The sequence below is a fragment of the Melanotaenia boesemani genome, chromosome 15 (genome assembly GCF_017639745.1).
Source record: "Melanotaenia boesemani isolate fMelBoe1 chromosome 15, fMelBoe1.pri, whole genome shotgun sequence".
In the NCBI taxonomy this organism is placed as follows: domain Eukaryota; kingdom Metazoa; phylum Chordata; class Actinopteri; order Atheriniformes; family Melanotaeniidae; genus Melanotaenia; species Melanotaenia boesemani.
This window is the reverse complement of record NC_055696.1, coordinates 9,595,428-9,876,939: the sequence shown is the minus strand read 5'-3', so window position 1 is coordinate 9,876,939 and position 281,512 is coordinate 9,595,428. Positions and strand designations below refer to the sequence as shown.

The 281,512-nt window shown below is 38.0% G+C and overlaps 20 protein-coding genes and 1 long non-coding RNA gene across 43 annotated transcripts in view; 12 read left to right on the top strand and 9 right to left on the bottom strand.

Moving 5' to 3' along the window:
* LOC121654590 (V-set and immunoglobulin domain-containing protein 10-like 2) overlaps window positions 1-8,457 on the top strand; it is an 8,968-nt gene extending 511 nt beyond the window's left edge. Inside the window, exons 2-13 of the mRNA XM_042008800.1 lie at window positions 388-663; window positions 1,504-1,791; window positions 1,890-2,144; window positions 2,748-3,023; window positions 3,399-3,674; window positions 4,371-4,646; window positions 4,754-5,380; window positions 6,255-6,608; window positions 6,873-6,995; window positions 7,092-7,116; window positions 7,674-7,774; window positions 7,929-8,457. Of these exons, the coding sequence (XP_041864734.1) occupies window positions 388-663; window positions 1,504-1,791; window positions 1,890-2,144; window positions 2,748-3,023; window positions 3,399-3,674; window positions 4,371-4,646; window positions 4,754-5,380; window positions 6,255-6,608; window positions 6,873-6,995; window positions 7,092-7,116; window positions 7,674-7,774; window positions 7,929-8,008 (2,957 nt within the window). The 3' untranslated portion in view covers window positions 8,009-8,457. The remainder of the gene's footprint in view (window positions 1-387; window positions 664-1,503; window positions 1,792-1,889; window positions 2,145-2,747; window positions 3,024-3,398; window positions 3,675-4,370; window positions 4,647-4,753; window positions 5,381-6,254; window positions 6,609-6,872; window positions 6,996-7,091; window positions 7,117-7,673; window positions 7,775-7,928) is intronic.
* Window positions 8,458-15,321: 6,864 nt separating this feature from the next.
* LOC121654589 (V-set and immunoglobulin domain-containing protein 10-like 2) lies at window positions 15,322-23,009 on the top strand. The gene is made up of 8 exons (XM_042008799.1): window positions 15,322-15,703; window positions 18,017-18,292; window positions 19,132-19,407; window positions 20,087-20,374; window positions 20,461-20,718; window positions 20,797-21,087; window positions 21,681-22,037; window positions 22,764-23,009. Exons 1-8 carry the CDS (start codon window positions 15,322-15,324, stop codon window positions 22,928-22,930), a joined length of 2,295 nt encoding a protein of 764 aa, XP_041864733.1. The 3' UTR covers window positions 22,931-23,009.
* A 1,729-nt stretch (window positions 23,010-24,738) lies between these two features.
* Window positions 24,739-58,115, bottom strand: chek1 (checkpoint kinase 1). Of its 2 annotated transcripts, none has more exons than XM_042007724.1 (14): window positions 58,033-58,115; window positions 32,628-32,693; window positions 32,148-32,262; window positions 31,143-31,251; window positions 30,841-30,905; window positions 30,695-30,764; window positions 30,145-30,333; window positions 27,638-27,742; window positions 27,226-27,309; window positions 26,822-26,888; window positions 26,558-26,726; window positions 26,244-26,375; window positions 26,028-26,129; window positions 24,739-25,166 (listed from the first exon to the last, which is right to left on the bottom strand). In XM_042007724.1, exons 2-14 carry the CDS (start codon window positions 32,690-32,692, stop codon window positions 25,071-25,073), a joined length of 1,368 nt encoding a protein of 455 aa, XP_041863658.1. In that variant the 5' UTR covers window position 32,693; window positions 58,033-58,115; the 3' UTR covers window positions 24,739-25,070. The 2 variants fall into 2 exon arrangements, with proteins under 2 accessions (XP_041863658.1, XP_041863657.1); XM_042007723.1 differs by lacking the exon at window positions 58,033-58,115 and adding an exon at window positions 32,951-33,176.
* On the top strand, window positions 34,621-48,995 carry LOC121653932 (complement factor B-like). Its single transcript, XM_042007716.1, has 18 exons — window positions 34,621-34,693; window positions 36,029-36,226; window positions 36,328-36,513; window positions 37,232-37,408; window positions 38,886-38,972; window positions 39,251-39,390; window positions 40,645-40,789; window positions 40,893-41,018; window positions 41,334-41,432; window positions 41,541-41,675; window positions 43,691-43,800; window positions 44,325-44,457; window positions 44,758-44,896; window positions 45,074-45,150; window positions 47,917-48,017; window positions 48,119-48,248; window positions 48,342-48,391; window positions 48,521-48,995. Exons 1-18 carry the CDS (start codon window positions 34,636-34,638, stop codon window positions 48,695-48,697), a joined length of 2,268 nt encoding a protein of 755 aa, XP_041863650.1. The 5' UTR covers window positions 34,621-34,635; the 3' UTR covers window positions 48,698-48,995.
* Window positions 58,116-59,182: 1,067 nt separating the features above from the next.
* LOC121653937 (complement factor B-like) lies at window positions 59,183-75,094 on the top strand. The gene is made up of 17 exons (XM_042007725.1): window positions 59,183-59,280; window positions 60,799-60,996; window positions 61,098-61,283; window positions 62,014-62,190; window positions 63,791-63,877; window positions 64,156-64,292; window positions 65,937-66,081; window positions 66,189-66,314; window positions 66,631-66,729; window positions 66,837-66,971; window positions 69,943-70,052; window positions 70,577-70,709; window positions 71,010-71,148; window positions 71,324-71,400; window positions 74,185-74,418; window positions 74,510-74,559; window positions 74,689-75,094. Exons 1-17 carry the CDS (start codon window positions 59,184-59,186, stop codon window positions 74,863-74,865), a joined length of 2,307 nt encoding a protein of 768 aa, XP_041863659.1. The 5' UTR covers window position 59,183; the 3' UTR covers window positions 74,866-75,094.
* A 5,651-nt stretch (window positions 75,095-80,745) lies between these two features.
* LOC121653931 (complement factor B-like) lies at window positions 80,746-97,648 on the bottom strand. Of its 2 annotated transcripts, none has more exons than XM_042007715.1 (17): window positions 97,550-97,648; window positions 94,967-95,164; window positions 94,681-94,866; window positions 92,291-92,467; window positions 90,715-90,801; window positions 90,297-90,436; window positions 89,300-89,444; window positions 89,071-89,196; window positions 88,667-88,765; window positions 88,424-88,558; window positions 84,727-84,836; window positions 84,023-84,155; window positions 83,578-83,716; window positions 83,348-83,424; window positions 81,496-81,729; window positions 81,353-81,402; window positions 80,746-81,223 (listed from the first exon to the last, which is right to left on the bottom strand). In XM_042007715.1, exons 1-17 carry the CDS (start codon window positions 97,638-97,640, stop codon window positions 81,047-81,049), a joined length of 2,304 nt encoding a protein of 767 aa, XP_041863649.1. In that variant the 5' UTR covers window positions 97,641-97,648; the 3' UTR covers window positions 80,746-81,046. The 2 variants fall into 2 exon arrangements, with proteins under 2 accessions (XP_041863649.1, XP_041863648.1); XM_042007714.1 differs by having other exon boundaries at window positions 97,544-97,639.
* A 3,027-nt stretch (window positions 97,649-100,675) lies between these two features.
* LOC121653934 (complement factor B-like) lies at window positions 100,676-130,063 on the top strand. Of its 3 annotated transcripts, XM_042007720.1 has the most exons (19): window positions 100,676-100,800; window positions 102,362-102,562; window positions 102,652-102,837; window positions 103,109-103,285; window positions 103,469-103,555; window positions 106,637-106,707; window positions 123,932-124,000; window positions 125,018-125,162; window positions 125,282-125,410; window positions 125,847-125,945; window positions 126,153-126,287; window positions 126,591-126,709; window positions 126,975-127,110; window positions 127,366-127,504; window positions 127,643-127,719; window positions 129,116-129,216; window positions 129,321-129,450; window positions 129,596-129,645; window positions 129,765-130,063. In XM_042007720.1, exons 1-16 carry the CDS (start codon window positions 100,743-100,745, stop codon window positions 129,181-129,183), a joined length of 1,896 nt encoding a protein of 631 aa, XP_041863654.1. In that variant the 5' UTR covers window positions 100,676-100,742; the 3' UTR covers window positions 129,184-129,216; window positions 129,321-129,450; window positions 129,596-129,645; window positions 129,765-130,063. The 3 variants fall into 3 exon arrangements, with proteins under 3 accessions (XP_041863654.1, XP_041863653.1, XP_041863655.1); XM_042007719.1 differs by lacking the exons at window positions 123,932-124,000; window positions 125,018-125,162; window positions 125,282-125,410; ... (8 more) ...; window positions 129,596-129,645; window positions 129,765-130,063 and adding exons at window positions 107,975-108,119; window positions 108,229-108,357; window positions 108,667-108,765; ... (3 more) ...; window positions 113,275-113,413; window positions 113,545-113,716 and having other exon boundaries at window positions 100,678-100,800; window positions 106,637-106,776; XM_042007721.1 differs by lacking the exons at window positions 123,932-124,000; window positions 125,018-125,162; window positions 125,282-125,410; ... (8 more) ...; window positions 129,596-129,645; window positions 129,765-130,063 and adding exons at window positions 107,975-108,119; window positions 108,229-108,357; window positions 108,667-108,765; ... (3 more) ...; window positions 113,275-113,413; window positions 113,545-113,716 and having other exon boundaries at window positions 100,678-100,800; window positions 106,637-106,776.
* LOC121653938 lies at window positions 118,620-135,731 on the bottom strand. The gene is made up of 3 exons (XR_006012886.1): window positions 135,721-135,731; window positions 122,028-122,030; window positions 118,620-118,722 (listed from the first exon to the last, which is right to left on the bottom strand). It is a non-coding gene; the product is annotated as an uncharacterized LOC121653938 (long non-coding RNA).
* A 4,407-nt stretch (window positions 135,732-140,138) lies between these two features.
* On the top strand, window positions 140,139-148,492 carry layna (layilin a). The gene is made up of 9 exons (XM_042007722.1): window positions 140,139-140,789; window positions 141,018-141,945; window positions 142,060-142,080; window positions 142,182-142,479; window positions 143,550-143,707; window positions 143,788-143,832; window positions 143,948-144,010; window positions 144,102-144,198; window positions 145,690-148,492. Exons 2-9 carry the CDS (start codon window positions 141,870-141,872, stop codon window positions 146,399-146,401), a joined length of 1,470 nt encoding a protein of 489 aa, XP_041863656.1. The 5' UTR covers window positions 140,139-140,789; window positions 141,018-141,869; the 3' UTR covers window positions 146,402-148,492.
* A 69-nt stretch (window positions 148,493-148,561) lies between these two features.
* alg9 (ALG9 alpha-1,2-mannosyltransferase) lies at window positions 148,562-155,129 on the bottom strand. The gene is made up of 15 exons (XM_042007717.1): window positions 154,937-155,129; window positions 152,986-153,121; window positions 152,702-152,836; window positions 152,362-152,432; window positions 152,168-152,256; window positions 151,790-151,925; window positions 151,614-151,701; window positions 151,307-151,412; window positions 151,022-151,144; window positions 150,501-150,655; window positions 150,245-150,374; window positions 150,008-150,155; window positions 149,548-149,677; window positions 149,345-149,475; window positions 148,562-149,199 (listed from the first exon to the last, which is right to left on the bottom strand). The coding sequence occupies exons 1-15, from the start codon at window positions 155,074-155,076 to the stop codon at window positions 149,076-149,078; spliced, it is 1,842 nt and encodes a 613-aa protein (XP_041863651.1). The 5' UTR covers window positions 155,077-155,129; the 3' UTR covers window positions 148,562-149,075.
* A 1,231-nt stretch (window positions 155,130-156,360) lies between these two features.
* fdxacb1 (ferredoxin-fold anticodon binding domain containing 1) lies at window positions 156,361-159,897 on the bottom strand. Its single transcript, XM_042008758.1, has 5 exons — window positions 159,405-159,897; window positions 159,149-159,305; window positions 158,141-158,344; window positions 157,864-158,022; window positions 156,361-157,781 (listed from the first exon to the last, which is right to left on the bottom strand). Exons 1-5 carry the CDS (start codon window positions 159,580-159,582, stop codon window positions 156,560-156,562), a joined length of 1,920 nt encoding a protein of 639 aa, XP_041864692.1. The 5' UTR covers window positions 159,583-159,897; the 3' UTR covers window positions 156,361-156,559.
* Window positions 159,898-159,925: 28 nt separating this feature from the next.
* si:dkey-71l1.1 (uncharacterized protein LOC569883 homolog) lies at window positions 159,926-163,988 on the top strand. Of its 4 annotated transcripts, XM_042008764.1 has the most exons (12): window positions 159,934-160,009; window positions 160,131-160,167; window positions 160,259-160,324; window positions 160,760-160,959; window positions 161,309-161,376; window positions 161,462-161,554; window positions 161,679-161,780; window positions 161,929-162,034; window positions 162,222-162,365; window positions 162,491-162,567; window positions 162,655-162,757; window positions 162,856-163,988. In XM_042008764.1, the coding sequence occupies exons 4-12, from the start codon at window positions 160,776-160,778 to the stop codon at window positions 162,993-162,995; spliced, it is 1,017 nt and encodes a 338-aa protein (XP_041864698.1). In that variant the 5' UTR covers window positions 159,934-160,009; window positions 160,131-160,167; window positions 160,259-160,324; window positions 160,760-160,775; the 3' UTR covers window positions 162,996-163,988. The 4 variants fall into 4 exon arrangements, with proteins under 4 accessions (XP_041864697.1, XP_041864698.1, XP_041864699.1 ...); XM_042008765.1 differs by lacking the exon at window positions 160,259-160,324 and having other exon boundaries at window positions 160,131-160,218; XM_042008766.1 differs by having other exon boundaries at window positions 160,131-160,324; window positions 162,243-162,365.
* On the bottom strand, window positions 163,970-168,873 carry bicdl2 (BICD family like cargo adaptor 2). Of its 3 annotated transcripts, none has more exons than XM_042008761.1 (10): window positions 168,786-168,873; window positions 167,512-168,037; window positions 166,949-167,164; window positions 166,708-166,824; window positions 166,142-166,288; window positions 165,821-165,967; window positions 165,531-165,605; window positions 165,346-165,428; window positions 165,112-165,226; window positions 163,972-165,011 (listed from the first exon to the last, which is right to left on the bottom strand). In XM_042008761.1, the coding sequence occupies exons 2-10, from the start codon at window positions 167,755-167,757 to the stop codon at window positions 164,841-164,843; spliced, it is 1,317 nt and encodes a 438-aa protein (XP_041864695.1). In that variant the 5' UTR covers window positions 167,758-168,037; window positions 168,786-168,873; the 3' UTR covers window positions 163,972-164,840. The 3 variants fall into 3 exon arrangements, with proteins under 3 accessions (XP_041864696.1, XP_041864695.1, XP_041864693.1); XM_042008759.1 differs by lacking the exon at window positions 168,786-168,873 and adding an exon at window positions 168,666-168,760; XM_042008762.1 differs by lacking the exons at window positions 165,821-165,967; window positions 168,786-168,873 and adding an exon at window positions 168,666-168,760 and having other exon boundaries at window positions 163,970-165,011.
* A 132-nt stretch (window positions 168,874-169,005) lies between these two features.
* mia (MIA SH3 domain containing) lies at window positions 169,006-170,983 on the top strand. Its single transcript, XM_042008767.1, has 4 exons — window positions 169,006-169,415; window positions 169,614-169,747; window positions 170,724-170,834; window positions 170,948-170,983. The coding sequence occupies exons 1-4, from the start codon at window positions 169,298-169,300 to the stop codon at window positions 170,969-170,971; spliced, it is 387 nt and encodes a 128-aa protein (XP_041864701.1). The 5' UTR covers window positions 169,006-169,297; the 3' UTR covers window positions 170,972-170,983.
* Window positions 170,984-172,891: 1,908 nt separating this feature from the next.
* On the bottom strand, window positions 172,892-176,181 carry cryabb (crystallin, alpha B, b). Of its 2 annotated transcripts, XM_042009137.1 has the most exons (4): window positions 176,124-176,181; window positions 174,572-174,678; window positions 174,175-174,297; window positions 172,892-174,085 (listed from the first exon to the last, which is right to left on the bottom strand). In XM_042009137.1, exons 2-4 carry the CDS (start codon window positions 174,656-174,658, stop codon window positions 173,894-173,896), a joined length of 402 nt encoding a protein of 133 aa, XP_041865071.1. In that variant the 5' UTR covers window positions 174,659-174,678; window positions 176,124-176,181; the 3' UTR covers window positions 172,892-173,893. The 2 variants fall into 2 exon arrangements, with proteins under 2 accessions (XP_041865071.1, XP_041865070.1); XM_042009136.1 differs by lacking the exon at window positions 176,124-176,181 and having other exon boundaries at window positions 174,572-174,893.
* On the top strand, window positions 176,049-199,922 carry LOC121654813 (cilia- and flagella-associated protein 54-like). Of its 4 annotated transcripts, none has more exons than XM_042009135.1 (57): window positions 176,049-176,259; window positions 176,611-176,716; window positions 177,075-177,224; window positions 177,367-177,532; window positions 178,272-178,330; window positions 178,914-179,057; window positions 179,393-179,506; window positions 179,640-179,741; window positions 180,168-180,360; window positions 180,455-180,553; window positions 180,656-180,768; window positions 180,889-181,003; window positions 181,249-181,331; window positions 181,440-181,550; window positions 181,715-181,862; window positions 181,964-182,016; window positions 182,163-182,291; window positions 182,428-182,662; window positions 182,914-183,047; window positions 183,316-183,510; window positions 183,639-183,731; window positions 183,826-184,014; window positions 184,102-184,220; window positions 184,318-184,465; window positions 184,701-184,856; window positions 184,939-185,061; window positions 185,516-185,656; window positions 185,815-185,893; window positions 186,011-186,103; window positions 186,192-186,318; window positions 186,534-186,612; window positions 186,907-186,998; window positions 187,091-187,288; window positions 187,468-187,640; window positions 187,722-187,876; window positions 187,987-188,196; window positions 188,409-188,608; window positions 188,925-189,060; window positions 189,207-189,321; window positions 189,498-189,659; window positions 189,747-189,956; window positions 190,162-190,249; window positions 190,399-190,569; window positions 190,670-190,736; window positions 190,864-191,049; window positions 191,131-191,217; window positions 191,305-191,424; window positions 191,591-191,638; window positions 193,169-193,310; window positions 194,602-194,753; window positions 195,744-195,898; window positions 195,971-196,052; window positions 196,335-196,494; window positions 196,671-196,828; window positions 197,708-197,851; window positions 197,956-198,076; window positions 199,194-199,922. In XM_042009135.1, exons 1-57 carry the CDS (start codon window positions 176,102-176,104, stop codon window positions 199,334-199,336), a joined length of 7,629 nt encoding a protein of 2,542 aa, XP_041865069.1. In that variant the 5' UTR covers window positions 176,049-176,101; the 3' UTR covers window positions 199,337-199,922. The 4 variants fall into 4 exon arrangements, with proteins under 4 accessions (XP_041865069.1, XP_041865067.1, XP_041865068.1 ...); XM_042009133.1 differs by having other exon boundaries at window positions 181,961-182,016; window positions 186,014-186,103; XM_042009134.1 differs by having other exon boundaries at window positions 181,961-182,016; window positions 186,910-186,998.
* An 824-nt stretch (window positions 199,923-200,746) lies between these two features.
* Window positions 200,747-216,020, top strand: LOC121654151 (dixin-like). Of its 3 annotated transcripts, none has more exons than XM_042008118.1 (21): window positions 200,747-201,015; window positions 201,714-201,840; window positions 202,197-202,322; window positions 202,858-203,089; window positions 205,533-205,634; window positions 208,964-209,058; window positions 209,154-209,254; window positions 210,546-210,629; window positions 210,858-210,911; window positions 211,030-211,080; window positions 211,163-211,267; window positions 211,429-211,482; window positions 211,581-211,652; window positions 211,813-211,884; window positions 211,981-212,046; window positions 213,222-213,371; window positions 213,760-213,817; window positions 213,908-214,004; window positions 214,180-214,288; window positions 214,501-214,580; window positions 214,667-216,020. In XM_042008118.1, exons 1-21 carry the CDS (start codon window positions 200,953-200,955, stop codon window positions 214,674-214,676), a joined length of 1,908 nt encoding a protein of 635 aa, XP_041864052.1. In that variant the 5' UTR covers window positions 200,747-200,952; the 3' UTR covers window positions 214,677-216,020. The 3 variants fall into 3 exon arrangements, with proteins under 3 accessions (XP_041864052.1, XP_041864051.1, XP_041864050.1); XM_042008117.1 differs by having other exon boundaries at window positions 201,711-201,840; window positions 205,536-205,634; XM_042008116.1 differs by having other exon boundaries at window positions 201,711-201,840; window positions 214,667-216,019.
* Window positions 216,021-216,589: 569 nt separating this feature from the next.
* Window positions 216,590-226,055, top strand: dlat (dihydrolipoamide S-acetyltransferase (E2 component of pyruvate dehydrogenase complex)). 2 transcript variants are annotated; one of them, XM_042008114.1, is made up of 14 exons: window positions 216,590-217,007; window positions 218,098-218,199; window positions 218,279-218,403; window positions 218,484-218,640; window positions 219,715-219,841; window positions 220,387-220,568; window positions 221,062-221,203; window positions 221,305-221,378; window positions 221,502-221,615; window positions 221,849-221,956; window positions 222,065-222,183; window positions 224,498-224,660; window positions 224,797-224,933; window positions 225,023-226,055. In XM_042008114.1, exons 1-14 carry the CDS (start codon window positions 216,753-216,755, stop codon window positions 225,150-225,152), a joined length of 1,935 nt encoding a protein of 644 aa, XP_041864048.1. In that variant the 5' UTR covers window positions 216,590-216,752; the 3' UTR covers window positions 225,153-226,055. The 2 variants fall into 2 exon arrangements, with proteins under 2 accessions (XP_041864048.1, XP_041864049.1); XM_042008115.1 differs by lacking the exon at window positions 216,590-217,007 and adding an exon at window positions 217,592-217,893.
* A 4,271-nt stretch (window positions 226,056-230,326) lies between these two features.
* On the top strand, window positions 230,327-236,023 carry zgc:165604 (uncharacterized protein LOC792578 homolog). The gene is made up of 7 exons (XM_042008227.1): window positions 230,327-230,410; window positions 231,190-231,344; window positions 231,496-231,562; window positions 232,105-232,236; window positions 234,116-234,271; window positions 235,479-235,601; window positions 235,691-236,023. Exons 1-7 carry the CDS (start codon window positions 230,347-230,349, stop codon window positions 235,891-235,893), a joined length of 900 nt encoding a protein of 299 aa, XP_041864161.1. The 5' UTR covers window positions 230,327-230,346; the 3' UTR covers window positions 235,894-236,023.
* A 2,850-nt stretch (window positions 236,024-238,873) lies between these two features.
* Window positions 238,874-265,579, bottom strand: LOC121654205 (pecanex-like protein 3). Of its 2 annotated transcripts, none has more exons than XM_042008225.1 (36): window positions 265,238-265,579; window positions 263,881-264,370; window positions 263,469-263,677; window positions 263,267-263,372; window positions 262,969-263,008; window positions 262,757-262,852; window positions 260,477-262,204; window positions 256,978-257,107; window positions 256,521-256,690; window positions 255,140-255,197; window positions 254,890-255,031; window positions 254,630-254,787; window positions 253,943-254,096; window positions 253,477-253,509; window positions 253,194-253,365; window positions 252,894-253,004; window positions 252,264-252,355; window positions 252,020-252,129; window positions 251,633-251,738; window positions 251,445-251,537; window positions 251,193-251,343; window positions 250,548-250,692; window positions 249,683-249,860; window positions 249,378-249,486; window positions 249,023-249,152; window positions 248,840-248,898; window positions 248,525-248,740; window positions 247,263-247,516; window positions 246,630-246,860; window positions 246,080-246,183; window positions 245,831-245,978; window positions 245,508-245,738; window positions 245,098-245,372; window positions 244,852-245,021; window positions 244,172-244,578; window positions 238,874-240,796 (listed from the first exon to the last, which is right to left on the bottom strand). In XM_042008225.1, exons 2-36 carry the CDS (start codon window positions 264,031-264,033, stop codon window positions 240,644-240,646), a joined length of 6,822 nt encoding a protein of 2,273 aa, XP_041864159.1. In that variant the 5' UTR covers window positions 264,034-264,370; window positions 265,238-265,579; the 3' UTR covers window positions 238,874-240,643. The 2 variants fall into 2 exon arrangements, with proteins under 2 accessions (XP_041864159.1, XP_041864160.1); XM_042008226.1 differs by having other exon boundaries at window positions 249,683-249,857.
* A 6,154-nt stretch (window positions 265,580-271,733) lies between these two features.
* The window catches only part of nrxn2a (neurexin 2a), a 134,264-nt gene continuing 124,485 nt past the window's right edge, over window positions 271,734-281,512 (bottom strand). For 4 of the 6 annotated variants that reach the window (XM_042008451.1, XM_042008452.1, XM_042008454.1 and 1 more), the window contains 4 exons: window positions 278,934-279,023; window positions 277,410-277,738; window positions 275,594-275,678; window positions 271,734-274,283 (listed from right to left, as the gene is read on the bottom strand). In XM_042008451.1, coding sequence (XP_041864385.1) covers window positions 273,484-274,283; window positions 275,594-275,678; window positions 277,410-277,738; window positions 278,934-279,023 — 1,304 coding nt within the window. In that variant the 3' untranslated portion in view covers window positions 271,734-273,483. The remainder of the gene's footprint in view (window positions 274,284-275,593; window positions 275,679-277,409; window positions 277,739-278,933; window positions 279,024-281,512) is intronic. The other 2 variants (XM_042008455.1, XM_042008456.1) reach the window with 1 other exon arrangement.

Sequence of the window (281,512 nt, the reverse complement as noted above, 5' to 3'; positions counted from 1 at the left end):
TTGCACTGTACACCTCATTAGATTAGATCTAATTTTTTAAACTAACTCATATCTATACAACTTAAGTTATCGCCAAAGATGCTGGCTGGTGGTTATAACTACCTGCTGAGCACCAAACAAAAGAAAGTCACAGACGTTGATCAAAGACCGTTGAGAAGCTAAATAGCCAGATTTCAGAATCAAAAGTTGATCATTATCAAACACAGCTAAAAGAAAGTAAATAGATAGTATGAGAATACTTACTGCTTTGTTTTTACCAGGATAACAAAGCAGAGGGTGACCAATTCAAAATCATGTTAATTAATAAATTAACCCGAGCCTTGTTTGTGGTGTGTGTCAAATCTGTGATCTCCATTTCTTGATTATGTACTTGTTTTTTCTTCTCAGTTGGACCAGATATTCCTCAGATAGATGTGACTCCATACAATAAAACAGAGCGTGGATACTCAGCTCTGGAAACAGAGACTGTTTCTTTGTCATGTCAAACCTTGTCCAATCCAGCCAGTCAGAACGTCTGGTTCTACAATAACTCCCAGGTGTTCACCGGTCCACAGTTCACCATCGTCAAGATCCTCCGCATGCAAACTGGCAGCTACACCTGTTTGGCAAAGAACTCTTACCTCAACACCAGCTCCAGTACAACTATCAGTCTGACTGTCTACTGTGAGTAGGATCTCTGGCCTCAAACTATGTTCTCAACCATTTCACAGATTCTCATTCTTAAATTCAGCTCCTTGCTCATTTGAATCTCTGCTGTTTTCATAGCATCCTCCTGTAATCTTTTTTCTGACTTTAAAATAAATTCAAGCTGACAAATGCATCTTCAGAACAACTCAGTGAACAGTGAAAAGCGAAAATAGGTGCTATTGTTGAGCACAGTGAATAAAACTGAATGATGCTGTTTAAAGTACCATAAACACCATCTGTTGAACTTTTTTGAAGCAGTATTGTTGAAATGTTAAAGAGTCTGATGTGCATACTTTCTCCTGTGTGCAGAAAAACATAATTTATTGATGTATGTGTGACTATATCAAACAAGTTTGGTGGTATGGAAGCTGTGATGCTCAGGCAAAGACTTTTCATAATGACAAAATAGTTTTTAAGCATGTTAAGTTTTACTTCACTAATCCTACGCTACTATTTCCTGTCTATTACAAACAGACTATAATCATAATCAGGGTCTGTCACATGTTTGGGTCACATGAATTTGCAGGTAATAAAAGCACATTTGACAAAACCTAAACTGGTCTAATTGAATTGAATTTTAAGTCTTTTCTGCACTTCATATAAGCCAGACTGCAGATTTGAGCAGATTTTTTTAATCATGTGTTTTGGCTACGGTGTCATGTGACCATGGGTGAACTTTTTACCCTTGCCAGCCCCAGCATTTTTAAGTTTAAAGTCACTCTTAAAAATGTCCTATCCTATATAAGCATACATGAGCTCTGCGTCCCTTTTCACTCCACCATGATTGACTGTTACTCTATACTTTCCTTTCTGCAGACCCACCTGATGGCTTCCCCTCCTGTTCTGTGGAGCCGGCTCTAAATTACACCTCTCTTAGACTGCTCTGCTCTTGGCCTGGTGGATTTCCATCCCCCTCTCTCCACTGGATTGGAGACCTGACACACGCACGACAAGAACAGGTCAACACAGGACATCTAACAAATCTGCTTACCAGCACAAATATCTGGTTGACCTCTGGAGACCTGATTCCTGATAACGGCTTGTTTACATGCATGGGTTCTCATCCTGCCCTAAAACAGCTAAGAGAGTGCAACACAAGCGCATGTGAGTGCACGAATCTGAACAACAAACTGCAACAGTGAGAAATAAAAAGATAAAATTTGCTAATTTGCTGAACCTTTGATGTTTTACCTCCACACCAGATATTCCCCCTGCAAAGCCAGTGTGCTTTTCCAATGTAACCAATAACAAACAGTATCTGAAGCTGTCCTGCTCCTGGGATGGTGGAGTCCCAGCAGCTTGGGTGTGGTGGGAGGGCCCCGGTGGTCAGTTCAAAGGAGAAGAAAACTCCAACATCCTGGTCCTCAGCTCTGACATTTTTCAATTTGGAAGGCCCTACACCTGCTATGCTAGGCATCCACTTTTGGTCCAAACCAAGAACTGCAGTCTCACGCTGGGTCAGTGCTCATTGTTGCTGTACAATATAACAAATATTAGATATGAGTCATGTATGTGTACAACAGTGGTGATGTGCAACTCATCTGTATGCAGGAAACTTTCTTTCTGTAAATAAAATCAAAGACCAACCAGGGTATTTTTTCTACATCAACATATCATAGCATCACTTTTGAAAAGTTTTCTTTAAATTTAGCTGCTAATAAATTGTAGTTATCATAGATATAAAGTGAGATGTTGTCCCTACCCTCTGGTACAACAAACATGTTATTCAGCTGACAATACACTGCAGTTTTAAACAGCTCAAACCCTCTTAAACTCATTAATTTTATTTAAATTTTTATTTTAACTTAATCTATAAAAAAAAAAAAACAACTTGAATAACAAGTTTAAATCTACAAAATAATATGGCTGATTTTGTCATTACAAGATGAGAATGTCTTGGAACCAACTCCACTTTATATCATCAAGAAGCATCCCTGTGTGTATTGTCAGATATATTGCATACTACATATACAAAGGTGTCAAAAACCTAATGCATCTTTTCATTTACTGTGTACTGTTAGTAAAACATTCCCACATGCCTGACCTTGTCTTTAAAACAGTCCTTGTCACTAAGCCGAACCTCCTGATGAATGATAAATCTCCAATGGAAGGATCTACCATCTGGATGCATTGCAATGTGGAAAATGGGACTAAACCAATCCAGTATGTATGGCAACATGAAGCTCGTAGCGGCAATGTGACAACAATTGCACAGAGCAACAGCAACAATATCACCATCAGCAACATTAATCGAAACCAGGGAGGCTGGTACCGCTGTGTGGCCAGCAACTTCATCAACAGTGAGAGCTCTGACTGGACATGGCTGGACATTATCTGTAAGCATTAATATATCATTAACAGATTTTTGTTGTTGTTTGCTTTGCAATATTCAAAGGTTTGTGAATGTATGGATCCATGTATTTTACTGTTACTAATAATATAGGTTTTTTATACAGTTTGTCATGCGGTCACCTTGGAGTACTTCACAAAATTAAGAGATGAAAGACAAATGTAAAACATGATTAATCAAGGCCTTAATGATAAGTTGGAGGCTTATTGTGTGAGGCTGTCTGATCTGTTGTAATAACCTGTAAGAATTATAGGGGAATACTAATTAAGAGTTAGCCCACTTTATACAGGTTCTTTACAAACTCAGTTTGCCTTGTAGATTTTTGTAATCTTCATCTCTTCTTTCTGTTCTTTCTTCTCAGTTGGTCCAGATGTTCCTCAGATAGATGTGAGTCCTTACAGTATAACAGAGCGAGGGTTCTCAGCTCTGGAGACGGAGACTGTTTCTTTACTGTGCCAAGCCCAGTCCAGCCCAGTCAGTCGGTACATCTGGTTTTACAACAATTCCCAGGTGTACACCGGGCCACAGTTTACCATCACAAAGATCCTCCGTATGCAAACTGGTGACTACACCTGTTTGGCACAGAACGTCCAGCTAAACACCCGCTCCAGAAAAACCATCAGCCTGACTGTCTACTGTGAGTGTGACATTTAACCTTAAACCTCAGATCATGTCATAAACTATCCCTCTCCTTTGTCAGCATGTACTCAGTCCAAACATTTGTTCATTTGTTTTCCCAAAGCGCGGACAAAAGAGTGTAAAAGACCAAGATGTCATCAAATGTCCCCACCTGACATTTTCAGTAAAAACAATGAAAGGCTTCATCACCACTGATGTATTTCTATAAGAGCCCCCTTCCCCTTGCACGTGACCTTAAGTTTCCTCTTCTTGAGAATTGCTCTTTGTTTCAAACATATAGAGCTAAGTTACCTGAACACCAGAAGAGACCACTGCATTGAAATAACCAGTTTCATATGCAAGCAGATGGAGATATGGATAAAACCAGATTAGCCAATTTCTAGATCATGAGTCATCCTAAAGCCATTAAACAATATAAAATACACAGTTTTAAGGAACACAAATTAGTCTGAAAAAAGACTTTAGTGTAAGAGTAAGATTGTGAGTGTAGGACAGAAGACTATTTTTTTCTTCTCAATTGCTGTGCTATGTTTGCAGGGTTTGAAAACTCATTATACTTTTAGATAGTCCAATCCCCTCCACCAATAAATAAATAAATAAAAAATCCATTGCTTTGATGACCTCACATAACTCCTGTTTTGCACATCACTGCTACCGACACTGATTCCACTTACTATCCATTTTCTCTGTGCAGACCCACCTGATGGCTCCCCTTCCTGTTCTGTGGAGCCGGCTCTGAATCACACCTCTCTCAGACTGCTCTGCTCCTGGCCTGGTGGTTTTCCTTCTGCTTCCCTCCGCTGGACCGAAGATGTGGTACAAGCAGGGCAAGAACACATCGTTGCAGGACAGCAAACGAGCTCTGCTTTCTGGCTGCCCTCTGGAGGCCTGATTCCTAACAACAGTTTATTTACATGCCTGGGCTTCCATCCTGCCCTAAAACAACCGACGGACTGCAACACACGCGCATGTGAGAACAAAAGTCACAATACAGAAAATTGTAGCATGAGACAAAGGAGACAGTAAGCTTGTATGTTCACTGCTTTATAAAATTACATTTTAACGCTCTCCCACCAGATATCCCCCCTGCAGATCCAGTGTGTTTTGCCTATGTGACAAATAACAAAGAGTATCTGATGCTGTCATGCTCCTGGGATGGAGGGGCCCCCAAAGCCTTAGTGTGGTGGGATGGCCCAGGGGGACAGAGCAAAGGTGGAGAGGAAAACTCCAACATCCTCATCCTCCGCTATGGCACCGTCCGCAGTGAGAAACCCTACACCTGCTATGCTAAACACCCACTTCTGGTCCAAACCAAGACCTGCAGACTCACTTTGGGTCAGTGCTCATTCATATTGTACATGACAAAAGTTAGAAGTTATAATTTGGTATTTACTGAATGCTTTTTCATGATAGAGGCTCCTGTGTTGCTGACGCAGCGCCGTGTTGTGTCTGTATATGAGGGGAGTGATGTGCAGCTCACCTGCAATCTGAGAGCCAACTATCTTCCTGCCAATGAGATCACCTGGTTTAACAATCAGGGCGTTGATGTCCGAGACACCTCCAAGTACATGCTGCTGCAAACGTCTGCATGGGCAAATCTGACCGTGAGAGACACCGATGAGACACAAGACAGCGGCGAGTACAGGTGCTCCACTTCAAATGCAGTGGGAGGAGCTGAAATCAATGTCACGTTGGTGGTCAAAAGTAAGAATCTGTTTTTATTTTCTTAATCTCTTTCTACAGTCATGCCACAGCTTTTCCAACTTTTCACTCAGAAATAGCTTTCTATTGAGAGTTTTGTGAAACATCCTTAATGTTTGTTGAATAAACATGTTGCATGTTATCTGGTTATCTTCTCTTAGAATAAAGATATAAGGTAAATGTGGAATTTTGGGCAGATCTGGAAGACTGGGAGCAGCAACACCCTGAAGTTTTACAAGAAAAAAAAGAAGAATCTCCAGAAATTCATTGTACACCTGCACAGAAATACTGTGACAACAGATTACCCAAGAAAACAAGCATTGTCGCTTGTCTAATTTGATATTTGTATGGTTTGAACAAATGAGATATGTTCTTCTGTGACTTTAACAGGTGCAGTTAGGAAAATTGTTACACAGTCCTATGTTTCTAGTAGCCAAAGTGCTAAAATAAGCTAACTAGCAGCCATCTTCTATAGCCAACTGTTGTATTGAAAGCATGATTATAAGTGCCTTCAATGTATTAATGCCATTAATAAATTTATTTATATATAGACTAAGCTTACAAGCAAACTGACAAAGCTGTATTAGGAGCTAAATGCTATCATTAGCATCTTAAAATTCTAAAATACTTTAATTAAGAAGATATGATTCCAAGGATTCATTTTTACTGTTCAGCCTCAGTAAGAGTGTTTGTAATGCTGAAAAAAAAAACCAAAAAACAACGTGAACATTTTGCTAAATGTTAAAATTGGTAACAAGTGTGAAACAGAAATCAAGGAGACTGCTGGGGGTGTTATTAGGTTTGTGCATCTATAGTCTATAGTTGACAATACTTCTCTCAAAAATTCATATTTTTGTTTGTTCTGTCTCTATATCAGAGCACCCCATGCCACCCAATGCAACCCTGGTCAGAGTTATGTACAACAGTCGACAGCGTAACGAGGTGGAGCTGGAGTGGCGCGTAGAGCGTGAGGAGGATGGAGGCTGGACAGGGTTTTTCTTAGAGCACCGATGGTTGTCAGAACGAGGAGGAAGGAGAGGAGCAAAAAACAACGATTCAAGGGAGAAGACAGAGGAGAGGGCCTCCCAAGACTGGTTCCGTAATACAATCCAGGATCCAGGTGTCAGGACCCACATAGTACGGGGACTGACACCAACCTTTACCTACGAGTTCCGCATCAGGCCTTTTAACCACCGCACCATCGGATACCCATCTACTGTAAAGAGCCCAGGTAGAGTAACAGTAAAGAAAACGTACAACACCTTTTTATTAAGGTGAAAAAAAAATGTGGCGTATACAAAAATCTCTAATCAAATTGACAATGAAAATTAACAGTATAACAATATATACATTTGTTTTCTTAAGAAAACCTTAACTTTTCACATAGTACAAGTACAACACTGATGGCACCGATTAAGGACATACTTGAGTGTGAAAGCTGTGTTTTGTCAGAGGAGACTGCTCTGCCTCACGAGCGATTGTGATGTTTTTGCAGTGGAATTACGCAACAATATGTACCCTGCTGTGATTGGAGCAGCTATAGGAGGGATACTCTTTGCAGCCATTCCTACATTTCTGCTTCTCGTGTACATAATCCGCAACCGCAACAACAATCCTCGTAAGTCCCACACAAGATCAACACCATCCTGCTTACCTGTATAATAAATCCACTGTAACACAATGCAGTAATAATGCACCATGTTTCTTCTTCCAGGACTACATGACATGCTGTTTGGCTTGTAAGTAACTTTCTACACTTCACCTGTACTGGGCTGAACCCTGATTTACCTTCAGATCTGCTTTGTTCTTCATGCCCTGTATTTAACAAGGCTCTGGAAACAGTCCTCAGAAGTCTTGGTCCATTTGAAAATGTATTTTTCTGATTTTGTTAAACCCTAAAGGTTTTCAGTTTGGTTGAGATATTTTGACTGTAGGCCTTTTGAGATTTATAGTGAATTAATTTTCATGTTAAAAATTAATCACTGTCATTACAAAATGTCATAAAACTATGGCTGGTCATCTAAATGATGCTTATTGGGAACTATAGAAGATTGCATGTTTTTACACTATAATTAATTTCTAAAAAGCTCCATGCATGTTCAAAATCAGTTATGATAATTTTTCCAGACTGAAATGGTTGGTTTGAATTTTAACACATAACCGTGTCTATGTGTCTGCATTTAAGATGTCATTTCATGGCTGATTAGAGATTAGCTCTAAGCAGTTAAACCAGAGCCGCTTGTCAGTTGGAAAGTGATCAAGAATTTAACATTTAATTATTTTTTGTTGCTTCCAGGCGGCATAGCCAGTCCAGAGAAAACATCAACTTTCCAGAGGATGACATGGTCGGCGGCTCAGATGGAGGAGTGGAAAACTCTGGTAGATCTTCCAGTCCAGGCAAGATGAACTGACATCAAAGATATATTCATACAAACTCAAGGATGGGCTGCACATGTAACCATCAAGACTTTACTATTTCAACCATCAGAAGACCGAAAAATATTAAATGCTCATCTAGCTGATGGTAAACCTTGATTTTGATCTTTTTCAGGTCCAACTATGGGTGTACCTCAGGGACCATCATCACTTGCCACCTTCCCCAAAAGTACCAGCCAATTCCTTCCCACTTAAGAGGATAATGAGTCTGTGATCGACATATCTCTGTCAAGCATGAAAGCCTAAAGTCATATATGCCCAGTGGTTATCAGTTCTAAATTAAACTGGGATATTTTTATACACATTACACATTTAGCAGCTTTACTAAGGCAAGTTAGGGTTGGGTTGAAGATTGATGATTGGTGTGTGCCTACCTATTTTTATTTTATTTCATTTTTTAAACCCTTTCTTCTCCATGTAACATTAGCTAAATATATCAATCAAGCACTAAGTTCAAATGATGCCTGACATACATCTCCGTGTCTGAAGTTTATAAGTGAAACATATAAATATATTTAATTTTAGCTACCATAATAACTACAAGCTCCAGCCACTTATCTTTCACCGAAACATTTAGTCATACAGTCATGTGAAGCATGAACATAAGGGACCTGTTCATTTCAACAATAAATTACTTGCTCATAGTGTTGTTTTGTTGTGTTTATTTTTTCCAAAACAAGACAAATCTTTGGTTTTAGCGAGCTACACAGAGCTTTCAAGGGACCCCTACTTTTTTGTTATTTAGCTGTTTCCAACCAACACACTTTACGATTTGCATAACTGCCAATAACTTGGCTCAGCCCGTAATGAAATCTAAATTTAATCTTAGATGTCATCCTCAATGCCTGCATTATCATTCATAAAAGAACAGGAATATTTAATAAAATTTACAATTCAAGTTTTGCAAAGGGTTGGAAGTTAAAACGCATATTACCATCGGGGAGGTGTTTTCCTACCTGGTCTGTGCATTTTACCCTTGTAAAATTTTAAATCCTGTAGCCATCAGAGGAGCTTTAGCTCTTTGGTGCAGGTAGAAAAGCCAAGTTTCATACTATGATAGGTTTCTTTCAGAGCAGAAGAGGATGCATCGGCTGTCACAGTGGTGTCATCCGTCGAGATGCTAACTGCGCCACCCTGGCTAGTTTGCCAAGGGCAGGTAACTCTGCCTGCAAAAGCAGCCACGCGACCGCCACCTTTGGTCTTCTGAACATACGCTCTCTCAACAATAAGGGCCTTTTAATAAGAGATCTTATTGTAGATCATAATCTTGACTTTTTATGCCTGACAGAGACTTGGCAGCTGCCTGATGATTTTATTTCTCTAAATGAGTCCGTCCCGCCGGGCTTTGCTTACGTCTGCCTGCCTCGTGCTTCTGGACGCGGTGGAGGTCTTGCATTGCTCCATCGTGAGAGCTGGAAAGTTGTGCCGATTCCTGCTGCTCCGGTCTTCTCCTCCTTTGAGTATTCTGCATCACTGCTGCCCGGTCCCTCTCCCACAGTCGTTACCACCGTCTACCGTCCTCCAAAATATAACAAGGATTTTTTGAATGATTTCTCCCTCCTCCTCACCCATCTTTCTTCCCTCTCCCACAACTTGATCATTCTAGGTGACTTCAATATTCATTTGGACAATGACAGTGCTCCTCTTTCCAGGGACTTCTCGTCCTGCCTGGACAGCTTTGGTCTTCATCAATACATTAATTTTCCAACCCACTGTAAAAAACATATTTTGGATTTAGTCTGCTGCTCTGGTATCGCCCCTACTGGTTGTAAATCTCATTCTGTTGCTTTTTCTGATCACCAGCTCGTCACTTTTAACATCAAGGTGCAGCTGTCTAAAATTATACTCCCTCGCATCATCTCCTTTCGTAATATAAAGGACATAAACATCGAAACTTTCACATCTGATATCAATAGTTTTCCCAGTGTATCTTCCTGTTGCTCACCTGATGACCTGGTTTCTTTTTATGACAAAAGTCTTCACACTCTCCTGGACATCCATGCTCCTCTGCGATCTAGATCAGTCTCCTTCACCCGCTCAGCACCCTGGTTTACTCCTGCCCTACGTCAACTGAAATCCCACGGGCGTCAGCTAGAACGCCTTGCCAACAAAACTGGACTCACTATTCATACTAATATGTACAAGGACCACATCACTGTGTACAAGGCCGCTCTCTACTCAGCCAAATCTGCATACTACTCCAATTTAATCCATTCAAACTGTCATAACTCTAAAACCCTCTTCTCTCTTCTCACTTCCATCACTAAACCTCCTGATTCTCTTCCCCACCATATGCAATCTCACGATTTCTGCAACAAACTCATGTCTTTTTTCATTTCCAAAATCACAGATATCCATACACACCTCACTTCAACTGGAGCTGCAGTCGCTGGAGGTGACCCCACTACCTCCTTCCCATCTCTTACAACCACTTTTTCTAGTTTTGACCTTCCCTCAGTCCAAACCATCTCTGACATTATCCATAAATCCAAACCTTCCACATGTCACCTTGATCCACTTCCCTCCATCCTGGTTAAATCCTGCTGCTCCTCACTTGCGCCTCTCATTACCAAAATCATCCATTCTTCATTGAGTTCTGGTTTGGTCCCTTCTTCACTCAAATCTGCCTCAGTCACGCCCATTTTGAAGAAACCTGGCCTGGACCCAACCAACTTCATCAACCTTCGTCCCATATCCAATCTCCCCTTCATTTCCAAAATTTTAGAAAAATCTGTTGCCTCTCAACTTCATAATCATCTGCTGTCCAACAATATCTATGAGCAGTTTCAATCTGGCTTCCGTCCCCTCCACAGCACCGAGACTGCACTTATCAAAATTTCTGATGACCTACTCATGGCTTCCGACTCTGGACTGCTTTCCATCCTCATTCTCCTGGACCTCACAGCAGCCTTTGATACCATTTCTCACGCTACTCTTCTAAGTCGACTCTCATTTCTTGGCATCACTCACACCCCAATAGCCTGGTTTACTTCATATCTCTCTGATCGAACACAGTTCATACAACTCAAATCTCATAAATCTATTTCCTACCCCGTTTCCGCTGGAGTGCCCCAAGGTTCTGTACTGGGCCCCCTCCTTTTTATCATCTACATACTCCCACTCGGCCACATCCTTCGTAAATATAATATCAATTTCCACTGCTACGCGGACGACACCCAGCTCTACCTCTCAACTCAACCATCTGCCTCACTCCCGCCAACCGCCCTCACCCTCTGTCTTGAAGAAATCCAGTCTTGGTTCTCATCCAACTTTCTAAAACTAAACAGCTCTAAAACGGAAGTCCTCTTGGTAGGCACACCTCACACCCTATCCAAAGCCAATAAATGTTTCATTACTCTTGATAACTCAACTGTCCTCCCCTCCCCTCAGGTTAAGAGCTTGGGTGTCGTCCTCGACAGCACATTGTCCTTCCAGTCTCACATTAATAACATCACCCGGTCCGCCTATTTCCACCTACGTAATATTTCTCGTCTCCGTCCTTCCCTCACTTCCCAAACTACTGCCATTCTTGTTCACAGCCTGATCACATCCCGCATTGACTACTGCAATTCACTTCTTTATGGCCTCCCCAATAAGTCCCTCCAGAAGCTGCAGCTCCTCCAAAACTCTGCCGCACGTGTTATCACTCGGACCCCCATTGCTCATCATATCACTCCCATCTTGCAACAACTCCACTGGCTCCCCATCAAACAAAGGATCATCTACAAAATACTGATCATCACTTTTAAGGCACTCCATAACATGGCTCCATCTTACATCTCTGATCTCCTTCATCCACACACCCCTTCCCGCACACTGCGTTCCTCCCATACCCATCAGCTTTCCGTTCCCCCGGCACGTCTGGCAACAATGGGGAGCAGGGCGTTTAGTCGCTCGGCTCCTCATCTCTGGAATTCCCTCCCTCCTGATCTCCGTACAGTGGACTCCATCCTTCTCTTCAAATCCAGACTCAAAACTCATCTGTTCAGACAGTCTTATCCCCCCTAAGTCCATATACATCTTTCCACAGTGTTTCCTTCCTCTATCACTTATTCTGTTTTGTGCTTTTAATGTTTTGCTTACTTTTAGTGTCTTATGTTTGTACAGTGTCCTTGGGTGCTTTGATAAGGCGCTTTTTTAAAATAAATGTATTATTATTATTATTATTATCCACACCAACACCTGCCAATGCCACTTTACAAAGAAAGAAAGATGAAGTTGGGGCTTATTGTAATCTTTATGCTTATACAAACATGGAATTAAAAGCATGAGCTGACAAAAAGGACACTAGAGTTACATTATTATTTAGTTTCCAAATAAATAAATTCTAATAAAAAAATCTGCAAAGAGACAGCTTTCTTGGGAATCTGTCCAGTAATCGACTTAAAAGACACTCTCGGGAACTGCTCTCCAATTCCCGAGAGGGTCGATGCCTGAATCTGCTGCTGTCAACATAAAGGCTTTGCCTAAATCAGCCAAAGCCAGGCCTGCTCCAATCTTTTCTTCATATTTCAGCCAGGAACAGTTGGCTGGGTTCTGGTTAACACCAACATCCATCTTTTTCCCCGAGCCAAGTTTCCTGCACAGCTCATGCCAAGCCTCCAACGCAGCATCCAACACAGGGAACTAAGTGCCAGCTCACTCTCCAGACTTCCTGTCGAGACTTCATTATTTCCTGGTTTCTTTTCTTAATTGTCTGTGCGTCACTGTTCATTTTTCCTTTCTTCCCTGCTTCATTAATAGTTTAGTTAGTTTATTCGGCTCTTTATGTACAGTATACAATCTAAGGATGTTTGCTTTCCAGATGTAACCTTGTCTTTATTCTCTCTCAGTCAAACTGTCCAGTTGTTTCTGTACATCTTATGTTTACATGTTTTAAACTTTGGCTTTTATATGAACCTGTTCCTGATGTTTTCTCATTTTTACCTCTTGGTACCAGATGTCTTACCATGTGTGACTTCAAGCCTGTTAATAAAGATTTTCTATTTGGACTTTTACCTGATCTTATGTGTCCTGTATTTGAGTCCTGCCTCCTTAATCTTCCCAGCAATAAATTCATAATCCTTGAATTAATTCAAGGCGAAGATGCAATCTGAGTGTTACATTTTTTCACCTTCTACAAAAGCAAAAATGCAGATCTTAAACTTTCAACTACTAAATTTTTATAGGCTTTTCCCTGAAATCATACATATAGCATATACAAATTTCCCTGAGGAATTCCAAAGGGATTAATAAAGTATTCTGCTTCTGATATACAGTTTGCTATAACAAATCCATGTTTTATATCTTGTTACATAACCATAACACCGGCACATGCACAGTAACAAACTCAACTATATTTGTAAGAATGCTGTTGAAACATTTCATTATATTTGACCAAGTACTCAAGCAAAAATAAATACAATTATCATCAGAATTAAATTCTGTGAAATGAAGAATATTGAAGCATGAGAATGAAAAGGGTACCTCATAGAGGCCCGAAGAGAGACAAGGATGAAGAGGATGCAGTAAAAAAACAGGATCAGATTCCCAGGTAATTCCCTCTAATATTGTTATGTGTAATCTTAATATCAAGAATTACAGCAGGAATTCTGCAACTGACCCAGCTCTACCAGTTCTGCACTACATCGTTGTCTACTTTACTGTCTGACATCCTTCTGCTCAGACCCAGAAAACTGGGTCATGTTTAAAACATTTGAACTGAGAAAAGACAGACAGTTATGAGACTCACAAGCCAACATGGTTTTACTTTTTTTTTTATTACATAGGATAAAATTAATGGTTTACAATCCAAAAAGTTTATTTTGGATTCAGAGTGGATTAAAACAGACTTCCATTGGTTTCTAGAGAGCTAGAACACTAAAGACAAACACTGCATGTTCTATATGTTCTTTGCTTTTGTTCATGTTCATGTTGTTTTATTTTATGTGGGTTTCAAAGTATCAGAGTTATAGAGTAAAACCTTTTCCCAGTATAAACCTTATCATCTGTCTGGGATCAGTTGTATTGGTGCTTGCCAGGTGAGGAAAACTGATCTTAGTCCTGCATTCATTCATGACAAACATCTCACATTACATCCTCATGGATCCACTTGACAGTCCTTGCTCTTCTTTCTGTTATATAAACATACTTGTCATTCATTAAAAAAAAATCTCAAAAATCACTATATCAGAATAATACAGTGATTACACATGCTTCACACACTTCATCGCTTTGATCCCTCCGTTTTGAGAGCTCCTTCTGTGATGCTGGGTGTGAAGAGAATGTTGATATCTTCCTAACACGAACCTTTTGTTGTGTATATTTTAAAACAGTATTTATTTAACAATGAAAGTAAGAGAAATACAAATTATGTAATGTTTGAGCTTGCAGGTGTGATTTGAATGTCCTGCGTTTAAGAATGTTCATGTTGAGACAACAGGTGGGTTCTTCATCTAGGTTAGTACCTTGGCTGAGTTAGTTAATGTGCAAGTGTGTACATTAGTGTGTACATTAGCGTATGTGTGTAGATGGCTAACCCCTTGGCTTATGGGTCTGTCTTGTATAATGGATGAGCTCAGTATCACTATGTTATTCTAACCCTGCAGAAAGAAGGACAGAGAGCTAGAGAGAAAGGAAAAATACATGAATAATTTAACATAAATCAGTTTGCTGATCCTCCATCTCTTCCTCCTCTCAGTCTAATGAAGTCAGTGCCTTCAGCTGGACTCTTCAAGAAACTTGTGGATCAGAGCAACGGAGAGATGCAACCTCAGGCAGGAAGGATAGACCACAGGCTGTTTTAAAGTCTTAAAATCTTTACCTCTATTTCTGGAACACTTTTTTTTAAATAAAAAGGCTGACGGACTCAGGATCATCATGATACCATGGTGGCCCAACTGCTAGGGCTGGCCTTTCTATATCTTACTGCCAGTCCAGTCTCTTCTGCGGCTAATGGTAAAGTTTTTAAGCGTGTTTTGGATTAATTTACACCTTCTGAGTTTTATATAACATTTTCTGAATGTTTGTAATTTATTAGATTTTTTTTGTCCAATATGCTGCAGTACAAATTTAAGATTTGAATAAATTAGTTATATAATTTGTTGCATTAGAACTTGAGTGTTTCTGTAATTACATTTCTTGTCACCAATATTTATATTGATATAGTTATATCTGCAACTGAGTAATATAACCAGATGTCGGGCTAATTTATTTGTTGCACTCCACTTTGATGCAATTTGTAATTTAAAACTAAAGAAATAGTTACATACATTGTATAAATAAAGATAATATAAAAGATGGACAAAGATCAGTTCAGGAGTCACATCAAAGAGAAAAAATTATGGGGCAAATTATGCTGGATTCAGCAGTAAAGAAAGTAAAAGAATTCTCTAGATCACTGTTTTTAAAATCCTCTATTAAAGTATTACCCTTCCTCTGATACTTGCAAAGTAATCAATCCTGCAGTGGAACACAAGCAGTGCATATGACACCACCATCTCCTTTTCTTTCACAAACACATTACAGGCATGCCAGTGTATCCTGTGCCAACATCAGCCGTGGAGATCAAGCAGGACTGGGAGGTGGTGTACCAGGACACCAACGTGTATGGGGTAGTGGGCAAAGCAGTGATCCTGGAATGTGGTTCTACAGTTCCTGATATGTACATATGGAGCTTCACCAAACCTGGCACTGAAGCCATAAAAGCTGTGGTGTATAATTTGGGGAAAGGACCGAAGATCCAGAAACTGGCTGAAACACTTGGACAGCTGACTATCATCTCAGGAAGTGCAGCTGTGAGCATTGAAAAACTGCCTCTGGCAGCTCATGGTTTGTTCACCTGTCAAGCCTTCTATGACATAGAAAAGGACCCCAAAGTCTACTATTACTACGTGCATCTCACTGTTCGAGGTAAGATACTGCAGTCTTGAAATCTTTCCCTTCTTCTGGCAGGAGTGTGGCTGTGACATAAGAGAGGACTCGACTTTTCTCTTTTCTCTCAACAATACTACTTTAATTCTGAACTTGATGATCTCCATTCATCCAAACATACCGGTACACACAGTTTAGCTGATACTGAATAAATAAGATTAACATCAATAATCTGAAATACAGAAATACAAAAACTTACTTTCATACTCATTTAGATGACAACATTTATATTTTAGACCTTGATATTTTTTTTAAAGGATCAATATGTAAGTAAGTCATACACAGCTTTTCTCTGTAATGTCTTATAGAAGTGGAAAAGATGTGGTCTGAAAACCATTTGGGTGTTTATTTTACTAGATTTAGTCTGTTTTAAGTTTTATTTATTCTGAAGATATTTCCTTAGATTAAGGCATCCCTGGCATCGACTGACCATAGCATTTCAGAAAATGCCTCATGAGTAATTGTCTTTCACAAGTTAACTTTGCTGGAAGTTCATTTTTATTTTCACAAAAAATATCTTAAATTTTTCTAAATCAGTCTTTACATTTTTTAAATATTGTTTTTTCATGGTTTGAACCAGAAATGTCACTGTCAGTGGTAATATCATGGTAAAATCATGTGCCATCATATATATGATTATATATATATTATATAGTGATTTATTAGTCATGAATTCTTCCAAGTAGTCTGAACCAAGAAAGAAAGAGCCACCAATAAATCAAATGCCTCTCAGCAAGGATACCTTATATATCTTATAAGCAGTTCCACCAAATAACCAGCCAAGTAGAAAAGGGACAGAATTAGCTTCAAACTAGCATTACCTGAGCTGTCTCTATGGGGGAAACACAATGCCAAGGAAAACTTGTTTTGCTCCAATTTCATCTAGTGCAGCACTTTATTCTAAGGAAGCCAAGAAATTCTTGATGCTATAATGTGCAACCACAAGCTAAAACACAACTTCGCTATTAACTATCTTAAAATATGATTCTTTTTCAAAATACTATGGTTCTGTTTTACCAACCAGGTTAGCAAGTTGCTATAATGAGTTCAAAGCACAGCATCCGATTTGCTCCATAATAAGACAAGTGATATATTGTTAAAATACCCGGTACAGCGAGCACAAACTCAAGCAGGTTATCTGGGACCGTCCTACTTTCCAAATCATGCCCATGCAGCATATGTGGATGCAAACAGATACTGAATAGTGATACTGATACTGAATAGATAATAGTGGTAATGAGAGCAACTGCATATGAAGGGTCAAACTGGTGTCCATAGCTGCACCACCCATCTTCCCTCCTTCAGAAGACCTTGTGATTTGGTGAACAAAGGGCTTGACAATAAAATCTAGTCTGATGTGAAAATGCTTATATGAAACATCCTTTTCATTTTGCTCATAGGGGCAGTACTTTACAGGACAGAATTATGATTTGTATTTAAAGGTATGAATAAAAAACAGATATGACTACTGAATGACCTCTTGAGTTATTAAAAGGGGCATCCCTAGAGACAAAATCCTGATTGCATATGTGACATAACATGTGTCAGGTCCCACATGTTCTAAAGTCATACATTATGCTAATTCCTCTGTTTCCTTACTTGCTCATATTTTTTTTGCTTAATCACCTTTTCAACCTTATTCGTTCTTAGTTCTTCTTGTTGTTAGTGACACCGACCACATAAAGACTCTCTGTTTGTACTAGTACCTTTTGGGGCATTTTTATAGTAGGCCAGTGCAGAAGTGCCTTAAATCTGCATTCTATGTAACGACCAGCAGGGGGACCCCTAAGAACGTTAATTAAAAAAAAAAAAACAATCTCCCTCTCACTTCATTTCCGGCCTCATGATGAACAATTTTGTGGGCATTGAATTTAGTTTTGTTAAATTATAACTTCTTGTTTCATTAGATTTGTTTTCATCCACACAACAATACTGAGAGAACAGACAAAACACTTGCTCATACAAGAATATTACATTTTGTTTCAGTGAAGAATAACTGGACAACACTGAATTATTTAATATTAAAAGAAAGCAACACAATGGCAAAAACATATATTTTTTATCTTTATTCTATCATTTTATTTACAAAGTACTTTGCATTTGTAAAAAGTGCTACTGTATATAATTGTGGACAATTTAATTCATATTCTTTATGTTTTTTCAACAAGTTACTTTTTCTTTTTCTCAACTGGGAATGCACCATGAAAACATTACACAGTAAAATGTAAAAAAATCTTCTCCTGGATTAGAAACAGTAAACCTAAGTTAATGTGTTACTTTGTCCTACTGCAGTCCCTGTCAGTAAGCCATACCTCCTGCTAAGTGACGCATCTCCAGTGGAAGGCTCTACAATGTGGATGAGCTGCAATCTGGAAAATGGGACTGGGCCGATCCAATATGTTTGGCAACGCGAAACCTACAGTGGCAACATCACAGTTTTTGCACAGAGCAGCAGCAGCAGCATCAACGTGACGGATGTGAACAGAAACCACACCGGCTGGTACCGCTGTGTTGCCAGCAACGCTGTCAACAGTGAGAGCTCAAACCGGCTGTGGTTGGACACCATCTGTGAGTACAGAAGCACTGAAACTTTATTTTATGCAATGAGCTATTAGTTAATACTTTTATTTATATAGTAACAGTGTATTACAATAGGCAGTAAAATAAGGATTCCACATTTTTCTGCCACAAAATAACATAAAATCAATTATTTATTCAGGTGATTTGTTCAGTTGTGTATCTTTTTTTTGTTTGTTTGTTTTTTGACAATATATTATATTATAAATTTATTTTAAATGATCTGAACATTGCCGCTTACGGTAAGGTTTTGGTTCATGTTAGGGTTCTCGGTTAAAGTCCAGTTTGAAACTTTGGGCTGATTAGTTTTCTCTGTGTTAGTAGAAAGATAAAATCTAAGCAACTATTCAATTTTACAATTAGAATTTTACAACTCTTTTTTTAACTAATAAAAAACAGGAATGAAAAATAGAAATGCGCAATCTACACATTTACAGAAAATAGAATAAAATGTCAGAGTGCTTGTAATGTGAAAACCTAATTGTCTGACATCATGTAATTATTAGGAAAACTTGGAGAAATCACTGAATGAAAGAAAAAAACCTAATTGTGAAACAAAATTAATCAAATAGTTTTCCATGTTTTCAAAATAGATTTAAAAGGGTTCATTTAAAAGTAAAAGATTATTATAGAAATTTATGTAAAAACAAACAAGTAAGGCATTTTTCTTCAATAATTTTATAAACCTAAGGTTTTTACATATTTAATTTACACAAGCAGTGTGCCATTTAAAAAAAAATGCATAACTTTGCCATCACAAAAAAAGAAAAAAGGAAAAAAAATTATAACAGCTTGTGTGTAACCTTCACCTTCATGTTTATTCTTCCCAGTTGGTCCAGATGTTCCTCAGATAGATGTGACTCCATTCAGTATAACAGAGCGAGGATACTCAGCTCTGGAGAGAGAAACAGTTTCTTTGCTGTGTCAAGCTCAGTCCAATCCAGCAAGTCAGTACGTCTGGTTCTACAACAACTCCCAGGTCTACACCGGGCCACAGTTCACCATCACCAAGATCCTCCGCATGCACACTGGCGACTATGCCTGCTTGGCACAGAACACCTACCTCAACACCCGCTCCAAAAAGACCATCAGCCTGACTGTCTACTGTGAGTGATCTCTGATATCCAGTCCCTATCATTCACCATCCTACCCCACTATCAACCCCTATACTCAGTCCAATTGTGTGTGTTTTTTTTTGTGTGTTAGCGCTGCCAATTTCAGTGGGGTAGCAAAACTGAGATGGGGGGAGCTTTCCTCTTTCACTTAAACCTCTCCTCTTTTATGTGCCATACAGTACACTCCTTGATTTCCTCTGTTTACTCAAGTCTATGTACTCATCATAAGTTCAAACTACACTTACACAACCACATAGCAACATATACACAGCAGAGCATGGAGGCGCTGCAGAGCTATTCTCCTTGGACTCTGAGAAGTTGGTGGGACTCTCAGGCAGGTACCTCGCTGTGATGTCACAGGCATGGCAAGTGTTGGTTGGTTTATCACTTTATATGCTCGGAAGTCAGATTTTGCTTGACTTTTCATAAAGAATTAAAGGCTTTGAAGTCCTTACTTGAAATCAGTGTGTGATGTCTTATTTTGAGTAGCATGTCTAGTGAGATATATTATAAAACTTTCATCTTTTTTAATAAGATGATAATCTTTTTTAATTATTACCCAAGTTCATGAATACTGTAGTCACAGAGGAACAGTTTCTGGCCCTGATTAATTCATTTAACCCCCACTTTGCACATCACTACTTCGTCACTCTATGTTTCCTCTGTGCAGACCCACCTGATGGCTCCCCGTCTTGCTCTGTGGAGTCGGCTCTGAATCACACCTCTCTCAGACTGCTCTGCTCCTGGCCTGGTGGATTACCCTCCCCTTCCCTCCAATGGACTGGTGACCTGAGCTATACTGGGCAAGATCAGGTTGACAAAACACAGCAAAAAATTCTACTCAACAGCACTACCATCTTGCTGCCCCCTGAAAGTCTGACTTCTAACAACAGCTTTTTCAAATGCCTGGGCTCTCATCCTGCCCTTAAACAACTGACAGAGTGCAACACACGCACATGTGAGAGAACAAAAATTACAATTAGTAATAGAAGAAATAAAGTTTTTTATTTTTCCTGAATCTTTCATGTTATGCTCTCCCACCAGATATCCCACCTGCAGATCCAGTGTGTTTTGCCTATGTGACAAATAACAAAGAGTATCTGATGCTGTCATGCTCCTGGGATGGAGGGGCCCCCAAAGCCTTAGTGTGGTGGGATGGCCCAGGGGGACAGAGCAAAGGTGGAGAGGAAAACTCCAACATCCTCATCCTCCGCTATGGCACCGTCCGCAGTGAGAAACCCTACACCTGCTATGCTAAACACCCACTTCTGGTCCAAACCAAGACCTGCAGACTCACTTTGGGTCAGTGCTCATTCATATTGTACATGACAAAAATGAGAAGTTATAATTTGGTATTTACTGAATGCTTTTTCATGATAGAGGCCCCTGTGTTGCTGACGCAGCGCCGTGTTGTGTCTGTATATGAGGGGAGTGATGTGCAGCTCACCTGCAATCTGAGAGCCAACTATCTTCCTGCCAATGAGATCACCTGGTTTAACAATCAGGGCGTTGATGTCCGAGACACCTCCAAGTACATGCTGCTGCAAACGTCTGCATGGGCAAATCTGACCGTGAGAGACACCGATGAGACACAAGACAGCGGCGAGTACAGGTGCTCCACTTCAAATGCAGTGGGAGGAGCTGAAATCAATGTCACGTTGGTGGTCAAAAGTAAGAATCTCTTTTCATTTTCATTTTCTCTTTCTGTTGTCATGCCACAGCTTTTCACATGCTTTATAATGTTTTTATGTTTTTTTTTATTTATTACTGAGAGTGTGATGACAGTTTTGATTCACCTCACATGCAAAGACAGAACATGGAAGCTTCAATCAGCTGATAATGACAGTGGTTAAGCTTCAATGACTGGAATGAACAACAGCTTGAGTTTGCAAAAGATGGATGAAAAATTTTGTAGTTGTAGATATGTAGAAACAGTTACGGTTGTAGATAAAGGTTAGAAGGACAGTAATTTATCATTTTTAATTGAAAAGTGTAGCTGAAGTTTGTTGTTGTCTGTAGATCACAGAGCACCCACGGGTACTTATTGGAAGCAACGAAAGAGCAGCAGTTGCCTTCCAGTTTGGCAGCTAGTCATGTTGAAGCATCCTTCCCATTGATGCAATCCAGCATCAATATTTTACTTTTCAGACAACATAACTATGCCTGTGTTTTATCTAGAGACCATGACTCAGTTGTAGCCAAAATGGACTGATATATAACATATACAAAAGGGCATATTTCTTTTTTTTTTATCTTTGTATCAGAGCACCCCATGCCACCCAACGCAACCCTGATCAGAGTTTCTTACAACAGTCGACAACGTAATGAAGTGGAGCTGGAGTGGCAAGTAGCGAATGAAAAAGATGGAGGTTGGACAGGTTTTTTCATCGAATACCAATGGGTGTCCCAACGACCAGGAAAGAGAGGAGGCAGCAATGATTCAAAAGGACAAATGGAAGAGAGGACTGGTGGTTCCCAAGACTGGTACCAGAACTTCATCCAGGATCCAGATGTCAGGAGTCACACAGTAGGCAGACTGACACCAGCTTATACCTACCAGTTCCGCATCAGGCCTATTAACCACCGCACCATCGGACACCCTTCTGCAGTAAAGACTCCAGGTATAGTAAGAGAACAGAGTGAGGGAAATGTGGTCACATTTAAGACATTTGAAAAAAAAAGGAAAAAAAAAGGATAAGTGCAGAGATAATAACATGAATTTTAGAATGATGACAGGTGAGTTAGGCTATAATTTAAACAACGATGTCAGCGCTGTGCTGTGATTGCAGCTTCCATCTGATGACAGTCTAACATGTTTCTTTTTTTTATCCGCTTAGGTGAAAGACTCACACTCAAACAATATACAAATGCAAACAGTTACACACATCTTACAGTTATACACTCTTCTCACTTCATCTGTTCCCATTTCAGTTTCCTTTTCCTGACTTTCCCTGAAACAAAGCATGTGTGCTTCTACTTATAAAGCATTTGCTTTTAATGTCTTGCTTATGGTATAACTGAGCTTCTTTAAAGAAGTCATAAGAGGGGTTTACTGCAAAACTTAATAACTTAATAACCCTGTTCTGACAAGATATTTAAGAACAGATCAGTGGTTTTCAACCCAGTTATGTTTGATGTACCAGTTAATCCATGTTGTGCCAAAAAAAGAGAACATTTTGTTATTTAACCATAACAAGAAAATGCTGCAGTAAAGAGGACATTAGAACGACAAAGCTGGATTAATGTGGGTTTAAAGCCACTTAAGATATCTATATAAGACACTTCAACAGTTGTATTTTTTTAGAGGTGTTTTACTTTGCAATGTGTGTAACTGTGATGTTTTGCAGCGGAACCACGCTACAATATGTACCCTGCTGTGATTGGAGCAGCTATAGGTGGGATGCTCTTTGCAGCCATTCTTACAGTGCTGCTGCTTGTGTTCATAATCCGCAACCGCCACAACAATCCTCGTAAGTCCCACACAAGAGCAACACCATCCTGCTTACCTGTATGATAAATCCACTGGAACACAACGCAGTATTAACGTGCCATGTTTCTTCCTCCAGGACTACATGACATGCTGTTTGGCTTGTGAGTATCTGTGTACTTGAGTGGAACATCTCTCGTTTATAAAGATAATTGCAATAAGTTATAATTTACAATCTGTATCTTTTCTTTGGTTTCTGTAGGCAGCACAGCCAGTCTAGGGAAAATATAAACTTTCCAGAGGATGAAATGGTTGCAGGGTCAGAGGGAGGAATAGAAGACATTGGCGGATCACCCAGTCCAGGCAAGATATCAAAGACATTCATAAAAAAGATGGACTTTTCATTGTCTGGGCTCCTGTGGGGGACCTGTAATTTAAATGCATGCGTTACATAAAAAAAAAAAAAAAAAAAGCATTTTGGAACAGAAGCCCCCTCTTATAATTCTAGTCTAAAAAAACAGCGTGGGGACAAACGTGTGATGTTTATAGATGCTACATTAAAATCTGAGGGGTAAGTGTGTGCTTGTGAAACAGAGGAAGAACCCCTAGAAGTATAGGGGTTTATATTTTCCTGAATAAAAATGCTCTATGGGGTGATTCTCGCTTCAGATGGAGAGCAGATATTATTAACTAGTTATTTTATAACCGGTCTAGATTAAATATGTAAAATCTTTAAATAAGAAACTCGGCTGTAATGTGGTGAAAGGCTGGAAGCCAAAGTTGTGAAGTCCAGTTTCCCAGCCTTGGGGCGCTGCTGGGCAACGTCTGCTACAGAGATCTGCACAATGTCACTGTGGCATCAAAACAAGACAGAAACACATATTTTTAAGGTCAGGAAGTTACATAGCGCTACTTTAATGTGGAGAACTGCCTTAATTCAAGCAGTCAACAGTAATAATGTTCTCTTATCCTAAAAGATGAGTAAATGCAGGAACTTTTCTTCAGACTGTGACGGCCGTTCTCTGTAAGCCAAGTAGAATTGGCAGAGATACAACCTAATTTTGACCAGAAACAAACTATTGAAAATAAATGTCGTGAAGAATCAATGAGGTAATGAAAACATTAAAAGAGAAATAATTTAGTGTGTAGCTCCACTATAAAAGTGCTGATATCTTACTATAGTAACTTTAACACACGCCCCAAGTTTGTGATAACATCAGTAACGTTTATTCACTGGCTGCAATAGAAACATGACACCACATCCCTTTTGTGAGCCAAGTTTGAGGAAATTTTACTGACTTAAATAAACTACATAATAGCATACTACTCTAAATGTAGTAAACAGACAAAATAATTAACTTATGAGTCTTTTTGTCCATTAGAGCATTTGTAGACACAAACCAGCACACAAGTCATTTAAATCTGATCTGACTTCTCATCTTCCTGATCTTGAACCTCTGTTTTTTTTTTTTTTTTAGGTCCAACCATGGCTATACCCCGGGCAGCCTCACCTCTAAGTAGTACCCCCACCCCCACCCCCAGCAGCCAAGCACCTCCCACTGGAGATGAAAATGAACCTGTCAGTGTCACAATCACAGTTAAAGCTACAGGCTCCTAGTCAGACACTGGAAGCTTTAAGCTAAAATTGAACCTTCAACTATTATTGTTTGTTTGATCCACTGTTTGTTACTTACACATCACCCCTGCAACATATACATCATCTTCTCATACATCCTGTAACACAAAGCTCTGTCATACAGTTATAACAGCATGAACTTGACAGAAAATAAACCTGTATATAATGTTTGTCAGCAAGTGTGTTATTTAACAGTTTTCTGGCAACATTGAAATCCCTTTGTTATCCTAGAATAATTGATCAGGAAACAACTAGCATACTCTGTTGGTATTTTAATTATTTATTTAACTTTGGATTGTATCATATCAAACATAATGAGAAGATCTCAGTCTTTGCAAGTTCAGATGAAGGACAGCCATGCTCCGCCATCCCTCTGCACATAACTTTACCTGCAGTCACATTCTAACCAGAAACTAAAACCTATAAAACACTAACACATCAGAGACATGACCTGATTTTTCTTTGCCCTCCTAATTCACAAGGATATAAGAAGACAAGTCTCAACATTTCTAAAGAGAACAAACAACAGAACATGTAAATATGTACAGCTTGTCTCTCCAAGGTCCTTAACAGTGGGTTTGTAGAAGCCACTTATGTGAAGGGGAGCAAAATCTTCTGAGTGCTGACAATGTCACCGAGCTTCTGTTTCATCTTCACAAAGAGACGCTTGAACTCCAAACCGTCACCCTGGAAACAGACAGATGTATGAACATCTCTGATACAAACACAACACACACAGTAAACTCTTAGATCTTGTCATCTGATCAACACAAAGTGTTTCTGCTGCCACCAGCTCAAGAGTGTCAGTGGAAGGAGACAATCCAGTAAAATAAAATGAAGTTAACAATTTGTTTACACACACACACACACACACACACACACATATATATATATATATATATACACACACACACACTAGTTAAATATGGCTAAATAAGGATTATACTATATACTTTATATGAGATAAATATGTTTTTTCTTTCTGCCATTCTGTTAATTTGGGACATCACAAAAGCAAAGAAATAATAGATCAAATTTAATTTACATTAGCAGTCTGATAATCATATCTGTATCAGGCTAAAATGCAAAACCAGCCATCATTAGGAGCCTTTTTCTTTAGGTATTATTTATTATATAATATATAATTAATTAAATAAATAAATAAATAAATAAATAAATAAATAAATAAATATATAAATATATATATATATATATATATATATATATATATATATATATATATATATATATATATATATATATAGTAAGGCGATATAAAACAAATCTAAAAATATATGCATCATCTTTTTGTGTTTAGATTTAACAGGATTGTGATTGAGAGCAGCAGCAGCCATGTTTTCAGGGTAGATGTGTGATTGGGTTAACATGAAAATGGAGACTGACTGAGGATTTTCCTCCAGCCACTACTGCTGCTTCTGTACTGCATTTTCTGCTTTGTCTCCATCACTTTGTTTTTTAAACAGTGAAAATTGAAGCTTTTAGAAGTAACAACACAGTCTCAACTCTGGTGTGGTAATGCAAACCCACCTTGGATAATCTGAAGTCCAGCAGCACCCTCTGATCCATCTCTAGTAAATGGACTTTGAAGATGAGTTTGTTGTTCCGTTTGTCCAGCGTGCTCAGCGTCACCTAAAGGTTACAGAGAGCTTCTTATAACTAAAATGAGTTATGGTGGGTCACAGCTTCTGGACATGTTAATACTCAGGGAATGTTTGAAACCTGCAGCTTTTAGAACAGATTTACCTGTTTGGGGCAGGTGAGTTTGAAGCCAAGTGCCAGACCATCACAGATGTCTTTCAGGGCAGATAAGGAGGTATCGGCATTCACGTTGGTGAAGAAACGCGTCATTCTCCGCACTAATCTCTGAAAAGGTGACTATGTACAGAGAGAAAGGTGAGGGTGGGCCATGTTGTATCAGAAGATGACAATTTGATAAGAAAGTAAACAACAAATCTTTGCTCTTCCTTCATTACTTAGGACAAACACACTGTCAGATATGGGAAACAAACCAGCCTCTAAAAATCTGAAACCAGTGTTAAACAAAGAATACGAGTTACCTGACTGGCTCCAGGTGTGCCTAGCAACTGACTCCCCAGTAACATGTGTTCAGGCTTCGTCGGCTGGGAGAAGCTCACTTGACCTTCAGTTTGACCAAATACCAACATGGCTTCCCAGCCTCCTGCTGCAAAATCAGGCTGAGAGCTGGAAAACTGCACCCTGTCATCACTACGGCACGAAAATGACGGTGTTCAGATCAAAGTGAGGGAAAAAAATGCAAAAAACAAAGAGCTGAGTTGAAAGAAGGATGACAAAGATTTGACCTGTTGGGTCGTGGTACAAGTTCAACATCAGATTTTAGAACGTTGTTTCCTCTTGAGCAGAGAGATCCTACAGAGAAGAACAAAGAGAAATCAGTCCAGTAAACTCTATTTATTTAGCTATTTAAATTCTGACTTTATATAAACCAGGAAAACGTCACTGTCCACTTAAAGCCACTTCATCAGTCTCTAAAGAATCAAGAACATGAAATAGTTTCAGCTTTTCTTGCTTGTGAGCTAATATGTTTACCCTTATATTTAGTTTATCGAACCCTCCTCGCCTCCCCACTTACCCCAAAAAAAACAGACGTTGCTGCAATGCTTACAAATCATCAGGCTTGAAAGGTAGAATTATGCATAAAATGCAGCAGGTGAATGGAAACTGTTGTACTAATATTGTGACTTGCCTTGTGTAAACCAACGATCTTTCTGTATGTCTGGAATGGTGATTCGTGCATCCGGACTGGCCAGCATTAACTTGGACAACAAACCTAAATGAGATAAGAAAATATTAGTAAATGCTATTTTCAGTACACATTAATCATAATGAAAGGAGACGTCTGTACATTATCACCAACATTTTAAAAAATTAACAGATGTATCCAATCGTAATCTTTGATTTCCAACTCACCTTGTAGCACTTTTTTTAAAGATATTAAAATGCCTCACAAACAAAATTTTCTCTAAAATGTTTTTAACAGATCCACACATTTCACTCCAGCTCCAGCTTAGAACTACTGAAATGTATTATGGTTTCATAAAATTTAACTTGTAATTAGTTTTACTCCCAGCTCTAGTTTGCTGTATTCTGAGACGTACCGAGAGGCACTGGTTGTATTTTCTTCCATGGAGGTAGGTATGTTTTCTTCTCAAGCCAGTCTGAATACTCCTGACAGCTCTCAGTCGGCTGGTCCCATGGCAGCTCTAACACAGCAACACACAGACAGAGACAATGTTTTCCTTGTATTACCTTCATGTGACTGTTTATTTATTTATTTTATTTTAAAATGCCTTACCCAAAATAAATCTGATATACAGTGTGTGCAGAATTATTAGGCAAATGAGTATTTTGATCACATCATCCTCTTTATGCATGTTGTTCTACTCCAACCGGTACAGGGTTGAAAGCCTACTACCAATTAAGCATATCAGGTGATGTGCATCTCTGTAATGAGAAGGGGTGTGGTCTAATGACATCAACACCCTATATCAGGTGTGCATAATTATTAGGCAACTTCCATTCCTTTGGCAAATGGGTCAGAAGAGAGATTTGACGGACTCTGAAAAGTCAAAAATAGTGAGATGTCTTGCAGAGGGACGCAGCACTCTTGAAATTGCCAAGCTTTTGAGGCGTGATCATCGAACAATCAAGCGTTTCATTCAAAATAGTCAACAGGGTTGCAAGAAGCGTGTTGAAAAAACAAGGCGAAAAATAACTGCCCATGAACTGAGGAAAATCAAGCATGAAGCTGCCAAGATGCCATTGGCCACCAGTTTTGCCAAGAAGCACAAGGTGTGCAATACTCAGGGACATGGCCAAGGTAAGGAAGGCTGAAAAACGACCACCACTGAACAAGACACACAAGATAAAACGTCAAGACTGGGCCAAGAAATATCATAAGACTGATTTTTCTAAGGTTTTATGGACTGATGAAATGAGAGTGAGTCTTGATGGGCCAGATGGATGGGCCGTGGCTGGATCAGTACAGGGCAGAGAGCTCCACTCCAACTCAGACGCCAGCAAGGTGGAGGTGGGATACTGGTATGGGCTGGTATCATCAAAGATGAGCTTGTGGGACCTTTTCGGGTTGAGGATGGAGTCAAGCTCAACTCCCAGTCCTACTGCCAGTTTCTGGAAGACACCTTCTTCAAGCAGTGGTACAGGAAGAAGTCAGCATCGTTCAAGAAAAACATGATTTTCATGCAGGACAATTCTCCATCACACGCATCCAAGTACTCCACTGCGTGGCTGGCCAGAAAAGGTCTAAATGAAGAAAAAATAATGACATGGCCTCCTTGTTCACCTGATCTTAACCCCATAGAGAACCTGTGGTCCCTCATCAAATGTGAGATCTACAGGGAGGGAAAACAGTACACCTCTCTGAACAGTGTCTGGGAGGCTGTGGTTGCTGCTGCACGCAATGTTGATCGTGAACAGATCAAGACACTGACAGAATCTATGGATGGCAGGTTTTTGAGTGTCCTCGCAAAGAAAGGTGGTTATATTGGTCACTGATTTGTTTTTGTTTTGTTTTTGAATGCCAGAAATGTATATTTGTAAATTTTGAGTTGTTATATTGGTTTCCCTGGTGAAAATAAATAAGTGAAATGAGTTTATATTTGGTTTTTGTTAAGTTGCCTAATAATTATGCACAGTAATAGTCACCTGCACACACAGATATCCTCCTAAGATACTAAAACTAAAAAAGCCCCACTCCAACTTCCAAAAATATTCAGCTTTGATATTTATGAGTCTTTTGTGTTCATTGCGAACATAGTTGTTGTTCTATAATAAAATTAATCCTCAAAAATACAACTTGCCTAATAATTCTGCACACACTGTATCTTGACAACTACGTGGCTACATGCATATTGGTCTCATAAGAAAACTGAGACATGTGAGATTACTTCCCCCGAGTTCACCTTAAAAACATCACGAGGACCCAGAAAAAATGAGGCTCAATATATATCATAGGAATAGTGAATGCTTCATTATAAAACCCCCTTCACCTTCGTGTAAACTACCAGGACCCTGATGAATAATGTTAAACTAAAGCAGAGTCATAGGAGAGTTATTTTTTTAAGTGAAATAAAACTTTTGAAAACAAAACAGCAAAATTAAGACTTAATTTATGATTTGGATGCTAGCTCGCAGAGCTTTTGTCCCACAGTGATGAGACGTCTTTGTAACCAGCAGAGTCTCTGCTTTCATGACACATTATTTGTCCTGTTTAAATTTCAAGATGACGGGCTTCCCTGACCACTATAGCAACAACCCAAGAAAAGACAGTATCATATACCCTGCTCCCTGACAGGGAAAGAATACTGAATACTCGTCATTCGACCAAACACTACTTCCAACTAACTCTACCTAATTTCCTGGCATTCTTCATATCACTGACTAAGTACAAAATGAACACAAAAAAGGACAAAAATAAGGAGATTTTCACCCAGTATCTACACACATGGGTGGCTTGGTAACCCTGAGTAATTTATGCATAAAACGCAGCGCATTCAAACTACAAACGGATGAAATGAGAGATTATTGAAACAGGATCTGAGAGACTGAATGTTCCTGCTGTCAAAACAGCCATTTGTGAACTCACCTCCCGCCAACATGGCAGTCAGGACTATCCCACAAGCCCAGATATCCACAGGTTGAGCTCTGTACTCCGTCTGGCTGAGAAGCTCCGGAGCGACGTAGGGAAGAGTTCCACAAAGACGATTCAGAAGGCGCTCTCGGCCTTTGAAACGAAACATTGTGGCCATGCCAAAATCTGTAAGCTTCAGGTTGTCTAAAGAGAAAGAACAACAATAGATTGTATTTAGTTATATATATTTGTTAAAGGAGCTAAGTCTATTACTGAGCTACTGAGAGTGCTTGACCCAGGAGTAGGCTGACCTACCTTTACACCATTACACTGCCAATAACTATCATCGGTCCACTCTGTTTCTTCTTGATGCAAGTTTAACATTTTATTCCTTGATTGTGCATAAAGGTTACCATCTAATAACCCCAGTGACATCATCCCCATATATGCATGCATTACCTCATCCGGTAACAATACAGCGCCCCCTGTTACGTACAAGGTGAACTACAGTCAAAATGTTTGGCTCTTATAATATTAAACTTAAGATATGTGAACACATTCTTACCTTTGTCATCAAGCAAAATGTTCTCTGGTTTTATGTCTCTATGAGTGATGCCAAGGCTGTGGAGGTACTCCTGTGAAGATGCAACTAATGAATACCAGCTGAAACATGTGCAGCAAGGCAAACTGACACAGATTTGAGTTACTCACCACAGCTGCTATTAGCTGCTGGAAACACCTATGAGCATCCCTCTCTGCCATTCCTACGTCAGGCTCTAAAACAACAAGACGGCAAGAGGTTACAGGCTGTGTCTACTGCAAGTCAAATTTAAAGTAAATATATATATAAAAAAAAGAACTACATGTGTCTCTTTGGGTCAAGTTGAATAAAAGCTCTAACAGTAATTAAATATTTATTTAATTGCAACAATTCTGATGAAAAACACCAACCTTACCAGAAAACAGTTGTATAACTTTTTTTAAAATAAAAAAATAAAGCGGGTCTGTCTTACCGATACGGTCAAAAAGCTCTCCTCCAGTGCAGTACTCCAGAAACAGGTAAACAGTTGGCCCTTCCTTCCGATGGCCAAAAAACCTCACAATGTTGGGGTGGATGAGCATCTAGCAAACATGAATAAATGTTCCCATACTGAGCAGGGTTCTTATAAAACAAGACTGCTCCCCTGATGAAATAACAACCCCGAAATCTATTCAATTTCAACCCCCCAAAAAAGTGCACTAATACAGGCAGTTCAATTAAAGACACAAAGTTAGCTCCAAAAAACAGCTAAAGATGGATTTTCTACCACAAATATATTTGTTAAAATCTAGTTATAGTAGAAATGTCTACATACATTCAAATGTCTACTACAATGACGAGTGTGACACAAATTAGACATAAATTAATTGATTAATTAAGTAGTATTTTCTATTTGCCTTCTGACAGATTTCAATAGAATAAAGGTCTCGCTACACTCAGACTCAAGGTTTTCTTATAGTACTTAGAGAGAGACAGACTTCAATAACAGGCCACTCTCTCATGGAACCAGCTCCCAGTTTGGATTTTGGAAGCTGACACCATCTCTATCTTTAAGATTAAGATTAAAACTTTCAATTTGATAAACCTTATTGTTAAGGGTGGCTTGGGGACTCTTGGCCTTTCCTTTAGTTACGCTGCCACAGGCTCAGACTGCTGGGGAGAAGCCCTATGATGCACTGAGCACTTCCCTCCATTTACTATTTTCACTATGTATAACTATATGACATTACATCTTTTTCTTAGCCAGTATCCCTGGTTTTGATGCCCCATGCATGCTTAGGTTGGAGGATTGAATCATACAACCGATTCAGTGCACCTTATCGATTTCCATGTGTGCTCTTTTTATTCTTTACCATTGTTCTGTCACTCTCAGAAAATAGTTGATGAAGTTATGTGGCTTTGAGTTTGTACTGTATGTTTTAAGAATTTAGTCACTTGGTCCCCCCTTTCCTAGCTTCACTTAAAGATGATAATCTACCTTATGGATGCAGACCTCTTTCTTGACATTGTCAGCACATTCTTTAGCCTGTGAAGTGTCGATCACCTTCACTGCTACCGCTTCCTCTGTCTGTCTGTTCACCAGCAGCCTCACTCTGGTACCATAAGGACAAAAACAACAGACCAGTTAGATCATTAGATCATTTTTACATGCATGAAAAACTTAATATCCTTAAATATCCTTCAGGTCACTTCACTATGAGCAATCTTTTAAGATTATGCACATAACTATGATACTGATCTGGTGTGCAATTACTTTCAAGTAATTTGACTGATATATACATTTAAAAAATGAAAATGCAAATAAGAAGAAGGTGTTTTTTTGTTTTTTTTTTAATGATTTCCAGATTTGCAAATATCCATTTTAAGGACTTGCTGGCTTTCTGTTGTGTGTAACCTTGAAACCATCAGCTATGTAAAATGTGAAATGTTATATATTTCGAAAGATGAGCATTCATACTCTCCATAGGCTCCTTCGCCCAGCGTTTGAACGAGGTCCCAGTCTTCCACGAATGGCACCGCCATGCTAACGATATAAACCGAAACAGTCAAACGCTGGTCATCAAACACACACAAACATACATGCACAACATTATCCAGTATAATTGCTACTTATCTGTAAACACAGTGTAAAATCCAAGCGAAGACTACCCACTGAACGTCTACCATTTTATATGACAAACTGTACAATCGGATGATGAAACTGTGTTGTTAAATGCCCTGAGTTAAGGGATAATAAGCACGACATTCAGTTGCTGACACATGTTCAAATAATCGTATTACCTGCACAGCACTACTGCAACACTGCGTTTTCCACATGTAGCTGTTCACAAAAGATTAAACTTCTTCCTCTTCTTCTGCAGTTTATTAGTGGTTGGCAAACAACGTATAGATGTGCATAACCGACCAAAGATTAAACTAATTTTATCACTTGTTGATGTAATTTTGGCATAAATTTGGCGCCTCGTCACTTTTCTAGCGATGACTTCCGCCAAGTTCGTCATTTCCCGATTTCTTCTTCTACGCCTCAATCGTGGAAGCGTGTGCGCATGTGCGTCACATTGTGGCTTTCAGTTGCCAGAGCCAGAGTCAGAATGATTTATTTCGTCTGTACGTACAAACAAGGACTTTGACTGGTGAATTTTGCTCTCATTGTACTCTCACCACAAAAAGTAAGAATAATTAAAAAGAAAAGAAAGGAAACACAAAAAGAAAATAGATATAGAAATAGATATAAATATAAACACAACATTAACATTGTATTTACAACAAGAAAAACAACAGAACTAACTTTGTACAGTCATTATTTTCCTCCAAAACATAAAAAAAATAACAAATAAATAAATATATAATCTTTTACTTTGTCCCAATGCCGATTTCTCATCTGTTAATCATTTATGTAAAGCACTTCGTGTTGTCTTGTACACGAAACGTGCTATAAAAATAAACTTGCCTTTCTTAATCATGTAAACATATTCACCAAATATAATACTAAAGTAGTAGCCCAATAAATACTAAATACATTCTTTAAATTAATAATAACACTACATATTCCTTTAAATCCGTTATATTCTTAACAGAAAAAAGTTGCAAATAGGCCTAGATCTGTCTCTGCCAGATATTCTGTCTCATATTCCATTGACCACTATTTTATTTATTTTATTTAAAAAAAATAGTAGATAGCATTTTCACAAAATAATGGAGAGCCAAATTTTTTTAAAGGAAGTAATTTATGTCATTAAGAGGCTTATGGTGATAATTGGTCAGTGAGGAATGGTAGTTTCAAATATATACACTACTGTTTAAAAGTTTGGGGTCACTTTGCCATGGGATTCAATAGGGAAGTGACCCCAAACTTTTGAACGGTAGTGTATATTATCAGCATATTAGATTAAACTTTGAACAGAGAAAGTGCTTCAACTAAAGATCCGACTGTGGCCTCAGTGTCCTGTCTGGTCCAATCTAGATTTAAATCAATCATTAAACTGACTTGTCAACAAACAATCCTCAAATGTGCCCCTGGCTTTTGGGAAATGATGATGCAAATGTTTGCCCTTTAAAATGATTTCACAATGGTGTTTTTTTTAATGCAAACCTTGGATCAAACAGCAAGGCTATGGCCTATTTAAGACCAACAGGTACAACACAGAGTAAAATCTGGGCAGCTACAGGCAAAAGCAACACGTGACCTGAGCTGTTTTCTCATTGATGAAACAGTTTTAAACAGTTATCATCTCATAATTTTCCATAAATTATTTAAATTTCTCAACTATTAAAGTTAAATGTCACTGTGTGTGTAACAATTCTTTTGTGACACGTTCATATATTGATCTCTGTTTACTGGTTATAAAGTTAATAAGTAACAGGATGGTCTTTGTCCTGTCCTTCTCTCTGTACATCACTGTCCATTGAAATAAGCGATCTGCCCCATGTTACCTCATTTTCAAAGTTTCCCTTCAAAATTCAACATGGGAGCTTCTGTCCGCTGGAGTTGGCTTGCTGCGCTTTTATGTCTCCTGTGTATGGGTGATGTATTCTTACTCAACATTAGATTTACACTTTATAAGCAATTTTGAATTTTCAACTGACAATAATGTCCATTTGCTTGTGTGTATTAATGCATTCAGAGCACTGAGAAAAGTTTTTTTAAATCATATTTTTCTGAAAATTTCATGTTCCCAATATGTTCTTTTTATAGTGCCGATCTTAAACATTATGTAGTGTTTTTTTACTAACAACCCAAAAGGATCACAATGAATATAACTGTCAAATTAAAATATATAATGGTATTTTAAGCTCAAATCGTTACAAAAAATTTTCTCAAACAGTAACACTTCTTGGGTCCTTTCAATTTCGGGTCCTTTCACAGGTACAGTTCAATGCTAAAAATGGAGAAGACTTTATTTACTGTAAGCTCATTTTTTGTAAGCTGTTTTCCAAGAAGCAGTAGGGAACAAGGGTGGGGCCAAAGCGGTGGCCTGGTATGTTTTTCCTCTGATGCTCAGAATCAGGATTTCCATTAATACCATATTCTTGATGATAATGCAGCAGGTCACCACTTTAGCTGTAATAATAAGTTTAATCAGTTGTTTAATACAACCTAGACTTAAAAAAAACTACTTAAAAGAAATCTATAAAACATAATGTTTTGTTTTTCAGCAAGGACCTTCGAGAAACAAATATTTCTGTCCATCAATCTGGGAAGGGTTCTAAAAAACCATTTCCAATCAATATGGAGTCCATCATTTTAAAATGCACATTATTTTTAATGGGAAATATTAAATACAAATTTCAGCATTACAGGTGACAGATATTCCACAAGTTTATAAAACAAACAATATAACAATAAAACAAACAAAAAACAAACAAACAAACAAAAAAAGAAAACATCTCATACTTTACAGACCTGGAGCTTATCCCCCAAAACATTTTCTGTGTAATTTTCTGTCATTACTAATGTTATGCAGCTGATGGGGGCTCTACAGCTTTGTTTACACACTGTTCCTGCCTTCTGGTGTAGTTTTCATAAAAATAAATAAATAAATAAAATAAATAAAAATTTTAAAATATCAGTAAATTGTCTTGTTGTTGTTCATCTAATTTTGTATTGAATTCATTTAAGGAGCTGGTGAGGACCAGATAATGTCCTGCATGTAAAATGGGATCTGTAAAACCTTAGTTCCCCTATCTTCTTAAAAAACTCTAACATGAATCAAGATAATTAGTTTAGTTTGCCTGGAATGACCTGTTGAAAGCTGTGTACTAAAGGGGTGCACCTTAAATTTAGCACAGAATCATGTGAATATGACTCATTTTGTTTTTGGGAGAGCTTTTAAAATCAAAACAATCATTTTCTTCCAGGTGTTAAGGTTGAGTGTGACTGCAGTCTGGATAATGTACGGAACCAGGGGGGTGGTTTCATGTTGAGCAAGGGACTGAAAACGGGCAGTATGCTGGTCTTCAACTGCCCTGAAGGCTACTATCCATACCCTAAATTTAGCCACGTCTGCTATTCTAAAGGCTGGGATCCTCTTCCCAAAAGATATCAGAGATGCAAGCGTGAGTAACATAATATCTCCCTGTGATACTTTGAAGATTGACCCAGGATCCCTGCTCTGCATCATAACACAGGTTTTTTAAATATTTTTATTATTATACAGTTGTTGAATGCCCAGACCCCACTGTGATGCAGAATGGAAATGTCAACCCCTTTGAAGAGAAGTACTATGTCACCAACACAACTACGTATACGTGCTACTCTGGATACACGCTGAGAGGCTCATCCACTCGTACTTGTTTACCAAATGGAAAGTGGAGCGGTTCCACTCCCATCTGCAGCCGTGACTGTAAGTCCTGACCAACATAATAAGCTTTATTTATTTATTTTAGTTATGTTTATGTTTAATATGTGTGTACTTTAATGCTGTGTATTAATTATATAAACCAGTAGTTTCTGTGGTTTGTATTTTCATTTTAATATTTAAGTTGATTAGTTGAGTAAAAGTTTGTTATCATGCTTTATATTAGCAGAGGATTACAGAAGCCATGAGTGGCCATGATTGACAAAAAGTGTTTTAACACCATGATCAAGATAAGTGAAATGTATGTCAGGATTCTTAAATAACAATAATAACTTATGTAATCTCCAATTAACAGCTGAATTATTTTAAAATAAACTATGATAAAAAGTTATTTCTCTGTTAAAGTTCTAGAAAGCCATTATCAGTAAACCCAAGAAGACCTAGCTTTTTATCTTGTGATGACCAGTTAGAGCAGGCGGCAATCTCAAGAAAACAAAAGGCCAATTTCTCAAGATAAATTAACTTGTTGTCAAATGAAACGCAGCCTTACAATCTCAATATGGTAGAATGATTAACCTACAGTTACAAGATAATAGGAACCAAAACAAAATATTTTCAGACATGGTTGCTCTTGACTTCTGTAGAGAATATCACAATATTGTTAATTACTCTTTCCTGACTTTTCTTACAAGATTGTGTAAGAATTGAAGACATTTGTGGTTCTTTGTTGGCTTAGCTTTTGTTTTTTTGTCTTTTACCTCAGCTGGTAATACCTGTGCTGATCCTGGCATCCCACCTGGTGCCTCAAGAGCAGGAAACATATTTGAAATCGATGACAAAGTGAAATATACCTGCAGTGGGGACTTGATTTTGGTGGGACAAAATGAAAGAGTGTGTCAGGAGAATGGCCAGTGGACCGGGAAAGAGCCGGCATGTTACTGTAAGAGACACACATGATGTTTATATACTGTCATTTAATCAAATTAGGACAGTCCCCTAATATTGTTCAACAAGATTCATATGGTAAATGGCCAGTACTTATATAGCACTTTACATATACGTCACATTCACCCATTAACACACATTCACACACTGATGGCAGAAACTGCCATGCAAGGCGTTCAACCACGACCCATCAGGAACAATTAGGGGCTGGGTGTCTTGCTCAGGGACACCTTGACATGAGCTGTCCAGGCTGGAAGTCATCTTTTGGGCTACCACTGAGCCATGCTGACCTCATATCTGTGTCATAAGGAATCTCTCTCTTTCTCTCTTTCTCTTTCTCTCTCTCTCTTTATCTCTCGCTCTCTTTCTCTCTCTCTCTCTCTCTCTCTCTCTCTCTCTCTCTCTCTCTCTCCCTCTCTCTTTTTTTCTCTTTCTTTCTCTCTCTCTCTCTCTCTCTCTTTCTCTCTCTCTTTTCCTCTTTTATTCTCTCTCTTTCTCCCTCTCTCTCTTTCTCTCAATCTATCTATCTACACACACACACACATATATATATATATATATATATATATATATATATATATATATATATATATATATATATATATATATATATATATATATATATATATATATATATATTGTTTGTTTTAAGCAGATTTCAAAGTGTCTCCTGATGGCAATAGTCAGTGAATCTTTCCCACTGTTTTTGTTAATGTTTTATATTATTCAGTCTTTAGCCAAACCAACCCACTTACAAGCTGTAATGAACTCTATTTTATTATTATTATTATTATTATTATTATTATTATTATTATATTATATAAAACATACATGGACAAATATTTCATCAATCCAATTGAACTCAATCTGTTCAGAGATGCCAGCTGACATGTTTACATGCATGCGAGATAAAGTGATCTGGTCAGTTGTAAATACATGATGGGCAGATTTAATATAATCACAGCACATTTGGCATGCACAATGTGTACTAGTTTGTACTAGTTTTCCTTTTTCTTCTGTTTTAAACCTTTTGACCGTCAAAATGCTCAAAATTCCTTAACTCTAACAAAAATGTTTTATCTGCCACAGTCCTGTTCTGCTTTGCTGCCGCAATTCCCCAAAACCCACAACGTCATGTAACTACCACGTGGTTCAAGCATGCGCAGAAACAGCATATACCACAGAAATAATCGTAAATAAATAGTGTATACATCACCAGCTCAAATCAAAAGTGGTCTGCTTGCACGTTTACAGAGAAAAACACATGATCCTTCATCAGTTTCCATTTAAAATCCCATTTTAAACTCCTGAGAGTGTCGCCCTGCACTTCTTGGAGTGATGGGTGCATACTTTTGTTTTTGTATTTTTAGACATTAAAAATAATAATAATAATAATAATAATAATAATAATTACAAGGGAAAAAAATTCCAGTTAGTGAAAACTGCTTTTCTGTGACTTTTACATCTTGCAGACAAATACACTTTTGACACTGCCCTTGAGATTTCTGAGGAGTTTGGCAGTGCAATCAAGGACACCCTCACCACTTTGCAACCTGCCAGTAAGTTCCTGAACCTAATCTGATTATTAACATCATTTATGAGTATAGTTATATCACAACTGTGACTGCTGAATCACGTTTTATCAACAAATTAAGCATATGAAGGTTGATATAACATGTTAAGTTTGTAAATCAAATTAGTGAAAATCAGCCCTGTTTCATGCCTTTGTTTTGTTTATAACAATATAACAAGGATGGCAATGAAATGCACAGAAAAGAAAACTATGAATGTGATATTTTATCTAAATAGTAAACTAACAGTATTTGTTGTTACTTAGATGACACACAAGAAGGCAGAATAATCAGGATGTCAAAAAATGGTACACTTAACATCTACATTGGTGTGGATATTTCTGAGAGCATCGACCAAACCTACTTCAAAAAAGCCAGAGAAGCCATCGTAACACTTATGAAAAAGGTGAGACACAAGAACAGTAGAAATAATTTAGAAGCTTTGGTGGGTGTTTAAAGCAAGCGCATGCACATGTTTATTAAATACCTGAGATATGCTATGATTGTTTTATCTCTTTTTGTGGGTGAAATACAGTTTTTAAACCATAAACCAAAAGAATGTCTCCTCTCTAAAACCATCCAAAGTAGGCTGTAGTGTTTGTATGTGATCTATGAAGAAGATGAAGCCTGCAATGCTATTTTTTTCTTGCTTTACAACATTTAATTTAAATTGTTGTGGTTAATATTTTACATTGCAGACCTACACAAAATAGTCCAAATCTGTGAAGTGAAATCAAAATAAAAAAAAAAATTAATTTATAAGTTTCATGGTTTACAGTAAAACTATCATGTTATAACATGATAAGGTCCCAATTTATTTTTATTTGGGTGACAGCTCCATGCTTCAATATAATATCTCCTGGAATTTCATAAAATCCAATATCAACCAAAGTTTCCTAGACCAGAGAAAAGGGGCATTAAACACAGACATTTCTAAGATGCATGAAGTAAAAATTGAGGACCTGTAGAGCTCCAAAGCTATTGCCACTGTGAAGTACGGTGGTAGAAGTATCCTGATATGGGGATGGTTTACTTAAGAAGGCCTTTTATAAACTGGTCAGAACCAAAGGAATAACAATGGTGCCAAAAACAAGCAAATTCTTGAGTAAAACATTTTTCACTTTCGGAAAATTGAGAGTTACAGGTATATATATTGTTTCATATTGTATTTTCTAAAGGAATGTAGGACCGCCTACTGTGGTCTCAGTTTTGGGGTGTAAGGATTCACATGGGGTAAAACTTCATAGTGTTGCTGCACACAGACAATACTGGGATAGGCTTCAGCTTCCCCTGAACTGGAATAAGTGGTATAGAACCTGGATATTTACTCTTATTTTTCTCCCCAAATATACCGCATATGGAAGAAATGCTTGGCATCTAAATTGTCCAAGTAATGCATAATGAAAAGTTTTAGGTAATTTTAGACAACTATAAACATAAATCTAAACTTCATGAAATTTGACTGTCAGCATTTAAGGCCATTACAAATTATTTTCATCATGAATTACAAATTATCATCTTTTGTGTGTGTTTTATAAACACAACAAATGGATTATTTAACAAAATAAGGATAGGCAGTTTTTAATGTAGGATGGCGTTGTTAGCAAAGATGTGTTAAAAGATAATATCATTCCACCTCATCTTATTTATGAATCCACAGATTTCATCCTTCACTGTGTCACCAAACTATGAAATTGTCTTCTTCTCCTCTGAAATATATGAAGTTGTCAACATTCTTGATTTCTTTGGTGAAAAACCATCACTGTCCTCGCTCGTAGAAAAGGTGGAAAGTTTTGAAATAGGTGGTGAGTGAAGCACACTGACATACTGTTAATGTTTCAAATGCAGAACTGGGGTTTTAAATATTAAGTTTAACAGTGTGTGTGTTTGTTTGTTTGTGAATGAAAGACAGAAACACTGGAACAAATTTGTATGCTCTCTTCAGGAGATTTGAGGAACGCATGTCTTTCATACAGACACGTACTAAAGAAAAGTTTAAGGAACATCGTCACGTCATCATCCTTTTTACAGATGGTAATTTCCTCCTCCTCCTACATTTGAAGAAATTGTTTTAGCAATGATACTTAATTGTTAATTAATTATTAATTAAATGCTAATTTCCATATAAAATTAGATTGATCAAATTAATGAGTCCATTCTCTATAATATGAGACCTATTATCTTTAAAATATGTTTTATTCCTGTATCAATAACTTTGATCTAATAAGTATGATCCAATTTTAAAACAGTTTAAAAGCTAAAAGCCTCAAAATCAAAAACTATTTTTGAATTAAACCTACTTTTTAATCTTTTTTCATTTATTTAACATGCAGCTGTCTGTCTCTGCAGGTGCTTATAACATGGGTGGTTCTCCTGAACCCACCGTGGCCAGAATAAAAGACATGGTTTACTCAAACCATGATGAAAAAACCAAAGAGGAATATCTTGGTAACTTTCAATTATAATTGTAGTTTCACATGCCATCAGTGTAAAATGTATTTTGACCTGTCAAAGAAACTCTAACCAGTAATCATCTTACATGTCACTTTGTTTCAGACATATACGTTTTTGCCATTGGGGTTGAGGTCTCTGATGCTGACCTACAGCCCCTTGCATTAGGAACCGGAGGGAAGCATTACTTCAGGCTGAAACATGATACAAATTTAAATGAAACATTTGATGACATAATTGGTGAGTTATCTTTGAAAATGAAAATGTGTGTATATTTGTGTGACATCTACTCTATCCACTCTAACCTTCATCATTGAGCACTAATGCAACAAAAAGGAGAGACTTGAACATATTTAAATTTTATATATCAAATTAAATCAGATTTTATTTATTTGGCACTTTCAGCAGCACAAAGTGTTCTACATAAAAACACACAACTAATAATTTTAAAAACACACAACTTGATCATAACCTGTTTTACATTCACTCATACACACACACAACATGCATTCACACCCCCAAATGAAGCTTTTAAGAGGATGTCAGTGGTCTGATGATGATGAACCCCAAACTAGGGCTGCATCAAAATAGAAAAAATGTGTAAAATGGAATAACACTGATAAAAGTTGCGGTGACAATATGATCTGCAATAAATAAAATTTGATGTTGCTTTGATGTTTTCTCCACTTGCAAAACTATTTTACAGACGTCTATTAAACTTTAGCTTGTGCTGTATGAACACTAGTAGAGTTGTTTTAGCTAACACTAGATTTTAGTAATTATTCTATTGTTCATAATAAAAATCATTTGGTCAGCAACACAAACAGGTCATGTGCAGGGTTTTTTTTTCAGCCTGAAGACTAGAAATATAATAGAAAATTCACAGACTTTGCAAAAGTCTGAAGTAATTTCTTTGCCAGCTTTTAATCAATTATACAGAGATTTGTGTTTAATATTCCAGTGCGGACTGTCTGTTAATAAATGCAGTTTCTGGCACATGCATGGCAAATGCATAGTTTAATTCACAGATGGCTAACTAATAAGAAATACAGAATAACTGAGAGTGCCAGTTAAGATACCTATATGAGTAACTGCCGACCACAGTCTAACGTTAACAGTTCAAACATGTCACTGTTCATGTCTGCAGATACAAGTTAATTAGGACTTGCAGTAAAGGCGGCTCCGCAAGATGGAGCAAGACACAAATGTCTGCTGGATTGGTCTATAGCTCATTGTGGGTGTTCTGTAGGTGGCAGCGGAGATTAAATGTGTCTCCTGGTAGTTGCCACACATATTTGGCATGTCTTGCCGAGCACCTGTGTTTGTAGTGTGTCTTCCTTCTTGTAACCAATATAGTTACAAACAGCTGATTTGTGCTGTTCTGTTTAGCCTCAACTTTTTCTGCATCCACATTTTCCCAGCTTCACTCGTTACCTTCCATCATCTAAACGCTGATTCCATGTGCTCTACTGTCGCAGCCATTAGCATCTATATGGAACAGGCATCAAGAACAGTAAAAGAGTTAATCTGATTCGCCACTGACCAGTGTTGGGTAGTAACACGTTAATGTTATGCAGTTACTTTTGTCACTAACTAATGCTAAAATGAATTCCTCTTTAAATAAAGTAACTCGGTTACCACTACCCTATGGTGCGTTACTTTGTTACTAGCTACATTAATACATTTTTGCCAGCAAAACAATTTTTGTGCTAAGCTAATATAATGGCAATTTCTCCCAAGTGTTTTAATAGATTAGCAGTAAAAAACTTGCCTGCTTTTTAACCTGTTTATTAAAAGCTATTTGCCTTGTGCTTACAAATTGCCAAGCCTTTGGGAATTACTTGACTGTGATGGGATGGTCAAGGGTCAGGAAGAGAAACTGCAACACGGTGCTGTGACCCTACACAGGACATTTATTGGGCATCAGTTGCGCTGACTCTACCATGCAAAGACGCTGGACGAGTAAAAATCCAGCTTACATCTGTGTTACTTAATTGAATATGAGAGATTTCTGTATTGTCACCGGATCTTTAGTTTTTTCGTATTAAGTATTGGAAATTGTCTTTTAAATTATATTTAAATACATTTAGATATTTTATTAAAAATAATGACAACAACAACAACAACAACAATAATAATAATAAGTTTGCCATTCTTTTAGTATAGTAGTACAACTGTAACTACACCATCTGTATATGCGTTATGCATCTGTGAACATGTACAACATCAATTTATGGTCTCTAATAACTTTGCAGATGAACAGGACGTAGTTGGTCTGTGTGGTCTTCACAAAGGTTATGACACCACAGCCGACAAACTTAGCAAGAGGAAACGATATCCATGGGTGGTTTTTGTCATTGTCCAGGTAAATAAGTGCTGTTTGGATGCTCACAGTACATGACAAAGAAACAATGGTGCTGTCCATGGTGCTGAAGGAAACCGAACGGATCACCTGCATCATTTGGAAGATTTAATTAATTAATTAAATATATATATATGGTTAAACATGCCCTGCATGTGAACCTGGCCTCTCACCTGCTAAACGCTGGGTGAGGTTCCAGCTTCCCAGCAACCCTTAATTGGACGAAGCAGTATAGATAATGGATGGATGGAAGGATATGAATAAACATACAAAGATGACAAATTACTACTATTATTTAGAAGCATCAGGAATCTTATTGAAAAAATAAATGTGACTTGAAAGTGGACTATTTTTAGGGCTCTGCTAAAAAGTATCAGCTGAATGTCATTGGAGGAGCTCCTCGGCTATTCAGGGAAGCCAAGCTTCCCTTAGCTTCCCCATAATTCAAACACACAGCTGCAGTATGTTAAATAGTATAGCTTTAAATACTACTAACAAATAATTTAATTTATCTTTTTAAATTTAAGGGACAAGACCCAAAGAAATGCCTCGGCTCTCTGGTATCATCTAAGTTTGTCTTGACTGCCGCTCACTGCTTCCAATTTGGTGACACACCAGACCAGGTCACGGTTGAAATTGAAGATAGACCAGGCAACATAGGTAATAAATAATGTTTGCTTTAAAGTTTGTATTTACACCTGATTCTTATTCTTACTGTATGAACATATTGAACATAATCTCTTATTTTATTATTTAAAAACAGTGTTGCAGTGTCCTTTTTTTACTTCAGTAATGGTTATTTTTGAGGCTTTAAAGTGAAATAATTACCTTATTTATTTTCTATTTGTTAATGTTAATAACATTATTGTAAAGAAATTTAGACAGTATTATCCTTTACTCCTGATGACAGCAATGGGCTCAGAAATACCAGACTGAATCTTTTATTTTATGTTTTTACAGTAAAAAAAATTAAAACCTTTAAGTTACACCCGGACTACAACGTTAAAGCAAAAAAGGACCAAGGTGTTGATGAGTTTTATGACTATGATGTGGCGCTCATCCAACTGCAGGATGATGTTGACATCTCCGCTGTTGCAAGGTAAGAACTTGTGTCCAAAAAAACTGTTATTTGCAATTGTATTTCATTTTACAATTTTACTTCTGCTTTGAGGATTATCAATAAAACATAAACAAATAAATGAAAAAAAAAAACAAACAAACAAAGAAATACTTAAAAAAGCTTCAATACTCAGTTTGAAATAAAATGTTCTTTCAGACCTATTTGCATACCTTGCACCCAGGAAACCAGTGATGCTCTACAACTGGTCGGTGTATCAACATGTGCACAACAAGGTGTGGTAACTCATACATGCTTTAACATCACTGTCTTCATAAATACAAATAAAGAACCATTTTTATGCAAAACATTGTGAAATTATGTACAATTATTATTAAGCACAGGTATCTCAAACTCTGGGCTTTGAGGGCTGCTGTTTTGGAGGCTTTAGATGCTTCTCTGCTCCAACACACCTGATTCACATTAAATGGATTCAACAGCTTGTAGGGGAACTATCTAAAACCTGCAGGACATTGGCCCTCAAGGACCTGATTTAAGATCCTTGCTTTAGCTGCTTCTGAAAGAACTGGTATTTGTAATTCACTGAATTTTGAACCCAGCGTGTGGAGCTCTCCATTCCCATAAAATAAGCTTTATTTATACAGCCTTTTATCAAATGCATAAGAGCATCCCAAAGTGATTTACAGATTTTTCATAATGAACAAAAATAAAATTTGGGTTCTTCTTTTTCCAAGTTTGGGATAGGTTTTCCTAACAAACCAGAAGAAAGTTCACAATTCATTATTTCTCATGATTACTTCTTACACTTAACTTGTTGACAAACACTGATCAATCAATCAATATTTATTTATATAGCACTTCACAACACTCAAAGGTGACCAAAGTGCTTTCCAATAAAACCAGTGCAAACACAATCAAATTATGAAACGAGAAGTACATCATTAAAATACAATAAAATTAAATAACATGTCACAGTAATTCTAAGTATCAAAAACTAGTCTGAATAAATATGTTCCTCATCAGACCTTGTTCATGCAATGCTGGACAATTCCTCTTCCCCTCCCCTGTCCCGACCCACCTGGCTTATCTCAGGACTCTGGTGTTTGGATTCCTGAACCCTGTGCTTAGTAAGCTCCTCACCCAAAAGAACATCTGTCAGTAATAGACCTGTTAACTCTACTCTGTCTCAGTGAGGTCCTTCATAACAGCCATAGAGAAAGCCCGCTCACCCCAGCGTTTATACTTGACTTTCGGGACCTCCAGCAAAAGTTGGCTAGAAGACATGAGAATTCTGTTTGGGTTCTGAAGAGACAGCATGTCAGAAAAATAAGATGAACCATGAGGCCATTAAGAGCTTTAAAAGATCCTTCAAAGTATCTTGGCAAGGGAGAATGTCCAGATCACATGGGCTGACAACAGGGGTGCCTCAGGGCTCGGTATTTGGCCCTCTTCTCTTTTCACTATACACCTCCTCACTCGGTGCAGTCATTAACTCTCATGGTTTCTCCTACCACTTCTTTGCAGTTGACACTCAGCTTTTCCTTTCTTTCCCACCTGACGACACAACCGTCTCAATGTGAATATCAGCATGCCTTGCTGATATCTCCGCATGGATGAAGAATCGCCACCTTCAGCTAAATCTGCCCAAAACCAAGGTTATTGTCTTTCCAGCCAACCCTTCCTTACCACCACAGATAAGCGTGCAGCTTGACTCTATCACGCTTGTGCCTACGTCCTCTACCTGGAATCTTTGTGTCATGGTAGACATCAGCTGACCTTTAAAGACCACGTTGTTCCGGTTGCTCGATCTTGCCGATTTGCTATCTACAACATCAGGAGGTTCAGACCCTACCTACACGGCACAGCTCCTGGTCCAGGTTCTGTTCATTTCATGCATTGACTACTGCAACTCCTTACTGGCTGGCCTGCCTGCATGCTCAGTAAAACCTCTGCAGATGATCCAGAACGCAGCAGCTGGTCTTCAACCAGCCCAAAAGAGCTCATGTCATGCCGTTGCTAATCGCTCTCCACTGGCTTCCAGTTGCAGCATGCGTCAAATTCAAAGCTCTGCTTATGGCTTACAAAACAATAACCCAAATGACTCTGGTCTACCTCCACTCCTTAATCCAGAGTTATACTCCCTCTTGACAGTTATGCTCTGTTACTAAAACACACACACACACACAGACACACACACACACACACACACACACACACAAAAATTATATGCACTGCCTCTAGCTCTGCATGACAGCACCTGGGACCAACTGGACTCACAGCAGTCTGACTACCACTTAATTATGATGTCCCATCTTGTTTAAATGCTTGCTCTCATTGTTTTTACTCTCAAATGTAAGTCGTTTTGGACAAAATTGTTGTGTAACCACTGGTTAATGTCAGCAATACAGGCAGTCAATGATCTTACTGAATCACCACATCCTGGTGACACTGGGAGATAAAGCTGAATGTCATAGCAGTGAAGTGCTAAGTTGTGTCTGGCAATAATTGAGCCTAGTGGCAATATGTAAAGTGAGAATAAAAGAGGGCCGAGTATAGAACCTTGTGGTATGCCACACAACAAAGATGCCAAAGAGGAGGACAAGTCGTCATCCATTATAAAAAAGCTTCTATTTGTCAGTAAGGGTCAAATCACTGTTGTGCAGTACCACAAATACCAACAAGTTGTTTGAGGCGAGACAACAGGACTGTACGGTCAACTGTGTCAAACGCTACAGTGAGGTCCAATTGTACCAAAACAACAGGGCACTTAGCATCAATAGAGAGAGCAATTTCACTGTACACCTTTAACAGACTCAGTGCTGTGTCGTGACCTAAAACCAGACTGGAAATTCCCCAAAATAGAATTATTTTCTGAAAAAGACTGCAACTGTAACTGCAACAACTTTCTCTAACAACTTTGGAGGGAAAAGGCAAGTTTGAAACTGATCGAAAATTAGATAAAACTGAAGGATAAACAATTTAGAGATCTTTATGTCTCCTAAAGGTTTGGAACAATGTTGTTTTGTGTTCTTCATTTACAGAGCAAGTTTTGTTGAATAAACAACGTGAACGGCTCAGTTTCCTAACTAAGACAGAACCTCTGGTACAAGAAAAAGATGTCTTTGCTAAGCTTCGTGATAATGTGAGTTTTATTTTACTGTTGTGGGGTTCAGTGCCTGCCTGCTTTCCTCATTTTTTAAAACCATTTTTTATTTCTCTTCTACATCTAATGACCCAATACAGAGAAATGCATGCATCAACAAAGCGCTGAAGGCAAAAGGCATAAAGGTGACAGATCCAACAATTCCTGTAACTAAAAACTTCCTGTGTACTGGTGGTCTGACTGAGCACAGAGATCATATAGCGTGTACAGGTTTGTTCTTTTTTGTCAAATTTAGATTTCAAGAACTAGCACATGAGCAGCAGCAGTTAACTGTAGTAACTTTGTGTGAATTTGTTTGGATAGGCGACTCTGGAGGTGCTGTGTTTAAGACCTATGAGTACCGCACAATACAGGTAAATAATTATACAGTAACGTTCACAAATTACGAAAACTTGGTGTTGAATATTCACTGAAAATAATAGTTTTGGTAATATAACTATGTGCAGTCTTGCTGACTTTGTAAAGTTACTATATTTTCACAGGTTGGAGTGGTCAGTTGGGGAACCCAATCACTTTGCACCTCAGGCGGCCTGGTGGAGTCCACTGAAGATTCCAGAGATTTCCACATCAATCTTTTCAGAGTGGTGCCTTTCCTTAAGTCTATCCTTGGAGATGATGATCAGGAGGATTATGCACCACTTAAATTTTTGAAAGACTAAATGAAATGAAATAGTACAAATTGCAAGACCAACTCTTGTTGATATATTTTCTGGTTAAAATATATGCCTTATTTTATTGAGTGCTTTTATTTTCTCAACACTCACTTCATACCTAAAAAGTGGGAGTTCAAAAATCTGGAGACACAACCCATTCTTACAAATGGCAGTTATGATACAGTAAAATATATCAATGACAGTGCAAAGTGCAAGTTGGACTTGTATGTTCTTTATTCATAATGCATTCAGCATGTTCTGTGTTTAACCATCATGAAACGTCAATAAATCATTCTTTAATGCAGTCTGATGTTTTTTTATTATTAAAAAAAAGAAAAAAAAAGAAAAAAAAAATAATCTTAAAAAGTGCTGTACAAAGCAAAGCAGATAAAATGTCTAAGCCATCATTAAGATAAAATAAAATAAACCCATATGTCTCATAAAACAAAATACAAGAATAAATAATATAAAATTGCATTAAAATAACATAAAACACAGAGAAGCATAACTTCAAAAACACTCAATTAAAATGCTGAAGCTGGAGGAAAAGCCAGTGAGAAAAGATATATTTTTAATAATGATTTTAAATGCTCAATGCTCCGTACTGATCTAATATTAAAAGGAAGACTGTTCCAGAGTTTGGGAGCAGTGACAGAAACAGCTTTCTCACCTCTGCCTTTTCACCTGGTTCTAGGAACTGTTACGAGCAGCTGGTTTGTTGATCTCAGTGCTCTGACAGGACTGTGAATGATTAAAAGCTCTGATAAGTAAGGTGGTGCTGTGATATTAAGACTTTAAAAACAAGCAATAAAATCTTAAACTGGATCCTGTACTGTACAGGAACCCAGTGAAGTGAAGCCACCAGAGTATGCTCACGTCGTTTTCTCCCTGTCAGAAGACGAGCGGCTGAGTTCTGAACAATTTGTAAACGATGGAGCAGCGACTGATCAATCACAAAATAGAAAGTTACAATAATCCAAATGGCAGGTGTGTAGCATAATGCCTTGATCTTAAAGCGAAATCTTAATGTTAGAAATAAATTTTACTATTCATTAAGGGATAATTTTATTCTTTTAAATTTTGTTTCGTAGGGGGGCACCACTCATCTGTAGAAATCTGATTTAACTTTCATAGCCCAGAAGAGAAAACTGTGAGTGGGTATTTTAATAAAGAAAATATTGATTTTAATTGAATCTATCTCACATATCTGAAGTAGTAAATTTGATCATCTGAAGGGACTTTGATTCCATTCATAATAACCACAGAAACAATGCCGAATTACAATAATGCAAGCAATTTATTAACCACCAAAATCAATTACCAGCAAACAGTGATAAATGTCAGAAATTATGAAAATTATCAATATCGCTTTAGAGACTCTGCCGGCCTTCAGTTGAAAACTACAAAAATGGACAAATACAAATGCTATATTGCCACATTTCTTACAAACAATGCACATGAATCATGTTTACATTTTACATTTTACTTAAAGCAAATCATTCAATGAACTTAAATAATGAAAATCTTGAATACAATTAAAGTTTTAAACAACTATGAATTGCTGCTCTTATTAAATGAAATAATAATTTTCTTCTGTTTGAAATAAAAGAATCATTCTTTTACAACTGATATTAAGCAAACTAACATCATTTTCATAGCTCCCTCTGCTTCCAAGGGTGCTAAATTTGAGCCTTACACACTAGGCTTCTGTCTTCCACACACATATCTCTCAGTAGCAGCCCTTACATGTGACATACAAATGATACAAACCCAGAAATGAACCACAATTGAGTAACTTCTCACAAGCTTTAAACACAGAATATGACAAATGAATAGTTGGTTTGTATATTTACCGATTCTGGAGCAACGAAAGGTGTAGTTTAATGAGAAACGAACATTTTGCGTTAGCGGAAAACCAGAAGTGATAACAAAAACAGGAGATAATAGAAGAAGAACTATGCTCTTCAAATTAAAAGCACCAAAAATAAAATGCAAAGTGTCAGAACAACATTATTTGCCAAAAACGAAGTTAGCTGGCATTTACAAAAGGAATAAACTGAAGGGAACTTTTGGAATAAAAGGGAACTTAAACTAGGGTTTAAAAAGACACCAGTTAAACCCAGTTGGAGGTTCGGTTCGGTCTTACTTGGCGCAGATGGTGGGGCCTGTTAGCGGCATACGGCAAGACGACAAGGTGGCAGCTCCCTGAGGTCCAATGCGGTACTCAGCCAGGAAACAGCCCAACCAGGAACTGTCTTGTTCAGCATCCAAGTCGAACCTCTGGTCTTCAGTCCTCCACTGGCACACAGTGGCAATTTGCTGGTGTGATGCATGTGTTTCCAGAAGTTTGGAAATCACACCCAGAGCCTTTTAGTTTTGATATATCTCGCACTGTCTACAAAAAGTTTATATCTTAGTTGCGTTGCAACGGTTCCAGGTTGCTTTGAGCAAAAATACAAAACATAAACCAATAACGAGGACAAAGACAAAACACTAAGTTGAACGTTCTAATGTCAATCCATGGATTTGTTTCTTCTTACAGATCTGTTTGTTCCTTCTTTCTTTCTCTTCTTCTGAATCTCTCCTTCTTCTAACTTGAAATCTCTAAGTTTCTGATAATATTTACTAGCTAAGGCGGTGCTTTACATGGTTAGTCCAATCACAGCGTAGAATACTGGCACGGTTGAGATTCATTTACATACCAAGACAATAGAGGTTAATCCCTGTCTATGCAAGTTTTCAACTTATTTTTCCCATATACCAATCAACCAGAAAAGGCATTATAAAACACAATTTATAAAAACAGATTAATCTTGGTTGGAAGTGACACAAAACCTGCGATTATTATAGGCAGTGAATTATTCATGAGATATTAAACACACAATTATACCATTTCAAAGGTAAAACAAAATATACTTTGACGATCCGGGACCTGGAAGAGAAGTTTATATTTACAAAAATACATTATCAGTTTAGCCATGAATATTTATGGGGGGAAAATTTCTGCAAGTCACAAGGAAAGTTTTGTCTGTCAACCACAGTAACAAACCGTAAAATTGGCCACTAGGAGGAGTTGTTGCTCCATGGTAAAAATCCATTCAATTGTAACTCTAGAACAATACGTCTCAGAAAACCTGTTCAAATTACAAATCGTACTTCTTACTGAATGGAATTATTTTAAACCAGTCATTATCACAGAAGTCAACATTTAAGGCAGTTTAAAGATTTTAGTTTAAACAGTCCTGCAAGAGAAAATGGTCATTTCCTTGACACTTCTGTAACAGATTTCAGCTGTGGAAGTAATGTTTAGTTGGCTGGGTGATGGTATCTGCGTGATTTACATGTGTGAAATGTCCGGAGGAGCAGATCCTTTACAACAGGGGAAGATGGCTAAGTGTCATTAATCACAAGGCTGTTAGGGCACCCAGTTTAAATAAACAATTTGGCCATCTGTTAAAGAAAAAAGGGAATATTTCGGGTCATAAAACTTGTAGATAGGATGGGTGAGGGGAACAGGGGAGTCTTGGCTTGATGCTTCAGGTGATAAAAAGTTGAATAACTCTCTCTAGATCTTCGAAAGGGAGATATGATTTTACCGTACAGTGGGATGCCTGGGGGTGGCTCACCCACTATTCTCCTCTTGCTCCTTTCCTTCCCCCCTGGGTGTGTGGTGGGTAGGTGCCTTCTGGGGTCGGTAGCGGCTTGTTGGCTGCGGTCGCTGCGTGGCCCAGTCATGGGGGGGGGGGAACAACTGTTCCTGGCCTGTCTTGCCCTGGGGGGCCTCCCAGGGAGCGGGGGTGTCTAGTGTTTGTAGCAGCTCAGAAGTATTTTTCTCTACTATTGGAAATAAACAAAAACTTTTGCCAACACAATCAGATCCAACTGACATCAGCTGTAGATCTGGAAAGATTTACCAGAAAATAGAAATTTCTCATTTAAGAAAAGACTCAGAACTCAACATAGATGTTTTCATTACGCCACTCAATAAACTTCTATATCAAGTCAAAAGGAACTTTGGTGGAACGCTCAGTTACTAACCTGCGCAAATACTTTACATAAGTTAATTTTAGAGAGAGACTACCAGAGCTCAACCAAATGTATCTTGTTTTATTTTGTCCAAATTACTTCAACTCTGTAAGACATCATACAAACATCTGCACCAGACAATGAACCTAACATACTGAAAACATAATTGTGAATTACTACACTTTGTAAGGAAGAGATAAGAGTTTAACCCAGCAGCAGATGATGCCTCCAGAGGCAGATGAGAAAGAGGGACACATGAATCTGTGGTTGCAGCTGCAGCTGATATCTCGCTACAGAGCAGGTTTTGCCACTAAGCAGACTAAACGACCTCTTAAGGCCCCGCACCACTAGGGGGCCCCTATGGAAGAAGGCTGTTTCAGTGAATGTTTTGTGGGCTTCGTTATGAAAAGGAATTATCCATCTGGGGCAGGAAAAGGGAAACAAAAAAAGAAGGCTGACAAAGCAGCTGCGCAAAGACAAGGTAATTTCTTTTGCAATTATACTGTAAAGTAAGGTATTAGTCCAGTGATGATGAATATTAGACAGATAAGACATGTGACAGCACTTTTGGAAAATGCGATTTGACTTATCAGCAGGTGCTAACAGGTTTAACAACTGGTTGGATACTGTTAGCCAGCAAAGCAGTTGTAGCTCAAGCTAGCGGTAGGGTTGCCAACCATCCCCTAAAATACGGAATTGTTCCTTATTTGACAATTAAATGTCTCCCTGTCACAGGGTCTGGGTGAAAGAACAGAATCCAAGCGCAGACACTGGAATGGAATCAATAATTTCTTTATTTAGGGAATCCACGGGTAGGGCTAGAAGTTTGGCAGGCAGGCAGGCGGGCAGACAGGCAGGTGGACAGACTGACAGGCAGGATCTCTGAGCAGAGCAAAAATACGGTAAATTAGGCAGGCAAAAAACAAGGCGATCAAAACATGCATAAATGGCCGAGAGCTGCTACCACTGGGTAAGGCAACAATCTGGCAACGACTTGACAGCTGAGCTGGTCTTAAATCCATGCTGCTTGATTGTAGAATGCGGTGGAGATGAATAGCCGATAGCCAGGGAAACAGGCACGCCCACCAATGCCACACACCAGAGCCGGAACCACAACACACCCCCCCCAACATTTTATTGGTTCAATAGGGATGGTCCATACTGAACGCAATTTATTAGTCCTCACCCCCCAACGGATATGCAGCTGGACTGATGGAACAGAAACCTCCTCCTAGGGAGCACTCGAAAGGAGACAAGCCCAAAGCAGAAGAGGTAAGGTAATTGTGAGCATACTCATCCCAGTCCAGATGGTCACTCCAGGAAGAGTGGTTGGCCTCAGCTTCACATCACAGAGCAGTTTCCAGATCTTGGTTGGTCCTCTCAGCCTGGCTGTTGGTCTGGGGATGGAAACCCGATGACAGACTCACCATTGTTCCAAGCGATTGACAGAAGGACTTCCAGACCTGGGAGGTGAATTGAGGACCTCTGTCCGACACTATATTGGTAGGCAGTCCATGGAGTTGGAAGACGTGATGCACTAGCAGGTCAGCAGTCTCTCTGGCAGAGGGAAGCTTGGGAAGGGCAATGAAATGCACCGCCTTAGAAAAATGATCCACAATGATGATAATTGTGGTGTTACCTTTAGAGGCAGAAAATCCGGTGATGAAGTCTAAGGCGATGTGTGACCAAGGCCGGCTAGGAAAAGGCAAGGGACGAAGCAGTCCGGTGGGTGGTTGGTGCAGCTCCTTGCTGCAAGCGCAGGTGCAGCAGTCATCCACAAACTCTCGGGCCACCAGAACCTATGCCTAAGCAGAGAGAGGGTACGTCCTGCCCCAGGATGGCAGGCAAGACGGGAGGAATGCCCCCAATGAAGGACCAGGGAGCGGACAGCATCCAGCACAAAAAGACGATTAGGAGGTCCTGTTCCAAGATCCGGTTGTCACTGCTGGGCCTCCTTGAATCTGTCCTCTAAACCCCAGGTCACAACAGCAACAATACAGGATGGGGGTAAAATGGAGTCAGCAGGTGCCAAGTCTTCAGGTAGGAACTGACGGGAGAGGGAGTCTGGTTTCAGGTTCTTGGATCCAGGTCTGTATGATAATGTGAAGTTGAACCAGTTAAAGAAAAGAGACCAACGGGCTTGCTGCGGATTCATTTGTTTATTTAACTGTAGATATTCCAGGTTTTTATGGTCCGTCCAGATGATGAATGGCAATGTGGTTCCTTCTAGCCAGTGCCGCCACTGTTCCAAGGCCAGTTTAATGGCGTGTAGCTCCCGGTCACCAACATGGTAGTTTCGTTCGGCTGGGGTCAGACGTCAGGAAAAGAAGGCACAGGGATAAAGCTTCTGTGTGTCGGAAGACTGCTGGGATAACACTGCCCCGACCCCCACATCAGAAGCATCTACTTCCACCACAAACTGGCGGTTAGGATCCAGGTGACGGAGAACAGGAGCTGAAGTGAAGCATTTCTTTAACAGTGAAAAAGCCTGAGCAGCCTCCTCAGACCATTAAAAAGGAGTAGATGGGGATGTCAGGGGGGCTGCAATGCAACTATAATCCTGAATGAAGCGGCGGTAAAAATTAGCACAGCCCAAGAAGCTTTGAAGCTGTTTAACTGACGTGGGAACTGGCCATTCAGTAACAGCTCTGACCTTCTCTGGGTCTGATCTAAACTGCGCTCTTTCAAAAATGCAGCCCAAAAAGGAGATAGTGTGTTTATGGAAGTCGCATTTCTCGGCTTTAACAAAAAGACGGTTCTCCAGGAGCCAGACAAAGACAAAGCGGTTCAGGAAGTCTCTCAACACGTCATTGATCAGGGCCTGGAAGACTGCTGGTGCGTTACAAAGGCCAAAAGGCACGACCCGATATTCAAAGTGGCCTAGGGGTGTCTTAAATGCTGTCTTCCATTCATCTCCTTCCTTTAATCTGACTACATGATACGCGGTCTAACTTAGTTAAGGGTGAGCTATGAAGGGTGTTAAAAACTGACTCCATAAGCAGCAGCGGATATTTATTCTTAACAGTTATCTTATTCAATCCCCAGTAGTCAATACAGGGACAGAGAGATCCCGCTTTCTTAGGTATAAAAAAGAAACCTGACCCCACAAGAGAAAAAGAAGGTCTTATCAGGCCAGCAGCCAGGGATCCAGAGGTGTATTTCTCCAGGGACTCAGTCTCAGGCTTGGATATATTGTACAGCCAGCTGGAAGGTAATGGAGCACCAGGAAGTAACTCTATGGCACAATCATAGGGATGGTGAGGAGGAAGAGAAAGAGCCCTTTCTTTACAAAAAAACCTCCCTAAGATCCTGATATTCTGATGGTATGCTGAACAGGTCTGGAGGATCAGGAAAAGGGCTAGAAACAGAAGAAGTTAAGGGGACAGCCGAATGGAGACAGGAAGTATGACAGTCAGTACTCCAACTAATAACTCTTCCAGTTCTCCAGTCAATGTGAGGATTATGTAACGATAACCAGAGATGTCCCAGAACTACTGGTGAATCGGGCGTGGTAACTATAAAGAAACGGATCAGCTCCTGATGGTTGCCTGAAACCACAAGTTTGACGGGTATAGATTGTTGGGTGATGGAATAATGTAGACTACCGTCCAGGGCCCGGGCTTGAAAAGGAGGAGAAAGAGGTTCCATTTTGAGGACGATTCTGGAGGCAAGGCCGTCGTCCAGAAAATTAGCCTCAGCTCCAGAGTCCACTAAAACCTGAACAGCATGGCATGAATGGTCGAAACACAAGGTAGCAGAAAACAGTGTCTCTGTGTGGGGGATTACCTCTTTTTTTTTTTTTTTATGAAAAATAAATAAATAAAACGGGTCTGTCTTACCGATACGGTCAAAAAGCTCTCCCCCAGTGCAGTACTCCAGAAACAGGTAAACAGTTGGCCCTTCCTTCCGATGGCCAAAAAACCTCACAATGTTGGGGTGGATGAGCATCTAGCAAACATGAATAAATGTTCCCATACTGAGCAGGGTTCTTATAAAACAAGACTGCTCGCCTGATGAAATAACAACCCAGAAATCTACTCAATTTCAACCCCCCAAAAAAGTTCAATAATACAGGCAGTTCAATTAAAGACACAAAGTTAGCTCCAAAAAACAGCTAAAGATAGATTTTCTACCACAAATATATTTGTTAAAATCTAGAAATTTCTACTACATTAAATTTATATGACAAGTGTGACACAAATCAGACATAAATTAATTGATTCAATAAATACTATTTTTTATGTGCCTTCTGAAGGAATAAAGGTCTTGCTACATTCAGACTCAAGGTTTTCTTGTAGTACCTAGAGAGAGATAGACTTCAGTAACAGGCCACTCTCTCATGGAACCAGCTCCCAGTTTGGATTTTGCAAGTTGACACCATCTCTATCTTTAAGATTAAGATTAAAACTTTCATTTTTGATAAACCTTATTGTTAAGGGTGGCTTGGGGACTCTTGGCCTTTCCTTTAGTTACGCTGCCACAGGCTCAGACTGCTGGGGAGAAGCCCTATGATGCACTGAGAACTTCCCTCCATTTACTATTTTCACCATGTATAACTATTTGACATTACATCGAACACCTTCACTGCTACCGCTTCCTTCGTCTGTCTGTTCACCAGCAGCCTCACTCTGGTACCATAAGGACAAAAACAACAGACCAGTTAGATCATTAGATCATTTTTACATGAGGCAACAAATGGGGATTATCAAGACATGCATGAAAAACTTAATATCCTTAAATATCCTTCAGGTCACTTCACTATGAGCAATCTTTTAAGATTATGCACATAACTATGATACTGATCTGATGGGCAATTACTTTCAAGTAATTTGACTGATACATACATTTAAATTTTTTTTTTTTTTTTTTTTCGCAGATTTGCAAATATCAATTTTAAGGACTTACTGACTTACTGGTGTGTGTAACCTTGAAACCATCAGCTATGTAAAATGTGAAATGTTATATATTTCGAAAGATGAGCATTCATACTCTCCATAGGCTCCTTCGCCCAGCGTTTGAACGAGGCCCCAGTCTTCAACGAATGCCACCGCCATGCTAACGATATAAACCGAAACAGTCAAACGCTGGTCATCAAACACACACAAACATACATGCACAACATTATCCAGTATAATTGCTACTTATCTGTAAACACAGTGTAAAATCCAAGCGAAGGCTACCCACTGAATGTCTACCATTTTATGTGACAAACTGTACAATCGGATGATGAAACTGTGTTGTTAAATATCCTAATGACTTAAGGGATAACAAGCACGACATTCAGTTGCTGACACATGTTCAAATAATCGTATTACCTGCACAGCACTACTGCAACACTGCGTTTTCCACATGTAGCTGTTCACCAAAGATTAAACTTATTCCTCTTCTTCTTCTTCTTCTTCTTCTTCTTCTTTTTCTTCTTCTTCTTATTATTATTTCTGTTTGTCTGTTCACAATGTAACTCTAAAAGTTATGGACGATTTTAAATGAAACTTTCAGGAAATCTCAGAAATGAAGCAAGGAACAATCTTGTAAGTGCTTCTAGATTAATTAAGCTTACAGTATATTGTCAGCATATTAGATTAAACTTGGGGCAAAATTGACATTTTGTAATGACAAAAAGAAAATAAAAAAGTTATTCAGACTATAACTATAATATGACTCAATAACAACAAATGAGGAACTAGTATAGTTCTATTTCTAAAATAGTTTTTCTGAATAATTAACTTTTTTTTTTACAAGGCATTAACAGTAACAGTGTTTTCACATGCTACATTGATCATAAATAGTTTAGATGCATTAGCAGAGAAAGTCCTTCAGCTAAAGATTCAACTGTGACCTAAGTGTCAAGCAAGAAAAGCAAGCAAGAAAAAAAAAGGATGCCACCCAACTTACTTAGAATATGAACAGGTATAGCGTTCCAGATAGAGGTAGGGTTCCTGATAATTTGTTTTAGCCAATTTATTTTAAACAATCCTTAAATGTGCTCCCGGCTTTTGGGAAATGATGATGCAAATGTTTGCCCTTTAAACTGATTTCACAATGGTGTTTTTTTTGTATGCAACATTTAACTGTGTATGTACACAATGCAGAAAACCTTGGATCAAAAAGCAAGGCTATGGCCTATTTAAGACCAAAATGTACAACACAGAGTAAAATCTGGACAGCTACAGGCAAAAGCAACACGTGACCTGAGCTGTTCTGAATCCATTAAAGCTGTTCCTAGTATTTTGTTCTGATGTCATTTTGGTTTTTCTCATTGATAAACAGTTTTAAACAGTTATCCTCTCATAATTTTCCATAAATTATTTAAATTTCTCAACTATTTAAGCTAAATGTCATCGTGTGTGGTAACGTTTTTTGTGACACGTTCATATATTGATCTCTGTTTACTGGTTATAAAGTTAATAAGTAACCTGTCCTTCTCTCTGTACATCACTGTCCATTGAAATAAGCGATCTGCCCCATGTTATCTCATTTTCAAAGTTTCCCTTCAAAATTCAACATGGGAGCTTCTGTCCGCTGGAGTTGGCTTGCTGCGCTTTTATGTCTCCTGTGTATGGGTGATGTATTCTTACTCAACATTAGATTTACACTTTATAAGCAATTTTGAATTTTCAACTGACAATAATGTCCATTTGCTTGTGTGTATTAATGCATTCAGAGCACTGAGAAAAGTTTTTTTAAATAATATTTTTCTGAAAATTTCATGTTCCCAATATGTTCTTTTTATAGTGCCAATCTTAAACATTATGTAGTGTTTTTTTACTAACAACCCAAAAGGATCAAAATGAATATAACTGTCAAATTAAAATATATAATGGTATTTTAAGCTCAAATCGTTACAAAAAAGTTTCTCAAACAGTAACACTTCTTAGGTCCTTTCACTTTCGGGTCCTTTCACAGGAACAGTTCAATGCTAAAAATGGAGAAGACTTTATTTACTGTAAGCTCATTTTTTGTAAGCTGTTTTCCAAGAAGCAGTAGGGAACAAGGGTGGGGCCAAAGCGGTGGCCTGGTGTATTTTTCCTCTGATGCTCAGAATCAGGATTTCCATTAATACCATATTCTTGATGATAATGCAGCAGGTCACCACTTTAGCTGTAATAATCAGTTTAATCAGTTGTTTAATACAACCTAGACTTAAAAAAAAACTATCTAAAAAAATGAAATAAAGTAAAAATGGTTTAACTGACAAGTTAAATTGTTTCCTAATCTATGCCCATACCTGGATCCATATGTAAACGGAAATCTATAAAACATAATGTTTTGTTTTGTTTTTTATGTGTTAACACAATGCCAATGAAGAAAGACATCAGCAAGGACCTTCGAGAAACAAATATTTCTGTCCATCAATCTAGGAAGGGTTCTAAAAAACCATTTCCAATCAATACGGAGTCCATCATTTTAAAGCGAGAAACATTATTTTCAATGAGAAATATTAAATACAAATTTAAGCATTACAGGTAACAGATATTCCACAAGTTTATCAAACAAACAATATAACAACAACAAAAACAAACAAACAAACAAAAAATAAAACAAAACAAAAAACAAAAAAAAACAACAACAACAAAAAAACAAACAAACAAAAAAAAACATCTCTTACTATACAGACCTGGAGCTTATCCCCTAAAACATTTTCTGTGTTATTTTCTGTCATTACTAATCTTATGCAGCTGATGGGGGCTCTACAGCTTTGTTTACACACTGTTCCTGCCTTCTGGTGTAGTTTTCATAAAAATATAAAATTAAAATAAATAAAAATGTTACAATATCAGTAAATTGTCTTGTTGTTGTTCATCTAATTTTGTATTGAATTCATTTAAGGAGCTGGTGAGGACCAGATATTTCCTGCATGTAAAAACGGATCTGTAAAACCTTAGTTCCCCTATTTTCTTAAAAAAAACCCTAACATGAATCAAGATAATTAGTTTAGTTTGCCTGGAATGACCTGTTGAAAGCTGTGTACTAAAGGGGTGCACCTTAAATTTAGCACAGAATCATGTGAACATGACTCATATACATATAACTCATTTTTTGGAGAACGTTCTAAAATCAAAACAATCATTTTCTTCCAGGTGTTGAGGTTGAGTGTGACTGCAGTCTGGATAATGTACGGAACCAGGGGGGTGGTTTTATGTTGAGCAAGGGACTGAAAACGGGCAGTATGCTGGTCTTCAACTGTTCTGAAGGCTACTATCCATACCCTAAATTTACCCACATCTGCTATTCTAAAGGCTGGGATCCTCCTCTTAAAACAAATCAGAGATGCAAGCGTGAGTAACATAATATCTCCCTGTGATACTTTGAAGATTGACCCAGGATCCCTGCTCTGCATCATAACACAGGTTTTTTAAATATTTTTTTTATTATACAGTTGTTGAATGCCCAGACCCCACTGTGATGCAGAATGGAAATGTCGACCCCTTTGAAGACAAGTACTATGTCACCAACACAACTACGTATACGTGCTACTCTGGATACACGCTGAGAGGCTCATCCACTCGTACTTGTTTACCAAATGGAAAGTGGAGCGGTTCCACTCCCATCTGCAGCCGTGACTGTAAGTCCTGACCAACATAATAAGCTTTATTTATTTATTTTAGTTATGTTTAATATGTGTGTACTTTAATTTTATGCTGTGTTTGAACTATATAAACCAGTAGTTTCTGTGGTTTGTATTTTCATTTTAATATATAAATTGATTAGTTGAGTAAAAGTTTGTTATCATGCTTTATATTAGCAGAGGATTACAGAAGCCATGAGTGGCCATGATTGAAAAAAAGTGTTTTAACACCATGATCAAGATAAGTGAAATGTATGTCAGGATAACAAGTATTGTATTCTTAAATAACAATAATAACTTATGTAATCTCCAATTAACAGCTGAATTATTTTAAAATAAACAATGATAAAAAGTTATTTCTTTGGTAAAGTTCAAGAAAGCCATTATCAGTAAACCCAAGAAGACCTAGCTTTTTATCTTGTGATGACCAGTTAGAGCAGGTGGCAATCTCAAGAAAACAAAAGGCCAATTTCTCAAGATAAATTAACATTTTTTTAAATGAAAAGCAGCCTTACAATCTCAATATGGTAGAATGATTAACTTACAGTAACAAGATAATAGGAACCAAAGCTAAATATTTTCAGACATGGTTGCTCTTGACTTCTGTAGAGAATATCACAATATTGTTAATTACTCTTTCCTGACTTTTCTTACAAGATTGTGTAAGAATCGAAGACATTTGTGGTTCTTTGTTGGCTTAGCTTTTGTTTTTTGTCTTTTACCTCAGCTGGTAATACCTGTGCTGATCCTGGTATCCCACCTGGTGCCTCAAGAATGGGAAACATATTTGAAATTGATGACAAAGTGAAATATACCTGCAGTGGGGACTTGATTTTGGTGGGACAAAATGAAAGAGTGTGTCAGGAGAATGGCCAGTGGACCGGGAAAGAGCCGGCATGTTACTGTAAGAGACACACATGATGTTTATATACTGTCATTTAATCAAATTAGGACAGTCCCCTAATATTGTTTAACAAGATTCATATGGTAAATGGCCAGTACTTATATAGCACTTTACATATACGTCACATTCACCCATTAACACACATTCACACACTGATGGCAGAAACTGCCATGCAAGGCGTTCAACCACGACCCATCAGGAACAATTAGGGGCTGGGTGTCTTGCTCAGGGACACCTTGACATGAGCTATCCAGGCTGGAAGTCATCTTTTGGGCTACCACTGAGCCATGCTGACCTCATATCTGTGTCATAAGGAATCTCTCTCTTTCTCTCTTTCTCTTTCTCTCTCTCTCTTTATCTCTCGCTCTCTTTCTCTCTCTCTCTCTCTCTCTCTCTCTCTCTCTCTCTCTCTCTTTCTCTCGTTCTTTCTCTCTCTTTCTACCTCTCACTCTTTCTCTATCTCTCTATTTCTCTCTCTCTCTCTTTCTTTTTCTCTCTCTCTTTCTCCCTCTCTCTCTCGCTTTGTCTCTATCTATCTATCTATCTACATATATATATATATATATGTATATTTATATATATATATATATACACATATAGTTTGTTTTAAGCAGATTTCAAAGTGTCTCCTGATGGCAATAGTCAGTATATCTTTCCCACTGTTTTTGTTAGGGTTTTATAATATCCAGTCCTTAGCCAAACCAACCCACTCACAAGCTGTAATGAACTCTATTTTATTATTATTATTATTATTATTATTATTATTATTATTATTATTATTATTATTATTATTTACTTTCGTCTATCATGTGAGGTAAAATGAGCTAGTTTATGAATGCCATTTCGGTGACAATTTTGAAAATGGAACTTATAATCTTATATTCTTTTTAATGTAAGGTAGACAATCTTTTTTCTCTCAAATAACAATGAAAACTTAGAAATTCCATCTGTGGTTGTACAAAATACAGTTGCATTAATTTAGAAGAATTTATCAGACATTAGCTACGTTTACATGGACAAATATTTAACCAATCCAGTTGAAATCATTCTGTTCAGAGATTCCAGCTGACATCTTTACATGCATGCTAGATAAAGTGATCTGGTCAGTTGTAAATACACGATGGACAGATTTAATATAATCACAACACATTTGGCATGCACAATGTGTACTAGTTTGTACTAGTTTTCCTTGTTCTTTTGTTTTAAACCTTTTGACTGTCAAAATGCTCAAAATTTTATCTGCCACAGTGCTGTTCTGCTGTCATGTAACTACCACGTGGTTCAAGCATGCGCAGAAACAACATATACCACAGAAATAATCGTAAATAAATAGTGTATACATCACCAGCTCAAATCAAAAGTGGTCTGCTTGCACGTTTACAGAGAAAACACATGATCCTTCATCAGTTTCCTACTTAAAATCCCATTTTAAACTCCTGAGTGTCTCCCTGCACTTCTTGGAGTGATGGGTGCATACTTTTGTTTTTGTATTTTTCAGACTTAAAAAAAAAAAAAAATAATAATAATAATAATAATAATTACAAGGGAAAAAAATTCCAGTTAGTGAAAACTGCTTTTCTGTGACTTTTACATCTTGCAGACAAATACACTTTTGACACTGCCCTTGAGATTTCTGAGGAGTTTGGCAATGCAATCAAGGACATCCTCACCACTTGGCAATCTGCCAGTAAGTTCCTGAACCTAATCTGATTATTAACATCATTTATGAGTATAGTTATATCACAACTGTGACTGCTGAATCACGTTTTATCAACAAATTAAGCATATGAAGGTTAATATAACATTTTAAGTTTGCAAATCAAATTAGTCAAAATCAGCCCTGTTTCATGCCTTTGTTTTGTTTATAATAATATAACAAGGATGGCAATGAAATGCACAGAAAAGAAAACTATGAATGTGATATTTTATCTAAATAGTAAAATAACAATATTTGTTGTTACTTAGACACACAAGAAGGCAGAATAATCAGGATGTCAAAAAATGGTACAGTTAACATCTACATTGGTGTGGATATTTCTGAGAGCATCGACCAAACCTACGTCCAAAGAGCCAGAGAAGCCATCGTAACACTTATGAAAAAGGTGAGACACAAGAACAGTAGAAATAATTTAGAAGCTTTGGTGGGTGTTTAAAGCAAGCACATGCACATGTTTATTAAATACCTGAGATATGCTATGATTGTTTTGTCTCTTTTTGTGGGTGAAATACAGTTTTGAAACCATAAACCAAAAGAAAGTCTCCTCTCTAAAACCATCCAAAGTAGGCTGTAGTGTTTGTATGTTATCTATGAAGAAGATGAAGCCTGCAATGCTATTTTTTCTTGCTTTACAAAATTTAATTTAAATTGTTGTGGTTTATATTTTACATTGCAGACCTACACAAAATAGCCCAAATCTGTGAAGTGAAATCAAAAGAACAAAGATAAATAAATTGAAGTTTCATGTTTTACAGTAAAACTATCATGTTATAACATAATAAGATCCCAATTTATTTTTATTTGTGGGACAGCTCCATGCTTCAATATAATATCTCCTGGAATTTCATAAAATCCAATATCAACCAAAGTTTCCTAGACCAGAGAAAAGAGGCATTAAACACAGACATAACAAAGATGCATGAAGTAAGAATTGAGGACCTGTAGAGCTCCAAAGTTATCGCCATTGTGAAGTACGGTGGTAGAAGTATCATAATGTGGGGATGGTTCACTTAAGAAGGCCTTTTATAAACTGGTCAAAACCAAAGGAATAACAATGGTGCCAAAAACAGGCAAATCCTTGAGTAAAACATCTTTCAGTTTTGGAAAATTGAGAGTTACAGGTATATATATTGTTTCATATTGTATTTTCTAAAGGAAAGTACCGCCTACTGTGGTCCCAGTTTTGGGGTGTAAGGATTCACATGGGGTGAAACTTCATAGTGCTGCTGCACACTGACAATACATTTTCTGAGATTTTAGAATATGTTCAAAACATCAAAGTTAGTGGCACTAGTGTGAAGATAATGTTAATAACTTCATTGAAAAACACTGACAAGTTAGTGCACAGAGAGGTCAGTTTTACATGGGGGTCAGAAATGTGACTTATTAATGAAAAGAATATTCATTAATAGGACTGCACAGTGATGTGGCGTTTAGCACCACAGCCTCACAGCAAGAGGTGGGGTTGTGGGAAGGATTTGAACAGTGGCCTTTCTGTGTGAAGATTGCATGTTCTCCCTGTGTATGCATGGGCTGTCTGCAGCTATTCTAGCTTCCTTCAACAGCCCAAAGACATGCATGTTAGGTTATAACAGATAGACCTGTGCAGGGTGTGTCCTGCTTCTTGCCTGCTAATTGTTGGGATAGGCTTCAGCTTCCCCTGAACTGGAATAAGTGATATAGGAAATGGATATTCACTCTTATTTTTCTCCCCAAATACACCGCATATGGAAGAAATGCTTGACATCTAAATTGTCCAAGTAATGCATAATGAAAGATTTTTAGGTAATTTTAGACAAATTATAAACATAAAACTTACACAACTTCATGAAATTTGACTGTAAGCATTTAAGGTCATTACAATTACAAATTATCATCTTTTGTGTGTGTATGTGTTTTGTAAATCTTATCTGCCAACAAATGGATTATTTAACAAAATAAGAATAGGCAGTTCTTAATGTAGGATGGCGTTACCAAAGATGTGTTAAAAGATTATATCACCCACCTCATCTTGTTTATGAATCCACAGAATTCATCCTTCACTGTGTCACCAAACTATGAAATTGTCTTCTTCTCCTCTGAAATATATGAAGTCGTCAACATTCTTGATTTCTTTGGTGAAAAACCATCACTGTCCTCCCTCGTAGAAAAGGTGGAAAGTTTTGAAATAGGTGGTGAGTGAAGCACACTGACATACTGTTAATGTTTTAAATACACAACTGGGTTTTTAAATATTAAGTTTAACAGTGTGTGTGTTTGTTTGTTTGTTTGTGAATGAAAGACAAAAACACTGGAACAAATTTGTATGCTGTCTTCAAGAGATTTGAGGAACGCATGGCTATCATACAGGAACGTACTAAAGAAAAGTTTAAGGAACATCGTCACATCATCATCCTTTTTACAGATGGTAATTTCCAACTCCTAGTGCATTTGAAGAATTTATTTTAGCAATGATACTTAACTGTTAATTAATTGTTAATTAAATGCTAATTTCCAAATACAATTAGATTGATCAGATCAATGAGTTCACTCTCTATAATATGTGGCCTATTAGCTTTAAAATATATTTTATTCCTCTATCAATAACTAGGATCTAATAAGTATGATCCAATTTTAAAACAGTTTAAAGGCTAAAAGCCTGAAAATCTTATACTATTTTTTGAATGAAGTCTACTTTTTGATCTCATTTCATTCATTTAATATGCAGCTTTCTGTCTCTGCAGGTGCTTATAACATGGGTGGGTCTCCTGAACCCACCGTGGCCAGAATAAAAAGCAGGGTTTACTCAAACCATGATGAACAAACCAAAGAGGAATATCTTGGTAACTTTCAATTTTTATAAGATTGTAGTTTCACATGCCATTAGTGTAAAATGTATTTTGACCTGTCAAAGAAACCAGTAATCATCTCACGTGTCACTTTGTTTCAGACATATATATTTTTGCCATTGGGGTTGAGATCTCTGATGCTGACCTACAGCCCCTTGCATTAGGAACCGGAGGGAAGCATTACTTCAGGCTGAAACATGATACAAATTTAAATGAAACCTTTGATGACATAATTGGTGAGTTATCTTTGAAAATGAAAATGTGTGTATATTTGTGTGACATCTACTCTATCCACTCTAACCTTCATCATTGAGCACTAATGCAACAAAAAGGAGACAAATGAACATTTTTTTTATTTCAAATTAAATCTGATTTTCTTTATATAGCACTTTCAGCAGCACAAAGTGTTCTACATAAAAACACACAACTAATAATTTTAAAAACACACAACTTGATCATAACCTCTTTCACATTCACTCATACACACACACAACATGCATTCACACCCCCAAAGGAAGCTTTTAAGAGGATGTCAGTGGTCTGATGATGATGAACCCCAAACTAGGGCTGCATCACAATAGAAAAAATGTGTAAAATGGAATAACACTGATGAAAGTTGCGATGACAATATGATCTGCAATAAATAAAATTTGATGTTGCTTTGATGTTTTCTCCACTCGCAAAACTATTTTACAGACGTCTATTAAACTTTAGCTTGTGCTGTATGAACACTAGTAGAGTTGTTTTAGCTAACGCTAGATTTTAGTAATTATTCTATTCTTCATAATAAAAATCATTTGGTCAGCAACACAAACAGGTCATGTGCAGTGGTTTTTTTTTCAGCCTAAAGACTAGAAATATCATAGAAAATTCAAAGACTTTGCAAAAGTTTGAAGTAATTTCTTTACCAACTTTTGATAAGTTGTAAGGAGATTTGTGTTTAATATTTCAGTGTGGACTGTCTGTTAACAAAAGCAGTTTCTGGTACATAATGCATAGTTTAATTCACTGATGGCTAACTAATAAGAAATACAAAATAACTGAGAGTGCCAGTTAAGATACCTATATGAGTAACTGCTGACCACAGTCTAACGTTAACAGTCCAAACATGTCACTGCTCATGTCTGCAGATACAAGTTAATTAGGACTTGCAGTAAAGGCGGCTCCACAAGATGGCGCAAGACACAAATGTCTGCTGGATTCAATTATAGCTCATTGTAGGTGTTCTGTAGGTGGCAGCGGAGATTAAATGTGTCTCCTGGTAGTTGCTACACATATTTGGCATGTCTTGCAGAGTACCTGTGTTTGTAGTGTGTCTTCCTTCTTGTAACCAATATAGTTACAAACAGCTGATGTGCTGTTCTGTTTAGCTTCAACTTTTTCTGCATTCACATTTTCCCAGCTTCACTCGTTACCTTCCATCATCTAAACGCTGATTCCATGTGCTCTACTGTCACAGTCTACACGGAACAGGCATCAAGGACAGTAAAATAGTTAATCTGATTTGCCACTGACCAGTGTTGGGTAGTAACACATTAATGTAATGCAGTTACTTTTGTCAGTAACTAATACTCTAATGAATTCCTCTTTAAATAAAGTAACTCGGTTACCACTACCCTATGGTGCGTTACTTTGTTACTAGCTACGTTAATACATTTCGGCCAGCAAAACAATTTTTGTGCTAAGCTAATATAATGGCAATGTCTCCCAAGTGTTTTAATAGATTAGCAGTAAAAAACTTGTCTGCTTTTTAACCAGTTTTTTCAAAAGTTATTTGCTATGTGCTTACAAACTGCCAAGCCTTTGGGAGTTACTTGACTGTGATGGGATGGTCAGGGGTTAAATCATGCTCTGTGTTAGAGGCTTCAAAGTGAGACAGTGAAGTTTGGCAAAGGAAGCAAAAGAGTCTGTCATTTCTTTCTATAAAAATATGACTCTTCCCATTCCGACAAGAATGTCCTGTTCTCCACTTTACATTTTTTCTTTGTTTTTCCTTCTACCAACTTAGCCATGAAGATCCCATTAGTAGCGCAAGCTTAGCTGAGTTGCTATGCATGTCTACTCGTACAGCGTTTGTGTAAGGCTGGATTTATACTTATGCAGCCTCTGCGTAAGGTTGGTTAAGCCATCACCGCTGTAAGTGCTGCATAGGTCGGCAGAGGCTTGACATGGACCTCTTCCAGACCTGACGTGCACCCCTGCTATGCAGATGGTTACGCAGAAGTACTCTCTTGTGATTGGTTTGTTTGGAATTACGCGTTTCCGGATTTCTGGATCTTCTCGCTGAATTTGTGTGGTACCTGCCTTTTTTTAAAAAACAATAACCAGTGGATTATGTCGATGAGGGACTGATCAAATAATTTTTTTGTTTGCTTCCACGAGCTCATGAGGACACTGCACCATGATGGAGACCATTGCTGTTTTAAAACAGGGAATACCTACTTGAACTTAAGTGAACTATCAAAAGAACTCCATCCTGTTGAGTTTACCAGCTGATACTGCCCTAGCTGCCACCTTGAGATTAGGAAGAGCAACTGCAACATGACACCAAAACTATGTGTACCCCTTATGCTTGAGCAGATGAGCACACTCACCAGCGTGCCAATGCCCCACGTTTCTAAATCCATCACCGCCGTAAGCTCTGTGTAGGTCCATGGAGGCTTAACACGCACCTCTTCCAGACCCAACACACACCCCAACTTGCAGTGCAGTAATGCAGAAATACTCCCTTGTGACTGGTCAGTTTGTTATTACATATTTTCCATATTTTTGGAGCTTCTTGCTGAATTTGTGTGGTTACTGCAGAGGAGAAACTGTAATACGGTCCCGTGACCCTACACTCAAATGTGAGAGGACATTTATTGGGCATCAGCTGCGCTGACCCTACCGTACAAAGACGCTGCCTGAGTATAAATCCAGCTTGTGTTTACATCTGTGCTACCTAACTGAGTATGAGAGATTTCTGTATAATCACAGGGTCTTTTTGCATTTAGATATTTTAATAAAAAAAAATAAAAATAAATAAATAAAATAATAATAATAATAATAATAATAATAATAATAATAATAATAATAATAATAATAATAATAATAATAACCACAAGTTTGCTATCCTATCCAGTACAACTGTAACTACACCATCTGTATATGTGTTATGCATCTGTGAACATGTACAACATCAATTTATGGTCTCTAATAACTTTGCAGATGAACGGGACGTAGTTGGTCTGTGTGGTCTTCACAAAGGTTATGACACCACAGCCGACAAAATTAGCAAGAGGAAACGATATCCATGGGTGGTTTTCGTCATTGTCCAGGTAAATAAGTGTTGTTTGGATGCTCACAGTACACGACAAAGAAACAATGGTGCTGTCCATGGTGCTGAAGGAAACAGAACGGATCACCTGCATCATTTGGAAGATTTAATTAATTAATTAAATATATATATGATTAAACATGCCCTGCATGTGAACCTGGCCTCTCACCTGCTAACGCTGGGTTAGGCTCCAGCTCCCCCGCAACCTTTAATTGGACGAAGCAGTACAGATAATGGATGGATGGAAGGATATGAATAAACATACAAAGATGACAAATTACTACTATTATTTTCAAGAAGCATCAGGAATCTTATTGAAAAAATAAATGTGACTTGAAAGTGGACTATTTTTAGGGCTCTCCTAAAAAGTTTCAGCCGAATGTCATTGGAGGAGCTCTTCGGCTATTCAGGAAAGCCAAGCTTCCCTTAGCTTCCCCGTAATTCAAACATGCAGCTGCAGTATGTTAAATAGTATAGCTTTAAATACTGCTAACAAATAATTTAATTTATCTTTTTAAATTTAAGGGAGAAGACCCAAAGAGATGCCTCGGCTCTCTGGTATCATCTAAGTTTGTCTTGACTGCCGCTCACTGCTTCCAATTTGGTGACACACCAGACCAGGTCACGGTTGAAATTGAAGATAGACCAGGCAACATAGGTAATAAATAATGTTTGCTTTAAAGTTTGTATTTACACCTGATTCTTATTCTTACTGTATAAACATACTGAACATAATCTCTTATTTTATTATTTAAAAACAGTGTTGCAGTGTCCATTTCTTACTTCAGTAATGGTTATTTTTGAGGCTTTAAAGTGAAATAATTACCTAATTTTTTTTCTATTTGTTAATGTCAATGACATTATTGTAAAGAAATTTAGACAGTATTATCCTTTACTCCTGATGGCAACAGTGGGCTCAGAAACACCAGACTGAATCTTTTATTTTATGTTTTTACAGTAAAAAAAGTTAAAACTTTTATTTTACACCCGGACTACAACATTACAGCAAAAAAGGACCAAGGTGTTGATGAGTTTTATGACTATGATGTGGCACTCATCCAACTGCAGGATGATGTTGACATCTCTGCTGTTGCAAGGTAAGAACTTGTGTCCAAAAAAACTGTTATTTGTAATTGTATTTCATTTTACAATTTTACTTCTGCTTTGAGGATTATCAATAAAATATTAACAAATGAAAAAAAAACAACAACAAACAAAGAAATACTAAAAAAAAAGCTTCAATACTCAGTTTGAAATAAAATGTTCTTTCAGACCTATTTGCATACCTTGCACCCAGGAAACCAGTGATGCTCTACAACTGGTCGGTGTATCAACATGTGCACAACAAGGTGTGGTAACTCATACATGCTTTAACATCACTGTCTTCATAAATACAAATAAAGAACCATTTTTATGCAAAACATTGTGAAATTATGTACAATTATTATTGAGCACAGGGATCTCAAACTCTGGGCTTTGAGGGCTGCTGTTTTGGAGGCTTTAGATGCTTCTCTGCTCCAACACACCTGATTCAAATTAAATGGATTCATCAGCTTGTAGGGGAACTATCTAAAACCTGCAGGACATTGGCCCTCAAGGACCTGATTTGAGATCCTTGCTTTAGCTGCTTCCGAAAGAACTGGTATTTGTAATTCACTGAATTTTGAACCCAGCGTGTGGAGCTCTCCATTCCCATAAAGTAAGCTTTATTTATACAGCCTTTTATCAAATGCATAAGAGCATCCCAAAGTGATTTACAGATTTTTCATAATGAACAAAAATAAAATTTGGGTTCTTCTATTTCCAAGTTTGGGATAGGTTTTCCTAACAAACCAGAAGAAAGTTCACTATTCATTATTTCTCATGATTACTTCTTACACTTAACTTGTTGACAAACACTGATCAATCAATCAATATTTATTTATATAGCACTTCACAACACTCAAAGGTGACCAAAGTGCCTTCCAATAATACCAGTGCAAACACAATCAAATTATGAAACGAGAAGTACATCATTAAAATACAATAAAATTAAATAACATGTCACAGTAATTCTAAGTATCAAAAACTAGTCTGAATAAATATGTTCCTCATCGGACCTTGTTCATGCAATGCTGGACAATTCCTCTTCCCCTCCCCTGTCCCAACCCACCTGGCTTATCTCAGGACTCTGGTGTTTGGATTCCTGAACCCTGTGCTTAGTAAGCTCCTCACCCAAAAGAACATCTGTCAATAACAGACCTGTTAACTCTACTCTGTCTCAGTGAGGTCCTTCATAACAGCCATAGAGAAAGCCCGCTCACCCCAGCGTTTATACTTGACTTTCGGGACCTCCAGCAAAAGTTGGCTAGAAGACATGAGAATTCTGTTTGGGTTCTGAAGAGACAGCATGTCAGAAAAATAAGATGAACCATGAGGCCATTAAGAGCTTTAAAAGATCCTTCAAAGTATCTTGGCAAGGGGGAATGTCCAGATCACATGGGCTTACAACAGGGGTGCCTCAGGGCTCGGTATTTGGCCCTCTTCTCTTTTCACTATACACCTCCTCACTCGGTGCAGTCATTAACTCTCATGGTTTCTCCTATTACTGCTATGCAGTTGACACTCAGCTTTTACTTTCTTTCCCACCTGATGACACAACCGTCTCAATGTGAATATCAGCATGCCTTGCTGATATCTCCCGCATGGATGAAGAATCGCCACCTTCAGCTAAATCTGCCTAAAACCAAGGTTATTGTCTTTCCAGCCAACCCTTCCTTACCACCACAGATAAGCGTGCAGTTTGACTCTATCACGCTTGTGCCTACGTCCTCTACCTGGAATCTTTGTGTCATGGTAGACATCAGCTAACCTTTAAGGACCATGTTGCTCCGGTTGCTCGATCTTGCCGATTCACTCTCTACAACATCAGGAGGTTCAGACCCTACCTACACGGCACAGCTCCTGGTCCAGGTTCTGTTCATTTCATGCATTGACTACTGCAACTCCTGCCTGCATGCTCAGATAAACCTCTGCAGATGATCCAGAACGCAGCAGCACGTCTGGTCTTCAACCAGCCCAAAAGAGCTCATGTCCCGCCGTTGCTAATCGCTCTCCATTGGCTTCCAGTTGCAGCATGCGTCAAATTCAAAGCTCTGCTTCTGGCTTACAAAACAATAACCCAAACGGCTCCAGTCTACCTCCACTCCTTAATCCAGAGTTATACTCCCTCTTGACAGTTATGCTCTGTTACTAAAACACACACACACACACACACACACACACACACACACACACACACACACACACACACACACACACACAAAAAAAATAATATGCACTGCCTCTAGCTCTGCATGACAGCACCTGGGACCAACTGGACTCACAGCAGTCTGACTACCACTTAATTATGATGTCCCATCTTGTTTAAATGCTTGCTCTCATTGTTTTTACTCTCAAATGTAAGTCGTTTTGGATAAAATTGTTGTGTAACCACTGGTTAATGTCAGCAATACAGGCAGTCAATGATCTTACTGAATCACCACATCCTGGTGACACTGGGAGACAAAGCTGAATGTCATAGCAGTGAAATGCTAAGTTGTGTCTGGCAATAATTGAGCCTAGTGGCAATATGTAAAGTGAGAATAAAAGAGGGCCGAGTATAGAACCTTGTGGTATGCCACACAACAAAGATGCCAAAGAGGAGGACAAGTCGTCAACCATTATAAAAAAGCTTCTATTTGTCAGTAAGGGTTAAATCACTGTTGTGCAGTACCACAAATACCAACAAGTTGTTCGAGGCGAGACAACAGGACTGTATGGTCAACTGTGTCAAACGCCACAGTGAGGTCCAGTTGTACCAAAACAACAGGGCACTTAGCATTAATAGAGAGAGCAATTTCATTGTACACCTTTAACAGACCAGACTCAGTGCTGTGTCGTGACCTAAAACCAGACTGGAAATTCCCCAAAATAGAATTATTTTCTGAAAAAGACTGCAACTGTAACTGCAACAACTTTCTCTAGAACGTTGGAGAGAAAAGGCAAGTTTGAAACTGATCTAAAATTAGATAAAACTGAAGGATAAACAATTAAGAGATCTTTATGTCTCCTAAAGGTTTGAAACAATGTTGTTTTGTGTTCTTCATTTACAGAGCAAGTTTTGTTGAATAAACAACGTGAACGGCTCAGTTTCCTAACTAAGACAGCACCTCTGGTACAAGAAAAAGATGTCTTTGCTAAACTTGGTGATAATGTGAGAAATACATGCATCAACAAAGCACTGAAGGCAGAAGGCATAAAGGTGACAGATCCAACGATTCCTGTGACTAAAAACTTCCTGTGTACTGGTGGTCTGACTGAGCACAGAGATCATGTAGCTTGTACAGGTTTGTTCTTTTTTGTCATATTTAGATTTTAAGAACTAATACATGAGCAACAGCAGTTAACTGTAGTAACTCTGTGAATCTGTTTGGATAGGCGACTCTGGAGGTGCTGTGTTTAAGACCTTTGAGTACCGCACAATACAGGTAAATAATTATACAGTAACGTTCACAAATTAGGAAAACTTGGTGTTGAATATTCACTGAAAATAATAGTCTTGGTAATATAACTATGTGCAGTCTTGCTGACTTTGTAAAGTTACTATTTGTTCACAGGTTGGAGTGGTCAGTTGGGGAACCCAATCACTTTGCACTGCAGGCGGCCTGGTCGAGTCCAATGAAGATTCCAGGGATTTCCACATCAATCTTTTCAGAGTGGTGCCTTTCCTTAAGTCTATCCTTGGAGATGATGATCAGGATGATTATGTGCCAATTAAATTTTTGAAAGACTAAATGAAATGAAATACTATAAATTGCAAGACCAACTCTTGTTGATATATTTTCTGGTTAAAATATATGCCTTTTTTATTGAGTGCTTTTATTTTCTCAACACTGACTTCATACCTAAAAAGTGGCAGTTCAAAAATCTGGAGACACAACCCATTCTTACAAATGGCAGTTATGATACAGTAAAATATATCAATGACAGTGCACAGTGCAAGTTGAACTTGTATGTTCTTTATTCATAATGCATTCAGCATGTTCTGTGTTTAACCATCATGAAAAGTCAATAAATCATTCTTTAATGCAGCCTGATGTTTTTTTATTATTAAAAAAAACAAACAAAAGAAAAAAAAACAAATAATCTTAAAAAGTGCTGTACAAAGCAAAGCAGATAAAATGCCTAAGCCATCATTAAGATAAAATAAAATAAACCCATATGTCTCATAAAACAAAATACAAGAATAAATAATATAAAATTGCATTAAAATAACATAAAACACAGAGAAGCATAACTTCAAAAACACTCAATTAAAATGCTCAATCTGGAGGAAAAGCCAGTGAGAAAAGGTATGTTTTTAATAATGATTTTAAATGCTCAATGCTCCGTACTGATCTAATATTAAAAGGAAGACTGTTCCAGAGTTTGGGAGCAGTGACAGAAAAAGCTTTCTCACCTCTGCCTTGTCACCTGGTTCTAGGAACTGTTACGAGCAGCTGGTTTGTTGATCTCAGTGCTCTGACAGGACTGTGAATGATTAAAAGCTCTGATAAGTAAGGTGGTGCTGTGATAATAAGACTTTAAAAACAAGCAATAAAATCTTAAACTGGATCCTGTACTGTACAGGAACCCAGTGAGGTGAAGCCACCAGAGTATGCTCACGTCGTTTTCTCCCTGTCAGAAGACGAGCGGCTGAGTTCTGAACAATTTGTAAACGATGGAGCAGCGACTGATCAATCACAAAATAGAAAGTTACAATAATCCAAATGGCAGGTGTGTAGCATAATGCCTTGATCTTAAAGCGAAATCTTAATGTTAGAAATAAATATTACTATTCAGTTTTAAATTTTGCTTCATAAAGGGGCACCACTCTTCTGTAGAAATCTGATTTAACTTTAGCCCAGAAGAGAAAACTGTGAGTGGGTATTTTAATAAAGAAAATATTGATTTTAATTCAATCTATCTCACATATCTAAAGTAGTCAATTCGATCATCTGAAGGTACCTTGATTCCATTCATAATAACCACAGAAACAATGCCGAATTACAATAATGCAAGCAATTTATTAACCACCAAAATCAATTACCAGCAAACACTAATAAATGTCAGAAATTATGAAAATTATCAATATGGCTTTAGAGACTCTGCCGGCCTTCAGTTAAAAAACTACAAAAATGGACAAATACAAATGCTATAGTGCCACATTTCTTACAAACAATGCACATGAATCATGTTTACATTTTACTTAAAGCAAATCATTCAATGAACTTAAATAATGAAAATCTTCAATACAATTAAAGTTTTAAACAACTATGAATTGCTGCTCTTATTAAATAAAATAATAATTTTCTTCTGTTTGAAATAAAAGAATCATTCTTTTACAATTGATATCAAGCAAACTAACATTATTTTCATAGCTCCCTCTGCTTCCAAGGGTGCTCCTTACACACTAGGCTTCTGTCTTCCACACACATATCTCTCAGTAGCAGCCCTTACATGTGACATACAAATGATACAAACCCAGAAATGAACCACAATTGAATAACTTCTCACAAGCTTTAAACACAGAATATGACAAATGAATAGTTGGTTTGTATATTTACCGATTCTGGAGCAGCGAGAGGTGTAGTTTAATGAGAAGCGAACATTTTGCGTTAGCGGAAAACCAGAAGTGATAACAAAAGCAGGAGGTAATAGAAGAAGAACTATGCTCTTCAAAATAAAAGCACCAAAAATAAAATGCAAAGTGTCAATTGTTCATTTGTCATATTTTGAGTAAAGCTTGTGAAAGGTTACTTAATGATGGTTCGTTTCTGAATTTTGTATCATTTGTATGTCACATGCAAAGACTACTACCGAAAGATATGAGCAAAGGAGAAAAGAGGCCTAGCGTGTAAGACTCAAATTTAGCGCCCTTGGAAGCAGAAGGAGGTATGAGAATATGTGTTAGTTTGATATATTGATTGTAAAGGAGTCTTTTGTTTCAAATATAAGAAAATTGTTATTTCGTTTGTTAAGAGCAACAATTTATAATAGTTTAGTACTTTGAATGTATTTAAGATTTTGTTATTTAAATCACTGAGTGATTTACTTTAAGTAAATGTAAACGTGATTTATGTATATTGTCTGTAAGAAATGTGGCACTATATTCTGTATTTGTTCATTTGTAGTTTTCACGGTGCCACATGGTGAGGTGTGATATAAAGAGGAGAGAACCAAACGAGCACCAGTCGAAGCTCTCTGCATTCTGTGTGTGTTAATCCAAGCGGCAGCTACATAGGGTTTAAAAAGACACCAGCTAAACCCAGCTGGAGGTTCGGTTCGGTCTTACTTGGTGCAGATGGTGGGGCCTGTTAGCGGAGCACGGCGAGACGACAAGGTGGTAGCTCCCTGAGGTCCGATGCGATACTCAGCCAGGAAACAGCCCATCCAGAACCTTATGAGGGCAACATTGTGACCAGATGACCTTCAAATCTATCTGCCAATACAAACGAGGTCTGGTGGATCCATAGAAACCCTGTTGAATTGACTTGTGGAAGTTCATTCATGGTTTGGGAAAAACCTCTTTTCTTTAAACAAGGACAAGACAGAAATAGTTGTTTTTGGTCAGTCTCACTTATTGGATGGTCATGTCAGTGTAGCTGGCCTGTTATCTCAGCATTGTAAGCCCTTTCTGAGAAACCTTGGTGTGATTTTTGATTCTGGTTTTAAATTTGACAAATAAACTGGCTCTGTGGTCAAATCTAGTTTCTTTCATTTTCTTTTCTCTTGAACACGGTAAAATCATATCTCCCTTTCGAAGATCTAGAGAGATTTATTCAACCTTTTATCACCTGAAGCATCAAGCCAAGACTCCCCTGTTCTCCTCACCCATCCTATCTACAAGTTTTATGACCCGAAATATTCCCTTTTTTCTTTAACAGATGGCCAAATTGTTTATTTAAACTGGGTGCTCAGACCTGAAAACTTAGTCTCCATTATCTTTAAAGAAGAAACCTTGAGAAACATTCTTAAAGTGATTAAATCCAGAACTAAGTGTCAGCCAGTACAGGGATACCTCACAGCCTTGTGATTAATGACGCTTAGCCATCTTCCCCTGTTGTAAAGGATCTGCTCCTCCGGACGTTTCACACATGTAAATCACACAGATACCATCACCCAGCCAACTAAACATTACTTCCACAGCTGAAATCTGTTACAGAAGTGTCAAGGAAATAACCATTTTCTCTTGCAGGACTGTTTAAACTAAAATCTTTAAACTGCCTTAAATGTTGACTTCTGTGATAATGACTGGTTTAACCTGTTAAGCCCGACAGACCCACCGGTGGGGCCAACAGGTGTAAACGCAAGTTCATGTGTGTAAAAAAGTTACTTTAGTGATGTTGGGATATTTAATTTATAATGTGTCTTAAAGAAGAATACCTAATGCCACTAAATCAACTCTCCAAGTGCATTTGGTCAACAAAGAATTTGTTTAATAACAACTTTAAAATACGTATGCCACAAACAACAGCGCCACCATAACCAGTAACACCCGAAACAAAATGCAACACAATGTGTGATCTGTTCACTCCGCCCCAACATATTGGGTATCAAATGAAACTAGAAAAGCTGCACTTTCATATGATAATAAGCTTAAAAAGATATTCGCCAAGCACCTTACATTAGTCTCAAAACAAACACAAAGCTAACCGTTGCATATCACAGCAGCCTTATCAGACAGCATGTTTATCACCAATTACAGCACCAAATCCCAAAGCTATTCTCACAAACAGTGACATATTTTATTTTCTTACCTTTTTGTGGTCATTTTCAGTCTATCCACATTGTTCTTCGACCAAAACTCACAGCGTAGTAATCCATAATGGTGAAACTGCACCATGCATTAACATGTCATTTGCTCCCATTGACAGCCATTTTGTTGTCTTGTTGTGGGTCTTGGCAGTGTAAATAAAGTTTGGTCGAATTCTACATCTTACAAGTTTTTCAACAATATCTTACAATTGAACGACACACTATCAGTCAGGTATAAATACTTGCGCGTAAACAAAGGAGCATCATTGCCATTTTGCTGCAGTTACGCACGTGGGCTCACCGGAAAGAGCGAATATCGAACAGCTTTCATTTCTTTGCTTCATTATAACTTTTTATCTATTTAGAACGAAGGATAAAAGCCATAAACATTTCCAAGAAATTACAAAGACCCAAATACACCGTGTTGGAAGTTCTGGAGGAAATACAGACACAGCACAATTTGGCACAGTTTGGGTATCCAAGTGGCCAAATGGAAAGTCCGCCTGGTCCTATTCACACTAAAACCTGCATAAAAGCTATGATCTTTGTTCTATTCTCATGAAACTTTGTATAGTTGTAGTCAAGGAGTTGCTGAATGCATGCTTTCATCTGTGTACAAAAAAAAAAAAAAAATTGCTGAGGATTTTTTTTTTTACCTATAGTTTATGACAATTTGCACAAGCATATTAACATTCACAATGTTTCTGACACTGGGTTTATATTCCATTGGGTCTTACCTATGCATTGAGACCACACTTATGTATACTGACCTGAAAATTACAGAGTTATTGTTGATTTAATTTGGGTAGGTCTGTTCAGGCAAGCTACACCTCCAAAAACCATAGGGCTTAAAGGGTTAAAATAATTCCATTCAGTAAGAAGTATGATTTGTAATTTGAACGGGTTTTCTGAGAAGTATTGTTCTAGAGCAGGGGTAGCCAACGTTGGTCCTGGAGGGCACCAATCCAGCAGGTTTTCCAGGTTTCCCTGCTCCAACACACCTGACTTAAACTAACGAGTCATTGTGAAGATCCTTATAGGCTGTTGGATCTATTTAATTTGAGTCAGGTGTGCTGGAGCAGGGAAATCTGGAAAACCTGCCGGATTTGTGCCCTCAAGGACCGACGTTGCCTACCCCTGTTCTAGAGTTACGATTGAATGGATTTTTACCATGGAGCAACAACTCCTCCTAGTGGCCGATTTTAAGGTTTGTTACTGTGGTTGACAGACAAAAAAACTCCTTGTGACTTGCAGAAATTTTTCCCCCATAAATATTCATGGTTAAACTGATAATGTATTTTTGTAAATATAAACTTCTCTTCCAGGTCCTTCAGGATCTTCAAAGTATATTTTGTTTTACCTGTGAAATGGTATATGTGTGTTTAATATCTCATGAATAATTAACTGCCTATAATAATCGCAGGTTGTGTGTCACTTCCAACCAAGATTAATCTGTTTTTATAAAGTGTTTTTTATAATACTTTTTCTGGTTGATTTGTATATGGGAAAAATAAGTTGAAAACTTGCATAGACAGGGATTAACCTCTATTGTCTTGGTATGTAAATGAATCTCAACCGTGCCAATATTCTACGCTGTGATTGGACTAACCATGTAAAGCCCCGCCTTAGCTAGTAAATATTACCAGAAACTTAGAGATTTCAAGTTAGAAGAAGGAGAGTACGGAAGCGTGGAGCTGTCACCCAAATAAAAAAAATCGGACCTTATCACGTTATAACGTGATACTTTATTGTAATAACGTGAAACGTATCACGTTATAACGTGATACTTTATTGTAATAACGTGAAACGTATCACGTTATAACGGATTTTTTTTGTTTGTTTAGTTTTTTTTTTTAAATAATAAAAAAACATCAGGCTGCATCAAAAAGTGATTTATTGAGTTTTCATGATGGTTAAACACAGAAAATGCTGAATGCATTATGAGTAAAGAACATACAAGTCCAACTTGCACTGTGCACTGTCATTGATATATTTTACTGTATCATAACTGCCATTTGTAAGAATGGGTTGTGTCGCCAGATTTTTGAACTGCCACTTTTTAGGTATGAAGTGAGTGTGTGTTGAGAAAATAAAAGCACTCAATAAAATAAGGCATATATTTTAACCAGAAAATATATCAAGTGAGTTGGTCTTGCAATTTATAGTATTTCATTTCATTTAGTCTTTCAAAAATTTAATTGGTGCATAATCATCCTGATCATCTTTTCCAAGGATAGACTTAAGGAAAGGCACCACTCTGAAAAGATTGATGTGGAAATCCCTGGAATCTTCATTAGACTCGACCAGGCCGCCTGAGGTGCAAAGTGATTGGGTTCCCCAACTGACCACTCCAACCTGTGAACAAATAGGAACTTTACAAAGTCAGCAAGACTGCACATAGTTATATCACCAAAACTATTATTTTCAGTGAATATTCAACACCAAGTTTTCCTAATTTGTGAACGTTACTGTATAATTATTTACCTGTATTGTGCGGTACTCATAGGTCTTAAACACGGCACCTCCAGAGTCACCTATCCAAACAGATTCACACAAAGTTACTACAGTTCACTGCTGTTGCTCATGTTTTAGTGCATGAAATCTAAATATGACAAAAAAGAACAAACCTGTACACGCTATTTGATCTCTGTGCTCAGTCAGACCACCAGTACACAGGAAGTTTTTAGTCACAGGAATCGTTGGATCTGTCACCTTTATGCCTTCTGCCTTCAGCGCTTTGTTGATGCATGCATTTCTCACATTATCACCAAGCTTAGCAAAGACATCTTTTTCTTTTACCAGAGGTTCTGTCCTAGTTAGGAAACTGAGTCGTTCACGTTGTTTATTCAACAAAACTTGCTCTGTAAATGAAGAACACAAAACAACATTTTTCCAAACTTTAAAGCCTGGTAAACACACAAAAATGTTTTTAAATTTTTTGGCTGTTTTTGTCCCGATTTTGCCTCTTTTATCAGTTCTGGCTTTTTCTTTTAACAATATCATTCCCTCATCCTATACATCCCCTTCCATGCTGTGTGTTGTGTTTTCCGGTTGTTACTATGTTTTTTCTTTTTAGGTTTTTTGCCGGTTTTTGCTGTGGTTCTTCTACATTTTTGTTAGATCACGTTTGGTCATGTGAGATGTCCGGCTCAGAGGACTGGATTGTAGATCACTTGTGGGACAGCATCATTATGGATGTGTTGTTCTGTGATTAGATTATTGGAGCACACCACACACATTATGATCAAAACTGTCAAATTCTATGATTTTTAACCCTAACATGTGAAGTTTTAACCAGATAAAAAAATCTCATAAGATTAAAAAATCCTTGTGTGTACCAGGCTTTAGGAGCATAAAGATTTCTTAATTGTTTATCAGTGTTTGTCAACAAGTTACTTGTGAGAAATAATCATGAGAAATAATGCATGGTGAACTTTCTTCTGGTTTGTTTGGTAAACCTATCTTAACTTGGAATAAGGGATGAACATGGGAAAAGGAAGAACCTTAATTTTATTTTTGTTCATTATGAATAAAAAAGTTTAATGATGGCATTCATCCATTGATTTTCTAATGTGTTTCAAATGGTGTTCACACAAATTTCTAAAACCAATACTATATCTCCACTTAAGAACCAGGTTTATGTGATTAACTTTTCTGCAAAACTTCTAAAATTTCATTGGCCACTTTTCGTTTTCTGATTGGTCAAGTTGATTAAAGTGCAGACCAAACTAAACACTTGTATTATTCTTTTATCAATTGATTTTTTATTTCATGCACTTTCATGTTCTCTCTTGCTCTGTAAATCACTTTGGGATGCTCTTATGCATTTGATAAACTGCTGTATTAACAAAGTTGAGCTGAGTTGAATATTGTCATGAAATATAAATCTGTGTTCTGAATTAATAACAGACACAGCCAAAATTACAGGTGTGCAGTGTAAGTGTGGACATTGGACAAGAGGTAGTAGGAATTGAGGGTTTGGTGGTTACTCATGTTACCAATAAAACTTTCTTGCCCTTGTTACCTTTTGCTTCTTCTTGTATATTTGAGGTTGCAAGTTAAGTCACAACCATGAACTTTTCAACTATGTTTTTTAGAGTAGGAAACGGGTTAGGGAAGAGAAAACTGCAGTTTTTAACAAGGATGTCATCATTGCATGGATATAAATATTGTGTGAAAATGACAATTTGAAACTTCTTGAAATTTGTTCTAAGGAGTAAGGTTAAGTAGCCACTGTCATTGTAAACAGCGAATATAAGAATGGAGCTACAATTCGGGTGAATCCATTTAATTTGAATCAGGTGTGTTGGAGCAGAGACGCATCTAAAGCCTCCAAAACAGCAGCCCTCAAGGCCCAAAGTTTGAGATCCCTGTGCTTAATAATAATTGTACATAATTTCACAAATGTTTTGCATAAAAATGGTTCTTTATTTGTATTTATGAAGACGGTGATGTTAAAGCATGTATGAGTTACCACACCTTGTTGTGCACATGTTGATACACCGACCAGTTGTAGAGCATCACTGGTTTCCTGGGTGCAAGGTATGCAAATTGGTCTGAAAAGAACATTTTATTTTAAACTGGGTATTGAAGTTTTTTTTTTTTTCTTTTTTTTTTTTATGTTTTATCAATAATCCTCAAAACTGGAGTATAATTGTAAAATGAAATACAATTGCAAATAGCAGCATTTGTTGTACACAAGTTCTTACCTTGCAACACCAGAGATGTCAATATCATCCTGCAGCTGGATGAGCGCCACATCATAGTCATAAAACTCTTTAACACCTTCAGCCTGTTTTGCTTTAATATTGTACTCCGGGTGTAAGTTAAAAGTTTTAACTTTTTTTACTGTAAAAGCATAAAATAAAGATTCAGTCTGATATTTTTAACCCACTGCTATCATCAGTAATAAAGGACAATGATGTATACATTTCCTTACAATAATATCACTGACATTAACAAATAAATTAAGAAAATAAATCAGATAATTCTTTCACTTCAAAGCCTCAAAAATAAACATTACTGAAGTAAGAAATAGACACTGCAACAGTTCTTTAAGTGATAAAAAAAAGAGATTGTTATGTTCATTATGTTTACGTCAGTAAGAATAAGAATCAGGTGTAAATACAAACTTTAGCAAACATTATTTATTACCTATGTTGCCTGGTCTATCTTCAATTTCAACCGTGACCTGGTCTGGTGTGTCACCAAATTGGAAGCAGTGAGCGGCAGTCAAGACAAACTTAGATGATACCAAAGAGCCGAGGCATCTCTTTGATTTTTCTCCCTTAAATTGAAGGAGATAAGTTAAATTATTTGTTAGTAGTATTTAAAGCCTATAGTTTATTACTGTAACTATACTGTTTAACTTACATTGCAGCTGTGTGTTCAAATTACGGAGGAGCTAAGGGGAGCTCGGCTCCCCTGAAAGGCAGAGGAGCTCCCCTAAAGAAATTCAGCTGATACTGTAATGGGTAATAGCACAGGGTCTTTTTGGCAGTAACCATATTTTTGACCCCGCTATGTGCACTAATATATATGTGTGTCCATGTGCGAAGTCACACACATTCCCCTGAAAGCCATGGTGTAATTTGAGCCTTGGTGTAGCTTATACTAGATTGTCATTGTAGTCTGGACATCATGATGATAAAAAGAAAAAAAAAAAAAAATTAAAAAAAGTTTTTCAAATAAATCCTACTTTTTAATAGTAAATGTCATTTTACTTACTGTACCAGTCAAGTAAAATGTATTTATTTTCTTTAATGATGTATCAAAAATGGGATGTTGATTGAAGTCTCATTCAGTTTTAAAAATATTGCACTGCTAAATTAAGTTAAGTCAAATACTAAATCATTTACCTGGATAATAACGAATACCACCCATGGATATCGTTTCCTCTTGCTAACTTTGTCCTCTGTGGTGTCATAACCTTTGTGAAGACCACACAGACCAACTACGTCCCGTTCATCTGAAAAGTTATTAGAAACCATAAATTTATGTTGCATATTCACAGATGCATAATGCATATACAGACTGTAGTTACAATCACTATGGAAGGGATGGCAAATCTGCTGCTTCTATTATTAATATTATTATTATTTTTGTTGTTGTTATATCTAAATGCATTGAAATATAATTTATAAAACAATTCCCAATACTTCATAATAGAAAACTAAAGACTGTGATAATACAGAAACCTCTCATACTAACTTAAATAGCACATATGTAAACGCATTAGACGTACATATGCTAAGCTAGCTCTACTAACTGGCTCATCAAAGCTGAGTTGGTAAAAAGGAAGAACAAAGAAAACATATGTAGAGGAGAACAGGATATTCTTATCTGATTGGGAAGGTCATATTGTTTATTGAAAGAAAAGACTCTTGTGCTTCCTTTGCCAAACTTCACTGCCTCACTTTAAACTTGGAGCATCATTTTACCCCTGACCATCCAAATATAGCCAATGAACTCCTCAAAGGCTTGGTAATTTGTAAAAAAAAAAAGGCAAATAGTTTGAAAAAAAAAAAAAAAACAGGTTTAAAAGCAAACTATGTTTTTTCTGCAAATTTACAAAACACTTGGAAGACATTGTCTTTATATTAGCTGACATGGAACATTGTGTTAAGAAGCTGTACAGTAAACGGGAATTTGTCAAGACGTGTCTAAAGATATTGTTGCTATCCTAGCTTGAAAAAAAGTATGTGTCTGCATATAGTAATATTGACATATTTAGTTTATGGTACATTGAAATCAAATTTTTTTGCTGATAAAAATCTCCGAATAATGTTTTCCAGATTATTTTATAATCATAAAATGAATATAGGAGTCCTGTTGTTTTGACTTGTATTGACTCTTTTGATGAGAGTGGGAGAAAGAAAAGAGCTGGAGTGGTGGCTTAAAGCTGTGTGTGAATGTTGGTCTTTAATATTGGTCATTACTTAGCCTCTGTGTGTGTGTGTGTGTGTGTGTGTGCATGCATGCATGTGTGCATATGCGTGTAAACATATGTGTGCATTATATGAGTTGGGGCTGTCTAGGTGAGTGTATGACTCCCGGCCAGACTTTCTGTCCCAGTCCAGCCCTGAAAGGAACCACAGAGTTTTTGAAAATTGTGCCTGCAAACAGGTATCCCAATGTAAAACAGGCTGCACTCAAGCTAACATCAGTGTTTAGGTCAATGTATGTCTGTGAATCAGTTTTCTCTACACTGAAACAAGTGAAGCCAAAACATTGGTCTGTTCATACAAACAGACATATTAAGGAGTTGCTTCAAGTAGACACAACAGTATGCAAGTCAGACCAATAAATAATTGTGTAAAACAACTGTTAGTGTCCCACTAATGTAAGAAAAACAACTTATGAAAACTGTTTGAGCAAGCAATGTGTTATGTTACAATTCCGTAAGTCATTGTTGATGTGTAGGAATCTGTTGCATGTGTTTTTGCACTTGAAGCTGGGTTTTATTTGACTCTTTATGCTAAACTAAACTAATCTTTACAATTAGTTTTGGGTAGGACTGCACTGTAACATAAAAAATTTACCTCCATTGTGATGTTAGCCTGCAAGATATATAGTTTGAAACAACTGCCTAAACTGTGATAAATAGTAGTCCATATTTGCACATTTTATGTAAGTGACACTGTTCCAAATGCTGTTTGGCATTTGTGCTCTGTGTGTGTCAAAGGCAGTTTTATGCTAGTTACTGAAAAAAAAAGAAATTACTAGTTACTATTTACTCTATTAAAAAAGTAACTCAGTTACTTTGTTGATTACTTACACCAAGAAGTAACCCATTGCTGTTAAAAGTAACTATTTACTTTTGTAAAAGAACATTCTTAAAAATGCTCCCATTAATATCCTTATGACCAAATTACAGTGTTGTGCAGAATATAATACAAACCCACAAAGTCATTTTTCAACACTAATTTATGTAAGTAAGGCCAGCCGATTATTTAAAATAAATAAACAAAAGTAAAAAATAATATAACCTCTGTTCAAAAATTAAATGTATGCTGCATGTTGAGCCCTCCAACACACACACTTTCTCTTACTCTTTATTATATATTTTATTTACATATTACCTTAGTTATTTGTGGGCATTGCCACTGCATTGTTTTTCTGTCTAGTAAAAGTTGTGTGCATGTGTGTGTGTTTGTAGGGGTGTGCCGGTTCGGATGCCAAGGAAACACCCTAGGAAACGAAACACTAGTTCCTGGAAAAAAAAAAAAAACGTTCCACATCCAGGGGTTATTGCTTTATGGATAGCTGTGAGAGAATCAGGAGGCCTTCACAAAGGGAGCAGAAGAGGCCCAAGTAAGCAACTACACTTAAGAAAACTAGCCCAAAAATCTGCTACTGATGATATTTACAAGAAATTTCACAGAAAAACAAGCCCAATATGCGGATTTTGCAACACTGCCCATGTCCTGCTGCATCACCTCTGTAAACAGAAAGAAGCTCATAGCTGCTGGGTGAAATGTATTAATTTAGCTAGTAACAGAGTAACGCACCATAGGTAGTGGTAACTGAGTTACTTTTTTTAAAGAGGAATTCATTAGAGTATTAGTTACTAACAAGAGTAACAGCGTTACAGTAACGTGTTACTACCCAACACTGGTCAATGGCAAATCAAATGGACTCTTTTACTGTTCTTGATGCCTGTTTCATGTACACGTTAATGACTGCAACAGAAGTGCACATGGAATCAACATTTAGAAGGTGAAGGTAAGGAGTGAAGCTGGGAAAATGTGGATGCAGAAAAACGTGAGGCTGAACAGAACAGCACATCAGCTATTAGTAACTATATTGGTTACAAGAAGAGTGACACACTACAAACACAGTTACTCTGCAAGACATGCAAAAATACATCTGGAAACTACCAGGAGACACATTTGATCTCCGACCAGGCTGTCAATTTTCTATTTTATTTCTAGTCTTCAGACTGAAAACAAACCACTGCACATGACCTGTTTGTGTAGCTGACCAAATTATTTTCATTAAGAAGAATAGAATAATTACTATTAAATCTAGCGTTAGCTAAAACAACGCTACTAGTGTTCATACAGCACAAGCTAAAGTTTAGCAGACGTCAGTAAAATAGAGTTTTGCTATTAAGGAAAACATCAAAGCGACATCAAATTTTATTTTTTGCAGATCATATTTTCAACCCAACTTTCATCAGTGTTATTCCATATTACACATTTTTTCTATTATGATGCAGCCCTAGTTTGGGGTTCATCATCATCAGACCACTGACATCCTCTTAAAAGCTTCATTTGGGGTGTGAATGCATGTTGCGTGTGTGTATGAGTGAATGTGAAAGAGGTTATGATCAGGTGTGTGTTTTTAAAATTATTAGTTGTGTGTTTTTATGTAGAACACTTTGTGCTGCTGAAAGTGCCAAATAAATAAAATCTGATTTTATTTGATTCATAAAATTAAAAAAATTTCATGTCTCACCTTTTTGTTGCATTAGTGCTCAATAATGAAGGCTAGAGTGGATAGAGCAGATGTCACACAAATATACACACATTTTCATTTTCAAAGATAACTCACCAATTATGTCATCAAAGGTTTCATTTAAATTTGTATCATGTTTCAGCCTGAAGTAATGCTTCCCTCCAGTTCCTGCTACAAGGGACTGTAGTTCAACATCAGAGACCTCAACCCCAATGGCAAAAACGTATATGTCTGAAACAAAGTGACACGTGAGATGATTACTGGTTAGAGTTTCTTTGACAGGTCAAAATACATTTTACACTGATGGCATGTGAAACTACAATTAAAATTGAAAGTTACCAAGATATTCCTCTTTGGTTTTTTCATCATGGTTTGAGTAAACCATGTTTTTTATCCTGGCCACGGTGGGTTCAGGAGAACCATCCATGTTATAAGCACCTGCAGAGACAGAAAGCTGCATGTTAAATGAATGAAAAGAGATTAAACAGTAGATTTCATTCAAAAATAGTTTTTAGCCTTTAAACTGTTTTAAAATTTGATCATACCTATTAGATCATCATTATTGATACAGGAATGAAATGCATTTTAAAGCTAATTGGCCATACAATAAAGAGAGTGGACTCATTCATCTGATCAATCTAATTTTATATGGAAATTAGCACAATTGAAATTATCTTGAAATTAAACAATTAAGTATCATTGCTAAAACAACTTCTTCAAATGCAGGAGGAGGAGGAAATTACCATCTGTAAAAAGGATGATGACGTGACGATGTTCCTTAAACTTTTCTTTAGTACGTGTCTGTATGAAAGACATGCGTTCCTCAAATCTCCTGAAGAGAGCATACAAATTTGTTCCAGTGTTTCTGTCTTTCATTCACAAACAAACAAACACACACACTGTTAAACTTAATATTTAAAAACCCGGTTCTGCATTTGAAACATTAACAGTATGTCAGTGTGCTTCACTCACCACCTATTTCAAAACTTTCCACCTTTTCTACGAGGGAGGACAGTGATGGTTTTTCACCAAAGAAATCAAGAATGTTGACAACTTCATATATTTCAGAGGAGAAGAAGACAATTTCATAGTTTGGTGACACAGTGAAGGATGAAATCTGTGGATTCATTAACAAAATGAGGTGGGTGATAAAATCTTTTAACACATCTTTGCTAACAACCCCATCCTACATTAAAAACTGCCTATTCTTATTTTGTTAAATAATCCATTTCTTGGCAGAACTCTCAATTTTCCAAAACTGAAAGATGTTTTACTCAAGAATTTGCCTGTTTTGGCACCATTGTTATTCCTTTGGTTCTGACCAGTTTATAAAAGGCCTTCTTAAGTAAACCATCTCCACATTATGATACTTCTACCACCGTACTTCACAGTGGCGATAACTTTGGAGCCCTGCAGGTCCTCAATTCTTACTTCATGCATCTTAGAAATGTCTGTGTTTAATGCCCCTTTTCTCTGGTCTAGGAAACTTTGGTTGATATTGGATTTTATGAAATTCCAGGAGATATTATATTGAACCATGGAGCTGTCACCCAAATAAAGATAAATTGGGACCTTATCATGTTATAACATGATAGTTTTACTGTAAACCATGAAACTTATAAATTTTTTTTTTTTTTATTTTGATGTCACTTCACTGATTTGGGCTATTTTGTGTAGGTCTGCAATGTAAAATATAAACCACAACAATTTAAATTAAACGTTGTAAAGCAAGAAAAAATAGCATTGCAGGCTTCGTTTTCTTCATAGATCACATACAAACACTACAGCTTTCTTTGGATGGTTTTACGAGGAGACTTTCTTTTGGTTTATGGGTTTAAAACTGTATTTCACCCACAAAAAGAGATAAAACAATCATAGCATATCTCAGGTATTTAATAAATATGTGCATGTGCTTGCTTTAAACACCCACCAAAGCTTCTAAATTATTTCTACTGTTCTTGTCTCTCACCTTTTTCATAAGTGTTACGATGGCTTCTCTGGCTTTTTGGAAGTAGGTTTTGTCAATGCTCTCAGAAATATCCACACCAATGTAGATGTTAAGTGTACCATTTTTTGACATCCTGATTATTCTGCCTTCTTGTGTATCATCTAAGTGACAACAAATACTGTTAGTTTACTATTTAGATAAAATACCAAATTCATAGTTTTCTTTTCTGTGCATTTCATTGCCATCCTTGTTATATTGTTATAAACAAAACAAAGGCATGAAACAGGGCTGATTTTGACTAATTTGATTTACAAACTTAACATGTTATATTAACCTTCATATGCTTAATTTGTTAATAAAACATGATTCAGCAGTCACAGTTGTGATATAACTATACTCATAAATGATGTTAACAGTCAGATTAGGTTCAGGAACTTACCGGCAGGTTGCAAAGTGGTGAGGGTGTCCTTGATTGCATTGCCAAACTCTTCAGAAATCTCAAGGGCAGTGTCAAAAGTGTATTTGTCTGCAAGATGTAAAAGTCACAGAAAAGCAGTTTTCACTAACTGGAATTCTTTTTCCCTTGTAATTATTATTATTATTATTATTTTTTTTTTTTTTTAAGTCTGAAAAATACAAAAACAAAAGTATGCACCCATCACTCCAAGAAGTGCAGGGCGACACTCTCAGGAGTTTAAAATGGGATTTTAAGTAGGAAACTGATGAAGGATCATGTGTTTTTCTCTGTAAACATGCAAGCAGACCACTTTTGATTTGAACTGGTGATGTATACACTATTTATTTACGATTATTTCTGTGGTATATGTTGTTTCTGCGCATGCTTGAACCACGTGGTAGTTACATGACGTTATGGGTTTCAGGGAATTGCGGCAGCAAAGCAGAGCAGGACTGTGGCAGATAAAACATTTTTGTTAGAAAGAGTTGAGGAATTTTGAGCATTTTGACGGTCAAAAGGTTTAAAACAAAAGAAAAAGGAAAACTAGTACAAACTAGTACACATTGTGCATGCCAAATGTGTTGCGATTATATTAAATCTGTCCATCATGTATTTACAACTGACCAGATCACTTTATCTCGCATGCATGTAAACATGTCAGCTGGCATCTCTGAACAGATTGAGTTCAATTGGATTGGTTTTTATTTGTCCATGTAAACGTAGCCAATGTCTGATAAATTCTTCTAAATTAATGCAACTGTATTTTGTACAACCACAGATGGAATTTGTAAGTTTTCATTGTTATTTGGGAGAAAAAAGATTGTCTACCTTACATTAAAAAGAATATAAGATTATAAGTTCCATTTTCAAAATTGTAATAATAATAATAATAATAATAATAATAATAATAAAAAATAGAGTTCATTACAGCTTGTGAGTGGGTTGTTTTGAATCGTATTAATGATAGTTTGGTTAAAGACTGAATAAGATTCATTGGAGTATAAAACATTAACAAAAACAGTAGGATAGATATACTGACTATTGTCAGGAGACACTTTGAAATCTGCTCAAAACAAAGAATTCAACAGTTTAGTTTCCTTTTCCCTTTTTTTCCTTGTTTGATTTTATTTTTATTAATTTTTTTAATTAATTTTTTTTTTGTTTTATTCTTATCATTTGAAAGTGCATGTCTGAATATACTCGAAATTTCAATCCACTAGCCACAAGAAATTCCTTATCACACAAATATGAATCTTGTTGAGCAATATTAGGGGATGGTCCTAAATAAGTGAATCCTTTTTTGGTTGGTTCCAAAAAGCAAGAGCTAAAGACTGGTTAAAACTCTGGCTAGAAACTAAACTATTAGTTTCTCAAAGTGAAACCTATTTTTCTCTTGGATTATTTGCCATTAAGGCAACGGACAAAGCTCCTCACATGAAGGTACCTTCAGCTGTAAAGCTTTATGAGTCATGAAGCAGACAATTTAAACTCTAACAAACTTGTTAATTAAAAGGTTTTGATTAAATGACAGTATATAAACATCATGTGTGTCTCTTACAGTAACATGCCGGCTCTTTCCCGGTCCACTGGCCATTCTCCTGACACACTCTTTCATTTTGTCCCACCAAAATCAAGTCCCCACTGCAGGTATATTTCACTTTGTCATCGATTTCAAATATGTTTCCCGTTCTTGAGGCACCAGGTGGGATACCAGGATCAGCACAGGTATCACCAGCTGAGGTAAAAGACAAAAACAAAAGCTAAGCCAACAAAGAACCACAAATGTCTTCAATTCTTACACAAACTTGTAAGAAAAGTCAGGAAAGAGTAATTAACAATATTGTGTTATTCTCTACAAATATATAGTTTTGGTTTCTATTATCTTGTAACTGTAAGTTAATCATTCTACCATATTGAGATTGTAAGGCTGCTTTTCATTTAAAAAAATGTTAATTTATCTTGAGAAATTGGCCTTTTGTTTTCTTGAGATTGCCACCTGCTCTAACTGGTCATCACAAGATAAAAAGCTAGGTCTTCTTGGGTTTACTGATAATGGCTTTCTCGAACTTTAACAAAGAAATAACTTTTTATCATAGTTTATTTTAAATTAATTCAGCTGTTAATTGGAGATTACATAAGTTATTATTATTATTTAAGAATACAATACTTGTTATCCTGACACACATTTCACTTATCTTGATCATGGTGTTAAAACACTTTTTTTCAATCATGGCCACTCTTGGCTTCTGTAATCCTCTGCTAATAGAATAGAATAGAAGTACTTTATTCATCCCAAGCTGGGAAATTTAGGTGTTGCAGCGGTACAGTCATTTAGCAGTTGTGCTTCTTAAGGTAGCAAAAAAAATGAAAAACAGTATAAAAATTTCAATATTTACAAGACTTATACAATTAGGTATTTAGCTATACACAGTAAGAGTGAGAATAGCCAGCAAATAATATAGTCCAGTGCAATGATTAGTAGTGAAGATGAGGAGTTTAACTGTGCAAGGTTGATCCAGTCAGTGCAAAGATTCACCAGTTACAACAGTCACTCATATTGTTATCTCTGAGACCATGATGATGAGTTAAACAGTCTTATTGCGTGTGGCAGGAAAGATTTCCTGAAGCGGTCCTTGAGGCAGCGAAGCTGTCTGAGCCTTTTGGAAAAGGAGCTCCGCTGTCTGTCCAGCACAGGGTGGAGAGGGTGGTCCGGGTTATCCAAGATAGATAACAGTTTGTTCAGTGTCCTCCTCTCCACCACTGCTTCTAAAGTGTCCTGTCTGCAGCCAATGACAGAGCCAGCCTTCCTGATCAGTTTGTTCAGTCTGTTGGTGTCACTGGCTGCAATGCTGCCCCCCCAGCAGACCACAGATGAGAACAGGGCACCGGCCACAACAGACTGGTAAAAGATTTCCAGCATCTTGCTGCACACGTTGAACGACCGCAGCTTCCTCAGGAAGTAGAGTCTGCTGCAGGCCTTCTTGTACACAGCTGTGCTGTTGGTCTTCCAGCTCAGTCTGTTATCAATAGTCACTCCCAGGTATTTATATTCCTCAACCATGTCCACATCACTACCCAGGATGCAGAGGGGCTGTGGAGCTGATCCCTTCTTCCTGAAGTCTAACACCATCTCTTTGGTCTTGTCCACATTAAGCAGCAGGCGATTCTTACCCGCCCACTCCACAAATCCGTCCACCAGCCCCCTGTACTCCTCCTCCCGTCCACCACTTATACACCCAACAACTGCAGAGTCGTCAGAATATTTCTGAAGGTGACATGACTCTGAGTTGTACTGAAAGTCTGTGGTGTATAAGGTGAACAGGAATGGAGAGAGCACAGTGCCCTGCGGGGCTCCTACATCACTCATCACCACATCAGACAGGACACCGCCCAGCCGGACAAACTGCGGCCTGTCTGTCAGGTAATCAGCGATCCAGGAGACAGAGGACCCGCCGACACCCATCAGCCGCAGCTTCCCACTCAGTAAAGAAGGCTGGATGGTGTTGAAGGCACTGGAGAAGTCAAAGAATGTGACTCTCACAATGCCTCCACTACCATCCAGGTGCGAGTGAGCTCGCTGCAGCAGATAGATGACAGCATCATCCACCCCCACACGTGGCCGGTAGGCAAACTGCAGAGGGTCGAGAGAAGGTTTCACCAGCGGCCTCAGGTGGGCCAACACCAGCCTCTCCAGCACCTTCATCACATGTGATGTAAGGGCAACTGGACGGTAATCACTGAGGCCAGATGGAGATGACTTCTTAGGAACAGGAACCAGCATGATAACAAACTTCTACTCAACTAATCAATTTATATATTAAAATGAAAATACAAACCACAGAAACTACTGGTTTATATAATTCATACACAGCATTAAAGTACACACATATTAAACATAAACATAACTAAAATAAATAAATAAAGCTTATTATGTTGGTCAGGACTTACAGTCATGGCTGCAGATGGGAGTGGAACCGCTCCACTTTCCATTTGGTAAACAAGTACGAGTGGATGAGCCTCTCAGCGTGTATCCAGAGTAGCACGTATACGTAGTTGTGTTGGTGACATAGTACTTCTCTTCAAAGGGGTAGACATTTCCATTCTGCATCACAGTGGGGTCTGGGCATTCAACAACTGTATAATAATAAAAAAATTTAAAAACCTGTGTTATGATGCAGAGCAGGGATCCTGAGTCAATCTTCAAAGTATCACAGGGAGATATTATGTTACTCACGCTTGCATCTCTGATTTCTTTTGGGAGGAGGATCCCAGCCTGTAGAATAGCAGATGTGGCTAAACTTAGGGTATGGATAGTAGCCTTCAGAACAGTTGAAGACCAGCATACTGCCCTTTTCCAGTCCCTTGCTCAATATGAAACCACCCCCCTGGTTCCGTACATTATCCAGACTGCAGTCACACTCAACCTCAACACCTGGAAGAAAATGATTGTTTTGATTTTAAAAGCTCTCCCAAAAACAAAATGAGTCATATTCACATGATTCTGTGCTAATTTTAAGGTGCACCCCTTTAGTACACAGCTTTCAACAGGTCATTCCAGGCAAACTAAACTAATTATCTTGAGTTTTTTAAGAAGATAGGGGAACTAAGGTTTTACAGATCCCATTTTACATGCAGGTCATTATCTGGTCCTCACCAGCTCCTTAAATGAATTCAATATAAAATTAGATGAACAACAACAAGACAATTTACATATATTTTAAAATTTTTATTTAGTTTATTTTTATTTTTTACTGAAACTACACCAGAAGGCAGGAACAGTGTGTAAACAAAGCTGTAGAGCCCCCATCAGCTGCATAACATTAGTAATGACAGAAAATAACACAGAAAATGTTTTGGGGGATAAGCTCCAGTATAGTATGAGGTTTATTTATTTATTTATTTATTGTTGTATTGTTTGTTTTATAAACTTGTGGAATATCTGTTACCTGTAAGGCTCAATTTTGTATTTAATATTTCTCATTGAAAATAAGGTTTCACACTTTAAAATGATGGACTCCGTATTGATTGGAAATAGTTTTTCAGAACCCTTCCCAGATTGATGGACAGAAATATTTGTTTCTGAAAGGTCCTTGTTGATGTCTTTCTTCATTGGCATTGTGTTAACACATCACAAAAACACAAAACAAAACATTACTATATATGTTTTATAGGATTTTTTTAACATATAGGTCCAGGTATGGGCACAGATTAGGAAACAATTTCAAATAAAAACAGGTAATGATGTGTTATTTTTAATCAGCAGAAGTTTACTTAGGATGACTCTGCATAGGTTATGATAACATTTGCTTTGAGCCTAATCAGAAATTTTATCAGTGTTTAATTTTGTACTGTCAGTATATTTTTTAATCACTTTTACATCATCTCAATAAAATTTAAACACCTTGGACGGACAAATATTATCATCCACGCAGACAAAGATGATGTTGCATGATTATTGCATTATCATCAATAATATGGTACTAAAGGCTAAATAAGTAGGATTTTTTTCTGTAAAGATAATTTAAAATGTTTTTGTTGCGAGGGATAAAAGGAAGCTTCCCTATAAACAATATGTCTCTCTACATTAACAATGTTTTTGTCAAGTTTTTCTCCTTTCAAATTATGTGACAGAATAAATTCCTTAACCAATCATATGCGACTCCCCACGGTTGCCAAACAGCAGCGTTTGGTATTTTATGTCAGCAAAAGAACAGCAGCCTGCAGGTATGGAAGGTAGTGAAAGAAGCGGACCAGAAATAGTTTCAGAAAAACCTAAAAACCCTCAGCATCCTGCTAAAAAAAAGCAAACAACCTAAAACGAAATAAAACAAGGATTACATATATGTAATGAGTACATGAGTATATACATACACACATATACATATATGTGTGACTGTATGGATGTATTAGTTGAGTAACTTGGTGGCCTATTAGTTTACAACAAAAAATGTAATGATGTTTTGGCCAAGTGAATAGTGTGTTTGCCCTTATAAACTTATGAAATTACCATCAAATTTATTTATTTTTAAGTGAGACTAAGGGTTTGATTAGTGTAGCTTTTGTTTACACTCTATTTTATGCTAACATTAATTAGCATGTGAAAATTAGCAAGAGCATTACAAAGCATAGCAACTTAGTGTTGCTATGCTTTGGCTAAAACATACCAGGCCACGCCTTTGGCCCCACCCTTGTTGTCTACGGCTTCTCGAACTTAATAACACATTGCTTTAACACCACAGATATACGTAAAACTTGGAAGAAACTTGCCATGGGCCTTTTTATTAGACAAATGATTTTTTTTAAACAAATGATCCAATTGATAAAACCTTTTAATTTAAAGCGGCTTCACTTTACATGACTAATTACTGCAAATGCTTTTTCATGCTTACGTTTGTGTCCCTGTTTTCTTTCCACAGCTCACATAAAATGAGCTTACAGTAAGTAAAGTCATCTCCATTTTTAGCATTGAACTGTTCCTGTGAAAGGACCCTAAAGTGAAATGACCTAAGAAGTGTTACTGTTGGAGAAAAAAATGTTGTAAAGATTTGAGCTTAAAATATCATTATATATTTTAATTTGACAGTTATACTCATTTAGATATTTTTGGGTTGTTAGTGAAAACAAACTACATAGTGTTAAAAAGCACTATAAAAACCACATATTGGGAACATGAAACTTTCAGAAAAATATTATTTAAAAAAAACTTTGCTCTGAATGCATTAATACACACAAGCAAATGAACATTATTGTCAGTTGAAAATTCAAAATTGCTTATGAAGTGTAAATCTAATGTTGAGTAAGAATACATCACCCATACACAGGAGACATAAAAGCGCAGCAAGCCAACTCCAGCGGACAGAAGCTCCCATTTTGAATTTTGAAGGGAAACTTTGAAAATGAGGTAACATGGGGCAGATCATTTATTTCAATGGACAGTGATGTACAGAGAGAAGGACAGGACAAAGACCATTCTGTTACTTATTAACTTTATAACCAGTAAACAGAGATCAATATATGGATGTGGCACAAAGAAAAAATTGTTACACACACGGTGACATTTAGCTTTAATAGTTGAGAAATTTAAATAATTTATGGAAAATTACGAGAGTATAACTGTTTAAAACTGTTTTATCAATGAGAAAAACCAAAACGAAATCTGGAACAAAATACTAGGAACAGCTTTAATGGATTCAGTACAGCTCAGGTCACGTGTTGCTTTTTTATACTGTTTTGTACCTGTTGGTCTTAAATAGGCCACAGCCTTGCTTTTTGTTGATTCAAGATTTTCTGCATTGTGTACATACACAGTTAAATGTTGCATTAAAAAAACACCATTTTAAAGGGCAAACATTTGCATCATCATTTCCCAAAAGCCGGGAGCACATTTGAGGATTGTTTGTTGACAATCAATTAATGATTGATTTAAATCTAGACTGTACCAGACTGGACACTTAGGTCACAGTCGGATCTTTAGTTGAAGCACTTTCTCTGCTAATGCATCTAAACCAGGGGTGCCCAAAGTCGGTCCTTGAGGGCTGCTGTCATGCAGATTTTCCAATGTTTCCTGCTTCAACACACCTGACTCAAATGAAATAGATCCAACAGCCTATTAAGTTTTGCACAATGACTCATCAATTTGAGTCAGGTGGTTTTGGAGCAGGGACACATCAAAAACTTGGAGGATTGTGGCCCTTGAGGACCGGAGCAGGGCACCCTTGATCTAAACTATTTATGATCAATGTAACATGTGAAAACACTGTTACTGTAATGCCTTGTAAAAAAAGTTAATTAACCAGAAAAACAATTTTAGAAATAGAATTATACTAGTTATTCATTTGGTGACATTTAAGTCATATTATGGTTATGGTCGGAATAACTTTTTTTTTTTTCTCAATTAAAAATGTAACTTTTGCCCCAAGTTTAATCTAATAAGCTGATAAATATAAACTTTACTGATCTAGAAGCACTCAGACAGTGCAGAATACTGCCAAGTCATTGTAATTTATTTTATTGCCAATGAGTGTGGGCATTATTATTTTTTAGTTAGAAGCTCTAATGGCAAAATTATCCCTATCACCCCATAGTATAGAATCCTTAAAAAAAAGGAAAAACAAAAACAAAAAAAAAAAAAAAAAAAAAAACAAAAGAAACACAACAAAAGAAAAACACCCTGGATCCAGCTGGTGATCTGGATCACCCGCAAAATCTAATCACTTGTTCCTTGTCTCATTTCTGTGATTTCATTTAAAATCATTCATAATTTTTAGAGTTATATTGCTAACAGACAGACAAATAATAATAATAATAATAATAATAAACTGCTCTGTATAGGAAATAAATTATTTGACCCCAATGGCTTTTCTTTAGCACCACCATGTGGACAAATGAGGGGCACAAAGTCAAATGATTTGTAAAAAGGTTTTTTGTTTAAACACACATTTCAGTACCATAAAAAATAAACAGTTTGTATGGGATATTTGAAAAAAAAGAAAAAAGAAAAAGAAATTTTATATATTATCGCATCCATCCATCTATCCATTTTCTATACCACCTGTTCCAATTCAGGGTCACAGGGAAGTTGGAGCCTATCCCAGCAATTAGCAGGCGAGAGGCAGGATGATAAAACAATGTCTTTAACTGTTGGTGCAACAATCCCAAACATTTAACACTCACACAGAAAATTACAGTATGTAAAAATGAGTACAGTCCTGGTTTGTCTTTAGCCAGTTCCTAAGCCTGGAAGTAAACCTTTTAAAGTCAGGTATGGTCTTGATGTCTGATGGTAGTGAGTTCCGGAGCTTAGAGCTCTTAACAGAGAAGGATGTCTGTCCAAAGCTAGTCCTTCAAGAGACTAGAAAATATTATTCAAGTAGCCAGAACTCAAATTACACAGGGGCATTCGGGGGAAGCCTTTTTTTTTCAGTCATGCACTGCAACTTTGCAAATCACATGCACTTGCAATATACATATATTAGTGCATGGCACCACTGTAAAAGATAAATAAATAACATTTTAAAAAGGTTACTACTGTATGCAGTTGATAGAATCCGAAACATCTTAAATAGAGACGGAAAATTATTTTAACAACCACAAAAATCAATAAATTGTCACTGCTTAGACGTCTCACAGCACACAGCTGAAAAGTGCTGCTGTCCACAGTGCTGAAAGAAACGGGTATCTTATCCACTGGTACTTCACGGGCTCCATGGACGGTAATTTTACTCTTTACATGCAGCTGCTACCACAACCACTAGAGGCCAGATATTCTTTGAGCAACCATGAGTTCACATCTGCCTGTTATAGAAACTTCATCAGAATTAGTTTAGGATCAAGAAGTTTTAGGTGGTGGAAAAATCTTTCCTCTTCTGGGCCCTGCTAAGTATGTTTTTGGAGTAGCTTGCCTGTCAAGAGTCATTCTGATTATCCTGAGTAATACGAAAAAGGGCCAGGGAGGCAAATGGTTTGTACACCTGAAGTTTAGAAAAGTGTTGTTCATAGTATTCAGACAAGTTTCTTACAGTCTGCATTTTGAAGAACAAACAAAGCAAAGTAAATCAAAATCTCAATCAACAATTCTCAACTGTACCACCAGCTTCTGGGAAGTTATTACGTAAATGTTTGCACTTATTATTGATTTCAGAAGAACTTTTTTTTTTCATGCAACATGTGACTGTGTGTAAACATGGCAGTAAACCCTGGATCAGCAAAAACTATGGCTTATTTAAGGTCAGAGGTACAACAGGGTAAAATCTGAACAAATGATTTAAAAAAAATAATAATCTAGCCTGAAATGAGTAGATTATAAAGTGAAGATATTTTTTTCAAATTTTTTTTGCCAAGATAATAGTCTGAAACAGGAGTAAAGTTAGTCCTCACTCATATTAATCTTATAGCCCCCACCTCCCTTCACATTAATAAGTAACAAGTAATAAGTGTGAAGTCCACTCAGAAAAGCATGACTGCCTCCACCAATATCTCATTTTCACACTTTTCTCCTTTTGAGATTCAACATGGGAGCTTCTGTCCGCTGGAGTTGGTTCACTGCGCTTCTATGTCTCCTCTGTATGGGTGAAGTACTTTTACTAAGCCTAAAAAATACATATTCTGTATATAATTTTGAATGAAGTTCATATGTTCAGTGTCTCATGTCTTTTCTTGGAAAAAATGTAAATGTTCAGACTTTTAAAATAATTTCTAAAATAATATGCAAGATTGTTTTTCTTCCACATTCCAATAAAAATGATTCATTATTTCACATAACCAACCACATACTGCAAAGTTACAAACAATATTACTGCATGCAGAAGTACTTAAAATCTGGTAATATAAAATTAGAAGCACTTTTTTCAAAAAAGAAAATAATTATTTACTCTAGTAAAACAGAAAAAGTAGATTCTGAAATGTAATTTAGATAAAGACGCACCACAGAACTTTTGCAATTTTCTCGGTGATGTGCCCCTTTTTGACGGCTAATTTGGCATCCATCTTACATCCTACCTGTACTGTGACCTCCCTCCAGCCAGTGAAAGACAGTCTTGTCTTCAATCTTGTCTTATCTTTTGCCCCATCCTTTCACTATTTTACAATTGATTATCACAATGTGAAGTGATATGTTTAATATCTTTAGAATACCGATCACATTATGACTTGGTATAGCTCAGATTTTTACAATAAACTCTTAATTTATAAGGTGGTAAGCTTGATTTTCGTTCCTTGGTGACAGCTCTACACTTCCATTAAAAGTAAATCTGCAAAACTGTAGAAACAAAAATGAGGAAATAAATCATAAATAAATACATAAATGTGGAAACAAAGTAAAACAAATGAAAGCAAAACTTAATGTGGAAATAAAAAGAAACATAAAAAAAACAAAAAAAATGAACATTAATATAATATTTATTTATTTATAGTTATTTAAAAACAGAAAAACAAAAATAAAAAAACTGGGATCAAATTAAATTCAATTTAATATTAAATTACGCAACACTAAATAAATGAAGATAAACAATATGTTTACATTATTGTATGAAAACTTAATTCATTGATTCATTTATTCATTCATTCATTAACTGTACCGCTTAGTCCAATTCAGGGTCCCAGGGAAGCTGGGCAGGGTACACCCTGGACGGGTCGCAAGTCCATCGCAGGGCCAACACAAAGAGACAAACAACCACTCACTCCTAGAGAGAATTTAGAGTGACCATTTAAGCTAACATGCATGTTTTTGGATGGTGGGAGGAAGCCGGAGTGCCCGAAGAAAACTCACAAATACACACGAAGAACATGTAAACTCCACACAGTAACTTCCCCCAGCCAAGGCTCAAACCAGTGACCTTCTTGCTGTGAGGCCATAGTGCTAACCAGCCCTAATATGAAAATAAATAAATTAAATATAAAACACTGAATGGTGACAAATTAGCTGAAATTATAAACTAATGGAAAAAAAAAAAAGAAAGTTTTTAATGAATTCCAAAAAAAAAAAAAAAAAAGAAATACATTTTAAATAAATGTGGATGATGTTTCTGCTCTAAAATCTTATTTGGTAAGATGTGTCTGTCATCTAGAACCCCCCTAATACACTGGTAGGGGCATAAACACAAGATATCACAAGATGATTATTTTGTTATAGGGTGTGAAGTTCAGTGTGATTGCACTGAGGAGGGTGTGCACATCCAGGGGGGTCATTACACACTGAGCAAGAAGCTAGAAAAAGGCAGCCAGCTGGTCTACCGCTGTCCTGAAGGTTATTATCCATACCCTCATCTTCGTCATCTATGCCAGCCTGGTGGCAAATGGGAACCCACACCAAGGCGACATCAGAAATGCAGGCGTGAGTGAAGAATTATATAACAATGATGTTTTGCTATTTGTCTCAGGCTGCCTGCTCTACATAAGACAGATCCATTTGTTTTGTTCCAGTTGTTGAATGCCCAGACCCCAATGTGCTGCAGAATGGAAACGTCTCCCCTCCTCTGCAGAAGTACTTTGTTACTAATGAAACCACATATGAGTGTCACGCTGGATACACACTAAGAGGCTCATCCAGTCGTACTTGTTTACCAAATGGAAAGTGGAGCGGCTCCACTCCCATCTGCAGCCGCGACTGTAAGTCCTGACCAACATAAAAAGTTTGTTTTGTTTCACTTTACTGTATCATGTTTAATGGTAAAAATGGTAGTAGTGATAGTAGTTTCTTATTAAAAAAAAAAAAAAAAAAAAAAAAACTTTACATGTTTAGATAAAAAATTTAGTTTACAGATTATTATTTTATTTAAGACCAGCACTCCTGTCTTTTTTTTTTCAGATTTTTGGAAGATTAGATGAACTTTGAGGCTCTTTAATTGCTCATCTTGTTTTGTTGTCTATCAAACCACAGTTGGAGATACCTGTGCTGATCCTGGAATTCCAGCTGGCTGCTCAAGAACAGGGAATACATTTGGAATTGGTGACAAAGTAAAATATACCTGCAATGGTAACTTGTTTTTGGTGGGGTCCAGTGAGCGAGTGTGTCAGGAGAATGGCCAGTGGACTGGGCAAGAGCCAGCGTGTTACTGTAAGGCAGAAACCTACACATGATATTTACTCACTGTGATCAAAACATTTCCATTGACCAGTCTGCTGGGAGTCTAATTTCCCTGCTTAATAATGATTTACAGCTACAGAGCTGCATTTTTTAGAATTACTAATAATGAAGTCAGAATTATAAATCTATGTTTTTGTGGCTGCTCATTTGCAGACAAACACACCTATGACACTGCAACTGAGGTTTCAGAGGCATTCGGCAGTGCAATCAAACACACCCTCAACATTTTGCAACCTACTGGTAAGTTTCTGGATTTAATCTAATTAACAACATCATTTATAGGATTATGTGACAATAACTGTCAATATGAACAAATTAAATGGTTTTGTACAAAAATCAGTAATACATAAGTTGTAAACTGCTTGCTGACAATTTTTTTAAATCAAAAAGGCATTTCAAATGAAAGTTCGCTGACAAATCCTGACCATAACCATGTATACTATCCACAAGTGTAAGGTAGTGTTGTTTTGCGACATAAAACTGCATTGTGTGCAAAATAAATGAGCCAAATAATAAAATTGCACAAACACTTGAGTGAAAATAAAAAAAACATATGTGGATGAATAAAGCTCTTGGGCCTGGAGGTAGAAGTTACCTGTTCATGTTTTAAGATTCTTTGTCAGAAACACTAACATGGTTACAGTTGTGGGATTAAGGGAAGACCTTTGACAAATAACTTGATTCCACCTCTGCTGAACAACCTCTCAGATGCAGAGCTGGGGGGTGGAGGGTTAAGGGGGACTTAACGGGGGTGCGGGGAATTGTAGGGAGAGTTGCTGGGGCGTGTTTGGGAGCGAGACTGAGAGGTTTGTATGTGTGTGTGTGTGTGAGTATGTATATCTTTGCCAGGATGAGTGTAAAGGTTTGTATTGGGCGAGGGGATGTCATGTGCACTTTTTGGTGCTCGAGGTCTGTGCTGATCAACTGGCAGAAGTCTTTACCAAGATTTCCAACCGGTCCCTGTGCCAGGCATCTGTCCCATTCTGCCTGAAGTCCTCAACCACTGCCAAAAAAACCTCCTACAGATACTGAATGATTTCTACCCAGTGGCACTTACCACTTTGTAAGTGCTTTGAGAAACTGGTCCAATCATGTTATCAATAGCTTGCCTGTAGATATGGATCCATTTCTGGAGGTAAAAGTTACCTGTTCTATGGAGGATGCCGTGGCCACACTGCCCTGTCTCATCTGGAGCAGCAGGGGAATCATGCCAGACTGCTCTTCTTCTTCTTATTATTATTATTATTATTATTATTATTATTATTATTATTATTATTATTATTATTATTATTATTCAACCTTTATTTAACCAGGAAAAAATAGTCCCATTGAGATTAAAAACCTCTTTTACAAGGGAATCCCGGTCCAAGACTAGGCAAATACAAAAACTCAAAGTGTCCTCCTGACCAGCACTAGACGAGTGGACAAGCTGGAGCTCCTGATGACAAAGAACCACCACACCCAAGACTGTTGATGGTCATCATGGAATCATCATCTTGATGCACTAAGATTGGTGTGCAAACAGCCAGATTATAAACAGCCATTGTTCTTCTGAACTTGAGAACTCTGACTGTTCTGTGTAAGTCTTTTTATCTGCTGAGAGAGCTAACAGTGGCGCTTGTCACTGTGCTCTATATACCCAGGGGTGTAGCAAGCTTTTTCAAAGTGTGGGGGATGTGGTTTGTTGCGTTGGGGGGTGGGGGTCAGTCAGCTACTTCTAGTATACAGTGGTCCTCGTTTATTGCGGGGGTTACATTCTGAAAACACCCCGCGATACATGAAATCCGCAAAATGACAACTTTATTCATTTTTCACAATTCAAATGCATGTTAAGGCCAAATTATCCCTCCTTGGGGTGTTTGTAGACCTTTCCCAAACTATATTACAAACAAATTAACAAAATACCTACTTCATCATCAGAGGGCTGGGTATCTGCATAGATAGGCACGATTTCTAACAAAAGTGTAAACTAACCTTTAACCTTTAAACTTCAGATGACCCAAATGTCAGTGAATGCAGCATGTAATGCATCTCTATATGTTGTTCTGCATCAACACTGAAAAATATCACTGGCTTTTTGTTTTTCTAAATTTAACATGTGATGACCACTTAAACTGTAATAATCAGCTAATTTTTTATTAAAATCTAGGCCTTAAAAAAGTCTTATTTGTGCCACCCTTTTCCTGCTCAGTGCTATGGGCTCAATATAATGGAATAAAGATTTTGAAGTAGTAAATGAATGTTTGAAAATAATTTCAGTTTATATTTATAAATCAAGTTTGATATCCTGAAAAATAAATCTGCCCGAATAATTCAAGTTTTCAAATGTGCAGAAAAGAATTTGCATGGTTGTAAAAAAGATTTGTATTTCTGGAAAATAATAGAAGTTCTTTTGCAAACAACCTGTCCACAGATGCGAAGCACAAAACTGCAGGCAAGACTCTGAAGTTGTGGTTGTAAATTTTGTTGGTCTTTTTACTTCTATCTGATTGGATGGTGACTAATCAAACTGTCCAATCAGAGAGCAGACAGCTTTCTGTCCTTCCACACCATTACAAGCTCTTAAAGGAGCGTAGATTCGTCTGTCAGGAAGCTGTTAATCCAGGCACAGGTGATGGGTTGCACCATCACCCATCTTTAAGATGAAGACACACGACTGCACCCCCTCCACAACTCAAATATCATTGTCAAGTTTGCCAATGACACTACAGTGGTGGTTTTTATCTCTGTCGGCAATGAAATGGCTGAACACCAACAAAACAAAGGCGATGGTGATGGACTGAAGAAAGAGGAGAGCAGACCACGTCCTACTGAAGATTAACGGTGTTAGCATGGAGAGAGTCCCATCGTTCAGGTTTCTGGGTGTTCCTGTGACTGACGGTCTGACATGGCACTCCAACACAGCAGCAGTGGTCAGCAAAGCTCAGCAGAGTTCTTGAGAATTATCAGGAAGTGTCACCTGGAGGCAAATCTGCTGGGAATTTTCTACCATTCCACATTGGAGAGCTAACCTGCTGTTTAACCCGCTGCCCTATGGCAGAAGGTGCAAGGCTCTGAGGCAACGCACAGACTCAAACCCTCTTGGGCTATCAGGCTCCTTAACAAAAAGTTACTACAACAACAATACCTTTTAGTGGGGATCAAACATTTTAAGCATCTTTGTAGAGCCCTCTCCTTCCAAACTTTGAATGGGCGTCACATCCCTGGCCAAACAATGTGTCACTGCTTTAGACAGATAACTGTCTAATCTACATAACAGTGTATATAATATAATGTGAATATAATAAGAATAGTACAACACCCATATTTGTTGTTACTTAGATGACATGCAAGAAGGAAGAATAATCAGGATGTCAACAAATGGGACACTGAACATCTACATTGCTGTGGACATTTCTCAAAGCATCGACCAAAGCTACTTCCAAAGAGCCAGAGATGCCATTGTAACACTTATTAAAAAGGTAAGAGACAATAAGTTGCATAATTATGTAGAAACTCTGCTGGATGATTAAAGTAATCACATGTGTGTGCTGTGTTTGTTATGTATTAAGAAAACATAATTTTATTAATGAAACATAGTCTTACAACTATAAATCAAATTTTAATCTTCAGTTTTCAAGTGTCTTGCGATTTTTAAATAAATTTACATTTTTAATATAAAAGTAAAAAAGTTTTCCATCATATTAAAAATTGTGCTACAAACCAAAGGCCATTAGAAAGAACCAACCATTTCTTAGCAGACAAGCAGAAAATGATACTGGCATGACTCATCTGGCTCCGTTGGGAATCGAGTCGACCCACTTATGACCATTGTGGTGACACAGTGCACAGGTGGAAAGCCTGGACGGTTGGTTTGGATCCCAGCTGAGCTTTCAGGAAGCCCCGAAGATTCATCAAATGTGGTGGTCTGCGGGTTTGAGTCTGAAGGTTCTGTCTGCTTATTTGATCTTGTCCCAGGACGTGGCTGGGTTGGTGGTGTCACGAGATGGTGGGTAGTGAATTGTTTGTGGTGATATGGCCACAAGATCAAAAATCCAGCTTTGATGAACCAAAAAGGAGAAAACTTTGTAAACTGGTGCTGAAGCGTGAAAAGCCTGATTTAAGCAGTTATCAACAATCAGTATACAAAAAGGGGGAAAAAGGCATAAACTAAACAAAGTTTAAGTAGTCTAAAACAAAACATGTGCAGTCCAGATGGTCTCGTCTGTGTCCCAGTTAAGAGATTAGACCTGTGGGTGTTAGCTCATAAGCTTGCAAAGAACACAAGTTTTGAAGTAGAAGAAAATCTGGAGCTCCGTCTGGAAGCTGTAAAACATAAAACATAGTTTGCTTTAATCATATCATGACAGATTTGTGGGTGTGCAGAAGATTAATTCAGAAACTTTCCAGATCCTGAGTTCATAAAAAGTTCAACTTCCACTCCTTTTCTAAGCCAGAGTTGACCTGGTGACCTGTGCAGAGGGACCAAGTCGTAAATAGTTGAATGCTGGGTTCACAAGCAGACCCCCACTCCTCTTTAGGAGGATTTTCTCTGGTCTGTAAGAAAAAGGTCCATCAAATGTTTAATTACACAGGAAATTAAATAAAATTCCAATTTTTTCCTTTGACGAAGCCGGAATACACTACATCATACATCTCATCTTGTTATTGTATCAACAGATTTCATCCTTCACTGTGTCACCAAACTATGAAATCATCTTTTTCTCCTCCGATGTATACGAAATAGTCAACATTCTTGAATTTCGGGGTAACAAAATACCACTGGCTGACATCGTTGAAAGATTGGAAAGTTTTGATACCAGTGGTGAGTGAAGCACACGAACATACTGTTATTGTGGCAAATACACAACTGGATCTGGATGTCAAGTTTAAAAGTGTGTGTGTGTGTGTGGGTGGGTGTGTGTATGACTAAGACAAAAACACTGGAACAGATATTAACTCGGCCTTCCAGAGATTCTTCGAGCGCATGGCTATAATGAAATACGGACTTGGAATAGAAGCATTTAAGGAACAGCGACATGTTCTCATCTGTTTCACAGACGGTAATCTTCACCTTCTGGTGTATTTAATTGTTTCATCACAGAATCAAAGCTCCCAGTTACATTCTTTATATGAATAGGATTATTGATTCCACATTGGTAACTGTTTTTCAGCTAAGCTAACTAAACCAGTGAGGTTTAAAATGTATATACAAAAAATAATAATAATAATTTTGTTCCATTATCACTACAAATGATAATTTAAATTGAAAAAAAAAGAAAAAAGGTCAAGGGCTTGATCATCACAAACTCTTTTTGAGTGAAGTGCTCTTTCCTTTTCAATAATTTAACACATAGCTTCTTTCTCTGCAGGTGGTTATAACATGGGTGATACCCCTGAACCTACGGTGGAGAAAATAAAGAACCTAGTGTACATGAACCATACTGACACATCTAGAGAGGAATATCTGGGTCAGTCTCAATTTAGCTTTTTTCCAGTGTCTGTTGATACACTGACTTTAATCCATATATATATTATTTTCACAGACAAACAACATTTTATTGTTTCTACCTGCATTTAAAATTGAATCTGTTTTGAATGATCAAAGAAATGCTGACCTAGCAAGCCAAATGTCACTCTATTACAGACATCTACATTTTTGCCATTGGGGTTGAAATCTTTGACGAAGACCTACATCCCATCGCAACAGGAACCGGAGGGAGACATTATTTCAGACTAAGACATGATACAAACTTACATGAAATCCTTGATGAAATACTTGGTGAGTTGTCTTTGAAAAGGAAGAAGAAGCAGTGTTTGAATCTTTTGTTTATCATGTAACTACAGAACACTTTGTGTAAGTACTCCTGCACCAGCACCAAGGAAAAGTGTAATTGTAAGTGGAGGCCTATAAGGTTTTTTCTTTTTTAAAGAATTTGAGAGGAAAGCAAAATTATCTCTATATTTTGCCTGACTCCACTGATGTAGCAGTGATGTACAGATATGATAAAGCACTAGACAGGGACAATGTAATGTAATCATTATTATTATTTATTAGGCCCGAGCACCGAAGGCGGTGCGAAGGCCTATTGTAATGCAAGCGTTTATTATTATTTTTATTTCGCACAATGAATCGCATTTTTGGGGGCCTGAACATGCTCCAAAACTCACCAAATTTTGCCTACCCCCCCATTGGAATGCGAAAAATTTAATAATTTGGGGTGCTCGGGACTGTTCAGGCAAAACTGAACCAGAGCGCCACCTATTTGTGATGCCCCTCCATTGCAAGTTAGCAATCTTCATGAAACTTTGTACACATGTTCCACATGGTGGGGGGAACAAAAAAAGAAATTATAGTATAGGTCTAAATAAAACTGGAAGTCGGCCATTTTGGGTCAAAGTCGCCATTTTGGCGTTTTACTGACCTCGCATTTGAACGAACTCCTCCTAGAGATATTATCGGATTGACACCAAAATAGCTCAGGATGTTCAGAAGGCATGTGTGATCAAAAGTTATGCAAAACTTTCTCAAAGGAGTAACGGCGTACAAGGGGCGTGGCCTCAAAGTTTGATGTCTCGCCATGAAAGACGAAATTGATATAACTCCCACATAAAACAACATTTCTGAACCAAAATGGCCATGTCTGATACTAGTCCCATCCTCAAGACATCTACGTGGCCACGATTGGATTATGAATAGGCCACGCCCCCTGGCAACAGGAAGTCATGTTTTTTACTTGAAGACCCACCTCTCTGACGTTTTGAACAGAACCGGGGTCAAACTGCATCAGACACCTGAAAACAAGTTGGGGATGATATCCGGTGAAGACTGTTGCTCTACGCTGCAAAGCGAGACCGTGGCGCCATGGCGAACTTCGATAAGACGCCATGACATCATAAACAAGTATAAATCCCTCATTTTTCACCCAATCACCATCAAACTCACAGGGAATACTCATGGTCTGGTCCTGAACAAACCCATATCACCACTTCCGGTCTAGCCCTAAGCCCCGCCCACTTTCGACAGGAAGTGCTTTTTCTCGGTTGCCGGGGTCCTGCTCCTCAGGCATGAAAACCAGACACTTGAAAGTGCTTCACAACAGCTCAAACCCTTTCATGATACTACAACAAAAATCTCAAGTTCCTTCGCCAAACGTAACCATGGCGAATATTGGTCCGACGCCACCAAACAGGAAGTACTTGTAACTCACCCGGTGTACCATCGATTTCCACCAAACTTGGCAGGAAGGATCGTATTCAGACGTGGAACTGAGCCAAATTGACATATGCTGGAATAATGACATAGTGGCTCTATAGCGCCCCCCTACAATATTTTGATCAACCAGCCCCGCCCCCTTCGTGGACCAACATGCATGAAATTCACCACATTAATTTACTATGCCAGGATGCACCAAACTGTCCATTAGACCTATAGGCTAATTTCAACAGGAAGTCGGCCATTTTGAAAAAAGTCTCATTTTTAGGGTCATTTTTGCTTATTTCTTGCCATTGCATTTGAACGAACTCCTCCTACAGACTTTATCGTATTTACCTCAAAATCACTCTGAAGCTTCCAGAGGCATGTGTGATCAAAAGTTATGCAAAACTTTCTCAAAGGAGAAAGGGCATGGCGGGGGCGTGGCCTCAAACTTTGATATCTCGCCATGAGAGACGAAACTGACATAACTTACATATAAAACAACCTATCTTGACCAAAATGGCCCCGTTTGATGTCATTTCCATGCTGACCACATCTACATGTCCAGATGTTGTCACCTGGACATTGCTCAACGCTGCATGGCCAGACGGTGGCGTCATGACAAACTTGGATAAAACGCCATGACATCATTAATCAGTATAAATCCCTCAATTTTCATCCAATCACCATCACACTCACAGTAATTACTCAGGGTCTGTTCCTGAACAGATACATTGAACTACTTCTGGTCTTGGTCTAAGCCCCGCCCACTTTCAACAGGAAGTGTCTTTTTCAGACACTGGGGTCCCTCTCCTCAGGAATGAACTCCACACACTCAAAAGTGCTTCAGATCAGGTCAAACTCTTTCGTGATACTACCGAAAACAATCCTCAAGTTCCTTCCTCAAGCAAAACCATGGCGAATGGCGTTCATCGCCATGAAACAGGAAGTATTTGCAACTGACCCATAGTACTCCCGATCTCCACCAAACTCGGCAGGAAGGACAGTGGTCAGGCCTGGAACTGATTTAAATAGACATATGCTGGTTATGTGGCTCTATAGCGCCCCCTATAATTATTTATTCTATCAGCTCCAACCACTGCTTTGACTGACATTCATGAAATGTGGCATATTTATATAACATGCCAGTACAAACCAAAAAGCCTCTTCATGTCCTGATGTTTTCAACGCCATAGCCCCGCCCCCTGGAAACAGGAAGTACCCCTTTTTTCCCATTGAAAACCCTACACACCTACTCAAACTCATCAATATTATCCTTGATGAACACATGACTCACAATATAACAAACTGCTTACACCATCATGAATAAAATGGCTGCCTGTGAGGTTTCTGTCCCTCGCCATCAAACAGGAAGTGGCTATAACTCTGGACTCGGTTGACCCAATGACGTGATACTTGGCAGTTGTCATTAAAGTCCGAACCTCAACATGTTAGTACAAGATCAAACACTGTAGCTCCACCTACTGGCCATGTTGATATCTGCAGATCTTAAAAGCATGATTTTGTTTGGATTTGTTTCACACTATTGGTCAGAACAAGGTCATGACCACTTCTGATGTCATTATTAGGCCCATTGATGTATGAGATGATGGTCAGAGAGAGACAATGACCACACGAGGCAGAAACATGGGGACGACTGAGCGTACGGCTGCCAGCCAGAGCGAGCTTGCTTGGGGAGGGAGGTTGCAGGCCGAGGGGGCGGTGCAATAGGCCGGAGCGGCGCCAGAGGTGCGAGGGCCTTCATCGCTGCTTGCAGCTTTAATTTATTATTGTTATTTTATGGGTTTTAGCCACTTAACTCCAAACTGATTGTAAAGTTGAGTTTCAGTATGGAAACTTTGCAGTATGGTGATTTAACTATAAATATGTCTGCATCTACCAACATGAGAAGAATCAGCTTATTGTTTTAAATCATTTTGGATTTATCTGCAGATGAACGTGAGGTAGTCGGTCTGTGTGGACTTCACAAAGGTTATGACACCACAGCTGACAAAATAAGCAAGAGGAAACGATATCCATGGGTGGCATTTGTTATTATCCAGGTAAACAATTACTGGTTATTTAGCTAAACTTACTTGTCGAATATATTAATTGTACTCACCTGTTTTAGAGATTAAAAATTATATTTTTACTTACTTTTTTTTTTTTTAATTGTTATTAATCTTTCATGATGACCCATATGATCACTTTGTTGTATGATGCTGTCCAGGTTAAAATAGCAATTTAGATTAAAAATAGTATTGTGCTACAATGTGTTAAACTGTATATTTACAGTAACAAACTATAGACTAATAATACTTCTACTTATATTTCTTTTAATTCAAGAGAATTCAATATATCATTTATCTTTTTAAATTGAAGGGAGAAAGTCCAAGGAAATGCCTCGGTTCTCTCGTATCACCCAATTTTGTCTTGACTGCTGCTCAGTGCTTCACATTTGGTGATCTGCCAGGTGATGTCTCAGTGGAAATTGAAGATCGACCAGGTAGCCGAGGTAATAATTTACGTTTGATTTAAAGTTTCTATTTACATGTTATCCTTAGTTTAACATAAAAATCAATTTCATCATTTTAAAGTGTTGTAGTGTCCATTTTTCTCATTGATAATTGTTATGTTAGAGGCTTTGAATAACAATTTATTTTCTACATTTTCATTTCAGTTATTTTATTAACAAAAACAAAAATGCAGAGTATATTATTGTCCTTTTTCCTGATAACAGCAACTATTATATAGAAGCATATGACTGAATCTTTCTTCACAGTGAAAAGGGTTAAAACATTCATGTTACACCCGGAATTCAATATTAAGGCGAAAGTGAGTCAAGGTGTTTCTCAGTTTTTTGATTATGACGTGGCGCTCATCCAACTGCAGGATGATGTCCACATCTCTGCTGTTGCAAGGTAAGAACTCGCGTTAAGAAAATGCTGCCATTTGCAATTTCATTTTACATTACACCTGCTTTGATGATTTTTTTATTAAAAAAAACAAAACATATTTAAATACCCAGTTTAAAATAAAACTTTCTTTTCAGACCAATTTGCATACCTTGCACCCAGGAAACCAGTGATGCTCTACAACTGGTCAGAGTATCAACATGTGCACAACAAGGTGTGGTAACTCATACATGCTTTAACATCACTGTCTTTATAAATACAAATAAAGAACAATTTTTATGCAAAACATTGTGAAATTATGTAACATTTTTATTAAGCACAGGGATCTCAAACTTTGGGCCTTGAGGCCTGCTGTTTTGGAGCCTTTAGATGCTTCTCTGCTCCAACACACCTGATTCAAATTAAATGGATTCACCTGAATTGTGGCTTCATTCTTATATTCGCTGTTTACAATAACAGTGGCTACTTAACCTTACTCCTTAGAACAAATTTCAAGAAGTTTCAAATTGTCATTTTCACACAATATTTAAATCCATGCAATGATGACATCCTTGTTAAAAACTGCAGTTTTCTCTTCCCTCATCCTTTTCCTGCTCTAAAACTTAGTTGAATAGTTCATGGTTGTGACTTAACTTGCAACCTCAAATATAGAAGTAGAAGCTAACCTTTAGGCAATTTCTACTCTATTTCTACTACTAGCTTTCTGAGTCAGGATGTATATTAAAAACCTGTACATATGAAGAAGCATTTGCCAAAAAAAAATAGATAAAGGAAGAAAGAAACAAACAAAGAAAGAAACAAAGAAAGAACAAGTGCTAATGGAACAGTTAAAGCAAAATGATAAAACAAATTGACCCTAACCTTTAACAGACCAGACATAGAATTATTTTCTGAAAAAAACTGCAACTGTATAAGAACAACTTTCTCTAGAACGTTGGAGGGAAAAGGCAAGTTTGAAACTGATTGAAAATTAGATAAAACTGAAGGATAAACAATTAAGAGATCTTTATGTCTCCTAAAGGTTTGGAACAATGTTGTTTTGTGTTCTTCATTTACAGAACAAGTTTTGTTGAATAAACAACGTGAACGGCTCAGTTTCCTAACTAAGACAGAACCTCTGGTACAAGAAAAAGATGTCTTTGCTAAGCTTGGCGATAATGTGAGTTTTATTTTACTGTTGTGGGGTTCAGTGCCTGCCTGCTTTCCTCATTTTTAAAACCATTTTTTATTTCTCTTCTACATCTAATGACCAAATACAGAGAAATGCATGCATCAACAAAGCGCTGAAGGCAAAAGGCATAAAGGTGACAGATCCAACAATTCCTGTAACTAAAAACTTCCTGTGTACTGGTGGTCTGGCTGAGCACAGAGATCATATAGCATGTGCAGGTTTGTTCTTTTTTGTCATATTTAGATTTTAAAAACTAACACATGAGCAACAGCAGTTAACTGTAGTAACTTTGTGTGAATTTGTTTGGATAGGCGACTCTGGAGGTGCCGTGTTTAAGACCTATGAGTACCGCACAATACAGGTAAATAATTATACAGTAACGTTCACAAATTAGGAAAACTTGGTGTTGAATATTCACTGAAAATAATAGTTTTGGTAATATAACTATGTGCAGTCTTGCTGACTTTGTAAAGTTCCTATTTGTTCACAGGTTGGAGTGGTCAGTTGGGGAACCCAATCACTTTGCACTGCAGGCGGCCTGGTCGAGTCCAATGAAGATTCCAGGGATTTCCACATCAATCTTTTCAGAGTGGTGCCTTTCCTTAAGTCTATCCTTGGAAATGATGATCAGGATGATTATGCACCACTTAAATTTTTGAAAGAATAAATGCATTGAAATACTATAATTTGCGAGATCAACTCACTTGATATATTTTCTGGTTAAAATATATGCCTTTTTTATTGAGTGCTTTTATTTTCTCAACACTCACTTCATACCTAAAAAGTGGCAGTTCAAAAATCTTTAGGAACAACCCATTCTTATAAATGGCAGTTACGATACAGTAAAATATATCAATGACAGTGCAAAGTGCAAGTTGGACTTGTATGTTCTTTACTCATAATGCATTCAGAATGTTCTGTGTTTAACCATCATGAAAGGTCAATAAATCATTCTTTAATGCAGTTTGATGTTTTTTTTTTATTTTTTAAAAAAAACTAAACAAAAAAAAAAAGACTTATTTTTATGTAGGACATTTTGGTAAAGTGGTTGTTTAGCTGACTATCTCCAAGTAACTAAAACACAATTGTAAACTAAACAAACAGCTTATTTTACACACTAGTTGATAGGATTGCCAGCAGCTACTTTATCACCATGTAACACAAATTTCAAAATGTTCTTTAGGCAATAGGTCAGTAAGACTAGAGAAAAGGTTTATTTTTATTTCTGGTCTGTGTCTGATGGTTCATCTTGGTTGGATTTTAGTTGTCACTTCCATAAAATCACACAGCAGACTGCATTGCTATTCCATTTTATTCTATTCTATTCTATTCTATTGTCATTTGGCAGACGTTTTTCTTCAAAGCGACTTACATCTGAGAGTGTGTAGCATAGTGCAGCAGTGAATCATGGTGCAAGAAGATCAATTCAAAAGGCAATTGTCAGTGTTAAAGGACAACAGCTTGTCAAAAGTGAAGACATCTTTAGATTCAGTAGTTAGAAAAGCACTTTGGGAATTATCATAAAATGTCAACTTTGATTTAATCAAAGCTCCAGCTTCCGTAACATAGGGACACTCTTCTTTGGCTACGTTATGTGTCACGTTTATATCAACTAGCCACAAACATCCAGTTTCTTTTTCCAGTTTTTTAAATATAAAGCAGTCTCTTGTAACAGTTGTCGTAGGGCTCTAAATCAACACCCACCAACCTGCTGAAATGCGGAAATTTTATTTTGTGAGTATAAATAAAAACTTCCTAGCCACTAAGTGGATGATGAATTGGTGATGCATCTTTGAACTGAATGAGAAGAGCCAACTATCAATGGGGAGAACCAAATCTTCAGCATCTGCTACTCAGCAACAGAAGCAGGACTCTGCTTGCTGATCCCGGTCTGTCTAGCATGCCAACCGCTAGACAGACTGGGATCACACCATTATGTAGTAAGTAAGAGGGGCAGATGCCCTGAAGACACTGTATTAATACAGGCCAGGTATACACAGCAACAGTTTTATTTTAAATAAAAAAAATTTAAAAAAAAGTACAAGGTTTTTATGATAACACTAAATTAAAATAGTTTAACACAAACAATTCACAATAACTAAACTGGGCTAAAGTAGGACAGACAGATCACACAGACAGGACTGCAGTCGTCCATTTAACTCTCATTTAGCTTTTCTTCTCCATTTAGCTCAGGCACCATGAAAAAACTCTTAAATTGATGGGAATAACAGATCCTACTCATCATACAACCAAATTCCATGTATTTCCCATTTTACAATTCTGCCGTACAATATATTTACCTTCATAAGCATATTAGTCTATTTGCATATTTTAAGGAAGTGATGTTCTACTGTCCCAAACATTGCTGTGGATTCGTGCACTGTGTGCACCAATGGCGTATCAAATGGACTCTTCCTGGATGCTCTATGTCGATGCTAATAGCTGCAGCAGTGGAGTACATGGAGTGAGTGGTGTGATGGTGGAAGGTAACATGACGAAAATCTGGATGCAGAAGAACTCGTAGCCAATAAAATAGCAAGTTGGCTATTTGGAACTATTTTGGTTACAAGAGACACGATAAACTGCAAACACAGGTACTCAGCAAGACAGTACAATCACAAGGCGCTACAGACGAATCCAACAACAATTTTGCATCTTGTGTCATATAGTGCAGGGTCTTACAAGGCATGTCTTGCAGCAGATCACGGCAAACACTGAGCAGGTCGCAGGCTCTAAGTGCAAGGAGGATTATGCAGCGGAACCCTGGCTAGCTCTGCCTGGCTCTGGCAAAACAAAACCAAGAAACTGGCTGAAGGTTCTGGTTGGCTGCAGTTCTCAGAGAACATTGCCTGGATTGTTGAGATAAAAACCGTTCTAAACATTCCGCGAACGTTCTCTGTAGCAACTAACTTTTGGAGAAACTTCCCAGAATGTTCTTTTCCATTCCTCTTCTCCCCGGTGCACCACAGCTGCTACTGAAAGACAACACTCTCCTTTCAGATTGTAGAGCATATCCCAGCCTTCCTTAATTCTGTTGTAATATGTTTTCTCACTTAAAAGCACAATTATACAGGACAAAAATAAATAAATAAATAAATAAAAATACATTAAACAGTTTGATGATTATTGTATTTAACAAATTAAAAGATCTTTAAGTAATTTTACTTTTTTTTTGGCACTGGATGAAACAAGACCATTGGGCCTTATTTATAAAGCTGGCATAGGTACAAAACCCGGTGTACGCCAAATATAGTCAATTTTTGGGATTTATAAAAACCAAACTTGACGGGGAAATGTTTCTACCTCCATGGCAACTCTGACCCAGGCGTACGAAATCTGGGAAAACGGGAAAGTGCGACGCCAACAGTACAGAATAAAATTGAGGAAATGCTGTGAAATGTGAGACATTTGTGCACAATCCACTATTACCTCACACCACATGCTAGATGTTAAAGCTGTTTACAGAATGAAATAAAGACACACATTCCACGTTAATTCTCCTAAGATTGCACGCTCAGGGGAAAAAAAAGGATTTTCAGGAAAAAGGGAGATGATATTAATAAGAACTTCAACCAATAAATTATGTTTTGTCATTGTGAAAAAAAAAACGTACATGTTATAAAATCAATCCAGCTAAATAAGGTGGACAGTCTGCTGCCAGTATGGACCAGTCAGTATGAAAAGTAGCTTTGGTCATTCATTCCAGTAGAACGGAAACAGGCTGGAGGCTGGAGGTCTAGAAGTGATGCAATGCTTATTAAACACACAACAGGTGGATATTCTTTTATTTATTTATTCTTACACAATGCTTTTTTTTAATGTTGTCCTAATTTCTGTCCAGACAGTTTTTATTTCCCCCAGCTCCTTATCCACCTGTGAAAGAAATTTAGCTGCATATGGTAATTACTCATATATACTCATATCATAATCACCTGTAAATTCAGTTTTCTTTATTCATTTATTATTGTTAATCCATTCACTATTATGTTTTCATATTGTGTGTTCTCATTTTACAGAATAGTGAAGTTACAGTTTTCATTGTGTATGCGTGCGTGAGGTCAGACTGACCACTTTCTTCCCAGCGCTCTGATATGGCAGAGTTAAGACTGGTTTTCGCACCTGCTAGCTAACAATAGTTGTTTGACTCCAGGGATTTCCACATTAATCTCTTCAGAATGGTCCCTTTTCTCAAGTCTATACTTGGAAATGATGATCAGGATGATTATGTACCACTTAAATTTTTTAAGAAATTAAATGCACTGACATAATATATTTTGCTAGGCCAACTCATTTGATGTATTCTGATTAAAAACATGGCCTTATGGCATTTTTTTTGGACCAATACTTGGATGATTAAATGTCATCCTGTCACTCATTCACTCTTATTTCAGACCATTGCTTGAAATGTTTTTTCTCATGACAGACACATACTGACCACATTCATAATTTCCTAAAACGTGGCATTTGAGAAAAATTTAGGCACAACCCATCCTTGAAAAAGGCACAGTTGTGATTATGAAAACATTGTCAAAATGCAAATTAGTGTTTGGACAAACTGCATGATCTTTACTGCAAATTCATTCAGCAGTAAATAAATAAAAATAAACAAATAAATCCGACTTCAGTGTATTTCCAGACTCTGGAACAATCTTCCTCTCATTATTAGATCTGCACAATTACTGAAAAAGTTTACATCCCTCTTGAAGATGCATGTTTATTGATTGGCTTTTAATACAAGCTGGCCTAAACATTTTGTTTCACCTGTTCTAAACTTTGTTATCACGACTGCTGCTAATTGATTAGCATTTGACTCTCCTCATTTCTTTTACATTTTGCATTATTCTCATGTCCTAAGTGCTTTTGAGCAAAAGTTCCAGGTTTTTAGGCCCCTTGAAAGATTTCTAACATGTCTTTAGACACATTATTTATTGGCATCCAGAGGTGGGTAGATTAGCCAAGAATTGTACTTAAGAGTAGCTCTGCTTCAAAATAATATTACTGAAGTAGAAGTAAAAAAGTTGTCATTATAAAAATTACAAAAGAAAACAGTATTTGGTGAAAAGACTACATAAGTGCTGAGTACTTGTCTGATTCATATTTTAGAAACAATGTAAGCACATAAGTTATTAAAAACCACCCTGACCGTTCATAATTTGAGATAGCTGGTAGCTCAAGCTAATTCATAGAATCACTTCTCTGGGCATCTACTTTTTTGGGGATCTGATCCAATATATTTATTATATTTATTTATTTTTAATCTTATTTATTTAAAAAGGACCGTGTGCAGATACATTGATTATTTGTGGGAAATACATTAAAAAGAGATGGCGGCACCAGATTTAGCATTATCCTAATTTCCATCTTCAGTCCTTAACACAAATAGACAAACAAGGTAGCACATATCTTGTTTGGATATCGGTCGATTTCAATATTTTCTGATACCAAATTAGTTTACGTGAACATTATTGAGATTATCATTGTGTAAAGTTTCATTAGGTGGTAATAACCACACATCACTTCTTTATAAGAGAACAACTGATAAGATAAATCCAATTCAAATGTTTTCCAAAATAATTTATAAGAAAAAAAACTTATAAAATAAATTAAATACAATGTCTGTAGCTGCTTCATAATCTTAATATAATTACAAAATTCTATGTCCATGCATGTGTCTCAGACTCACCTGCAAGGATGTCATGATTACAAATTTTCTTGGTGTGATTGTTAAAAAATAACCACTTTACGATTATCATTATGCATTATGCATTATTAATTTTACAACAGTATAAATGTGAAAAATGTTAACTCTCATAGAAAGCAGGGTTCAAAATATATTTAGGGAAATATGCACTAGAGCACGTGGCAAAAAACATTACTCAAAAAAAAAAAAACTAAATTTATTAATTATTAACCTTGAATATAATCTTAGGCAAAGAAATAATAATAATAATATGAATAATAATAATAATAATAAAAAACAAAAATAAAGCATGCTGTATAAGTGGAACAAACCTACCCGACAACACCACCCAGTAAAACTGGGACTAAATCCACCTTCTGCCAGACCAGCCTGTGTAGCTTTCATTAAAGTGATAGCAGTATAGCTTTGGTGTTGAAGAGAGACCTTACCATCAAACCAGGAGCAGAAGGATCCAGCTCCTAGTAACTTCGAGCCAACTTCACAGGACAACTACTGCAGCTTAAGCCTGGTACACACATAACCATTTTTAGGCTGTTTCTGTCCCAATTTTGCCTTTTCCCAACCTTAAAACGCCCGATCATCGTGAGATTTCCCTGTCCAGTTATAATGTTGTCTGAGGTGTGTTACGAGCAGGTTTGTTCCGATAATCCGCTCCGAAACGGATCATAGCCAGCAATCAGGATATTGAACATGTTCAATATTTCAGAGCCGATTTCTGAGGAATGCCGAAGACTCGTGCATTCTGACTTCGTGGATGGTAACGTGGGAAGGAATATAGCCAATCAGAGAGCGAGCTGGCTGGGGAACAAGATATGAAATAAAGTCCATGTTCACACCGTCTCCAGTCTGTTATTTTTTTCAGTTCTGGCTTTTTCTGTTAATAATAACAGATCATTCCCTCGTCGTATATATGCTGGGTCTTGTGTTTTCTGATTGTTACTATGTTTCTTCTTCTTCGTTTTTTGCCAGTTGTTGCTGTTTTGTTTTTTTTCTATGTTTGTCCGGTTCGGAGGACGAGATTGTAGATGAGTTGCAGAACAGCATCGTTATGTGTATGTTGTTCTGTGATTAGATTATTGGCTCACACCACACACAATATGATCAAAACTGTTTAATGCCTGATTTTTTTATCTTCACGCTTGAGGTCTCGAACCGATAAAAAATCTCATAAGATTAAAAAAGTTGTTATATGTGTACCAGGCTTTAGACTGGACATGACCCAGAGCACAGGATGGTGCAGACCAGAATCCCAGTGGCAGATAGACTGAGGTAGCTACTTGCCACAGCCACAGGAGACCAGATGAAGGGATCTATAAACCACACAATGGGAAGAATATTACAATAACTAGGAAAAAAAAAGCAGGATCGGGCCAGAACAACACACCAGGGGCTCTCCCAAGTGTCTGGCACCAATCTCTTTTTAGTCTTTGTCCTGTAGTGCCATTTGGCCAGCAATCATCCACATCTGTTACAACTAATCAGCAAAGTTGAACACAGGAGGGGAAAATGGGCTTTGCCCACAATATTAGAATAAAACCCACCTTGGTTTTACAACCAAGGTGAAATGCTTTAACTGTAGTATTTCTTTAGAATCCAGAAGTTAAAATATTTCTTGTAAATCTCAACTAAGACAGTAATGTTATCAAATTAAAAATATATGGCAAAAAGGATAACAATTTAAGGATTTATTTGTTAAAAGGAAACAAGTCAGTAGGATGAAACCACCTTCCTTCTAAGCACAGGAAAACGATCTGATCATGAATTTCAGCCATTGGGTGTGCTCCTGCTGAAACAGACAAAAAGAATTATAATCTCAGCTCCAATATATCATGAGGGAGTAAATGATGTTTCAAGAGAAAAATACAGAAAAAGACCTCAGACTTGTGAAAATATCCAGGTTATCTACAAATAGACATTTTCTTTTAAAATTCCCGTTATGACATAAGCAAAAGGGGATATCTGATCCGTACCAAGGCAATGACATGTTTAGTTTGTAAAAAAGTTATTCAACAACTTTTAAAAGCTTAAAAAATGGCTGCTCATCTCGAGCTCGGGTCCTCTGCCAGAGTCCTGGGAGCTTGAGGGTCCTACGCTGCATCTTAGCTGTTCCTTGGACTGCACTCTTCTGGATGGAGATGTCTGATGTTGATCCAGGTATCTGTTAGAACCACTTCTCCACTGTGAGGGACATGGCCCCCCAGTGCTACGATGACCTGTTCCTGTTTCCTGATATTTCCATATGTGTGTGTGTGTGTGTGTGTGTGTGTGTGTGTGTGTGTGTGTATAGTGTATATATATATATATATATATATATATATGTTATATATATATATGCGATATAAATTAAATAAGTATTAAAGTGCAGTTAAAAATGTTATATATAAATAGTCTATATTAAACTAATGCAAAGAACAGTTGTTGCAGTCCATTTATTGATCTGAAAGGTAGTGGTGTGAGTTCATGTTTGGGTGTGTGTTTGTGCATGTGTGTGTGTGTGGGGGGGTATTTCCCGGAAGACGACACATTAACAGATATAAAGTTAATAAGTAAAGCGATAGTCTTTGTGCAATCCCTCTCTGTGTACGTCACTATCCACTCAGATATAAATGAAGGGACAAAAATAAGCCTTCAACATTATCTCATTTTCAGTCGTTGCTCCTTTTGAGAATCAACATGCGAGCTTCGGTGGGGCGGAATTGGTTTGCTGTGCTCCTATGTCTCCTCTGTACGGGTGATGTACTTTTATTAAGAAATGTATATTTTACATGTAATTTTGAATTTTTAAAAATCTTCAGAAAATGTTCATTATTTACTTTAACAGGATTAATAGAAAATAGTCTTACATAGATTAATGTAACACATATATTAATGTAACACGCCTCTTTTAGAGTAGGAAGTATAGACGGTTGTGTTAAAATATGGCAAGTACACTGAAATAAAAGTTTTTTTTGAGCAGGGCTGAATACATGAAAGATCTATACCAATTTTAAACCATATCAAAATTTAGTAGCAAGAAATTAAAAACTGGTGGAAATATATTTAGAATTTTTTTATTTGATCAGTGTATTATTTGGCAAATACTGGTTGGCTACAAAACATTTTCTGGATATTAGGGTTCCATTCAAATTTCAAGCCAAAGCTATTTAAAACTAAGTAGAATATAACGAATACATGAATTTATTTATTTAAAAATATATCAGAAAGGTTTCTAAGGTAGATACTGAAATACAGCTAAAATCAATTTCTTCAAAAGAAAATTGAGTATTTGTTAAAGATTTCTCAGGGTTCATTGATTTTTTTATTTATTTATTTTTTTAATAAAATCCATGTCATAAACAGGAATAATTAGTTGGTGTGGCATAAACACAAGATATCACAAGATGATTATTTTGTTATAGGGTGTGAAGTTCAGTGTGATTTAGACAAACACACCTATGACACTGTCCATGAGGTTTCAAAGGGATTCAGCAGTGCAATCAAACACACCCTCACCATTCTGCAGCCTACTGGTAAGTTATCTATCTTATCAACGTAGTATATAACATAATGTGAATATACTGTGAATAGTACAGCACCTGTATTTGTTGTTACTTAGATGACATTCAAGAAGGGAGAATAATCAGGATGTCAAAAACTGGACACAGCTGTGGACATTTCTCATAGCATCAGCACAGAGAACCTCCAAAGAGCAAGAGATGGAGTCATAACACTTATTGAAAAGGTGGGACACAAAAAGTTAGACAATGTTGTAGAAGCTCTGCTGTGTGATTAAAGTAATCACAGAGGCAGAGACTCGAGAAACATACAGCGTAGGTTGTTGTGGTCAAATGAAACTAAACTTTAACTCTAATTTGACTTTTCTCATCACCTTGAGAAGAGCATCCTTGCAGCAAAGTGAAACTAATAAAGATAAAGAAAGATTTTAGCTGTAATTTCTGCAAAACAAGGTACTTAGCAGTACTAAGTCTTCATCAAATTTAGAATCAAAAAAGCTTGATTAAAAATTGTGCTAAAACCCAAAGGCATGTAGGTTTAATCAGCAGCGTATGGTTTAATATAGTTATCTATAGGAAAGTAAACTGTCATAAAATGCTGAATCACACAGTAAGTTGAATAAGTTGAATAAAGACCGTTCTGTTTGTTGTGGTCTTAGTTTTGGGGTGTTTGAGCTGTTAGAATATAATAGAAATATTAGGGACAACTGTGGAAATTAAATCTGTCACTTTCTCTTGGATGACGTCGACTTTACACAAGATTCTTGACGAATCAAATATGATTCATGGATACAAAGATAAAAATGACAAATGTTTTTTTTTCTAATGAGCTCAATATGGAACAACTGTCTTGACAGTTTGTGTCAGAATTATACATGAAGTTTTTATTTTAGACCTTAGATAGCCGGTTTGATTTACATTATAGATTACATGTACAGACTTAATGTCATCCGATTTGGCTGCCTCTACAATGAGTTAAATGTAAAGTTCTTCATGAATTTGAAGTCTTTTTTCTTTTTTTTTTTTCTTTTTTTTGCCACAAGGCTATAGTTTGTGATAAATGCCTACTTCTGTAAGCATTTTAAGTTGATAAATGGATGAAAGACTTAGCAAAATAATCATACACTGTTTGAAACGCAGTGCAGTGTCTCATTAGTAAAGTATTTTACAGCAGTTCCACAAGTTTACATGCGTTTACAAATGTGTTGAAAGATTATACAAGATCATCGCATTTGTATCCACAGATTTCATCCTTTATGGTGTCGCCAAACTATGAAATCATCTTCTTCTCCTCTAATGTATATGAAATTGTCAACATTCTTGATTTCATTGATGGCAACATAACACTGGCTTCAATCATAAATAACTTAAAAAAACTTGATACAACTGGTGAGTGAAGCACAACTTTTTATTTTTGTCATATGATGTGTTAAATATAGAGCTGGGTCTTGACACAAAGTGTAACTGTGTGTGTGTGTGTGTGTGTGTGTTTTGAATTGGTCTTGAAGACAAAGCCACAGGATCAAATCTGAATCTAGCCTTCAGGACAATGAAGGAGCGCATGGTTATGATCAAACACCGAGTTGGAGCAGAAGCTTTTAAGGAGCATCGTCATGTCCTCGTCTGTTTTACAGATGGTAATCTTCACCTTCTGATGGATTTAATGGATTCATAACAACAGTGAAGCAACCATTTCCTTTAGCTTAGAACTTAATTTAAACTTTTAGAAACTGAAATTTAACTCTAACAGAGTTAAATTTGGAAAATTTCAGTCAGATTTTTGATACCATATTTTAAATTTTTTTCAGCTAAGCAAAGCCAATAAGATTAAAAACTATTAGAACATGCATACAAAATATGTAATTTTGTACCATTTTCATTTTGTACAACTAATGTGATTATACAGTATATGTGAATATTTTGTATAGAGTGAAGAGATCTGATATAATGGGAATATTTGCCATGTATTATCTGTATTTCAATTTGTTAAAAAGGCCAAGGGCTTGATCTTAAAAAGCCGTTGCCTTCTTTTTAGCTTTTAAGTAATTTAACACATAGTTTTTTTCTCTGCAGGTTCTTATAACATGGGTGGTAACCCTATGCCCACTGTGGACAGAATAAAGAACCTGGTGTACATGGACCATACTGACACATCTAAAGAGGAATATCTGGGTCAGTCTTCGCTTTGCTTTATGCAATTTACTGTTGAAATACTGACTTTAATCATTCAGCTTTGACAATATTCTGCATGGATTTTCTATTAAAAAGATAACATTTTGCTGGTTTAGTTGTATTCACTTTTTGCATGCACCCTTAATATTGAATGTTTTTTGGTCAAACACATGTTGAAAAAGCAGGCCACATGTCACTCTATTACAGACATCTACATTTTTGGTATTGGGGTCGAAACCAGCGATGAAAACCTACAGTCCCTCACAACAGGAACCAGAGGCCGGCATTACTTCAGAATTAAAGATGCTTCAATATTATCTTCAACCTTTGAGGAAATAATTGGTGAGCCATCTTTGAATATAAAAGAGAAATGCTGTTAGATAGTTGTCAGTTTCTGAACACACTTGAGAGGAAGGCAGAATTATCATTGTTGATTTTGCCTGACACCACTAATGTATCAGGGATGGACAGATAATATAAAGCAGTACAATGTAATGTCATCACATGTAATGTCATGGGTTTTAGACACTGAACCGTAAACTGATAAAGATGAGTTTCAATATGGAACCTTTACAGTATTTTTTCCATCTGTGAACATGAGCAAAATCAGTTGTTTCTAATACTTTTGCATTTTTTTTCATTTAGATGACAGTGAAGTTAGCGGTCTCTGTGGTCTTTACAAAGATTACGAAACCACAGGTGACAAAATAAGTAAGAGGAAAAGATATCCATGGGTTGCATTTGTTTCTGTCACAGACGCCCAGGTAAAAGATTAGTATTTCATTTAACATGTTTAATTAGTTTGATATATTAATTAGACTTAACCACTACTGCAATTAAAAATAATCATTGTTCTTATTTTTTACATTGATACTTTATTTTCAAAAAATTACTATTACCTAATCTTTTATAATCATTCAGTATAATCATTTTGTTGTAACATCTTGTCCAGGCTGAAATAATAAATTCAATACTGACAGGAACAAACTATAGGTATTTAAAACTTCTATTTATCTTTTCAAATTTCAGAGACAATCTTTCCTCAGATGCTTCGGCTCGCTTGTATCACCTCACTTTGTGTTGACTGCTGCTCACTGCTTCCATTTGGGAAATATTTTACCAGAGCACGTCACAGTTGAAATTGAAGATGGACACGGCAGCGGAGGTAAAAATGAATGTTTGCTTTAACCGTTGCACTTACAACTCTTTCTTTTTTCTACTTATGTAAGTACTGAACATGACAATTTAGCACATAAAAGGATATTGTAGTGTCTGTTTGTCACTTTAGCTGTTGTAATGTTTGAAGCTAATATTTATTGATGTCTACATCTTTACTGTTAAAAATTCACAATAGTAGTGTCCTTTACTACTGATGTCAGCAGGAGTTACACCCAAACTTGACTGATTTTATTTTTTCCAGTCAAAAAAGTCAAAACGTTCACGTTACACCCGGAATTCAATGTCAAGGCAAAAGTCAGTCAAGGTGTTGATGAGTTTTATGACTATGACGTGGCGCTCGTCCAACTGCAGGAGGCTGTCAACATCTCCACTGTTGCAAGGTAAGAACTTGTGTCCAACAAATACTGTCATTTGCAACTGCTTTTGATTTCATATTCTTTCTCCTGTTCAGATTTATTGATTAAACACTTATTATTACATATATATGTTTTCTAATGAAATCAAAATTTTGTTTTCAGACCTATTTGCATACCTTGCACCCAGGAAACCAGTGATGCTTTAAAACTGTCTGGTCTTTCAACATGTGCACAACAAGGTGTGGTAATTCTACTACTACCGTAACATCATTATTCAGCATGGTCAGCATAAATGCTAAAAAGACTCTTTTAAGTAAACTGATTATTCACCTGAGTTTGCTTGAACAGCAGCCTAGTGGACTGTAGCGTAATAACATAAATTCAACAAGCAGCCATGTTCATGCTGATTTTATCTGTTGGGGTTCTGCATGAGGTTGTAAGGCAAGGCAAGGCAAGGCAAATTTATTTGTATAGCACATTTCATGTACAAGACAATTCAAAGTGCTTTACATAAATCATAAAAACATTACAGCAAGGTGCAAGGAAAGAAAAAAAAAGAAAGAAAGAAAAACAAAGATTAAAAAAGATAAAATTGATTACATAAAACAGTTGGAAAAAGCTCAGATAACAAAATAAAGGTAAGATTTCAGCGTAAAAGAACCAAATGCAGATCCGGATTTCTAAATAAAAACTAGTGAAATGCAGCAGAGAACAGGTGGGTCTTTAACCTTGATTTAAATAAACTGAGTGTTTCAGCTGATTTGAGACTTTCTGGGAGTTTGTTCCAGACATGTGGAGCATAGAAGCTGAATGCAGCTTCTCCATGTCCATGTTGTAGATAGAGTTGGAACAGATCTCATCCAATGGTGGAAGCAAACTCCACGGCGGACATAATTCATGGTCCCATGACCTCAATCCACCTCATCGTTCTATATTTACTAATTATAAATTGTTTACAGGTGAAAGCCTACATATAAAATGTTGCTGCAGAATTAATTAATTAATTGTGTCCTTTAGAATCCATACATACATGATTATGTACATATGACATTTTTTTTTCACTCCAACTTTCTATTTTAGAGACAGTCAATAGGCGGAGCATTTGCTATTTGTGTATCTACATGTTATATGGAGAATGAGCTCATTTTAATAAGGTTGCACTGGAGAGCAGTTCAGTTTGCTATAAATTGTCTGTAAAACACAGACAAAGAGAAAAACAACATTAAACAAAGACTTTGGTCAAATCACAGATGGTAGGAGTCCAAAACAAGATAAAGCAGAGAAGAGTGGTTACGATGGAAGAGTTCACACTTCAACACAAAAGGAAGTCTTATGTCAACTTTTTATATGTGGTTCAATGCTGAGCCAGTTCAAAGCTTTACTTTCCTTATCTAGGCAAGTATTTTATGAATTGGCCCATATGAACACAGCTTTTATAAATATGACTCATGTAGATCATATAATAGACTTGTTTAGATCGAATTGGAGTGTGTATGTAAAAGTAAGTGAACTGGCACTGTCAACATAAATTGAAATAAATTGAACTAAATATCTAAATTTCCTTTGTCAATTTTCAGTACTTGCATTTTTAAAAAAGGAATGGTACAGGTTACTGTATTTTGTGTTCTGTTACAGAGGAACTTTTGTTGAAGAATCACTGTGAAAGACTTAGTTTTCTAACTAAGATGGACACTCTGGTATAAGAAAAAGAGGTCTTTGCCAAGCTTGGTGACAATGTGAGTTTTAAATTACTGGAGCGGGGGGGGTCAGTGTCTGCCTGCTTTCTTTATTTTTAAAACCAGTTGTTTTCCTCTCTTCTACTTTTAATCACCCAATGCAGAGAAATGCATGCATCAAAAAAGTACTAAATGTACGAGGCATAAGGGTGACTGATCCAACAGTTGCTGTGACTGATAACTTCCTGTGTACTGGTGGTCTGACTGAGCACAGAGACCATATAGCGTGTGGAGGTTCGTTCTTTCTGTCACTTTTATATTTTCTACACTGACACATGAGTACCAAATTTTTATTTATACACAAACACGTAAGCAATAATGGTGCGGTTTAATAACTCTGAGTATGAATATATTTATTTTTCTATTTTTGTTTGGATAGGTGATGGTGGAGGTGCTGTGTTCAAAAACTATGATTACCGCACAATACAGGTAAACAGTTATATCAATCAACTGTGTCACAAATTAATGTCACCTGGTGGTGAATATTTATTTCAATGAAATTTACTTAAGTGACAATTTAAACTCTTGCCGACTATTTTATTTCACAGATCGGAGTGGTCAGCTGGGGAACCCACTTAGTTTGCAGGGGTGGTGGTCTGGACTATTCCACTGAAGACTCCAGAGATTTCCACATAAATCTCTTCAGAATGGTCCCTTTTCTCAAGTCTATCCTTGGAAATGATGATCAGGATGATTATGCACCACTTAGATTTTTGAGAGATTAAATGCATTGACATACTATGATATGATCTGCCAGCTCACTTGATGTATTCTGTTTAGATGCATTAACTGGTGGTATTTCTCTGACTGATGCTCAGATGATTAAAGTCATCCTCTTATTCATTTACTCTTTTATTCAGACTGGTTTTTAAAGAAAAAATATTTTTTTCACATTGCAGATAAAACATAAAACATGCAAAAAAAATGGCAAACTCATTTTTAAAAAGACAGTTATGATTATGCAAACAGTTTCAGTTACCGTATTGTCTGCAGTATCTTTATTCTGAATATATTCAGTGCTTTCTGTATATAATTTTTTATTTTTGACAGTTATTTTCTAGTATATTCATGGGTGGAGATTGTACATCGACCCACTGTTAAGATCTTAAATAACAAAAATTGTTTGGCCCAAATATAATACATGTTTTTTATTGGGCTATATCTTGCGCTGATGACTTTACATGATTATGGCAGCCAAAACTAAGCCACATAAGCATGTGGCCCACAAGCACACTGCTGCAGTGTCCATGCTGGCTGCTCACCTTTGGAAAACTTCTGGCTAACAAGACCCTTGCCATAACCCACCTACAGGCCGGCAACTAACAGTTAGACCACATTTGACCCATGCAACACTGACAAATGCTGTAACTGAGCCATAAGTGCCAAAGACAGCACAGATTAAATGTGTCTGCTATTTTAGACATCTGATACAGAAAAAGAGAGAGAGGGGGAAAAAAAGTACACACTCAAACCCTTACGAGATGTTTGGGAAGTCATTTTAAATGTAAACAATTTCACTCTGTCTTGTTCTAGCACCCTTCTATGGGGCTTTCAGCTTTACATCATCTATCAGAAAACCATCTTTCTCCTAAAATCCCTTTAGTAAATGTCTTCTGAAGGTAAGACAATGACTGGTCAAATAAGCCCAAATCAAAAAATACACAAAAATCCATTTAATGATGAGCACTTCCCATGTGTGTGAGGGAATATATGGAGTTTTGGATCTGAATGCACTGGCTTCCCATGGAAACATTTGTCAAGTTTCTGTTTCAGTGGGAGAAAAGAAAAGTTTGTGGAGTTAGAGAAGGAAGCAGAGGGTTATTGTTTACATTGCTAGTGTGGGGCTCTGTCTTTAGCCAATTCCCTCTACAACCAGTTGAGGCCGTGATGCGGGTCACACCCGCTGTGTACTGCTCAGGCAAAGAAGATAGAGGTGGTTTCAGCCAGTTGCAATCAAGTAAAGTGAGCTCAGCTGTGTCAACTCCAGGTACTTTACCACACATGGTGCGCTGAAGCGTCAGCGAAGCATCAGCCATTGTGTCAGCCCATGTCTGCACAGACATTAAAAAACAAACCTTTACATACATCAAAGTGGAACAATGAAAGCACTCATTAAAATCTTTCATACAGTTGTGCACACACACGTATACACACACACCAAGCAGCAAATATGTTTTGCATTTCTATAGTATGAATACCAATAATAATATTAATAATATGAATTTAATTAAAATATAGCTGTATCATTTTCTTTTCAAGTTTAAGACTTGGTGATGTCCACTGAAGCAGCAGATGTTCAAATATAACATCCTCCTGTGAAATCAATGTCCACACTGGACACTGTATTAAAGGTTAATCAACCATTTTGTGTTTAAGGTGTATGTAGTTTCATTTCGTGCAGGTTTTTATGTAGGATTTTACATGAACAAATATATGAACACACAAGTTTATGAAATATAAAGCAATGTTGTACCAGAATATGTCATTTTTATTGTATTTAGCTTAAGAATCCACTTCCTGTTCCTCTAGTAGAGTCAAGCCAGATTAAATTCTTATTATGTTAAGAGATTGAAAGCGGGGGGTATGAGTGTGTGTGTGTGTGTAAGAGAGAGAATGAGTAGGTGTGGATTTCTAATTGCTGTTTTATATTCTTTTTATTTGCAAATATTGTTTTTGTGTGCATTTTATTATGTAAAACAATTTGTGCTACTTATGTATGAAAAGTGCTTTACAAATAAAATTAGATTTGACTTAATTTTTCATCCTACAAGATTGTGAAAAAATAAAATACTTTTCATATTCCTCGTGGCTTATCTTGTATTTTGGTATTCTTACTGCAGTTGAAGATGCATGTTTGATTGGTAATCTGAGAAAAAGAGATAAATTAAAACACACAAGTCAAAAATTACGCAATCCACAACTTCCTTCTCTGCAATACACTGCGACAGACCCCAAAAATTAAGGCAGTAGAAAGCAGAAAATTTCACAACTATTGCAAAGCTCTGTTATTTAGCCTCTGCTTCAAACACACCTATGACACAGTACTTGAGGCTGCAGAGGGATTTCATATGGCAATCACAGAATCATGACTCCACCACCTACTGGTAAGTGCCTTGACCTAATCTGCTAATTTGCATTATTTGTATTGTTGCATTACAGTAATTGTATTTACACAACATTTTTAACAACTAAACAAATAAGTGTTAATAGCTACTGTGTAATTATCTGTTAGCTTGTAATTGACTTCATGACATAACTCTGCTTGCTATGTAGTTATAATAATAAAGACATAGAAAATGATTTACTTATGCTTCTCTGTATAGAAAAAAAATATAAATATCAACATGATATATATTGTAAACGACAATATTATTATTTTTTTGATTGCTTAGACGACGCAACAGATGAGATCTAGTTGTGGACATTCCTCAGAACAGATGAGGACTTCAACTGTCAAAACACTTAATATAAAGGTAAGACACAAGAAGGCAGAAAATACCTGGAAGCTCTGCTTAGCATTTTAAATTCACCACATTTCTGTGCTGTTTGGATACTTAAGGTGTGCTGTTTTTGGTACGTTTCACAAAGAGCTCCTTTTGTAGGTCAAATATAGTCTTAAAATTTTAAATCAAAGGTAATGTGCTGTGTTGAGACTGTTGACAGATCAAAGCTGAACCCATCAATATGACACCTGCTACTGTATAAGTCAAAGCCAAGTTATCATATTTACATTGTTAAAAAAAAAAATGAATTCAAGTTCTGATTCCCAAACTAAACTTACACTCACTAATATATTCACAAACATATTCTATCTTTATACTAATAAATATTATAAATGACAGATAAAAGTGGAAAGATGACTAGGATGAGTACAGCCTGATTATGACAAAGGCTCTGCTGAGGAAGCAAAAAATCTCTTCCAAAGATTTTGCTTCAGTCAGTGAAGAATGTCCCACAGAGGGAAATGAAAACCGCACAAGAAAACTTTGCTTGTGCAAAAGGAAGTTCAAGCGAAACTGTCTCAAAAATACAAGATAAAAAATATGCACAAGCAAATGAAAGCTATCCAAGCAACAGAGGAGCAAACAATAATTGCCAGAGCATATGCCAACGCTTCACATGATATCATGTTTATAAGAAAATGTCTAGATTTATCTTCTCACAGTCATTACGAAAATGCAAATCAGTAGTTTCTTGCTCAGTGATGGCTATAAGTATAATATGTTTAAATTGACAGAAGGGTACAGAATCAAACAATACCTTTAAAGTAGCTGCAAAACTCCAAAACAGAGACTGCCGTGTCTGTCTATTGGACTACTTTAAACCATATAATCAAAAAAATTTGGCCAGATACAAAAAAGTAAATAAATATCAACAAAACCCATTTTAAAGTTTCCAAAAGTCCCAGACTCCATGAACATTGAACTCTAGGCTCATTTTAAGAACAACATCCCCAAGATAAAGTGTAGCAGTGGAAATAACATTCTGTGGGGATGTTTTGAATATGTACAGCCTGTAAAATTTTGACATTTTTGTAAAAAAAATTGTTTTAGTCTTAAAGAAGTAAGCCTGAGAGGTTCACGTCTCAGTATGACAAAAATCATTAAGCATTCTGCGAAGACCAAACTCAACTGGTTTAAGAGGAAATGCCATGAAATGGTTTAATCATAGGCCAAACCACAAAATAATTTTTATTTTGTGGTTTGGCCATTTTTTTTTTTAATTTGCTGTTATTCAAAGATGACTTTACACCAGCAAAAAACATCCAGCTTTAAGCAGCTGGAGCAGTTCTGCCTTCAGGAATGGGCAGAATTCCCAGTGGCCATGTGCCAAACTTAAAAAGACATACTTCAAGAGAATTGCAGCAGTAATTTCTGCAAAATAAAGATCCAGGCATTCTGTTTATTAAATGATATGTGTACAGCAACAAAATGTGGAAACATGCCAAAGGGGGTTCAAACTTTTGCAAGGCATGGTAAGTTTTCCTTGGGACTGAGAATCAAAAAAGCTTTCCTGTTGATTAAAAATTGTGCTGAAAACCAAAGTCATGTAGGTTACACCAACAGCATATATTGTTTAACATTGTAGGGAAGTCAACTGTCATAGAGCTCTGTATCTCACAATATGTTGAGTCTGCAAAGAGACAGCAGCGTTGTGCTTGGACTGCACTTATATCAGGACTGCTTTGCTGATTGTGGTCTCAGTTTTGTAGTCTAAAGATTCACATGGGGTGAGACGACAAATTGCTGTTGATGGGTGTTGGCAATAACTTTGCTGAGCTGTTAGAATATGTTCAAGTTAGTGGGAATATTGTGGACATCTAATTAATCACTTGATGGAATAAAATGACAGGTTAGAGCTCAGAGGTCAGTTTTACACAGGGGTCGGAAATATATCTTAAATATTGAAAACTCTTTTCATAAGTGTTTTCTCCCCAGACTTTTAGAGGTTCAACACACTATGCACATATCGTGTACACACATCCGATTTGGCTGCCAGCGGTACGGCCCATTAGAAATAAATTTCATTATGAATTAAAAATCTTGGCTGATATTTCTTGGCACACGTCCTTGGCTCATAGTGCACACTACAGGAAACACTTACTGTTGATAAATGGATCAATTATTCAACAAAATAACAACTATAAGCAGTTTTAAATGTAGGATGGTGTTGTACTAGCGAATTATTTTACAGCAGTTCCACTAGTTTGCATGTGTTTACAAAGACAAAGTTAAAGGTTTATACTAGATTTAACTGATTTATGTATCTACAGATTTCATCCCTCACGGTGGAAACAAACTATAAAATCCTGTTTTTCTCTCTGCAAAATATTTAAACCAATACAGTTGATGCCTTAGAAACTCAATTTTTGATAAAATACAGTATCAGTCAAATATTTGGACACATCTACTAATTCAAAATCTATAAGTAAATGTGTCCAAACTTTTGACTGGTACTGTATTTTTTATTAAACATTTATAAAACTTTATGGAAATTGGGAATATTTTCATGTTTCTTTCTAGCCAGTGCCAGTGGTATTCCATCTTTCTTAACCTATAAAAGAAAAATGTGGTAATCTGCTAACATCGGCATGGCTGTAAGTCAAGAAGCATTACATTGTCAAAAGATTTCTTTAAAAATCTGAATGGCAAATGACCCTGTGATACTGTGATCAGAAAGAAATAAAAGAAAACGTTTGACTTTATATAAACTCTGACATTATTGTGCAGACTCAACACTGGGCATCTCTCAGTTCCCACATTAAATATCTTTATGACTATCACTGCCATCTTGAAGTTTCAGTTGACCATGTTTAAAGTCTCATGGAGCCTATGCTAAGACTTTTAAAAAATTGTGTCTAAGTTAAGTTTATGCAACTTCATTGGAGGTTAAACTGGCATGCCATTATTCATACAGGTATGTGTTTAAGTATTTAAGAATTTAAGAGCAGCTGTTTTTGGTAAGCTACTCTGTGTTAGCCATGATGGATATGTGTTTTCATACATCAGCTATTTCATTCTAAGGCAAGAAAACTGAGTATTTGTGCACGTAAGTGTGTTTTTGAATGCCTGTCTTTTCTCTCACCTGTATAAAAAATAAAACAACCAAAAGAACAATGTTTTAACTTTAGGTTACATGCATATGTTTAGTTCTTAAACTATTAATTATAAACTGGCAAATCTGAAACATTTAAGTGTCAGCAATACATTAGTAAGCTAAGTAGCTCCTAACATGCAGTGAAGTAATCCTTTCACACATTTGAAAGAACATTAGCAACAATGAAAATTTAGCTCAACACTTTCAGTGTAATGATATACTCTCAGATTTCCACTCTACTCATTGGCCTTAAAGGGTTTAACATTCCCACTATCATCAATCCTGGGACCCCCACCTATAGCAGGGCTACTCAGTTAAGGTCCCAAGAGAGCCACAGGGCTGCAGGTTTTCAGTGTCTTCCTGCTCCAACACACCTGACTCAAATGAATGAGTCATTGTGCAGAACTTCATAGGCTGTTGGATCCATTTAATGAGAGTCAGGTGTGTCGGAACAGGGAAATACTGAAAAGCTGCAGGGCTGCGACCCTCCTAGAACCAAACTGAGTAACCATGACCTATAGCAGGATTGTTTTATTTAACTTATCTTATTGTTATTATTGTTATATTTATTGCATTCTATTTGCCTCTATTTTGCTTTGTACCTGTATATATTGTGTCTTGTGCTTGTCCTGCTTTACTGTTGGTGTTGTATTGCTGCTGGTACCCAAATTTCCCTGAGGGCTCTCCGAAGGGATTAATAAAGTATTTCTATTCTATTCTATTCTATTCTATTCTATTAGTCATTGTGCAGAACTTGATTAGCTGTTAGATCCATTTAATTTAATGCAGACTTCATAAGACTGAACTGAGTAACCCTGACCTACAGTGTCCCTATACAGAAACAGTTAAAAAGAAGATATTTAACCAATGTGACTGTACATTTGTTTCTGACATTACATCAAATCTGGCTTGAGATGTAGGCTTCAAAAAGTAGGAAATTAAACAATTAACTTGTAGCTCTTCAATGAACCTGTAAAATATAAATTACATTTTAAGAAATGATTCATTTTAAATGTTTGCTCAGAAAAAAATGTGATGTTTACTTTATTTGTAAGATGGAAACTGCAAATTGTCTGTGCAGGAATGAAGCAAAAAGCCTTTACTATAAAGAAGTGAGGATACTTGTAGGAATATTGCTCATCATAACTTACTAACACAGTTTTCTGCTTTCAAATGTAATTGAATAATTTTCTTTCCAGCCTTCTCCAAAACTATGCATATAAAGAATGACTTAAAGAATTACTTCAGCCTGTAAAAGGTTTCATCAAAACGCTTTTATGGCTGCTGAGCTCTGCTGATAGAGCTGTCCAACTCCCCATGGGTCAGCAACTCAGGGCCCATTTCCAGCTCCCTATGCAGCCGTACGCAATGCGGACACTCTGTTTGGCTACAGGCCAAAGTCAGATCATTCAAATTGAATTTAGTGGAGAGTTAAGTCATTTTTTGTGTGTGTGTAATTAAGTTCTCTCTTTCTGTTTCTTGCTTTCAGATGAACACAAAGTGAATTTGTCAGTTGTTGTATTTTTATAGCCGTAATACAAACAAGGCCATTACATTATAGAAGATTTGTTGTGGTCACAGCCAATTTATGGCCTCAATTCATTTTACTATGTAACTATCCAGCCTCAATTAAAAACGTACACATAGCAAACCTCATTACTAATCAAAGAACAGTGGCGAAAATTCAACAATAACAGCCAATCACCTCTATTGTATGACTGAGCAAGTGTGTGGAGTCTTGGGTCTGTGATTTATTGGATTCCCATGGGAACATTCATCTGGTTTCTCTTTAACTAATTGGGAAAAAGGCAGGACATCAGTGGGATGAGAAAGGGAGACAGAGATAGAAGAAGACAGACTATGTGATAGGAGGGACAAATGGGAAAGGCCAAATTGAATGAGACCCTCTTAAGGTCTAAGATGCTGCACACAAGAAGGAAATTTAAACCGAGGTTCATTCCTTATTGAATCCCTCCTGAGAACCCAGTAAACTCTTTTTGTTCTCTTATATTACTCAGAGTATCATAATAATAGCAATGTCTCATTCCACTCCTTCAATTTAAACAAAGCTGAACCCCAGCTTTGTGCAAATCAATCTATACCTTAAACGGATTAGCAGTGTGTAAAGGATAGCATGCATGAGGGTGGTATTTTCATGGCAGCCTGGCTCCCTCCACCCTTGCTGAACATCCACCCCTAGTACGCATAGCATATCCCTGATGAAGCACCCTGCTGTTTAAACTCTGGCTGATCTTTCTCTCTCTCTCTCTCTGCAAGCCCTAAATCAGCCTTATTGGCCATTTTAGAAATTGCTACCATTAGGAACTGCATACACACACTTTTTCTCTTCTTTTGAGCTCTAAAAAGAAGACTATGCACTGAATCCATAAATTCTGCTGATCATTGCTGCTTGAATTAGAAATTGAATACCATAGATGGCTGCTTAAATATTTTCTGCTATTAAACTCTAATCATGAATATCCTTATAAATGATTTTCTCCGATAATGTTTTGGTAATTTACAGCACAATATACACTAAATATATAGATAGATATATAGATAGATAGATAGATAGATAGATAGAGAGAGAGAGAGAGAGAGAGAGAGAGAGAGAGAGAGAGAGAGAGAGAGAGAGACGTGGACAAAATTGTTGGTACTCTTCAGTTAATGAAAGAAAACTCAGAATGGTCACAGAAATAACTTGAATCTGACAAAAGTAATAATAAATAAAAATTCTGTGAAATTTAACCAATGAAAGTCAGACATTGCTTTTCAACCACGCTTCAACAGAATTATTTAAAAAAATAAACTCATGAAAACAGGTCTGGACAAAATCGATGGCACCCTTAACTTAATATTTTGTTGCACAACCTTTTGAGGCAATCACTGCAATCAAACAATTCCTGTAACTGTCAATGAGACTTTTGCACCTCTCAGCAGGTATTTTGGTCCACTCCTCATAAGCAAACTGCTCCAGTTGTCTCAGATTTGAAGGGGGCCTTTTCCAGACACTATGTTTCAGCTCCTTCCAAAGATGCTCAATAGGATTTAGGTCAGGGCTCATAGAAGGCCACTTTAGAATAGTCCATGTTTTCCTCTTAGCCATTTTTTTTAGCTGCGTTTTGGGTCATTATCCTGTTGCAAGACCCATGACCTGTGGCTGAGACCAAGCTTTCTGACACTGGCCAGCACATTTCTCTCTAGAATCCCTTGATAGTCTTGAGATTTCATTGTACCTGCACAGATTCAAGGCACTCTGTGTCAGATGCAGCAAAGCAGCCCCAGAACATATCAGAGCCTTCTCCATGTTTCACAGTAGGGACAGTGTTCTTTTCTTGATATGCTTCATTTTTCCATCTGTAAACATAGAGCTGATGAGCCTTGGCAAAAAGTTTCATTTTTATCTCATCTGTCCATAGGACATTCTCCCAGAAGCTTTGTGGCTTGTCAACATGAAGTTTGACTTTTTTATAATTTGTTTTTAACAATGGTGTCCTCCTTGGTCGTCTCCCTTTAAGTCCGCTTTGGCTCAAACAACGACGGATGGTGCGATCTGACACTGATCTTCCTTGAGCTTGAAGTTCACCTTTAATCTCTTTTTCTGGGCTCTTTTGTTACCATTCGTGTTTTCCGTCTCTTTGATTTGTCATCAATTTTCCTTCTGCCGCCACGTACAGGGAGGTTGGCTACAGTCCCATGGATCTTAAATTTCTGAGCAACTGTAGTCACAGGAATATCGAGCTGCTTGGAGATGGTCTTACAGCCTTTACCTTTAACATGCTTGTCTAGAATTTTCTTTCTAATCTCCTGAGACAACTCTTTTCTTTGCTTCCTCTGGTCCATGTTGAATGTGGTAAACACCGTGTCACCAAACAGCACAGTGACTACCTGTAGCCCTATATATAGACCCACTGACTGATTACAAGGCTGTAGACACCTATGATGCTAATTAGTGGACACACCTTGGATTAACATGCCCCTTTGGTCACATTATTTTCAGTCTTTTCTAGGGGTACCATCATTTTTGTCCAGGCCTGTTTCATGAGTTTATTTTTTTAAATAATTCTGTTGAAGCATGGCTGACTTTCATTGGTTAAATTTCATAGGATATTTATTTATTATTACTTTTGTCAATATCAAGTTATTTCTGTGACCATTGTTGAGTTTTTCTTTCACTAACCGAAGGGTACCAACAATTTTGTCCATGTCTGTATATATATATATATATATATATATATATATTTTTTTTTTTTTACTAGTTTTAAAAGAAATTGCCATGAGTTTTATCATACTTTTATGTCTGAACAGTGTTTAGCTTGCTAAAAAGATTTGAATCAGAATGAAATATCAAGCCTGGTGCCTGCTAATTAATTGCAAAATAAACATGAGTACACATCAGACTTATTCAAGCAGAAGTACTTGTTGACAAATCTACTCTAGAAGTAAAAGTATAAATAAACCCTCAGAAGGGCAGTTTTAAAGTTTTATGAATATTTCATGTCACTGCCGTGTTTTGTGTACTGGTGCAGCAGACACCAACAGACTTAACTAACTTATCCGTAAAGCCAGTCATGTTGTCTGTGCAGTGCTTGATTTTCTGAGGGTGGATTAAAAGCCCTTCACACTCTGGACAACCTCAGCAGCATGTTCAGCATCAGATTCTTCCAAACTGAAACACAGGATACCACAGTAAATCCTTCCTTCCTGTGCCCTTTTTAAAATCCAGAACTCAGCACTGTAGAGTAGATCTGTAATCATCATAATCTCTTTTTTAATTTTGTAAATACTGTAAATATTATATCTTATCTAATTAATTCATAACCTTATTCAGCTTCTTACTTTCAACCCATTTCACAACCCTAATTAAGGCTAATTTTTGTTTTTGTTGCTGTTGTTTTCCTCAGACAGATTTGTGTTTGCGCTTGTGTTTTACTGCTTCCCTCATTGATTTCAAGTGGGCAGGACTTCAAAGAAAGGTGAGGTAATGTTTTACAACAATGAGATAATTAATCTAAAAAAAAAAAAAAATTATATATATAATTAAATCAAAGCTTGACAATTAGAGTATCTGGGAATTTTAGCATTCCCAAATGTTTTTGGGAATGTTATATTTAGCAAAGTCATATTGAAGCGCCATAGCCGAGGGTGAGATGTAGCTGATATGGTTGGCTTTCTAAGAGAAGATTTGGTGGTTCAATCCTCAGTGCATCCACATGTCAACATATCCTTTAAACTGAACCCTACACCCTGATATGCTCATCTGTGTATGAAAGTAGCGAAAAGGCACTGCATACTGTAGTGGACATGCATAAAGAGAAGCTGTGCGTGAGTATCTGTGTGAATGGGGGATTGAGAAACACTTCTAAAGTGCTTTGTGGAACAAAGACAATTAGGAGCTAATGAGTATGGGACATTTATTTTTATTTGAAAGGCAGTTCTCACAGATTTGAAAAGCAAAGGTCAGAGCAATGTAAAACACATCCCCTTTCTTTAATTTATGGTGCACAAGGTTTGCAGTGAGTGTGAATGCTGTAGCATGGTCCTGAGAGAAAGGCTTCAAAATATCCCTTACCAGCTAAGAGGATATCATTTTCATTTATCACTATATAATGATAACACCAAAAGCTTGGGTAGTAAAAAAAGGAGCGAAATCTGCCTCTTGTCAGCGTTTACGATGAGAAGCACTTGCATGATTAGATGTCTTGCGATCAATGCAGCCTCCTCTTCCAGTCAGACTGCTCTTAACAGATTACAGCCCCCTCCCAAACATGCACAGTCTTTTCTCCCCTCCCTGCTCCTCCTTCTGGATCACATACCTCTTTTTCAGTAGATAAAACGGGGGACTCGTCTCTGCAGCTCTTCTTGATGTTTCTTTCTGAATTGAAATCTTTTCAAACATTATTTCATATCCTACACTGCAGCTTCTACTTTACAGTTTAGGTAGAGTTTCACTTGTTTTTCCTTAAATTTGTTCGATTCGACGAATGGACAGCAATATGAAGAAGACTAAACTAAAATATAAGATTTGATGGTAAAGCGTTAACAAGTTCTCTAAGATGGACCTGATGATCATTTTCAGTCATCTCCTGCTTGTATGCTTTGATTCATCTGCAGCCAAAAGCCTCATTACAGGTAAGCTACATAAAAAAATACACAACAAAGTTTGAAATTCTTGATTCAGTTGTGGTTCTCTCTTTCCTCATGGCTTGTCATTCTGATTCTTCTCTGGACTTTTGGCCCTTCAAGCAAACATATTTGAAGCCAGAGGTACGCAATTATTTTTTTTTACAAAGCCTCATATCTTATCAGTGCTTTAAACATGAAGAAAGCTTTGTTTTCCCTCTGTAATGAGATTACTGTGTGTTCAGGCCAACGTGTGTGCAAGGCTGGAAAAGAGAGACCATGCTACAAGTTGGCCTATTTCTCCGAGCTTCGGCGGAGGCTAAACTTTGCTGAGGCAGAGCTCGCCTGTAGAAGAGATGGAGGCCAGCTGCTGACCATTGAGTCTGCATCTGAGCAGAAGATCATAGAGCAGCTCATCACAGAGCTCCGCCCAACCGATGGAGACTTCTGGATAGGTCTTAGACGTAACCATGGAGATGAGAACAGCAGCTCTGACTGCTCTTCACAGTACTATTGGCTGGATGGCAGCAAGTCTACATTCAGGTGGGAGATGGTTGGGGAGAAAGGGTAATTTCCTGACAACTCTCTCAATTCATGTTATGAATTTTCCACTTTAAATGTGATTTTTTTTTCTCTCTCTGTCAATTCTTCCAAGATTTACAATTTGCCCCCTTTAAATCTTTATTTTACTTTATTTTTCTGTACTGGGATTGGTTAAAATTTTTGCAAAGGTACACCCTGGACAGACCGCCAGTCCATTTTATAGACAAAACCACTCATGCTCAAACTCTCCTCCAGGACCAATTTAGAATCACCTATTAACCGTGTATGTTTTTATCCTGTGGGAGGATGGCAAAATACCTGGGGTGAAATAACACACAGGTAGCGCTCCACACAGAAAGCCGAGGTTTCCACCAGGATCTGCTTGCTGTGATGTAACAGTGCTAACTAGGACATCATAGTGCAGACTGAGAATGACAAAATTTAAAACGTATCCCTTGTTTTCTAGCCTCTAACATTATACAAGACTGATTTAATTAGAATTTAGTAATAAATTACTTTAGATTTAGTTATTACTGAGATCCACCCCATTAGCATACATCAAGACGACAAACTAGGAATATCCCTGGATGCAGGGCTGCTTAGTAACTGCCAATGCTACCAACAGGGACCCTTTTCTGGTTGAAAGAAAGTGGAATCTGCTGGAGTTAAGCTTTGAAAAATCAAATGCCAAAAAATGTTTTAAGACTATTTTAAGGTCAAGATCTTTATATAATAGACATTTTAACAAGGATTGTTTCATCATATTTCATGATATGAACTCATTTGGTCTGGTGAGCTGGTTTTGAATGAGCCTGGAGTGAAGGATGAAAAAAAAGACTCATCAAGGCTGGGTACAGTTAACAACTTGGAGATGCTGAGACCTTTTTTTCTGTCTCTCTCTCTCTTTGGTTATTAAATCAGATAATTATGTATCAGCATTATTTAAACAATTCTTATTCATTCTTTGGCAAATTATAAATGACTTCTTTTTTATAAAAGTTTAGTTAAAAGGTCTTCTGTTCAAGCAGCTTTGAGAAAATCTGTGTTTATGCGATCTATACATGTTTCAGAAACTGGCACTGGGATGAGCCATCATGCGGCTATGAGGTGTGTGTTGTAATGTATCACCAGCCATCTGCTCCCCCCGGCCTTGGAGGGCTCTACAAGTTTCAGTGGAATGACGACAATTGTGAAACCAAAAACAACTTTATCTGCAAATATACGGCTGGTATATAATTCCATGATAATTCCATTTTCCTTTTTCTCCATAATACTTTAACATTGTTGACTGATTTGTTTTCTTTCCAGAGAAGTTATGGGACCATACTCCTTCAGCCAACTCCACTCCAACAGGTAAAGTAGTTGATCAAACAATAATATAGAACACAGCTCCCTGGAGATTTTGATAGTTTGAAGATTATTAGATTAGAGTAAGTAGTCTGAGCATGATGGATGTCTTCTATTACAGCTGTCTTCCCCTCCCCCGTACTTCCCTGGGATCCAAGTGACCACAACCAGGACAGAAGAGCAGGTCACATTGGCTAATCCTGCATCATTTCCAAAACCTTCACAATGGTCATTGTACTGTATTTACATCTCTTATGTTCATATCAATCTTATAGCTGTCAATTTGGTTTACGTCATCATTCCTACCATCCCACTTATACTGCTGCTGCTGACAGTGACGGGAGTCTGCTGCTTCAAACTACTTGTGAGACGGTGAGGAACCAAATAAAAGGCAAATACCAACAATGTGAAACTACAATAAAAAATGGTCAGTTTTACTGTTAAAAAAAACTACTATTATGAATATTTATGTGAGTATTTTAACTCTAAGGTTTTGGAGATTTTTGTCATTTGTCTTTCACCAGGACTTTCAGTCAGGTAAACACAACCTCAGATGATCAAAACACTTTAAACATGACAGCGTATTAATAACAAAAAGCAGACAGAACCATTGCAAGAAAAACTAAGTACATCCAATGATACTACAGCTTGTAGAAACACTTTTATCAATAGTAACTTGGAATCTTTTCTTGTATGACATGAGCAGTCTTTGATCATTGTGGAGGAACTTTGGCTCACTTTTTGTTTCAGTGCTGCTTCTGCTCATTGAGGCTTGCAGCATTTGTTCAACCACAGCTGTTTATAGGTCCAGCCATAGACTGAGGTCAGTCAGACTGAGGTCTGGACTTTGGGTCATTGGAATGCCACAATTCTTTGCTTTTTCAGCCATTCTGTTTTACATTTGCTGCTGTGTTTGGGATCGTTGTCCTGTTGCATAACTCGGTTTCCTCCTAGCTTTAGCTGTCAAATAGATGGCCTTACAGCTGACTCTAAAATACTTTGGTATGCAGAGGAGTTTATGATTGTATCAGCTACTGCAAAGTGTTCAGGTCTGGTAGCTGTTTGAGACATTTGTGCTGGTATGCCGTGTTTGGTTATCTCTAATTGTGGCACTATGCATTTTGACCAAACATCTCCACTTTGGTCTCATTTGTTTTGTAGTTTCTTCAGCTTCAACTTTTAATTTCTACATCATGTTGCCATGTCTTTTAGAGAGAAGAAGCTTTTCCTCACAACTTTTCAAAGAAGCCATACTTGTTTAGTCTTTTCCTGATCATATGGTGATGAATTTTAATATCAAACCTGCTAATCTGTAGCCTGTAGACCCTAAAGCTGTAGTTGTTTGAACATTGCAAGGTCTGACTTTGGGGTGAATCTGCAAAGCCATTCATTTGTGATAAGCATGGCAATGAAGTTAAATATTTCCCACAAGTAAATAATCTTTTTAAGCTTAAGTTTTTAAACGTTAAACTGTAGAATAATGGACTTCAAATAGTTTGGTTATTGTTTTTAAACCCTTCCCAGTTTGTAAGTAATAATTTCTTCTTGAAAATCATTGTTGATAGTTTCACACCTGAAATCTCAAGCCTAGCAAACTACCAAAGACATAGAAACACACCTTTTAGAAACACACCTTTCCATCATAGTTGCTGAGACAAGAGGAAACGCTGCACTTAAAGGGACTTTTTTTCAACAAGACTGATAGAAAAAACTGATATGTTTATAATCCTTTGGAGGAAATAATGGAAGATTTTATTAATTTGGTGTACTGATTTCAAGATGGAAACTGTATAGTTCAATTTACTTTCCACAAAATTGTTTTAACTGTTATGCTGTTTCTGTGTATGCATTTGTATCAAACAGAAAGAGGAAACAACAGAAATCAGAAGTATGTCAGACCGACCCAGGAGTCTGTCCCAGTCCAACTCCAACTGACGTCTACAACGTCATTCGCTCCCAGAAGGATGATGATCTGGTCTCAGCCCGCCCAAACATCAAAAACACCTCATTTTTGTGCTCCTCCCCTGATACACCAACAGGTGACTATGACAACCTAGGGGGCCGTGACACAGAGAGTGGTTTTGTCACACTTGCAAGCACAGAGAGCTGCTTCCTTAACTTCGACCTGAACGAGCTCAGCCTTGGGCGTAGAGGCACCCGTGACTTCTACGACACCAGTTTGGGCCGCATGGGAAAGAGAGACCTGAATAACAGCAGTCTTGGTCGCTCTGGAAACAGAGAGTTTTATGATAGAAGTCTAGGCCGCCGCACAACAAAGAGTGAGCATTATAGCAGCAGTACGTATAGGGAAAATGGACTGTATGATGGTACCATCAGAGCGGGGAGTGAACCCTATGATGCCAAACTAAGGGCTGCAGGAGACATGGGAAAAGTTGACCTCTATCAGACATACATCACCAACGGCAAACAGGAGACTTACCAAACCAGCCTTGGAACTTATGCAAACAGGAAATCCTTCCATGCAAATCTGGATTGCTACAGAAATGGCCTGAATCTTGATGATGGAAGGAGATACTTCAATGAACGGGAATGGATCAACAGAGAAAACTACTGATCCTCTGAACAGTGATGACAGAAAGGCAAAAGAAACAAAAAGACTGTGCATGTGCTGGTTGTACTTGTTTGTGTGGTTTGTTTAAGGGATGGAAAATAATGGAACATGCCCAGATTATATTTTACTTCTTGTCTGGCTTGTACCTCAGTGGTAGACTGGGTATATGTGTTAGCTGGTTCATGGTCATTAAAAACACAGTTATTAAGAAATATAATCCTATAATTGAAGGATCGTTTGCCTTTGATTTAAGTTATCATCACTGGCTCCAACTTAGTACAGTGGTGGTTAATGATACTTATTTGGTAGTGCTTGTAACATATTTACTTTTGGGGATCCAATGTTCAGTTTACTTTAAATCAGGGGTGCCCAAGTCCGGTCCTCGAGATCTACCATCCTGCAACTTCTAGATGCAACCCTTCTCCAACACACCTGAATCAAATGACTGGCTTGTTACCAGGCCTCTGCAGAGCTGAATGACATGCAGATGACATCTGCTCTAAATGATCCAGATCTAAAGCTGACAAAGTTTAAGGATTTTTTTGGAGGACATTGTTTCCTAATCTTTATTATATTGCAAGTAAATACAAATATTAAATTTAAAATAAAAACATTGCACTGCAACAGTTCTTGTTTTTCTGTTTAGGTATGGAGGATTAGGTAAAATGCCTTGTGACCTCCCCTGATTCGGTGTCAGCCGGGATTAAGATTAGATTAAATGAAAAGGGGGTGCAGGTTTAGACTGGAGTGAATTTACTGAGGACTATAATCAGCTCCCCGTCTGTGGTAGAGGTCATGTGCAATGGAAGAAACAACCTGCTTTTAATTTCTGCCATTGAATTGCATTGTGGGTAAAAAATAATTTTGCATGGAGAAGAAAAAAAAAGGGTAATAGTTCATCTGCATTACTTTTAATCATATTATTAGCCTTTGGTAGCATTTTAGGAACACAACACTAATGTGGTTTACAACTTTTTATACAAAACCCAAAAAACCTACTTCACTGGGCCCCATGACCATAAACCATCATTTAATTTCTCCAAGCCTCAACTCAGCTTTATTTATAGAACACTTTAACACAACATCAGTTAAACAAAGTGCTGAACACAGCATTGAAGCAAAATAAATTTAAAGTAAAATAAAGTGCACGGTAAAAAACAGAAACAATGGCAGTAAAACGATTATAAAAAAAGGGGGAAAACGTAAAAATCAAGAGACTCGTGCTACAGCGAAGTTCAGATAATAAGGCGGGTTCTATAAACGGACAGTGAAGGGGCTTCTCTAGCCTGTAATGGCAAAGATATCCACAATTTAAGAGGAGCAAGAGAGAGAAAACTGGCTCATTTGGACCTTGGTACCTTGGTTCTCTACCAAGTACTGGAACCGTGACAACAGGATCCTGTCGTCAGATACTGATACTGTGTAAAATACGGCTGTTAAGTCGAGCAGGACCAAGAGCACATGATCTCCAGCATTTCTTGTCAGGAGAACATCATGGGCTCATCTATTGAGTAAATCTTCAAAAAGAAACCTTTCAGACTGCAGATTGTCTATCTCTGGAAAAACAGGTGAACCATAACTGGATCACATGCAACTTTGCTGATAAGTGCATGTTTGCATGGCCTTGACATGCTCTCCTTGCTTGGTCAAATAAATATTGTGGTCTTTGAGTTTTGTTTCCTCCAAAAATGCTGTTTTTAACCCCTTTTGAGTTCATCCACATCAAGGTTACCTCAGAGCTAACCACTGAGATCGATCGTTTTTTTATGCACTGTGTTTTGACATCACCAGTTGTGACAGGTCCAGTTCTTAATATACTTCTACCATTACGTATTACTGTCTTTCCATTTCTGATTAGGGAAGCATTAACAGTAAAAAATAAAAGAAAAAATATAATGTGGCTCTTACAGTGAAGTGAGCTTCAGTGCCTGCAGCCTGACCACACAATACTGAATGGCATGATATTGAAGAGAACGATGAAATACAGCAACATTATTTATTTAGTATGTAAACTGCCTTGTCATCTCCCCTGTAAGTGTGGTTTGTATGTTTGTTACGAGCTAAAGTTTAAAATAAAAAGTGATTAGAAATAAACCTGTTGTAATGACTAATGTGGCTATGATGTCCAATTATAAAAAAAACAGGAGTTTTTCATCGCAATCATGTTTTTATTAGAATTCCAGCATTTTCTCTTACACTCATTTCTACCACTAGCATACTGTATGTCCAGAAAAGCAGACACAAGATTTCTTAGATTAACTTTTCAGATGAATTCTTCCATTCAGGCCACATTTTCAAGTACAGTATGCGAAGAAAACACTGGGGTGTGTGTCATGGCCTGTTATGGGTTTATAAAATGTAAAATCCTGTACTGGGTATTTCCTGTTAGAGATTCATCTCCACACACACAAAAAAAAAAACAGGTAAAATGTCCTGCTAATGACTGCCAATCATTCTACATACACATTTTCTCTTCACTCTCTCACACACTCTCATACACACACAACCCCAAAAATCTGACTGTAAGTCTTTAAAGGTTGTAATTTCTCCATATGTTTCATGAGGCAAGTCACATGCACGCTGACACACTAATACCAGCAGTTTGGAGGGGAGGAGACAAACTCCAGTTAGGGTTTTGTACATAGGGATGGGCGGGGTGCAGGTTGAGGGTCAAAAATCAGCCATGGGTCCGTTTACGAGGCTGCTTTTGTCGCCGTGGTTTCAAGATGACATAGCGCCTGTAGGCAGTGTGGTGGTCTGATATCAACGGGATGTAGAAAGCTCTGAAGAGAGGAGATGACCTGAGGGAAAATGTAATATTAAAATTAAAAAACAAACTGCATCGGTCATTAAAGTTTCTGAATGGAGCTACTGCACTTCCCTTGAATCCTTCAAAAAAAGCACCATCTTTCAATTTCTCTGTCAATTTTGTATTTGCAATAATACCTTGATGCATGAAGGAAAGGCTTATAAGCAATGATGTTCCACTCCTCTTTGTTGGCTGAGTAACGTGGTTCAAGAAGTGTCTCTTCCTCTGTGTCCAGGTCCACTAGGTAGTGGCACTGTTTAACATCAACCTGCACAAAGAAGACATTTCACAGTTCAGTTGAAATGCACTTACATGTCAAACATGTCCCTCAGAGACTTACATATCTGGATGGCTCCTCCAAGTTCTGGTCATTCATATTAGTTGGGATGATCTGAGTGGCCAATGGATCTGAGGCATATGGCTGAGGCAGCTGCCCCTTAAACTCAGACTGAATGAAGTGCAGTCGCCAACTGGAGGTCAAAAAGAGAAATGTAAGATGGATTTGCATCCATGCATGTTGTAAATGTATATTTTCATAATGTACCACAAATACAAGACCAATCAAAAGTTTGCACATAGATGCATTTCTATAAACTACAGTAACACTATTTTTAAGAGTTGTGTTTACGACATAAAAAGTAGATTAAGTGTGAATTGTCAGGCACATATATTACAAATGCAAATTAAATAAGAACCAAAAAGCATCTGAATGAAAACATCTGCTGTTGCAGTTCCACTTGGAAAAGATTAAATGCATTTTCAATACACTGAAAACCTGTGTAGTTTTCCTGGATACTGACTTGTGTGGCAGAAGGAAGCTGCTTGGAAAGCGGTACCACTCTTTGCCAACACACACACTGACCGGTCTGCCTTCAGGAACTGAATGTAGAGTTGGATCCTTGGCGATGCGGTGAAACTCTGGGTACAGGTCCAGAGGGGCATGGTAACCTGTAAACACAATTATCTAAGCTTATATCGAACTGCTGCTTCTAACCTGCACTGTTACCAGTGATGATTTTGGTCTGGTGTTTACACACCTCTGAAAAGAGCAACAGAGCGAGACAGTGACAACACTGTGAAGACAACAACTGCACTTAAAGCCAACCAGTTGGAGGAGACTGTGTAGTGCTCCAGTCGGTATCGCTGGAACAGGAAGTGGTAGCATTTCTGCAGGGGGAAAAAAAATGTAATTAATTTAACCTGCTTGTTTACAAGTAAAAGTGGCCATAATTAAATTAAACTAATGCACACAGTATTGCTTAGAAAGCCAACACTGAATATAGCAAACCCCACCTGTAAAGAAGAGAGCGCTACTGCCCCACTGAGGCAGATGAGAGGATAGATGGGAAAGAGAAAACGTTCTTCTTTATGGGGTCTAGTGAAGAAAACCAGCATCCACAAGTACATGGGAGACAGAGTCAGCCAGTATGGACGACCCAGGTTCTGCACTGCAGAAAACACATGCATGTATGAGAACTTTAGCTTACAAGAGGAGCTCATTTAAAATGAAAATCACAGCAGGAAACATACATTTTAACATTTGCTTCATTTAATTAATGTTACTAAAATATTACACAATCAATGGAGGGGGGTGATTTCTGATGTTTTGCAACTGTAACACTTTAAAATAATGTCAGCCACAGCTCATGAAAAATGGTGGCTTCTTCCAAGTGTTGATAAATGTTAACATTAGAAAACCAAGACAAGAAAAAAAAAACTACAGTATCCGAGTTCCTCACTGAAGTCCAAACGCACTTGTAAAAACACAATTGAAATTTTTAGCTCTGGTGCGGGACACAAAGCCCAGTCCTCACCATTGAATCTGTGTAACAGTGTCTCCATGAGGGCCGTGAGTGGCAGGGAAAACAGCGCCAGAGCGAACACTACGTTGAAGTTTAGGACCCCATTTACGAAATAGAAATGCCATGGCTCTGTACCTAAAAAATGAAAATGTTACAGCAAAACTGCAAGAACAACAAACGCAACAGCACTATAACTACATAATACAGCAAGAAATCTCGTCTCCTTAATTACATTATGGATGACTTTTCAGCTACTGCATGCATGGCTGATAAATGTGAAGTGCTTTTGTAAATTACCATACAGATCAGGTCCATGTGGTGTAAAGACATTGTACAGTAGAATATTGAGTGGAGCTATAACTAGTTTGCCATAAAATAAAGTGTCCACAGCCACCAGGGGAACCTGCAAAGTACAAACAAAACAAAAGGAAAGTAAATGGACATTTTTTTAAATGTATGACATGGAACATAAATACATTTCTATACATAAGCAACGTAAAAAAAATCTATGTTGTGTAACTGCCATCTGCATCCACTTGCTGAGTAGTACTGTATCTAAATTTATATTCGTTTAGTTTACATTAAATTCTGTAAATGTTCTCACCAGCAGCAGAAGCAGAGCGATGGCTGACCAGGTCAAGAAACTTTTCCACTCCCTTTTTATCACCAGTAAGTCGAAAGCAATGGGAACCCTGCAGAGACAGATTTTAAAAATCATTTCCACAGGCCTGTCTGGGAGAATCATTACCAGCTAGATGGCGTTTAAATTTACGTTCTTACCCAACCAAAGCAGAGAACGGCCATCCAACGATGGCACCGGCAGCCACGCCTGTAACAGCTAAAGGTGTTGAGTCCTGAAACCATCCTGTCATGGCAATCAGGGTCGTATACATACAGAAAGAAGAAGGTAGGAATGCTGAGGAGAAAAGATGACAAGAGTCGAGTTAGTCATAAAAAAAAATAACAAAACAAGAACAATTCACAGATATGTCACATTCTCCAGTCTAACCACAACCTTAGCGGAGCTTTGATAACATAAATTAACATGTCGAGACGTTCTAAGAATTTTGATGGGTTCAAAAACTTTATAAAAGGTCAAAAACACAAAGACAGAAATCAATCGCCAATAAAAAATAAAAAAAAAAACATTCAACTAACCTGCAGATGAGCAGAACATTCCTGTGCTCAGGACAAGGAACGCCAACATCAGACGTCCCACATGCAAACCAAACTTCTTACAAACCGCCCTGTTGCAAACACAAAAAAGGCTAGTTTATAATCCCCATCTCATATCCAGGATATGTATTATACATTTCTCTAACACCAACTTGCATTTAGCAGGACAAACTCACTTGTAGAAATAGAGTTCACAGATACAGCAGCAGAATGCTAAGACACATCGTACAAAGTAGAACACCAACACCTACAACACAGTTATAACATAGGCCTGTTATTACTGCACGTTACAGTGTCATGATATACAACTATGTGTGTGTAATACGTGAATTCATGTACAACAGTGGATGATTTAGAAAAGAAAAAAAAAGGTTTTCCAGGTTTACTGTGGAAAAAATAATAGCGTATTTCTTTATGTTCACCTGCAGGATAACATCTTCCTGCAGGTTGTTGACACCATCAACCAGCTAATTAAGCCATTTGAAATACAAATGAAGGAGAACAAGGAAAAATTACCTTGTTTGTCTGTAAAACATGGGCATGCAAACAAGCAGGAAGGGCATGTAACCACAAGTAAGCATACGATCTAATAGCATACAATGGAGAATATTCCCATGTTTGCATTCCTGTGCCATACAACAAATAGTGCATCTGTGAAGACAAAAAAAATAAAAATAAACAGTAGCAGGAATTTGCGGCAACAATTATTTATTTTTTTAAGTGTTGCTACATTATTTTAAACACAGGAATTAGTACCATCACCAGTGACAGAATACTTGGATTTCTGATAGAAAACTCACAGGCTCCCAGTAGTTAAACGTCTCGTCACAGTCTGAGATGTTGCTGAGCAAAGCTGCACAGAAACGTGCAGAGAGCAGGCATTTAAATGCTGTCGAACCTTCAGGAGCCCATACCTGCCCTCCACGACTTATTGACCTATAAAAGAAAAGGCACTATGGCTAAATATTCATATACTGTACACTGATACTCGGCTGCTACAACAACTTCAGAGGTAAAATTTTGGGTTCTTCCTAAATTAAGCTCAAATGGGCTCTGTTTTGGGTAGATTTTAGAATAATAATAATAAAAAAAAAAACTTCAAAAGTCTAACCGGTACCTTCAGCAGCATCACTGTTGTTAATAAAGACAAAGTTAAGGCCCAAAATTAAGAAAGTCATTTTAGAGCTGGATAATCAATGTGCATTAGACTGAAAAGTAAGCATGCGGTGAAACAAAGTAAATGTCAACTCACCACAGAGGAAAGACACGTCATAATAATTAAAGGCTGACTGAGTCCAAGAGAACACAAGTCTACTGTTAGAGCACATTGAGCTCCAGATCTCACTTATTTAAATTAACTTATTTAAGTTAAAGTTGTTTTATTTCTGTTTTACATTCATCTTGAAGAACAGCCCAACTTTTTTGTCTTTAATTTCCCTATTCCACTCTATATGACTACCACTATTACTGTAGACATTATTGTTCTATTTTAATTTAAAAGGAAGTTTTCCTCTTTGTTGCCAGGTTTCTCTTTTAAAACTACTGGGATGTATTTTGTGCATTAGGTTTATAAAAAAGTACTAAATGACTGGATCCTTAAAATCATTGTAGATGTGCAATTAAATGCAGTCAGTTAATTATTAGGAACTGGACACCTCAAGACAGAGTTAAAGTCATTAAAACATGATGAAACGTAAATAGTGGAGAACTGTGGCAAAACAGGACTGAAATATAATGATTCAGTCAGTTTCATCTGGCTGTTTTTGCACAGAGAAATTTAGACATTTCTCACTTTGCAACTGAGCAATTACAGTATATGAAAATGGTAAGAGGCCTGTGACTATACAGGGAAATACCAGCCATTTCCAGTTACCCTCAACCCTATCACTAAAATAAGCACAAAATTCTTACTGCATGACTGAAAATTATACAAACTGTGCAAATTTATGTCTACACTTTTTTCCCTTGAATTTAGATCCTTTTTATTTTGTTTATTTTTTACACGTCTTTCACTATGTCCATATTACTGATGTACTATGTAAGCACATAAATGACAACCCTTAAATCATACATGAGTACTACATGTGTGATTTCAACTTATTGTTGCAAAATATCAGCATAACTGCGAATAAATCAAAATAACACTACAGTATGGAAAGCTCTTATTAAGTCCATTAGCAGCATATGATAAGTGTTTTGATTGTCTTCATTGTGTCTGGTGGCGTTTTTCACACTTACTAGATTAGTCAGATTAGGGTTCGGTAGACAGCTCACTGTCAGCGTCGCGCTGCCTTTTACTAAGACACGTCACCTTACAAAACTGCCAATTTCATTTAATGGTTTTCACAAAGATCAATAAACAATGATCGGTAATTAGAAAACAACCTTTACGGCAATGGTGAAGAAGAGTTTACCCCGAAAAACTGTTGTCAGCTCTGATCAATTTGGCACTGACTGAGCAGCTGTGGAGAATGAATGAGTCTGACCAGGTAACCCTAATTGTATTTCATAACTACAGTAGCCATGGAACTAGTTACAGGAGCGTAGGTACAAATTAACAGTCAGCGCAGTTCAATTTATTGATTGGCACACCTTTGCGTTGGCTGTCCGGTGGACTTTACCAGAGATCGATACCGTATTATTAGTTAAAACTTGTAGTAGCTAGCTAGCTAGCTTTCTCTGTTCAAGCTGTCGGTTAACAGAGATGGAGCAACGGCGAATCTAACGTCTTTACTTCCGCTTCATACTCACTCCTGCCGAGTCTCTGTGATTTTACTGTCATCGCTGATTTTGTCCTCTTTCGGTGGTCGGGCTTCGGCGGGGGTGTTCACGTTGTTTGCATCTTGTCTGCTGCCTCGCCTGGTACGCTGCCGAAGCGCTTTGGCCGCCATGTTTACCAACGCTGTCCTTCCGAGTGGTGCTTCGTTAATTTTCGCCTCGGTCCGATTATTGACAGCTCTCATCGTGGAACAGTTCGGAGTCAGAAACCACGTTGGGATCAGATTCAAAAGCAGATCATTGACTGGATGCTAATAACGTGATTTATTTTCTTTTTAAATGTCATTTTCCTCCTTTAATGATCGGGAAATGGTTTAATTATAATAACAATAAAATCATACTATAGAAAAATAAAAATAGCAAAAAAAAAAAAAAAAAAAAAAAAAATATTTACACTAAATAAGATTAAAAAAATATATATTTCGAACATTTCTTTTTAAATCTTTGAATAAATTAAAAAAATGCTCACTGTAAATGCCACCCATTTACTGTGGGCAACGTTGACCAAAATAAAAGCAACTTCCCAATTAATTATCAGACCCAAGGCACATGTGTCCCACAAACAAGAAAAAAAAAGTATATGCAAATGAAAACATTAAATTACAAAGAGGAAACACTCACGTGCACAATGACCAAAATGTGGAATAAAAGGACCACAGAGAAAAGTAAAGGATGAGTCACAAAACAGTAGAGTTGCAATGGACACAGATTGATTTCAGAGTTGCAGAATGAATACATAAATAAATATATAAATACCAAAGTTTATTATCATATTAAACGGCATAAATACATATTGCCATAAAGCCCATTCAATATACTGCATTGTTTCTTTAAAAACCTTTGTTACCGTATTTTAAAGGTGCATTCAAAGCCATGTAATCCTTGAAAACTAACTCTGTTACTTATTAGCAGTGAGAAAACACTTGCTACTTACTATGGTTTTTTTAAGCCATATTTTCTTCAGATAATCAAGAAACCACCACTGAGTTGTGTTTTACTCTTCAAATGAATACACCTGATTATTAAAATATAACTGCCACAGTATTGAATTGGTAGATTTATGATGATTTTATTCCGGATCATTTTTAATATCCCCAATAAATCTTTTTGATGATGCACAGCAGATCAGCTTATCCCTCGAACACAAAATGTACCTGCAGACAACTATACAATTCAACACATTACAAATTCCTGCTTCTGTAATGCATTCTTGGGTTTTAGTGAAACGGTTAAGAAAAAGTTTCAACTGTTTGTAAACACAGATGTTTCCTGTGTTTAACACCAATTAATCTCAAACAAAAGTTACTACATTCAGATCGATTTTATATATACTTACATACTTTTTGTTTCATATTTTTCCATCCAGCCATGGATAACACATTTTTATTATTTTGCAATAATAGATGGACCAAAGCCTTGTAGTTTATTATACGATTAAAACACATAAATTACATTTCAAAGACACAATACAAGTAATGCCTCAACTACTCTAAATGCTGATTAAGTTTTGCATATATTTTCTCAGCACTGACATACACACATCTGGAACTACAATATATCAGTTTCTCTTTTGTCTGCAAGAGTTTCCATTTTGCACTACCTGATGGTGACCTGCAACCGAGTGGAAAGTAAAGACTCCAGTTGCTTGTGAAACTGGAGAGCTTGTGTGTGTGACAGAGCATGTGTGTGTGAATGGTAAATGAGTCTGTAGCAGTAACTGATCTGGCTCAGGTCAGGATGTGAGAACGTGTCGATGAGTTTAACCTGCTCAACGGTTCCGTGGCTGGCTTCTCGGACTGCTGCGTGGAATCTCTTTTCCTCCCACGTTGGCCCAGTCCAGAAACTGATATCAAAGCTGAAGGGCTCAGGAAACAGGCAAAATGGCCGAAACGGTGTCCCCAGCGGTGGACGGACTGAAAACTGTTTTGAGAAACGTTGGTCATGTGACCATAGCAGCCGCCAGTCGGGAAGTGAGAACAGGAGAACAGCAAGGAGGTCCAGATTTAAAGAAATGCTTATGTTGACATGGCCATTATTGTCACTTGCACTGGTTGTGAACACCTCACCAACCAAACCCATTGGCTGTGCCATTAGATGCAAGCCTCCTTCTTTTGTTACTACGGAAACCCCATAGGGAGCAAGGAGTGATTCCAGCTTATGTCCAAGCAATTTAAACGGCTCACTTTCTGAAGGGAAAACACCTCTGAGGAGAAGCTCGTGAAAGGCGGGCAGAGCCCAGAGGCTGACAGACACATTCCTGAACACCACGCCACTAGTCCCAAGTAAACTAGTAACACCATTACAATCCCCACAAGCCTCATCCTTATTTCTTTTATCTTCAGCACTTGTATTACTCTCCGCGCTCTCATCCTGAAGCTCTGCACTGTTATTTAACTCTTTTTGTTTAATTAGCAGCTTTTTCATCTGAGGGAGCAGGCATGGACGCAACATGTGAAGGTCGCTTTCCGCTTCAAGATCAATATCAAGGGAGGACACACACCATACATTCTCATCTACTTTGCTCCTTATCCTGTCCACTTTGTCTGAGGTTACGCTGAGGCCACTCAAAGCTTCCTGTATGTCTGAGCAGCTGGGATCTTTTCTTTCAGTGTCAGCGGTAAAGTCTTTGTGAAGCAGGTGGATCCAGTAGCACTGTGTGATGTCAGTGCCATAGCAGCCTGTCTGCAGTTGTTTGGCCACAATGAGGAAGGAAACAGACTCTGTCGTCATGGAGACCGGCCAATTTTCTTCAAGCCCCTCGAGAAGAAAATCTTGCACCAACTTGACCGGGTGGACAGATTCTGAGCAGAGAAATCTCCTGATGCAAAACAAGAGACAGAAAGCATTGGTGCGTTTTTTTTTTTTAACCAAACAGCACAAGAGCATCTGTAGTACTGTACCTGAATACATAATCACTGAGCTCAGCAGGTATGTTGTAGTGGACCTTCTCCCCTTCAATAATCTCTTCAACCTCAACTATGTGAGCAGAAGTGTAAGGGAGGCTGCGAGTAAACACATGGAGCAATGCTTTCTCCACATGAAAGCCCTTATCCTGGCTCCTGCACGAAAACAACTTCAACATTAGGTCATTTCAGTGTGCAAAATAAAAAGTCACATGAACACAAAAAGCTAGTTCTAACTTTACATAACCTTACAACACTCACCTTGACTCCTTACCTGTATCCAGTGCACTTGTAGTTCTGGTGATTCTCACTGTCAAAATGATGGACAGCACTGAGGATTAGATGTGCTTCAGCTGCCATGGCGGCCACCTGCCAGCTGTTGTGCCACTCTCGCTTTGGCTGGTCTGCTGGTGTCCCACCCTGCCCGTTGCACAGGGAGACATGAACCTCCCCATCTTCAGCCAACACCTGAACGCAACTGAAAGCACAGAAAATAAACGCTGAGTATACTGTCAAGTAAAACCAAGTTGAAAATGATAGTTGATAAAAATAAGAAAACACTTAAAATAACTTCAGGCTTAATATCCTTTATTATTATTTTACTTCAAGAAGTGTCAGTAGTGTTTCAATTGAAAATGTTTTATTTTTAATAAGAAAGGGAGGCAAAGTTATCATATGTATTCATTTAAAATGTTAAGAGAGAAAAAAAATTATTTTTTATTTTAAATCAGGAATTCTGTCATTAAAGAAAAGCAGAGAAAATTTGAGCAAAAATGACCACAAACACTCAAATTAACCTCCTATTAATCAGATTAATGGTTTGAAAAAGCAAGTTTGGATAAATGTAAGCATCATAAATGAATAAACTAATTAAATATGTGACATTTAACATAAAAAAAATTAAAATTTAATTCTAAAGAAGACAAAGACCGATTAAAACTGTTAATCCTGATGCTGAGGGATGAGTACTTCTACACAGCAAAAACACAGAACAAAGAGAACAAAATCATATATAAAGTATGTAAATGATATAAATTACATAATGCTAAAGTGGCATGTTGAAACTTAAAGGTATTTGTTTTATTGGTTATTGTTAGATAAATAAAACCTAGAATGTCAGCAGCACCTCAGATGGTTCCGTCTTAAGAAGAAGTTACTAAAGAAAGGAAACGATAAGTGCTTAAAGTGAGAGACAAATGGCTATTTGCTTTCACCATTCATTCATTCATGAAAAAATACAACATATGAAATGTGATTACGTCAAGGCACAACGCAATTATACCTGAGGAAGAAGTTTTTGAGAAGCTCTCGATTCTTTTTTACTCCACTCTTCCTTCCGCAGTGGGGAAAGTTGAACACCACACGATCAAACACACGGCCCTGAAGGGAGGCGCATTCCCCCAGCTTTGTGCAGTCCACTTCAAAAAGCACAGTTCCCCCTGATTAATAAACAAGAGCAGGACAAAATCAAAAACGGTAATCCCCTCCAAATAACATTCGTCGTAGCAGCTATGGTTTCAGCACCCGCAAACCAGTACCTGAGTCCCTGATGGTCTGGATGTTACTGGCTGCACCTTCGTGCCGCAGTGCCTCCTCCTGACGCTGCAGGCAAGTGGCCGTGATGCTACTCCCAGCTTCTGAGCGTAACTTACAGACAGAGGCAGAAAAAGAGAAGTTCCCTTCTCCCACCATCAATATGGACCGCGAAGGAGACATGTTCGAATCAACTGAAAACTGGAGAACGCCTAAAGTCTCAATTCTCTTAACAGTTGTCCGAAAAACGTTTCTCCTTTTTTTTTGTTTTATTTTGATGCTCTGACTCCGAAGGGACCGACGCCAGGAGACAGTGGCCACCGTCTGTCTCCCTGATGATTCAATATGATCGAAGTAATAGCATATTTTATATTTTTAAAAACGACCGTGTTTTATGTCTAAAAGTTGATTAATTTAATTAAATTATTTTTCACGGCCAATAGACTAAAGCAGATGACCTTCTCTCCTATTCTCCAGTGCTGCAGTACATGAAAGCCGAATCACCTGTAGCAACTAGCGCTGGTGTCTCATATACTATAGTCCGACGAGAAACAAAACTCGAGGAACGTTACGCAATTTCCCCGAAATCTCACAGCATCTAAAGAACAAGGTAATATTTTTTTTACAAGAAATGCATTGATATATAATATTTAGCTCTTATGTGAAAAGTATTTCATGAAAATGTTAATATGTAGCATTTTCATAGCCAAGAATCCCCGCTGTATTTTTAGAGGGACGCATTTAGAGGGCGGCGAATCGCATCTTGAAGTGGGAGCAATTTGCAACATCCATAGATCTCAGCATCAGTTCGTAGATTGAGTTAGCAGTTCATTAAAGTAAAAAAATATGCTCCTCACAGTGTTTCTGACGTACGGTTTTCATTTCCACTTGGGATTTTAAGGTGTCACGATTACATCGGGAGTAGGTAGTAAAACAGCCCTCTCCCCCCTTCCACACATGACAGTTTTTGCTGATGCTAAGGTCATCTTAGCTAACGGAATCGCTGCACCTGTACATAAAAACATCACATAGCTTTCCATCACATGCACAAATCTAAATATAAATGATATATTTTTTGTTTATTTGCATTAAAAATGTCATTCTGCTGACACTTGCATATGAGTATTAATTGCCCATCTGGTCAAATAAAAAGTGTTTTTTGTTTGTTTTTTGCTTTGTTTTGTTTTGTTTGTTAGTTTTTAATACTCTGCTTATCTACTCTTTATGTAGATTCCCAGAGTCTGGCATCATAAATGTGCAGGTGCAGGCAGTATGTAGGCAAATAAATGTGCTATAAATCTCTCTTTTTAATGTTTCTCTCTCTCGCTCTCTCTCTCTTTTTAATCTCTATGTCCTGTAGGAAGCATAGTGCCCTCATGGGCAATGTACTGGCTTTGTCTTCAAGCACTGGCCATCAGAGCTGGCCTTTCTCCACCGACCCACCCCCTTCTCGCTGGGATGCACATCCTGCTCACTGGGACAGTCCTCCACGCTGGGAGAGGAGAGATGGTCGCCTACCCAACCCTGGCAGCTTTCACTCACTCCATAGGAGCTGCAAAGGTGCTTGTTTAGAAAGCAAAAGCTGGGTAGAGCACACTGGTTAAAGATGTGTTGACTTTGGATCAGGCAATAGGAATGCTGAAATATTTTCAGTCAGTTTGATGTTTGATAGATAAAACTCTTTCGATGTGCATACGCTAGTGTCTTATTTCACTTTGCAACACAGTAGTAGAAATAATTGTTCTTTAGAAAAACTCTAGCTATGTGATTTGACTAACACATGCTGTCCAAGTATTTCATAATACAGTCACTTTTAGAAAAGGAGGTCAAACACAGAGGTAAAGATCATATCATCTCACAAAGTGTGTTATTCTAATCTTACTGTTTTTCCCCTTTCCTTCCTCCTTAGATGTGTTTCCTCATCAGATTGAGGGTGTCAAGATGATTGTAAACAAAACTCTTAGCAGCTTCTTCAAGGTGGCTTTTCCATTAGTAAAAACTTTAATTTATTCTCAAGACATTATTCTCTGATCTTTGATGTGATGAATGGGTCTGCTTCCAGGTCAGTCACACTCTCCACCTCAGTGCTGTAAGTCCTTCTTACTATCGATTCCATGTGGAGCATCTGCAGTCTGACGACTACAGCAAGGATAAGGTCAGGCTCAGAAGATCATATTCTTAATGTATGCACTGCTTTGTCATTTAAGTTTCTGTTAGTAAAAATGGATTTGTTGGTAAAAATTTGTACTGAAATGGTGCATACTGTTGTCACATTTTAGGATGCCCCAGCATTGATTGGTGAGATGGACTCTTCAGGGAGTCTGAACGCTCATGCTCTACTGCATCTCTCTGAGCGTGTTCGAGCCAGAACTGTATTCCAGGTGAGATCCCAGGGTTTTTTAGCATCTCTGATGTGTATCAATCCCATCCTATGTCCAGTTTTCATATCTATGCAAGTCACATACGTCAATCAAAACAAAATCAGCAGTATAGCAAACATTTCTGTTCGAACTGTTCATTGTATTTTAGACCCAGCAGTCACAGTTTGTAACGTGGCAGTTTGAAACAGAGTTCAGAGGGAAGGACTTCACAGCTGCTGTCACAGTGGCCAACCCAGACGTCCTCAGAGAGTCAGGTGAGAAAACGGCATCCCTTAAGTGTTGCTCAGTAACCAGCAGTGCTTAATAAAGATGAATCCAGATATTGACACACTGTTAAAATCAAAATTTTTTCATGCTTACTTTGTATTTTTAGCAATTATTCATCATGTCTTAGTTGACAATTGACAATAAAGTGCATTAAAGTTTTTTAATGTTTCACAGTTGTCTGGTTTTCTTGCACAGTCATCCTTGTAGGACATTTCCTGCAGAGTGTGTCTTCGGGACTGGTGTTAGGTGGCGAGCTGGTCTATCATCGGGGACGTGCAGAGGAAGGAGGAATTCTCACTTTGGCTGGACAGTACTCAAGTAAGATTTTGTTTTTATTTGTGTATCTGTCTTATTTAATCTGAGCTAGTATGACTATGACATCATCATCTTTTGCTTAATTCAGTAGCAATGTTCACAGTCTTCTTGCCTGTGTCACCATGTAGGACCAAACTGGGTGGCAACCCTGAATGCCGGTAAAGGAGGCGCCCACGCTAGCTACTATCACAGAGCAAACAAACAGGTGCAGCTGATAAATCTATACTCTATGAATACACTATTTGCATGCATAGTACCAGTTCTAAATTAGTTTGTATTTTGTAATGACAAGATCCAAGTTGGGGTGGAGTTTGAAGCCAGTACCAGGACACAAGAGACCACAACCTCATTTGGGTACCAGATGGAACTCCCAGAAGCCAATATGGTCTTTCGAGGTAGATTTCTTCTGAACATTGAGTCAGATGTCATGTTCAGTGTAAACAGCTCAGAAAACACACATCATATGAGGCTTTTCTTCTATTTTTGTATCCAGGAATGATAAACAGTCGGTGCATAATAGGGGGCGTGTTGGAAAAGCGTCTGACCCCGTTGCCAGCCACTTTGATTATGGGTGCCTTTGTAAATCACAGAGGGGACAAGCTGCAAGTGGGCCTAGGCGTCAACGTGGGATAAGCCTCCACTAACTACCACTGGGACTATAATTCACTGTCAGGATATCCATCCAAAAATCTGAGTCAGAAACTTCATAATGAACTAACATTCTGGGGTTTTATCAGCCACAGCTAAACACTTCCTGTTTGTTCGATGCAACTTACCCTGAAACCTACCTCTCAATGAAGAGCTGTTTTTTGATTGGATGACAAAAGAACTGGACAGGAGGAAGGAGTGAACCTTTAAAGGGATGCATCATGTGTTACAGTTACGCCCCACCTGAAACCAGGCTGCACATCACGTTGTGCTGGCCAATGAACACAGAAAAAACCTGAAAGGATAAAAGGCATACTGCACTGTAAATTTAGAATAGCCTTATATATATATATATGTGTGTGTGTGTGTGTGTGTGTGTGTGTGTGTGTGTGTGTGTGTGTGTGTGTGTGTGTGAAATTAACAATAACAATAATAATTAGTGTTTATTTCTGTATCCCAGGAAGGTATCTAAATGTAAAACCAGTCAAATGCTTGTTAGCAACTATCTACTTAATTTTATGAGCGTTCCATTGTTTGAATGTACCATCAAAAATAAGGTTTGTAATTAATACAACACAAGGAGAGCACGCATAAGTTTTGTTGAATATCCACAGCTGACAGATCTTGAATCTGTCTTTGTGACCTGGTGACTGCTAAAATCGATTAAACCTAAAAGGGTTTGACAGCAGTGCGATCAACTATCAGGATGACATCTGATGGACTGTCCTGTGTTTAGCCAGCATGTCAAAGTGTGTGGATTCCTGTGAAATAATGCTCTATACTCATCTAAGAGTGTGCACTGAAGGAGGACTTGTGGAAAACATTGTCCTGTATGCAGCTGATATTTTGACTTTTCTATCCCTGAACATATGACATATTGGGTATGTATTATTTATACATCATGTAATAGAAGCATGGAGAGATGTGGAAAAAGAGACTTTCTTTTTGGACTTAATTTATTAAAAATCCTATTTCTGTCATAGAGCTTGTTCTTTTGGCTGCATGTAATACAAATCAATAGTAAATTACCAACCCAATCACATCACAGTTCTGGTACGTTTTTTTTATTTTTATATTTAAAGTTATCCTGGAAACTAAAGGGGCTGATACATACTCAGAAAATAAAAGTACTTTATAGGTACAAAGGATTGTCTTTGGGATGGTACCCTGGTAGCCTTTTCACACCAGCCGGGTACCGGCACGATGCTGGTTCCTGAACCAAATTTTTGATACCACCCCAGTGGCACTTTTAAAATTATGTACCCATAAAAAGTGCAATTAGGTACTTTATTTTCTGATTTTTCTCTTGAACTGCAAGATTAAATGATAATTTATATCAAGTAGGCAGACATACCAGTAACTACTTTTTTCAATCTCCTCTGCTTGTTTCTGTTCCTGTGTTTATAGTCAGGGATTCTGTGGGTAACATGATTATTAGCTGAGAACAAATGTAATGGGGTCAATAAGTAACTATTATTTTTCTTCAAACTGTTCTATTGGGGCAGTATGTGAAGTAATGCCTGTTTTCAAACTGTTCAAATCCCCGTCTAACATGTTTGCAACATTTTGCAGTTTTTGTTACATTCAGCTTTGACATAGTAAGTAAAAAAACAACATATTATACAGTAAAAACACTCACTGGTGGCTGGCAACAAGATCTGAAATTATTCATATAAATATTAGCATCAAATATATTCAAATGAGGTCTGTAAACATTTCATAAGCTTAGGTTGAGAGCCGCTTTTTGAGTCCATTATCTGGCAACAAAAGCTTCCAGTGACAAAGACAAATGTTGATACTGTCAGTTTAAACTGCAACCTCTGTTATTTGTTATTTGTCTCCAAAAAAAGAAGAGAATAATCCTTTCCCTCTTTCTCCTTTTACTCTTAAAGATTTGCTTCTCTGGAGTCCAAGAGCACTGTCTTTCTCTGTACAGTTTGCCTTTTGTTTCTCTTCTTCCTGTTGCTGCATCTTTTGGTTGATGACCATACGCATGTCCTCCTGCACCAAGACAAAAGGTTTGCATAGTAGAAATGATCAGCCTGATGATTTGCTACAGTAATTACTTTAGACTTGCAATTAGTTGAATGCACAGACTCACCTGCCAAGCATCCAGTTCTTGAGAGAGCGCCACCTTCTGTTTGATGGTGTTCAGAAGCTGCTGAGTGAGTGATTCTTTTTCCTGGTGAACACTGGCCAATTCATTCTCCAAAAAACTAGATTATTAGATAAAAATTAGTAAAGCATAGTTATATAGGTTAAAAAAAAGAGCCCTGAAGACATTCAAAGTGAATTGTTTTTATTTAGGTGTTATCGTAGATTTTTGTAGTATTACCTGTAGCTTGGCTTTTCAGGACTGCTTCTGAAAGGTTTGATTTCTTCTCTCAGGGACTCGAGCTCTTCTTGTTGAGTTTGCAGCTGCAAAGTTTGAAATGTATTGATGTATTGATATATATATATATATATATATATACATATATATATACACATGTGTGTGTGGTAATGTGCAGCTTAACAGACCTCTTCTTTTAGTGCTTGTATTTCCTCATCCCTTGCATGTAGGACTGTTGAGTGAGCCAGTAAAGCCTCTTTAGCCTGGTTTGGAGGAGAGATGAACAGCAAAGCACAGAAGATCAGAAAGTTTAAAACACTTCATCACCACCGTTTGTGCTTCAAGAACAAATTTAGCCACAGGGATATTGTCAATTATGGACACCACTTAGTATCAGGCTTTATAAACAGAAGGATGTCAGTACACACTTTTTGAATTAGATTGTGAAGTTATTGTATTAGTGTGCTTATGTGAGTACCTGTGTTTGCTGAATTTCACTAAGAAGAGACAAAGGCTGTATGTGCGTACTGTCCAGTATGCTCTCCTCTCCCATGTTCAGAGCTTTTTGCCGTAGAGAGTGATTTAATGTGCGCAACTCAAACACCACCCCCTGCTCCTGCTCTATCTAAATAGAGACACAACACACAAACACAATGTAAGAGCAAAAGTAAGGCGCTGATCTAGTTTTATTAGTCATTTCTGTTAGTGGTGAGTATTACATTAGTCTCATGAGTCCACTCTTGTTCCCTTAAGTTTGATCATTCAGAACCATGGTTCATGTTAAAAAGCTGATCCTTACCTCTGCTTCTTTCTCACTCAGTTTCATCTGGAGCTCTGACACTTTGTCCCTCAGTCCATCTTTCTCTGTGCGGAGTCTTTGGCTGTCGTCCTGTGAGGCTTTTAGCTGTGTCTCCATGTGTGACAGCCGCTCAAGCAAAACTCTGTTCTATATGAGTGAAAGGAAGCAAAGTTATGAAGTAAAACCATTTTTTAATAAAGATATAGTTTAGTTGTATTATTATATAAAGAGTATCATTTGTTTTCCAAAGAAAGCGTGAGATTTCAGATTTAAGAAAGCTGCTGGGATGTGTTAAATAGAAACCTTTCAAATTGAACTAAATAATAATTTGCTTTCCTATATAGAAATGCTCATGTTCAGTTAAAAATCTGTTAATGTTTTTCAGCATTTGCAAGCTGTTAGGAGTGCCTGCATAATAATCAAGCTTCCATCACAAGGCTCAAAGTCTGCCCTGCTAATTTTAATTTATAAAATTATTCTCAATCATCTGAATTTCATAAAATGGGTCATGTTTTATAATGTTCCATGTGCAGGAATTCTGCATATTTTATGAGTAGTGAGAATACCTCTGCCTGCAAGTTTTCTAACTGTGTAAAGCTGATGGATCTGTTGAAGGAGGAGTCGTCCATCTCCTCTCTGAGGGAACGAAGCTCAGTCCTCAGTGAGTGCTCCAGTGTTACAGCCTAGAAGAAGTGTGGGAGATTAAAAGTTGAGAAACCTGTTTGTCTGCGTTATTTCTGTCTATGACTCAGTGACTCAGCAAAGAGGCAACAAATATTTAGTCATTCACAGACAGTATGAATTAACCTCTGCTAGCTGCTCCACCAGCCGCTGGTTATGATTGGCTAACTGAGCCATCTGTTCACTCTCGTCTTTTCGCCGGTCACGCCCCTGATTGTGGTGCTTCTCCAGCTCAGCCTTCAAGGCATCAAGATCTGCTGTCAGCTCCGTCTCTCTCTGCCCAAACTCAAGTTTTTTCATCTCCATTTTCCTCTGCAGAAGGTGCTTCTCTTGTTGTAAAGTCTGAAACATTAAACTCCACTTTAGCAGGTTTCAAAATGCTAGTAAAAATAAATGAACATCAAGCATAAGTTGATCTTGTTGGCTCTTTTTCTGTCATGGAAAGTCTATATTTTGTTTGGGTTTTACATTTATTTTTTACATTTTTTGTCATTCTGATAAATGACGAATTAATACACTGCAACTGTAATTTCTAATATCTTAAATGGAATTAGCTCAACAATTTCCAACATTTAGAAAGCTAGAATAGTTCAAAAGTTATGTTTTGTGTTCATTGTTAAAGAGATTTTCTATTTATTCTCTTCCCACCAACCAACCTGTATTTTAAGCAGGGTTTTCTTTATCCTTACCTCCATCTCCTTCTCCTTCTGCTCTAGAGAGGCTGCCAACTCCTCATTCTTCTCTAGTAAAGCCTGGCCCAGCTCTGCAGCTAGTATCAAGTCAGTCTCTATCCCTCCTCCACTATCACTGCTACCAGGGGAGGATGAGGTTGTTGGGAGAGCAAAGGAGAGAGAAACTGAGGATGATGAAGAAAGAGGAAAGAAGGAGTCCTCCAGGCTTGGGGAAGGAAGGCTGTCTTTCCTGGCAGTAAACATTGCAGACTCTTGGGCTTGTAGGAATCACTTAGAAAGCATTGCCCCCGGCTCCTGGACTCGTAATCCACAATCAAATAATTGGCTGATTGGCAGTCATTCCCTATTTATTTTGATAAATTATAATAAATCCTTTGACATAAATTGATGTTTTGCCATCAAATGGTTTGATGAGGTTATGTTTCCATTTTGTTATCTGAGGAATTCTTCACAGCAAAGCCAAAGGTACTGTTGCTTAATTCGTTCACTTTTACTCCTCTTTTCTTCACAGATAATCTGCAGGCTGGAAAGAACAGAAAATAACACACATGACCTAAAATGTCTTGCACGACTATCAGACCAGTTATTTTCTGGTAATATGATCCAATATGGCCTAAAAGGAGGTCTTTTGTCAGAAAGGTACTTTGGTTTCTAACTGAAATACCAGCTATTGTCATTGTTCTGCTCCCCTCCCTAAATTCCACAGGCACTAAACTCCATTGTTTCTTACAAACAGAACAGGTGTTTAATGTTCTTCACTGAAAATCTCTTAAATAATTGGTTTTAATCACATTGTTAGGAAACAGCTGACACCTGCTAAGAGGTAAAAGTTCAAAATGAGGCAAGCATGATGTGTTTTTTTATGTGGGAGCGACCACCAGTTATTCCCCTCACTACATGAAGAGTAAATTCAGTAACAATTCAGTTGCCCTCTGAGGTCTCCTGGGTCTTCCCTGTCACTTCTTTGACGTCACCATTCATATTTTTCCATGTAATCATGAAACCGGGATTTCATCCAACTAGAATGATTTTAAAAAAACAAATAATCAAGACAATTAAATTATACTGATTAGTTTTTTCTGTTATGAGAGCAAGCAGAGACCCTGTTAATCAGATCAACTTTGACGGAACAAAAATGAAGCCTGTCTTACCTGACAGTTCCCAGCCAAGTCAGGCTAACAGATATAGTCTTCCTGTTTGGTAGGTGTGTTTGTGCGTGTGCTCGTGTGTGTGTCTTGCAGTATTTACGTAAGAGAGGTTTAGCTGGTTACCTTGGAAGTAGAAACGCGGTATGTAAATACAATCAGTGGCCCCACCTCCTCCTGAGTTTAAAAGGTAAAGCAAACAGAGGGAAGAAACCACATGAAGATGGGAACAGTGGGTGAGGCAGATACTGTTCATACATCTAGCGCTTGAACTAGAAAGCCAAAAACCCAGAATAACTCAGAGGAATTCACTGCCACAAAGTTCAACATCCTGCTGTTTTGGTGGAGGTGACGCATGAGGAGAGATGGAAAGAGTGGAGGGCACAAACAGGGATTTGTCTACAGTAATTTGCCTCCACTCCTCCTCATCCTCCCATCCTGTTTACCTGCTTGGAGGGTTTCAAAGGAGCTCTGTGTTCATTTATGAGGAAGGGGGCAGGGAGAGTAGAAAAGGGACCTGCAATCACTGCACCTCCTTTTAAGACTTGCAAACACACAAAAAGGAATAAAAAGCTGAGGACTTTCTTTGAGCATTAAAAAAAGGATTTTGCATCATTATTTGCACTGTACATGCTGCCATGGCTCACAAATTCTGGTTTGCTCTTTCAGTGTGGCTTTTGCTGGTGACCTGTGAGGCTGGAAAGCACATGCCAAAGCTCTCCAACAAGAAACTCTGCGCTGACTCTGAATGCAGCCGTAAGTAACATCTTTTAGCTCCTTGAGCCTGCTCTGCTTGGTTAAGCTACTGATCATGTTATTCAAAGAGCTGAATGACCATTTCACACACATGCCAAGTTTCTAAATGCCCATACACATACAGAATATCAAATAATTTAAAGGTTAAAGTCCTACATATGATGCCAAACATCAGTCTCCTTCTATACTCCTGCACAGATCCTATCTTGATAGCTCGTGCGGTCCAGGACTACTACCCTGGAGACTGCAGGTTCATTCCCATCCGACAGGGGCAGCTTGTCTATGTTTATGCAATGCTAAAAGACACAGGGAACCTCTTCTGGGCTGGCAGTGTAAGTACAAATTCCATTGTTTTGGATCTTTAATATCAATTCTTAAAAAGCTTGAGGGAAAAACAAATTTATTTATTGGAAGACACATCATGATTGAAATCAAACAGACTGAGCATCTCCATCTTGAAACTGCAGCACACCACTGACAAATGAGAATCTTGGGTTAAAGCTGCCAAGGTTTCCACACTCCAAACCATAAGGTGCCAGTTCCTTTAGCTTGCGTAGTGAAGGTAACTTTTCATAGCTTGTGATATAGAATAAAGCTTCATTTAACAGAATACATAAGTTCTAGTCATGCTAAGTTGGCCAAGTTGATGGCATAGTGAAAATAATTTCTCACTTTGTTAAGACAGTTTTCAGAAAATTTAGGCATAATTTACAATATGTTTGGAAACCCAGTCACTGACTGTTTATTTTACAGGAGAAAATGGTGGCATAGTATGGTAAAAAAAAAAAAAAAAAAGCTCTCCAAACTTCTGGTTTGTAACTCTGAGAAGGCTAGACTTGCAAATCACATAAAAGATGAAACAATGTTTTTGCTCCCTTAGAATGAGCAGTTATATTTACAGATGTCGCCGCCATAGAGTTAGCCATTTCGTAGCTTCACAGTTCTACGTCAGCCAAGGATAGACAAACCAAACACACCCACTGTGGTTTCTCTTACATGCTTTAACAAGCGGGCAAGGCCAGAGACATTCAGTTGGTTGCAATCAGGAATTCCATCGCATGATGCCATTAAAACCATGCACTTTGAAGCAGTCTACGTCCTTGGTTAGAAATAGGGACAGTAGGGGAGGTCTAAACATGCACAGTTACTTATTAACCACTTTAAGGACTGAAGGTTTTACTTTTGTAGAATAAAAATTCTATAAATGTAACTTAATGGAAATTAATTAATTCAGGGATTATCCATGTTCAGCACTAACAATCAAAATTTCTTTCATCGGTAAGCCTTACCTGTATCATTTGGTTACAGGTACAAGGCTCCTATTACGGAGAACAAGAGGCTCGCATTGGACACTTCCCCAGCAGTGTAGTGGAGGAGACACATGTACTCATGCCAGCCAACACTGAGGTTAAAACTACTGTAAGTCCGCTTACAGGTTTGCATGTATACAACTATAATATGCAAATTCATTATGTAATTCTGTTTGTTTTTTTTTTGTTTTTTGTTTGTTTTGTTTTTTTTGTTTTTTTTAGAAATGGGACTTCTACTGCAACTGAGGACACGTTCACTGAAACAACTATTTTTTTCATCAACTCTCTGAACCGCTTTTTAAATTTCACATAAATTTCTGATGTTATGTAATATTTCACTTGGTCACTAACAGAATATCACTTTTTCTCTGTCTTTCTCACTTTTTGTATGAAAAGCCTTCTAACACAGAAAACCATAAACACTTCTTAAGAATCGGACTGTTTGTGTTCTAGTAATTTTGTCCAAAAGGTGTTTTGATTACTCCTGCTGAAACACCAGCACTACTTGTATTTCATCACATAACATAATTTTGTTCCCCTCTCTAAATTCCCAAAACACTATGCTCTATTACCTAAAATATACAACAATTTATTGATCTTGTGGAAGAATTAGCAGTAAATTATTATTATTATTATTATTATTATTATTATTATTATTATTATTATTATTATTATTATTATTATTATTATTATTATTATTATTATTATTATTATTATTAGGCTGCACGGTGGTGTGGTGGGTAGCACCGCAGCCTCACAGCAAGAAGGTCGCTGGTTCAAATCTCGGCTGGGGGGAGGTTCTAACCTTGAGGGAGGTGGCCTTTCTGTGTGGAGTTTGCATGTTCTCCCCATGTATGTGGGGGTTCTCTCCGAGTACTCCAGCTTCCTACCACCGTCCAAAGACATGCATGTTAGGCTAATTGATGACTCTAAATTCTCCCTGTATGTGTGAATGGTTGTTTGTTCCCTATGTGTTGGCCCTGCGATGGACTGGTGACCTGTCCAGGGTCACCTGTACCCTGCCTCTCACCTGTTAATGCTGGGATAGGCTCCAGCTTACCCACAACCCTAAATGGACTAAGCGGGTTCAGAAAACGAATGAATAATTATTATTGTAAGTGTATGTATCATTTACATAATTATAAATTGTGGCTTAAATCAACTGTTAATACAAACTCTATTCTAATTGGAAACTGAGATTTATACTGTAGTTTGTTACTTTGCTTGAACCTTTATGGAGCAGACAACAAAGGAGAGAAAAAAGGACTAACTTAATTGTATTTGAAAAAACAAAACAAATCTTGGATTTGATGACAGCATCACACTAACAGAAAAAGTTGAGAAAAGTTGAGAGTATGGCTAAACAGATTAATAAACTCCTGGAAGATTCTAGAATCAGTTGTTTAATTGATGATAGGTAAGGGTGTCAGAATTGGGTATAAAAGGAGTATCCGCCAACATATTTGTCTTGCTATAAAAAGGACAGGCTGTAGCTCACGATTTTGAGCCATAGACCTTCAGATAATTACTGATAAGTTAATGTACATATATATATATATATATATATATATATATATATATATAAATTTGCATCCTTGGTTTTAAAGGATCTGCAGTGCATAATACTGTGAAAAGCTTCAAAATGTCAGGAGAAACAGCAGGTGTAGGAAGTAACACTCTAAACCTCTGTTGTTTGCATGTACACTTTAAACCCACAGGCAGCACTGCAAGATAAACCATCATACCACCATCATCAGTTTAGTCACATGAGCTTAGGAGGAACGTGGGAAACCACTGCCACCCAGCAGAATTTGATGCTGCATTCAGAAACTTCAAACTGTATTAAAAAGAGGAAGAAATATATGAATCCTGAGTTTCAGCTGCTTTTAGCAAAACAGATAAATAAATAAATAAATAAATAAAGGGCCTCACGTTCAATGAGAAATTTAAGAAAGACCATCCAGGATGCTATTAGTGGAAAATGAAAAAGTGAGTTATTTTGAAGGTAAGAGGGTGTTTTGGTGCAGTTGTATGGGTTACTTGCACTTGTGTGAATCATGTGATGCAGGGCACACACCAAATTACTATGACACCTGTTTAATATAGAATAGGTCCTCCACGTGCTGCTAAAGAGCTCTTTTTTTTAAGCACAAAACAGCACTGTGATTTTCAACATTTATTCTATTTATTGTTTTTTGTGTTAATATATCAGAGGGTTGTTGACAATGTGATAGGGCTGTAATTCTTGCATCTACAAGTACAAATGCACTCACTGTTACTTACAGTACATTAATACACACTATCCTTAGCAGCTCAGAGGTTGTGATCCCCACTTAAAAAGGAGCTACCTCAAAACATCATTTTCTGTGCTCATCCATTTTATCCACGTTTCTCCTCCTGCTCATTCATCCTCACAACAGAGCACCTGGTCCCAAGTCCTTCTGTGGCCTTTTTTAAACAAATACATTAAAAATGATTGTAAATGCCTCTATATAACCTTCTCTTCAAACATACAGAAACTATTGCTGTTCTCACTGAGGAAAACGAGCACAGTTGACATCTTTACTCATACCTACCTACTCATTCAGTGCTGTGCACTGTAGATACAGTTCTGTTTGACTGCTTTATTCTCATAACAGAAGAATTTTCAGAAGCAGCCTGCATTTTTTTCTGTTCTCTCAGAAGAGCTGAAAGCCTGTTTTGTCACTTAAATGCTTACATTATAATCTTTAAAGCATAGAGGTGGGGCACATGGTTTAACATTCAAACTCTTGATGAAAGGAAGTGATGTGTTAGGCAAAAATGGCTAAATGTGTGGATATGTTGGTAGAACTGAAGGTAGATCTGTTAGATTGATTCTCATGTGCTCTATATCTTGCAAATCATGTCAGTGTGTCTGTATTAAACTCACATGCACTGTCAAAGACTCTTTTAAATAGGTTCAGTGTTTTAGCCAGTGGCTGTAAAGCACCACGGTTTAGCTGAGACACCAAAAATAATTGCAAGCTAGGAGTTAGCTGGGCTATTAGAAGACATTTGCACTGTCAGACATGGAGGCCTGACCTGTCTCTGTACTCAAATGCCAACACAACTATAACAGGTTAAATATAAAAACAGGTAGCAGTTGTGGTTAGTAGTAAAGTAGTGTCAGGGCTGTCAGATTCTCCTCTACATTTTCTGTTTCTGTGCTCCATCATCACAGGAAATAGGAATAGGGCGCTCTGGTCCAGGAGATGATCGAGGTGCCATGATTGTTAGCACACCATCAACAGACAGACTGGAGGTGACGTCAGCCACTGACACGCCAGATGGAAGTCTGTACTTCCTCAGAAATTCTCTTGACACATAGCCGTGATCGTCCTGAGAAACAGAATTTGTCAGCATATCAGTAAAGTGTCACCACATCAAATCTGTTCAATATTTCTGCAGACCTCAAAAGTCATTCTAACCTGTCTGTCCTCGTGTTTGGCGTGTACTGTGATGAAATCATCACTAACATTGACAGACAGCTCATCAGGGCAGAAATGCTTCACATCCAGATAAATAACATAACGATCCTTTTCCATGCGCATCTATACGGAGAATACAGCTGTTAAATATGTCAGCCAGAGCTAAAAACAGTCACAAAGCTTTATATGTTCTCTGACTAACATTCTGAATGTGTTTTTTTAATTACATCAGATAAAGAAGATATTCTTCAGAGGCATTTTTGATTGGAATATAAACTGATTTTCATTCATTTTTACATTCTAACAATTATGAAAATCTTTGTAAATTATAGTATATTTTCATACTTAATCATGTTTTGTAAAGTGCAATTAGAAGTTCAGATGATCTATACTTTACCTCACTGTGTCCATTCTCAGGCCAGTTGAACCAGCGCATGAAGGAAGGGCGTATCCATGGGAAGGACCAGGAGAAGGGCCACATCATTGGCCAGTCAGTGAGAGGTTCTGCCAAGGAGAGGTCAGAGAAGCGGCTTGGGAAGGCCCGGCGGTACCAGGGGTATTGGATGGGAATTTCCATGGTGAGATTCCAGCAGAGCTAATAAAATGATGGAAGCGAGGAACACTAATTCTTGGTCGGACTAGGTTTGAGATGGGTGCAGCTTTGCTCTCCTAAACTGCATTTATAGACCTTTCCCTCCCATCGCATCCAGCCCCTGTCTCTGTTCATGCCCTCTTCCACACTCTGCCCCTCTGTAACCTCCCATGCTTACTTGCATAGGAACTCTGCCAACAGGCTGATCTTTTTAGAACAATGATGTCAACTGTTTATGCCTCCATCACCCCCATTGTTTCATCTGTCTGACTGTGACCGGTTGTCTATCTCTCTCCCTCCCCCTGTAATAGTGTGTTTCTCCCTGCCCTCTTGGCCACGAGGTGACACTGGCCTGAAATAGTGCTGATGCCCCCATGCTCATTCCCCAGGAAATGCCCCCGTCTAGTGTGTGTATGGTTTTGTCAGTGTTTCTTTGCGGAATAGCAGACAGCGCATTAGCCTGCTGTGCTCTCATTGCCAGAAGCTTTACGCTTGTGTGTGGAGTGGATGTGTGGATGAATAGGAATTGATGAGTTTGTATGAGACAGCATTAGATGACACTCTGCATTTATCCTTTTGCCATAAGCTTAGATTTAAAACATGAAGTCCTTTCCATTGCTTGTGCCAACCAACTTTATTCAGTTTCTAATTTATTCTGCCAGTGTCAAAAGTAGAAAAACTGCATCTATTAGATTAAATGATCTTATTGTGCAGACTGGGGAAAGGATGGACCATGTAAATGAGACCTTTAAAAATATCTAGACTGTAGGGAAATAATTAATTGATTATTAAAACCAAAGTGGTGAGCTCATGTAAAAAGTGAACCTAAATCTGTAAAAGTAAACAACCAATGATACCACCACTGCACAAACATGTCTAGGCCTATTTTAATGAGAAAAACGTTGCGCCAAATAGGTTTTATCAGTGTTTCTTCACAGTTATTACTATTTTACATCCACTTTATAAACAGTCTGGACAGACAATTATTGTTAGCCTACGCACATAGGCAGGTGGTAGACTGATGATGTAAAATTGCTGCATTATGATAAAGTTTTTTGTGTGTGTGTGTATGTAAGTGTATTACAGTAGTTATTATTGCTAGCAACATAAGTTTGTTGAGAAAATTTAGAGAAAGTCCTTTTTTCGAGAACGCACTTCTTTCCCGTGCGGATAGGAAACTGATCTCGACGAGGAAACTGGCCTCGACACAACACCTGTTACTGTTTTTAACGTCTCCGCGCGCAGCGTCGTAACCATGGTAATGTGACTAACATTAGTCGCATTTGAGCAGTTCGTTGAAAGAGAGATGGATTCTTTTTTAGTCTAGTTTGCCAAATGCACACAAAAATGGACTTACCAGCTTCATATTATGGTACACTTGATAAAAGAAACCCAGTTATTTTAGCCTTCAAACAAGATATGAGCTCATTTTACGCTCTAATGAAACAAGTGGCTTCTTCGACCGATAAGGACAACGGCTCTCAAGCTAAAGGGTATGATGACATAAAACAAAGACAAAGCCAAAAGTTGGCAGATTAAAGTTGATGTTAGCTTCCAGACGTGTATTCACTCATTAATCCTCCAGTTATTATACTGTAAGTTACAGATGAAGAAGAAGAAGAAAAAAAAACTTGTAAATGTTGTTTAGTGAATGTTTGTTTCCTGTTGGCGCATGTCCCATGATAGCCATCATTAAATTTTTCTTAACGACAGTGAGACTACTTTTTTGCTGGTGAAATCTCAAGGAGCGCCATCATCTGTCAAATGTGAAGTGTCACATCAATACTTTTGGAAACCTGTCGCCTTTCTGTTTGTCATCCACTTTCAAATGATCGTGTCTCTAGGATTAAAATTCTCGTGGAGGTTTGGAAGAAGTATAAACATCGACTGCCTGCAAAGTTATACCAGGAGCACCTGTTGCAGGTGGCAGATTTTCTCATTGGAATTAAGGTAGTTGACAGTACATTTCTTTTTCTTTTTTTCTTTTTCTTTTTTTTAGTAGTAGTTGACAGCTACAATTTATTTATTTATTTTTTCATTTTTCAAAATTTTCAGGTTATTTTGAACCCTAACCCTTCATAATTCATATTCATAATTTCATCATAATCAGGGTGGTAGATGGATTTCAGTAAGTGTTGGCTTTCATGGATGTTATGCCTGCACCCTGCTGTGCAGAATTCACTACTTGTGGCACTGGACTATTAATTCCATGATTAGGCAGTTTGTCTCCTTTAAAACTATGTTCCTAATCAGGCACAAGTGCCCTAGTTACCATTTCAATTTTCTTACCTCTGCTCTTTATCTGTAGCTGTACCAGCTGGCTCTGTGGCAGGGATACTATCTCCACCTGTTGCAGTTTAGCTCTGTAAAAATAAATGAAATTACAGATGTGGAACACTTTATGGCCTGCTTCTTCCCTGAAGGTTTTGATACAGACCAAGATACCATTGCCATGAAGGTAATGTACTCTGCTAAATGTGAGCTTGTTTTCCCATATAGAGAAAGAGCATTGATACTTTTAGACACTTGTACCAAAATCTTTTTATGCCTGTAGTATCAAATATATTAATATGTGTATGTATGTTTGTGTGTGGGTCTAGGTCCGTGCAATGCTTGGCTGTGCTCTTTGTATATTTGAGGAGGAGAAAAAGGACAGTATCCTCAACCAGGAGGGACTCTGTAAACTACTGCATGTGCTGAAGTTTATTAGGATCATGATGCAGGCTTTTCAGCAACACGACCACTTCTCTTGGCAGATATATAATGGTATTTTAATGCAACTTAAAAAGCTATGTACACTATCTTGTTTTTGTGCCATAACATTCAGAAATAGACAACTATTTCCATAGACTTAACATTTGTTTATTTATTTATTATTTTGTGGCAACATATTTCATATTCAGGAACAAAGATGAGTTTTTAAGAAATTAATTGCTGCTGGACTAGGACTTCAGTGTAATCAATAAGTCATAATAGTTGTTTTTCTTTAGATGAAAATCAGATTGATTAAGAAATTTGGAGCAGCGGTTGCAAGTCTCAGCTGTAAAACTATATGTTATGAGACAGCTTTTGCACATTCTGTTGTGTGCATGCAGATTCTGCATACTGCTTAGTGGTAACTGTGTTTGTAGAGAAGATAAAATAATAAAACATACAAACTCATTTTTGCCTCATTAACATGCTTATTAAGAACTTGATGAGGAATTTCATTAATCTGAATCAGGTGTGTTGGAGTAGGAACACATTGAGAACATGCAGGTCACCTGGACTGATAAACACAGTTCTAGATCGTCTAGAGATGGATAAACTGCAGAGGCTAATTTCCCAATCAGTAAAGTATATTTAAAAAAAAAAACTTATTGACATTGCACACCCCGTGTTGTGTTTATTGTTCATGAGCATGATGTAGTATCAGTGCTGAAATGATATGTTATGGAACCTTATTGTGTTTCAGAACAATCTTTATGTTGTATGATGTTAATATTTTCTTTCTTATCCCATCTAGGTTCATTACACATTTACAACATCTGCCGTTACTTGATGACTATGAAGTACAGTACACAGGTACTGCTAGATAAAATAAATTTATATTGTGCTTTGCTTGACAAGTTTATTCTTTATGCCAAGAGCCTTTTTCAAAACACTTTGCGTAGCCATTTTTGAGATACCCTACCCAGATAGACGCATTTGGGCCTAATCTGGGCTACTTTTGGCACTTCTGGCTTAGTGACAGCACTGGGAAGTTTTGTGTGGGTCAGATGTAGTCCTGATGTCACATGACGTGGGTATGGGAACTGTTTTGTGGGCCTCATGTGGTAAAAGCCCTAAGTCAAGGCCAAATAAACACAATTTTAGATTTAAGCCATATTTGTGCCAAACATTTTTTGCTATCTTTGTAAAGAGAAAGGTGAAACAGGTAAGGATGCTAAATAGTGAGTGACTCAGCTTGTGAGTCAGTTTTAAAGTAGTCTGCAGAATTAATGTAAGTTGGTCTAATTGTGACAAAAAGGGGGGAAAAAATCATTGTTTTAACTTTGTAGTACATATTCTCCTCTTAACTAATTAATAAACCCGATACACTTTATCGCATATTTTATTCTGTGCGTCTCTCTTCATACTTAATGCCACCTTTTATGCTCCTTTTCAGGCATTGGAATACCTTTTGTGGGCAAGCATCAGTTTAGAGATGTCTGTCCCTCTTATGACAGCAAAGTACCTGCCACTGATCATCACGCTCTACTGTGCTGTTTGTCAGTGCTACTATGACAACCAAGCTGAATTGCAAGCTGAGGTGAAGGATGTCTGCATCCAGAAAAACACACAGTATTCACATTCTGATCTAAGAAGTTATAAATACAGCCATCTATTGATGCTTTCTATATAGTTTTCTGTCATCCAGCTGCCATTAATGTGCATTAATGAGGATTACCTAGATTTTTGTTGATATTTAAACTACAGCTGAAATTATTCCTCATGTTCAGCTATAGAAAACACTGCAGCATTCACTGCTGGTTGGTATTTATCAACACTTATAGAAGGGGTTCTTAAAAATAATTTGAGTAATACTGAATGTATGGTCTCCCCCTCATTATTTTTGTATTGTGTTTGTGCATCGTATGCATTCAGGAATTTGCCAGGAGAGCCCTGGGAAAAATCAGTGAGCTAGCTAAGCTGGAAGAGCAATGTGAAGTTCCTTCCACCAGAGAGACTCGGAGAGCTTACAGAGAGGCCTCTATTAGGGTAGGAGATAGCTATCATTGAACCATACTCTCCATCAAAAGGATGCAAAGCAGCATTTTTACTTTATGCAAATGTTGATCGTGCCAAAGTGTTTACAGTTAAAATACTTATTCTGAGCCTTTTGTTGTTTCAGCTGGGTGCCTTGATATTCAAGCGGGCAGTGTTTGAGACCAGAAGGAGACCCAAACACATGTTTAGAGTCAAAACCAGAAACACCTTTAAAGACATCCCAAATGTAAGTAGATCTATTTGGCTGTATTATCACCATACATACATACATATTATATAGTCAGTAAAGAAAATAATCTTACCATATGAATTTGTAAGGAAATGTTATAATATATATACATATTTTGTTTTCTAATATCATCTACTTATTGTTAAATCACCCAAATTTTACTTAGTGTAAAGTTGGTACCAGATTTTATTTCTGTTTGATTTTGTAGAATAACTTTAATTCTAACTTGTGTATGCTCTTTTCCTTTTTCCTTCATATTTTCCACTTAGTGCAACCACAGAACTTTACAAAATATCTAAAAAGATCAATCACATATCAATTAAAATTATGGCAAGCTGCTTGCTAAGACATCAAGCTAACTTTGTGAGTTAATGTGCTTTTAGCAACACCTTGTGTTTGTGTGTCTGTCTGTATGTCCTGTAGGTGCCATGGCCTCGAACCCAAACAGAGCGCATGCTGACAGGACTGTTTGACTGCAGTGCAGGACAGTTCTTGGGGATTTTAGAGGCACTTTGGGACAGCAACATACGACCACTGGAGATGAGGATGCCAGATGACACAGAGCTACAGGAGGGGGTCGTAGAACTCCTGTCTGCTGGCATGTTTATACTCTCTGGTGAGTAAGACAAGCACACTAAAGTAAAGCAATGTAGTTATAACAGTAATTTCTGTGTTTTGTGATCATAATTTTTATGTTAATGTGCTTTAAGGTGCCACAAGTACAGGTGTAGAAAAGCATGATAACCACCAATGCCTGTCTCCTAATGTGCTGACACCAACATCAACTCTAATAGATTTAGCAGTTATGGGTAAGTTAGAGTCAGTAAGCAGAGCTGTAAGTGTTGAAAGTTGGGGGTTTTATGTGGGTTTTTGGCATCATTTGGAGGCCATGTGATGTGTTCTGTTGCCAGGTGAAAACAAAATATCCATCATGTCTGCAGTGAGGTTCATCAAACTGTTGTTTCAGTACAAACAGCCAGACACTTTCAGTGAGCTCACCAAAGAGATGCTGCACCTTTTATCTGTGAGTTGCTCCCAGGAAATCTGCTCTAAGTGTCATTACTCAGAAGAGAGATATATTTGATGATGCTCTCTGGTTCTTAATTATCTTGAGTCTGAGAGTTTCTACTTCTCTCTGTGCTAGGGTGTGGAAGGTCGGTCTTTCAGGAAGGCGGAGAAGGAGCTTGCTTTACTTCACAGTTTCAACAATCTGTTAATTACTCAAAAGAGTCATCCCAGAGCGGGGAACACGGATAATGGTAGCTGTATTAAAAGTGTAGCAGAAATCTTTAAATAATTCATTGTATGTTGACTTTGTCGACGCATTTAAAAAAATTAATACAGCAATATCGATCACTGGTTATTATTCAAGCCTGTTTTTAAGCTTATGTCAAGTCCATGAGTATATTAACTTATTTGTAGGTTGTTGAATATAAGTTAATACAATTACAACAATTTCTGCATCACGTTTTAGTGTTTTTCTTTCTTTTTAATATTTCCACAGACAGACACTCCTTATTCCCTATGAGTGACGAGCTTACTGGCCTGGCAGACATCCTGCACATGTCTGTTTGTGGTCCTGATCGTGTGAGTTTGTATTTTGTTTGTGTTTGTGTTGCCACTGGGTGATTAGGGTGCAGATTAAATAATAAGGGGACCATTTTAGTGTTTATGTATAATGTTTTGTTTGCACAGGATATGCAGCCAGATGTGGACCTGGTTTTGGATACTGTGTTATTTCTGTGGAATAAGGTGAAGGTGATCATGCAAAGGGATCAACTGGGAGATAAACAGATGATAGACAAGGTGTGTATTAAAAAGGAAAAATAAGTGCTCCACATGCTGACTTGAGTACATAAATATTAACAAATATTTAATGGAATAGTCACATTTTGTGAGCTAGGGTTAAATAAAAATGAATTATTGACTGTTCAGTTTAATTATATTTGTTATTGTGAACATGTTTGCAGTGGATGTGGTGTCTGTCTGTGCTGTGTGATGTGGCCGTTATCTGTGAATTAGCAACAGTTGACTGCATAATGGTGGCTGAGATGATCTACACATTGGCTGTACAACTTGAGAGAGCAGCTGAACATTTTAATCAAACACAAAAAACAGGTATTGTACTTTCTTTCTAGTGTTTTATACTAAATCTTGATCATCAACCAGCAGACAAACTATATCTGTCACAATGTCAAATTCTCTTTCATGCCTAGCAGCTTGTAAAGGAACTCATGGTTGTATGAAGATGAGCTCTTTCTCTATTCTTGAGGTCTGTGAATGGATCAACTATTTTTATCTTGTATCAAATGATAATTCTGTGTATTGTAGCGTGTACATGTAACTGAAAAAACAGCTGTACATGCATCCAGTAGGGTAATGTCCTGTATTATGTCTGATGTTTGTTTGTGCTTTCAGAAATCACAATTGGAGCTTCTTCAGAGGGTGCGTGAGCTGGTGAAAAAGGGACTGGAAGCTTTGGCAAAGGGTGCATCAATGCTAATTCCCCAAGACTGCTCATCCATCACTGATTTTGCCTTTGTGCAGGTAGGAAGTCCACCTGTCAGCAAAGGTTCAGTGTGTCATTTATTCATGCTACACTACTAAGTGACAATCTCTGGGATTAACTGCATGTGTGGACTTATCTTTATAAATATGAGCGGAAATCCTCTTGTTTTGGTAGAAATTTGCCCCCATCAATCCACCAAATGCCTCCGTATCTTCTCCAACATCATCAGAGGAAGGAGATGAAACAAGTGTGAACAGAAAGGAAGAAATGGAATCTGAGTCAAAATCAGATTTTAAAGGATTTCAGCACACTCAGTCAACATCTATGTTTTTGCTGGTCAAAGACCTCCATTTAGAGCTGAACATCATCCACCACAGGGCTTCCCTCAAGTTGCTGCAGCTAAATGCAGGTTAGACTCTTTGCCTTATTGATAGATTTAATGAATTAAATAAAACTTATTTGAAAAATAATTAATCTTGTTGTCTGGATTGAGTTTATATTAAATTTTACAATGAAAAATACTGTAAAATGTCATTATTCTTATTTTGCTGTATTGTTAACAGATAAAGGAATTGGTGACAACAAATTATAATTATGGTTGAAATTATCCAAAGGAACACTGACTGAAAAATAGTGTCCTAAACCGTGTTTTTTTTCTAGTTGCAGAGTCTGAACTGTTGGATCAGATTGAGAGGAACAAAACATCCAAAGCTCTTTTTCTGACCCAGAAGGCCTTGCTGGAGCACAACAGTTCAGTTCAAAATGACAACAGCAAAACCAAAAGTTTACTAGAGGTTATCTAATATCATTTATGCTATCTTAGATATACTCACAAAATTTTTTTGCATGTGATGAAAAAGACTTTACATCTATTGATTTTATATGGAAGGTAGCAATGTCTATATATTAATCTGCAGATGTTTACAGTATGCATTCATGTAAAATCAAAAGCTCTGACTTTGTGGGGATTCCTCATTGCAACAGCTTGTTTTGAATATAGCCACATTCTTTGGATTTACGTGTGATCACTATCAAACCAGTATACTCATGTGTTCCTGATAGGAGGCCTCCATCCTTATAGAAAAGGCAGGGGTGGAGGAGAAAAAAATATATATGACCATTCCTAAGACTCTGGATAAAAAGAAGGATGAAACAATGAAGGGAGGAGAAGAACACCCTCCGCCTCCTCCCATCCTACTCACACGCACTGACTACTCTTTTGCTTTTGTTCCAGCTCCATATAACTTGGAAAACCAGGTGAGTGTGTTTATTATTATTATTTTTTTTTTTTTTTACGGTGTTATTCATTTACTAGTCAAACATCAAGTAAATAATCCACCCAATTTTTTTTTCCTTGTTTTTTTTTTTTTTTTTTTTTCTTCCAGGTGTGCTGGTACCAGCTTTGTGGGCGATTAGCTGACAGTGTCAATAGGAAAGTTCGTCTTGGTGACTGCAGCCTGACTGGAATAGGGAATATGGTACAATTGGTTTCTTTACCAAAAGAGTACCAAGTTCAAAGGAGGCATGCTTTTCTCATAATCATTTGTGACTGTATATATGTTTTGTTTCTAGGTACCAGCATTTTCTGGTGAGTGTGTGCTGAAAGTAGAGGGTCTGCAGCCCAACCAGAAGTATGTGTTTGCTGTTGCAGCTTACAACAGCCTGGGCAAGCTATTGGGAAACACTGTAGGGGGGACAACATTACCACTATTGGCATCCATGCCAGTTCCAGTGCTTTCCACATGGGCTCATTTGGCTCAGGTACATCATGTACTTTTAAAAACTAGTGGTAAGACAAATAAAAAACCTGTGGGTTTACATGAGTCTCTTTGTTGGTTTCTTCCTCAGGTGGCATTTCAAACAGAACAGTATGTCCTAGCTAAGCGAGCCTGTAGGGAGCTTTGGAGTCATTATACTGACCCGTACAGTGGATCTGACACCATACAGGATAGCTTTGCTTCCACAAGGTGAGGATGAAAACACAAATACGCTACACAATTCAAGCCGGGGAATAAGTTTATTCTTTGTATTTATCTCTCCTTCTCCCTATTAACCATGCTGAAGGCTACACGAACAAACCCTACAACACTCCTCTCTGCACCTATGCCACTTGTTCCTGACTTCCATATTTATTGAGACAGAGATCAATATTCAGCAGGGATCTCTTTTTTGTGACTCATTCAGTAACAGTGGACCATTTATCTGGGAACAGGTAGGAAAAAAAAGACAAAAACGGGTTGACAATTATTAATGCACACTAAGTATGTACTGTAAATTCTATATGAAACAACCATCCATCTCTCTTTTCTCTTGTTCTCCCTTTTCTTGTTAATGGTCACCATTAGCAGCATTATTGTATAGAACTGTATGTTTCTTTTGCTTGTTTTGATTTTGACAGGTTATATAACATACACAGGTAAATCATAATTGCTCATCTATGTATGCAGGAAGCCAGACTGACAGAGTGTGAGCGAATGCTGGTGGCCATGGACTTGGCAATGTATTTGAATGATGGTAGCTCTGCTGTGCAAGCTGTAGTTACCTGCTATGAACTTTTGACACCTCTAATCTTCCATCAGATTGTCTATGACCCTGTGGTGCAAGTATGCAACATCCTGATACACACAAGTCTTTAGTATGTAATATGCTGAATAATTATAACTGTCTCTATGTTTTGATGTTCAGGTGCTGAAAAAATGCTTGGTGGTCTTGGAGGAGAATTCAGGTGTTCTCAAACAGAAATGGAATAGTAACACCTCAGAGTCACTGACGCATATGATAGCCTGCATCACTTTCTACCTTTCAAAGGTGTGTTTGGTTTTGTGTGTGTAAGCACACTTTATTCAGTTTATATATGGATTTTCCAAAGGTGTCAGCATGTGGCCTGTATTTAACTCTGTAATATTTATTTTTAATAATTAAAGACCAACAGACCTACTGACAATTAATTAAATTACCAATGCACTAATCGCTGTTTTCTTTGCAAAAATACCCTATGTATATTTATATTTATGTATATTACCATCTATTACAAAGCAAATCGCAGTATACACACAAGTAGGTGTGTCTGTGTAACTATTTTTTATTTCGAGGTGACTTTAATTTTCTGAATTCATGAATTCAGCAAACAAATTCCTTCACAGCCACTCACAATTTCCAATGATTCCCAAAGAGAAAGACGATAGCCTTGATCTTTGCAATTCATGGTACATTCATGTGCTGTTGGAAAGAAAAAGACTGACTCTTCAGTTTCTCCTGCCAGGCTTTACGTTCACTCAGGAAGCATCAGATGGCTGCTGCGATGATGGACTGTGGTCGCAGGCTACTTCAGGAGGTTTATGATGCCCAGCTGCAAATTAGCAAACTTCTCAACCAAGCTCAGAGGGTAACAAACAGTGGAAAAGTGTGTATTTACTTTAATATTGAACATGACTCTTCAATTAGGCTAATATATTTTCAGATGACGTTTCATTAATTTTGTGTGTTCGTGTTTGTGTGTGTGTGTGTGTGTGTGTGTGTGTGTAGTGTAAAACTGTGGCTCATGCTAATGATCAAATGAAGACAAGTCTACAGCTAAAAGCACTGCATGGGAAAAATCTGAAAAAAAATAAGTCACAAGAAGTTCTCAACATAGACAATGGTAAATCCCTCCATTCATCTATTTCCTATACCCACTTGATCCCATGACATTAATCACATTGATACAAATAGTGTTTCTCTCCAAGTCTCATTCTGAACACAGATGCCTTTATGTCAGCAGAGATTTTGCAGCCGTTGACTGACTGTAATGATCCAGTCTTACTGTATGAACTGATCTCCAGCAGCTCGTTGCAGGATGCCTATGAAATTGGTATATGACTTATTGTTACACACATCCTTTAATGAATGATTAGTCTTGTTCACTTATGCTTATTTTTTTGTATCTGTGTTTTTGATAGTGATGAAGCTCAAGCGCAAGACATATTTTCTTGAGTTTGCAGCACTGCTAATCCAGAGGACGTTGGAAGAAGGCCACCCTGGCCTTGTTTTAGACTGGGGGAGGAACGTGTTTCAGTTTCTTTCCAGGTCTGCTTTAACTATCCTCCTTTTTGCTGATATTTGTTAAAGACTTCTTAATCCATGTGTTCCGTCAACTAACTGATACTTCACTAATCAGACAATTACACAATTCAACACTGTCTACTTGTTTACTGATTTAGCTGTGTTTTCCTATAGAAATCAACTATTTATTCTAAAATCAAAAAGACTATGTGACAGTAAATACATGGTCTCTTTTTCAGTCGTGATGAGGCAATGGGACTGGGAAAAAACAAAAGCAGGGGTAGCGCCCAAGCTCCAAAAGGAAATGAAGCATCCCAGGTGATGACACAAACATACACATGGACAGTATAAACAGTAATAAACAGTGCATACAATACTTTAATTACTAGTGCTATATCAAATGCAAGTTCAATATAGATTCTGTATGTATATATATTCCATTCACCATGCTCACAGTTGTAGTGTGTAAATACCCTAAACAGTATAGGTAGGTTACTAGGAACTTCATAAAAAACTAAATGGTCAGGTTATTTATAATTAGACTTAAAAAAGTTTGCACTGTCTGTTGCTTTGTTTTGTGAAACACATGGATCCCAATGTTACTTTTTAAAGCAGAACCAGAGTGCACCTTCTCATGATGATACAAGAAAGAAGCTAAGGCAGAAAATGCCACGCAGCATGTTTCTCAATGTGAGAACAAACAGGTAACATATGTGGAGATCTATTTGTTGGGGGTACCTGGGTGTCATTGTCATCATAAGTGTTCACCATGCTGAACTTGTTTTCATGTGTGTAGAGAGATGCGTGTTGCAGAAAACCTGCTGACCATGATGTCATCTGTTGTGCGACGCCACAAAAAGAAGCTTCAGTTGAGATATGTGTGCTCTGAGGAGAGAGTGTGGCGATCTCACCTGAATTACTGCATGGCTCAGGCACATTTTGCACTGCTCTATCAGAGTCAGGACCAGCTGCCTGGAGGACCCCTGCAGTGCAGGTTTAGTCAAAAGACACACAGGATTATCTTATTTTATACAGACAATGTATTTAAAGACATCTGAAATGAGACATTGTATTATTTGTAATCAGTAGTCTATAGTCATATATGCTTGTAAACTTATCTGTTTTTATTGTTTTGTTTTAGTGTGTATGTATGTATGCTTTTTCTTTTCTTAGATACAGTCAGTTAAATCCTTTGAGTTTCTCTCTGGCCCATTCTGGTGTTGTGTTGTGGAGAAATCCACAGCCAAACCACTCATCTGAGTATGATGTGTCAGAGAGGGACTCCTCTCACTCTGCTCTTGGGTATTATGTGTTGACTCCAAACAAAGAGACAAAGAAACAGGAGGGTGAGTAAAATGGCTTAATGGAAAGGTTGGAAAGGAGTTCAAACCTGGTCTTTCATTCACTAAAACCTTTTTTATTTCCAGCTGTCAGATGTGATGACTCTGTCACTGTGGACAGTTGTGAAGAGGGACAGGACTTCTCTCAAACTGTGGAGCAACAGATAGAGACAGAGAAGCACACTACTGCTTCACTACTGGATGTACTTAATAAAGCGACTTTACACCTTCAGAGAGCCATGGTATAGCAAATGCACACACAAAAATTAACTTAAAAATGTTGTATGGAAGCCATGATTCTTTTTAACAGTGTGTTAAGTCTTTTGTTTTTATTCATGTTTAATCTCTTCAGGTGTTGGCTCATCGTGGCAACCACTGGACAACTCTACAGTGTGTGTGTCACACTTTGTGGGACCAAAGCTGCAGAATTACTGTCATGGCTCAGAGAGATGCTCAGCTTGAAGTTCCTTCCCCCGTCACATCAGACCAGCTACACACCATCTTCACCCCTCTGCTGGTGTTGGCGACTGATCTCATCATGGATATGCTAAACAAACTTCAGGTTAGTAAAACACACTGGTATATATGCACATGTAAATGTTTGATAGAAACTCATGCATGTCATTATTCCATGGAATTATTTAAACTAAAGGTTGGAAAGGCGTCTGTGATGTTTAGGGGTTTTCTGCTAGAGATTGGTCTGGATACTAAAGGTTGTATCTCTGCAAGACACACTTCAATCATTGACTTTCATTTTAATTTTATACTTCTTAGCTTTGGACTTTGTATGACCAGGATTTGACTGAGGAGGAACTAGAGTCCAGTCTCCACTTCTCAGCCCCGCTGGATGACAGCACACTGGTGGACCTGCGCTGGGTTCGCACCTTGGTGCTGCACACTTTGGAGAGGCTCCATGACAGTGAAAAATGGGAAAGCCTGGCTCATTTTGCTTTACTTTTTAACACATACTCACGGTGAATAAGACAGACTTTGTATAGAGACATAAAATAAAACTATAAGGGCTGAATTTGAGTGGGAAGTTCTTATCGTCAAGAGAACTTGAGTGGATCTTTGTTATGTTGGAGCTTCATAGGTTACAGTGAAAATTCAGAGTTAGTGACTAATAGTATGAAAACGCAGAACAGTCTTATATGTAGAAACAATAAAGGTGTTAAAAATTATAGTAGTAGAATACTGTGGATTTTCACACACTCAGACAAAAAAAAATCATCCCTTCAGCTCATGACATAGTTTTTTATGTGTGTGCTCCTATTTAAATGTCTTTCCCAGGGAACGTTATGCCTTGATCATAGCTCCTCTGTTGGTCCATGCTCAGAGAAGGTTGCTTGAAAGAATTAGATCTTTTGGAGGACCTACAGTCCCACAACCACATCATGTCAAGACACAGAAGGCCACAGGGAAGGAGGTAGCACATACAGTACCAATATATATATACACACTACCAGTCAAAAGTTTGAACACACTCGCTTTTGTGTGTCCAAACTTTTGACTGGTAGTGTATAATAATGTATGTTTATGTGTGTTTAACTATATGTTTGTTCTACATTTCAGATTACTTACAGAGGTTATGCAGGCTCCCAGCTGCTGAGTGGGTGGACCCCTCAGCCTGCACAGCAGCCCTCCCACAAAAAAGCAGCATGCTCCAGAGACACAGTTTCACTGAAAGGTTTGAGCAGCGTTAGTTGTGTAAAATTCCAGTTAAGTCTCACTCAGAAACTTGTTTATTTATTGTAGTAAATGTTGATCTTTTTCCTTCTATTGAAATCATCAAGATGTTATAGATTAAACTTAATAGTATTCACATGTGTAATGTTTCAAATATATTATTGTTGTATGTCTAAGGTGCAGAGATACAGCGCTCTATGTCACTAGTGTGTGTTCCTCTTGATGTCAAAGACACACTGAACTGTTATCGTCAAGCTCTTGATAAAAGACCACTTTGTCTTCAAGTTCTTCAGCATAGTCGCTCATTACTGGTGCTGGTTCTGGCATACACACAGCCTTGTGAGTTTACTGCTGATCACATAACCCATGCACATGTACACACTCTGCAGTCTGCACTAAACTCTGTACTACTCTGTCCATCTTTAGTCTATGTGAAACAGCTGCATTGCTGTCAAGGCAGAGGTGTCAGCCATTCAGCAAGCCAGGTAAAATTCAGTCCCATTGTTACAACCAATCCAAATGTCCTACCTTGTGACCTGTCTGAGGAGGATTTTAGTGGCCCGAGTGCCATCTATGGCTTCCCTGTCAACCCTGATGGCATACCATCTGTCACTGCTGCATACTCAAACTCTATCAGTAAGGAGGCAAAATACTTCTAAAGAACTTTTACAGAATCGTTGATTTAAACTAGTCAAATACTGATGATTAATCAATAGTTGGGACAGTGAATTCAATGTTTTTAGAGAAACAGCTAACTTTATGACAAGAACATGCAGCATTGGATGAATTTATGCATCAAAGTTCTTAATTTCTCTCTTTTTTTTATTCAACTTTTCCTTAGAGTATCTCCAGGCTAACGGTCATAAATCCCTGAGGGTTCTGGCCCTTCATGAAATGGGAAATCTCCAATTTTACACTGGAAAAACACGGTTTGAAATCTTTATTATATGTATGTATGCATGTGTGATAGAGCAATCATGTAACCTTTTTACTGTTTACATTAACTTACAGTTATGTGGCAAAATATGGAATTCGCCTAGCGCTGGTTTCAGCCCTGTTTGTGTTGTTTCTTCTTCAGGGCAGCACACTCTTGTTGGTGCAAAGCTGTAGACTGTGCTATCCAGAGCTCAGGTGTTGTGGAGAAATGGGATGGCTTGACATTTGGATGTGGCTCCTCACAAGAAACTGTAAAACAAGCCGGGATTTGGGGATGTCTACAGGCTGCTGTGCTCACTGCAAAGATAGCACAGTAGGTTTTACTTAAGATTTGAGAGTGCTTTTGTGTGTGTTACATGTATGTTGCTGTAAAGCCAACCTGCTTCGGAGGTATTTATTGTTTTGATCTCCAGGTTCATCTTAACTTCTGATATCAGCCAGCGGACCAAGTGCTCTCTGCTGTCTGCCCACCTCTTTAGGGTATCTTTTTGATTTCTATTTTTGTTTTCAAATGTGTAATGTAGTAAGCTACACCAAGAGATGTTTTTGCTTTGATGACTTTGTGTATGAACCCGTTCTGACTTGTTTGTATGGCCAACTTCCTTAGTGTGTGCTGCATTGCTCCGTGGTTCAGCCCCAAGTTGACGTCCTTTATGCCACTCACAGCATTGGTGATGAACTGTTCCCTGGAGTTGACCTTTTTTCTGAGCCCCATAGGGTCCCCCTTGACACCACTGTAACAAGTCTTTACTTCATCTGCCACTGGCTCTTCACCACAGGCTACTACATCACGGTAAACTCTGTATGACCTTATTTTGAATTTCTTTTCTCAAGACAAAGAAGTGACTTTGTGTTAAGTTGTATATTATTTCAGCTTCTGCCCATGTTAGCCCTTTACCTCCATTTTGTGGGTCCTGTATGCAGAGATGTACAACGCACAGTTGAAGGCAAAATTCTTAAGGTTAGAATTTGTGTTTACTCCTGTACTTAGATGTTAATGTTTTTCCTCCTGTAGTGGAGTTTTCAATCCAGTGACTGTTTTCTGCAGGTACGTGCTCTTACTGAACTGCGTATGTTCACTGAAGCTCTGATGGAAGTATTTCAGCTCACACAAGGAGCAGGTGTCTTTCTGCCTTATGGACAATTCATCACCAAAACAAATCTCCATGTATGTACAATTTTTCTAGCAACTCATTTTGAGGGTTCTTTGCTTATTCTTTTTTTTGTACCAATACAGTTGGCGTCCCTCTCTCTTGTCATGTTACATTTACGGTAACATTTGTATAGCAGTTTTATTTATATGAAAATCCATATTTGTAATTTGTTATCCACAGCCTGGGAAGACATTCTGCAGCAACAAGTCACTACTGGATAATGTGGAGGTATTTTCTATTTAGGATTACTTTGGATATGGATTAATTTCTGGGTGATTCTGTAAGAATATTCCTGTAAAATATCTAAATTAAATTTTACTTAAAGATGAGGGAAAAAAAAACATCCTCAAAAGGAAGAACTATACCTTCAAAGCTTATATAATTCACACTACGGGAGAATGATGTTAACTTTAGCCATTGTGATGATATGAAAACATACATCTAAATTAAGAGTTTCTCTACTGAATCTATTGATTCTGCAACCCAGTCTAATTAGAATTACCAGAATTTCAGCCCCTTCTGGAGTCCCTCCCTCCCTTTACCACATTTAATCACCTCACTAACTGACATTGTTTTTCAAATCAGGTAGCTCAACCTAGACTTTTGACTCTGCACCTCAGAAATAGTAATGTCAGTGACTTTACTTTCAGTTCAAGTCTATAGTGATAAATATATAATTGTGCTAAATCTTTATTTTGTATACATTAGATGCATTTAGTTTTATGTCCACTACCAAATTAAACTATATTTGTAAACTGTTAGCCAGTGACAGAGATGTTAAGAAATAAAGTCTTTTTTGTGTGTCCATCCTAACAGCGTATTTTACTTGGGAATTACAAAAGCTTATGACATGCAAGTGCATCTGTGGCTCTGCCCTTATATCTTAATATATTCACACATATTTATTTGCTCAGTAAAACTTCATTAACAAAGTGTTTCTGAACACTTTGGACATTATGCATTCACCTTATTGTTTACTTTATGGATGCAGATGATTTGCTGGAGTCACTGACTGCATCAGCAGCTCTCTCCTTATTTCAAATGCTGCACATGCTCTTCTCTCTCACCATCACTGTCTTGTCAACTGCATGCGTGCTGTGGTCATGCACAAAGCGCAAGACTTTGTAGAGGATAGTTCAGAAGTCATTAGAGCTTTTTCTGTACTGAAACTAAATAGTTTTACTTTACAGATCAGTGGAAGTAAACTGACGTCTGTCTCTCTTATATCAATATTACTTACTGTTGGTGGCTCAACTTCTGTGTGAGATTATTCCAGTATGAGAGCCCTGGTGATGCCAATGGTGTACAAGATAATATTTTATTACAGTATATTTTCCTACAGTGCACTCAGAAAACATTCATCATCATAAACTAGTTGTGGGGAAAAGAATATTCTAAGTGTAATGGCTTTCAGTACAACTCTTATAGGGCATTTACAAGAGAACAAGTAGTTGCTGAGGTGTGAAAGGAAACCAAAGGGGGTCAGGGGGGCTTCAGCCACACAGAAATTTTCAAAACTCTGGGAACTCTAGTTTAAGGTGGATTAAAATGGATGAATGGAACTCCAAATAATCCAAATACTAACATTAAGACAATGTTTAGCAACACCCATGCAGAAGTAAGCAAAACTGTAATAGACCTGCATTGAAAACTACTATTTACTCTGTAAATACGTCCTAAAGGATTCTCACTAATAACTTTTTCAATTTATTTATTTTTGTGAATGTATTTTGTATGCCTGTGGTTCTTATGGATTAGGTTTTGGAAGACCTTGTGAACTGTGACTTTGCTCCAGAAATCAGCACCTTGTATGGTCCCACACTTTGTGCCAGATTCAACCTTGCTCGTATTCAGCTAGTCCTAGCATTTGCTAGCTCCATACGTGGATGTCCTCTCTCAGGTCTGTAAGCGAGTGTACTTCTATTTTCAGTTAATTATGTTGGTTTTATTGCTGGAATGCTATGAAATATCTGATTGAAGTGTAGAGCATAAAATAACAACAATCTATCTTATCTACACTGCCTGGTCAAAAAAAAGGTCATCACCAAAAAAGAAAAATCACACACTACAATTTTTTGTTGGACCACCTTTAGCTTTGATTACAGCACACATTCCCTGTGGTGTTGTTTCGATAAGCTTCTGCAATTTCACAAGATTTATTTTCTTCCAGTGTTGCATCAATTTTTCACCAAAATCTTGTATTGCTGATGGGAGAGTCCAACGACTGCACAAATCCTTCTCCAGCATATACCAAAGGTTCTCAATGGGGTTCATGTCTGGACTCTGTGGTGGCCCATCCATGAGTGAAAATGAGATCCCGATGAATCCTGGCATTGTCATCTTTGAATAGGCCTGTCCCATCAGGGAAGAAAAAAATCCATTGATGAAATAATCTGGTCATTCAGTATATTCAGGTATTAGCTTACCTCGTTCTTTAGGCACATAATGTTGCTGAACCTAGACCTGACCAACTGACCACCAGGCATGATGGGTGCATCCCTTCATCTGCATCTTTTCTTACCCTGATGCTTCCATCACTTTGGAACAGGGTCGAGACTCATCCAACCGCATGACCTTCTTCCATTGCTCCAGAGTCCAACCTTTGTGATCACTAGCAAATTGAAGCCTTTTTCTCCAGTTAGTCTCACTGATTAGTGGGTTTCTTATGGCTACACAGCTTTTCAGTCCCAATCACTTGAGTTCCCTTCACAGTGTTCATATGGAAATGTTCTTACTTTCAAAATATAGCCCTGAGTTCTACTGGTGTTTTATTTTAACCATCTGATCTCACCAAATAAGTGAGCACCGATCATGGTTATTCTTCCAGTTTTTAATAACGTGTTGGACTGTTCTGTACCCAATTTTACTAGTTTCTGCATCTCCTTAGATGTTTTCTTTGCTTGATGTATGACAGTAATTTAACCCTTCTTAAACAGACTAACATCTTTCCACGGCCACAGGATGTGTCTTTCTACATGGCTGTTTAAGAAATTAGAAGCTTCTCATTGCATCAGTTGGAGTTAAATAACTTGTTGCCAGCTGAAAGATAATCACCAGTACCCATTTACTTAGTTTTTTTTTTTGGCCAGGCAGTGTATAGTGGTGTTTTGCTTAAAGAGGGATTCTGGATTTAAAAAAAACAAAAAACAAAAAAACAAAACTTTAATACACAGAATGGGAATGTCTTTCAGATTCTAAAGAAGCTTGTGTTAACATGACAAGCTGTTTGGTGACCTCACCAAACCACAAACTGGATGGATTGCATGCTGAGTGGTCCTTCCAAAAGGAGCCAATTCTCACTCTTTGTAATAAGAAAGAGAATCTAACTCCAGAAAGGTTAAAGGTAAGACCTAGACTATATTTCAGCTTGATTTTCTTTTTACAGATTACACACATCCATTAAAGTTCCAATTATAAAAAATTTCCAATATCCTTAAAGCTTATAAATTAATTATTTCTTGATTATGGATGACTACCTTTCTTTATTTCTCTTTTTTATCATTTAAAGGGATATTTCCAAGAAGAGATTAATTGTCAGCATAGATTTGCTTTAAAATTCCTTCAGTATTTTGCCTTTTGCAGCTATCGTTCTGGTCTTTCACTGATCATACAGCAGGTCCTCTTCTGTTAGACATTTCAGAGGCTCTGTCATTTTCATGCAGGATCAACTTGAAACTGCTTGTCTGTGGGCAGACATGATTTTAAGGAAAAACAACTAATTAGTATAACTTCGGATCAGGAGAATGTGGAAGGTTGTTAAGTCCTGCATTACTTTGCACTGTCTGTTGTCCTAATGAAGCTGCTCTAATTAAATCATCCTTCCTCAGCTATGGGTTCTTCTCCTGTCATTTGAACAAGTATACATGCCATGGGCATTTTGGTATAATTACTGTTACCCCCCCCCAGTGAAAAGTCTTTGGGTGGTGCCTCCTTGTCTTAATTGGCATCACTGACTACCCCTGTGAAGTTTTGGAAGTATAGTGTAGCTGTTGTGACTTGCAAGAATGATTATCACTCTAGCTATAGCTTGATTTGCACCTTTGTTAATATATTGCCTATTATTATTAAACCTTATCTTTTCTAGAAACATGTGATCTGTCTCCATCTGATGTGACAGCCTAATGTACTAGGTTGTACAAAAATTCCCTTTTCAAATAATCTAACCCACAGATTTTTGCTTTGGGAAATTAAAGAAAAATGTGAGGATTTTCGATCTTAGTATATATTTACCTAGGAGGTCTGCTAATTACATGGAAGTTCTACACTCCTTACCATTAATGCTGATGAAATTTTGGCCCACATTTGTGAATATGTGTCATCTCCTCTGTTGTAGTTTCTTTTACTGGAGGGAGCATCTTCTCTATTGTGCTCCATAATACAGCAACTCACATCTCAATTCTGTAGCGAAGTGGAGAACCTGGAATTGACAATAGAATCCAATCTTCTTAAAGCCAACCTCCACCTGCAGCAAGGACATGCTTCTATTAGGTACAATGACATCATGCATGGCCTGTGTGTGCAAGTGTGTGACTGCATCATCATTTTATTGTTCTCCTTCAGCTCTGAGATTGCAGCCTCATCTTTGCTGCTGCTGCAAACATCACCTGTCATTCAGAAAGAATATAAGCCTGACAGTGAACAGGTAATATATATACATATATTTATTTATAAGCTTAAGAATTAAAAGTGCATATATAATAACTAAACTGTTGTGTTGTGTCAAAAACAATGCAGCATTATTACTAAAAGTACCATAACAACAGTGACAAAAAGTGGTACTTTTGAATGCCTGTATCTAACATGTGATGGTATCTACATTTTTCTTTGAAATTCCCACATACTTCACAAAGACAGCTGAAGTTTTCCTTACTGTATATGGTACATGTTCATACTTGTTTTCATATTTGTTGTATGCTGTCTTTAGGATACTAAAGATTGCAGTGTTTCAAACACACCACTTGGAGACTATCCCAGAGCTGTTGAAGCCGGTCAGAGAATTGGCGTTTGTCTGTGGCTGCGTTGCCGTTTGACTCTGATGCGCAGCCTGAATGCCAATATCTCTGCTACTGCTGCCGTATTCCCAGGTCTGGTGTTGAGCTGCTTTTTCTTTCATGTGTCTACATTAAATTGTTGCTCATATAATTCTCAGTTTTACTATAAGCATTCAGCATTTAAGTGTCAGTGTTATATGGTGGTAGGAAAATTGTCATAGAGGCTAAATTTGTGTGTGTTTGTGTGCACATTGGAAATTGTCTTTAAGGCAATAACATTAATAAGGAAACAGCTAGAGTGCTACAGGAGGGTCTTGATGAATGTGTACGATGGGGAGACCTTAATATTCAAGCCCTGTTGATGGTGGAGGGTGCAGAATTTGAAGCACGAAGAGGAAAGACAGATGACAGCATAGGAATGCTGCAGGTACTATTACAAATACACCACTGTTTGTATTTTCTATTTATAACAATAATTTGTGTCTGTTTTGCACTTTCTTTGTTTAGTTAAACACACTATTTGTCCAAATAATTTTCTGTCATGTTCTTTGCTCTTTGTTTGCTTTCCATATGACATAATGAAAAGGTAAAATTTTGTCAGATTTCCTTCTTAAATTGGTGATGAAACACTTAAATATAATTTATTAAGCAACTTAATGCTATTTTAAAGTCAGAGATATATTGTGGGCATCAATAATGAGCTTAATTTATTTGTTGCATCCCTTCCAGGTGGACTTTGTATACATGTTTTGTTTTTTTAAGCCAATTGAACATGTTGATCTTGGCTGAATTCAGACAATTTTAGTGTGACAGGTCACTCTGAATGGCCCTTCACTGCAGGTGATGAGTCCTGGCAGACACAGCAGGAGGACCTTCTACTGTCACTGGCTCTAGACATTGAATTGGATGGTCAGGGTCCCGTGTCCTGTCACATGCAACATCACATGATGTGCCTTCACATGCTATAAACAGTATTTATGTCTTGATTAAAAAAAGATTTTGTCAGTACCTAAGTGAGTAGAGATGTCAATAAACCTGCAACTTGCTGAATCTGACTGTAATTAAAGGGATGGGATCTTTTCTTTTTTTTTTTTTTTTCATAAATTCCTTTTGATACTGTTGCTTTCAATTCTTAAGATAAGTTAATACAATAAAATGGAAAGTTACTGATGCAAGGAGCTTTGGTTTTGAAAGGACTAAATTGTGCCGAAACTTAAGTAATATGATGTGCTGTGATAAATACATACGCAATGTATTAATGTAATCCCAGTCCTGGTGCAACATTTATTTCTCTGTCTGCAAACAGGACGCAGTGAGCTTACTGTCAGGACAGACATGCATGCCACCAGGGTCCATTATGACTCTGGCTCAGGCCACTTTGATGCTCAGTGACCTGAAAGGAGTTATGAGCACTACACTTCAGCTTATACAGAAACTCCTCATAAAGCAGGTACCCCATCAGATGACAAGAAAATAAACAAACATAACAAAAAGCAAGAAAAAATAGGCAAAATGCATAACTTTAACTTTTGAAACATTTTCTGTCTCTTTCAGTTGTGTGTTTTTGGTGAAAGTGTGATGTTGGTCGATGGAAAAACATGCTTCTCTCCTCCTGGACCAAACAACATCTACCTCCCTTATCTTGACATACTGAGGGAGATCACATTACACATGGGTAAATTAAGAACTTGCACAAAAACAGCAAAAAGACTGAAGAAGGCAAATAAGATGACAGGTCTACCATCACAATGAATTCTCTCTTACTCCATTCACAATAACAGTTTGACTCTCAACAAGGGCCCTCAGCAGCTGTGTTGAAAGAAGCTACAAAGCTAGATAGTATAAATAGTTGGTTAGGTTGATGCTTCTGGCTTTTGTTAAAGCCAGAAGCATCAACCTAACTATGAAGTGTCGAGAATGGGGACTGTCCTAAGCACATACTCTGCTGCATCAATTAGAATTTTGAACTCCTGAAGACAAAAATTTAAGAAGTCCTAACTTTTTGATTCAGTGCAACATTCAATACTTCGAAGTGTTTTCAGTGGTTCTTACCAAACATGTACAATACATGTCTTAAAGCAAATTTTAAGAGTTTTTTTTTACATAAACTTTGACACAAACAGATGAAACTTACAGGACTTTGGTGAGCTATGTAATATTTGGTTATTAACCAAACTAAGAAAAAGTCAAATAAAAAATGTGGGTTGGAATGTGAAGATGTGTATGGAACACTTGCCTGTCTGTTATTGACTAACAGCCAGACAAGATCGATAGATCTTTATTTGTCATTGTACAATACAACAACCAAGTGGACAACACCAATCCTCATAGCGATGCTGCAAAAACTAAATTATTATGGTGTAACATTTTAATTTGAACTTTCTTTTTCTCAAAATTGATCTGATTCACTGTGTATGAAAAAATCTTCTGGTTTATATTTTTTTATTTAAACACATCAAGGCTCAGTCAGTTACCTACATTAAATAATTTATCATTTTTCACATAAAATGTAATGAAAATAGCAATAAATGTTATTAGAGCACAGGGTGTTTGATATTTAATTTTGCTTGCTTATAAAACTATTTAAAAAGGGGAAAAAATTAATTTACTTCTTGCCAATTGAGATAACTGGTTTTTGGCATTATTGCTTGAATAATGTCAGAATTATATACAAATTAGATTTTTTCTTTTTCAGAAAAAACATATTCTTAGTTAAATATTGTTTGCTGTCCACACACATCTGAACACCAGTTTTTTTTTGTGTGTGTCTTCTGCTGCATCCGTTTCTGCAGGTTCCATTCCTAATTCTGGCTGTAGGGAAAGACTAATCTCTGCCCAGTCATCACAATCCGCTCTGAAGAGTCCACACCATTCCAGCCAGACCAAGACAGACTATCAAGAAACTTTTTCCTCTGAGCAATCTAAACACTTCTGAGTAGCCTTGCTTTCCACCATTAAAAGAAATCTAGCTGTAGGCTGAAGTGATTACAGTTGCCACAGGCAAAGAATATTTTTTTGTTTTTCAGTTGAGTAAAATAGATTTTTTGGAGCAGCCTTGTGTAGTGACACATTATTTGATCAGCTTAGTCCTTGATAACCACAATACTGTTTTAGTTTATAGGCCATTTAAAAGCTGTTTCAAATATGCTGGAACAATTAAATAAAAATAATTTGATTTGGAAACTCTGGTTACAATAACAGCTGAACATTTTTATTGTAAAGAATGCATCTATTTGACATTTTGTTTTACTATAAGTTGGCTTGAACTGATCCAATATTGATGATTTGCTGTATGCCACATATGTATAGGCTTTATTTAAAAACTGACTCTCAAATATCATACTCGTACACCAGTATATAAATTAAGCCAACGTAAGACAGTAGGAACTGGGAATGCATTCAAGATCATCAAGATATCAAGCAAGCAAATTGGTTTTAGGTGTGTTGAAGGAACCTTGGGGTGATATATTAGTTCTCAGTTTGAAACTGCAGTATGAGCATAAAAAGCAAAAACAAATTTGCTGCAAACCCCGCCCACAAAAACTACTATTTAAAACATGAATATGAAAAGGAGACAAAGAGCTACAGAAAGATGCAAAATGTGCTACAGACAGCAAGAATTAATTTAAATTATCAAAAATGCATGTGAACAATGAACTGCAAAAAGAAAAGATGTATGATGCCCACAAAGAGACGAAATTACTAGAGATAACAAAAAGAATGTTAGATGTAAAAGTACCTGAATAAGACAAAGCTACCTTTGTAAGATGCAAATAACAAAGAAACTAAAAATGGGTTCAGGCAGGTGCAAAATTTACCATATTGAGATTAATCAGAATAAGATGTAATTTTTTGATCCCAGACTGGGATATTGTTGAATAAATTAATAAATTAACATCCAGAGAGAAGAATGTTGGGCCTAAATCTTGGGTGATTTTGGCAGCTTCGCACAAGTTTGAGTGTGAATCAGATGTGTTGGAGCAGGGAAACTTCTAAAACCTGCAGGACATCAGCCCTCAGGACCAGCGTTGAGGATCCTGAAGGTAACTCAACCTCTTAAAATTACATAAAAATTCAAAATCAGTATGACAGCACATATGTAAACTTTAGCAAGTACCCCATCTTTTTAGTTTGGAACTCAAGCAAACTTTAATAGGTGATGGTATTATTAATATTTTACCAATACAGTTTAAGCCTTTTTACATTTATATGACATAAACTGTACAAAAGACAGCAGTCTTTGACCAGGCCATTTAGGTTAAATCCGTCAATGCCTGTTTGTGGCATTGGTTTGTGCAACTTCCGGAAATATGAGTTTATTTTATTCTCAAACCGGAAGTTATGCAGCCACTGTGACTCAGTAACTTCACAATAGTCTGCAGCTCAAGGTTGCCAATGCCATACGGCACATCAATTGTCTGGATTTTTTTTGACGTCTGCTTAAATGCGACAGTAGTTAATGATGGTAATCAGCCCGTTGTTCAGGTTAGCGGTGTGACAGTCAGTAAAGCTAGCCGGCTAGCAACCTTAAATGGGTTTTCGAGTTAAAAGATGATTGCTTCACTCTCAAGAGGAAGTTTGCTGGACGAGGTTCTTCATGGGGGCTACAACGAGGTAACGTATACTTAGCGTTATTATGATTTCAAAGTTTGGTAAGCTATAAATGACCAAGCGGAAGATAGTAAAATTTTTCTGATTAGAAACAAGTGGGAGGATAAAGGGTCGTAACGATTGTTAGAAATGACCATTTTTAAGTATTTTCTCCAGCAAAGTTAACCTCAATTGCATCTCGCAGACGTTAATTTGTTTGGACCAAAAGACAAAACTGACGAGCTGCAACAATGAGGTGAACGAGGCTCCCATAACGTTTAATGAATAGTTGTGGGGACACCACATTGCTCTAGGGTGATGTAACTCAAGAAGCAAGACAAATAGGGTAAAATATATTTATTTATTTTTCTTATTTTTTTCTGTTGTGTACAAAATGCGTGCTTCTTTGTGGCGTATCCCGGACAACGAGCTGTCACGTGACACACCGGTAAAACGTGAACTATAGATTACAAGTGAGAGCGATGAACAGTGTTTTGGGGGTGAAAATAAAATAAATAACTTAAATGGATATAGAAAGTTATATTCTAAATAGCTTACGAGACAATTAGCTGACCCTGCCCCCTCTCTTCTGTCCCAACATAGTAAACAAAGGCTGTCATTTGTCTGACCTTTTTATGTGGCCCCCATCACTAAGTCCTGCATTTTTGTATGTTTGTCTCTGGTTTGTTGGATTTGTGCATCTGATTGATGACTTGCAGCAGCAGCTGGCTGCGTATGTTACCTGGGTGAACTCTCAGCTGAAGAGGAAACCAGGCTTGAAGCCTATCTTGGACCTCAGGCATGATCTGCAGGATGGAGTTGTGCTCGTACAACTAATAGAGATAGTTGGTAAATACACACATGCACAGTTCACAATCAGAGGTGAAATACACAGGATAGTTACTCAGGAAGACGGGTGGGAACAAAAATATTTGGAATGAATTAATTTATGAGTGGAAACATTTTATAGTCATCAGTTTATACTTTATTATGTGGCTGATCATTATTTTGCCAGTTGATTCATTTTAAATTACATTTTAATTTTCAGTTAAGTTTGCCAGAGACATTTTCCTTCCAGTTTGCATTCTGATGAAAGAAAATACAGTTGTAGTATAAAATTCTTCAAATTCAGTATGCTTGTACAATACACTTGTATATCTTTGCTAATTTTCTCCCCCTTTCTTTAATTTAATTTTGTTTGGCAGCTGGGGAGGTGTTAGAGAGAGTGTATGTGCCTCCACAAAGCAAAGAGGAAAGCCAGAAGAATGTGGAGGAAGTCTTGCAGTTCATTTCCTCCAGACACATCTGCATGCCACACATATCCGCAAGAGGTAAACCACAAACATTTCTGAGTTTTACACTCTGTTTCTCTTTATTCAGGTGTCCCTTACATTGTTTGGCTGCTGAACCTGAATACACAGCTTAGTCACAGCATTTAAACTACTGATTGGTGAAGTCAGCAACATCTCTTCATTGTGCTCAGGCTTCAGTTCAATAGAATCTCTGCAGGATGTACCAGAGGAAAAAATATGCACACAGGCCCCACCCAGTAAACCGCAGGACCCAAACAATCTGCAGCTAAACGGAGTAATTTTTTATTTTTGAGGTACAATAAGTTTACTTGTTGTGCAAGCAAAACCTTTATAACAGTTTATATTTCATCAAATTAAGATATTTTTCCCCCAGTGCAAGCAGTGTTTGTTTAATCGCACTAAAAATCCAACTATCTCTTCTGATTGGCATTTATGGAGACAATAAACTATAATTAATATCATTTTGTGGTCATTTAACCAGAGCACCTGTACTGAGTAAGGTGCCATCTATAAGGATATTACTGATCACCATGTGCTCATTTTCTGTTTTCAGATATTGTTGATGGTAATCTGAAATCTGTAATGAGGATAATTCTGGCGTTGGCAGCTCACTTCAAACCTTCAGCCAATCACAGGACTGTTTCTGGAAGTGGGAGGAGCTTGACGAGAACCAGTGCCAGCCACAACCCTCACTCCACTGTTGCACTAGCTCAAGGAGCTGCTGCTGCACTGGCATCAGCTCGACTGGATGCCTCTCTAGCTACACGTGCTACACGTATCCACAGGTATACCAGTCACTAATACTTTTATTGACTGTAAGCACAATCATGCACATGTGGATAAACCTCTGTAAAAATATTTCTATAATCATGTTGGTTGTTGTCAAGGCAGAGTCGCTTGATCGCTCAAACTCTGTTCATCTGCAGTCTGAACCAGGTTTCCTCTTACTTACTGTAGAGCCAGTTTAGCTTTTATTTATTTTCCTAAACTCCAGTGTGAGGGTGGATTTATATTGATCTAATACATAAATTGTCACTTCATTCTTAAAAAAGCAAGGATGTAATTGACAACTAAGAGCCATTTTGATCCTTGAGAAAAAGCAGATGTGTTCAGTTTTCAGTAGTTTGTCACTTTCAATGTACACCTTAATATTATACACGTTTTCCATTTCATTGGTGCTTAATACAACAAACCCTCACATACATACATGTACAAATCATCAGTTGTGGGTAGAATAGCTTAAAATTATACTCAAGTAAAGGTACTGTTACTTTAGAAAAATATTACTCAAGTACAAGTTAAAAAGTACTTCATGATAAAACTCCTCAGGTACTGAGTACATCCTGAGTAATATCAGGTATATTGTTCTTTTAAATTCAATATGAATAAATGAAATTTTAATAAATAAATGAAAACATAAATGAAGGCATCTACCACATTAAAAAAATTCCCTAGTATAGGGCACATGAGCACAGTATTGGGGGCATCTTCCCCTTCTGTCAATTATTTTTACACTAATTAAATAAACTGTATTCCAAACAGTGCTAGGCTGTCCAAAGCCAAAACTGAACTTATTACAACTTAACACAAAATCTTTTCTTAAATTAGATGTTGAGTTTTTGTAGGCTGAAATGTTGAAATGTTCTTATTTGTTGTCTGTAAGGCAAACATGGTTTAAATGTGCAGACATTAGAATGTTCTGCAGCTTCTGTATCGCCTTCCGAATCATACGCTGTTGTTTCAGCCATCTATGACATGCCCTCCTGTGTTTGTGCTCCAGGGTGCTAACTCCAGAGTCCTGCAATGGTTCAGGTACCCATGGGCACCTGACAGTACCTGAAGGGTAACCCGTAACCTGTTTTGTGGGTAAAAATGACAGAAGAATAAATTTAGTGGTTGCAGGCGGATATTTATTTAGTGTGAACGGGTCATGGGTGAGAATAGGATTTTTTCTTCTTTCTTATTTTTGTGGACATGACAAGTGTTTTACTTATCAGTTGCCGAGGACGCCTTCACTGTGAAGCCTTTCAAGAGTATTTCCAAACCTTTTGCTTAATGCGAGGCATGTTCTCACCATCCCCGCGACCAGCACAGTCAGTAAGAGAGATTTTTCTGCTTCTGGTTAGGCTACGTGCTTCAGGAATGAAAAATCACAGCTGAAACCAAGGATAGGATATGTTGTTTATGCAGCAAGCTCCCAATCAAATGAATAATGCCCCCAAGTGGCAAAATAACAGACTATGCGGAAGGTAGTCTAGTGGTTCCGTGAAATATTATACAAGTTAAAAAAATGTTAAGAGGAAATTTTGCTTAAAATAAAACTTCAATATATTTACAGTGTTGTTGTCGTTTCATTTTTTTTACCGTAAATTGAAACAACAACAAAACAACACTATCACAGTAAATATAAAAATGGGTTCCGGCAGGCGTGGGTTGGTAAAGTTGGACCTGTGAAAGACTCGGGCTCACTCTTCTCCTGTGTGGAACCAGCGCCAAACTGCCATGTGACTGTCTGGCTACATCTGATTGGTTGTGCAGAATCAAACATAACTAGTAACGTTTGACGTAGCAACTAGATTAATTTGATTTGTAAAACGGTCAAGCGGAAGTCAAAATAAAACAAATGGCTTGTGTATTAGCACATGACCAAAAAATAAAAGTAACAACCCAAATGTGTTCCATTGTAACAGAGTAGAGGTAGTGTTTCTTCTTTCTAAATAGACTTGAGTAAAAATAAAAAATGTTTTATTAAAAATTACCTAAGTAAATGTAACGCGTTACTACCCACTTCTCCAAATCATCCATGATAAAAAAAACATCCATGTAAGATGAAGAATCGTTGCAGAGCTGTAATAACAGTTGATAACATCATTAACAGGGTGCAATATGGATGAAATGACATTAATTCTGCTGATCTGTTCCACCTACTTTTATGCTAACAATGATTAGCATTGCTTACACCTCTGTGCTTAAGAGGCTCTGACTCCTAGTTTAGCTTTGTTTTAGTAGCAGTATAGCTGAACTTGTGTTCTGGTCCTTTGGAGCAGCTGTTTGCAACTGTGTCTGATGCAAAATGACGTCTCTGCTGTCCCCTGTTGGACAAACACGGTTCATCAGTTTCCATCTTCACAGCCACTGCAATAAGGACATCTCTATTTATGTATTTATGAACAAAAAGCTGTAGCAGTTTTTGCTTATCAATTAATTATGCTTTTTTTTATCTTTCAGCAGCAGGGGTTTGGATGGGGGAAAGTGTGTGTGTGTTCGTGCCTTGGTTGAGCGGTATGAAAAAGGAGCCACAGATGAGCAGGACAACCTTCAACCTTGCAGGTAAACTGCATAAATCCAAGTTCATTATAATAATATAGGTTTGTTGGAATTACAGTGACATCTTTCTCCTTTTAACGTGAGGTTATGAACCTATCTTTGAAACTAACTTGCTTTTGAAAAATGCTTGGAGGAAGAAAAAAAAAAAAAACACGTGGGCAAGCGGTCAAAGGGGGAGAGAGGGGGCAAGGGGATTATGTGTGAGACAATGGAGAGACAATGAACATTGCACTGACACAGGAGTAGCGTCTGCTGTTGGCTTCAGCCCCAGTAATCCCTGAGGCTGGAGGTCTTTGAGCTGAGGCAATAAAAGTGCAAGAGAATAATGAAAGCTGCCACTGTGTAGTAACATGGTGATAGTTGGAGGGGAAATGTTATATGTAAGGTCGCATCATAAGACAGAAACTGCCACAGTTTATTAAAAGTCAAGTTTGAGTGGATTGAAACAAAAGGTAACTAAGGTGAAGTCTAAGGGTTGCAGTGGAAAAATAAGCATGTTGAACATTACTAATAAATGTGTGGTGAAACCCTTACAAGCCTGAGCAAAGGGGTGTATCACAGAGTCATTTCAACACAGCCAAGCCTTCCTTGTGTTAGCTGGCTTGACAAAATCTAAGGGTGCATTCACACCAGCCTTTTTTGATTCCATTTGCTTGAAAGTTGCCTTCGGTTGGGGTATGGTGAATGAGCAAACGAATTTAACTCGGTCTGCCTACAAATGCTGGTCTTGGTCCTCTTCAAGCAGACCAAATGCAAGAAGCAGACTACAAAACAAAGTTCATCATGAGTAAATACAACTAAAACATAAGTGTGTGTGGGACTGTAGGCGGTTCTGGCTCGTGGTCAGATGTGAAAGAATTCAGGAAAAGTTGTGATAGAATTCTGATCAACGCACGTCTCCTAGGATCTGATGCAGCTTCATATTTAGCTGCTATGCTATGTATGCATTAACCAAAAGATGAACAAGTTTTCTCCTTTGTAGTGTCTTGTTTTCTTTGATAACTCTCTGTGCAGCGCCACCTCTGGCGGAGAAGGTTTGATTAATTGGATTAGTTAACTGTAAACACTCTTATTCCAGAAGGACAATGCAACCCCCAAATAAACCAAGTCCCCAAGTCTAGCGAAGCAGGTCATAGGTATTATGAAGGTGGTTATGTTTTTTTTTTTTTTCTTGTTCTCATGCACTTTCCTCTTTACTCACAAATCAGACATTTTCCACCATTTAATGCTTCTTTTCCCACAGATTCACCAATCACCCAACAGTTCGTCAACAGTTTGAATCCATGAATTTGAAATGGTTTGAGGCAAATATCCTTACTAACATACGCTCAAATGTAAATATCAATACACAGATCATCGTCTTTTGGGTCTGTTGCTTAGTAGAACTAAGAATAGACGTGTGAGATTAAGGTCAACTGAAATTTTTTTATGCAAAGCATTTTACATCAGAATGTACCACATAATAATGTGAAGAGGAGACTCCCCACTTCGTAGCAAATTCTTCTGTATTAAAAACTGCCTCCAGTCGTCATGAATTCTTTCTTTTTTTCACACTTTTTCCACACAGAACATTACTTTCTGTGGTTTATTAGTGTGTATTTGTATCTTGCTGCCTGACAGAGCATATGACCGTGGTCTTAGCACTCCAAGCATTATCCTGCTGTGTGTTGATTCAAAGACATCTGAGCAAACCACAAACGATGGAGAAAAAGAAATAATCTCTCTTTATCTTTTCCAGTCACATGTCTAGTTTAAAGTTATGTTCCCTGGTGAGATTTTTTTTCCCCCAAACACCATTGTTTGTGTGTGTTTTAATCACTTATTTATGACGGGGTTTTTTTCTTTTTTTTATATATATTTGAGTTTTCTATTAAGCTGTGTAATAACATCTTGATGCAGCTTTTGCATATGTCATTTAAGTGAGAGAAACAAATTGATGTCGGCTGCTTTGGTTGCCACGGTAACTGTTTGCCAGCTTGAAGGCGAAGGGCGGGGTTTGTGAGCACAAGCAAAATTGCAAAATTTCATGAGTGTATGCTGGAGATACACAAAGTGGAACGTAGGTTCTTTGCAGGCTAAACCACCTGTGGTCCATTATGGGGGGGATGCAGATTAAATGGTAAGATGAAATACTCTTTGGCCATGTGGGTGCATGTTGAGTCTTTAGTGTATTTTGGTTTATGATTGTTTTGCTATAATCGCTATAGTTTTGTAAAACTTAAATGCAGTAAGCGGAGAAGCTTTGTTCCGTATGGGCTTTGCTCATGTGATGCTTTTTTTTGTTGGTTCCCTTCTTTCCTTTTTTACAATAAATCCATTCAGTCATGAGACAGAATGTCAATAAATGCATTTGTAGTTGCAAAGATTTTTCAGACATTTATATTTTAACAGTTTCCATCAATGTTTTGTCAGTTGTAAATGTTTTTATCTCCTGTCACCACTGAAAGAGCTGACAGGGCATCTTTTGGGGATGTTTTGAAGCCAAAAACAGAAAGAAAATCAGGGGCCAACACAACAGAAATCAAGTCATTATTAAATGGAGTAGTTTTTGCCTTTTACACAGTCCTCTTAGAGCAAACAGGAGACAGGACATGATGCAAGGAGGACATTGTGGAAATCAGTTTTGTGTAAAAGATGGAGCTGGATGTTTATGCAGATGGTAAAGTAATACCATGACTTCCCAACTACGATCTGCTCTACATTTTTTATTAACTTTTTTGGATATTAACTTAGTCTGGGGAGCTGACCACATCTGGTCCAGCTGATTTAGACGTTTGCTATAACCTGTGGGTTATAGCAAACGTGGTTATCAGGTTGGGAAAGGTATGGCCAGAATACAAGGAAAACCTTCTTTTGACCTTCTGAATTGGCAGCTTTAAAAGTTTCAGTCTGAGAGCTGATTTGACTGTGGTTGTAGTTACTGGTTGCAGCAGCATATTAATTTTTAGGGGACAACAAAAATGTTCAATAACGATGAGTCTTGTTTAATCATTCTGTTACAAAACATCCACACTTGTCTGATTTTGTTTTATAATTTTGCCTCTTCGATTGAATGCCTTTAATGTGAAGCTGTAGCCATATTAAATGTATGAATAAGATTTAATTAGATAAAGTGGGTTTCTTTTTTTCTGAGAGCTTTTTTTTAAAAATCTTACATCACTGTGCCAGTTTTCATTTATAAATTACAAATAAAAAAAAAAATAAAAAACTTTTGCTTTTAAATTATTATGTAGTAGCACACTGTGTTAGTCTGCATGTTTCTTGTTGAGTTTTTTTCCCTATAAATAATGCTTTTATCGAATAAATAAATTAACTGTTTGGTCTTCCCCAAGCCTCAGCTTCGTCAGTCCAGTGTCGTCCCCTAGAGCTCTGCCGAGCAGCCACTCAGACATACCGGTGAAGGACTGTCAGCAACCTGAGAGCGGCGGTACATGACGTTAAGTTTCTCTTTAAACATCAAAGCTTTGTCCTCTGGCTTGTGTTACAGTGTAACATGTGTTTAAATCTGTGTACATGTGGCAGAGTCATGTCATGTTGGAATAGAGACGGCGTGGGAGGATTCTCTAAGAGACACTTTGGAGAAGGAGGTGCAGGAGACGCGTGAAATGGTGTCTGCTTTACAGGTATAGGCATACTGGGGTTAGGTTTTGATTCTGCTGACTGTCTGTGTGTAGATTATTTATCTTTTTGATCTTTATCCTGAAATTTATACTTGTTGCAAGACACTTGTTTTTGTAGGTATTGTTAGGGCAGTGGAATTAATTACAACTATTACAGCATTTATTCTGCACATTTGAAAATGACTCCCAAGTTATTTGGCTCTCCTTGTGTATTCAACATACAATTATGATGCATGCTAATGCTGGGGTGTTTGACTTTGTAACCAAATCACTGATGTTAATGTCAGTCTATACTCATCCAAGTTGTTTTCAGAAATAAGGGAAATTGAGTTCTTTGAGAAACGGCTTTTGGCTGTTGTACATTGCAACCAGAGGGGCTACAATTGTTAATTTTTTTTTAAAAATAACATTATGAAAAATGCTTGATTACAAATTTAAATGTTAAAATGGATGCACATTTAAAACTCTGAAGTTTTTTACCAACACATATACAGGCTTGTTCGCTCACTGTTTTTAAAAAACACTCATACTCCCTGGCCTTCAACCCAAAATGAGATGTGACTGTGATTTTTATTTGTTTCATATTACTTCTATTGCTATTTTATCTTGTGTTTTTTGCTATATTTTAACTTCAGGCTGTCTTCTATTAGTTCTATATTTCACATTGGTCAATATTTTTGTTTTTAAAGTTTTGGTATTTTGATACAGTTAACCTGTACAGTGTAATTGTTATGATTATACAGAAGCATCTAAGTGCAGAAATTATTTCGGGTCAGGTTATGTAATATTTATTACAGACTTAAATATTGGATGAAGAGCTTGTAGTCAAATAAAAAAAATATCCATACTCATATGGAAGCATGTTGAGTTAGAGCTCTCCTCAAGAGCTTTTGACATCTGTCTTTAAGTCCTGAAGCCCATCATTTTCAACCTTCTGGCCAAACTGAGCACCATAAATGGAAAGAGTCAGAGCACAGCAAAGCACTGCAAAGACCACCATTTAGCTCCAGGCAGTAATGCCTCTGGTTTGACCATATTTTTGGAAAGGAGGGTGTTATTCTGCTTCTTTTCAGGTGTCCAACCTGATGGGATGCTATGAAATTTCTTAAACATTTTTTCAAGCTGTTTAAATTCACTTCCATACACCAGACACACACCTGCATGGTCAGATCATAAGACATCCTGCTTATAAATCTGTCTACCAACTAATTCTTGTAGTGGTCACAGGTGCTGAACTTGGTGACGTCACTGGAAACTAAGCCCTGGTGTCACATGTTGCTCTGTGTTTTTGCAGGCACTGTTACTGCAAGGTTCCCTCCCTGAGGATGGACAGGATTTGTCTCAGACTTTGGACCCAAACAATGCTGAGCAGCAGCTGGTAGTTTTACGTTTTTCAAATAGTTTCTCTTTGTTTCATTCCATTTTCTCTCTCTCTCTGTCCCTCTGTTCTTTAACTCCTTTTGTTCAGCACAGATCACATTGCATTCTCTTAGCGTTGGGGTTGTGTGTGTGTGTGTGTATATGTCAGAAAGTGACACGGGTATCAGTTTCCCTTTATTTTCACTCTATTGCTGCTCTCACACACCTCTTCTTACACGTTTTCCAGGTAGTTACTCGCAGTCGTCTGGATCAAAGTATGGGGGAAGTCCGGGAGCTGAAGGTATAAACGTATAATTTATGTTATCTGCATCAGGTTTTCTTCTTCTGCTGTTTTATTGCTGAGAGTAAACTTCTGGAAATCCCTCTGTGATTAATGGTTAATTCATTGTTTTCATCAGCGGGAACTGTTGCGCTGTAAGCAAGATATCAGAAACCTGCAGGGAGTCAAGGTAAGAAAAAGCTAGTGCTGCATTGTTGTTGGATTGTCAAGAATTTGCCATCTTAACTTCCTGGTGATTTGTCAATGTGCAGGACGCCCAGCAGCAAAGGCTGTGTACTCAAGAAGCATCGATACTGCAGATGAAGCAAGAGCTTCTCAGAGCCAGCATGACGAGGGATGACCTCAACAACCAGAATGTACAAAATATATTCAGCTCCTCTGTAGATTCAGTCATTTTATTGTTCAAGTGAATGTTTGTTTATTGTTTAAACAGTGAACTGAAAATTATTTACAAACAATTAGTTACAGTTTTTCTATATTTGAAATGTGTGACATCTTTTGTGATAACTTGCTGCAGGCAGAGCTGCAGTGGAAGCTTGAGGAATGCAACCAGCTGTGGGGTGAATGCAAGGTGACAAGTTTAATTCAGCATTTTCCTGCAACTTAGTTTAATCATTATAACTTTGTCACACTGAGTCTGATCTATTTTCTTTGGATGGTTGCTTGCAGAAGGACGTCGGACAAAAGGACAAGCAACTTCAACTGTTAAAACACAAACTTGAAGAAAGCCAAAAACTCCAGGTATGTCATCGGTTTTGTGGATTTCAGAGGTAAATTATAAAGGGTTCACAATGTAGGCTGTGACAAATGAAAAGCTGCTCAAGACCTCACTTCTTTAATACCTCCTGTTCTTATTATTAGCATGTGTTTTAAAAAAAAATAAGTGTGTGTCCTTTGACAGACTGAACTGCAAAGAAAGCTAGAGCATAAAAATGGCATGCTGCAGGATCTAATGAGGAAGAACCTGCAACAGGTAACAGCTTTCATGTGCTTTCGTTTTTCCATTCTGTACTGAATTCAGTTTATTATACATTATATTACTTTCACTTATCTTTTCCGTCTTTCTCAGATCCCCACCAGCCCAGAAAACAATGGATATACTTACTCTGGAAATTCAGCTCCCTTAATGTCAGGGGTAAGTATAGTTTCTATTGATGGGGGTGCTCAGTCAAAGGGCTTATTGCTGTTTTACAACTTGAAACCCAAGAAACCTCCCTTCTGTCTTTTATGCTTGTGACCATGACAATACATGAAATGAATATCCGTATATAAAAATGTAAGACAACACGAGGTTACACCTAATGTTTGACAAAGTAAAACCCCAACTCCAAAACAAGCTGGGACAAATAAAAACAGAATGCAATGATAACCTATATTTTTATTCAAAATACTGCATGGAAAACATAAAAAATGTTTAAATGTAACATTTTAGTTGTGTATTAAAATATATGCTCAACCTGAATTGGATGGGAGCGACATGTCTCAAGCAAGTTGAGGTCAGGAAAACAAAAGTTCACAAAGTAACTGGTATTCAAGAAAAACAATTAGAGGAACGTGTTGCAACTAACTGAGCTGATTAGCAACATTTACATTATTTGGTTTAAGAAAGAGCACCTTAGAGAGGCAGAGTCTCTCTGACATAAAAATGGAAAAAAGGTTCAGCAATCTGCAAAAAACTGCCTACAAATTCAGAATAAGGGTTCTCTATTGTAAAATTGCAAAGACTGTGTGCAAGAACACAGCTGTAAATCGCTGCTGGATGCCAATGATATGATTCTGTCATGTAAATCACTGCATGGGCTCAGGAACATTGATCATTGTCTGTGACTACACTTCAACATGCAATCCACAAAAGCAGGTCATAGCTCTCTCATGCAAAGAAAAAGTCATATTTGAACATGATCTGAAAAGCACTTTTGTCTTTTTTTTTTTAGCCAGAACTTATTTAAAATGGACAGGGACAAAGTAACAAATGAAAACATTACATAAATAAACATTACATAGATCAGACTGAATGTTGAAAATTAGAAACTTTACTATATTTTTTAAATGCTTTTCATTACATTGTAAAATGTCTAAAGTATCATGTTCCAAAACTTGCCCCGCAGGTTTTCTCATATGAATCTTGGGAACCTACATTTGTTATTATTTATAATTATTGTGTATAAAATATCAATTTCTGGGATTTGTAAATCATTGCATTCTTTTTCTTTTTCTTCTTTTTTTATTTTTAACATCATTCCAACCCCTTTGGAATTGGGATTTTATGTTTTTGTTTTCAACATGGTTTCTGTTTGTATATTCTGACAGCAGGCAGAGGAGGTTCAGTTGCTCAGAGATTCGCTGAGAAGTCTGAGGAACAACTTCAGAGACCATGACCCACAACAACATACACTGGACACCCTGGAGCAGGGAATCGTGTCACTCATCGACAGACTGCATGTTCTGCATACACACAGGGTATGAATGTTTTACAGCACATCTGACTCTTAACTGTTTCAGTCTGTTATTTGTTGTTTTTGTTTCTTAAGTCTGAGCCAAACTAAAACAACTGAGGTCTTTGTGGTTTTTTTGGAATAACAGCCACAGCTGTTTGGTGTCACATGAACTGGTTATTTAGGCTGCTGTGTTACTGAAATTAGTAATTAGGACTTTTCGAGAGATTTAAATGATAACCTGACTTGGGGAGTGATCAGCTGATGATCAATTTAAAATCACATGTGCACACAAATGAAAGAGTGCAACACAAAGTGGATTTACTATAACTTTTGCTCAGATATTTTTGGAAAAGTATAGCAATTTAAATACATGAGTAGTTGTCGACATTTTTTTTTTTTAATGTATTCAGGGAAGGGGTAAATCTCCAAGACGCAAACACACAGACTTGGACTCCTGCCCTTCCACAAGTAAAAATATGCCCAATAACACATGCATAAATCCACAGTTTTTTTTTTTTAACTTTTATTAAACAAATATGTGTTTGTTGTTCCTTACAGAGAACTCTCAGTCCCACAGTGGTTCCCCTTCATCCACTAAAATCCTGTATTTTACTGGAAAATCCCCAACACCCTCCATGATCAATATACAGAAGAGGTAAGTGTGTGTGTGTTGAGGTCTTTTCTTCCTCAAACATAGATGATCTATTCTGCTATGTTCAATGCTGAAGCTGATGTTTCTTAGACATTGATATAGGCTACTAGATAGAACATACAGTAAACAAAATAATGTTAAAAGACATGAAATATCAAGATGAGTAAACATCTTACAGGCTGGGTGAGGTCACACTCAAGGATGTTAAGGCAGCTGTTGAGCGAGATGGAAACTTCAGGTACCACTTCAAAGCTCTGGACCCGGAGTTTGGCACTGTGAAAGAGGAGGTAAGAGAAACATGTAGAGAGTGTCTAAACATACAATAGTGAGGGTTTTTTTTAGGGCAACATGAAGCACTAACAGATTTAGCTCTGCACTTTAAAAGATGTGACACAAAACCAGTAGTCTGTTGTGTAATAAAGTGGATTCTAATGGTCATGTTATGAGATTAGTTAACCACGCGTTCATGCATAAAAATAACGTTTTTATGTTTGTGCAGGTATTCCTGGATGGAGCAATTGTTCCAGGCTGGGAGGGAAAAATTGTGGCCTGGCTAGAAGAGGACCATGGGGAGCAGAGGTAACAATATGTTCACCTTGTTTCTCTCACTTCATCTTGCTGACTCGGGGATTAAGAACTCAACTTTATTTTTTTTTTTCTCTCAGGCCAGTGTAGGTTCAAACTGTGGACCCATCTTTTTCTCTTTGTTCCTGGTTACTCTGATCCCAGAGGTACATCGAACCTGTTCAGAATAAGGGCACTAGCACATGTCTTGCAGACTGGACTTCCTAGCACGATACTAAAGGAACAGAGAGATTTAGGTTCAGCTGGTACTAAACTGGACTAGTAACCCTGATCACTCTGGATGCTCTGCAAGATGCCTAGAAAAGGATATAAATCAGTGCCTTATCAAGCTAAGCTTTTTCCATCATGTTCTTTGTATTGCCGGGCTGTAGCTCAAGCAAACTGGACTTAGTAGTCTGGACCACTATTGTGAAATAACTTTATCAAAAACCACAGTAGTGTTGTTGTGCCTCTAGTTGAGGCAAAGTGTTTGCACTGGGAAGTAGAAAAATATCATTTTCAGTGTTTAGTGTTACTTCTTGTGTATCAGCTTCAGAACATACACATCCAGATTGCATGTTGCAGATGCGTTTTTCATTGTTCTTTAGTTAGGTACATTAGTTTTTTTTATGTTGAATGTGAAGTGAATGCACAATGTTACTTACTTTAACAAAAAAAAAACAGCTGAATAGGTCCTAAATCCACATGTAGGGTTTAATGTCTGTAGCACACCAGCACACATGTAGACATGCTGAAACTGAACTACTGTTAGTGTACAGAAGTGTTACTGGAACTAATATGTTAATGTAGAAAAGGTTTAACAAATGGCACTCTTTTCTTTTGTTTTTTTTCTTAACTATGAAGTTATTTTGTAGATTTTTTTCACTAGATCTCTAATTATTTGCAAAAATAAAAATATATTTTGCATTAATGAATCTCACTTGTTTTAAAAAGAGATTATTGAGAGCAAACACCTTTGCTTCTGTTAAAAAAATGCTGTGGAAGACTTTTATGTTAAAGCTCTGAAAGAAGTTTTTGTTCTTCAGCAGTTAACCATCCTGTTATTTATGATGTATGTGCATATGTCTAGACTTAAACTGGCTGCCACATAACGTGTTTCACTTTGTTTCTATTCTCACTCTTTAGATCAAAGTGCCTTTATTAACAAGCCAACAGAAAAATGTCAGTCTAGTTATGAAATTCTATATTCTGTAAAATGCACAGTTTGCAGGTGAGATGGTTATTGTGCAGCTTTGTTTACTGTATTTTTTATGGATGCTGTGTGTTGTTAAATAATTATTGAAAATAGCTTTTGTTAAATGTTACAAAAACATATTTTTAAATAAAACCTGAGTTTGTTTCTAATAAGATGTCAGTGTTAAACATTTTTATGTTGCACGAGTGTCTATTATTGAATATTTTTCCACTCATGAAAAACACTTATCCCAATTGTATTATAGGACTGTCTTTCCTTACTTTCATGTTGCTTGGGATGAACTGAGATAACCAGGGGTTCAGTCATCCTTTCATCCAGTGAAATGGCACAAACACAAAAACAGAAAACCCTCACTTTGAGTCTTTCTCTGTGTACACGTTTTAAACATCCAGTGCAAGCTGATGACATATTGGACAAGTAGGTTATTTATTTATTTAATTAATTAATTTTTTTATTTCACACATTCTATATCCCATTACCCCAGATAAACATGCCTCACAAACTCTGTAGTTTTGCAGCGAAGAGTGGTTAAAAATTATGTTAGTCATGTGTTCATGTGGTTTACTTCCACTTTGTGGTCGCTGACGGGATTGCAGTAAAAATGTTAACCTTGTGGCTTGGGAATAGTTTATTTTTCAAATTCAGCAAATATATAAAATTGCGTTAGTATTTTTAATTTAAATTTTGATTTTTTTAAAAAAAAGAGTTCATTTTATATAAAAGGTTTTTGAGTGTTTTTGTTTGGTATATGAACGCCGTGATTTTACGACAACTCCTGTGACGTGACGGCAGGTTCTAGAGGAGTGCCGTAAAGCGTCGTGTTTTGGACAGAAGGAGGTCATTAGAAAGTGAGGAGTAAGTACGTGCGGGTCCTCTGTTCATAGAGACAGTCAGTGCCAGCTTATTTCTGATGCTGGTGTAAGGTAAATACATTATTTAACAGCTTTGTATAGTATTACAACCGCTGCGAAATGCTTCGTTTAATCCTGCGGCTCAGGCCGTCCACCGGGCTCTCCTGTCCCCGTGCCCTCCCTGCTGGGCCTGCTGCGCTCGTCTCCCGCTCCGTGCCCGGAACCGGCTGTCTGAGGCGGCTTCACTGCGGTGCAGGGTCCCGAGTCGTGTCTCTTGGTTCAGGCTTCACTCATAGAGCGGCATTGCTGCGGTATCCCCAGCTGGCAGGGGCCTGTCAAAGCAAACGTTTCTACAGTCTTCCGCCGCACCAGAAGGTAACGTTATTTGACCGGCTTTCAGGTTGCTATAACACCCATCCTCACGGTTAAAGCTAGCATGACCTCCGCTGCTACCTTCAGACAGAAGCTGCCTGGTGCATTACAGAGATGCCACACATGGAAGGGCTAACTCTTGAAAGGCTGTTGTACATAACTGTAGTGTGAGATGCAACAAACGCCGTGTTTCTTATTTTTCCAGTTTGTGATGTTAATTGTTGTTACGACATTGCAGGTAATTTGTTGTGACTGTTTTAATATAAATCTTAAGTTTTTATGGTGTGCTAGCTGACCTTTCTATCCAAAATAACTAGTGGTGTCATGCCTCAAAAGTCGTAGTGTGGTACTGTGTATGTCTCTGTTTCATAGCTTGTCTGGGGGGAAATGGCAAACAACAACAACAAAAAGTCAGTATGCTCATCATAAAACATGATTTTGGTGATTATACTGATTTCCATTCTGTTTCCATGTATTTCACACATTCTATATCCCATTATTGATCCAAACAAATTGCAGCTGTACTTTAAAATTTTGCAAATTTTAAGAGTCTACTGCCAAAGGTACAAAAGTGCCCAAGTGGTGTTTACTTTCTGACTGTGTAACACATATTTGTCAGTATCTGCAGCTTCAAAGCCACAGTTTAATCTGACAAAGTGGCCTGTAAAGATGGCTCTTCATTGAATTTATTTGCCGTTATATAGGATGGTAAATGGATTATTTGTGTATTATTGTTAAAAATGTAATATGTACCATTTAAGTAGGACACACCCTTATTAGTAGAAATGTGTATTGAATCCTGGTTTTGTTTCTCTAGTGTGGATATATTTAGCCACTAGTTTCTATCTGGCTTGCAGCTGGTAGCTCAGGCTTATCTCTGCTATCACAGGTAAGTTGACCTTAGTAGCTACCATAAAGTCCACAAACATGGTGAAATCTATGATGTGGTAATTTATTGGGCGGTGGAATGATGATGTAGCAGTTGCACTTAAGAATACCTGACATTTGATAGTATTTGTAATGATCTGCTGTGAAGCCCAGTGAGGATGACTCATTCATTTTTGAACTACTTGAATTTGTTTCTCCTCATCAGGTGGAGCTTCCTGCGCTCTCACCCACCATGCAGACAGGGACAATCGCTCGCTGGGAGAAGAAGGAAGGAGATAAAATCAGCGAGGGCGACCTCATAGCTGAGGTTAGGACCAGTGTTTATGTGTGTGCCTGTGTGTTTTTAAAGTTGTATAAAAAAAATAGCTTTTTCTCTGCTTTTGTAGGTAGAGACTGACAAAGCCACTGTAGGTTTTGAGATGCTGGAGGAGTGCTATCTGGCAAAGATCCTGGTTCCTGAAGGGACCAGAGATGTCACTGTTGGATCAGTAATCTGCATCACAGTTGACAAGTCAGTGTCCTTTGTTTACATCCATGTTTGATCACATCGCAGGTTTTCATTGGCTAATATCTGTGTATTCTCCCCTGCAGCCCAGACCTAATCACAGCCTTTAAGGACATAACGTTGGACTCACTCAAATCTGCTGGTGCTGCTCCTTCACCTGCTGCCTCTGTGCCTCCTCCTCCTTCTCCTGTTGCTGCTGCTCCTCCTGCAGCCCCAGGCAGCTCTTACCCGCCACACATGAAGGTAGACACACTCTTACATAGAATGCCTTCATGTGGAAAGCAATAAGAGCGCCAGAGTGATGTAAACTCTGTGTACAGTTATAGTGTTCACCAGTCATAGGCCACGGTTACATGGTGTTTTTTAATTTGGAATTAACTATTCTCTTTTATTTTTACGTGGAAATAGTAATTCCAAATTCAGGTTTACATGGAAAACATTTTTAATCACCTTTATTTAATTTCACTTTAGATCTGGTGGTTGGGAAGGGTTTTGATTGGACAGGAGGCGGACGTGATGTATACCGGAAGTAAACAAACTCCAGTTCCTGCATCTTTTATTTTCAGCTACAACATGGAGGACGACATGATAAGAACCATCTTCGCTTTGATTATAATTTTGAAGCAGCAACTCAACGCTAGCATAGAACTTCACTTTGGTCAGCAGAGGAGGAGAAGGGAGACGGAGTACCTTACCGTCATCACGACAGGACAAGAGAACGAGCATGCGCAGAACGAATTAATTTAAAGGAGAATAAAAGTATCCATGATCAAGGAATTATTCAATTCGGATTTAAAATCAGAATAAGCGAACCACTTACTTTAGATTTAAGTTTAGTTTGGAATGGTCATTTTCATTCGGAATTAGATGTTTACACGGCTATTTTAAAGCGGATTTAAGTTTTATTTGGAATTAAAGGGGAATTAAAACTCATATAAACATGGTCATAGTTCCTGTTGTGTAAGTACAGATTCTTATGTATTTCTTTCTCAACGTTGTGTTTGAACAAGCTAATTTGTGTGGAATAAAATAGATTCTATAGACATTATAATAATGTTTTTGTTTTTTTTTAGTTTGGAAGACCTTTATTTTTCACTGCATTTAAATTATCTACTTGTCCTGCACATTATAGTATTAAAGCAAAAATTACCCAATGAAATCAAGTAATTTCATAACTAATTAGAGAGGTTTGTCAGGTTTCTTCTGAAAAACTTAGTTATTTTAGCTTTTTTTATGTGTTTATTTTCCTTTGCAGCTGCAGAGTTCACATCTCACTTCTTCAGCTGTTGCCTTTTGTGTTCGATCTATCTGTTATAGATTGCACTTCCTGCACTCTCCCCCACCATGACGATGGGAACGGTGCAACGCTGGGAGAAGAAAGTCGGAGAGAAGCTGAGTGAAGGCGATCTGCTGGCTGAGATTGAAACTGACAAGGCCACTATTGGTAAATATGAACAGACTTGCATTGCAAACTATTCAGGGTTGCAGACTAAGTTTTAGCATTGGTTGCACTGGTGCGCCTAACTTTTTAATTTGGGTGTATCAGCAAAAAAATTTAGGTGCACCCTGATTTTTACAGCTCACAGCAATCAAATTGCATTTATATAGCCCTTTATAATAAACAAAATGTACTCAAAGTGATTCAGCTGTCATCCAGTTATTTAGCTTCATTTCATAAAAACTCTTAAATTGATGAGAGTAATCGATGACAACCACATTCAGCAAATTCCACTGTGTTCCACGTTTTACAACTGATTCCAGTTTACACGATTCTCTGTCGCTGGACCGCATGTAGGACCAACTCTAGAGTCCTCCTTCAGGAGTAATCCTTCAGACCGACTTCAACAGACTTATTTATATGATTAACAGATTTTTCTGATGATCGATTTTCACTGTTTTTCTCCTCTTTTTAGTTCAAAACTCTTAGTTCTGCTGAATAACTGTACGAAAGCAAAATGTCACCAGTTCCTTTTATGTGCTTGTGTGTAGGCTTTGAGGTTCAGGAAGAGGGCTACTTGGCGAAGATTATGGTGGCAGAGGGAACACGGGATGTTCCTCTGGGAACGCCGCTGTGCATCATTGTGGAAAAAGAAAGTGACATCGCTGCCTTCAAGGATTATGTTGAGACAGGGGTGGTTGAGGTCTCTACACCACTTCCTGCTCCAGCAGCGGTGAGACACTCAGTCACTAAACATTTTCACACATTTGCTGCAGCCCTGAAATTTCGGGGCATTACTTGAAGGAGCTGTAAACGAAAATGGAAATGTATGGATCAGCTGCACTAGACGACATGTTGACTTCAAGATGTGATTTTACTCACTGCATTTTTTACTTTGCAAGAAAATTTTGACATAATACAGAATCATAACAGTTTTTAGTGTTGCTTCAGGTTCACTGGACTCATTGCAGGTTTCTTCCTAAACATTAAGCGCAGCTAACAAGAAGTCAGCAGCGCAACACTCCGGTAATGTCTCTAAAAGTAGGCCCACAGGAAGTGCAGTGTGCATACACAAACTCTAAACATAATTCTTTTAATTCATGTGTGAAAGCACCTCTACAGATATAACTGAATGTTTTATTTTCTTATATAATCCAAGAAACTCACACATTTTCCATTCTTATAGTTTTATTATTGCATTAGTGTATATTGTGTTTATTTTGCAGACAGTAGCTCCGACTGCTGCAGTGCCCAGCCCTGCTCCGCTAGCTGCTGCCCCAGCAGCACCCAGGAAGGGTCGGGTGTTTGCCAGCCCCCTGGCCAAGAAACTTGCTGCTGAAAAGGGGATTGACCTCGCACAAGTTAGTGGTAGGTAACAGAGATGCGCGTGGTCAAGACCAAGAACATTCAGCACATCCGAAGAAATTAACATAAAGGAGTTGTCAAAAGGATTTTTTTCTTCTGTACAGGTTCCGGTCCTGATGGGCGCATCACGCGGAAAGATATAGACAGCTTTGTTCCACCAAAGGCTGCACCTGCACCGGTGAGTGAATTCCTCACTATTATTAGACATAATTTCATCCAAAATTTTAAAATGTTAATTTTTTTGTACCTAAATGTGTGTTGCAGTTTGTTTTTGTGCTAATTAACTCCCCTCCATTGGCAGGCTGTAACTGCTGCTCCCACTCCAGCTGCTGCCCCAGCTGCTCCCGCACCCGCTGCAGCTCCTGCTGCCCCTGCTGGCACCTTCACAGACATCCCAATCAGCAACATCCGCAAGGTGAGCGCTAACACACACCTTACTGACTTTTAGCGGTCCCTGATGAATTTCCACCTCTGGCAGCAGTCAGGTCTAAGTTCATGATGGGGTCCTACTGTACAGGGACGTAACTGGTCCGACTTGTTCTTCCACATTTTGTCCTGCAGAAGGGTACTCTCGACCAACACTCCTCATTCCTCTCTGTGATGCATTAGAGGTCAAAGCTGAAGAGCTTATGTTTGTCTCTCCTGCAGGTTATCGCTCAGAGGTTGATGCAGTCCAAGCAAACCATCCCCCACTATTATCTATCTGTAGATGTCAACATGGACCAAGTGCTAGAGCTTCGAAAAGAGCTCAATGAGGTGAGTTTCATTTGTGTAATGGGCTGAAAGAGGAGACATATTTTGAAAATGCTGAACTAAGATAATTATTTGCTGTGACTAATAAACAGCCTCTCATCATCTCTGCAGGAGGTTAAAGCCCAGAATATCAAGCTTAGTGTGAATGACTTTATCATCAAAGCCAGCGCTCTGGCCTGCCTCAAGGTTCCTGAGTGCAACTCCTCCTGGTTGGAAACAGTCATTCGCCAGTGAGTAAACACACGTAAACACATCTACATGTGGTTAAGTTCTAATGGACAGTAAAAGAGGAAAATTAGTCTCTAGGGAGCTACTGATCATGTTTAATGTTTCAGTTGTTTAACTTTTTCTCTGTTACCTAGATTTCAACATTTTCATTTTAACAACTAAATGAATACACAGAAAAAAAAATGCTCAAGTCCCAGTTAGCAGAGTGGGAATGGTGTTTCCAGTTACACAGTACAGATTCCTTTTTTTTGGTTTTCCATTGTAATTAAATTTGTGTACCTTGTAAGTCTTTTGATATCACCTCAGCTGAGGTCCGTAGCATTTTGGACGTAAAAATTAGGAATGTGCAAGACTAGTGGACTAATCGATTAATGAAAACGGTGCTCAAAGATGACGGCTTTTTCTTTTTTAAAGTTGATGTTTTGTTTGGACGAGTTATGTGTCATTGTGCAGAGACATGGTGCTGTTTACAGCGCTGTGTTAAAAGAACAGCGTGGCCCCTTTAAGACCTGAAGAGAGACGCACAGCACAGGGGAGGAGAGGCGGGAACGTCGGAGCAGAGAAAGTGGCTGTGAGAAACTGCCTGTTTAGCAGTGAATGTTTTTCCACCAGCTTTAGCAATAAACACCACACAGCTCCTCTAGTTCCAGCAGAGTCCCGTGTCTCCTTCACCACCGCTGGGTAAAGTGAAGGGAGCTACGCCTGAAGCTAGCTGCTGCTTCACCCAGGAGTAGTCACCTGACCTCAGCCACCCGATGTTGGTGTGGAGACAGAAAGTTTACCATCTGTTTCTGTCCGAGTTTTCACCAATGGTGAAGGCAACAGACCGGCGCAACACAGTTACTAAATCTTCAGAAATGTTGCTTTATGAGTAAAAAGACCCAACGGAAAGACGAGGAAAATAACTGGTTTTGTTGTTGATGAAAGCTGATGTGGGTGTGTTGTAGCATAGCAGGCCCTTAAAGCAATCCCTTCTCCCTGACCCACTTTCTCATCCACCTGCTGAACAATAAAGAACACAATATAAACCAGGGATCTCCATCTCCGGTCCTCGTGAGCTACTGTCCTGCAGGTTTTGGATTCTACCCTGATGCAACACACCTGACTCAAATCACTGGGTCATTAACAGGCTTGTGCAGAGGTGTGTTGTAGTAGGAGACATCTAAAACCTGCAGGACAGTAGCTCATGTGGACCGGAGTTGGAGACCCCTGATATAAACAATGTAAAAAAAACACCTGTTTATGGAACACAGGCACTATACAAATAACATCTCATACATGTTTTACAATTTCCATTTGGAGGTAAAGTATTTTTTTATTTTGTTATTGATGATGTCATGATGACTTCACGACTAATCATTTTTGAAAGGCCTGACTAGTCTTCAAAAATCCCCTAAAATGCCCATCTCTAGTAAAAAAAAGTCTCTGCAGCTACTTTTGTTTTAAAAGATAGTTGAAAAGAATCTTGTGCACAATTTGTAACTGAAATCACAGATGTCTCATTTGTGAAAATGTTTCAATATTTGCATAAATAATAAATACACTAATGTGTTTATTTACTGTGAATTTACATATTACTCGTCTTTCCCAGCTGATTAGAGTTGAACTCTGTCATTATGATCGCCACCCGAAAGATACTTGAATCCTTTTCTTCTAAAAGCCTGTTTACACTGATTCAGTGCATTTTCGACACAGTACATTTCTCTATACTCCTCACTTTTAAGTTGTTTTGGATGTGTGCGAAGTTGTGTCTCATCACTTTGTCACCACAGCTTTGCCCTCCCTGCGATGATTAGCAGCTGATTTCGCTCACAAATGGAGAATTTTTGTCTATAATGGAGTGTGGATACACAAGAATGTGAAGTCTTTTAACTGTTGCCTTAGTTGTAAGAAGGGATTTCTTTTTGTTTTTAAGCAGGGGTGGGGAACCCTGTTCCTTGAGGGCCGCAGTCCTGCATGTTTTCGATGTTTCCTTGCTCCAATTTAATGAGTCGCTGTGCAGAACCACTGATTATCTAAAACCTGCAAGACTGCAGCCCTCAAGGACCAGGGTTCCCCACCTTTGGTTTAAAGCTATATGAGCAAGCTCAAATATACTCGTGATTTTGAGTAATTTTTGTTTAGTAATTTAAGAAAAAAGAGGCCCACCCAAAGAGAGTAACAAATCTGTGTGATGTTGGTCTCTGATAGTTGTTTCACATTTTCCACAGAAGAGGGCACTCAAAGCACATTAATTCAGCTCTCGCTGTAACAACCAAGTCGTTTAAACCACACCACTGTGCTGCGGTCAGTATTGACTCATTTAAATGTTTCCAGGAATCATGTGGTGGACGTGAGCGTCGCTGTGAGCACAGCTAGCGGTCTCATCACTCCTATAGTGTTTAACGCCCACACCAAAGGCCTGGTTGCCATCAGCTCTGATGTGTCGGCTCTCGCTGCCAAAGCCAGAGAGGGCAAACTGCAGCCTCATGAGTTCCAGGTACAGCACATTATCTCGCTGTTTGGATTGCTCTCCTCATTTTGCCTTCAAGTGGGATTGCTTAATTATGCACATTTAATTACCAGAGTCAAACGGCAAACTGGAATGCCTTCATTAATTTTTTTGTTATCACCAGGGAGGAACGTTCACAATCTCTAATTTAGGGATGTTTGGTATCAAGAACTTCTCAGCGATCATCAACCCTCCTCAGGCATGCATCCTCGCTGTCGGAGGCTCGGAGAAGAGGCTGATGCCCTCTGACAACGAGCGAGGGTCAGTGTCACACCAGCAGCGTGTTAATAAGCTCAACATGCCGCAGTTTCAAACTCTCATCTAAAGCGATGTGTGTTTGGCTTTTGCAGGTTTGACGTAGCCAGCATGATGTCGGTGACTCTGAGCTGCGACCACAGGGTGGTGGACGGGGCAGTCGGCGCACAGTGGCTCGCAGAGTTCCGCAAGTTCTTAGAGAAACCCGTCACCATGTTGTTGTGATGAGACTGTACAGCCAACGAACAGCAGCAACAGGCAGAGGCCTCTCACAGAAGAGATCTGATTGGTCTGGATCCTCCTGTGATTGGCTGATCTGCCACCAGGTCACTCACAGTTAACCTGAAGAGGAAGAGGCAGAGCTCACTCCACACTTACCTGTCTTCTTTCTGCCTCTCCCTTCGGTCTTTCTGTTGTCTTACTGTCTCTCACTCATTCTATTTATTGTGGCCCCGTCTCATGAGAGACCAGGATTAGACATAATTTATCCTAGAATAGAAACAGGCTATATGTCTCTGCAACATTGGTAATGTTTTAGAAAGGGAAGTGTTACATGTCCATACAGCAAGAACATTTATCCTATATGTGGTGTGTGTGTGCATTTCTACACACTTTATTCTGTGACTTTGTATGAACATGAGAAAGACCACAAGAAGTGCCACTCTTTGCTGTCATTTTGAGTCAAGGGTTGCAATTTTCTGTGTTTGCAGGCAAGATGATGGAGCTAAATGTAAGTTAATGCTGACTTGAACACAGTCTAGAACTGCACACACACACAAAACTATCCCTTTTCAACTGCCATACACACAATTAAAATGTTTGCATTTTCTGTGGGTTAAAGCTACAGCTTGTATATTCTTGACTGTGGATGAACACAGCTGTATATTATGTATATGGTGGTGCTTGGTTGGAATAACCAAGCTCTATGAAGATCTCGCCATACAGTTAAAAACTGTATAGTCCTGAATGGTTACAGACTCTTACAGCAAATACTGATTGATTTTGCCAATTCTGTCCTCAGTCTTTTTCATTTTCTAGTCTCGGAAACATTCTGTATGTCGCAACTGAAACGCACAAGGCTGGTGCTGGATGTTTGTTATTTGAATAAATTGGAAGATTTCAACCTTGTGCCAAAGGCTTCTTGTTTTGGGATTTCAGTAACGATTTTTTTAATCTTAGGAGATTTTTTATTGGTTTGAGATCTCACACGTGAAGATAAAAAATCAGGCATTAAACAGTTTTGATCATAATGTGTGTTGTGATCTACAATCTAGTCCTCCAAGCCGGACAAACATCGAAACGTAGAAGAACCATAGCAACAACCAGCAAAAAACGAAGAAGAAGAAACATAGTAACAACTGGAAAACACAACACACAGCATGGAGGAGGATATATAGGACGAGGGAATGATGGTGGTCTTGGGACTATTGTTAACAGAAAAAGCCAGAACTGAAAAAAATAACAGACTGGAGATGGCATGAACACGGACTTTATTTACTTCCTTGTTCCCCAGCCAGCTCGCTCTCTGATTGGCTGCATTCCACGTCACCATCCACGCAGTCACAATGCACGAGTCGTCGTCGTTCCTCAGAAATCGGCTTTGAAATTTTGAACATGTTCAACATTCCCAAATGTTGGCTACGACCCATTTCGGAGGGGATTATCGGGACAAATCAGCTCGTAACACACCACAGACCAAATGATAATTGGACATGGAAATCTCATGATTGTCGGGCATTTGTCCGAGGTCGGGAAGAGGCAAAATCGGGACAAAAACAGTCCAAAAATTGTTATGCGTGTACCAGGCTTTATTCTAAGAGTGCAGTGATCATGTCAGCACTCAGGAGTTTGAGAAACTGCCTACTTTCTCCACCAGCTTTTATTTGTGCTGTAAATGGATTTAACTCGACCTCCTGTTGCGTCCCTTTTCCCGACATTGTGGTGAGCTGTCAATACTCATTCTTGTGCACCTAGACACAATAAAACAACAAATCTGACACTTGAATAAGACTTCAGAATGCTTACTTTTCCTCTTTTAGTTTGGACCTGGAAAAAAAAAAACACTACACACATACTAATGTTTAAGTTATTTTCAGTCTTGTTCTTATATTTATTGTTTATCATTCCATCATCCTGTCTGTAGTTCAGTTTACAACAATTCTGTACAAGTTTTAATGAAGCATGTTGGTGATACCTGGTTCTGGATGTTGAATGTTATCCCCCACAGCCTTTAGGAAAGCACTTCACTGTTAAAATGTCTAGTTGGCATCTGGTAGGCTGCTACAAAAAAGCGATTATCAGTGTGAATATATATTTTCTACTGTCATACAATAAGCAGGTAAGCATAGCACAGACTACCCTTCACAGGAAGCAGAGAAGAGGCTGCTCTGATAACACCTGGTGACACTGCTGCAGAGAAAACGGTGATGATCCATTGCAGCAGCCCTACATGGCAGTAAGACAGAAAGGGCAGTGACTAATTCCCTCTCTGCTGTCACCATAGTAACGTGATAGTAGAAGAAGAGAGACGGCAGGAGTCCAAACAAACTGCAGGAGGAAAAGTGAAACAGCTGCTATCAGTGACAGGAACTTGACACAAAGGTCAAGTGCGAAAACTTGAAAAGGGCACATGTTGCTGTGCTACACCGCTTTGAGAATCTTGATTTCCTGGCTTGGTTTTATCTGGACTTGGAACTCATTTACTTTAGTGTAAAACCCGACTGCACCACAGCAATGAAGTCCAGTTGTTTTTTTTCCAGATATAACTCCATAGTTGTACTCAATACACTTGGATGTGTGAAGCTATTTACTTATACTCTCATATGAAGCTCATTAAATCTGACATGTTGACTGGCTTAAGTTTTGTCCCTTGTGGCATAATTTTATGTAAATCCATCAAAAGGCAGCTATGACTGGGGTTTGTTTAGCCCACAGGTCATAACTGGAGGACCTCCTTATCACCACACGACTTGCTGCTGTGTCAAAAACTTGTCTTTGAACATTTCTTCACCAGTGATGGCCTTAAATCTCCCACCGTTGCCTTGAATTCACAAATAAGTACAATTTAAGTCTCTGCTGGAAAAGACATGTAGGGTTTAAGATTAATTTCAAGTAGTAATCAATTCTAGTGGCGAGGCAGCTTTGAGTTAAATGATACATCAGTTTATGGATGGCTGGCTTATTTGAGTAGATACAGTGGGCTCACCCTAAAATCCGTCATTAGTTTCTTCATTCTTGTTACACTGAGGTCCAGAAAATTCTCATCACATCATTTTCCAAATGCTCCATGCGGCAGCGCTGCCATGACCACTTGCCTTTCGAAGAAGTGACGAGAGTGGAGGTGTTATCTGAAATGTATAAAGTCGTACAGCTGTCTGTGCACATGATTCCTAACATGAGGACATGAGAAACCTACAATCATTAAAATAAATAAACCTTCTGAATTCAATCATATCAAAGTTTAGCAGAAAAATCTAATCGGGGAAACTAAAACCAGAAGCCAGTGAGGTAATAAAGATATGAGGCTGCATCTTATATAAAGCTGAAGAAAATCAGCAAGCACGATCCTTACAAGAGGAATGGATTTTCACTGTGCTTATATATAATCTAAAACAGGGGTGCCCAAAGTAGGGTCCGCGGGCCAAATTTGGCCACCCAGCTCATTACATCTGGCCCACCACCTAGATATCAAAACTATTTGAGTATGTCAGACTTGAAAGATTGGCTCACATCTCAACGACATACTCACCATGTCAGTCACTCTCTAGTGTTAGCAATTTGATTTGGTGTACATGCAGTGTTTTTCTTTTTGTTGATGACATTTTGCACTATATTTGGTTACAATTTACTGTCTGCAATTTTTGTTTGTTGTCCTTCTAACTATGCCTTTATTGTTATTTTGCCGTATTGATATTTTTGAAGTGTGTTATTTGCAGTGAGGACAAGAATGCATTTGCATGCATTAACAATATTTAAAAGAACCACGATTTACATTTATTTGTGTTTCACCACTAAAATCGCTGTGTTTGGCCCGCGGCTCACTGGTACATTTTCACTTTGGCCCATGGATGCAAAAAGTTTGGGCACCCCTGATCTAAAATAAAGATTTTAGCAACATCCACCCATCTCCCAGCATGATTAGCATGATTTGCCATCAGTTAAGGAGACAGCGTAATATTTTATACTTTCATCAAATAACAGGGGTTTTAGTGCAGTGATGAGAAAAATTAAATTAACATAAATGTCAGATAATTGAGAAAAAAGGTAGTATTTGTAGCACAACCAAAGAGTTTTTGAGATCATCATGATTCACTATTAACTTGTCATTTCTGTTGAGTGAATATGCCAAAATTCAGTTGCTTTGTTCAGATTGCTCCATCAGACTTTCTGGTTTTAGAAGCTGATACGTTTAGCCAGTTTAACTTGATAAAGCAAACTCTAACAATAATCACGTTTAGTTTGCCCCTCCTGAAGATTTACTTGGTATCATTTAATCCCCGACAAGCATTGTACACTTTATAATAAACCATACTGGTCCATTTGTTATCTTCCACAATTCTTGTTTTGGCCTCCAACGTGCAGTCAAAGGAGCTCTATGAGCAAATGAAACAGGCTGTAAAAACAAAAAAAATCTATCAGAGAGATAGCAGTTTGATCTGGATCCCTGGTTTTTATTAATGATGTGACACAAGTCAGAAGCAGCTAGATAAATTCGGATGGTACATGAGGATTTTGTTCACTCAGAATCAGCCAGATGCAGCAAAGTGAATTGGACAGCGCCTCACAGTTCAGATAAACAATGACCCAAAACGTGTTGTGAAAGCAATCCAGGAGGTTTAGAAGGTAAAGAAGATGCTTTTTTTTGTTTGTTTGCTGGAGACAAAGCTAAAATCAGAAAGAAGCTGCAACAGTGAAAGCATAGAAAAGCTTCAAGGAGGAAGCTTCAGTCATGATGGTGTGGTGGGTTCCAGACATGGGGCATCTGATACTGATGATTCTTAAAAAAAAATGTAGTTATGCTTCTGTAAATTAAATTACATTAAAACCTTAAAAAATAAATGACTTTACACACACACTAGGCAACCCTGCATCTCTTGTTTTAGGCTTAATAGAAAAATCTTTCTGTGGAGCAGCTGCCGCGCTTCATGCTCCACTAACTAATTAGACAACAAGGTCACTTCATAAGTTTACAACAGCAGTCAGTTTGGTCATGAACAGTTAATCGGAGCAGTCCTGCAGTCATTTACCTGACAACTCAATTACACATCTATTTCCAAACAGAGAAAATAAAGGGGGAGTGAAGATAGGGGAGGGTGGGGTTGGTTGCATCGCTCAATGCATTTATCATGCATGCCTGGTTTTTTGGTCACTGGTTTGCAGGCAGGGAGAGAGGGCTGCCTCTCTCTCTTCCTTGTCAGCTATGGGTTCTTCTGGAAGATGGATGCTCTGGACCTTATGTGTGTGTTTCACTGCTTGGGAGAATGGTGAGTGGGCCTTACTGCTATCTTGAGACGAAGATGAAAAGTACTGATAAATTTGCACACTGCAAGAGCTTCAAGAGGTTTTATCAGTATTTAGTGTAGTCCACTTCTACTGCGAAATGTAATGTTAGAAAGAGACAGTCGTGACTTAAACTAAACCTTATAAGTATTTGTAGATGTTTCATGATGCTCACTGGCAGCTGAATATTTAACCTGCTTCATCTAGACTGAGTGCAAAATTCATCAGGCCAGGAAAACATTACTGCTAACAAGGTTTATTTTAAACTTACTCTTGCCCTTCATTCACGTATTTAAAGTGCGGCATCGTAAAAAAAATAGTTTATCCTTTGAGATCTTGTGTCTTAGTGGAAGAGATTTTTCCTAAAGACATTTTTTAAACTGGTGAACGCTGTAAACCGACAGTATGTTTCCACAATCACAGTGGGCTTGTTATTCCACTCGGCCTGTTCAGTTTGGCTCACCCTCAAAGCTGTCAAGTGTAATTAACAACTAATACGCACACTGAATTTCCCCCCCCTACTCCCGCCCCCACCACCCACACACAAAAGGCCTGGGGATGACAGAGAGGAGGAGGAGAGGGCTCATTACTGCAGTAATGAAGGGGGGAAAGGAGGGATTGCTGCAGTCTGTGCGCCAACATGCCAACTAGAGAAGTTCAAAGCAGAAAAATAACAATGAAACATGAGGAAAACTTAGAAATAACTTCTCGTTCTTCATGTGACAGATGTAACTTGGTTGTCCTCTCCTTCCTTCTGACACAGCTGCACTCAGTGTAACCATGAGGGAATCCAGTCTGGAGGTGGTTCGGGGGGATTTTGTTGTCCTGCCCTGTTCTTTCATCACCTTCTCTCGCCTCTCTAGACTCAACATTATCTGGACGCTGGCTCCCTTCTCTAGTCCAGAGACCCCAATACAGGTCTGGGTTCCCAAACATGCCTCTGTGTAAAGCTGTAACTCACTGATCAATGGCAGGCTTAGTGAGTGTAGAAGGATGACGTGTTTAATGAGAACGCTTTTCTGAAAGCTGCCTTTTGCTTTGTTTGTGTGTGTTTTAAAATAACCTCCAGGTGATTGTGTATGATCATGGACAGGTGATAGAAGACCCCTCCCTGACAGGCAGAGTGGGCTTTACAGGTACCATGTTAATACATGTATTAATATGTTTAACTAGTTAAACCACTTGCTTCTTATAATCTCACCTCTGTCTCTCACCAAACTTCAACTCCAAAAAGTTGAGGGCGCTGTACATAATGTACATAAAAACAGAATACAATGATTTATAAATCTCATACACCAATATTTTATTCACAATAGGCTTAGAAAAGATATCAGATGTTGTTTTAAAGTGACACATTTTAGTATTTACAACAAAACCTTAACTCATCTTGAATTTGATGGCAGCAACACACCTCACAGCAAAGTTTATGTAACTACGAAAAACAGCTGGGGGAAACATGCTGCGATTAGTTTATTTGGCAGCAGGTCAGTGACATTATTTGGTATAAAAAGAGCACTTTATTGAGGCAGAGTCTCTCAGAAGTAAAAAGAGGCAATGGTTCAGCAATCTGAGAAAAATAAAAATGTCTAAGTGTATGAACCTGCTTAGAATATAGGTTATAATTAAAAATGAAGGACAGATAACAGCTTTTAGGCTGTTTCCTCTACACGACCTGCAGGTCTGCCCTTTAGTGCCAACATCATACTGAACAACACCCGAGTATCAGATGCTGGGATTTACCGCTGCATGGTCAACAATCCACCTGAGTCTGCAGATCCTGGCATAGGAGAGCTGGTGCTCAGTGTTCTGGGTAAGCGAGTCACATATTGTCCATTTTTACAACAATTATTTGTACATTTGAAGAAGCTGTTTGGAGTTTTCACCTTGATAAAAAATATTTTCTCTACCTTCATAATGCCCGCTTGTATCCTCATGACTGAAAGGGGACTTTGACTGTCATGCCCTCATCCTCTGGCATTTTAGTCCATTTTGCTCAATTTAATTTCTTTTATTTGATCATCATTTTGGGAGCGTTACAGCTTGTAGGATGAATTTTTTTCAAGGACTCTTCTTTTTAGTCAAAAATTTAAAATCCATTTTCTTTTTTGCTCACGTCTTTTACAGTCAATCCACTTTGCACACTGTGGACACTTTGCTATTAAATTATCACAATTTTATCTGGAATGGAATCCAGTCATCATAAATCACTTAAACACCTTCAGACCTATTCAAAACTAACATACCTTCAGTTATATTCAGGAATTTAACCCTTTAAATGGTCGTTTGTTTATTTGAATTAATAAATAGTCTAAATAGACTTACTAGGTTGCGGCATTTCTTAATTCTCCTTGGAGCGAACGTGAGTAGTTTCCATCCATCCATGGAGAGATGGATGAATATTATGGATATGTGTGGCCACTAGAGGCCCCCCCCCCCTTTTTTGTCTTCGTCTATGTATGTGTTAAATAATTTCTAAATCAACTTCTACTCAATATCTTAATAAAAATAATTTCACATACAAACAAATCACTCAGAAAAGCAACTCTTAACATGAAAATTATCTTCAAACATTATCACATTATTAACTTAAAATGTCACCAATAAAATTAATTTAGGACAGCCACTTTTACACACACAAAAGAGATTTAGTTTTCTAATAGAAAACAGTTAATAAATTACCTGTCATTAGCGATTTAATCTGGTTTTTATATGTTCACTCTTTGTCTTATAAGCAACATATTTCAAATTATTCTGCTAATTAGTTACTTATCTATTTTTACTCTTCACAACCTAATGTTTAGCACATGTCCAATGCATGATAAGATTTTTTTTTTAAATTATTCTAAGGGTTTAGATTACTAAAAAACTGGCCAAAACAGGAGTGGGATTTTGTTGGGGGACCATGCTTCAAAACAGTACTGACTTGTCAATTAGCAGATCTCGATTCTTTCTCTTTTTTTCTTTCCTTCATCTCATTGTTTTTCTTTTAAATTTTCTCATCCAGTGACCTCGCTGTCTAAAATCGAACCTTTTAAAAATGGATTGTAAATGAACCTTCACATTTTCTATAGAATCATTCTCATGTTGCCATGGGAACATGGCCGAAAGGTTCTGTGTTGCCCAGCCCTATAGCACTTAATGGAATCTGAAAAACAAGTCCCCCAGCTCTGTATTTGCTTAATATGACGTGATGTAAAGGGCCAGCATATTTCTCTGTTTCCACTCAGGCATGGCTCTCAGTATAGGACCAACATTTAAGGTGAACTTATAACAGAGCATCAGTAAAAATCACTGCCTCCACTGATGAACACTGGATTAATATTTATATTTAGTATTTATGTCCTGAATTAAATTTTGTGCCTGTGTGTATAAAATATGGAAGAGTTTGTTCAGCTTTCTGTCTTTAGATGTGACTGACCCAAATGACTGTGTAGTGATATTACTATAAAGAACAGCACATTGTGGAAACAATGGGAACAAGGACTGAAAATGATCGGGGTTAGGGTAAATCCCGTTACCCAAGAAGCATAGATACACATCCACTTAAAGTATAAACTTAGTCTCATTATATACAGATATAATGTCACTTGCATTACCTGGATGACAAAACAGTATTGCTTCCACATGCAGTTTGCAAAGCCACGAACTCATGATATGAACTCATCTAGGCATATGCTTTATCTTTGCAGAGCCACCTTCTTTGCCTGTGTGCCAGTGGGATGGAGATATTGATATGGGAGGAAGTGTCACACTGTCCTGCTTGGTGGCAAAGGGCGTCCCTACTCCAGATATCCGTTGGCAGAAAGTGAATCCAGAGGAAATATTACCTCCCATCAACATGAAAGGTCAATGCCACACACACACACATGCACACATGGTCTCAATACTCCTGTATCTTATGTATTTGTCATGAGATTACAAAGCTCTTTCAGCAGATTCATAATCATCTTATTAAGAGATTAGAGCTTAATTCTACTTGAGAAGTCAGATACTACCAGGTTTAGTGAAATGATGTGCAAAAAACAGTCAATTTTGTGGGCTATAAAAACTAAAACATGAGCCATAAACCCTCAAAATTATCCACAAATAGATGCTTTGATATTGACATTTTTATGAGAAATATCACATTTCATTCATTTATTTTATTATTTATTTAACAGTACAAGTAAAATTGGGTTGAATAACATAAATGTGATGGTGTGATGGTAATACAAGAGTTTTCTGTTTGCAAAAAACACTAGCTGTTTTCCACCATCATTTGTGCCACATTGAAGTAGATTATTGGAAAAGTGCCTAGTTAGGTTCCTCAACTAGGCTGCTATTTATTATGAATTGGCTTGAATTGATTTCGACAGTTGACATTATTGTGAAGTGGCGATCTACAAATAAAACTGTATTGAACTGAATAAAATTGAGAAAGTAGAAAGATAGTCTGCCTTATTGTGCTGAACAATTTTACTTTACCAGTGGGAAGCAGCACTGTTATTTTCCAAAGATCTTAAAAACATACCACAGGCATATTAAGAGGAGAGACTTATTTCCATCACCTACGATTCTGGAAGTATTTCTTTTTCTCTTAGAAAAGGTTATGTGACTCACAGTTGGAGGACTTTTATAGTTTGTATGCATCAGTGTGACACCAGCTGCTCACTCATTCGCTTAAATGTGCAACAATATTCGAAAAAGTCAAAGGTGCCAGCTTGTCTACATCAAACTTTCAGGAGAAAATGTAAATTAAACTTCCAGGTGCATTTTTTAAGAAACCATCCAGTCACTGTGCTTATAGTTCTGTCACATAAGCTGCTAACAGAAGGAAAAGTAAACTGTATATAATCTGCACCTTGGATGACAAATTTAAATGTGTCTCTCTTCACACAGAAGACACAATGCAGCTGTTCGCATAAATAAATGGTTTTACTGTTTACAAGTAACCTAAAAAATCAGTGAGGTGCTCCTCAAAGCATGTGCTTTTTTAGACGACATCTACAACATTTCACTCTTCTTCAGACACCTTCTTTCACTTTCATTAAAGTGAAGTCTCTTCTCTCTCAGGGGGCCTGTCAAGCTCAGTGCAAATAGTCAATGTGTCAGCTAAGACGTCGGGCCTGTATCGCTGCTCTGCCTCCAACATCCTGGGAACAGAGAATTGCTACGTCAACTTGGCCAGTTACAGAAGTGAGTGCCTGTTTGTACACTTCTGGTGTTTTTTTCCTATTTTAATTTTCAGTGCCTTGTTTTAAGAGTTGCTCTTCATACCCCTGCAGCCCCAGACAGCCCCTCAGGCTTACTGCAGGGTGTGCTGCTGACGTTGTCCATGAGTTTGGTCCTGCTGGCTTTACTGGTGCTCATCCTGTGGCTGCATCGCACAGGGCAGGGCGGGAGGTGGAAGGAGACAAAGCCAGAAGAGGAGGAGTGTTACAACGAGATACGGTACACTCCGTCTCTGATGAAACGTTCCTTTGTCTGATCAGGGTTGAGGCTTATTCTAAAACTCAACCCTGGTATCACACATACACACACACACACACACAAAAGGACTTTATAGACTTGTTAGATTTAGCTAAATAATGAGTTTGTGCAGCTGATTCACCTCTACCTGCATAATTGTACAGCAACATATATTTTTAAATAAATGTCCAAGTTCTGACACTTGTTGTATTTCTTTATAAAGTATCTGCCTGACTTAGCAGCCACCACATGTCCAGGATACTGACAGCATGCGTACTATGACTACATTAGGTTATACATCAAATCTGTAAATGTTTGGGTAGGCACCCTTATAGCAGAACCTAAAATAGCCCTGGATGATCCTCTTTGTACAGCATCGACATGAATGTTCCCACCAAACTGCACCTAATATCAAGAATTACCTTAGAGGCAATTCTGCTGAGTTGAATAAAAATAATGCATTTGTAAATTTCAAGGACGTACAACATCGGTATTTATATTGTGCAACAAAACGAGTGTTTCACAAAAGTGCAAAGAAATACAAAGACCAGATTTTTTTTTCCAATAGCTGGCCTGTGTTTGTGCTGTATAAAAATGTCCAAATAAGCCACTCTGTCATAACTGCAGTTACAGAGAAATCATCTTACACTGCACACTATTAAGTGGGATAGTTTATATATTCCAGACGTTAGCTGTAAGTTTTAGACAGAGCTTAATTAGCAAACTAGTTTCCCTGTTTCTAGTCCTTTAACTAAGCCAAGTTTTAAGCTATGATAAGCTGTTGTTTTACTCCAGTTTCAATGGTCTAAATGAACTAAATGTAAGAAGATTACTCTTCTAACTGCATCAAGTTAATGGACACAAACATTAGCAGCTTCTTTATTTTTTCCCACCAGGTGAAATCCAGGTTCTGCACAGGTATTTAGTTCACTACTCACACCTCTACTTTCCTACTTTCAGTCTTCTGTGAAGTATAATAATTATCTGGGGTCTCTGAAGGCAGCAACTATTGATGAGACTACAGCCTGTGTACAAGCTCTTCTTGTGAACAGTTAAAACAATCACTTTCAATCGCACCATGTAACCTGTGATGCTTTTCAGCATGGTACTTTAATATCGTGTTCTCCTCAATCTCCTGACCCAGAAATCATTCCTAATTTTTAAATATACATTGAGGAGACAAGGTGCATAAAATAAGGACACACAGGTGTATCCTGTGCTTTAATTTTTTATCAAGTGTTGTGGAACAGTTTCCTTATTCATCCTCATGCAGCAGTCCTCCATCCGGACGCCTCATACTTACATCCTTGCTGGTAGGAAACTAGGACAAGAGGAAGGAAAGCAAGTGTCCCAAAAGTGGGAAAACCATGTGATGCTAAAAGCTGAGTTATGGAGCTGGATTATTAAGAATTCTAAGTTTGGACACATTCTCAGTCCAGAAACCATTTAGAGGAACACGTTTTGGGGCAGAACTTTGATGCAGGTAATGCAAATAAGGTTACAAGAAGTTGCTCATGCAGAGAAGTTTTGGCTAAAAGATAAAAATAAACCAAACATTCATAATCTTAGGCTCTTCTTGGAATACTAAATGTTTCACTGGGCTCAAATCTAATCGGACAAGTCGCACTTTAAAGATTTCACTCACATTTTTCTCCTGTTATTAAATAGTTAATATACAGAAGTTTTTCCATTTTGTTGTACACATGTACAGAATTCGATTAAAGGAACAGAAATTTTGCACCAACGTATCACTGTTAAAGGCTGTTTGAAAAGGTGGCATTTTAAAGATCCAAAGTACAAACCAAGACAAACTTTCAATATTCCCCAGCAAATAGAAATCACTCACAGCAACTGATTTGCAAACAAAGACACAAAAACTTTAATTTAAATAGGAGAGTTGGGGGAAAAAAAACCAATCACATAAAAAAACTGTACAGAACACAGAACATTGACTTTTAACTTCTTAAATAAAAAGACCTCCCTCTGAAAATAACTAAAATAAAACAATAACAAAGTGGGATGGTGTATGATACATCTTGTGCAAAAGAAGTTTTAACTGATTCTTTCCAGACTGCACGTTTCAGTGTGAAGAGCAATCCTCTCCACCCAGCCCTCTCCCTGGATGGGTAAACAAAAAATAAATTCCTCCCCTAATCCTCAGTATAGTGTCTTAAAAAAAAAAAACTCCAATAATAAAATAGATTTATATTTTAAATATATATATATATATATTTTATAGCTAACATGCTGTACATAGTTTCAGAGATTAGGAATCCCTTTTTGACACCCAGGTCTGTCTGCAAGCTTGTGCTTTCCTGATTCCAAACAAAGAAAGAAAGAAAATCAATTCCCTGTTGCTTTGGACATAAAATTTACGAGATAAAAAAAAGCAAAACAAAAAAAAAAAAAAACCCCAGAAAACATCACTGATCGACAAGTCTCAGTTTTTCCTGAGTTGTGATGCTGACACTTTTCACCTGCTGGAAGCTTCACAGCAAAGTGCCAAATCTGAGGGCTGCTCAAAAAAACAAAAAACCCAAACAAAAACACGCAACTGTTTGTTCCTTGTTTATATACAATAAACTTAAAGTAGAGGAAAACTGCAGCAAAGAGTGATTTTACAAAGATGTGGCTTCAACAGCATGTGGAACATTTTGTAACCCAGAAAGTAAAATAATAATAATAAAATAAAAAAAAAAAACAGGGGAGGGGAGGGGGGGCTTCTTTTGTAATGCCAGTGTGATTCAACCTGCCGCAAAAATGTGTTGTTTAATTTCTTCCTTTGGACAAAGTCTTTCTCCAGAATACATTGATTTCTTGGTCATCACAGACCCTGAGAAGGCTGGCCTCGTTTCAAGTTTCCAACAGCTTTTGAGAAATTGAACGAAGCAGGATCTGGCGATTAATGCTATGGCACAAAGTTACAACCGCTGCAGACAACTGGGTGCAAGAGTAAAAAAAAAGTTGCCAGACCCAGACAAAGACATTTGAAGTCGATCTAATTTCAGTGAGCTTGCCAGCTGCTGCTTCTTCATTTTTTTTTTTTTTTTATGTAAGACTACAACCCACTGAAACACTCAGTGTTTGTTTTTTCACAGTGGTCAAAAAGAGTGCAAGAGTGGAAAGAAACCAACCTAAAGTGACTTCTCAGGAAAACTTCCAGTTATATAACAAGCTTAAAACAAAAAAAAAAAAAAAAAAAAAAAAAGAAGACAAAGGACAGCCATTGGTGAGATGATACAAATGTGATGATAAACTGATGAAAGGGAGAGGGAGGGGACACATCTGACAGAAGGCAGATTTCCAATCCAATATATCAGCACACCATATAGATAAACCCCGTTAAAGATATCTGTAAGACAATTTTAAATAAATATTCCACCTTTGCTCTCAGTATCTATTCAGCTTTGTTTATTTCCAACTAAAACGCTGGATTTAACTGTTGTAGAAACAGCAGTAGTAGTGGGTTATTAGTAGTAGCAGGAGATGCAGAAGCAGTAGTATAGTAACGGGAGGGGGCACTCAGCCAGCAAAGAAAAACACAGCTCCCCACACAAAGCAGCCTGGGTCCCTGCTATTTGGAAACCTGTGAGTTGACTCGATCTGACTAGACAGGGTGTTATTGATCATTTATCCAAAGAAAACAAACTCAGTGCATCTTGAACACTGAGGGACTTGGAGATTTTTCAAGTAAAAAAAAAAAAAAAAAAAAAAAAAAGACATTCCACTCACTAAACAAAAAGGCTTGACATTTCAACACCCCCAGTATGTAGTTTTGTGATCAACACAATTTTCACAGATTGGAATTGGCCTCAGCGCCATCCTGATCGATAGGAACCAGCTCTGTCCCAAGTCGTTCCACATCTCCAAGTTGGTGGTCAGGTTCAAGTCTTACCACAAGCCTAAATACACTTTAGCAATTAAAGCACCAGTTGTTGGCTCGGATGGGGGGGAATTATTTTGTTCCCTGAAACTTGCTCCAATACAGAACTTGATGTCTGGCAGTTCTGCGGGAAATGGGCCAGAGGACAAGGATGGGCGTGCACATTTCTTTTTTCTTCCTTTAAACATGTTGATAAGTGGAGGCTCCTACATTTTGTCAAAATGTCCTGTTAAATATTCACACTAAGCTGTATGGCCAGTGAGGATGGTGTGATGGGGGTAAGAAACAAAAGAAGGCTTATCACGGTTTCAACATGTCCTTCACTTGCTCGTACAGTAACACATCAATCCTTTTTTTTATCTGTTATGCAAAAAATAACTGCTTTTGCACATGTCAATGGGGGGGGGGGGGTTCAGAGGCAATCCTCCGTTCTCCAGTATAGAAAAATAGACAATCCTCAAGCAAAATATCCCTTATAATTGCACTGGCCTTTCACTACTGTTTATAACCAAAAGGTTGTCCATAGAGACACTGTTGGCCTTTTTGACAGAAAATAAAGTTAAGTGTGAGGACATCATCAAACTTTATGTTGAAACCTGACTTTGGAATAAACAGGTTGGCTAAAATCATCTCATGGTCTGTCGTGCATTAGGTCAGCATGCTATCAGATGGTGAACTCCTGGCTCGTTGAGGGACGATATTTTTATACCCAGATCCAGCCAGTATTGCAGTGGGCCATAAAAGAATTAGCAAATCATGGTTGCGCTGAATTAGTTTAATGAGAGTTGATGGAATGAGTCTAGAAAGGCTGGAATGAGTCCAGTCTGGGTGGGCCTGGTCTGGTCCACTGTGTGCTTTCATTGTAGAAAATGTCACCAGGGCAGACTCAGCGCAGGTGATCAAGTAAAGGCAGCTCTGTGGATTCTTCTCTTGGGGTGGGGGGGTCTCCTGAAGACAACAAGGTTGGATCCAGGGTCTGAGTGGCTCCCAGAGGATCTTGTGTTGGACTGGCCTCTTGTAGTGGCACAGGGGGAGTGGGCTGTTAAGAGATAAATAAAATAAATTACAATAATTGGTTCTATAATTGGTGATTTGAGAGTTGAGTGTTAATCACCAACTTCAATAAGCAAATAATAATAATAAAAAAAAAACACTCAATGTTGGTTATTAACAGTCAGCAACATGCTTTCACATGCAGCACATCAATACAGGCATAGCCGTGACTCATCTTCCCACTGAACAGTTTGTATAATAATTTGGAATGCATTGCACATTTGCCTGGCCCACCTCCTGTTTGTGTCCTAGAAAATTGTTTTGACTATTAAACACACCGCAAGGCAGCAGTTCTCTTTGCAGTTCACCGTCTCTACAGCATAATCCATGCTCTATGTGCAGTCTTAAAAATTCCAAATGGACTGGCATCTTCTGCCTGCCAACTGTATCTTTCCCTTCCATTGGCTGGAACCTCAGTAAAATAAAACAGATTTAATTAGTAGGGGGACCTACCTATAACCTGAAATCTTTATAAAAATGTAGTGCAGTCAGGGTTCCAGACTAACTTGTTTTACGAGGAGCACAGTGGCCTTTAACTTCAACTTTTAGGAGCGCAAGCAGAAAATTTAGGGCCACACACTGATATTACCTTGCAAATCAAATATTCACATTTCCTCTCATTTTCACTGTATTAGTGATAAATACCTAAACAATATATTCAGAAATTACAATGTTTACAATTCACATTTTTTTGTACAGCAGTTGACCTAACATAAAAAAAACATCTTACTGGCCGCACTAATACAAAACAAATAGACGTAGAACTTGTCAAATCAAATCAAATCAGATTTGATGTTCACTTTGTAGTCAAAGCAGAACGGCACCATCATCCCCCATAGGGCATGGTGTGACCTGTCCATGTAGTTCCTGGCAATAAACAGCTTCAGGGACTGAAACTCCTCTCCAGCCACTGTTTCCAACTCCTCAGTAAGAAAAGTAGCTACTGGCTGTCCTAAAAGTCACTAGAAGTCGCTAATTAGCGTAATCAGCCTTGTACATATAGTTGTAATGGATGCTGCCATAAAGAGGGATGTTGTGGGAATGTTTAGAACAGCAAAAATAAATAAATAAATAAAATAATAATTCTGTCAATATTTTCTTTATTTTTAGTTCAGTCTTTTTCAGTGTATTTTGTTTTTTAATTAGGAGTCTGGAACATGTTACAACAACCTTTTAAATATTTTTGTCCACACTCTTCATTAATAGACATTACTCTGACAGTAAGCCAGCACAGAATCATCCAGCAGCAACTTTGTACGTTTCCTTTTCAGTAGTGTGGTATCTCATAAAGCTTAAGAAGGAGTCCTATTGGGCCTTTTTGGCCAGTGAGATTCTGGAGACAGCTGATGGGTAAAAGCTGGCTAAGTGGAATGCAGCTTTGGCAGTCACTGAGGCAAAAACTCAGGCATGGGAGAAGTTTGAAAAAGGCTGTATAGAATGACTTCTGGATGGCTTAGAGGATTCTGGTCCACAATCCGATGGCTCAGGAGGAAGAAGCAGTGCACCATCAACACTAAGTACAGTTGGGATGGGGGGCTGCTAACCTCGGCTCGGGAAGTTGTGGGTGTGGGTGAAGATGGGTAAAAGGAATACTTCAAAGACTTTCTCAATCCCACCAACACTTCTTCTGATGGGGAAGCAGAGTTGGGGGACCCAGGAGTAAGTGCTCCTATCTCCGGGGCTGAGGTCGCTAAGGAGGTTAAAAAGCTACTAGGTAGCAGGGCCCCAGGGGTGGACAAGATCAGCTCAGAGTTCCTTAAGGCTTTGGATGCTGTGGGGCTGCCTTGGTTGACATGCCTCTGCAGCATCGCGTGGACATCGGGGACATTGCATCTGGACTGGCAGACCGGGGTGGTGGTCCCCCTCTTCAAGAAGTGGGACCGGAGGGTGTGCTCCAATCACAGGGGGATCACACTTCTTAGTCTCTCGTCCCCCTCTTCAAGAAGGGGGACCGAAGGGTGTGCTCCAACCACAGGGGGATCACACTTCTCAGCCTCCCTGGTAAGGTCGATTCAGAGGTCCTGGAGAGAAGGGGTCAGTCAGATAGTTGAATCTCAGATTTAGATGTGGGTATGGTTTTTGTCCTGGTCATGTAACAGTGGACCAGCTCTATACCCTTCAGGGTCTTGGAGGGGGAATGGAAGTTCGCCCAACCAGTCTACACATTTTGTGGATTTGGAGATGGCATCTGACTGTATCGTCCAGGTACTCCTGTGGGTGGTGCTCTGGAAGTATGGAGTACTGAACCCCCTTGTACGAGCTGTCTGGTTCCTGTATGACCACTGCCAAAGCTTGGTCTGCATTGCATGGCAGTAAGTCACATTTGTTTCCAGTGAGGGTTGGACTCTGCCAAGGCTGCCCTTTGTCACAGATTCTGTTCATAACCTGTATGGACAGAATTTCTAGGCACAGCGGAGGTGTTGAGGGGATCTGGTTTGGTAGCCTCAGGATTGGGTCTCTATTTTTTGCAGATGATGTGGTTCTCTTGGCTTCCTCTGGCTGTGATCTTCAGCTCTTGCTGGAGCGATTCGCAGTCAAGTGTAAAGCGGTTGGGATGAGAATTAGGACCTCCAAATCAGAGAGCATGGTCCTCAGCTGAAAAAGGAAGGAGTGTCCTCTCTAGGTCAGGAATGAGGTCCTACCCCAAGTGGAGGAGTCCAAGTATTTCTGGGTCTTGGTACCAAGTGAGAGATCGACAGGCGGATCTTTGAGGCGTCTGAAGTGATGCAGGCTCTGCATTGGTGAAGAAGGGGCTGAACCGAAAGGCAAAGCTCTTGATTTACTGATCGATCTATGTTCCTACCCTCACCTGTGGTCACAAGCAGTGGGTAGTGACTGAAAGAACAAAATTATGAATACAAGCAGCCGAAATGAGTTTCCTCTGCATGGTGGCTGGGCTCTTACTTAGCGACAGGGTGAGAAGTTCAGTTATCCGGGAGGGGTTCAGAGTAGAGTCTCTGCTCCTCCGCATGTCGAGGAGCCAGAAGAGGTGGCTCGGGAATCTAGTGAGAATATCTCCTGGACACCTCCCTGGTGAGGTGTTTCAGGCAGGTCTCACTGGGAGGAGACCCTGGGGAAGACCTAGAACATGCAAGAGGGATTACATCTCTCGGCTGGCCTGGGAACGCCTTGGAATCCCTCCAGATGAGCTGGCAAATATGGCTGGGGAGAGAGAAGTCAGAGCTTCCCTGCTTAGGCAGCTGCCCGGCAACGCAACCCCGGATAAGCGGCAAGAAAATGGATGGATGTACTACTTGGATTTTTCCCCCATTTAATAATGTGTATTTTTTAAAAGCTCAGTACACGATTCTGACCCCAAGCTTCATATACATACATTAAAACAAACCAGCAGTCTCCTTACCTGTGTGCGTATAGTCTGTATTGGCCCTCCCTCCCCCTCCACAGCAGCCGGTCCGTTAAAGCCCTTTCTGCCTGAAAAACTCCACTTGCCGAAGTGGCTCTCATAATGTAGTCCAGAGCCCTGGCTGAGGCCAGCCCGCTGGCCCACTCTGTGTCCAGAGTTCTCCAAGAGAGATGCCCCGCAGAAGCGCTCTGGGCCTGGCAGAGGTGGAGGAGCCACAGTGCTGCTGAAGGAGAGCTGGGAGCTTGAGAGCTGGTGACCCAACAGCCCCTGGATGGAGGATGTACGCTGTAGGGATGTGAGCAGGCTTGCCTCCATTCTGCCTTCTGACTGACTAAAAAGGGCCAAAGGGAGCGGTTGAGGGTGGTGAGGCCAGCTCTGTGTTGGACCAACAGGGTTGTCTGTACCTACAATGGAAAAAGAATGACATTTAATGTATTAATTCTTAACCTGTTAGGAAGGGTGCATAACAAATACTTAGCTTGCTACTTGACTTGCAAACATTATTTCAAACCAAAGATACAGTATGTGTTTCAATTTTCCAGCTGAATATGCAAGACAGATCAGAATATAATTTTTAAAACTTGCAGAAGGAACAGGCCATCCACATAAAACAGATGTTTTAAACACAGACTGTGGATATCACCTGCCCTTATAATCCATTCCTGTTAAGATCTTACCCAAGGAGGGCTGGACAGTTGTGATGGGTGGCTGGGGAAGGCTAGAGGCTGGTGTGCTCTGAGTGGTGTGAATGGCTGGGTTAGTGGAGATGGAGGCAGAGCCACCACCACAATCTGAGTCCTCAATGTTTCCTCCGCTGTTACAACCAGCGCCACACCCTTTCTGCAACCTAAAGAAACATTAGTTAGACCCACTGTTGCCGATAGAGGTGTGTTTTTTAACTGCATCAAGTGATAAACGTGTACCTGTCCCAGCTACTGATAAGCCAGGTGTAAATGTTGTGTGGGCTGACCGGCCCTCCCCACACAGACCGCAGCTGGCTGTGTCCCCCAGCATATGAGGTTGTGAGGGGGGACACATAGATGGGATAGCCAATGGGCTGGTCACATGAGGAGTTAATCATATTCCTCAAGGCCTGTTTGGCGTTTTGAATGCTTCCTCGTTCTGGGTTACGGTTGCGTAGGAAAACCAGCTCCTGCTGCTGCCCTGCCCACAGCCCACGCACACATTCTCTGTTCACCTGTAGGGGCAGCGCCGAGATACATTAGGGCAGGAAAAAGACAAACTGCCGGATTATTCTGAATATATTTGAAATAACTAATAAAGCAACAACAGTAATCAGTAAAACAAACACTACAAATTATAAAATGGAGACCTTGATGACTCTGAAGCTGAGGAACCTCTTGTTGAGCATGATGATCTTGTACTCATCACTGCCGTCATCCATGATGTGGCGCAGTGCAAGCAACGAAGGCATATTTGCTAGAATAGCACTGCGCCACACAGGGTCACCTTCATGTGATATCAACATTTTCTCTTCGTTGGCAGTGATGGCATCATACAGAACCATAGGATCCTCATACTCATCTGGAGATGTAAAGTGGTCCTAGAAGAAACAGATTTTATCCATGTCCTCAGTCACAACAATTATAGTATTATCAGGAGTTTTTTGTTTTTTTCTTTTGTAAGAGACACTACCTGATGCAGTTTGAGAGACATTCGTACTCCTGGTGCCACAACCCGATTCAGAAGGTCCATATCTGCAAACACCCATTCATCCCTGGGAGACGTGATGCGGAAGTCTCCTTTGAAAAGTGCATGCAGTCCATAAAGAAATGGCTCCAAGCTGTCAAAGAGAAAAAAAACAAAACATTTTAATAATGCTTGCACATGGGGGTGGTATTAGCTACAGTGAAAGATGTGGTTAGTACAACTAGGTGGTCTTACCTTGCTGACATACTGTGAGAAGCTGTGCCCAGAGCTCTCCTTCCCAGAATACACAGGCCAAAACAGAGGTTGACAAGTGGAGAGTCTCTTTCGGAAGTCACTGGCTACAATTAAACAGTCAAATTTAAATACATTAAACAACATCCTTTAAGTAGTTTCCATTTCTAATTTAATTAGTTTTGTACTTCATGAGAAAATGATCAAGATAAAAGGCCTGACTAAGTCTCAAAATTTTTTGTAAAAGCCAAATTATTTAACCTTAAGGCTAAAATTCATGACCCATCCATCAAATTGTGCAACACTTGTCTTTTAGGTTCATTACAAGATAAACATAAACCCATCATGTTTCTGTTCAGTTTCAGTATTTCCACTTTTTTTATTTTGATGATTCAAACTAATATGATGTGGATTATTATGCTGCAAGATTAATTTTAGATAAATAAAAACTACAACTATTATTTTAAGCTCAGACAATTATCAGAACAGAGATGAATTAAAGAAACAACTGGCAACTTGGCCCATTTGAAATTTTAGAGTACATGTTGCTCACCGTTTGACGCCTGTTGTTACAATACTGAATCCAGTCCAGGTAAACCATACAGAATGAGGAGAGGGTAATGCCAGAGGCTCTGTGATCATAGTCTTCATCAATGTTCAGGTTGAACGTGGGGTCACTGTCTACGTAGTTAGGCCCAAGACAAGGTCGTAGAGCCTCCTGAATGGTCTCATTAGTGAGCCACTCTTCAAGCTTCATAGATCGACTCACGTAGTAGATGATGCTCTGTTGGTGTAAATAGACACAAATTATTCAGAACAAAAGTTTAAGTCAGACTAAGGCTTGAAAGAGAGATGTGTGCGTATTTCACATTGTAATTTTACTTTACAAATTTATAACTGATTGCTTAGTCTTAGAATAATGTGTGCTATGGAAGCCACTTATTGCACACCCTTCATGTTTATACTGACAAACTGTCCCAGTTTTGCAGAAATTTTGTCATGATGTTCATGAGGTGTCCTTTCTTGAGAATATGATGGACAGACAATGACTGAGAAGTGAACAATGCAAAAACAAAGTGAATACATACAGACGCAGCTGCCAAAAATATAGTCTTCAGAAAGTAACAAAAAACGCAAAAAAATATAGAAAAAGAAAAACACAAAAAGAGTTTAAACAATGCTGTACCTTGACATAATATGTGATGAGGATCTTACGAAGGTCAAAAACTTGTAGCATGGAGGCTGCATTGTTGTCACTGATGCTGTAACCCTCCAGTACATATTTGGTGGCAGCCACCTCCCAGGCCAGCCAGCGCTGTCCAAAAGCAGCATTGAAAGACAACATGTGGGGCAGATGACCCGGCTCACAGCAGCAACAGCCCTCATCCTCCTCTACCCCCTCTGTGATTGCCTCTACTTCCCTCTGTTGACAGTAGGTGCCTGGACAGATGTGAAACAAAAGGATCAGTAAAATAAAGCAAGGTGATTATACATACAGACATACACACACGTGTGTGTGTGTGTATTATATATATATATATATATATATATATATATATATATATATATATATATATATATATATATATATATATATATATATATATATATATATATATATATATATATATATATATATATATATATTGAAATGGTGGGCCTCATCTAAAAAAAATATCTAATTAAAGGCTTGGTAATTAATCTCAATGAATCATATTTTAATTACATATTTGCCCCCAAAAGCAACATACTAGACACAGACTTTAATATTATTTAACTCGAGTTCTAGTAATGTCTGGAAAAATGCATTTAAATGTATTTTAATTCAAAACAGTATTAAAAGAAATAGAAAAAATCCCTCGTCAAAATAGAACAGACCTAAAGTTTTAGTGACATTTTAACTACTTTAACTAGCAGTTCCGACTGTTCTCTGATTAAGAATCCACATCATGTTACAGTACTTTTAACTTTTTTAAATGTTTTCATCCACACTCTTCATTAGTAGGCATTAATATCTGACGGTAAGCCAGGGCGGGATCCGCCCGCAGCAGTTTTGAACGTTTAATTTTCAGTCTAGTCATGGATCAGAGGTGGAAATCTCCCACTGCAGCTGTGAGCAGCTCAAGGACGGGGGCGGGTCTGTTCTGGATAATAAAGCCCTGCTGAATGACATCCACTTTAGAGTGTTAGTCAACATATTTATCTTTTTGTGTAAGAAAGACAAATTTTCATTATGTATAAATTGTACTGGAAGAAGGCGATTTAGTAGTTTGACCTTCAGTCAGATACTATTTTTACATGAGCCCTTCTAACTGTTCTACAGCCCCTCATGTGACTTTTATTTTGTGATGATTGACAGAAACCCAAGTGAGGTGTACACAACAAAAGGTGTATTAATTCCACAAGCTTAAATAATACTGAGCTCTTCCTGTGTAACCTGTGGCTGACCTCTGAACTCTAGACCCCTCAGCTGGAAGGTGACCAGGCCATTGCCAATCTCAATAACGTGCACCAGAGCGTTGAGGTAGTCAGACGCAAGGATGAAACAGTCGCCTGTGCTGTAGTTCCCCCAGCGTCCGAGCAGCAGGTCTCCACACAGGCTGTGCTGCAGTGATCGTGTCAAGTGCTCATAGAAAATAGAGTTCAAATTGTTGTCATCAGCACCTTTGGGAAAAGAAAAGGTGGTTACCATAGAAACAAAAGAAACAGATAGAAACCCCAAACAGAGAAGATTAAGTGTGACAAAAAATAACAGTGGCATACCTGGGTTGCGGTCTAACTGAGTGGCGAGTCTGGTGTTTGAATGATCGACCCGTTTTGTGCTGCAGACATGACAAACAAGGGTTATACTTTATGTACTCTATTTGGGAATACTTTATGTATCCCTAAGTGGATAGTAAAATCAATGGTCCTACATTTGAATGTGTAGTTTTAACAAAAACATACTTGTAGTCTCGTTCCCAGAATTTTACAGGTCTAGTGTATGATGTGACAAACACAGCGCTACCTAGAACTGGATTGAGGGGAGTGGAAAAAATGGCAGAAAAGATGGCCTGTACAAAAAGCACAGCAGAGTCTGAAGCAACACCAGTTAAGGACAGTTCATATTTGATGTCTTTAATTTGATCAAAATACTGTTTAATACAATAAACCTGTGGCAAAAAGTGTTTTTTCATTTTTAGTTGATGTTAAGCCTACATCAGGTCAACAAAGAAGAATTTGTATATTTCATATTGTATTATGCCAATGGTGGAAGCTTTTCAAATATTACAGTCACAAATCTAGACAAACTGAAGGATACGGGGCACAGCAAAGGGCTGAGCAAAGGCATGAAAGGCTGATCCCCACGTGATCTGCCAAGGAGCTATGTAAGTCAACACAAAGCGCAGCTTGTACAGCAGGTCCCACATCTAAAATTATAAGAAAAAAAAGAGAATAAATCAGTTACACATACATACACCCACACTCAGAAAAACAAATGGTGTTCATGTTTCAACACAAAATAAAACATATGGATATTATTCATAATTGCAACGAGTGATTAAAATCTCTGCCAACAAAATGAAAAGAAGAAGAAAAAAAAAAAGATTTATTATGCATTCTGACCTTGCTGAAGAGAATGGACATAAAGTAGTAGTCGATCAGGAAGGTCTCCGAGAAGTGTGGATAGTCAAAGTGAAAGAAAAGAGTAGTGAAGCACAGCGTGACGTACTGCTGCGATGGGGTACAGAAGGACGAACGCAGCAACTTCATGCCTGCTACTGAGATGAAGAGAGCTCGGCTGCTGAAGGGACACGGAAAAAAAAGGAGGAAAGGAGAGAAAATCAGTTCCACAAACTAAAATAAAATGCAAAAACAGAATAAGGTAAGAATAAGGTTAAACTTGTTACTGAAATGTATGAACCCAGCATCTGTAATTTGTTTTTATGAAACACAACAGAGATCTGTATCCAATAAATGGCTTTCAATGTAATTGTAAAAAGGGAATTATAAATAATGTAGCTTCCCACCCCTCCTCTTTTTTTTTTTAATCACAGTTCAAGTATACTTTAAAATACCATTTGAAAAAAATTCTATTGTTAAATTTTCTTTTTCTCCACTAAAATCTAAAACAAATAAGAAAGAATTAAAATGCATAAATAATAGTAAATAATTCATGGTTTCATGGAAAGTCTTGGGCTGTTTACATGGATGATTTAGAAATAAATATATCCACCTTCACTGATAGCTTACAGACTGGATGTTCTAATTACAGAAAAAAAAGGAATCTGAGTAAACACATTAAATCTACTGAGTTCTACTAAACACAGCGCAAAGAACATAATAGCCCCCAGGATGTTCAACATTCATTAATTTCATATTTCACAACTCTGCAGATAGCTGACCGCAAACATCTACAGGGAGTGGAGGATTAATAACAGAAATGTGTATGGGTGTGAAAAAGAGATAACCAAAATGAAGAAAGCCTTACTAGATGTCCAGCTCTTTATGGTTCTGGCCTACTGTCCGAGCTTCGGTTGTTAGGGAGTTCAGCACCACAGCTGGGTAGATAAAATATTTCTCCACACACTGAAGCCACGCATACAGCTTCTCAAACCACATCAACTGAGCAGCATCTGGAGCAAACAGGACAAATAAATTATTATGAACAACTTTTGAAAACATCCAAAGTCAAAAGTCAGCCCTTTTCTCTGAAACAGTGGTATCTGGCTCAGAGTATTTCAGAGAGAAAAGAGTATTTTATGGAGTGCAGAGTAATGTGTGATTTCTGGAAACTCTGGTTTTGAACAGTAATTGATTCATTAAATATTATGGAAGGAAAGATTTACAGCAAGAGACTGTATTGTAATTTCACAATATTAAGCTAATTTGTTAATTAAAAAAATATTTTTCATGTATTTATGACATTAAAAATAATGATGCCTAAAACCAAACAGTTGTGTGCTGTAGAAATATAAACTATATATAACAAGATCTTCATTTACTTTCAGTAACTTATCTTGGAACTAACCATCTAAATGTTACAGGTGTTCATATTGGTTTCCCATTTTATACTTTTTCACATCATGTCTTTTCATTGTAAGTGAGTGAAGATGAAGCCCAATCAGATACTCACCTCGGACCTCAAACTGACTGTACTCTTTGGAGCGGAGCACAGGGTGAGCCAGGCAGAACCATGGCAGCTGTTTGCGAAGCTGAGGCAGGAGATAGTGTGTAATGAAGCCCACAACCCCGGCCAGAATGTACAAGACAAAGCTAAGAGCAGGCTGTGTGTGAAGCAGAAGAAAAAGAACATTTGCATTATAGATAGAATAGATAGAATTAGATAACCTATTGGATAGAATAGATTTGATAGAATCCGACTAACTTGGAGAGCAATGAAAACTGTGCTGGCACTGATGGCGAAGGTAATGACAGCCATAAGGGGACACATGACAAGGTCCGAATGAAGAATCTCCCTCTGCAAACAGACAGTAAGAGTTTGTTTTTATAAACCAACAGGACCCTGAATTTTGCCGCTGGAGTCATTGCAGGAACCTAAATGATAATCTTTACCACAGAGTTGCGCAGTTTTTCGGGAAGAGGGTCTTTGATCTCTACAGGGGGTTCTTCTGGTATTCTGTTTTCCAGTTCTGGGAATAATTTAGACCGGACCAGTGACCTGATGAAAAGAGGTATGATGCATACAAAAGTAATTAACACAAGTACAGCAACTGCCTACTTCACAGGCAGTGAAGCAGCGTTCTTCACGCACAAATAATGAGACATTCAACAAACATTCAAAAAGATAATTGAAATGTTTTATCTCAAATATTAGACTTTAAACCTTTTTGCACAATGTATGAGCAAAAGCAGACCTAAAAATAAAAAAAAAAGTCTACAACTTAAAAATGGTAAATAAAATCTGAGTATGCTACTGACAACCTGCCAATAAATACTGACCAGAGAATTGTAGGATCGCTGCTCTGTCGGCTGAGGTGATAAGATAAGGCCAAGAGTAGGCCACAAAACACAGAGAACAGCACTGGAACATGGGCATCCCCCCATGGGGCCTAATGTGAATATATATACAAATTAAATTAATGAGTGTTCATTTTAACTCAAACCTAAGAATTTCTGAAACTGGAATATCATATTTTTACCCCTTTTCTTTTTAATGTAAAGTGAGTGTATCCGATAAACTTACGTTAATTGCACCAAGGCAGAATCCATACAGCAGAGCAGCCACCAAGATGCTGCGTATGAGGCTAAACAGAGATGACAGGGGGCTAGTAGTGGCTGAGGAAAGAGAGAATTACACAACAAAAAAAATTAAATCAAATTTATTAAACAGACTCGGGTCCATAAAAACATACATAAAACAGAATAGAGAGCGAGAGGATGAAAGATCATCAGGATCACCAAATAACAGACATTTCAGTCAGTACATCCTCAGTCTGGATGAGTAACAGCAGCAACTCTCTGAAGGATTTGATACTATTAGTAGAAACATCCAGATGCTGCATAAACGTACACATCAAGTTTCCTAAAAGTGCTTTGAATGTGCTCATGCCTGCAGTGACAAACATCTGACTGACTCCTTCCTCTAGAAACCTTATTTATTATTCACATAGCATCACTGTATGCAACTTGTATTAAAGTTTTTATAAGATGACCACAGAAGGGCCTTGCAGAATGGTGTATAATATGCAACAAGCACATGAAGTTACAAATGACTGTGTGCAGTTTCTAAAGTGGCCATCTTTAAAATTCTGAAAAACTTCATTCTTGACAAGGTAATAAACATGATCCTGTCTGTGTGTAGTTATAATCTTACCAGTTCCACCAAAAATGTGCATGTCGATCTGCTCCAGCAGACACATCACAAAAGTATTAACCTGAGGTAGCAACCCAAACAGGAAAATGACCGGGAAACACAAGGCAAAAACTGTTGGACAAAAGAGGGAGGGAGGGGGGAGGCTCAGAATGAATGATTGAATGAAAATATACTGTAATTCAGGCTTCTGTATTAACACTTCAGACTTAAAAGCAGGTATTTGTGGGGAAGGTTAATTATCTGATGATTGGTGCCTTTTATACCTACTAAGATAAAAATAAAAAAGATATTAAAACTAACCAATCAGCATATCCCTGACACAGAGCATAAAGTGTGCAGAGAAGAAGGTGACACCATAGAGGGAAAAGGGCTGCAGACTTCCAGAGCGCCCAGATAGGTCAAAAATCCAGATCAACACACAGCACAAGCAGAAGTAGACCGGTCGACTGTACACAATGATCCAGTTGTGGCCCTGTTAAATGAGACAGCCATTTGTGGTTAAAACACAGTCAAATGTTTTGTTTTAGTTTAGTTTGTCTTACGAATATATTTTAAAATATACCAGGAGATGTGAGTGACTTACATGCATGGGAGAGGCAGCATCTGGCTGTACACTCTAATACGAAGAGAAAAGAAACATGGTTTTCACATACATTTTTAATAACAACAACAACAAAATTAACAATAATAATAATAATAATAATAATAATAATAATAATAATAATAATAATAATAATAATAATAATAATAATAATAATACAGAGGGTATTCCAACAAAATGTAACAACCTGATACACAAAAAATCCATTCAGCTCTAAAAGAAGAAAGATGTTGTATGATGTATCCTAATTTTTGTCAGTTAAAACCTTGATGAGATTAATTTAACATGTCTATCACTGTGTTCAGCTGTGTAATAATTTGAGCAGTTTTGCATTTTGTTCTGAATGTAAACGCTGGGATTGTGACACTTAGATCTGATGAAGATAGTTATGACAAACACATGTTTCATATCCAAGACACATTTTTGATGAAATCCAGAGGCAGGGTACCTTCAGTAAAGAGTACTGGCAGCTAGCAATGACCAGGCAGAACTGGAAGACCCAGATGTCCCTGAAAAAGCCCTGGAGCAGCAGTAGGAACCCCAGGAAGGCCACCAGACTGGCCAGAACAACGGCAAACACGTTCTCTCCCACACGCCGGTTCCTGACAACAAAATGCAGAGCAATAAATTTCCCTGCAACAATAGGGTTTGGCCTCTGTTGTTTCACTATGTTAAAATTGGCTATTTTCAAAAATAAGATTATCATAATTTTTGAACAGTGTTCATAATCAGAAAAGAAATTAATTGGGGTATTATTACATTCATGAAGTTTCCTTCGTCAGCAGTTTTTTTTTTTCACGAAGTTTGCTTGTGTTTATTGAGCCTTTTTATGACACGAACATTGGAGGTTGTGTGGACAGCTTGGTCTGTACTAAAAGTTGTTGCTGCCGTATGTACAAGCTTTTTTCAAAAGTCTTCATAGTTTCTGTTGGTATCAATAAACACATATTTAAAAGTAGCCACTGTATGAACAAGCAAGTGGAAGCACCATGCTGGCCAGCAGATGAGTGTACAAAGTAACAGTTTTTACTAGCTGCTATGTTTTTGCATCCGCTCGCTCCATGTTCAACTCATTTTTACTATAACATGAACTGGTCAACACAAATTAATACTAATTTTGTCAATTACACCTTACCTGTCCAATAAGGCCAGAAGAGCCAGTCGATCGTATCGGACCCTCAGCCACTTTCCAGGTAGAACCCAAAAGCGATAGTATTGCTTAGGCTTGGCTTTCTCTTCAATCATTAGTGTGTTTTCGTGGGACTCTTGCAATGATTCATGATCAAGATCAAACTAAAGAGAAGTTGAGAAACAGGTTATTAGTTCTAATGGTATGGCCTACCACCACGACAATGTACCTGGAATAATGTGCCACATAAAACAAAGACTGCTAACCTCAGGCATTTCCAGAGGTACCCTGCGCACCTGCATACCCTGTAACACCACTGGTCTAGGCTGGAGTATGGACAGAACCGGTGCCCCTTCCTGGACCTCAGTGGAGGTGAAACTTGAGGACTGGGATTGCCTCTCTCTTTCCCTGCAACAGCAAAATATTATTGCCTCACTGTTGTTTTTAATCATGATTTCTCTTGTCAAATTAACTTGTGTAGTCCTTTACTATTATATTGAAATAACTTTGACTTACTGAACCGGATCCTCATAACCACCTCCAGCAGGTCCAAATGTGTAAGACCTCTTCACTCCTGTTGAAACATAGAGAAAACTGAACCAGAATACTTTTCACATGTAAACAAAATGGAACATTTATGTCTTTTCCTATCCAGAAGCTAAACACAGAACAAAAATCTAAGAAATGGAAAGTAATTTTGTTTGGGGAACTGAAAACTAAAAACAATGTTAGGCCTGCTATAACCTTGCTAAGCAACATTCCATGGACTCCATTTTGCAGAGCATTAAATTCAGTGCTTGTATTGTATTAGATTTTTGTTTTTCTTATCAGTAATTCACTGTGAGGCATGGACTTTGAGAGCAAAATGTCTGCCATGCTTTTTGGCTTTAAATGTGGCTTGATATGTCATGTCAAAAACTAAACAAAAACCACTCCTGTGAAAGGCATGCGATAATAGATGCTTTACATACAAAACAAGGTTTTGCAAAAATACAACTCTTTGCATTTAGGCAGGTAGACAACTGAGGGAACTCCAAACTGAGCATCAGAATAGAGAAGAAAGGGTATTTTTCAGAAACCGGGATTTTCTACACACACCGATCTCTAGGGTTTACAGAGAATGGGCCAAAATAAGAAAATATTCAGTAAGCAGCTGTTGTCTTAACGATGTCAGAGAATGGACTGACTGGATCGAGATTACAGACAGGCAGCAGTAACTCAAATAACCATTCATTACAACCAAGGAATGCTCAAAACCATCTCTCAAGGCATAACATGTGGAACCTTGTAAAAAATGGGCTACAGCAGCTGAATACCACCATGGGTGCAACTCTTCCCAGGTAAGAACAGGAAACCGAGGCTACAATTCACACAAGGTCACTAAAATTGGACAACTAAAGATTGGAACAAGGTTGCCTGGTCTGATTAGTTGTAACTTCAGCTGCAACATTCATATGGTAGAGTCAGGCGTAAACAACATGAAACCATGGATCCATCCTGCCTTTTATCAACAGTTCAGGCATGTGGTGGTGGTATAACGGTGTGAGGGATATTTTCTTAGTTCACCCTTAGTACCAAATGCATCATTAAATCCCACAGCGTACGAGTTGCTGACCATATCCATCCTTTTATGACCACAGTGTACCCATCTTCTGATGGCTATTTCCAGTCCAATAAGGTAGGCAACAATTTAATGCAATTTATTTTAAAACAATGTTTTAAAAAGCTAGAAAGTTCCGGTGTTAAAGTTTATGTCCTGTATGCAATATATTTTTCTCTTTTTCAACATATCAAAACAGCTCAATAATCAACCTCAGAGTGGTGATTCCATTTTTTGACAAAGATTGTAATATTTACATTTCCTGCAATGTCACAGTTTTTAAAGCTGCTGACTCACCACTCTCATCATAGAAATAGTGCACTGCACCCTCTGATGTGTCGTCAAAGGTAGAAGCCTCATGGATGCCACTGCGGGGAAGTAGGAGAGAAGATGCAAACTGTAACGCTGAGGGAAGTGTGCGGGTGCGTGAATGTGAAGACGTCCGAGCCCGCTGGAGATCTTGGAGGCTACAGATGAATGAAAAAATGTAAAATACTCTTCATATTTGCTTTAAAATGTAACTCTGTCTAGCATACACAAGTTATTGCTGAAGCTTCCACACTCCAGGTGCAGTATGTTTGGTTAATTTTTTATGTCTATTTTTGAGAACTTGCAGACAACATGTTTAATGACAATAGACCTATTCATTTTGAAAGCACCATTTCTGTACACTGCATATTTTGCAATGATTAGGACAAACAATAGAAGAGCTTGGCATCAGCTCAAACCACTACTCATGTCTGCTTCGACTAACCTGGGAGGGGAGCCCATAGTTGATGGAGGTGGTGTAGGGTTGCTCCCTGCATTGTGTCTTCTACGTATGGCCTGGGTCCTCTTAACACTGCTGACTGACTCTTGTTTGCTTCCATCCTCTGGAACTAAGGCTGAAGAAGGGTTATCGGTTACATCAATGAAATGGTTCACATTACAGTGCCAGTATAAATAATACATGGAACTGCAATAAAACTGGCATTTTTCTTAAAGTTACAAAACGTTTTATAAGAAGGAATAAGATGATTTAGATTAGGTGGAAGGTCAAGGACCCGAATGATAAATGTATCAGACATTGCAAAACACTGTCTCAAAATAAGGTTAAAATCACACATTATAATAAGATTCCCTATAACCTGAATGATTTGTTTTCAAAGACTGCCAAGATCATAAACAACATGACCTGTAATTTATGACTGAATGAATAAAAATGTCTTATTAGGTTTTTGTGACGTATTGCAACAACGAAAACTTTAACTTTTTGTTAATAAGCTAATATAGTAAAACTTTAAAACAGACATTAACAGACGTGGCTTTTGGAATCTCTTTGCCTCATTTGGAATGAATCATCTTATCTTTCCAGATGAGATAATGTTTACCTGTCTGACGCTTATACGGCAAGAACAGGTGTACCAAGTTGCATCATCCCTTATTTTCCTGCTTCTGTGTAGGGGCTGGGGTGATACCTTTACAGGTGATTAAACAAATTAGTTGTGTTTTCTGTTTTGACGTTGACCAAAAATCAACATTGTCATAATAGGTTTTTCATTATTTTTTTTATAAATCTAGACCACTTCCCTATTACTGATGTAGTGGGGCCTTTTTAGTCAAATACAGTTTGAGAAGATAACATGCGTCAAACTTCACTCACCCGACTTTCTTGGCTCTCTTAGATACACTTTTCTCTTTGGATATTTTTGCTGGTTAGCAACCAGGTCATAAGTGCATTACCACCTAATAGTGGGTTGGGAAAACTCTAAATTCTCTTTCATAATATTCTGCTCGATGTCTCACTACAGGATACTCTGCGGCCCTCAGAAGCATTAATCTCATTATGCCAATTCTGATTGGCTGGATGATTATGAGGCCCAACCAGGCCTTTGTGCCTAAGGTGGCGGGCTCGTTTTCCTGTTGACCTTGTGGCTTTTGCTGCCTCACCAGGGGAACTGCAGTCACAAGCATTATGTCCAGTCCATGCAGTGCACACTTAATGGATATGACTAAGGGTCTCAGGGGGAGCGATCAGTCTCCTGGGCAAGTCCTCATGAGGGAAAACCTGCCACGAAGCAGCACCTATCACACTGGATGGTGGAGGCGCTGGATCGCTTTGGCCTACAAAAGTCAGGGTTTGCACCCTCCTGAGGGTTTGCAAGCACATTTGACTCGGGGCGTAGCTGCATCCTGGGCCGTATTCAGGGTGATTTCTTTTCAGGACATCTGTGCTGCAGCAAGTTGCTCCTCGCCTCTCACTTTTGTGAGTTTCTATTTGCTGGATGTCTCTTACCCGTGTGTGGCACATGGGGTTTTGTTGTCCTAATCGGGACAGGGCTCTTTTTTCCTGTAGATTGGTGGATGCTAGATAAGCTTGTCTGGCAATATTATGAAAGAGAACTTTGGGTTGTTTGCATAACCCCATTTCTCAGAGTAATATGAGTGTGATGTTACACCAGACAACCATTCTTGCTTGGGCGAGTGAGAAGAGATGCTATCTTAAATGAGATGGTGCAGTTTGAGTGAGTCATTTAAGGTAGATGGCGCTATCTGATGCAGACAGACACTTTCACTAGCCAATCAGGATTGGCGTAGTGAGATTAATGCTTCTGAGGGCTGCAGAGAGGCATGCATCCCATAGTGAGACATCTCGCTCATATTACTCAGAGAACTGGGGTTATGCAAATAACCCAAAGGTATATGCAACTGGCCATATAGATGGATCAACTGTAAATACACTGCCTGGCCATATAAAAATCACCACCAAAAATCACATACTATTATAATATTTTGTTGGATCACCTTTAGCTTTGATTACAGCACAAATTTAATGTAGCATTGTTTCACTAGATTTATTTCCATTTAGCGGTGCATTAATTTTTCATCAACATCTTGTATTGATGATGGGAGAGTCTAACCACTGCGCAAAGCCTTCTCTAGCACATCCCAAAGATTCTTAATGGGGTTCAAGTCTGGAGTTTGTGGTGCCCAATCCAAGGATTAAATTATGTCTCATGCTCCCTGAACCCCTCTTTCCCAATTTGAACCTGATGAATCTTGGAATTGTCATCTTGGAATATGCCTGTACGTCATTGAAGGAAAAAATCCATTGATGGAATAACCTACTCATTCAGTACATTCCGGTATCAGCTGACCTCATTCTTTGGGACACAATGAATACTGAACCTAAACCTGACCAACTGCAGCAACCCCAGATCACAGCACTGCCCCCAGAGGGGGCACAGCACTTGGTACTAGGCATGTACAGTAGGCACTACGCATGACGAGTGCATCATTTCATCTTAGTCCAATCTTTATGCTCCCTACAACTTGAATTCTTTTTCTCCAATAGTCTCACTGATTAGTGGTTTTCTTATGGCTACACAGCTGTTCAGTCCCAATCCCTTGAGTTACCTTCCCATTGTGTGTGTAAAAATGCTCCTACTTTCACTATTAAACATATCCCTGAGTTCTACTGGTGTTTTTCTTCAATTTGATTTCAACAAACATTTAAATGACTGCCGATCACTGTCAATCTGGATTTTTTTTCCAACCACATTTCTTCCTTGAAGATAATGGTATTCCACGACCATGGGATGTGTCTTTCTACATGGTTGTTTAAGAAATGAGAAGCTACTCATTACATCATTTGTTGCCAGCTGAAAGATAATCACCTATGCAGTAATTATCCAATAGGAAGCTTGTGCGTATTTTCTTATTTAAAACCAAGTGGAATTTTTTTTTCCCCAGGCAGGGTATCTAAACATCACTGCAAATTTAATCACAATCTAATTTTGAAATCATTCTATCGCCAAAGCCATCAAGCATCACATTTCTAATATTACATGTCAGCTCAGTGATGTTTTTCTGCCATATATTTATGTCCCTTAAAGGACTTATAATTTCATAATTTGAGCTAATCATAATGAAAATAAAAACTATTTATTTTTTATTCTACTTTGTTTTTAAGGAAAAAACAATACCACTTTCCACTGGTTATATGCTCACTAACCCTTTCATGTTTTGGAATAACCACAACTATAATATTACCGAAACTTTTCTCCATCATCATCTAAGAATCTACGAAATAGACCACAAAGTGTGCTCATATAAATGCTTCAGATGCAGCGAGCAATTATTTGAACTATTTATATAATAAATGAACAAATCTTAATTGGAAATTCAAAAACTTACAGAAAACAGGGTTTATCTCAGGAAGAGGGTGTCTATAACCCTTTTTTTTTTTACCTCTGATTGTTAAACCAGCTTACCTCCGCCCACAGCTCCTTCTTCAACTTGTTCTGCTCTCCAACCCATCTGGTTGCCAGTCCAAGATCCTCCAAGAGAATCAAGTCGATGATGATGAGCTCCAGTAAAGCCATCAGTATGTATAGTACGGGCTTCCAGATCAGATTTAGAGATGGTAAGAGCTCGGGGTGCTGGGGTGGAGGTTGAGGGCATTGAAAGAGAAGATGGCACAGCTGCTGTATTGCTCTGACCTCCACCTGCCCCATCCATACTTAGCACTCTTGCATGAGTCTTAGCACTAGCTGTGCTAGAGGAGCGCTGAGCAGCACGAGGATGAGAGGGGCCAGCAGTTTCAGGTAAATCCCCCTCCCTTGGGGTGGGCAGTTGAGCAGCTGTGGAGAGAGGGGATGTAACGCCAGTGTTAGCAAGGTCTGGAGAGTAGCAGGAGGTAGAGGAACTTGAGTCATCATCGTCATCATCGTCATCTGAGCTGTATCGTCGCTGAGAGCCCAGACTAGAACCAGCACTCATGTCACTGCCATCGTCCTCATCGCTGGAATCCTCAAACAAACTTTCACTGTAAGCTTTGGCACCCAGTCGGTTGCGTACTGGGATGTAATCTCTGTGTTGTCTATGATTGTGGTGACGCCTGTAAGAGCCGCAGTCAAAACTACTACTGCCTGCTCCTGCCCTCCTTCTCGGAGCTTTCCTTCGGCCTGGCCTGTGGCCCATGCTACTGCCGCTGGCCCGCAGCAGCTTTAAGTCTTTAGGGCGTACAACCTGTTGGGCTTGGAGAACAGGCTGGTCAGACAACAAGAATGGGGTAGAGGATATGGGCAGAGCAGGCTCAGAACACACTAAACCCAGGGCCAGCCCCGAAGGCACTGAATTGGCCTGCCGAGGTGGGGGCAGAGGAGGAACTGGGACATTTCTGTCTAAATCACAAACCTCTGAGCGGCCACTACTTGAAGGGGAAGAGTTCTGTAGAGGAGGGGGCTGTGCAATATCAGAAGGGATAGGGGACAAATCATCTCCTTCAACAAGCGTCCGGTCTAGCCCCTGGCTGACAGAGAATTCTTTGGAAGGGGAGCGCAGTAACACACTGTCTGACAGATTGTCAGTATCGCTGCCACCCTGTCCTGTATCATTTGTGTTGTTGAGAATATTAGAACCGATTGCTGGTGCTGAGGCAGATATCTGTCCATCTGCAGGTTGCAGCTGACTGAATGAAGGACTTTCCAGCTGAGTGGAATCAGTTTTTTCACTACGGTAACTGCTTACAGTACTTAGCGTCTCACGGTCTGTGGTAGCTCCACCTGCACTGAAACAACTGTCTGTGGATCCAGCAGCTAGTGCTACCCCACTGCGGCTGCCTGGGTGCTCTGTCCCTGGTGCAAATGCCCCTGGGTCAAGACCTAAACCCAGGAGATTTTCACTCAGCTCCTCACTTAAGCTGCTCTTAATAAGAGGACTAAGGGGAGTATCTCCAAGGCTCTCAGATTCAGCAGAGGGGCCAAGTGGAGAATAAGCTTCCATCCCATTATCCTCAGGACTCTGATGAAACAACTGTTCCGATGACTCCTCCAATGGTTCCTTCTCACCGCCATCTTCTTGACTCGATGGTGAAGGGGGGATAGACAAGCAGCTTCCAGGCTCTTCAAGTCCAGCTGATACTCCAGATACTCCTGTGAGACCAGGGAAATCCCCTCTCAGTGCACCAGCAAGGCAGGACTGGACCACACTGGGAGCCCCTGTGCAGCAAAGCAGATCAAAAATCAGGTTGAAATGCACTTTGAAAAACAGTGACACCAAATTCTGCTTTAAAGAAAAAAAGAACTGTTAAAGGCTTCGTATACACCAAGCTGACAATTGAGCATTGGACAAGCTTGAAGCATTGGCAACCACCTGTTTCTCTTATAGTTTTGGTGTAGGCATTCTGTTACCACTGTTGGGGCTCTGTCTGCCTACATCTATTTTTATATCAGAACTAGTCAATTTGTTCCTATGAGGGCCACAATCATTTTAATGGATTTTACAGCCTTTTGAGTTCTGCACAATGACTGATTAATTTGAGTCAGGTGTATTGGAGCAGGTATATATGGAAAACCTGCTGGATTGTGACCTTCACAGGACTGAACTGAGTAGCCTTGTCTTGGATGCTAGTGAAGGGAGAAGATCCAGCAGGGAGTCTGTCATTGAAGCTGGTTCTTCAAATTAGTTTGGCGTACAAGAATCCTTACAAAAAAAAAAAAAAAGAAAAAAAAAAACAACTTGTTTTGATTACTGAATATCATCAAACTTACTTATGGCGTCCTGGGAACTCTGCCGTAGAATATCGCGGTGGGCTGACGTCACAATAACATTATTGCTTCCTTGCTCCCGCATCAACTCCTTAATATCTGTGGTGAAAGAAAGATAACACTCAAAATGTGAACAAATATGAAATTCATGTACATATGCATAAAAATTTAATAATCTAGTATGCAGACTGACAACACAGAATTCTGATGCCCACCCTTTGAACCCCCTGCATCCTCCATCTGGGGCAAGAACTCCTGAATAATAAAGTAAAGAATGAGAAAAGATAATTAATTTACTCAATACTTGTTAACTTGGCCATAACAACATAGTGGGATGTAATTACAACCTTGGTCTTTGAGATTAGCAGAGAACTCCAGAGCTACAGTGAACTACTTCTGAAAGCATATCTAATAATGTGAATTTTGATGTTTTATATTTTTTAAAAAGTAGAACTTGAGAAACAAAGGAGGAAGAATGAAAACATGCAATTACTAAAATAAACCAATTCTCACCGACACCTGGTTCAACCCAAATAGAGAGTGCTGGGAGCTACAGCGCACAGGGGGTGTTGAGTTAACCTTCCGAAACACTGTCATCTCCACACCAACATGACTATCCCTTAAAATAAAATAAATACCATTTGATTCTGCAATCCACTGCATTGTAAATGAATAACATTTCTCTGAAACAGTCAAAAAACATCTTTTTTTGTACCTGTGATGATTTCCATCATGAGCTCCTGAACCATCATCTCCTTCTTCTGTCCTGGGGGCATCAGCTGAAAGTGAGGCCTGCTTCTTCTCTATGATCTCACCAAGGTCGAACATAGCATGAAGTCTGTAGTTCACCACCTTAACGGCAGTGAAAAAGACTGCCACCACAGCAGAGTACACACCTGCCACCACCAAGCTAGAAGGAAAAGCCTGAAGGAATGACAATTATGAGAGTAAATACAAAAACAATTTAAAGGAGAAAAAAAGAACACTCAACAGAAAGAATGAAAACTTGCAATCATTTAATAATGGCTGTCAAATTCAATTGTCATTTTCACAGAGAATTTGACATAAAAAAAAAAGAAAGAAAAAGTTCAGCTGAATTTAGCTGCTGATGTAAAAAAAATCCTTACCATGTACAAAAGAAAGGGAAATGCCAGGAGAAATATCCAAAGGTAGAGGTGGAAGCAGTTGGAGAACGTGCTCTGATGGGGGTCCACATACCAACCACCTGTGAGTGAAGCCCACACCCCTTGCCGCAATATCTGAAGAGCTTGGGAGCCCATCTCCACCTTTAGGTTCAACCAAATGCTGCAATGCTTCCTCCAAGACTGTAGCTCAAAAAACTGTGAGGTAGTTTGAGCCACGGTATCTTGTGTCTACGATGGCAGTTCCATTGGGGATGGCATAATGACCAAGACTGTTTCATTAAGGAAAACAGTTTTGCGTTGTGGATATCTATGTATTTAAGTTGAGGTTGAGAATCCTTGCATATTCCTGTGCCAGTATGTGTACCCTTCCTGCACAGACAAGGTTATCCTCTTGCCTAATCCTTGGTGGGTAATCAGGAGTGTGACTTTTTGGCACATTGGTATCCCACTGAACATATGAAAAAACATTCATCTGTAAAACAAATCAGAATTTGAATGTCATACTTAGTGGAAAACAGAGAAATGTTCAGCAATAACCCAATCTTAAAGCTACAGCTAAAAATAAAAATTTTATACTAGAAATCTGCAAATGACTGCAGTTTTAAGTTGAGATGACCACTAACTGTGTCTCTCGATTTACATGTTGTTTCAGTTAAAATCAGAATGTTTAACTGTGGCTGCATAATTTCACCTTTTAAATCCATAATAACAAGTCCAACGGTAGCTCATTAGGTCAATTACTATGTAACTGCAACTGATTACAAAGAGATCTCTAAAGCAACACCATGAGAATGACACAAAGCTGACACAGGCAATCACTTAAATAAGTATGCAAGTCATCTTTGCATCAAACGAAACATATCCATAATATCTCCGATATACATGTCAGATTTCCGGCAACTTGACAGAGCTCGAAACTCCAATTTTCACGTCCAGGCCAATGCTGTGCCAGCTAGATTAAGTTTTTAAATTGACATTAGCAAGCTAAGAAACAGCGTAGTGTTGCCCATGGGGCTCTCTATGCGTGTATGAAAGGTACACTTCGACATATTCAACCACCAATGTCTTTATTAGCTATGGCAAATGCAAAAGTATGAACAACATGATAAACACACTGTTTCAACGTGCTTGACAAACATTAAACATCATTGTAGTTCTTGACGCTAGTAGCCGGCTAATGCTAGGTCGCATATATCAACATTCTAACCTGCCGTTAGCGGAGTAAATGTAACCACATATATAAAATAAAACAACTTTATGCTAACCACTGGCTGGTTGATAAATCCATTCAGCTAATGTTTGCTCAGCTCGGGTTGACAGATTGAATAATGGTGCTCACAGTGACTTGCTTTCCGATTCTGGATCCCAGCATAGCATACAGTTAGCATTAGCTGTCCAGCTTGCCCCATATCCTCCTTCCGCATCCAGGCCTAGCAAAATCTCAGAGCTTTCCTTCTCAGGACGCTAACGAGAAAGGCAATCGGCTGTTTAATTGTAGCTTCACTGTTTGTTGTCACCAGGGTTGACTTATCATTGTTTTCTCAAGTCCGTCAATCCTCTTTGGCATTAAATGGTAACAGACTAATAGCGGCGGCGAACTCCTCTCATAATTAACTGTTTCTTGGCATAAACGGAACCTGTGTGAACATATAACATGAGCTAGCTCACTGAGTTGCTAGCACTAGCTAACAACTATTTGACACACGCACGTACTTACGCACGGACGCACGTTGCGGCCAAGCAAGGGAAGGGAGAGAGAGATTCCCATGGTTCTGATTGGCCGTGTGCACTGACATCACAGAAAGGGCTCTTTTCTCCTTTTGTTTAAATGATCAAAATATCTGACTGACAAGTTCTGACAAGTTTTTCTGTTACAGAAGAAACTGAGGTACTATTAGCTATTGTCAAATAAGATAACCTTGAGTTGTATAACATGTACATTACACATAAACAAATCCTTAACACAAAATTTCAGAGAAACTTGAAGCATTTCTCTAAACTCAAGGAACTTAAAACAACAAAAACACGTCACAAATGTTTCATAGAACGGACCTTAAAAATAAGTTGTAATTTGTGACACCTCATTATTTCTAAAACACTGTTGGGATTTTAGTTATGTTATGTAGTAGCCTACTTTTAAAAAAATATTTTCAGAGCCAAACATGGCACAAAAGTAATGAAATTTGTGTTTGTTCTGGTTATTTCTCCCCATTAATTAAACTAATTGGTGTTGTATTGTACATCGTTGGAAAGCCTAAATTAGTGTTTTTTTTTTGTTGTTTTTTTTTAACTCAGTGTAGCTTTTAAGTATCCTGCATCGTTGGAATGAGCAACACATTTGAACGTGTGGGCAGGGGGCTGGAGGGGAGTGAAAACTCGCTAAATATAGCGACCAAGTAGCTAAGTTGGCAACACAGGTTTTGTGTCAGTCATACAGTGACTTGAACATTTGTGGGATCAGCTTAGGTGTGCGGTGTTAATGCTGTAGTGAACAACACACAACCGGACCGACTGACCATCAAGGGTGGGTAATGGGATGCTATTCTACAGTCCTACAGCAAATATGACCAGCATAAGGAGGAGGTGCCAAGCTGTTGTGGCACATGGATCATTCACATGCTGCTGAGGCCCCTGACAGTTTAAAATGAAATGTAATGGTAATTATGTTTTTATTTTTTTTCTCATCATCACTGTCAGAGAGTTTAATCATCTAATCCACCAAGCTGCTCAAAATAAGAATGAATACCAAAAGGAGAATATTGAAGGTGATCTTGACACATTTCTGTGCAGTGCTACTTACATGTTCAGCTGTGTTGTTCCACAGAAGCAGGATCCTGATAAGTTATACCTCATTGTCTAATCAGGTTATCAGGCTATCCAACAATGTACAATGCAACATCAGTTGATTGGCAAAGGGAAGAAATAATTGACCAAGCTCAAATTTAGATAGATAGATAGATAGATAGATAGATAGATAGATAGATAGATAGATAGATAGATAGATAGATAGATAGATAGATAGATAAAGGGGAAAAAGATTTTTAGATGACTTTCTCAGGTTGTTTTGATTTATTGTGGCTGTTGTCTGTGTACCTTCTTTTTTTTTTTTTTTTTTTTTTTTTTAAAAATTTACAGGTTGATTTGCATGGCAATGGCAAAACCCAATGTAACCATTATTTAAAAAATCTGAAAGATGTCCACATTGGCAAGAGCAAAAGCCCAAGAATCCCACAGCATGTTGCGAGAGTTTTGCACACAGACAAGAATGATAATTCAGGAAATCTGCATATATGCATACCTATTAATTTTGTGAGCAGATTGAGGACATTTTGGAAGACAAGCAAAACTTTAACATGTTGGATACAGTTGTAGTGTTTTTAAAATATTGTATTTTCTTTTTTAAGTTTTTCTTGTTTTAGATTTGGTTGTTTGTTTGGTTTCATTTTGCACCTCAGGGTCACAATTGAAACCACCTCTATACAAAAATGGACCTACTGCAAGGTTGTTACTGAGTTTACAGGAAATGTAAATGTATTTTGAATTTACAGTAAACCTTTTAAAAGACTTACCAACTGGACCAACTGGACTATGTTTTAAAAAGAGACATGTCTAGCAGAGAAATGAGGATGAATTACTTTGACAATTATTAAAATGTGTCTCATGTGACCAGTTGCATGGTGGAACATAACTGCTGTCATCTGCTTCTTTGTTGTGGCTGTTTTGTTGAATAAACTTAGTGACATCTCAGCAATTCTCAGGAGTAGCATGTTGTGTTCTCTAGCAACCGTGCTTGATATCCTTTGTCAGGAAAGATCAGACCATACTTGCCCTGACACAACACTTTTGTGTCTCACAGGACTGTTCCTATCTGTCTGAGATCAAGGAGATGGATAGGACAAGTAAACCTGCTGGCTTGAAATGCAGTCAGTCTAAATTCATTAGTAATTAACCTCCAGAAAAATATATAATTGATTAATTAGAGGCAGCTACAGTTTGACCATCTCAGTTCTGTGATTGACGTCATACAGTTCCTCATGATCTCAGTGGGGGGGGGGGGGGGGGGGGGTTCAAACAACACAGAAAATTGCACTAGTGCAAAACATACAACAGATAAGTGCTATCTTTTTTAAAAATATTTTATAGACTTTTTTCTATTTAGCTAAGGAGTCTGATAAAATTGTATGAATACTTTTGGATGATAAGATATTTTAGCCAATGGTAATATTTCTGTCTTATAGAATATAAATCCAATCTCCCAAAAATTATGATTCTATGCAAAATGTAAACAAGAAACAGAATGCAATGATTTGAAAATCTCATAAACCCATATTATCTTATTCCAAGTAGAATGTAAACAAAATATCAAATGTTTAAACTTAGACATTTTACCATTTCATGGAAAATGAGCTCATTTCAATAAAATGGCAGCAACATATCTTTATAAAGTTGGAACAGAGAGATGTTTGCCATTGTGCAGCACCCCCTCTTCTTTTAACAATTGTTTGGGAAGTGACACCAGCTGCTGGGATTTTAGAAGAAGACTGTCGTCCCATTTTTTTCTTGTCTGATGCAGGAGTCTAGCTTTTCAATAGTTCTTTGTCGCTAAATTTTTCATTTCACAATGTGCTAAATGTTTTCTGTTAGGGAAAGGTCTGGACCGCAGGCAGGGCAGTTCAGCACCTGGACTCCTCTCCTGCAAAGCCATGCTGTGGGGATGGATGAGGTATGTGGTTTAGTATTGTCTTGCTGAAATATGCAAGGCCTTTCTTAAAATAGCCTTTTGTGTAGATGGGAGCATATATTGCTCTGGAACCTCTATGTAGTTTTCAGCATTGATGGAGCCTTTAGAAATGTACCCATAGGCAGTAGTGCACCACCATACCATCAAAGATGTGCGATGTTGAACTGTCCACTGATAACAAGCTCGATGGCCTCTCTTTTCTTTAAGCCACAGGATTAGGCCACAAATTCCCAAAAAGAATTTTAAATTTTGATTAATCTGGCCACAGTAACAGTTTTCCATGTTACTTCAGACTATTTTAAATTAACTTTGGCCCAGAGAAGATGAAAGCATTTCTGGATCATGTTCACATATGGCTTCTTCTTTCTATGATAGAGCTTTAAATGGTAAATGGTCTGTATTTATATGGTACCTGGAATGATACCCAAAGTGCACATTCACCCATATATTCACACACTGATGGCGGAAGCTGCAATGCAAGGCACTCAACCATGACCCATCAGGAGCAATTTGGGGTTAGGTGTCTTGCTCAGGGACACCCCTCGACATGAACTTGATAGGCCAAGGATTGAACCGGCAACCCTCAGGCTACAAGATGACCACTCTACCCACTGAGCCACGCTGCCCCATACATAGAAGTGTTTTAAACTGCAATTGTGGATTTCATGGCAAACTGTGTTCACGGACAGGGATTTTTGGAAATGTCCCAGAGTTGATGCAGTGATTTCCAGCAGAGAATCATGTCTGTTTTTAATACAGTGCCTCCTGGGGGCTTGAAGATCACAAGCATATTTACTTTTGACTTCGGCATTGTCTCTTTCGCTCAGAAATTCCTCCTGATTCTCTGATGATCTTCAAACTCAAATTTACATTGAACAACATTTTTCTGAAACTGCTCTACAATTTTTGGACGGAGTTTGTCTCATACTGCTGAACCTCTGTCTGTCTTTTCATCTGAGAGGCTCTGCTTCTATGAAATGCTCTTTTTATACCCAGTCATTCGAGTTGTTTGTGACTTGTGCCAGTTAATTTTCCAGCCTTTTGTTTCTCCTGTTCCAGCTTTTTTTGAGAAGTGTCACTGCAATTAAATTCTAAATAAGCTAATATTTTTATCCCAAAATGGTAAAATATCTTAGTTGCAACATCTGATCTGTTTTTTTTATGTTGTGTTGGAAATGAAAATATGGGTTTATGAGATTTGCAAAAATTGTATGCCATTTTTATCTATATTAGCATCCAAGATTCCTGGAATTGGGTTTATATTCATCTGAAAGAACTGAATCTGCTTCCTAAGTCAACGCCTAACATTACTAATATTAAACATTTAAATTGATCTGGATCTGCAAGGAAATTTGTGGGTTCTTCTTTTATTCACTGTCCACATATCCACTAAGTTTAATTTTTGCACAATCCTGGTGTCAAACCAAGCAGCAAACCAACAAACCTCTTGGATCAGCAGAAGATAATGTATAATGAGCCAAAGCGAGAGGAGTAGGACCAAAAATGCAGGACTAAGAGGTGAAAAGTAGGTGAATTAAACAGAGGTTTTACTAAATTACCCAGATAGCAGATACATTTATGTCTAATCTGGGTAACTTTAGCCATTTTTAGCTCACTTTCAGCCAACATTTGAGCCAAACAGTCTTTGGTGTCTGCAAAATAACATACAGTAAGGCTTTGGCGAATTCAGTGCCTTCACAAGGAAACATGAACACCTTAACACACCGAAGGAGCTGGGGATTGAACCACTATTTCTGATGAATTTTTGCTAAACCACAACTGCTCCAACAAATATCACACCTTTATCCGAAAGCAACATACAAGTAATATTTGTACATTTTAAGCCGTCCATTTAGCAAACAATGAATGTTCTGTTGTACTCCAGTAAAAAATGGGTTAGTAATATTCCCCTATTTTTTAATTTTAAAAGTTAATCTTGCCCGTCTTCCACTCTCCCTCCTGGACTACATCACTCTAAAATGCAAAGGAAAGTTATCTTAAGACATATTTATTTCAACCATCCCTAAAACCTGTACTAATGTGGGAAAAAATAAGTTTTTTTTAATCTGAAGGAGCTGGTTTTATTACAGAAATAAAAATAACCTTTAACAATAAAGAAGCTGAAACATCTTGCTGTAAATATTACTGCTCAGTAATTACACTTTTACTAAAAAGAGTTTGAATCCCAAGAGTTTTGAAAATAAAAAGAAAGAAAAGAAAAAATAAAGATATATATGTATATAAAGTCGTGGGTCGTGGTTGAGCGCCTTGCATGGAAGATTCCACCATCAGTGTGTGTATGTGTGTGTGAATGGGTGAATGTGATGTATATGATGTAAAGTGCTTTGGGTATTGTTCCAGGTACAGTAAAGCGCCATATAAATACGGACCATTTACCATGTGTGTGTGTATGTGTGTGTGTTCCCTGGATTGCTCTGTATTGGTCAGAGGTACATCTGCCAACAGCAGCTTATTGGTCGTAATATAACTGCAGTATTTATGTATTATAGGTCTATATTAGGTAAACTGAAATCAAAGCATTTTATTTCAATTGAAAGTTGATGGAAAAAGAACTCCTGTTTCTTTTATGATAAATATTAGACATCCAGGCATTACTAACAGAACAAAAATGCACAACCTTCCAAACAGATACTGAGAGACGAGAGAGAAAATGATGATGAAATTCAAGTGTAAGATGCATTTTAACACTTTTATGACCTGCAGCTTGTGTGAAATGCTGTTTCTTCATGTTTAACATGCTAACCTGTGTAGCTGGCAAAGTGTGGTATTTGTAGAATTGTTATTGAGTGTGGATACTTTTTGTTTTTTCCCCAAGTCCCAAAGGTTAATCAACAATAGACAAAGTGAGTAAATAAATATGTTACCTTAATTTTAAAAAAGAATTTCTTGTGCTTACATAAGATATCCTGACATACAAATAACTGACACCTTAAATCCTTATCTAGTCAACCTTAGTGTGCCCTAACTTAGAAACTGTCAGTGTTTACATTTACAATGTTTGTATCCAATAACAAATCAAATAACACTTGTTTTCTTTGTGAATCTGTAAGAAGCAACACATGACACAGGCGTGTACAAAGTATATAATCAAGTGTATTTTCATCTTTATCCACGTTCTGTACACATATTAAGATTCATTTCACATGAACACTATACAATAGCAATGAGTGAGGAATGGTATATTTTCTGAGCGCCGAGCAGCTCATGTTGAATGGCACTTTCATAAAAAAAAGATAACAGGAAATCACAGAGCATGAATAAATAACTCAACAGAGGAAATGGCTTTATATCATCAGATCCAATGAGTAACAGATTCAGCACATATAAAATGCACAATGCAACAAAACAAAACATTGGTTTGCTCCATCCTTGTGTTTTCTCTGCATAATTTGAATGGTAAATAACCCAAAAACAGAAGATCTTTGCAGCTATCAGAGGATAATGTGCTTTTTGTCCAGATTAAAGTAGAAGGCAATCTAAAATGTAACGTGTTAAGAAGAGTGGTAACAAGATACATCGAAATAGCAGAGAAATATCAATACAATTCACAAATCTTCAATTATTCATTTCATAGAATAGTCTTTTGATAACTGATAGAAAAAAAAGGCAATACATGTCTGGTTGCTTTACAAGGGATATCTGTTTCTCAAAGATATGTTTTCCTTTTCTGTGTGCTTCTGAATTATCCAATGACAGTTTAGAGAAAAAGAAAGACTGAGCCTCAAGTGAGGTGCGTTTCCAAGAAGCATTCAGAAAATCCTCCTTAAATATGATTCTGTGCTCCTCAAAGCTCCTCAGGCTACATCAACTTTGATGCTGTTACGGGGGCAAATATTTTGGATTTTTATTTGTCCTCACACCTTCCCTGCTTATAAGATGCTTTGTAAATCTGCTAACCTATATGTACAGTACATACAAGCAGTATTTAGAGAAGTACCTTCACTGGTGTTCACTGGCTCACATATATCCCTACTTGAAACGACATGGCACACTTAATGCAATATCTCACATAAATAATATTTCTGATCCATCATTCTGGCAGATTCACTGACCTCAGTATGGAGAGTGATTTTATTATCATTTCGAGATGCTTAATTTTTTCACCAGGAGAGCGAGATAGCTTGATTCATTTACAGTACAAAACTCCAAACATTATACCATCCTTTGTGGACAGACGCAGAGTGATGTGGGAGTTTCAAAAACCACATGACATAACATGGAGGCTGCTGAGGTGATGTCTTTTCCAAGTAAAGGCCTTTTCTTTGAGTGTGCTCAGGATGACTGCTGGGGTGCTCTCTCTGCTCATCTACCATAAAAATTCAATAACTGGCCCTGTTCTGCCTCATGTATCATAATGGGGACATTGAGACTCAGGATAGAGCATTACAAAGAAGTTCAAAGAAACTGGATGTTCTCAGCACTTTCTTCACAGTACCATATCCATGCTATATACAAAGCCAAAGTGGACAGTCCTCTTCCCAGCTAGTTAGAAACATAAAAAAAAAGAAAATACTAACAAAGAATTTATGAATGCAGACTGAGTGCACATTTTGACACAGAGGATGAGTCAGATCTTGTGTCACAGAGAAGAATTTATCAGTACTGGGAGCTGGGCAACTTTTGGAAACATGTAAAAGCAATATATATTTGCTTTGTGCAGTTGTTTTTTTTTATTTTTTCTTTGTTGTTTTTTTTTTAACTTTTTTTGTGGCCTGTGAATTCGATGGTCAACGTGACAAATTACAAATTTGGGTAGCAAAACAACAGCATCCTCTCTCATCCTCTTGTCTCAGTCCACACCTGCCTACTTTTCCTCTATAATTTCAGACATAGTATTCTTTGTCTTTGTTCTTTTTGCCCTTTGTGATGGCCTTTGCGACAGATGTTGTAGCTGTGCTTTTGTCTTTGACCACTGCTCCGTTGCCCTCCACAGTGGAGTTGGCAAAACTGTGGGTCTGGTCTGTTGGGTAGGAGCCCTCATCCCGGTTCCGGTACTTATACATGGCATAGAGGAGGATAAGAATGCAGAGTGCAGCAGCAGCCACGATACCAACCACCATCCCTGTGGTGCTACTGGACTCCCTGATCACCTCCACGGCACCAGGCTGGCTCTTTTCGTCAGAGGCTGTGGGATTGGCTGTGGGCACATGGGGAAAATTGGGGGGGTAAGTTAGTCCTGGTGTGTTTCGAGAGGATGGAGGAGCAGGGGGCAGAAGCACCTGGTCACGGGTGTTCATTTTGCCTGCAGGAATGTGGAGCTGGTCGGGATTGGTGGTGGGAACAAAAGGAGGTAAGGGACGGGGTTTCTGGACTCCACCCTCACCAGCGGCGGGAGGTGGAGGAAGGACTGTCCTGTCAGTGACCATGGGGGAGTTCTTATTGTAAAAGTCCTCATCGTCAGATTCCGTCATTTCCCCGGAGCCGAAGGCCGAGACCTCCACAGGGTCACCACAGTCCTCCTGGTCCGGGGGGCAGGAAGGGTGAGGAGGGAGAATCATAGACTCTTTGGTGGTTTCAAGAGGGGAAAGGAGGGTAGGAGGAGGAGGAATGACGGGGTAACGGGTGGCGATGGATGGGGGCTCAAGGGAATCCACTGTTATTATAGGCAACACTAATTCACCTCCTAGAAAGAAAACAGAAAAGGTAGGGGATCCTAAATTAGAAGAGATGAAATTTTGCCTGAACAACTGTGCTCATTAAGGTGGAGGTACAATCTGCTGATTATGTAAAATAAAACTAACGTCAGCTGTCTTTAATATAAGACTATATTGTTATACTATTAAAGCTATGCATATCTAACAAACATGGTTGTCCACAAAAAGAATATAATTACTATGATTATATTAAAATGTAAAAAAATAAATAAAATAAATTTCAGAAACATAAAAGAGCTCACAATGCAGACACAAACATACAAGGACCCAGGAAAGGCTGCAGCTGAATGAGAAGCACATATTAGATAAAAGAGCAGTAAATGAAGTTGTCATGCTGTATGCACATCTGTAGACAGTGGTTTATGCATGACAAGAAAACAAACAGGTTATTATTTGGGGGAATCTCAAACAAATATTGGGACTTTTCTGAAAGCAAACTGTTATAAATACTGTTATAATACTGTAAAAGTATAGAGTCCACATAATATAAACTTTCAATATATTTTCAATGCATTTGCAATTTAGTCTCCTAAATATTGTTTACACCTGCCCATGACCCACAATCAAATTACAATAATTATAGACATTGCAAATGTATATATTTCAATAGTATTTTTGTGAATGCACATTTGAGCACACCTTTGTTTTCATATTATTGTCACTATTTTTCATGAATTTCTTTCTTTGATGGTAATACTTCCTTTTGAACTGCTGTGCCAATCTGGATTTCCCCTGCATGGGGACAATAAAGGTACATTTTATATTGGAGTTATGCAGATATATCTGGCTGCCAGGTTTCCTTTCATTATTATTTGAGTCACACACTGCAGGGCCAGTCAACAACAAACATTTCTAATAAGGTCATATTGATAATGGTGGCACCCATAATAATGGCAGATTTTTAACTTCCAGGGCTAGTTTCTGTCCCAAATAAATAGTTTTCCTGTCCTAATGGCTGTAGTACACTCCACAGAGATATATTTTTAAATCCAATTGAGTGATTTACACACACACACACACACACACACACACACACACACACACACACACACACACACACACATACAGGATGAGCTTACACTGTAAAAGGCAGCCAACTGTCAAAATGAGGATAGCTGTTTGGCATAATGGATTAAAACGGTTTCAGAAACCTGGAAAAGACTATTTAACCTTTAAAAAACAACAATGATTTTTTTTTTAGAAACCCCTTCATTTTGTTTACAATCCTGGGTGTGATTAATAAGCAGTCTGCTCCTGTTTTTTGCCATAGGCGACCCACCTGTTCCCGGTTCACACTCTTGCAGGTCCTCATCATCACTTGGACACTCAGCTGATGCCACCAAAATATCATCAGAGCTCTGAGGCTGAAAGAAAATTGAGAAAATGTGTTTTTAACACATTTCCATCATCTAAATTTGCAGTTACTTTTTTTAGGAGCTTGTTTTCTAGCTGACTGTTCTATTTGAGGAAAATCTGCAGAACGCAGCACTATACCACTGTAGTGTTTTTGCTTGGAGCAACTGTAATAAGACTTCATGTTCAAAATTAGCACATATGCAGCTGCTTTTTATCCTTTACCCCTGTGGCTGTTTTTATGCGCTGTATGTACAAATAACAAATAAACATTTCTGATATATTCCCTGTAGGCTAAGTGTCATTCCAGTGTTTCCACTTTTTACTATATGTTTTTCTTTTAAAAATATTATTTTATATCAACTGAAAAGCATAGCAGAATGGACAAAAGCAATGCAGGCCTATTAAACACAGGAGAAGATCAGTGGAGGGTTTTGGTTTCTTTAAGACCTTTAACAAAGAAATATAACTACTCAAAGTTTTATAGATTTCAGCCTTCCAATTCAAATAAGCTAATCTGAAATATTCATGCTCATTGTCTGGGTTTAATATTATAGCTGTTGAATGCATGAAAATATGCATCAGACATGTTCTATAAAAACTCTGCTTTTATGTGTAAAGTAGCCGCACTGGAACAGCAACATAATGAAGCTGAGGGTTATTATTATCCTGAGAAAAGACATTATATGATGAATTCTTACTAAAATTTATAGGACCAAGCCTTATCACATTGATTTGTTGCATTATTTCATGTTTCCATTGTTTTCTGTTCATCTGGCAGAAGGATTAGCAATAAACTCTTCGACAGATGTTCATTAAATGTGTTGGAGAAGTGGAGAGGACATTCACTTCTTATGTGAATGTGGATATAGAGGCAGGTGCTAGCATCAAACATTTGGTAAAAAAAAAATCAAAATATTTTTTATATTAATAAGGAAATGCTTTGAGTCCACTTTGGTGGGATATGTTGCAATTACAAATATGAAGAGTTGATGTCTCATTCATATTTTATGGGACATATGTTGCTTAAGACTCAGGCTTTATTAGCAACATTTTGATCACAAAAGCAAATCCCCTTCCCCCAAATAGTGTTGATGTTTCAAAAGACCACCTACTCTGAGTCACAGCTTTTATAGTAATTTTTTTTTTGTTAATGTTGATAAAAGAACTAGGGATAATTTTTTAAAGTGCTATGACCTTTACAAGTATAAAGACAAACCGTGGAGTCAAAAGTACGATCTGATTTTCTTGGTTGTGCATGTATGTGAGTATATTTTTCTTTTTTTGGAACTGAAAATATCCATAAACCTTTTTTTTTTACTGTTACTGGCTCTTTTGTCCTTTTTTTTCTTTTACAAGTTATGTTCTTCTGTTTGCAAAGAATACTATTTACTTGATGAGAAGGAAGAACCAGTTGATAAAGACCAGCAAAAAGATTGTAATTACATAAAAATGCCACAGAATACACCAAAATAAGTCTGTTAGTTTGAAAAAATATGGTTAGTTTTAATCTCATTGTATTATACTTCCTTCATTATAACTCATTTCTAGGCTCATACAATCACCAAGACATGTAGTTTTGAGTCTCTATGAACAAACTTACCTCTATTTTGGTTATTGAACCATTATAGAATAACTCCTGATATTAGACAACAACCTTCATCTGAGTTATAAGTTAATTAACTCCCAGATCACAGCAAATTAGCACCCAGTTCTTCTCAGATATTCCTTTAAACTCTGACCTTTGAGATGCTCTCCCTCAAGCTGGGTGAACGTTGCCTGCGGGTGGTGGTAGTAGCCATCGTGGTAGTGGTTTCCATGATTGTGGTAGACATATCAGACACTGCCAGCGGCGTGGCAGAAGTTGTATCTGTGGTCAAAACGGAGTGCGAGTCCCCGACCAGGCGCAGGTTCCCTTCCACCTGTACGCTGGGATCGTTTTCTGCTGCCAGTTTAAGCACCTGGAGACCGTTGTAGTACAGCCCTGAAATCTGACCCTGGAAAGGTCGCCCCTTGTCATTACCACCAATTTTAATAGCTGCTTGGCTGTTAAAGATGGTTAACTGTCTCCCTGAAGTTAGACAGACAGACAAAGAAAAGATGGAAAAGAGGACAAGAGGGTAGAGCAGACATGGAGAAGTCAGAATAAGAGATTTTGCGTAAAAAAGATAATTTGAACCAGAAGGGTTTGAGTGATTATAGACATTATAGATGTTTATCATTTGTTTAAAAGTTGTTTAGATGTTAGCTTTAGAGGAGGAACATTAGTTAGCATTAAGTTTATTACTTTGATTACACATGCAAGAAGAGGCTTAAATTCTATTTATCTCTACATTTAGGTGTTTTATAAGTAATTTTGAAATAAATTAGCAAGCTATCTGTTGGAAACGGGACAGATGGTTTTCCAGGACATTTATTTATCTCTTGGTTGTAGAATAGATGGTATGATAACGTGCATATCGGTCTGCCATTAGGCCATTAAAACATGCTTTATTCTGTCCCACTTGTCCAACTGTTTCACCACCTCGAAGAGGTGATGATACCTAACAGCGCAAATTGTTAGCGGCTACACTGATAAGCAGTGTTACCATTTATCACAGGACAGAGACTAAAATAATGGACCCAACTCAGAAGACCTATTAACAAAGCTAAAGGTCGCAGACAGTAAAATACTGTATTCTAATTGCTGCAATGTCATTGCAGCAGAAAGGTTAGTATGGCTGCAGTGCAACATAAGGATATAGACGGTTACAAGGAAAAAGAAGACGCACATTTCACAATTTCAGGTCACATCAAGGAGTTAGGGTTTAAAAAGTTCAGTTATTTGGAATGAGACTGAGTCAACTTATGTCACAAGTTAGTTTCACTGGTAGTATTTAAAAAAGTTACACAACATTTTAATTCTTACGTTGAATAATTACAGAGAATCTATTTACACACAGAGGTTAGAAGAAGGATAAAGGGGGTTAGACAAGGGTTATGTGCTTTTAGTTAATTTAGTTTAAAATCTTTAAGGTGCAGCATCTCCACAAGGTGTAAGGATGACAAAATTAAAATGCAAGTCTGCTTTCACACTCACTTTTCACTTGAAGCAATACCATGGCCATCAAAATTCACAGCCAGTAGAAGTTCCAATTCAAATGGAAATGAATATCAGGGTAGCTTGACCCTTGTCACCCTTGCCTTCTGGCACTGCACCTCTCATGGGGGAAAGGTTATTTAGTGGTTCTTTCAAGGATTAATTAATTAATCAATTCATTTTTTACCTTTATCGAGTAGCCACTCGTCAACTACCCGACCAAGTCTGTATGGGATTCTTTGCCTAGCAATAGCCAGTCGTTCATTATCATAGTGTCCTTCAAAGAATTTGGAGAGACAGATTAAAGGTTAAAGTCTGCAAGCTGAAAGATCACATGGTTAGAAACAACGTTATGAGGGCTAACAGGGTTAACAAGTTAGCAATTTTCACCAAGCTGTGAGTTAAAAGAAACTTGTGCTTTACTTAGTGTTATCTAGTTATTATGAGTGAGTGTTAAAACTAATTAGAGTGATGTTTAGGCTATTTATAATGTGCTACTCTAGTTAGTGTTATTTAGCTATTTATTTAAGCAAAGCATAATCTTCAGTAAATATCAATGACAGCAAAACTATTTTATGCACTGTGTAAAAAAAGGGGTTAATTCAGGTAAAGCAGAAAAACTCAGTAAATTCACCAGAAACAATCAGGAAAAACCTTGCATCTAGGCAGCAGACTGCAGAAACAGATTTGACTTAAATGATTATAGAAAGCTGAAGTCTCACCCCAATTTAGTTCAACAACATATTAACATGGTATGGACAATTATTATGCAAATTGTAATCCTCAGGATTAATCTTACTGTTGAAAAAATACAATTCAACTTAGAAAATGTTATTAACCTCAAACATGAATCTTGAACAAAGTAAAATGTGAGTTTTTCTCAGAGGAATGTGTAAGTTTACAAAGTTATTAGGCAATTTTAAAGACTAATCAATGAGATTACTGGCAGACTTTATCCTAGCGTCCTTGTTTATTTACACATTTCTTATCCATTAAATTCACCAAGGGGGGACCATAAAATGGTTATTAAATATAGCTCTTTTGAAAGGCAAAAATGTTATTTAGCCTCTGTTATTAGGCCTCTGTTTAAAAACTGCATGCCTATAATGAAATGAGTAAATCTCTGCAACCATAAGGTCTATTTGACTACTTTTAAAGTAAAAGTAAAAGGAACACTTAAGAGATTTGTTAAGATGTGTAAATATCAGTATATTTAAAAAGTTTCAGGCTTACCTAAAAGAAAACTAACCAAAACTTTTCATAATGAACATGAATACCCTTTTGGAATGATGCCGCTTTAGCTCCAAACTTCTATCCATCATATTAAAATATGTGAATATTATCTCTGCAAAGGTCAGTTCAGATAAAGTGAAGCAGAGTAAAATTAGCACAATTTTAGAACAAACCAAAGTCGCTATTTTGGCACAGTTTGGCCATTTGTTCTCAACGTCATCCAGTTGGTTACTTACCTGTAGCTAATAAAACCACCTTTATTTTGAATAACTGCCATAAACCTTCCATCCATGGAATCAGTTTCAGCTAAACTGTCATTGAAGAAGCAGCCACAGCAGCAAACACTGTTCAGTGGTGCCATGTTTAAGGTGTGCCCACCTCTCTCCAACAGGGTATTAGCTAAAATATGAAGTATTCAAATGCATGTGATGCAGCATTGTTTTGCATAAACACCATGGCTCTCTTTAACGCTGCAGCCTTCTACCTGTACCACTGCGGGAGAAATATCTTCCAGTAACTGGCAGCAGGTTTAGCTCTTGATTTTCAACCAATCTTTAACCTGAAAAGGTCCAGCTCATCAGTAACAAAAGCAGCCCTTGCTAGCTTCCCTTCCCCACCTTCGTGGTCTCTGACTGAAAAGGACACAGATCCATGTGCTTCACCAAGAATCACTCAAATATAATCTGTCTGTATAATCCTTAAAAAACTCTGTCTTCAGCGATCTCTTGGTCTGATGTTAACACACCAACCTGTGAATCTTATTGAGTGTTGGTTGGATTTCAGCACCTCTTAGCTTTCACCATTTATTTGAGCACTTGACAGCTTGTACTACTCTCGACTCTCCTGGTAAAGCTGTGTCTCTGGAATTTGGTGGCTTCATGTTTAATTTTAATCAACTCTCTTGAAGTTAAGTACCACCCACAAGTTTTTTAATGACTCTATTGAACATCTGTCTGAAGGGCATTTTACAAATTTTTGATGTTTTAGTCTCTCCTAAATCTCTTTTTTTGGATAATTTTCCCAGAGGTAATTAAGCTGCGTAATAACTATACACACAATAATATCAGGTGTAAATCACTTTAGGCCATATTATCCCAGGTAATGATTAAATTCAGTGAACATTAATTTTTTTTTTGCTTTTGGGTTGGAAAACATTAATTGATATCATGATAAAATCAGAATTGTCACTTACTTTACAAGCTGTGTTTTACTTTAACTCTCTTGAGATATTATCAAGTTAACATGAAATTCTCATGAGAGGTGCAGTTAAAATCTAAACAAAGCAGCTTAATGAGTAAATAAAGAGAAATAGTACCATACACTGCTATGAGTTTATCTATAATCTCCAGCAGTGAAGAGTTGGCTCAAACCCAAAACCACATTTCAGTTTAGGAATCAGAGTTAACATAAAAGAAGTGAGACAAGACTTCAGCTTTCTGTTTAAACACATGCAAACACAAAAATTAGAGAGAGAAAAAAAAAATTACAACAAGAAATAAACAATAGTAGAATGAATGGTTTTTTTCAGACAGA

What these genes read in the sequence shown, in the direction of transcription:
- zgc:165604 (XM_042008227.1), top strand. Translation starts at nt 230,347, where the DNA reads ATGGGTTCTTCTGGAAGATGGATGCTCTGGACCTTATGTGTGTGTTTC. An exon ending in AGGCAGAGTGGGCTTTACAG is followed by an intron (nt 231,563 to 232,104) that starts GTACCATGTTAA and finishes CACGACCTGCAG; the next exon opens with GTCTGCCCTTTAGTGCCAAC. An exon ending in ACCTCCCATCAACATGAAAG is followed by an intron (nt 234,272 to 235,478) that starts GTCAATGCCACA and finishes CTTCTCTCTCAG; the next exon opens with GGGGCCTGTCAAGCTCAGTG.
- layna (XM_042007722.1), top strand. Translation starts at nt 141,870, where the DNA reads ATGGACCTGATGATCATTTTCAGTCATCTCCTGCTTGTATGCTTTGAT. An exon ending in AAACATATTTGAAGCCAGAG is followed by an intron (nt 142,081 to 142,181) that starts GTACGCAATTAT and finishes CTGTGTGTTCAG; the next exon opens with GCCAACGTGTGTGCAAGGCT. An exon ending in GGCAGCAAGTCTACATTCAG is followed by an intron (nt 142,480 to 143,549) that starts GTGGGAGATGGT and finishes TACATGTTTCAG; the next exon opens with AAACTGGCACTGGGATGAGC.
- fdxacb1 (XM_042008758.1), bottom strand. Translation starts at nt 159,582, where the DNA reads ATGTCTCCTTCGCGGTCCATATTGATGGTGGGAGAAGGGAACTTCTCT. An exon ending in CCAGACCATCAGGGACTCAG is followed by an intron (nt 159,306 to 159,404) that starts GTACTGGTTTGC and finishes TTTATTAATCAG; the next exon opens with GGGGAACTGTGCTTTTTGAA. An exon ending in CTCAAAAACTTCTTCCTCAG is followed by an intron (nt 158,345 to 159,148) that starts GTATAATTGCGT and finishes CTGTGCTTTCAG; the next exon opens with TTGCGTTCAGGTGTTGGCTG.
- LOC121654151 (XM_042008116.1), top strand. Translation starts at nt 200,953, where the DNA reads ATGATTGCTTCACTCTCAAGAGGAAGTTTGCTGGACGAGGTTCTTCAT. An exon ending in TGAGGAAGAACCTGCAACAG is followed by an intron (nt 211,885 to 211,980) that starts GTAACAGCTTTC and finishes CGTCTTTCTCAG; the next exon opens with ATCCCCACCAGCCCAGAAAA. An exon ending in CAGCTCCCTTAATGTCAGGG is followed by an intron (nt 212,047 to 213,221) that starts GTAAGTATAGTT and finishes ATATTCTGACAG; the next exon opens with CAGGCAGAGGAGGTTCAGTT.
- LOC121654589 (XM_042008799.1), top strand. Translation starts at nt 15,322, where the DNA reads ATGCCAGTGTATCCTGTGCCAACATCAGCCGTGGAGATCAAGCAGGAC. An exon ending in GACCTGCAGACTCACTTTGG is followed by an intron (nt 20,719 to 20,796) that starts GTCAGTGCTCAT and finishes TTTTCATGATAG; the next exon opens with AGGCCCCTGTGTTGCTGACG. An exon ending in TGTCACGTTGGTGGTCAAAA is followed by an intron (nt 21,088 to 21,680) that starts GTAAGAATCTCT and finishes TCTTTGTATCAG; the next exon opens with AGCACCCCATGCCACCCAAC.
- LOC121654205 (XM_042008225.1), bottom strand. Translation starts at nt 264,033, where the DNA reads ATGGGCTCCCAAGCTCTTCAGATATTGCGGCAAGGGGTGTGGGCTTCA. An exon ending in TCAGCCCTTTGCTGTGCCCC is followed by an intron (nt 249,153 to 249,377) that starts GTATCCTTCAGT and finishes GTGTTGCTTCAG; the next exon opens with ACTCTGCTGTGCTTTTTGTA. An exon ending in TACAGACTATACGCACACAG is followed by an intron (nt 240,797 to 244,171) that starts GTAAGGAGACTG and finishes ATCTCTTAACAG; the next exon opens with CCCACTCCCCCTGTGCCACT.
- LOC121653931 (XM_042007715.1), bottom strand. Translation starts at nt 97,640, where the DNA reads ATGTTACCTCATTTTCAAAGTTTCCCTTCAAAATTCAAAATGGGAGCT. An exon ending in TGCGCTTTTATGTCTCCTGT is followed by an intron (nt 95,165 to 97,549) that starts GTATGGGTGATG and finishes ATTTTCTTCCAG; the next exon opens with GTGTTGAGGTTGAGTGTGAC. An exon ending in GAAAGAGCCGGCATGTTACT is followed by an intron (nt 90,802 to 92,290) that starts GTAAGAGACACA and finishes TACATCTTGCAG; the next exon opens with ACAAATACACTTTTGACACT.
- bicdl2 (XM_042008761.1), bottom strand. Translation starts at nt 167,757, where the DNA reads ATGTTTACTGCCAGGAAAGACAGCCTTCCTTCCCCAAGCCTGGAGGAC. An exon ending in TGGTGGAGCAGCTAGCAGAG is followed by an intron (nt 166,825 to 166,948) that starts GTTAATTCATAC and finishes CACTTCTTCTAG; the next exon opens with GCTGTAACACTGGAGCACTC. An exon ending in AAGAACTGGATGCTTGGCAG is followed by an intron (nt 165,012 to 165,111) that starts GTGAGTCTGTGC and finishes GTCTTGGTGCAG; the next exon opens with GAGGACATGCGTATGGTCAT.
- cryabb (XM_042009136.1), bottom strand. Translation starts at nt 174,751, where the DNA reads ATGGAAATTCCCATCCAATACCCCTGGTACCGCCGGGCCTTCCCAAGC. An exon ending in CTGAGAATGGACACAGTGAG is followed by an intron (nt 174,298 to 174,571) that starts GTAAAGTATAGA and finishes TTCTCCGTATAG; the next exon opens with ATGCGCATGGAAAAGGATCG. An exon ending in CCAAACACGAGGACAGACAG is followed by an intron (nt 174,086 to 174,174) that starts GTTAGAATGACT and finishes TCTGTTTCTCAG; the next exon opens with GACGATCACGGCTATGTGTC.
- mia (XM_042008767.1), top strand. Translation starts at nt 169,298, where the DNA reads ATGGCTCACAAATTCTGGTTTGCTCTTTCAGTGTGGCTTTTGCTGGTG. An exon ending in CGCTGACTCTGAATGCAGCC is followed by an intron (nt 169,416 to 169,613) that starts GTAAGTAACATC and finishes ACTCCTGCACAG; the next exon opens with ATCCTATCTTGATAGCTCGT. An exon ending in ACCTCTTCTGGGCTGGCAGT is followed by an intron (nt 169,748 to 170,723) that starts GTAAGTACAAAT and finishes ATTTGGTTACAG; the next exon opens with GTACAAGGCTCCTATTACGG.
- LOC121653937 (XM_042007725.1), top strand. Translation starts at nt 59,184, where the DNA reads ATGTTATCTCATTTTCAAAGTTTCCCTTCAAAATTCAACATGGGAGCT. An exon ending in GGAAAGTTTTGAAATAGGTG is followed by an intron (nt 66,082 to 66,188) that starts GTGAGTGAAGCA and finishes TGTGAATGAAAG; the next exon opens with ACAAAAACACTGGAACAAAT. An exon ending in AGATCATGTAGCTTGTACAG is followed by an intron (nt 74,419 to 74,509) that starts GTTTGTTCTTTT and finishes CTGTTTGGATAG; the next exon opens with GCGACTCTGGAGGTGCTGTG.
- LOC121653932 (XM_042007716.1), top strand. Translation starts at nt 34,636, where the DNA reads ATGGGAGCTTCTGTCCGCTGGAGTTGGCTTGCTGCGCTTTTATGTCTC. An exon ending in AGATAGACCAGGCAACATAG is followed by an intron (nt 44,458 to 44,757) that starts GTAATAAATAAT and finishes ATGTTTTTACAG; the next exon opens with TAAAAAAAATTAAAACCTTT. An exon ending in ATCAACATGTGCACAACAAG is followed by an intron (nt 45,151 to 47,916) that starts GTGTGGTAACTC and finishes CTTCATTTACAG; the next exon opens with AGCAAGTTTTGTTGAATAAA.
- chek1 (XM_042007724.1), bottom strand. Translation starts at nt 32,692, where the DNA reads ATGGCGGTGCCATTCGTGGAAGACTGGGACCTCGTTCAAACGCTGGGC. An exon ending in AGCAGCTAATAGCAGCTGTG is followed by an intron (nt 30,765 to 30,840) that starts GTGAGTAACTCA and finishes GCATCTTCACAG; the next exon opens with GAGTACCTCCACAGCCTTGG. An exon ending in CTTGTACCACGACCCAACAG is followed by an intron (nt 26,727 to 26,821) that starts GTCAAATCTTTG and finishes TTCGTGCCGTAG; the next exon opens with TGATGACAGGGTGCAGTTTT.
- dlat (XM_042008114.1), top strand. Translation starts at nt 216,753, where the DNA reads ATGCTTCGTTTAATCCTGCGGCTCAGGCCGTCCACCGGGCTCTCCTGT. An exon ending in CTTACCCGCCACACATGAAG is followed by an intron (nt 218,641 to 219,714) that starts GTAGACACACTC and finishes TATCTGTTATAG; the next exon opens with ATTGCACTTCCTGCACTCTC. An exon ending in CCCTCTGACAACGAGCGAGG is followed by an intron (nt 224,934 to 225,022) that starts GTCAGTGTCACA and finishes TGGCTTTTGCAG; the next exon opens with GTTTGACGTAGCCAGCATGA.
- alg9 (XM_042007717.1), bottom strand. Translation starts at nt 155,076, where the DNA reads ATGGCGGCCAAAGCGCTTCGGCAGCGTACCAGGCGAGGCAGCAGACAA. An exon ending in TGTGAACTCTATTTCTACAA is followed by an intron (nt 152,257 to 152,361) that starts GTGAGTTTGTCC and finishes TGTTTGCAACAG; the next exon opens with GGCGGTTTGTAAGAAGTTTG. An exon ending in ACATGGACCTGATCTGTATG is followed by an intron (nt 151,145 to 151,306) that starts GTAATTTACAAA and finishes TTCATTTTTTAG; the next exon opens with GTACAGAGCCATGGCATTTC.
- LOC121653934 (XM_042007720.1), top strand. Translation starts at nt 100,743, where the DNA reads ATGGGAGCTTCTGTCCGCTGGAGTTGGTTCACTGCGCTTCTATGTCTC. An exon ending in GCAAGAGCCAGCGTGTTACT is followed by an intron (nt 103,286 to 103,468) that starts GTAAGGCAGAAA and finishes GCTCATTTGCAG; the next exon opens with ACAAACACACCTATGACACT. An exon ending in TTCAACATGTGCACAACAAG is followed by an intron (nt 127,720 to 129,115) that starts GTGTGGTAATTC and finishes GTTCTGTTACAG; the next exon opens with AGGAACTTTTGTTGAAGAAT.
- si:dkey-71l1.1 (XM_042008763.1), top strand. Translation starts at nt 160,776, where the DNA reads ATGGGCAATGTACTGGCTTTGTCTTCAAGCACTGGCCATCAGAGCTGG. An exon ending in ACGACTACAGCAAGGATAAG is followed by an intron (nt 161,555 to 161,678) that starts GTCAGGCTCAGA and finishes GTCACATTTTAG; the next exon opens with GATGCCCCAGCATTGATTGG. An exon ending in GAGCCAGAACTGTATTCCAG is followed by an intron (nt 161,781 to 161,928) that starts GTGAGATCCCAG and finishes ATTGTATTTTAG; the next exon opens with ACCCAGCAGTCACAGTTTGT.
- LOC121654813 (XM_042009132.1), top strand. Translation starts at nt 176,102, where the DNA reads ATGCACACAAAAATGGACTTACCAGCTTCATATTATGGTACACTTGAT. An exon ending in TTTTACACTGGAAAAACACG is followed by an intron (nt 190,250 to 190,398) that starts GTTTGAAATCTT and finishes TTTCTTCTTCAG; the next exon opens with GGCAGCACACTCTTGTTGGT. An exon ending in CAAGGACATGCTTCTATTAG is followed by an intron (nt 195,899 to 195,970) that starts GTACAATGACAT and finishes GTTCTCCTTCAG; the next exon opens with CTCTGAGATTGCAGCCTCAT.